Source organism: Mobula birostris, chromosome 2 (genome assembly GCF_030028105.1).
Source record: "Mobula birostris isolate sMobBir1 chromosome 2, sMobBir1.hap1, whole genome shotgun sequence".
In the NCBI taxonomy this organism is placed as follows: domain Eukaryota; kingdom Metazoa; phylum Chordata; class Chondrichthyes; order Myliobatiformes; family Myliobatidae; genus Mobula; species Mobula birostris.
In genome coordinates this window covers 13159716-13393317 of record NC_092371.1, presented here as the reverse complement: position 1 = coordinate 13393317, position 233602 = coordinate 13159716, and the positions used below count along the sequence as shown (strand labels likewise).

The following is a 233602-nucleotide window of genomic DNA, read 5'->3' as shown; positions in this document are numbered from 1 at the left end:
GGCTAACTCAGTAACCTCGCCTGCGCGGAAGAATTAACCATGAACTAACAGTCACACTTTTTTTAAAAAATAAAACACACGCACATACACTTCGCCAGAGAAGTCGTCTCCCAAAACAATAACTTTCCGACCGAAGTTGTAAAGAAACTTTTGTTTAAAAGATTTCTCTCTCGGCCGCTCCCAAAACCCTGCAGCAAAGATCGGAAGTTTAGAATCGGTTCGCAACTTACCATCTTGTAGCAATTCGGGAAACTGAGTCGACCTTCACCTTCGTGGGTTTCGCCCAATGGCCCTTTGGCAAGAGAAAGGTCCTAAAGCACCGCCGGTGTCTTCTCCCCGCCTCGGGCCATGGATCACCTGTTCGATCGCCGGTCAGAAGCGGAGAAACCCTTCGCAGTTGGAGCGGGGCGGGATCCTCGCCCTGCCGCGCTCTCGGCTGCGATGCCTCAGGAACTGGTTGCGGCGGACTCAGGTACGGGCAGGTAGGCGCACGGCGAACTCAGTCAAGAATTCTGGGTATGTCGAGGTGTGTCCGACGGGGCGGGAGCAGCCGCACCATCTGCGGGGACAGCGGCTCCACTCCGCTCCGGGCGCCCGAATCCTCCCCGCAGTTCGGACCCATTACTGCCGTATCAGCCAGAGTGGGTACGGAGGGGGGGAGTGGGGAACAGTGGAGGGAGGGGGGGAACAGTGGAGGGAGGGGGGGAACAGTGGAGGGAGGGGGGGAACAGTGGAGGGGGGGAACAGTGGAGGGAGGGGGGAGGAGGGAGGAGGGGGAGTGGGGAGGAGGGGGAGTAGGGGGGAGGGGGGGGAGGGGGGGAGGGGGGAGGAGGGAGGAGGGGGAGTGGGGGGGAGGGAGGAGGGGGAGTGGGGGGGAGGAGGGAGGAGGGGGAGGAGGGAGGAGGGGGAGGAGGGAGGAGGGGGAGGAGGGAGGAGGGGGAGGAGGGAGGAGGGGGAGGGGGGAGGAGGGAGAGGAGGGAGGAGGGGGAGGGGGGAGGAGGGAGGAGGGGGAGGGGGAGGAGGGAGGAGGGGGAGGAGGGAGGAGGGGGGAGGGGGAGGGGGGAGGGAGGAGGGGGGAGGAGGGGGAGGGGGGAGGAGGGGAGGGAGGGAGGAGGGAGGAGGGGGGAGGGGGAGGGGGGAGGGGGGAGGAGGGGGGAGGGGGGAGAGGGGGAGGGAGGGAGGAGGGAGGAGGGGGAGGGGGGAGGAGGGAGGAGGGGAGGGGGGAGGAGGGAGGAGGGGGAGGGGGAGGAGGGAGGAGGGAGGAGGGGAGGGGGGGGAGGAGGGAGGAGGGGAGGGGGGGAGGAGGGAGGAGGGGGAGGGGGGGAGGAGGGAGGAGGGGGAGGGGGGGAGGGGGGGGGAGGAGGGGGAGGGGGGGGAGGGAGAGGGGGGAGGAGGAGGGGGAGGGGGGAGGGGGAGGGGGAGGGGGGAGGAGGAAGGGGGAGGGGAGGGGGGAGGAGGAAGGGGAGGGGAGTGGGGAGTGGAAGAAGGAGAGGGGGGAGGGGAAGGGGAGGAAGGGGGGAGGGGGAGGAAGGGGGAGGGGGAGGAAGAGGGGGGAGGGGAAGGGGAGGAAGGGGGAGGGGAGGAGAAGTGGGGAGGGGGAGGGGGAACGGGAGGTGAGGGAGGGAAGGGGAGGGAGAGGTGGGGGAGGGGTGGGAGGTGGGAGAGGGGGAGTAGGGAAAGGGGGAGAGTAGGGAAGAGGGGAGGAGATGGGGAGGGGGAGAGATGGGGAGGGGTAGCAGAGGGGGAAAGGGAGTGAAGGGAGGGGGAGAGAGGGTGAGGGGGAGGGGGGTTGGGGAGGGGAGAGTGAGGGGTGGGAGGGGTGACAGTGGGGGGGGCGAGGGATGGAGAGGGTGATTGGAGGAAAAGAGGGGGAGGGGAAGAGGGCAAGGCAGTGAGTTGGAGCAGTGGAGGGTGGGGCGAGGGGGGAGAGGGAAGGGTGGGGGGGGGAAGGAGAAGGGAGAAGGGAGAAACCCGAGTGCAGAGAAGGTTTACAAGGAAGTTGCCGGGACCTGAGAAACTCAGTTACAGAGAAAGGTTGAATAGGTTAGGACTTTATGCTCCAAGACTTCCCCTTGGAGCATAGAATAATGAGGTGAGATTTGATAGAGGTATATAAAATTATGATGGGTATAGATAGAGTGAATGCAAGCGGGCTTTTTCCACTGAGGCAAGGGGAGAAAAAAACCAGAGGACATGGGTTTAGGGTGAGGGGGAGAAAGTTTAAAGGGAACATTGGTGGGGCTTCTTCACACAGAGAGTGGTGGGAGTATGGAATGAGCTGCCAGACGAGGTGGTAAATGTGGGTTCTTTTTTAACATTTAAGAATAAATTGGACAGATAGATGGATGGGAGGTGTATGGAGGGATATGGTCCGTGTGCAGGTCAGTGGGACTAGGCAGAAAATGGTTCGGTGCAGCCAAGAAGGGCCAAAAGGCCTGTTTCTGTGCTGTAGTTTCTATAGTTTCTATGGGTGAGTTGGAGCAGGAGAGGGGAGGGGCATAGGGTGAGGGGCTGGGGAGGGGAGGCATGGGAGAAGAGAAGGAAGGGGGAGGGGGGAGGAGAGGGGAGGGAGATGGATGTGGGGGGGGGAATTGGAAATCAGGAGAAGGAAGTTGGAAGGGATGAGTGATGAAGGCTGGAGGGAGTGAGGGGGAGTGAACAAGATATGGGATTGGGAGGGAGTGAGTGATGAGGGGAAGAGATGAAGGTTGGAGGGCATGAGGGTCAAGGTGGGAATGAGTGACAAGGGGGTGTGAGTGTTGAGGGATGAGTGGGGAGCGAGGGACGAGGGTCTAGGATATGAGGGTGTAGGACATGTGAGGGTCTGAGTGACCAGGGTTGGACGGACTGAGGGATGAGTGGTGGATGGAGTGAAGGACAGGGGAGGAAGTGAGGGATGAGGGGATAGGAAGAGGGGAATGAGAATGGAGGAATTGAGGAACACCAGCTCCTTCCCAGACTCTCCATTTACTGCCCCTCACTCTCCATGTCCCTGTCCCTAAATCCTAAACTAACCTGCAGAACCCCTGAAACCATCGCTACATCTCTGGTCTCAGTGAGGAAGTAACCGTGCTTGTTTTACAACCCCTTCTACTCTGAGGAGTTGGGGACCGTTGATACGACCAAGGGTGCTGGATATCTGGGACATGCTGCAGTGGCAGAGGTTGTTGCACTGCAGATGCTTTAGAGATTCTCGTGAATGTACAGAGAATGGAGGGATATGGCTGATTTATTATCCCTTTCAAGCCTTCTCCTTTGACGTCCTTACTAATCAAGACCCTACAAGCCTCCACTCTAAGTAACCTGGCCTTCACAGCCGTCCGTGGCAACAAATTCCACAGGTGCACTACCCTCTGGCTTAAGAAATCCCTCATCTCCAAAGGGATGTCCCTCTGTTCTCAGGCTGCGCCCTCTGGTCCAAGAATCCCCCACTACTGGAAACATCCTCTCCACATCCACTCTGTCCAGAGCTTTCAAGATGGAAAGGATTAGTTTAGTTAATAATAACAATAAACTTACTTTATCATCTGTATAAAAAGTGCTCTAAAATTAGGCGTGTTTAATTATTTGGTTGTCTATAAATACTTTACACCCACAGCACCATTTTCTCTTCTTGCCTGTTTCAATGTCTGGTTCACTTGTGTGCCCTCGCATTCTACTGTAGGACGACTCCAGATGTAGAACCAGGCATTGCACCTGTACGCCTTGGGATCAGTTTTATAGGTGATGGTTTGAAGATCTGACTTCTCATCTCCTTTGATTCACACCTTGGTGCCAACATTCTCCATAGCTTCCTGCTGCCTCATAGTCATAGTCATACTTTATTGATCCTGGGGGAAATTGGTTTTTGTTACAGTTGCACCATAAATAATTAAATCGTAATAAAACCATAAATAGTTAAATAGTAATATGTAAATTATGCCAGGAAATAAGTCCAGGACCAGCCTATTGGCTCAGGGTGTCTGACCCTCCAAGGGAGGAGTTGTAAAGCTTGATGGCCACAGGCAGGAATGACTTCCTATGACGCTCGGTGCTGCATCTCGGTGGAATGAGTCTCTGGCTGAATGTACTCCTGTGCCCAACCAGTACATTATGTAGTGGATGGGAGACATTGACCAAGATGGCATGCAACTTAGACAGCATCCTCTTTTCAGACACCACCGTCAGAGAGTCCAGTTCCATCCCCACAACATCACTGGCCCTATGAATGAGTTTGTTGATTCTGTTGGTGTCTGCTACCCTCAGCCTGCTGCCCCAGCACACAACAGCAAACATGATAGCACTGGCCACCACAGACTCGTAGAACATCCTCCTTATGTTGCCAGACCTTAAGCCCAACAGGAGCAAGATAGATTGGCTGGTTGCGTGGTGTTGCAACTCAACGTTAGGAAGAGCAAGGAATTGATTCTGGAATTCAGGAAGGGGAAGTTGAGGGAACACGCGCCTGTCTTCATCGAGGGGTCAGAGGTGAGTAGGGTGAGCAGTTTCAAGTCCCGGGTGTCAATATCTCTGAAGACTGTCCAGGGTCCAACACATTGATGCAGTTACGATAAAGGCGTGGCAGCAGCTATGCCTGATTAGGAACTTGAGGGGATCTGGTATGTCGCTGAATTTCTATAGATGTACCACGGAGGGCATTCTGAATGGTGTGGAGGGGGCCACTGCACAGGATCAGAAGCAGCAGCAGAGGATTGTAGGCTTGGCCATCTCCATCATGGGCACTAGCTCAGACATCTTCACAAGGTGATGCCTCAGGAAGGGAGCATCCATCATTAAGGACCAAGACCACCATCAGGGAGGAGATACAGGAGCCTGAAGACTCTCACTCAATGTCTCAGGAGCAGCTTCTTTCCCTCCCCCATCAGATTTCTGAACAGTCCATGAACACGACCTCACTGTTTTCCCCTCATTTTGTGATAGTTCTTTATTTTTTATATTTCATATTGTAACACCTGGTAATTTTTTTTGTATTACATTGTACTGCTGCTACAAAACAACTAGTTTCACAACATATGCCAGTGATAATAACCCTGATTCTGATATTCCAGATAACCACTACCCTCTGTAAAAAAAAAAAATCCAACCATCAGGTCTCCTTTAAATTTCTTCCCTTTTCCCCTTAAACACATCCCCTCTGATTTCAGACTCTCCACCCTTGGAAAAAGACTGACTCTCTACGCCCCCTCATTTGATAAACCTCTTTATGTTCCTTCCTCAGCTTCTCATGTTCCAGCGAAAATAAGCCCATTTATCCAACCTCTCCTATGACTACAATTGTGAATCTCTTCTACACTCTCTCACTTGCTACCACATCTTCCTGGCCGTAACTGCAGTCGGACCAATGTTTCAAACATCTGCAACTCATGTTCCAATTTAATAAATGAACAGTCAACATTTGGGGCTGAGACCCTTCTTCAGGGCTGGAAAGGAAAGGGGAAGATGCCAGAACGGGGAGGTGGGGAGAAGAGGAGCAGGACAAGTTGGAAGGTGATAGGTGAAGCCAGGTGGGTGGGGAAAGGGGGATGAAGTGAGAAGCTGGAGGTGATAGGTGGTAAAGGTAAAGCGCTAGAGAAGGAGGAATCGGACAGGAGTATGGACCCTGGGAGAAAGGGAAAGAGGAGAGGCATGACTATCTGTATCCTGTCCACTTGTGTTGCCACTGTCGGAGCCTGTGATTTGCAGTTTGGAGATTGTTTGGGTGTCCCAGTGCTCTGCAGTCTCCGGGAGGTACAGGCAGCGCAAATGAACCTTGTGGTGAGAAGACTGCGGTTGCGGTGGGGGGGGGGGCATGAGGCAATGTTCGACTTCATTTTGCCGATTAAAGTGACAAGGGAGATTGAAAGAACAAGGCAAATGAGGAAGGTGAACAGTGACTTTTGATCACTGGTGGGATCGCTCTGTTGCTGGAGAGGGGAGACTGCCTTTTGATTGCTGGTGGGATTTCTCTGTTACCGGAAAGGGGAGAGGCAGTTGCTGTGACCAGATATTGTTATCCATGTTTTCTGCGTTTTGGATATGGACTTTTTTCAGTTTTATAGAATTTTACATTCTGTGTTTTTCGCTGATCTTTCTCTTTTTTTGTTTGTGTGCGTGGGGGATTGGGGGGGGCAATGTGCCTGCTTCATTTTGTGTTTGTTTTTGTGCAGGGAGGGGGGATTTGGAGGTTGATGACCGTGCTCTTTCTCAGTTTCGTGGCTATCTCGAGAAGAAGAATTTCAGAGTTGAATACTTTGCTAATGAATGAACCTTCGAACCTTGTGCCGCAAAGTCTTTCTGTCCACCAATGCTCCCTTCTCCACTCCGCCTGACCATCTGGAATCTGACCTCTCAAAGTGCATTACTTCACACCTTGTCGAGATTGAATTCCATCAGTCTCCGCTTCACCCGATTTTTCCAGCTGAACTCTGACCCGCTGTATCTTTAAACAACCTTCCTCATTATCTACAACAATCAGTTTTTGTGTCACTTGCCAAATTTACATTCTCAGAGTCATAAGCACATACATGTTCATACAGGAACAGCCCTTTAACCCAGCTAGTCCACACTGAACTGTTTCTCTGGCTGTCCTGTCGCACTCGCACCTGGGCTATATACCTCCGTACTCCTCCTATCTACATACTTATCCAGAGTAACACACTCAAAATGCTGGAGGAACTCAGCAGGACAGACAGACAGCATCTATGGAAATGAATAAACAGTCGATACTTCAGGACTGGAAAGGAAGGGGGAGGATGCCAGAATAAAAGGTGGGGGGAGGGGAGGGTGATAAGTGATACTTAGAAGGTGATGTGAAGCCAGGCGGGAGGGAAAGGGACTGGAGAGGAAAGAATCTGATGGGATACGAGACAGGAGGAAGGGACCAATGGAGGTGATAGGCAGGTGAGAAGTGGTAAGAGGCCAGAGTGAGGAACAGAAGAAGCAAGGGGGCGGGTAAAACTTTTTAATCAGAAGGAGAGATCGATGTTCATGCCATCAGGTTGGAGGCTACCCAGACGGAATATAAGGTGTTGCTCCTCCACCAAGAAGGTTGCCTCATTGTGGAACAAGATGAGGCCATGGACTGGCATGTTGGAATGGGAATGAGAACTGGAATTAAAATCCCCTCAGTAATGTGCGTATCTAAAGTTATTTTAGAAGCTGCAGATTAAACCTGCATCCACCTCTTCTGCTGGCAGCTCTTTCCACACTTGCACGACTCTCTGAGTGAAGAAGATCCCCCTCAGGTTCCCCTTTCACCCTAAGCGTGGAGTTCGTCTCATCCAACTTCAGTGGAAAATGACTGCTCACATTTACCCTCTCTATACCCCTTCGCATAACTCTGTCAAACCTCCCCTCATTCCTCTGTGCTCCAGGGGATCGAATCCCAGCAACATCCTTGTAAATTTGCTCTGCACCCTTTCAATCTTATTGATATCTTTCCTGCATGTAGGTGACCAGAACTGCACACAATGCTGCAAATGCAGTTGGACCAACATCAGGGTTAGGGTTAGTAACTGTGGGTATGCCACGTAGGCGCTGGAAGCCAAGGGATTCCCAAAAGGCTCACTTGCAGGTTGAGTCGGTGGTAAGGAAGTTAAGTGCAATGTTAGCATTCATTTTGAGAGGAGTTGACTATAAGAGCAAAGATGTAACGCTGAGGCAGGCCGCACTTGGAGTTTTGTGGGCAGTTTTGGGGCCTTATCTAATAAGAGATGTGCTGGCATTGGAGAGGTTCCAGAGGAACTTCATGAGAATTATTCCAGGAATGAAAGGGTTAATGAATGGGGAGTGCTTGATGGCTCTGGGTCTGGAGTTTAGGTGAGTGGGGGCGGGGGGGGGATCTCATTGAAACCTATCAAATATTAAAAGGCTTAGAAAGAATGGATGCGGTGAAGGATGAATCTAGGACCAGAGACCACGACCTCAAAATAGAGGGATGTCCATTCAGAAAAGAGGTGAATTTCTTTAGCCAGAGGATAGTGAATCTGTGTAATTCACTGCCATGGATGACTGTGGAGACCAAGTCATTGGGTATATTTAAAGCGGAGGTTGATAGGACATCAAAGGTTACGGGGAGAAGGCAGGAGAATGGGGTTGGGAGGGATAATGAATCGGCCACAGTGGGATGGCAGAGTAGACTCAATGGGCCTTGGCTTAATTCTGCTCCTACGTCTTAAGGGATAAGGTGAAATATTTCAGGAGAATATGGAGTTGCTCACTTACTAACAGGTACACATTTACTCAGAGTGTGGAACAAGCTGCCAGCAAAAGTGGAGGATGTGGGTTTGACATTTAAGAGAAGGCTTGGATGAGTACATGGATGGGAGGGGTACGGAGGGAGGAGTGGTCCAGGTGTGGGTTGTTGGGACAGCTCGGCGGTAGTGCTCTCCCACTCTCACACCTCCTGCCTCCTCAACGTTCCCCAATGAGTTGACTGCTGTTCCAGTCGATCCATATGGTGCGAGAGGGGATGTGACCAGACACCCTTACTGCAAATAGTCGTTGGAGACATATTTGTCCATCAATATTCTACACACATACACTTCATCAGTACCTCATGGGGGCATCACTCCTCAGCCTCGGTTCTATCTACAGGAGGCACTACCTCGCAAAGCAACATCCATTGTCAGGGTTCCCTGCACACAGCTGCCTGAGGTCCCACTCCACCAGGTTCAGGAGCAGTACTTTCCCTTTAACCATCTGGGTTCTAGACCAACTGCAAAACTCTAATCACTACCTCAGTTCAGTGACACAGAGACCACTTTGCACTTAAATGCAATGCTTTTTTAAAAAAAATTCTATTTGTATTTTCTTGTAACAATTGTGTATATTTTAGTTTTTTTTCCCCCAGTGAATGTTCTATATCTGAAACTATGTGCCCATGATATTGCTGCAGACAAGTTTCTCATTACACCTGTGTGTATGTCGACTTGTGCATCTGACAATAAACTCACCATTGGAATTCATCAAACTGAGGGTTTGTTAAACAACTTGCATCATTTAATGCCTTTTGCTCCTTTATTACCTCCAGACCTGACAACTCCAATGCACTGCTGTCCCGAACCGCTCATTAGCATCTTTATCAACCTCACGCTGTTCCGGACTCTGGTGTCTAAGTTGTCAGTGGACACTCCATGTGCCCACAAGCCACCATAGTTCACAAACCTTATGGTGCCTCCTGGCTAACACGTGCCTGAAATGTGAAATTCTCCATCGTTCTTTTCAAAATTTCCAATCCCCACTTTGCCTCATCTCTATAACCTTCTCTGACCCCCTTCCTCTTTTCTGTGACCTCCTCTGCCCCCTTTTCCCATCTCCGTGACCTCCTCTGCCCCTTTTCCCATCTCCGTGACCTCCTCTGCCCCCTTTGCCCCATCTCCAGGACCTTTTCTGCCCTCTTCACCATCTCCAGGACTTCCTTCAATATCCCCAGGACCTCTATCTGCCCCTTACCCCCATAACATTTCTCTAGCCTCTATTACCTTTGCAACCACGCCCCAGTTCTGACGGCTCTCCTGCCTCTACTCCCTGCCATCTCTGAACCCCTTTCGGACTCAACACCCCTCCGGTCCAACGCTCCTTATCTGTAACCCCTTTCTGGCTCTTATACCCCTTCCCAACTCCGTAACCCTTTCGGTCCACTACTCTGTGACCCCTTCCGGTTGCTGCACCCCTCACCGTCACTGTGACCCCTCCGTCCCCTGCACATCTGCCTGTTTCTATGGCCCCCTTGGCCCCTGCACCACCCCTGTCTCTGTGGCCCCCTACAGCACCTGCACCCCAACTTGTCCCTTGGCCCTGCACCCCGTCTCTGTGACCCCCTCTGGCTCTACAGTCCTTAGCATCTCTGTAATCTGAGACCTACAACTGTCCTGTTTCTGTGGCCCTTTCCGGCCCCCTATATCCCTCCCCATCTCTATAAGCCATTCAGCACTTGCCACCCCCCACCCCTCCTTCTGTTCCCACCTCCAGCATCCTGATCTCCGACTCTTGGTGGTGCCTGTGACAATCTGTGACAGGATTTAGGTTGAATGAAAGACACTCAGCCCATTGTACCTGCGTGTGCTCTCGGGAGGAGCCACCCATCACCCTCCTGCTCTTATCCTGCTGCCAATTCTCTAGGAATTCACCCAACTCTCATGTAAGTTTATTAACCAGTCTGCATCTGACATCCAATCAGGCATCACGTTCTGAGTCAAAATAAAATAGTAGGTGAAAAAGCTGCCCATCTCCCCTACGATTTTGTACGGATGTACCGTGGAGAGCATTCTGACTGGTTACATCTCGTCTGCTATGGAGGAGCCAACGCACAGTATCGGGTGAAAAGCTGGAGAGGGTTGTAGACACAACCAGGCTCTATCATTAGCATCCTGACTGGCTGCATCACTGCCTGGTATGGGAACGGTACCTCCCTCAATCGCAGGACTCCGCAGAGAGTGGCGCGGCCAGCCCAGCGCATCTATAGTTGTGAACTTCACAGGATTCAGGACATTTACAAGGACAGGTGTGTAAAAAGGGCCCGTAGGATCATTGGGGACCCAAGCCATCCCAACGTCAATCTATTCCAGCTGCTACCATCCAGGAAGCGGTACCACAGCATAAAAGCCAGGACCAACAGACTCCGGGACAGCTTCTTCCACCAGGCCATCACACTGATTTGAGTGTACTCTATATTACATTGACTGTTCTATATTATAAATTACTATGATTGCACATTTAGATGGAGACGTAACATAAAGATTTTTACTCCTCATGTATATAAGGATGCAAGAAATAAGGACAATTCAAATTCAAACCCTCCCCACCATCGAGGACACCTTCAAGAGATGGTGGCTCAAGAAGGCAGCATCTGTCTCTAAGGACCCTCACCATCTGGGGCATGCCATCTTCTTGTTGGTACAGTTAGGGAGGAGGTACAGGAGCTTGAAGACCCACACTCAACAATTTAAGAACAGCTTCTTCTCCGCCATCAGATTGCTGAGCGGTACATGGATGGTCTTCGTTATTCTGCTTTATTTCTTCTTGCAGATTAAACTTCTGTCTTGCACTGTACTGCTGCTGCAAAACAAATTCTATAACATATACCAGTGAAGATAAACCTGGTTTTGATTATCTTGTCAGCACCCTCTCTATGTCATGCATGTCCTGTCCAAAATAGATTTCACACGACCTTTCACTGTGCGGACATGTGTTATTATGAAAGTATGAAAGTGTGAAGGGGCCGTTTGACAGTCAGCTTCTATTCAGTGGGTTGATAGGTCTGTTGCGGCTCTAGGACGATGCCCTAACCATTGAGACTGAACTTTGCTCTCATACAGAATTGATAGGCTGGTGGATTCTCCACAAGAGGGCAGCAGATACGCAGAGTTCAGAGATGCGAGATTTCTGCAAATGCTGGAAATCCGGTGTAACACACACACACACACACACACACACACACACAGAATGCTGGAGGGGAAGAGGTTAACGAGCCAGTGCGGGGTACCCCTGTGGTCATCCCCCTCAACATCACTTTGGATACTGTCGGGGGGACCTAACAGAGGTAAATCACAGTGGTCGGGTCTCTGACACTGTCTGCCTCTGTAACTCAGAGAAGGGGGAAGAAGAGGCACGCTGTGGTGATAAGGGATTCGTTAGTTAAGGAAACGAACAGGAGGTTCTGTGGGCGAGAACGAGATCCCTGGATGGTATGTTGCTTTCCGGGTGCTAGGATCCGGGATATCTCGGATGGAGTCCTCATCATTCTTAAGTGGGAGAGTGAACAGCCAGAAGCCGTACTCCAAGTAGGTACCAATGACATGGGTAGGACGAGTGACGAGGTTCTGCATAGGAAGTGCAGTGAGTTAGGTGCTAAGTTAAAGGGCAGGACCTCCAGCGTTGTGATTTTAGGATTGCTACCCGTGCCACCTGCTAGTGTGGCCAGGACTAGGAAGATTGCACGGTTTAATACATAGCTAAGGAGTTGCTGCAGGAGGAGGGCATTCAATTTTTGGATCGTTGCACTCTCTTCCAGGGAAGGTTGGACCTGTACAGAACGGACAGTTTGCATCTGAACTGGGGGGGGGGGAGGGAGGAGAATTAATATCATAGTGAGAAGGTTTGTTAATGTTGCACGATGGGGTTTAAACTAGAGTTACAGGGGGATGGGAACCAGAGTGCCAGAACAGTTAGTGTGGAGGCAGATGTTGATAAAACCTCAGACAAGGTTAGGAATCAAAAGTTTGAGCATGGTGAGACTAGTGTCCTGAGCTGCATAAGTTTAAATGCAAGCAGTATCGTGGGAAAGGCATATAATAGTGCTGAAGATGAGGTAGCTGGTTTTCAAACAGAGGCAATGTGTAGCGAAGAGAGGCTGTGATAGGGCAAAATTGCAGTCAACAGGATGAGTTGCAATGTAAAAGGCAAACAAAATTGAAAAGGGTGAATACTGGACTGTTGTATCCGACTACGCGCAGTATACAGAATAAGGTAGATGAACTTACAGCACAGCTACAGACCGGCAGGTATGATATTGTAGACAGCTCCGAGTCATGGCTAAATTATATCTGGGAGGTTAATGTTCAAGAACGCACATTGTATCGAAAGGATGGGCAGGAAGGCAGAGGGGGGCGGCTTTGCTCCGTTGGTAAAAAATGAAACCAAATCATTAGACTGAGGTGACATAGGGGTTGGAAGGTGTTGAATCACTGTGGATAGAGCTACGGAACTGCAAGCGTCAAAAGACCCTGATGGGAGTTGTTTACAGACCCACAAACAGTTGTAAGGATATGGCCTGAAAACTACAACGGGAGATAGAAAATGCATGCCAAAAAGGCAATGTTTCAATGGTCATGGGGGACTTCAATATGCAGGTAGATTGGGAAAAAACAAGTTGGTGCAGGATTCCAGGAGGGGGAATTTCTAGGGTGGCTACGAGATGGCTTTTTAGAGCAGCTTGTCATCGCGTCCACTAGGGGATCCGCTATCCTGGACTGGGTGTTGTGCAATGAACCAGGATTGATTAGAAAGCTTAGGGTAAAAGAACCCTTAAGGGATTTTCAAAACTTGCAGAGAGATTTAGGACAGTTAGAAGAGTGGGCTGAAAGATGGCAGATGGAGTTTAATGCTGAAAAATGAGAGGAGTAACAATTTTGTAGAACTAATCAAAATAGGACATACATGGTAAATGGTAGGGCATTAAAGAATGCTTTAGAACAGAGGGATCTAGGAATAATGGTGCATAGTTCCCTGAAGATGAGATCTCATGTGGATAGGATGGTGAAGAAAGCTTTTGGTTTGCTGGCCTTTATTAATCAGAGTATTGAGTATAGGAGTTGGAATGTAATGTTGAATTTGTATAAGGCATTGGTAAAGCCAAATTTGGAGTATTGTGTACAGTTCTGGTCACCGAATTATAGGCAAGATGTCAATAAAATTGAGGGAGTACAGAGGAGGTTTACTAAAATGTTGCCTGGGTTTCATCTCCTAAGTTACAGAGAAAGGTTGAACAAGTTAGGTCTTTATTCTTTGGAGCGTAGAAGGTTGAGACGGGACTTGTTAGAGGTGTTTAAAATTATGAGGGGGATTGATAGAGTAGACGTGGTTAGACTTTTTCCATTGAGAGTGGGGAAGATTCAGACAAGAGGAGATGGGTTGAGAATTAGAGGACAAAAGTTTAGGGGTAACATGAGGGGGAACTTCTTTACTCAGAGAGTGGTAGCTGTGTGGAATGAGCTTCCAGCAGAAGTGGTTGAGACAGGTTCTATGTTGTCATTTAAAGTTAAATTGGATAGATATATGGACAGGAAAGCAATGGAGGGTTATGGATCAAGTGCAGGTTGGTGGGAATAGGTGAGAGTAGGAGTTCGGCACGGACTAGAAGGGCCGAGATGGCCTGTTATGTGGTTATATAGAAAGTGATCATTATGTGTTGGGACCGATTCTTTTTACATTATATGTCAATCATTTGGATGATGGCATTCATAGCTTTGTTGCAAAGTTTCCAGACAATACGAAGATAGGTGGAGGGGCAGGTAGTTTTGAACAAGTACAGAGACTACAGGAGTACTTCGACAGATTTGGAGAATTAGCAAAGATTCATGAAGAAGAAATGAAAGGGTTGACTATTTTCTAAATGGAGAGAAAATACAAAAAAACTGAGGTGGAAAGGGACTTGGGAGTCCTTGTGCAGGATTCCCTAAAAATTAATTAGCAGGTTGAGTCTGTGGTGAAAAAGGCAAATGTAATGTTAGCATTCATTTCTAAATGACTAGAATACAAAAGCAAGGATGTAATGTTGAAAGCAACACACATCAAAGTTGCTGGTGAACGCAGCAGGCCAGGCAGCATCTCTAGGAAGAGGTACAGTCGACATTTCGGGCCAAGACCCTTCGTCAGGACTAACTGAAAGAAGAGCTAGTAGGAGATATGAAAGTGGGAGGTAGAGGGGGAAGAAACTTTATAAGCACTGGTGAGGTCCCGCTAGGAGTATTGTGAACAGTTTTGGGTCCCTTATCTTAGAAAGGATGTGCTGAAACTGGAGAGGATTCAAAGGAGATTCACGAAAATGATTCCAGGATTGAATGGCTTGTCATATTAAGAGTGTTTATATTCACTAGAATTCAGTGGTGAAGTTGTGCAATTCTTCGCCACAGGTGACTGTGAAGGCCAAGTCTTTATGAGGTCACCCCTCGTTTAAGGCAGAGGTTGATAGATTCTTGATGGTCAGGGCATGAAGGGATATGGGGAGAAAGTAGGAGATTGGGGCTGAGAGGAAAATTAAATCAGCCATGATGAAATGGTGGAGGAGACTCAATGAGCCAAATGGCCCAATTCTGCTCCTACATCTTAATAAAAACTCAGCAGGTCAGGCAGCATCTATAGAGAGGAATAAACAGTCGACATTTTAGGCTGAGACCCTTCATCAGGACTGGAACAGAGATTAAGGGAGCTAGGGCTTTACTCTTTGGAGAGGAGGAGGATGAGAGGAGACATGATAGAGGTGCACAAGATATTAAGAGGAATAGATAGAGTGGATAGTCAGCGCCTCTTCCCCAGGGCACCACTGCTCAATACGAGAGGACATAGCTTTAAGGTAAGGGGTGGGAAGTTCAAGGAAGAGGAAGGTTAGAGGAAGGTTTTTCACTCAGAGAGTGGTTGGTGCGTGGAATGCACTGCCTGAGTCAGTGGTGGAGGCAGATACACTAGTGAAATTTAAGAGGCTACTAGACAGGTATATGGAGGAATTTAAGGTGGGGGGTTATATGGGAGGCAGGGTTTGAGGGTCAGCACAACATTGTGGGCCGAAGGGCCTGTAATGTGCTGTACTATTCTATGTTCTAAAATGCTGGAGGAACTCAGCAGGTCAGGCAGCGTCTGTGAAGAGAAAACAGGCACTCAATGTTTCTGTGCAAGTCTCTTTATCAGGACTAAAAAGAGAGATTGCTGGTATAGAAAGGTGGGGGGTGGGGGGTAGAAAGGGCTGATGGGTCATGGGTGGATTCAGGTAATAGGGGTAAATGCAGGTGAGGGAGAGTGGGGATGATGTGAGAAGCTGGAAGATGACAGGTAGACATGGCTAAAGGCTGAAGAAGATGGAATCTGATGGGAGAGGACATTGACCATGGAATAAAGGGAAGGAGGTGGGGAGGGGAACCGGTGGGAGGAACGTACAGATGATGGGCAGGGGAGTGATAGCAGCCAGTAGAATAAGGAGAAAATGTGGACAGATGGAAGTGGTTATCTGATGTCATGCTGTCAGGTCGGAGCCCAGCTAGGCAGAACATGAAGTGCTGTTCCTCTAATCAGTGTCTAGCCTCAGCTTAGTAGTCAAGGTGGCAGTGAACAGACAGGGTGTGGGAATAGGGAGTGGAATTAAAATGGTTGGCCACCAGAATATCCCACCTATAATGGTGGACAGTTTTTTCACACTTCAGAGCCTCCCAGCACAAACCTCCAAGAGTTTCTCCAGCATTTTGTGTGTGTTGCTCTGGATTTCAAGCGTCTGCAGAATCTCTTGTGTTTACATTCCTCCAAAGCCATGGGCACTTAGTGCTGTAACACCTTCTTTCATGTCTTTTAGCACGTTCCAAAGCACTTCACTGAATTTAAGTGTGTCACTGTAGAGAGGCCAGTTGTATGTTTGTGTACTGCAAGCTCTCACACGCAGCAAAGACCAACAGCTCTTCCGGTGAGTGAAAATCAACAGCAGCTTGTCCTGGTCCAATGACGTGGATGTCATGGCCAAGAAACCTCTCCCAACTCTCTACTTCCTCAGGGGCAAGAAATTTAGCATGATCCTGCCAATTCTTATCGTTGCACCATAGAAAGCATTCTGTCTGGATTGCATCACAGCTTGGTACAGCAACTGCTTTGCCCGTGGCCACAAGGAACTGCAGAGAGCTGTGGATACAACTCAGCACATCACAGGAACCAGCCCCCTCCCTACAGACTCCGTCTCTTCTTCTCACTGCCTCGGTAAAGCAGCCAACAAAATCAAAGACCCTAACTGCCACAGATATTCTCTCTTCTCCCCTCTCCCATCGGGCAGGAGATACAAAGGCCTGAAAGCAAGTTCTACTAAGTTCAAACTTCTGTCTCACTGTGAGAAGACTATTAAATGGTTCCCTAATACTTAAAGATGGACTCTTGCCCTCACAATCTACCTCATTATGATCTTGCACTTTATCGTTTACCTGCACTGCACTTTTTTTGGAAGCTTTTATACTTTCTTCTGCATTGTTACTGTTCTACCTCAATGCACTGTGTAATTAGGTCTGTATGAACAGTACAGAAGACAAGTTTTTCACTGTACATGTGACAATAATAAACCAATTCTGGTGCTTTTGCTGCCGAACCGCAGACAAGAGGATATGCGAAGAGCAGAGAAGGGGAGCCATGAAACATGCACTGCACCCAGAGTGATCCAGTGTGGCAAGTATACACGGTACTGGTGAGGCCACACCTAGAGTACAGTCTGCATTCTCATCTCCTTACTCGAGGAGAGACATACTAACTTTGGAGGTGGTGCAGAGGAGGTTCACCAGTTTGATTCCAGATATAGCTTGGGGGGGGGTAGCCGATGAGAAGAGATTGAGTCACCTGGGACAACACTCAATGGAATTCAGAATGAGAAGTGATCTTATAGAAACATGTACAATTATGAAAGGTGTAATTGATAGATGAGATAGGGGTGTCCAGGTGTCAGATAGCACCTCTGGTGAGGGGGCTTAACACGTCCATTCTGGGGCATCTCACTCTTCTTTGGTCCCCACCGGACACCCAGTCCTCACCTGTGGCTCCAAGTAGCTGTTTGCATACGACGGTGGCCAAACCCAGGTACACCGCTTTGACAGGTGGTTAAACCAGGTGAGGGTAGCCGGCAGTCCTCACACACCTGTCTGATAGGGACGTGTCTGTCCTAGCATGTGAAGTCGGCTCCGGCGGACTGGGTGGATGAGACCCACAGTGAGATCCAATGATGGGGAAGGTGGTTCTGAACGCTCCACGGAGAGCGAAGAGTCATGGTCATCCACGGCAGCCAATGAAAACCCCAGCTGTGATGACTATTCATACCACTGGAACTGGACTTCTGAGGTCAAAGGATTGGAACTGCCCCAGTGCAACGGCCTTTCCACTCTCCCACACAGGTTTCACCGTCACTGTCAGATACAGCAGACAACCAATCAGATAAGATAGAGGCAGAGAACTTGAGCTGGGTGAGACTAGAACTAGGGGACAAAGCCTTGAGATTCGGAGTAATAGATTTAGGATGGAGATGAGGAGAGACTGCTTTTCCCAGAGAGCAGTGAATCTCTGGAATTCTCTGCCCAGGGAAGCAGTAGAGACTACTTCATTAAATATATTTAAGACACATTTAGATGGCAGGGGAATTAAGGATTATAAGGAAAGGGCAGGTAGATGGAACTCTGTCCACAGCCAGATCACGACATTATTGAATAGTGGAGCAGGCTCGACAGGCTAGGTGGCTGACTCCTGCTCCTGTTTCCCTGACTATGGGAGAGAAAGAGAACCTTACAATTTTCACAGGTAATACAGATTCTGCAGATGATGGAAATTTGCATTAACACACACAAAACATTGGAGGAACTCTAAGGGTCAGAATGTAAGACATAGGAGCAGAATTGGGCCATTCAGCCCATCAAATTCCTCTGCCATCCCATCACGGTTGATTTATTACCCTCTTAACCCCATTCTCCTGCCTTCTCCCCGTAACTTTTGACACCCTTACTAATTAAGAACTCCACTTTAAATATACCCAATGAATTTGTCTCCATAGCTGTCTGTGGCAATGAACTCCACAGATAAAACAGCATCTATGAAAGAAAGCCAACAGTCGACATTTTGGCCTGAGACCCTTCGTTAAGACTCACAACCGCTTCTGTGATACGGAATTAAAAGTCCAACTCGATTTGATTTCACTAGAGGTGTTTTAATGAGTCACAAGACAACATATAGAAAACATGATGGGGCCAAAATAAAGAGTTGGGAGGGGCAGTGTGTGTGTGTGTGGAATGGGTAAACAAAGAAAACGGCGGACAGAGAAAACCGTTATTACGGCAGCGGCGAAACCTGTACAGCAATAAAATCTGTGCAGCCGTGGAGAAGGAGCACTGGACACAGCAAAAATGCTGCTTTAAATCCCATCTTCACATTGTCTGCTCGTCTTGAGAGAATTTAGTATCAGATTTACAACAGAAAACTAAATTTCAAATCGTGCATTGCTTATATATATATATGTATATGTATATATAAAAGAGCAATTTAAATACAGTTTTATAATATGTACAACACTCCCTCTCATGTCTCCTTCACTTAAGTAAACAGACAAATCTACAAGCCAATCTTTAATGGCTGGCTCTTTACTCTTATCTGTGTAACTGGGTGGTGGTAGTGGTAGTGGTGGCAGAGAACACTTTTCCTGACCACAGACTCACCTCCCCTCCCTCCGCACTGTCCCATCACACACTCCTGGGGTCAGACACAGAGTGAAGCTCCCTCCACACCATCCCATCACTCTCATGGAACAGAGAACTCTCCCTATACTGTCCCAAAGACACCCAGAACAAATTACAACACTCCTGTTTGAAATACACCTAGAAAATGGTCCTTCCTTGCGTAAGTGGGAGGGAGAATGTGCAAACCAAAGGGACAGTATATCCATTCTCTGCTGATGTTGATTTATGGGAAGGAGTTGGTCCAGGACCAGGGGAGAACTTGCTACCGGCAGTTTGCACCTTACATGTAATTCCTCAACATCATTCACAAATATGGCAAACAAACAGCCTGACCAGCGAGATCCAATCCATTCTAAAGACAAAATTCCCACGCCATAACTCTGCAATCGGAGCAGATGGAAGGGTTAACTTGCATCTTGGTTGTGACTTTACCCACTTTGGCAGATTACACTCGAGCCCAATTCTCAACGCATAGAGGCAAGGGGGTTACATCACAACACTATCTGCTTCCCTTTACCAGGTTGAGTGGTGGTGGGGAATGAAGCCTCAAAAAACTACAATGTCCTGAAAAGATTGTGTGCATGCTTGTCAACAGTTGACATATGGACACGCCTTAGATAGTGTGTGTACGATCTGCCATGCATGTAAATGTGTACTGTGGATCGGTGTCAACTTGTGTCTCCAAGCCTTGTCTCGTCATAGTGTGAGTATGTGCCAGTCACCGTGTACATGGACTGCACGTCTCGATGCATGTGTCCACTGTCATGTACGTACAGAGCTTGGTGAACATGTACAAGAGCCATGTATGATTCATGACTGATGTTAAACAGATTGTGAGTGTTTATCAAATACTGGCTGTGCCTGTGTTTACCCCTCTTGATGCTGGGACATGACAGGCAGGACCTATGGCAAGCTACTGAAGAGTGATGTGCGGAGGCGAGTGATGAGGGTTTTACAGACGATTGGCAGAGGCGAGTGATGAGAGTTTGGGTATTTCTATCAGCGGTAAACAGGATCGGCCATTAACAGACGATCATCAGAATGTCAACAAAAGCAGAGAGTGGTTTGATTTCACGGAGCTCGTTTTAACTGGGCCATATTTGGGGCCAGGCTGAACAAAAATAGTCATGGAACCCCTCACTTTTCTGCAGGAAGCCACTGCTCCTCCAGTTACTGTTTGTCCAAGGAGGGAGATGACTGACTGGGAGAGGGGTAAGAATGGGAGAGAAAGGACCTATGATTTACCTCATTATTCCAATGAAGAGAACAAAAAATAACAAACATGGCACACTGCCCTGAGGGTGGTAGCATTCCCCTGCAGCAGAAGAAGAGAGATGGGTAAATCTTGTCTCCCTATTATCTGCCCTCCCAAAAGAAAGGGTGTATTGCATTGTGTGGACAGAGAGGGGGAACGTGAGAACAGAAATAAATTATATGATTCACTCTAACCCATCCCAATTTAGTGAGACACTAAGTCCATTGTGACTTAACCTTAATGAGAACCTCAAACCCTTCTTGGAAGATTTCCACCTCTTGACGGACTCAGAATTGATCCAATCCTATCCCGCCTCATAAGGATCTCTACCTCTCAATCCCTTAGTAAGACAGAGATCCTCATCCTCATCACAGCAAGCAAGGAAACTGCTCTGCCATGGGAGGGAAGATGGGATGTGGAAAGGTTCTAACTGGAGGACAGTGTCAGTAACTGAACTGTAGTTGGGGTGGTAGGAAGAAAAGTTGGGTGGAAACTCAGGAACAGCTGATCAAGACCATCAGCTGGTTAATTTCTCTGCCTTTACCCTTGAAATGTCAAGCTTAACCAAAACCTAATCTACAGACAGACAAGGCCATCAAAGGTGAACCAACTCCCAGGATGACAGTCAGCAGAGGACATACCTAACATCATGTTTTCTCACTGAACCAAGTCGAGGGCATGGGTTTTATAGCAGAAGGCCGTCAACACCGCTCCAGTTCCACCACGGACGCGGGTAAATAGAACAGAACCAGTTACTGTGTGTGAACACCAAAATCACAGCTGCAGAGGGAGCAAACCTCGTTGAATGAAGGCGTAAAAACTGAAAGGGAAATACACTCCCAAGCCAGTACCTCTGAATGGACTTGTATCTCTCCATCAAAGAAGAAAGACCTGCATTTCAATACTAATCTTTCATGATGCCCGAAAGTGCTTCACAGCCAACCGAATAGTCACAGTTGTTATAACAGTACAAAATGGACAAACATAACAAAGAAATTTCTACACATCTGACTTTGCAAATGTCCGGTTTACCAATGAGGAAGGAAAAACTAAGTTAAAAAAAATCACTGACTCACGCAAATACAGATATAAACAAAAAAAAACACTTGGGGAGAAGGGGATAAAGTCTAAGCTGTGTCACGATGTTTGCTTTGAGGTGTGGAAAGGAGACTGTGCTTGGGTAGAATCAGCACGAGGTGAGGAAAGGAGGTGGTGAGGGTTTTGTTGTCTGAAAAGTTGGTCTGTGGTGACACACGTCTCCATGCTGGAGGGTCAATGAGTTAATTTGTTTCTCATCAGGAGTGGTGCTTTCTTGGAGTAGTGGCGGGTGACCGTGCGTGGTAAAGGTCCCTTTTGGGGATCTGAATCAAGGTTTCCCACTGTCCCAAAACACTGCAGCCAAATCAAATATCCATTTTGAAATGCTAGAAAAGGTGCAGCCAATTTGTGCAGAGCAAGGTCCCAAACTTTGGTAATGACCTGGACAGATTAGACCATGTTTAGTTATACATTATATATATATTATCCAGAATATAGATATAATATATAAATAAACATGGTTGAGGAATGAACATTCTGCAGAAACACCAGGATAGGATGTTGGCCGCCAAGAACTCTCCTTGCCCTCTTCTGGAAGTTGCAGCAGGATTTTCTGCTCTCCCTTCCTTGTTCGGGTCATCCCTAGATTTGATACAAAAGGCTTTCTTCAAAACGTAGGAGGCTTCCCAACACAAAGGTGGGTGGTAGGGAAGGGGTACTGGGTGCTCGGAATGGATCCTTTCATCGAGGAGGTGAGGTTGAGCAAAATTAGGACACAACCCAATTCTCTCCGGCACTGGGAATTAGGAGGTGGGAATAAAGTCCAGGCTAAGGTATTTGACACTCCTGAATCCCACAGAGAAACAGCATCTAAATGTCCTTGGATACTGATGCTTCCCTTGACAACCTGTGCTGGGGTTTGGAGTCCTCAGGCGTGGAAGCAGCAAACTTGCTCTCGATCGAGAGATTGCAGTCTCTCTCTCCATCCCCATCCCTCCTCCTTGCCCTGGAGGTGAGTGGGTGGGGGCTAAAGGGATCACATGATTCCATTGGTGAGGTACTGGAAGCCATCGTAGAGTTTCGTGGTCAGCGATCGCATGCTGCCATCTACCATCTGCTCAATCAGTCCCTGAAGCTGCTCCTCAGTCAAGTTCATGTGGAAACGCTCCTTGAGATGCCGAATTGTTCCCGAACCGTGGAAACATGGGAGCTGGGAGCCTGCAGGAATGAAATAAAAGCATACCATTATAAGGACTGGGAAGGTAAAGACTCTCACAGAGACACCCTTTCTTTTATGCTGCTGATCGGATGTGGTTTCAAAGAGTTGTGACCTACAGAGTGAGTGCTGGGACTGGGTTTTGACAACCTGCACGAGCAAGACAGGCCAAATGGCCTCCTTTTGTTCCTGACACAGGTAGGCGGAGTGATAAAGGAGACATGTGGCACACTTGGGGCATCACGCTACAGATGCAGGTGAGACTGCAGATGGAGTACTGACTGCAGCCTGGTCCATACAACCATACAACAAAGGAGCAGATTAGGCCACTTCGTCCAATAAATCTGCTCTGCCATTCCATCATGGCTGATTTATTTTTCTCTCAACCTCATTCTCCAGTCTTCTCCCTGCAACTTTTTTTTTGGCGTGTGCCTGTGTGTGTGTGAGTCTGTGCGTGTGCGTCTGCGTGTGTGCGTGCACATCTGTGCGTGTGCGTCTGTGCATGCCCGTGTGTGCGTCCGTGACGATGTCTTTTTCATGGCTTTTACAAGGCGCAGAGCGAGAGAGAAACTGTGTGGCGCATGTCCTCACACAGTCATTTTCACAGTATTTTCCCTTTGTTTCACGAGGTTGAGTTGCCATTTCGACACTCAACCCAGCACGGATGGAAAGCGTACTCGGGGGCGGACCTGACCAGTTTCGAACCCGGAAACCTCCGCTCCCGGGTCTGGCGCCGATGTCGTTACGCCACCAGCCAGCCCCCTCTCTGCAACTTTTAACGTCCTAACTAATCAATTAAACTCTCTTTAACTATACTCAATGATTTAGCCTCCACAGCCAGATCTGGCAAAGAATTCCAGAGATTCACCATCTTCAGGCTAAAGAAATTCCTCTTCATCTCTGATGAAATGTTACCGCTTGTGGGTGTGTTCCTATGAGTGTGGGTCATTAGACATTCGCAGAATTAGACCATCTGGCCCAACAAGACTCTCCACCATTCAATGATGACTGATTTATTTTCCCTCTCAACCCCATTCTCCTGTTTTTTCCCTGTATCTGCTGACATCCTCAGTAATCAAGAACCTATATCTTTTTTTAAATCAGGGTCGCCATGTTAGCGTAGTAGATTGCATGACGCTGTTACAGCTCAGGCATCAGAGTTTAGATTTCAATTCTGGTGTCTGTAAGGAATTTGTATGTTCTCGCCATGACTGCATGGGTTTCCTCCAGGTGCTCCAGTTTCCGCCCACAGTCCAAAGATGTGCTGATTAGTAGGTTAATTAGTCATTGTAAACTGTCCTGTGATTAGGCTGGGGCTAATATAGATGGGTTGCTGGGCAGCATGGCTTAAAACCATATAACAACAATTACAGCATGGAAACAGGCCATCTCGGCCCTTCTAGTCCGTGCCGAACTCTTACTCTCACCTAGTCCCACCGACCTGCACTCAGCCCATAACCCTCCATTCCTTTCCTGTCCATATAGCTATCAAATAGCTATATGTGCAGGCTATATCAAATCCTTACAGCTTATTGAACTGGAAGGGCCTGTATCTCTAAATAAAATAAAAATAAATATACCCACTTTGGACGCCCAACTGTTTAGTCACACATCATCAAACTGGAGAGGGTGAAGGAAAGATTCAGAAGGATGTTTCCAGGACTGGAGGGCTTGAGTTACAAGGGGAAACTAGATAGCCCAGGACTGTTTTCCCTGGAGTGAAAGAGACCCGATAGAGGTTTATAAGATCATGGGGGGCTTTGCTAAAGTAAAAAGGAGAGTGGAGTGAAAAGCTAAGAGGGGATTTCATTTAAAGTAAGAGAGGAACAATTTAAATGATATCTGAGGGGTAACCTCTTCACACAGACAGTGAGTATGTGGAACAAGCTGCTAGAGAAAGTAGTGTAGGCAAATACAATGACAATGTTTGGACAGATATATGAAGAGTTGAGGGACATGGGCCAAATGCAGGAAAATATGTATAGGTATTGATTTATTATTGTTTCATGTAGCAGGACAGAGTGAAATGTTTACTTGCGTTCTGTTCAGATTCAGATTCAGTTATTTATTACATGTACATTGAAACCCACAGTGAAATGTGTCGTTTGTGTGAACAACCAACACAACCTCATACACTTCACCTTGAGATGAGGTAGAACAAGGTAAAACCATAACAATACAAAACAAAGTGGAACAGCTACAGAGAAAAGGATTTGATGCTATTGTCAGTGTTTTTTTCTGAGGAAGGGATTGGGGATTTAGTGTTATTGTTACTGTTTTTTCTCTGCGAGGGAGGGTTTTTTCCCCCAGGGTTTGCAAGATTTGTTTCTCTCATTTTTTCGTGCTGGGAGTGGGGGGAGTTGATGTCTTTCCTTCTAACATCCAAGGTTGGCTAGCTGGAGAAGACGAATATCAGAGTTGTATTGTACCTACATACTTCAACAATAAAATGAACCCTTGAAGGTACATTTCTAGTAAACAATAAAGTGCAAGAATAAACCAACGTCTTAGGACTACAGCATCAGTTCTCAACTGCTATGAAGGCCAGGGTTAAATCAGGGATTGCTGGGCCAGGAGGGTCTATTCCATGCTGTATCTCAATAAACCCAGCTTAACCACTTCCTCTGGCAGCTCATTCCAGGTCCTCACTAAAGAAGCTACCTCTCAGGCCTCTTTTAAATCTCTCCCCTTGTTCCTTGGGTGTGTGCCCTTCAGTTTTGGACGCCCTAACCCAGCTACCTATAGCTATTCATCTTACACCCCTTACGATATTATAAACTTCTATGAACTGAAGTCACCCCTCATTCTCACACTCGTAGGAGTAAAGATCCAGCAAAGGGCCTGTTTCTGTTCTGTATGACCCTTTGCCACAGACAGCTGCCCCCAGCACAACCTTAGGTCTGGAAAAACAAGAGATTCTGCAGATGCTGGAAATCCAGTGTAACACACACAGAATGTGGAGGAACTCAGCAGGTCAGGCAGCATCTGTTCGAGGGGATTAAACAGCTGCCGTTTTGGGCCAAGATCCTTCATCAGAACCAGAAAAGGAGGAGGGAGAAGTGAGAATACGAAGGTGGGGGAGGGGAAGGAGAACTAATTAGAAGGTGGTAGGTGAAGACAGGTGAGTCGGAAAGGTAAGGGGCTGGAGAAGAAGGAATCTGAGAGGAGAGGAGAGTGGACCATAGGAGAAAGGAAGAGGTGATAGGCACATGAGGAGAAGAGGTATGAGGCCAAACTGGGGAACAGAAGAAGAGGAAAATTCTTTTTAGCCGGAAGGAGAAGTCAATATCCATGCCATCACGTTGGAGGCTACCCAGACGGAATATGAGGTGTTTCTCCCCCACCCTGAGAATGGCATCAATGTGGAAAAAGAGGAGGCCATGGACTGACATCTTGGAATGGCAACAGGGATAGGAATTAAAATACTTGACCACTGGGAAATTCTGCTTTTGACAAATGGAGTGGAGGTGCTTGACAAAGCATCTTAGGTCTGTGTTGGCTGTTGAAGCAAATGGCACATTTCTCTGTGTATTTCAATGCACATGTGACAAATAAAGCTCATCTTTAATCTTTCAAAGATTGGATGATCTACATCAGGGGTCCCCAACCTTTTTGGCACCGTGCACCGGATTAATATTGACAATACTCTTGTGGACCGGCCGACTGGGGGTGGGGTGGGGGGTGTTCAAGTAGGGTTAAACTCACCTCAACATGTCTTTTACTGTTAGGGTTGCCAACTTTCTCACTCCCAAATAAGGGACAAAAGTAGCAGTCAAATCCTGACGAAGGGTCCCGGCCCGAAACATCGACTGTACCTATAGATGCTGCCTGGCCTGCTGCGTTCAGCAGCATTTTTTGTGTGTGTTGACAGGACACTTGTGTTTACCCTGAGAAAGACTACCATGACCATGAAGCCTTGCGCAGGGCACCTGTGTGCACGCATGCGTGACGTGCGCATGCGCGTATGTGCCAATTTTTTTTCCACTAATCGGTTTTGGCTTAATCTTCCCGACTACACTGTATATACATTATTTCTACTTTATATAGGCTGTGTATTTATCATATCATTAATGTTTTTACTATATGTTACAGTTATTTTAGGTTTTATGTGTTATTTGGTATGATTTGGTAGGTTATTTTTTGGGTCTGGGAATGCTCAAAAATCTTTCCCATATAAATTAATGGTAATTGCTTCTTCACTTTACGCCATTTTGGCATGAAAGGTTTCATAGGAATGCTCTACCTTAGCGGGGGAAATACGGGACAAAGGCAGTCCCGACAAATATGGGACAGTTGGCAACCCTATGTTCAAGTTCAACAGTGCGTGACAGGGAATGAGGAAAGGTGCAGCTGACTCATATCGTTTCCTCACGGCCCGGTAGCATATACTTTGGTTGGGGACTGCTGATCTACATGGAGAATAAAGTGGCTCTAACCAACAATATGCGTTGTCCCACTCACCTTGTTGCATAATCTCCACGATTTGAGCCACTTTGTCCATGTGCTTCCTTGCTGCGATCAATCCCTGCAACATCAGCATCTTGTAGTAGTTGAACATGTCCCCATCTGGGCCCCCCATGACCTGTGGACAGAAACCACTCCCTCAGTTAGTCAAACACTGTCTGTCTGTATCTTGTTTTACGGTGGTTGGCATCCAGCTTAATGGTGCATTACCGCCACCCTCTGCACCGGAATGTGCACTAGACATACATTCTAAATCCCTTCACCCAATCGTGCACGCGCGCGCACACACACACATATACAAACCTACACTTCACCCTCCCATCTTTGACCATCCTAGTATCCTATTCCTGTTTATTCGTCATATTCTATAAAAAACCCCTGTACCCCTTAAAAACGCTAAAAATACCCGGACTTGCGCTCTCTCACCCATGCCCAGCAACCCTTTTAATGTGAACTCCTGCACCCCCAACTCCCTTAATTTATTTCTCATCATCTCTCTCTGTATCCCATACTTCCTGCAACACAAAACTACATGTTCTACTGACTCCTCTTCCTGACATTCCTCACACAATCCTGTCTGGTGTTTCCCTATCATTTTCAATGTTTTGTTTAATGCACAATGCCCCAGCCTTAACCTAGTCCACACAATTTCCTCTCTTCTGTTTCCATTACCTACCCTAGTAACTGCAACACTCTTTTGTATTTGATATAAATGCCTCCCTTTCCCCTCCCTGTCCCATCTTTCTTGCCACATTCAGTTGACTTTTTCCCAGATTACACACTTAACCTCTGCTTTACTGATACCAATGTGCATTTCCACATTTTCTTTCTTTAACGCCCTCTTTGCCAACTCATCCACCCTCTCATTCCCCTTCACCCCTACCTGTGCTGGAACCCATAGAAATTTTACCTGACCTCCCTGATTTGCAATTCTTGTAACTAACTGAAGGACTTCATAAAGTACATCTTGCCGACTGTTTGTGTGAAAAGACCTTAAACTTGCTAGAACTGAGGATGAATCTGAACATATCAATGCTTTGGCTTGTCTGGCTTTCTGCACCCATTGCAACGCAACCAACACTGCCAGCATCTCCACTGTAAACACCCCTAACTTATTAGATGTTCTGCTGATTCCAATTTCTTTTGCTGGTATTACCACCCCAAACCCTGTCACTCCTGTTTCAGGTTCCTTCGCACCATCCGTATAAATGTGAGTATAATCACTATTCTTTTCCATCACATGACAGTTAAATGCATTTACCAAATCTGTTTTGTATCTTTCTTTCCTTTTTACCTCTAACAAATGCCAGTCTATGTCAGGCCATACAAGCTTCCATGGAGCTACAACCGGATAAACTACTGAAGGACTTATCCTCAGATCAAATACTCCACATTCTTTCGCGATATCATTCCCTACCCGACTAAAGGTATCCCTCTGAAACCTCCCATTTTCCCAGCACTCCTGCAACACACCTTTAGTAGGGTGAGAATCATTGTGCCCCTGAAAATTAGCCTAGTAGTTTGCCATCAGTTGCATCCTTCTTAGTTCCAAAGGCATTATTCCCATTTCTACCTGTAGGGCTGACACTGATGACGTATTAAAAGCCCCACTGCACACTCTCAAGGCCTGAGCCTGAATCACATCCAGTTTCCTTATAAGAGACCTAGCTGCTGATCCATATACTATATTTCCATAGTCCAATACAGATCTCACTAAATTCTCTTCATACATTCTCTTCAAAGCTGAACAACTTGCTCCCCATTCCCCACCAATCAAACATCTCATCACATTTATTACTTTTTTACATTTCTCCTCAACATTCCTGATATGGTCTGCCCATGTTAATTGTGAATCAAATATAACTCCCAGAAATTTAAATGATGCAACCCTTTCTAATTCAACCCCATACATCCTTAACTTCTTCCCTACCTCAACCCTTTTCCTGGTAAAAAATACAGTTTGAGTTTTATCTACTGAAAATCTACATCCCCAATCATAACCCCACTCCACCACGTCATCAATTGCTTCTCGTAGTTTCCTGATTATATGGTCCATGTTCCTGCCTCTTTTCCACAAGGCCCCATCATCCGCAAACAGTGACCTACCTATATCCACTGGTACCTTTGTGAAGACATCATTGATCATAACGATGAAAAGTAACGGGCTAATCACACTACCTTGAGGTGTGCCATTTTCCACTATGTACTGTTTTGATAATTCTGATCTAATCCGAACTTGAATTTTTCTACCAAACAAAAAATCTTTAATCCAATTAAAAACTCTCCCACCAACCCCTATCTTGTGCAGTTTAATTAATAATCCTTCCTTCCACATCATATCATAGGCTTTTTCAATGTCAAAGAACACTGCCACTACTGACTCTCTATTTGCCTGGGCCTTCCTTATTTCAGTCTCTAACCTTATCACTGAGTCCATGGAATTCCTTCCCTTTCTAAAACCACTCTGATAACTTGCCAGCGTTCCCCTTTTCTCAAGCTCATATGATAACCTTTCTGTTATCATCCTTTCCATTATCTTACATATACTTGATGTTAATGCAATTGGTCTGTAGCTAGTGGGTTTTGACAGATCCTTGCCAGGCTTCCTCATTGGAATTACTACTGCTTCTTTCCATGCACTTGGTAATCTTCCCTCCTCCCACACTCTGTAATAAAAATGCAGCAACTTCAAGAGCGCTCCTTCTCCTAGATTTTTTAGCATCACAGAGCATATCAGATCTTTCCCTGGGGAGGTTGGTCTCGATCTCTTTATTGCTCTCACCATTTCTGCTAATGTAAATGGATCAATTATATCATCTGTTCCTTCCCTCCTGCTTAACACACCTGGGTGTTGGCTCATTATTCTTTCCCTTCTTCAGACAAATTTTCTGAACTGTGTATCAGTACAAATGACTTGGCCATGACCTCAGCCTTATCCCTACTGGAGACTGCAGTTTCCTCCTCAGATATCATTACTGGATATTCCCATTCCCTTCTATCTCCTCCCATCCTCTTAATCATTCCCCATATCTCTCCCACAGGTGTTGTTCTTCCTACCTTGTCGCAAAAACTCCTCCAACTTGCCTTTTTAGCTTGACGTATAGTTCTTCTCACCACTGCCTGTGCTTTCTTATATTGAACCAAACACTGCATATTATGGGTTCTTTTAACTAGCCTGAATGCTCTATTTCTGTTTTTTACAGCCTGACAACATTCCTCTGTCCACCATGGTACCAGTTTTCTATTCATCCTATTTTTACTCCTAGGTATAGATCCTTCTGCTGCCATGATAATTGCTGAAGTCACCTGACTGTTTAATTCATCTACATTTCCAGAAGTATCAATCTTTGTCAACCCTTCTTCACTCAATTTCTGGAACTTACCCCAATCAGCTTTTTCAAACACCCACTTTGGGGTTCCGCCACCTGGTCTTACTTCAACTCTTTCACCCACTGAACACAAAACTGGGTAGTGATCACTGCCTACTGTTGAAGCAGTCCAAACTCCCCAGTTACTAATGCCAGCCAAGGTATTAGACACTAACGTAATATCTAACACTGACTCAGTTCCTGTTGTTATATCTATCCTTGTGCCGCTACCATCATTCATACACACCAAATCCCTTTCTTCCATCAAATCTTCAATTACTTTTCCATTTGGATCTGTAATCTGATCCCCCTATATTGTGCTATGAGCATTGAAATCTGCACACCACACTACTTTATGTCTGTTTTAGTCAAACACTAACCACTGCCATCAATATAGCACATCAATTGGAAAGACCATTAGACATAGGAGCAGAATCAGGCCATTTGGCCCATCGAGTCTGCTCTGCCATTCGACTGTGGTTGACTAATTTTCACTCACAACCCATTCTCCTGGTTTCTTCCTGTAACCTTTGACCTCATGACTAACCAAGAACCTATCCACCTCTGCTTTAAATATACCCAATGTCTTGGCCGCCACAGTCATCTGTGGCAATGAATTCCACAGATTCACCACCCTCTAGATAGAGAAATTCTTCATCTCTGTTTGTAAGAATTGATAAGCTGAATGGGCTACTTTGCTCCTATGTCTAAGTCTTATGGATATCCTTCTATTCTGAGGTTGTGCCCTCTGGTGTTCCACGACTGAGAACATCCTCTGCATGCCCACTCTATTAGGCAGGTTTCACTGAGACACCTCTAAACTTCAGCGAGTACAGGCCCAGAGCCATCAAACATTCCTCACAATCTAGCTCTTTCATACCTGGGATCTTTGTCGTGAACCTCATCCAGACCCTCACCAGTGCCAGCATATCCTTCCTCATATATAGGACCCAAAACTGCTCACTATACTCCATGTGCAGCCTGACCAATGCCTAATAAAGCCTCAGCATTATACCTTTGCTTTTGTATTCCAGCCCTGTTGAAATGAATGCTAACACTGCATTTGCCTTCCCTACCACTGAGTGAACATGCAAGAGGCAGCCTTTTGAAATTAGAAAAGGTAGGTGGGGGGCAGAATGATGCACCACCTCCAAATCTGCACTGCAAAGTTCTGGTGGGCACAGGCACGCACACGCACGCATGACTTGAAAAGATGTACAGGGTTGGCAGAAAGACCAAACTTGCAGGGAACAAAAACCTAGCAGACTAACGGGATCAAATTTTCATTCTGCCAGCACAGAAGGAGATAGGCTGAACGACATCTGACTGTGTTCTGTATTATTTCCAGTAGCTGGCGATCCGCAATTTAACAGAGTTTGCAATTCCCAGTACAGATGGGAGGAGCGGCGATGATTAATTGTTCAAATCCTCCACTCACTAACTATTCCTCCACACTCCCAACCACCACTACTTTATCATTTCCTGTCAGTCCCCTTATGTACAGACACCCCTGTACTTAGAGTCACTTATGTTCATACAATCAATCTATATATATAAATATTTTATGTATTTAGATTTATTGTGCTTTTTAAAATTTATTGTGCTCTTTATCTCATGTGTTTTTTTGTGTATTGTATTCGGAGTAACAATTTTTTCCCCCCTTTACACTTGCATACTGGAAATGACATTAAACAATCTTGAATCTTAAAATGTGTTCACACTGATTTAATGCACATTTATTCTCAACTAACCCGCACTCCCTGTATTTTTCCTGCAAATATTATCCTGCTCTAATCGACAGGTGTTGCTGTAGTTTCTGCATTATTTTAATTTGTTGCTTACAACTGGCTCTGCCTGATGTAACAGTGTCTGCTTAACAACAAAGTAAGACACACAAAATGCTGGAGGAACTCAGCAAGACAGGCAACACCTATGGAGGTGAATAACAAATGGGGGTTTCAGGTTGAGACCTTTCATAAGCACTGGAAAGGTAGGTAGGTGGGGTAATGAAATGAGAAGCTGGGAGATGACAAGTGGAAAAGATAAAGGACAGAGAGTGATCCATGGAAGATAGGGAAGGAGGATGGGTAGGCTGAAGGAGCAACACCTCATATTCCATCTGGGTAGCCTCCAACATTATGGCATGAACATCAATTTTGCTAATGTTCAGTCATTTCTCCCCCCTCTCTTTTTTCATTCCCCATTCTGGCTCTCTCTTACCGCCTCTCTTCTCTCACCTCCCCATCATTTCCATTTGGTGCTCCCCCCCCTTTCATCTATGGTCCACTGCCCTTTTCTATCAGATTTCTTCTTCTTCAGCCTTTTACCTCTTCTGCCCATCACCTCCCAGCTCCTTGCTACAACCCCTCTCCCCACTCTCACCTGGTCTCACCTATTACCTGTCAGCTTGCACTTCCTATTCTGGCTTCTGCCCGTTCCTTTCCAGTCCTGATAAAGGGTCTCAGCTCAAAACGTTGTCTGTTTATTCCTCTCCATGGATACTGCCTGACTTGCTGGGTTCCTCCAGCATTTTGTGTGTGTTGCTCTGGATTTCCAGCATCTGCAGAATCCCTTGTGTTCAGGATTTTCTGCTGAACAACACACTGCTTCAGTCCTGGATGACAATAGGACAGGAGTGACGCACAGGCAGGCAGACTTACATCAACAAACTCGTTGGTGAGTTTGAATGCAGACGTCTCGAAGCCCAGATTTCTGGGCGAGCTGGAGAGGATGAAGCCGAAGTCGATATGAATAATGTGCCCCTCTGAATCCAGCAGAATGTTGCCATTGTGTCTGTGAAAAATGACAAGTCAAAAGTACATTTATTATGATATAGATGAAGATCAGACCACATTTTATGAGTAATTAATGCAGAAAACCAGATACCTGCAAACTTTTTCTTGCAACTGTGTGTTATCACATATATTAAAGTAACATAATTATTCCCATATGCCATAAGATTAATTTTAGTTTATATTCAGAAATACTGCACAGTAACAGGCCCTTCTGGACCACAAGCCCTCACTGCCCAATTGCCCCCATCAAACCAGGAGGGGAGGGGAGGGAACATCGACTCCGACCATGAGAGGCCTGCGTTGGCTATTTTCATGCCTTACAAGGTGCAGATTGGAAGTCTGTGTGGGGCGGCACTCCTCACACAGACACTAGAGCAAGTGCCTTGCTCAAGGACACAAATGCGCTGCCACAGCTGAGGCTCGAACTAGCGACCTTCAGATCACTAGACGAATGCCTTAACCACTTGGCCACGTGCCCATCAAACCAATTAGTCTACTAACACGTTGGAATGTGGGAGGAAACTAGAACACTCGGAGGAATCCCATGAAGCAGAAGGGAGAAAGTACAAACTTCTTACAGACAGTGGTGGGAATTTAACCCGGGTCAGTGGCACTGTAAAGCGCTACACTAGCCACGATTGTCTAGCAAGCATTTACAATAATAAATACAATAGTCTTATGAAAACCAAACAAAGACTAACAAACAACTAATATGCAAAAGATGACAAACTATGCAAATAAAAATAATACTTTGAATGAGTTGTAAGGAGTCCTTGAGAGTGAGTCTGTAGGTTGTGGAATTAGTTCAGAGTTGTGGTGAATGAAGTTATCCACGCAGGTTTGGCAGCCCGATGGTAGCACTGTTCCTGAACTTGGTGATGTGGTATCTGTGGCTTATCTACCTCCTACCCAATGGAAACAGTGAGAGGAGGGCATGGTCTGGATGGTGGGGGTCTTTGATGATGGAAGCTGCTTTCTTGTGGCAGTGCTCTCTGTAAATATGGTCACAAGTGAGGGAGGGTTTTACCGATGATGGACTGGGCTGTATCCACAACTTTCTGTAGACTTTTCTGTTTCTGGCCATTGGTGTTTCTATACTACGCTGTGATGCAACCAGTCAATATACTCTCCACTGGGCATCCATACATGTTTGTCAAAGACTGATGTGTTTGATTACACAACAGCTAACAGAATTTTGTACACTGAACGGATTGAGAAGTATTTTGAAGCAAATGGAACAGCCAATGAAAAACAAGTACCAATTTTCCTGAATGCACTGGATTGACACTGTTTGGTGAAATGCCAAATCTATGCTAACTCCTAAGAAAACAGAGGTGCTGTTGTGCCTTATTTATGTTGCCAGCCCAAGGACAGATCCTCTGAAATGTTAACACCAAAGGGTCAGAGCAGAGACAGGCTGTTCACAATCAGAGGACATCCCAAAGCCCTCCAACTGTGGCAGCCAACACACACATAGCAAGCTGCCACAGACAATAATGACTGGAGAAATAGATGGAGACCATGTTGGGAGACGCTGGTGGTAATATAGTCATTGCAAATATCAGGATTTGATCCTGATTTTTAAAATTAATTTGTATTAAATCCTTGTGGACATGGGCAGACAGAATTTGATTGATTTGCAAAAATTAAGATAGTTTATATACATAGATTGATTGTGTGTCCATAAAATAATGCTAGGTTGTACATAAGGCAACTGACAGGAAATAATAAAGTAGTTGTGGAGTTGTTGATCAGCCTTCCTGCTTGGGCAAAGTCTTTGAGTCTGGTGGTCTCGGCGCAGATGCTATGTGGCCTCCTGCCTGATGGGGGTGGGACAAACACTCCATGAGCAAGGTGGATGGGATCCTTCATGATGTTACCGGCCCTTTTCTGACACTTTTATGTATATATGGCCCTGATGGTGGGGGAGGCTAGTGCCAGTGACGTGTTGGGCAGTTCTGACAATCGTTGTAGAGGCTTCCTGTCCGCTCTAGTGTAGACTTCGTACCCAGTAGAGCGCAGCCTGTCAAGATGCTCTCTACTGCGCATATGCAGAACGACTTGAGTATGGATGTGAAAAGTCCAGCTCTCTTCAGCCTCCTCAGAAAGTAGAGGCATTGAGGAGCTTTCATGACTGTGTAGGATGTGTTCTGGGACCTGAAAGGCTGTGAGAGATGTACACTCCCACTAGCTTGAAACTGCTTGCAGCTTCCACTGCTGTGCTGCCGATGTAAAGAAGGGCATGAATGGTGCGAGTTCTCCTGAAGTCAATAATCTCTTCTGTCTTGTTGACAGTAAGGAAGAGGTTACTTGCCTGGCACCATAAAAATAGGCCATTCGGCCCAACCAGCCTGTGCCAACCATGGTGCCCATCCAGCGAATCCCAATTTCCCATCTGCTTTTGGCCCGTGAATGGATGTTCAAAAAGATAAGCACCACAGAGGGTCCTCACCTGTCCTTGACCTGGAGAAGGTAGCAGACCAAACAGTAGCCGGCGCAGCTCTGGACGAAGTTGCGTTGGGCAGACAGGAATTCCTCAGTGGTGTAGTTCCCATGTTCCTGCAGGAAGTAGTCCAGGAGGGATAGCTGGGACTGCTTCTTGATCTGGTGGAGCGACACCGCGTTCACCACTGGCTCGATCATCCCACTGTCTGCAGAGATCACCAGAATCTTGTAGGGCTTGATCCAGAGTGGCACTCGTTCCAGCTCCCAGATAGCCTGCAGGAAGACAGATGGGGAACGGGGAAGGGAGTGGGGATAAACTTAAACTCAGATGGATAAGTGCAATGTGCACAGGGCTAGGACGGAAGAGAAGGCATTGTAATGTAGTGTTTAGTGTAACGCTATTACTGTGCCATTGACCCAATGCCATCCGTAAGGCAGAATTTCACAGTCGCCTCCCATTTCAATTTGACTTTTTATTCCCATCCCAACATGTTTATCTGTGGCCTCCTCTACTGCCATAATGAAGCCAAATTCAGGCTGTAGGAGCAACACCTCATATTCCGTCAGAGAAGCCTCCAACCTGATGGCATGAATATTGATTTCTCCAACTTCTGCTAATTTCTTTGCCCTCCCTCCTTCTCTCTTTTTCAATTCTTCATTCCCCTCTCAATCGTTCTCTTCTCCTTATCTGCCTATCACCTCCTTCAGGTTTCCTTCCTCCTTCCCTTTCTCCCATGGTCAACTCTCCTCTCCTATCCCACTTCCCCTCACAGCTTCTCATTTCATCTTCCCTCCCGCACACACCCACCTCCCCGCAGCCTGACTTGCTGAGTTTCTCCAGCATTTTTTGTGTGTTACACTGGATTTTCAGCACCTGCAGAATCTCGTGTTTGTGACATACCTGCAGTTGCTTTAGGACCTGGTAAGCTAGGAGCTCCTGGCGAAGGTCATCACCGCACTTGACTATGACTGAGAGCAGTCGCCAGTTCGGGAAGTGGCCGTAGGGAGAATTCTCTCGGATTCGCCTGCACGTGGGAAAAGGGGGAATTGAAAGCGATGTTAGAAACCAGGCTAGCACACGGGTTTATAGACAATGCCTGGCTACGTGACCCAAAACCGATGGCATCCAATCACATGCACTGAAGTTAGTGACAGAAGTGATACAAGTACTGGGACTCGAGTAAGATTCATGAAAATGATCCCCAGAATGAAAGAGTATGAAGAGCACTTGATGGCTGTGGGCCTGTAGTCACTAGAGTTTAGAAAAAAGGAGAGAGGATCTCATTGAAACCTATCAAATATTGAATGGCCTAGATAGAATAGAGTGGAGAAGAGAGGATGTTCCCACTAGGGGGAAAAGTCTAAGACCAGAGGGCCCAGCCTCAGTGTACAAGGACGTCCCTTCAGAACAGAGGTGAGGAATTTCTTTAGCCCAGGGGTTCCCAGCCAGGAATCCACAGACCCCTTGCTTAATGGTATTGGTCCATGGCATTAAAAAGGAGGGAACCCCTGCTTTAGCCAGAGGGTAGTGAATCATTGCCACAGATGACTGTGGAAGCTAAGTCACTAGGCATATTTAAAGCCGAGGTTGATAGGTTATTAATCAGTAAGGGCGTCAAAGGTTACGGGTAGAAGGCAGGAGAATGGGGTCGAGAGGGATAATAAATCAGCCATGATGGAATAGCGGAGCGGACTTGGGGCGTTAGAGTTCAGAGTTCAATTCCAACATCATCTGCAAGGAGACTGTATGTCCTCTTTGCGGAACTTGTGGGTTTCCTCCGGGTGCTCCGGTTTCCTCACACAGTCCAAAGGTGTTCTGGTTAGTAGGTTAACTGGTCATTGTAAATTGTTCTGTGATTAGACTAGGATTATATTGGGGGTTTCTGGGCGGTGCAGCACGGCTCAAAGGGCTGGAAGGGCCTGTTGTGCGCTGTATCTCAATCAATCAATAAATAAATAAATAGATAGAGTATGTCCTCCAGAGACGGCCTGAAGAGCTGGTTAATGGGGGTGGGAGAGGGCAGGGGAGCTGTGGAGGCAAGTGAGTAGACTTGGTTAAAGGGAAATGAGATTACACTGGGATTTGAAGGGCTGAATGACCTCCTTATATGTCCCAAAGATACATATGTAACATGAATTTCCCCATGACACTGGCAACAACTGAAATGATCTTTGGGCCTCTCTGCAAAAGCAAAGCTCTGTGGTCCCCAAGATAAACGTTAAAAAAAATGCATGTGACAGCTGTGGTGGGCTTCACACCCTCCGTTCTTACCCGACTTTCTCCTGCCACGGTTCCTTCAGGGCCACAGCAGAGGGGTCCTCGGGGTCCCGTTTAAACGTAGTGGGTGCATGGGCCAGCTGCTCTGAGAGACGTCGCCTGCAGGATGAAAAGCCGTCTTGTTACTTCTGTTTTTTTTACATACAGTGGATTCCGGTTAATTGAGCCAGTATTTAATCAGGGCAACAGCTTATTTGGGCAACTATTACAAAACAAAAACTAATTGAGAAAATAGCCAGAATTTCCTTCGTTTATTTGGGATACTATGCCCCTTAATTGGGACAAGAGACTGTTGTCAACTAGCTTCAGTCCCATGCACTTCATGCGGGAAGGCAATGAAGTCAGTCCATTATCTGCACCAGGTGTCCGCACTGATTTTGCTCATTTACAGTCAATCAAGAAAACACAGTAGCATAAATTGGATGAATTCCTCCATCGATAAGTATTAGGAACTAATACACAGTTTTATGGTACTGTAGTAGTAGTGATAGTGTTCTAACTTATTCTGTATTTCACTTAAATACATTGTTACTCAGTTAAATGGTCATTTATGTCTTTTTATTCTTTTTAACTATTTCCATGAAACTTCAGCTAATTGGGGCAACTGCTTAATTGGATCAAAAGGTACTGGTCCCAATGAATGGGAACCCACTGTATTTCTTACATCCTTCACATACACGAGGAGCAAAAATCTTTACGTTATGTCTCTGTCTAAATGTGCAATGTGCAATTTATAGTAATTTGTAATAAATAGCATGTACAAAACAGGACAGTCAATAACAGAATTACAACTGCATCAGCATGAATTAATCAGTCTGATGGCCTGGTGGGAGAAGCTGTCCTGCAGCCTGTTGGTCCTGGCTTTTAAGCTGCAGTACCATATTAGCAGCTGGAACAGTTTGTGGTTGGGGTGACTCGGGTCCCCAATGATCCTTTTCTCACACCTGTCTTTGTAATTGTCCTGAATCATGGGAAGTTCACAACTACAGATGCGCTGGGCTGTCCGCACCACTCTCTGCAGAGTCCTGCGATTGAGGGAAGTACAGTTCCCGTACCAGGCAGTGATACAGCCAGTCAGGATGCTCTCAATTGTGCCCCTGTGCAAAGTTCTTAGAATTTGGAGGCCTATACCAAACTTCCTCAACCGTCTGAGGTGAAAGAGGCATTATTGTTCCTTTTTCTCCTCAGTGATGTGTATGCTGAGGAACTTAAAGCTGTTCACCCCCTCAACCTCAGATCCATTGATGTCAATAGGGGTTAGCCTGTCTCCATTCCTCCTGTAGTCCACAACTAGCTCCTTTATTTTTGCGACATTGAGGGAAAGGTTGTTTTCTTGACACCACTGTGTCAGGGTGATGACTTCTTCTCTGTAGGCTGCTTTGTTATTATTTCAGATAAGGCCAATCAATGTAGTGTCATCTGCAAATGTAATTTGCAGATTGGAGCTGTGGGTGGCGACATAGTCATGGGTATACAGAGAGTAAAGGAGGCGGCTTAGGACACAGCCCTGAGGGGCCCCTGTGTCGAGGGTCAGAGGTCAAATTCTATTCAAAACTTCCACATTCACGACCTTTACATTCAGTAGTGTTAACTTATTTTTTTAAGTCATAAACCATTGCCACTCGTGGCCCCCAAGAGTAATCCACCATTTCAATGGTGAGGGCTTCGCTCCCTCTGTTCCTACCCGTGTTCTCCTGCACATATTGAGTTCCAGACTCTGTGGGCCCTTCTCATTGAGATTCTGTTTTGTCTGCACCGAGCCTTGGAACGTCCCTCAGCACGTCACCCTGCATTCTCAGCACATCTTACTGTGCTGGAAGAACAGCCGGACAAGCCAAAGGGCGTCCTTCACTAAGTAGATGATCTTCCAACAGCACTTGATGTCTGTCTCCATATGTGTCCCCAGGAACAGGCCGTAGATCAGAGAGTCCTCTGTTAGGCAGCTGCTGGGGATGAACTGGGACAGGGAGGGACCCTTGCTTCCAACTCCACAACTTTACAAATCCACACTCTGTAAAGAGGTGGGTGACATCCTCTCCATCACACACCCATCCTGAGGGCAGGCATGCAGTGGGGATGATGTGTCATCTGTACAAGAAGGATCTGACATGGGAGGACCCCTCTTGCGACCCGGCAAGTGAGGTCTTGGTGTCTGTAACCGAGTTCTGGCGATGAGGTAATCTGCCAGATTATATAGTCAGAGAGTCACAGAGCCCTATAGCAGAGAAACAGGCCCTTTGCCCCATTTGGTCTGTGCAGAATCATTATTCTGCCTAGTCCCATTGACCTGCAACTGGACCATAACTCTCCCATCCATGTACCTAACCAAATTTAAGTTAAATGTTGAAATCAAACCACTTGTGCTGGCAGCTTGTTCCACACTCTCACCACTGTCTGAGTGAAGAAGTTCCTCTTCATATTTCCCTTAAACATTTCACCTTTCACCCTTAATCCATGACGTCTGATTGTAGTTTCACCCAACCTCAGTGAAAAAAGCCTTTTTGCGTTTACCCTATCTATACCCCTCATAATTCTGTATACCTCTATCAAATCTCCCCTCAGTCTACTACGCTCTACAGAATAAAGTCCTAACCTATTCAACCTTTTCCCAATAACTTAGGCCCTCAAATCCTGGCAACATTCTTGTAAATTTTTTCTGCACTCTTTTCAACCGTATTTACATCTTTCCTGTAGGTAGGTGAACAAAACTGGACACAATACTCCAAATTAGGCCTCACCAACATCTTATATAATTTCAACATAGCATCGCAATTCAATACATTGATTTATGAAGGCCAATGTACCAAAAGCTTTCATTACAACCCTACCTACGTACCTGTGACACCACTTACAAGAAATCCTGGATCTGTATTCCCAGATCTGTCTGTTGTACCGCACTCCTCAGTGCCCTACCACTCATGGTGTAAGATCTACTCTGGTTTGTCCTCCCACAGTGCAACACCTCACAGTGCCACTATTATCTGGATAGGTTGCTCAAGGAAGCACCCCACCATTCCTGGCACATGCTGAACTGAAACACCAAGCACCTCAGTCAAATGGCGGCACACCTTAAGCGCCAGCAATTAGGGCTCACTTCCCACTGCCCTCTATAAGGAGTTTATGCGATCTCTTCATGACTGCATGGGTTTCCTCTCACCTTCCAAGGACATACGGAATGAGGAGAGGCCATGCTCTGGATGCTTCTGTTGCCAACATAACATGTCCTCTCCTCATTACTACCATTAGGGAGGAGGTACAGGAGCCTGAAATGTTTTAGAGGGAACTTCTTGCCCTCCACCATCAGATTTTTGAATGGCTCATAACCCATAAATACTACCTCACTATTTTGATCTTTTTTTATACTACTTATTTTTTATGTAGATCTCATTGTAACTTATAGTAATTTTTAATGTATTGCATTGTACTGCTACCACAAAACAACATATTTCATGATGTATGTCAATGATAAGCCTGATTCCACTTACCTGATATCACCGGCAGCTATAAACACTGGCTCCTTGCTCTCCTGACTTGTGATGCTATCCACAGAAAACTGGGAGATGTTATCGCTGCTGTTGGTGTGCACTTCAGGTAGCTGTGGGCAGGGAGCAGGATTAATAGCAATCAGAATTTAGCCTCATTTAATTTGACAGCTGCAGACACAATCAAAGACTCTCTACCGACATGTTTCATGGAACAGAGCTCATTGAAAGCTCAGCGTGGGCGTGAAGAGAATGTTACCAATAGTGGAAGAGCCTCCAGTTCCCGAGCACTGCCTCAGAACAAAGGGATGCTCCGTCAGAACTGAGGTGAGGAGACGCTTCTTCAGCCAAGGGAGGTAAGCCTGTGGAATTCATCGTGGGCAGGGTGGAGAGGGGTGTGGGTGCTGTAGATCTCATGTCATTGGCTGTACTTACAGCAGAGGTTGATCGGTTCTTGATTAACCATCACAGGAAGAAGGCAGGAAATGAATTTGAGAAAATAAAAACATAACCAGCCATAGAAAAGCAGACCCAATGAGCTGATGGAGATGATTATTGACTTCAGGAGGAGGAAGCTAGAGGTCCATGAGCCAGTCCTCATCGGGAGATCAGAGGTGGAGAGGGTCAGCAACTTTTAAGTTCCTCGGTATTATTATTTTGGAAGATCTATCTTGGGTCTAGGATAAATGCTCTTTCTGCTAGGTCAGCACGAACAGATGAAGCCTCTACTTTGTTAAAAGATTGCGAAGATTCAGTGTGTCATTTAAAACTCTGAATAAGTTCTATAGGTGGAGAGTATATTGACATACTGACTGGTGGCATCACAGCCTGGTATGGAAACACCAATACCTTTGAACGGAAAAGCCTATAAAAAGTAGTGGATACGGCCAACTCCACCATTGAACTCAACAATACAGAGCGCGGTCGCACGATAGCAGCATCCATCACCCAGGGTATCCTCTCAACTCACTGCTGCCATCAGGAAGGAGGTACAGGAGCCTCATGACTCACACCACCAGGTTCAGGAACAGTTATTACCCCTCAACCATTAGGTTCTTGAAACAAAGGGGATAACATCACTAAATTTCACTTGTCCCATCACTGATCCGTTCCCACTTTCAAGGATTCTTCATCTCATGTTCTTGATATTTCTTGTTTATTTATTATCATACTTTTCTTTTTCTATTTGCAGAGTTTGTTTTTATGCAGACTGCTTGTTGTCTGTCCTGTTGGATGTGGTCTTTCATTGGTTCTATTGTGTTCCTTGTAAAACTGTGATCGCCTGCAAGAAGATGAATCTCAAGGTTGTTTATGGTGACGTATACAGTATTGTGCAAAAGTCTTTGGCCCATATATTTCACTAGGGTGCCTAAGACCATTACATAATACTGTAGTAATTTTATCTACTGCTGCCGCAAAAAAAGTCATTGCATGTGAGTGATGGTAAACCTATCCTGATATGGGTCTCTACTGTGGACTGAGAGTGGGAAGAGGGCAGAGAGGGAAATCATGGTTGGGAAAAGGGTAAGGGAGAGAATATTGAGCGGGAAACACCAGAGAGACATTCTGTAATGATCAATAAACCAAATGTTCCGAATCAAATGACCAGACCTTTTGTCTCATGGCTGGGTGTGTCTGCACCCACGCCATCCTCCATCCCAGTCCTCCTTCCTTGCCACCCGTCCCACACCACTCCCACACTGCTCCACTCTGACCCGTCCCACACCACTCCCACACCTCTCCACCCTCACCCGTCCCACACCACTCCCACACCGCTCCACTCTCACCCGTCCCACACCACTCCCACACCGCTCCACTCTCACCCGTCCCACACCACTCCCACACCGCTCCACCCTCACCCGTCCCACACCACTCCCACACCGCTCCACCCTCACCCGTCCCACACCACTCCCACACCGCTCCACACTCACCCGTCCCACACCACTCCCACACCGCTCCACTCTGACCCGTCCCACACCACTCCCACACCGCTCCACCCTCACCCGTCCCACACCACTCCCACACCGCTCCATCCTCACCCGTCCCACACCACTCCCACACCGCTCCACTCTCACCCGTCCCACACCACTCCCACACCGCTCCACTCTCACCCGTCCCACACCACTCCTACACCGCTCCACTCTCACCCGTCCCACACCACTCCCACACCGCTCCACTCTCACCCGTCCCACACCACTCCTACACCGCTCCACTCTCACCCGTCCCACACCACTCCCACACCGCTCCACCCTCACCCGTCCCACACCACTCCCACACCGCTCCACTCTCACCCGTCCCACACCACTCCCACACCGCTCCACTCTGACCCGTCCCACACCACTCCTACACCGCTCCACTCTCACCCGTCCCACACCACTCCCACACCGCTCCACTCTCACCCGTCCCACACCACTCCCACACCGCTCCACTCTCACCCGTCCCACACCACTCCCACACCGCTCCATCCTCACCCGTCCCACACCACTCCCACACTGCTCCACTCTGACCCGTCCCACACCACTCCACCCTCACCCGTCCCACACCACTCCCACACCGCTCCACTCTCACCCGTCCCACACCACTCCCACACTGCTCCACTCTGACCCGTCCCACACCACTCCCACACCGCTCCACCCTCACCCGTCCCACACCACTCCCACACCGCTCCACTCTCACCCGTCCCACACCACTCCACTCTCACCCGTCCCACACCACTCCTACACCGCTCCACTCTCACCCGTCCCACACCACTCCTACACTGCTCCACTCTCACCCGTCCCACACCACTCCCACACCGCTCCACTCTCACCCGTCCCACACCACTCCCACACCGCTCCACTCTGACCCGTCCGACACCACTCCTACACCGCTCCACTCTGACCCGTCCCACACCACTCCCACACCGCTCCACTCTCACCCGTCCCACACCACTCCCACACCGCTCCACTCTCACCCGTCCCACACCACTCCCACACCGCTCCACTCTCACCCGTCCCACACCACTCCCACACCGCTCCACTCTCACCCGTCCCACACCACTCCCACACCGCTCCACTCTCACCCGTCCCACACCACTCCCACACCGCTCCACTCTCACCCGTCCCACACCACTCCCACACCGCTCCACTCTCACCCGTCCCACACCACTCCCACACCGCTCCACTCTCACCCGTCCCACACCACTCCCACACCGCTCCACTCTCACCCGTCCCACACCACTCCCACACCGCTCCACTCTCACCCGTCCCACACCACTCCCACACCGCTCCACTCTCACCCGTCCCACACCACTCCCACACCGCTCCACTCTCACCCGTCCCACACCACTCCTACACCGCTCCACTCTCACCAGTCCCACACCACTCCCACACCGCTCCACTCTCACCCGTCCCACACCACTCCCACACCGCTCCACTCTCACCCGTCCCACACCACTCCCACACCGCTCCACTCTCACCCGTCCCACACCACTCCCACACCGCTCCACTCTCACCCGTCCCACACCACTCCCACACCGCTCCACCCTCACCCGTCCCACACCACTCCCACACCGCTCCACCCTCACCCGTCCCACACCACTCCCACACCGCTCCACCCTCACCCGTCCCACACCACTCCCACACCGCTCCACTCTCACCCGTCCCACACCACTCCCACACCGCTCCACTCTCACCCGTCCCACACCACTCCCACACCGCTCCACTCTGACCCGTCCCACACCACTCCCACACCGCTCCACTCTCACCCGTCCCACACCACTCCCACACCGCTCCACTCTGACCCGTCCCACACCACTCCCACACCGCTCCACTCTCACCCGTCCCACACCACTCCCACACCGCTCCACTCTCACCCGTCCCACACCACTCCCACACCGCTCCACTCTCACCCGTCCCACACCACTCCTACACCGCTCCACTCTGACCCGTCCCACACCACTCCCACACCGCTCCACTCTGATCCGTCCCACACCACTCCCACACCGCTCCACTCTCACCCGTCCCACACTGCTCCACTCTGACCCGTCCGACACCACTCCTACACCGCTCCACTCTCACCCGTCCCACACCGCTCCACTCTGACCCGTCCGACACCACTCCTACACCGCTCCAGTCTGACCCGTCCCACACCACTCCTACACTGCTCCACTCTCACCCGTCCTACACCACTCCCACACTGCTCCACTTTCACCCGTCCCACACCACTCCCACACCGCTCCACCCTCACCCGTCCCACACCACTCCTACACCGCTCCACTCTCACCCGTCCCACACCACTCCCACACCGCTCCACTCTCACCCGTCCCACACCACTCCCACACCGCTCCACTCTCACCCGTCCCACACCACTCCTACACCGCTCCACCCTCACCCGTCCCACACCACTCCTACACCGCTCCACTCTCACCCGTCCCACACCACTCCCACACCGCTCCACTCTCACCCGTCCCACACCACTCCCACACCGCTCCACTCTCACCCGTCCCACACCACTCCCACACCGCTCCACTCTCACCCGTCCCACACCACTCCCACACCGCTCCACTCTGACCCGTCCCACACCACTCCCACACCGCTCCACTCTGACCCGTCCCACACCACTCCCACACCGCTCCACTCTGACCCGTCCCACACCACTCCCACACCGCTCCACTCTCACCCGTCCCACACCACTCCCACACCGCTCCACTCTCACCCGTCCCACACCACTCCTACACCGCTCCACTCTCACCCGTCCCACACCACTCCCACACCGCTCCACTCTGACCCGTCCCACACCACTCCTACACCGCTCCACTCTCACCCGTCCCACACCACTCCTACACTGCTCCACTCTCACCCGTCCCACACCGCTCCACCCTCACCCGTCCCACACCACTCCCACACTGCTCCACTCTGACCCGTCCCACACCACTCCTACACCGCTCCACTCTCACCCGTCCCACACCGCTCCACTCTCACCCGTCCCACACCACTCCCACACTGCTCCACTCTGACCCGTCCCACACCACTCCTACACCGCTCCACTCTCACCCGTCCCACACCACTCCCACACCGCTCCACTCTGACCCGTCCCACACCACTCCTACACCGCTCCACTCTCACCCGTCCCACACCACTCCTACACCGCTCCACCCTCACCCGTCCCACACCACTCCCACACCGCTCCACTCTCACCCGTCCCACACCACTCCTACACCGCTCCACTCTCACCCGTCCCACACCACTCCCACACCGCTCCACTCTCACCCGTCCCACACCACTCCCACACCGCTCCACTCTGACCCGTCCCACACCACTCCTACACCGCTCCACTCTCACCCGTCCCACACCACTCCTACACCGCTCCACTCTCACCCGTCCCACACCACTCCCACACCGCTCCACTCTCACCCGTCCCACACCACTCCCACACCGCTCCACTCTCACCCGTCCCACACCACTCCCACACCGCTCCACTCTCACCCGTCCCACACCACTCCCACACCGCTCCACCCTCACCCGTCCCACACCACTCCCACACCGCTCCACTCTCACCCGTCCCACACCACTCCCACACCGCTCCACTCTCACCCGTCCCACACCACTCCCACACCGCTCCACTCTCACCCGTCCCACACCACTCCCACACCGCTCCACTCTCACCCGTCCCACACCACTCCTACACCGCTCCACTCTGACCCGTCCCACACCGCTCCACCCTCACCCGTCCCACACCACTCCTACACCGCTCCACTCTCACCCGTCTCACACCACTCCTACACCGCTCCACTCTCACCCGTCCCACACCACTCCCACACCGCTCCACTCTCACCCGTCCCACACCACTCCTACACCGCTCCACTCTCACCCGTCCCACACCGCTCCACTCTCACCCGTCCCACACCACTCCTACACCGCTCCACTCTCACCCGTCCCACACCACTCCTACACCGCTCCACTCTCACCCGTCCCACACCACTCCTACACCGCTCCACTCTCACCCGTCCCACACCACTCCCACACCGCTCCACTCTCACCCGTCCCACACCACTCCCACACCGCTCCACTCTCACCCGTCCCACACCACTCCCACACCGCTCCACTCTCACCCGTCCCACACCACTCCCACACCGCTCCACTCTCACCCGTCCCACACCACTCCCACACCGCTCCACTCTCACCCGTCCCACACCACTCCCACACCGCTCCACTCTCACCCGTCCCACACCACTCCCACACCGCTCCACTCTCACCCGTCCCACACCACTCCCACACCGCTCCACTCTCACCCGTCCCACACCACTCCTACACCGCTCCACTCTCACCAGTCCCACACCACTCCCACACCGCTCCACTCTCACCCGTCCCACACCACTCCCACACCGCTCCACTCTCACCCGTCCCACACCACTCCCACACCGCTCCACCCTCACCCGTCCCACACCACTCCCACACCGCTCCACCCTCACCCGTCCCACACCACTCCTACACCGCTCCACCCTCACCCGTCCCACACCACTCCCACACCGCTCCACTCTCACCCGTCCCACACCACTCCCACACCGCTCCACCCTCACCCGTCCCACACCACTCCCACACCGCTCCACTCTCACCCGTCCCACACCACTCCCACACCGCTCCACCCTCACCCGTCCCACACCACTCCCACACCGCTCCACTCTCACCCGTCCCACACCACTCCCACACCGCTCCACTCTGACCCGTCCCACACCACTCCCACACCGCTCCACTCTCACCCGTCCCACACCACTCCCACACTGCTCCACTCTGACCCGTCCCACACCACTCCCACACCGCTCCACTCTCACCCGTCCCACACCACTCCCACACCGCTCCACTCTCACCCGTCCCACACCACTCCCACACCGCTCCACTCTCACCCGTCCCACACCACTCCTACACCGCTCCACTCTGACCCGTCCCACACCACTCCCACACCGCTCCACTCTGACCCGTCCCACACCACTCCCACACCGCTCCACTCTCACCCGTCCCACACTGCTCCACTCTGACCCGTCCGACACCACTCCTACACCGCTCCACTCTCACCCGTCCCACACCGCTCCACTCTGACCCGTCCGACACCACTCCTACACCGCTCCAGTCTGACCCGTCCCACACCACTCCTACACTGCTCCACTCTCACCCGTCCTACACCACTCCCACACTGCTCCACTTTCACCCGTCCCACACCACTCCCACACTGCTCCACTCTCACCCGTCCCACACCACTCCCACACCGCTCCACTCTCACCCGTCCCACACCACTCCCACACCGCTCCACTCTCACCCGTCCCACACCACTCCTACACTGCTCCACCCTCACCCGTCCCACACCACTCCTACACCGCTCCACTCTCACCCGTCCCACACCACTCCTACACCGCTCCACTCTCACCCGTCCCACACCACTCCCACACCGCTCCACTCTGACCCGTCCCACACCACTCCCACACTGCTCCATCCTCACCCGTCCCACACCACTCCCACACCGCTCCACTCTCACCCGTCCCACACCACTCCTACACTGCTCCACTCTCACCCGTCCCACACCACTCCCACACCGCTCCACTCTCACCCGTCCCACACCACTCCCACACCGCTCCACTCTGACCCGTCCCACACCACTCCTACACCGCTCCACTCTCACCCGTCCCACACCACTCCCACACTGCTCCACTCTGACCGGTCCCACACCACTCCTACACCGCTCCACCCTCACCCGTCCCACACCACTCCCACACCGCTCCACTCTCACCCGTCCCACACCACTCCTACACCGCTCCACTCTCACCCGTCCCACACCACTCCTACACCGCTCCACTCTGACCCGTCCCACACCACTCCCACACCGCTCCACTCTCACCCGTCCCACACCACTCCCACACCGCTCCACTCTCACCCGTCCCACACCACTCCCACACCGCTCCGCTCTCACCCGTCCCACACCACTCCCACACCGCTCCGCTCTCACCCGTCCCACACCACTCCCACACCGCTCCGCTCTCACCCGTCCCACACCACTCCTACACCGCTCCGCTCTCACCCGTCCCACACCACTCCCACACCGCTCCACTCTCACCCGTCCCACACCACTCCCACACCGCTCCACTCTGACCCGTCCCACACCACTCCTGCACCGCTCCACCCTCACCCGTCCCACACCACTCCTACACCGCTCCACTCTCACCCGTCCCACACCACTCCCACACCGCTCCACTCTGACCCGTCCCACACCACTCCCACACCGCTCCACTCTCACCCGTCCCACACCCGTCCCACACCGCTCCACTCTCACCCGTCCCACACCACTCCCACACCGCTCCACTCTCACCCGTCCCACACCACTCCCACACCGCTCCACTCTCACCCGTCCCACACCACTCCCACACCGCTCCACTCTCACCCGTCCCACACCACTCCCACACCGCTCCACTCTCACCCGTCCCACACCACTCCCACACCGCTCCACTCTCACCCGTCCCACACCACTCCCACACCGCTCCACTCTCACCCGTCCCACACCACTCCCACACCGCTCCACTCTCACCCGTCCCACACCACTCCCACACCGCTCCACTCTGACCCGTCCCACACCACTCCCACACCGCTCCACTCTCACCCGTCCCACACCACTCCCACACCGCTCCACTCTCACCCGTCCCACACCACTCCCACACCGCTCCACTCTCACCCGTCCCACACCACTCCCACACCGCTCCACTCTGACCCGTCCCACACCACTCCCACACCGCTCCACTCTGACCCGTCCCACACCACTCCCACACCGCTCCACTCTCACCCGTCCCACACCACTCCCACACCGCTCCACTCTCACCCGTCCCACACCACTCCCACACCGCTCCACTCTCACCCGTCCCACACCACTCCCACACCGCTCCACTCTCACCCGTCCCACACCACTCCACTCTCACCCGTCCCACACTGCTCCACTCTCACCCGTCCCACACCACTCCCACACTGCTCCACTCTGACCGGTCCCACACCACTCCTACACCGCTCCACCCTCACCCGTCCCACACCACTCCCACACCGCTCCACTCTCACCCGTCCCACACCACTCCTACACCGCTCCACTCTCACCCGTCCCACACCACTCCTGCACCGCTCCACTCTGACCCGTCCCACACCACTCCCACACCGCTCCACTCTCACCCGTCCCACACCACTCCCACACCGCTCCACTCTCACCCGTCCCACACCACTCCTACACCGCTCCGCTCTCACCCGTCCCACACCACTCCCACACCGCTCCACTCTCACCCGTCCCACACCGCTCCACTCTCACCCGTCCCACACCACTCCCACACCGCTCCACTCTCACCCGTCCCACACCACTCCCACACCGCTCCACTCTCACCCGTCCCACACCACTCCCACACCGCTCCACTCTCACCCGTCCCACACCACTCCCACACCGCTCCACTCTCACCCGTCCCACACCACTCCCACACCGCTCCACTCTCACCCGTCCCACACCACTCCCACACCGCTCCACTCTCACCCGTCCCACACCACTCCCACACCGCTCCACTCTCACCCGTCCCACACCACTCCCACACCGCTCCACTCTGACCCGTCCCACACCACTCCCACACCGCTCCACTCTCACCCGTCCCACACCACTCCCACACCGCTCCACTCTCACCCGTCCCACACCACTCCCACACCGCTCCACTCTCACCCGTCCCACACCACTCCCACACCGCTCCACTCTCACCCGTCCCACACCACTCCACTCTCACCCGTCCCACACCACTCCTACACCGCTCCACTCTCACCCGTCCCACACCACTCCTACACTGCTCCACTCTCACCCGTCCCACACCACTCCCACACCGCTCCACTCTCACCCGTCCCACACCACTCCCACACCGCTCCACTCTGACCCGTCCGACACCACTCCTACACCGCTCCACTCTGACCCGTCCCACACCACTCCCACACCGCTCCACTCTCACCCGTCCCACACCACTCCCACACCGCTCCACTCTCACCCGTCCCACACCACTCCCACACCGCTCCACTCTCACCCGTCCCACACCACTCCCACACCGCTCCACTCTCACCCGTCCCACACCACTCCTACACCGCTCCACTCTGACCCGTCCCACACCGCTCCACCCTCACCCGTCCCACACCACTCCTACACCGCTCCACTCTCACCCGTCTCACACCACTCCTACACCGCTCCACTCTCACCCGTCCCACACCACTCCCACACCGCTCCACTCTCACCCGTCCCACACCACTCCTACACCGCTCCACTCTCACCCGTCCCACACCGCTCCACTCTCACCCGTCCCACACCACTCCTACACCGCTCCACTCTCACCCGTCCCACACCACTCCTACACCGCTCCACTCTCACCCGTCCCACACCACTCCCACACCGCTCCACTCTCACCCGTCCCACACCACTCCCACACCGCTCCACTCTCACCCGTCCCACACCACTCCCACACCGCTCCACTCTCACCCGTCCCACACCACTCCCACACCGCTCCACTCTCACCCGTCCCACACCACTCCCACACCGCTCCACTCTCACCCGTCCCACACCACTCCCACACCGCTCCACTCTCACCCGTCCCACACCACTCCCACACCGCTCCACTCTCACCCGTCCCACACCACTCCCACACCGCTCCACTCTCACCCGTCCCACACCACTCCCACACCGCTCCACTCTCACCCGTCCCACACCACTCCCACACCGCTCCACTCTCACCCGTCCCACACCACTCCCACACCGCTCCACTCTCACCCGTCCCACACCACTCCCACACCGCTCCACTCTCACCCGTCCCACACCACTCCCACACCGCTCCACTCTCACCCGTCCCACACCACTCCTACACCGCTCCACTCTCACCAGTCCCACACCACTCCTACACCGCTCCACTCTCACCCGTCCCACACCACTCCCACACCGCTCCACTCTCACCCGTCCCACACCACTCCCACACCGCTCCACTCTCACCCGTCCCACACCACTCCCACACCGCTCCACTCTCACCCGTCCCACACCACTCCTACACCGCTCCACCCTCACCCGTCCCACACCACTCCCACACCGCTCCACTCTCACCCGTCCCACACCACTCCCACACCGCTCCACCCTCACCCGTCCCACACCACTCCCACACCGCTCCACTCTCACCCGTCCCACACCACTCCCACACCGCTCCACCCTCACCCGTCCCACACCACTCCCACACCGCTCCACTCTCACCCGTCCCACACCACTCCCACACCGCTCCACTCTGACCCGTCCCACACCACTCCCACACCGCTCCACTCTCACCCGTCCCACACCACTCCCACACCGCTCCACTCTCACCCGTCCCACACCACTCCCACACCGCTCCACTCTCACCCGTCCCACACCACTCCCACACCGCTCCACTCTCACCCGTCCCACACCACTCCCACACCGCTCCACTCTCACCCGTCCCACACCACTCCTACACCGCTCCACTCTGACCCGTCCCACACCACTCCCACACCGCTCCACTCTGACCCGTCCCACACCACTCCCACACCGCTCCACTCTCACCCGTCCCACACTGCTCCACTCTGACCCGTCCGACACCACTCCTACACCGCTCCACTCTCACCCGTCCCACACCGCTCCACTCTGACCCGTCCGACACCACTCCTACACCGCTCCAGTCTGACCCGTCCCACACCACTCCTACACTGCTCCACTCTCACCCGTCCTACACCACTCCCACACTGCTCCACTTTCACCCGTCCCACACCACTCCCACACCGCTCCACCCTCACCCGTCCCACACCACTCCCACACCGCTCCACTCTCACCCGTCCCACACCACTCCCACACCGCTCCACTCTCACCCGTCCCACACCACTCCCACACCGCTCCACTCTCACCCGTCCCACACCACTCCTACACCGCTCCACTCTCACCCGTCCCACACCACTCCCACACCGCTCCACTCTCACCCGTCCCACACCACTCCTACACTGCTCCACCCTCACCCGTCCCACACCACTCCTACACCGCTCCACTCTCACCCGTCCCACACCACTCCCACACCACTCCACTCTCACCCGTCCCACACCACTCCCACACCGCTCCACTCTCACCCGTCCCACACCACTCCCACACCGCTCCACTCTCACCCGTCCCACACCACTCCCACACCGCTCCACTCTCACCCGTCCCACACCACTCCCACACCGCTCCACTCTGACCCGTCCCACACCACTCCCACACCGCTCCACTCTGACCCGTCCCACACCACTCCCACACCGCTCCACTCTCACCCGTCCCACACCACTCCCACACCGCTCCACTCTCACCCGTCCCACACCACTCCTACACCGCTCCACTCTCACCCGTCCCACACCACTCCCACACCGCTCCACTCTGACCCGTCCCACACCACTCCTACACCGCTCCACTCTCACCCGTCCCACACCACTCCTACACTGCTCCACTCTCACCCGTCCCACACCGCTCCACCCTCACCCGTCCCACACCACTCCCACACTGCTCCACTCTGACCCGTCCCACACCACTCCTACACCGCTCCACTCTCACCCGTCCCACACCGCTCCCACACCGCTCCACTCTCACCCGTCCCACACCACTCCCACACTGCTCCACTCTGACCCGTCCCACACCACTCCTACACCGCTCCACTCTCACCCGTCCCACACCGCTCCACTCTGACCCGTCCCACACCACTCCTACACCGCTCCACTCTCACCCGTCCCACACCACTCCTACACCGCTCCACCCTCACCCGTCCCACACCACTCCCACACCGCTCCACTCTCACCCGTCCCACACCACTCCTACACCGCTCCACTCTCACCCGTCCCACACCACTCCCACACCGCTCCACTCTCACCCGTCCCACACCACTCCCACACTGCTCCACTCTGACCCGTCCCACACCACTCCTACACCGCTCCACTCTCACCCGTCCCACACCACTCCTACACCGCTCCACTCTCACCCGTCCCACACCACTCCCACACCGTTCCACTCTCACCCGTCCCACACCACTCCCACACCGCTCCACTCTCACCCGTCCCACACCACTCCTACACCGCTCCACTCTCACCCGTCCCACACCACTCCCACACCGCTCCACCCTCACCCGTCCCACACCACTCCTACACCGCTCCACTCTCACCCGTCCCACACCACTCCCACACCGCTCCACTCTCACCCGTCCCACACCACTCCCACACCGCTCCACTCTCACCCGTCCCACACCACTCCTACACCGCTCCACTCTCACCCGTCCCACACCACTCCTACACCGCTCCACCCTCACCCGTCCCACACCACTCCCACACCGCTCCACTCTCACCCGTCCCACACCACTCCTACACCGCTCCACTCTCACCCGTCCCACACCACTCCTACACCGCTCCACTCTCACCCGTCCCACACCACTCCTACACCGCTCCACTCTCACCCGTCCCACACCACTCCCACACCGCTCCACTCTCACCCGTCCCACACCACTCCCACACCGCTCCACCCTCACCCGTCCCACACCACTCCCACACCGCTCCACTCTCACCCGTCCCACACCACTCCTACACCGCTCCACTCTGACCCGTCCCACACCACTCCCACACCGCTCCACTCTCACCCGTCCCACACCACTCCCACACCGCTCCACTCTCACCCGTCCCACACCACTCCTACACCGCTCCACCCTCACCCGTCCCACACCACTCCTACACCGCTCCACCCTCACCCGTCCCACACCACTCCCACACCGCTCCACTCTGACCCGTCCCACACCACTCCCACACTGCTCCATCCTCACCCGTCCCACACCACTCCCACACCGCTCCACTCTCACCCGTCCCACACCACTCCTACACTGCTCCACTCTCACCCGTCCCACACCACTCCCACACCGCTCCACTCTCACCCGTCCCACACCACTCCCACACCGCTCCACTCTGACCCGTCCCACACCACTCCTACACCGCTCCACTCTCACCCGTCCCACACCACTCCCACACCGCTCCACTCTGACCGGTCCCACACCACTCCTACACCGCTCCACCCTCACCCGTCCCACACCACTCCCACACCGCTCCACTCTCACCCGTCCCACACCACTCCTACACCGCTCCACTCTCACCCGTCCCACACCACTCCTACACCGCTCCACTCTCACCCGTCCCACACCACTCCCACACCGCTCCACTCTCACCCGTCCCACACCACTCCCACACCGCTCCACTCTCACCCGTCCCACACCACTCCTACACCGCTCCGCTCTCACCCGTCCCACACCACTCCCACACCGCTCCGCTCTCACCCGTCCCACACCACTCCCACACCGCTCCACTCTCACCCGTCCCACACCACTCCCACACCGCTCCACTCTGACCCGTCCCACACCACTCCTGCACCGCTCCACCCTCACCCGTCCCACACCACTCCTACACCGCTCCACTCTCACCCGTCCCACACCACTCCCACACCGCTCCACTCTGACCCGTCCCACACCACTCCCACACCGCTCCACTCTCACCCGTCCCACACCCGTCCCACACCGCTCCACTCTCACCCGTCCCACACCACTCCCACACCGCTCCACTCTCACCCGTCCCACACCACTCCCACACCGCTCCACTCTCACCCGTCCCACACCACTCCCACACCGCTCCACTCTCACCCGTCCCACACCACTCCCACACCGCTCCACTCTCACCCGTCCCACACCACTCCCACACCGCTCCACTCTCACCCGTCCCACACCGCTCCACTCTCACCCGTCCCACACCACTCCCACACCGCTCCACTCTCACCCGTCCCACACCACTCCCACACCGCTCCACTCTCACCCGTCCCACACCACTCCCACACCGCTCCACTCTCACCCGTCCCACACCACTCCCACACCGCTCCACTCTCACCCGTCCCACACCACTCCCACACCGCTCCACTCTGACCCGTCCCACACCACTCCCACACCGCTCCACTCTCACCCGTCCCACACCACTCCCACACCGCTCCACTCTCACCCGTCCCACACCACTCCCACACCGCTCCACTCTCACCCGTCCCACACCACTCCCACACCGCTCCACTCTGACCCGTCCCACACCACTCCCACACCGCTCCACTCTGACCCGTCCCACACCACTCCCACACCGCTCCACTCTCACCCGTCCCACACCACTCCCACACCGCTCCACTCTCACCCGTCCCACACCACTCCCACACCGCTCCACTCTCACCCGTCCCACACCACTCCTACACCGCTCCACTCTGACCCGTCCCACACCACTCCTACACCGCTCCACTCTGACCCGTCCGACACCACTCCTACACCGCTCCACTCTCACCCGTCCCACACCACTCCTACACCGCTCCACTCTGACCCGTCCCACACCACTCCTACACTGCTCCACTCTCACCCGTCCCACACCACTCCCACACCGCTCCACTCTGACCCGTCCCACACCACTCCCACACTGCTCCACTCTCACCCGTCCCACACCGCTCCACTCTGACCCGTCCCACACCACTCCTACACCGCTCCACTCTGACCCGTCCCACACCACTCCCACACCGCTCCACTCTGACCCGTCCCACACCACTCCTACACCGCTCCACTCTGACCCGTCCCACACCACTCCCACACCGCTCCACTCTCACCCGTCCCACACCACTCCCACACCGCTCCACCCTCACCCGTCCCACACCACTCCTACACCGCTCCATCCTCACCCGTCCCACACCACTCCCACACCGCTCCACTCTGACCCGTCCCACACCACTCCCACACTGCTCCACTCTCACCCGTCCCACACCACTCCCACACCGCTCCACCCTCACCCGTCCCACACCACTCCTACACCGCTCCATCCTCACCCGTCCCACACCACTCCCACACCGCTCCACTCTCACCCGTCCCACACCACTCCCACACCGCTCCACTCTCACCCGTCCCACACCACTCCCACACCGCTCCACCCTCACCCGTCCCACACCACTCCTACACCGCTCCATCCTCACCCGTCCCACACCACTCCCACACCGCTCCACTCTCACCCGTCCCACACCACTCCCACACTGCTCCACTCTCACCCGTCCCACACCACTCCCACACCGCTCCACTCTCACCCGTCCCACACCACTCCTACACCGCTCCACTCTCACCCGTCCCACACCGCTCCACCCTCACCCGTCCCACACCACTCCTACACCGCTCCACTCTCACCCGTCTCACACCACTCCTACACCGCTCCACTCTCACCCGTCCCACACCACTCCCACACCGCTCCACTCTCACCCGTCCCACACCACTCCCACACCGCTCCACTCTCACCCGTCCCACACCACTCCTACACTGCTCCACTCTCACCCATCCCACACCACTCCCACACCGCTCCACTCTCACCCGTCCCACACCACTCCCACACCGCTCCACTCTCACCCGTCCCACACCACTCCTACACCGCTCCACTCTGACCCGTCCCACACCACTCCCACACCGCTCCACTCTGACCCGTCCCACACCACTCCCACACCGCTCCACTCTCACCCGTCCCACACCACTCCCACACCGCTCCACCCTCACCCGTCCCACACCACTCCCACACCGCTCCACTCTCACCCGTCCCACACCACTCCTACACCGCTCCACTCTGACCCGTCCCACACCACTCCTACACCGCTCCACTCTCACCCGTCCCACACCACTCCTGCACCGCTCCACTCTCACCCGTCTCACACCACTCCTACACCGCTCCACTCTCACCCGTCCCACACCACTCCCACACCGCTCCACTTTCACCCGTCCCACACCACTCCCACACTGCTCCACTCTGACCCGTCCCACACCACTCCCACACCGCTCCACTCTCACCCGTCCCACACCACTCCCACACCGCTCCACTCTCACCCGTCCCACACCACTCCTACACCGCTCCACTCTCACCCGTCCCACACCACTCCTACACTGCTCCACTCTGACCCGTCCCACACCACTCCCACACCGCTCCACTCTCACCCGTCCCACACCACTCCCACACCGCTCCACTCTCACCCGTCCCACACCACTCCTACACCGCTCCACTCTGACCCGTCCCACACCACTCCTACACCGCTCCACTCTCACCCGTCCCACACCACTCCCACACCGCTCCACTCTCACCCGTCCCACACCACTCCCACACCGCTCCACTCTCACCCGTCCCACACCACTCCCACACCGCTCCACTCTCACCCGTCCCACACCACTCCCACACCGCTCCACTCTCACCCGTCCCACACCACTCCCACACCGCTCCACCCTCACCCGTCCCACACCACTCCTACACCGCTCCACTCTCACCCGTCCCACACCACTCCCACACCGCTCCACTCTCACCCGTCCCACACCACTCCCACACCGCTCCACTCTCACCCGTCCCACACCACTCCCACACCGCTCCACTCTCACCCGTCCCACACCACTCCCACACCGCTCCACTCTCACCCGTCCCACACCACTCCTACACCGCTCCACTCTCACCCGTCCCACACCACTCCCACACCGCTCCACTCTGACCCGTCCCACACCACTCCCACACTGCTCCACTCTGACCCGTCCCACACCACTCCCACACCGCTCCATCCTCACCCGTCCCACACCACTCCCACACCGCTCCACCCTCACCCGTCCCACACCACTCCTACACCGCTCCACTCTCACCCGTCCCACACCACTCCCACACCGCTCCACTCTGACCCGTCCCACACCACTCCTACACTGCTCCATCCTCACCCGTCCCACACCACTCCCACACCGCTCCACTCTCACCCGTCCCACACCACTCCCACACCGCTCCACCCTCACCCGTCTCACACCACTCCCACACCGCTCCACCCTCATCCGTCTCACACCACTCCTACACCGCTCCACTCTGACCCGTCCCACACCACTCCCACACCGCTCCACTCTCACCCGTCCCACACCACTCCCACACCGCTCCACTCTCACCCGTCCCACACCACTCCCACACCGCTCCACTCTCACCCGTCCCACACCACTCCCACACCGCTCCACTCTCACCCGTCCCACACCACTCCCACACCGCTCCATCCTCACCCGTCCCACACCACTCCCACACCGCTCCACTCTGACCCGTCCCACACCACTCCCACACCGCTCCACTCTCACCCGTCCCACACCACTCCCATACCGCTCCACTCTGACCCGTCCCACACCGCTCCACTTTCACCCGTCCCTACATCCTTTTCTCTCTCCAGATTTACAAACTCACTCTCTGCTCCACATTGGCAAACTCAGTATTGAGCAAGAGTCTTAGTCACCATAGCTATAAATATACTGCCAGTTATGACAGTGGTCTTTAGAGCAGCAATGAAGGTCCTCCATCTCTGGTGGTGTTCAGGGTTTCCTCATCATGTCAGTAACTTCCTCTGGATTTCCACCACTGCCAGTCATGCAAGTCTCAGGTGGAGACCATTGCACCGAGGTGTACCAGGATTTTTCATTGCAGTTTCTGTAATTTTGCTTTACCAGTCAGGGTTGTTAGCCTTGAGCTGAACTCCCAAACCTGGAGGGTCTGACCCCTTTGCATGTGACCCTATCAAGAGCCAAAGCATAAAGCCCCGACTCCAGCCGACATAGCTCTCTGGGTCACTGAGGGATGTAAGCCTCCGAACCACGACAAGGTTGTGGCCTTCTTGGACCAGCTATATGTGTGCCTAAGACTTTTGCACAGTACTGTAAATACTTCGATAATAAGTTTACTTTGAACCTTGAACTGGCCAAATCCTACCCCTAAATCTTGTTGTATTCTTTGAGGTGATGCAAGTTCTATGCCAAGTCCTGTCTGAGAGATGCCGTGTTTTATCTCTTCAGGGAAAAGGTCAATTCTTCTTTGTGGTTTCTCCTGAGTCATCCCACTTTAAGAACGTCAGTGCACAATCTCTATCCTGCAATCCCAGCCTTGTACAGTCAATGGTTTTGTCTTTAGGATGAATTAAGAAATCTAGCTGTCTCTCAAGGGAAGGAAGCCCAAGCCATTATTGGCTGTGCTGAGGTCAACCAATATTACCAATGCCAATGTGTCTGTTGCACCTTATTGTCTCCTGCACGGCACTTCCTACGGAACCATAACACTCTGTTGTGGATTCTGTTCTTCCTTTCACTACCTCGGTGTAGCTATATATGGTATGATCAGTCTGGATGACACACAAACAAAAGCTTTAGACTGTATCTCGCTACATGAGCCAATAATTAACCAATTCCACTTCTGGTCACTTTCATAATGCTGGTTATGGAAGTTTCATGTAGAGACACAGCATTACAGCAAGCCCTTTCAGCTCAATGATCCTGCGCACCCATGTCATCAATCAACCTATTTCAAGTTTACATACTGCCAAGCGAGATAACATTCCCCCAGACCAAGGTGCACAAAACAGTACGTATAACTCATACACACAACTCATAAAGTAATATTAACACAAATAAATTAACAAATAATAAAATATATTCTAGAAGATTGACATTTAGCTTAAGGTGTATTTATGACGCAAATCAAAAGTAAACAGTATAATGTTAAAGGCACTTAATAAGTGATGAGACCTGGGCGGTGACAAGGGGTTCAGTAGTCTCTCAGCCTGGGGAAAGAAGCTGTTTCCCATCCTAACAGTCCTTGTCCTAATGCCACAGTACCTCCTGCCTGATGGTAGGGGGTCAGAGAAATTGTTGGACAGATGGGAGGGATCATTAACAATGCTAAGGGCCTTGAGTATGCAATGCTCCTGCTAAGTATCTCGAATGGATGGAAGAGACTCCGATAATCTTCTCAGCAGTCCTTGGAATCCTTTGTAGGGTCTTGCGGTCAGATGCCTTGCAACTTCACTACCAGACTGTGATGCAGCCAGTCAGGCCACCTTTGATGGTGCTCCTCTGAAAACTGGAGTTGAGAAGAGAGAAAGTGCAGGATGGGAGGGCTCTTCAATTATGTTGGCAGCTTAACTGAAGCAGTGAGTTGAGTAAACAGAGTCCACGGAGGGGGATTGGTTTATTACTGTCACACGTACCCAGGTACAGTGCATATAGCTTGTCTTCCATACTGCTCATGCAAATCAAATCATTACACTGAGGTAGGAAGAGGTTAAACGATAGCAGAATGCAGAATGAAGTGCAACAGGTACAGAGGAAGTGCAGTGCAGAGCAAGCTCACAATGAGGTGGATTGCGAGGTCAAGAATCATGTTGTCATACTACAGCAACCATTCAACAGTGGGAGAGAACCTGCCCTTGAGTCTGATGACACGTACTTTCAGGCTTTTGAATCTTCTGTCCAGTCTGGGGGTGGTGGGGGGGAAGAAGAGACAATGTCCAGGGTTTTTGATTAAAGACTAAAGATTAGCTGTGTCACATGTACATCGAAACATACATTGAAATGTGTTGCTCACAGACTGAATAAGTGCTGGGGGCAGCCTGTAAGTATTCCCATGCTCCTGGCACATAACATACTAACCTGTACATCTTTGCCACAAGGTGGGGCCTGATCACAAGGTATACCGTCAGAACACCTAACTCGCTCCCACCCCCACCCCACAGACCACTCACCTCCACCTGCAGCTCACCGATGTCGTCCACGGACCAGGCCTCATCGTCGTTGTCGTAGTTGGTCACGGTGGTGAAGGTGGGGGCTCGCTGCTCGTGGCCAGAGCCGGAGCCACAGCCAGGCAGGTTCTCCACCGAGCGCGTGCTGCGGATCCGGTTCTCCGGGATGCGGGTAGGGACGGGCGAAGCCTCCAGGTTGTCACACTCCAGCACCTCTACGTAGATCAGGTAGGGCGCCTGAGGGGGGCAATGTGGGGTGGGGGGAAAGCAAAGGGACAGACACATTAGTCAAGTCAGTTCATTATTGTCACAAGTTCACAGAAATACTTTTGTTTTGCTTGCCCAATATGTTGTGCCGATCTTTAAACCAACTCCAACATCTCTTGACTGTCCCCCTAACAGTCTCCCCCATCTCCGTCCTCACCATCTCACAGAACATAGAACAGTACAGCATAGTACAATGTTCTGCAGACCTTTTGACCTTCTCTAAGATTAATATAACCCCTCCCTCTTATATAGCCCTTTTTCTATCATCTATGTGCTTAACAGTCTTGTAGATGCTCCTGCCTCTACCACCACCCTGGAAGGGTGTTCCATGTACCCACCACTCTGTGTAAAAAACCTACTGCTGACATCCCTCCCATGCTTTCCTCCAATCACCTTAAAATTTTACCCCCAGGAGTAGTGAATTCCATCCCGGGAAAACGTCTCTAGCAGTCCACTCAATCTATGCCTCTTATAATTTTGTACACCTCTATCAGGCAATATCCTGGTAACGCTCCTCTGCACCCCCTCTCTAAAACTTCCACAACCTTCCTGGAATGAGACGACCAGAACTGAACACAATATTCCACTCTGTAAATCAATCTGCTGGGGAAACTCAGCGGGTTGAAGAATATCTGTGAAGTTGGGGAGAGGGATTGTCAATGTTTCGGGTTAAGACTGTGTAACCTCTGCCTCCTCCTGTGTTGGGGTGAATCAGGTGGTTACGAATTCACTGACGTTCATCACACGTGTCTCCTACCCCCAACCCTCCAAGTGCAGCAGCAAACGTGTCACCCCTGGACAATGGCAGCACAAAGGATGAATCCTCCAGGAAGGCAGTGCAAGAAGATGTTTGTGGAGCCCACCTAGGAGTGGAGAGTGTTCCGGGGAGACACGGTGACCTTGGGGGGGGGGGGGGGGGCAGTATTTCCAAGTCTGCCTCTCTGAACCGGAGCTGGCAGGATTGTTCACTTCCCGGGCGTGGAAGCACAGAAGGAGCCAGCACTTCGCAGTGCCTTGCACTTGGTGATGGGTCACAAAACAGGGACACGGCAGAAGATACTGCACAAATCAGGTGGACATTACAAAGCAGGGAGATGCACAGAAGGTGTGGGTTGGCATGGACTTTGCACTATGAATGTAGCTAATGGTGAAATTTAGAAGAAATGGTGATTTACTTATTTTATTTCTTTACTTAGAGATATAGCACGGTAACAGGCCCTTCTGGCGCAATGAGTCTGCACCGTCCAATTACACCCATATGACCAATTAACCCGTCTGTCCATCACACTGTGGGAGGAAACTGGAGCACCCTGAGGAAACCCATGCAGAATGTACAGACAGTGGTAGAAATTGAGCCCGGGTTGCTGTAATAGCATTGTGCTAACCACTACGCTATGTACTAAAATCCTTTTGTTTTCATGAAGTTGTTGCCAGGACTAGAGAGCCTGAGTTACAGGATGTAGGAGAATGAGGGGCGACCTTCCAGATGTGTTTAAAATGGTGAGAGATGCAAATATGGTGGATCATACAGTCTTTTCCCCAGGGTAGGGGATTCCAAAATGGGGTGGGGGTTGGTATAGATTTTGGGTGTGGGGGAAAAATCTAAAAGGGACTCGAAGGGTAACAGCCATGAAGAAGTGGTGAGTCTGAGCAAGCTGCCAGAGGAAGTGACTGAGACAGGTAATACAGTATAACCCAAGAAGCACTTGGATAGGTACATGGAGGGATGAACACAGGTAACGGGACTGGCATGAGACCATGTTGCTCTATGGCTCCGAGTTCAAAAATCCATCAGGAATCTAGTGCATTTGGAGATGCTGGGACAAGTATCATATTAGGGATAAACATAATATCCCCTAAAGGTTAACTTCCAGGTGGAGTCGGTAGTAAGGAAGGGAAATGCAATGTTAGCATTCAATTTGAGAAGACTAGCATATAAGAACAAGGCTATAATGCTGAGGCTTTATAAGCCATTGGAGTATTGTAAGCTGTTTTGGGCCCCTTATCTAAGAAGGGAAATGCTGGCATTGGAGAGGGTCCAGAGGAGTTTCACAAGGATCATCCCCAGAGCGAAAGGATTAACCTATGAGGAGTGTTCGATGGTTCTGGACCTCTTCTTGCTGGAGCTTAGGGATCCCCTGCAGTTATCATTCCACGTAAAAAAAAAACTTACCTCTGATGTCTCCCCTGTACTTTCCTCTAAACCACCTTAAAAGGATGTCCTCTCATATTAGCCATTGCTGCCCTGGGAAAAAGGTGCTGGATGTCCACTCCATCTGTGCCTCTTATCACCTCTATCAAGTCACCAATCATCCTCCTTTGCTCCAAAGAAAGTAAAGCCTTAGCTCGCTCAACCTTTCTTCATAAGATTCTCAAAAGCAGAGATCAACCACCACCTGAATTGTGCTAGTGGAGCTGATGCAAGATTAAGGAAAGATGTAGACTGTGACCTACAGGTTCAACAAAACGTTTGGTCTGTTGAGCAGCTGCTCTTCCAACATTATTGTATGAAGCTGAATCATGAACCACCTGCAGCAGGCACCTGAGAGACCTGGAACAACGCCACCAAAGATCCTTATGAAAGATTTGAGGATCATCTGGAAAGTCAGACACACTAACACTAGCGTACTGGAGGAGGTCAACATGAACAGCATCTCCAACATAAAACTCCGATTCTCCAACACAAACTCCAATGATAGGTCATGTCAGCCGGGTGCCTAACTCATGTCTCCCCAGACAGATCCTTTACTTCCAGTTGAAGGAAGATCTGCGAACCCCTAGTAGGCAAAGGAAATGTTTCAAGGATAACATCACAATCAACCTAAAGAAATTCAACATTACATATAAAAGCTGGGAGACACTGCACAGAAGAGAGGCGCACAGAGGAAATCCGTTCAAGAGGAAGCCGTACATGAGAGTGGACTCTGTTGTGCCACAAAGATAAGTGGTAGCTGCAAAAGAAGAATGACCAACAAAAAGACCCAACCGCTAACCACAGTCATCATTGCAGCAAAATATGTAGATCCCAGGTTGGCCTCGACAGCCACCTGAGGACCCACCAGTAGACAACCTCTTAGGAGAAGACATTACTTGACTCATGTCATATGTAAGTCCACCCTGTTGAGCAGGTCCTCAAAGATAACCTGGCCATTCTGGAGATCAGTCTCGTCCTTCATTGTTAGATCAAAATCCTGCATGTCCACAACATACTACCAAGACGTCCAGAAGGTGATTCCTCATTTTTCCATCCAGCAGCAATGTTGTGTGTTGTAAAAGGAGGTTGGACAAACCTGGTTTGTTTTCTCTGAAACAGTGAGGAGGAGGCTATGCAGCACCCACGTCAGGGCTACCAGACTCAAAAACAATTACTTTCCCCATGCAGTAACGCGAATCAATACCTCCACCCATTAACCCACCCCTCCACAACCTCACCACCACTACCTTATCACTTCCTATCAGTCATTTTATGTACAGACAGTCCTGTGCCTAGTGTCACTTTATGGACATACAGTCAATCTATGTATATAAACTATCTTATATGGTAATAGTTTTTTTTTATTATGTACTTTATCTTATTGTGTTTTTTTGTGCTGCATTAAATCTGGAGTGACAATTATTTCATCTTCCCCCTTCCTTCACAGTCCTGAAGAAGGGTCTCAGACCGAAATATTGACTATTTACTCTTTTCCATAGATGCTGCCAAACCTGCTGAGTTCCTCCAGTATTGTGTGTGTGTGTTGCTTTGAACTTCCAGCATCTGCAGACTCTCTCGTGTTTGTGAGTTATTTCATTCGCCTTTACACTTGTGTACTGGAAATGACATTAAATATTCTTGAACCTTGAACAGTGGAGACTGAGGGGAGATCTGATTGAGGTTTATATGATTACAAGAGGCAAGATAGATAGCATCGTTTTCCCAGGGTTAAAATGTCTAATACAAGCTACCCATTTTAATTCCACTTCCCATTGCCATTCCGATATGCCACTCCATGGCCTCTTCGACTGTCGTGATGAGGCCACACCCAGGTTGGAGGAACAACACCTTATATTCTGTCTAGGTAACCTCCAATCTGATGGCATGAACATTGATTTCTTGAACTCCCAGTAATGTTTCCCCTTCTTCTTCATGTTCCATCCCCTTTTCCCTTTCTCACCTTATCTCCTTGCCCGCCTGTCACCTCCCTCTCATGATTGTTCCTCTTTTTCTTTCTTCCATGGCCTTCCGTCCTCTTCTATCAGACTCCCCCTTCTCCAGCCCTTCATCTCTTTCACCAACTTCCCAGCTCTTTACTTCATCCCTCCCCCTCCTGATTTTACCCATCATCTTGTGTTTCTCTCTCCCCTCCCCTACCTTTCAAATCTATTCCTCATCTTTTTTTCTCCAGAACTGCCGAAGGGTCTCGGCCTGAAACATCGATTGTACTCTTCTCCATAGATGCTGCCTGGCCTGCTGAGTTCCTCCAGCATTTTCTGGATTTCCAGCGTCTGTAGATTTTCTCTTGTTTGTAATACACGAGGGAATGTATTTAAGGTGAGAGGTAGTAAGTTGAAGGAAGGTGTGAGGGGCAAGTTTGTCGTTTTTCCCCCCACACAGAGAGTGGCAGGTGCCTGGAATGCGCTGCTTGGGATGGTGATGGAGGCAAACACAATACTTCAAGAGGCACATACAGGAAGTGGAAGGATATGAACATTGCGTACCTTAGGGATTAGGTTAGTGAGGCATTAATTGTTAGTTTAATTAGTTCGGCACAGCATCGTGCTGGACATTGTGCCAAAAGACCGGTTCCTGTCCTGTCCTCTAAGTATAACACGATGCACTAAGGAGTAGAACAGTAGTGTAGCAGTCAGCATTACACTATTAATGCTACTGCCTTTAAGGAGTTTGTATGTTCTCCCCATGACTGTGTAGGTTTCGTCCGGGTGCTCCAGTTTCCTCCAACATCCCAAAAATGTAAAGGTTAGAGTCAGTGAGTTGTGGGCATGCTGTGTTGGTGCCAGAAACATCGATGACACTAGCGGGCTGCCTCAACCACAATCCTTGTGGATTTGATTTGATGCAAGCAACAAATTTCACTGCATGCTTCAACATATATATGGCAAATGAATTTAATCTCTCTCTCTCTTTGTCATTCTGTTTCTCTCTCTCTATGACCACATTGTGAACAGCAATGTGGTACACGAGAATGAAAAGAAGACTCTTGTGATTCTATATGGGAACAGAGTATTTAGACACAGTCCAAGCCATTCAGACCAAATAGTGGCCTGTTGCCACACTGCTGGTTTGACATAACTGCTGGGTCATGTTGCAGCACAGAGTTTTGCAATCTGTGCATTTTATACCCAAGTAGCTGCAGTAATATGGATTCCACTGCACCATTTCCACTCTGCACCCCTAGCAGTGGGCACCCCATGAGTAATTTAACACCTTGTGGTGCAGTGGGACATCCCAAGAAGCAAAGGCTGCCCCAGTCAAGCAGTTCAGCTGCTGTAAGGGGTAAGGAGGGGGGGTGGTGGGGGAATCAACATCATAAACAAGAATCACATCATTCAAGGCAGACTGTGAAAATGAATAGAGAGAAGTAGAAAGCCTTGCGAAATGGACTGCCAAAAGTGCAATAAAAGTAGAGCTGGTTCAGGGCCTGGAATTCTGCAAAGGGTGTCTACTACAGCTGGGGATCAGTGGCTCCCAAGTCTGTTTTGTGCTGTTCTGCTGAACAATGTAGGTATGCTATGTTAAAGCCAGAGTGTGTGGCAATGCCCACAGGCTGCCCCAGCACAATCCTCAAACTGTGTTGGTTGTTGACACAAATGGTGTATTTCACTGTATGTTTCAATATACATCTGACAATACACTAAGTGGCTATTTTATTCAGCACCTCCAGTACCTAATAAAGTGGCTACTGAGTGTATGTTTGTGGTCATCGGCTACTGTAGTCCATCTGCTTCAAGGTTTGACGTGTTGTGCATTCAGAGATGCCTTCTGATAGGAAGGCATTATAAATCAATAAATAAATAATAAATCAATCTGGCCATTCCTCTCTGACCTCTCTCATTAACAAGGCGTTTTCACCCAAAGACCTGCTTTTTTTTTGCATGATTCTCTGTAAACACGAGAAACTTGTGCGTGAAAATCCCCAGGAGATCAGCATTTTCTGAGATACTCAAACTACCCTGCCTGGCACCAATAATCATTCCACCGCCAAAGTCACGTAGATCACATTTCTTTCTCATTTTGCTGTTTGGTCTGAAAAACAACTGAATGTCTTGACATGTCTGCATGCTTTTATGCATCGAGCTGCTGCCACATGATTAGCTGACTAGATATTTGCATTAACGAGTAGGTATACAGGCGTACCTAATGAAGTGGCTACTGTGTGCAGCTAATCTTTTAAAAAGAATCTGTTCAAACATATCAAACAATTTTTTACATAGTGCACTGAGGTAAAACAACAACAATGCCAAGTAAGGTATAATAGCTGCAAAGAAAATGCAATGCAAGTAGACAATGAAGCTGTTCCAAACTTTTAAATCTCCTTTCTAATTGTGTTTATCTTGGGGGAGGTGGAGAGAAGAAAAATTGTTGCAAATCAAGTTTCACAACATGTGGCAGACTGCAACAAAACCAGCGGCTTCGCTTCCTGTCCGCCTGCACTGCACTGCAAAGGGTGAAGATGTCCTGGCCATGGCAACTAAACAAACAAAAAATATCTAATGCCAAAACTAACGGCTTGTGAAAATATCCAATGCCAAGACCATAGGCTTAGGAAAATAATCCCTTAATACAAAAGAACAATCCTGTTTTTCCTAGTCAGTGATTGATGGAGTATTTGACCCACTCCATCAGGAGATGAAAGGCAGGTCAGTTTTGGAATTGCACCTGACGTGGGATATTGGAATTGGTTTATAATTCCCAAGATCCTCTTTGTTCCTCCGCACTGCTAAGAATCCTGCCATTAACTCTGTATTCTGCTTTCAAATTCAACCTTTCACGGGCATTCTGCTATGCCGTGAGAATCATAAGAGTGAGACACAAGAGACTGCAGACGCTGAAATCTGGAGCAACACATGAAGTGCTGGAGGAACTCAGTGGGCCAGGCAGCATCTGTCAAATTGACGCTCTGGGTTGAGACCCTTTATGTGCAACAGTAGCATACCTCAACACTTCGGAAGGAAAAACAATTAGTATTTCTTAGCCAAGATGAAACACTAACTGTCTATTTCCCTCCACAGATCTTTGTACGTGCTGGAGATTTAAAGAATGAGGGGGGGTGTTATGGAAATCTACTGAATATTGAATTGAATTAAAATGACTTTATTTCTTACATCCTTCACATATGTGAGGAGTAAAAATCTTTACATTACATCTCTGTCTGAATGTGTAAATGATAGTAATTTGTAATAAATAGTACATACAGTAAGATCTACAACAGCACAGTCAGTATAGCTTAGAAATACAATTGTATCAGCGCGAATTAATCAGACTGATGGCCTGGTGGAAGAAGCTGTCCTGGAGCCCGTTGGTCCTGGCTTTTATGCTGCAGTAACATTTCCCAGATGGTAGCAGCTGGAACAGTTTGTGGTTGGGGTGACTCGGGTCCCCAGTGATCCTTCGGGCCTGTTTTACGCACCTGTCGCTGTAAATGTCCTGAATAGTGGGAAGTTCACATCTACAGATGCGTAGGGTTGTCCACACAACTCTCTGCAGAGCCCTGCGATTGAGGGAAGTACAGCTCCCATACCAGGCAATGATACAGCCAGCCAGGATGCTCTCAATTGTGCCCCTGTAGAAAGTCCTTAGGATTCGGGGACTCATACCGAACTTCTTCAACCATCTGAGGTGAAAGAGGTGCTGTTGTGCGTTTCTCACCACACAGCCGGTATGTACTAAAGGCCTAGATAGAGTAGACATAGAGAGGATAGGGGGACAGTCTCAGAATAGAAAGACATCCCTTTACAACAGATGAGGAGGAATTTCTTTAGCAAGATGGTGAATCTGTGGAATTCCACGCCATCACTGGCTGTAGAGGCCAAGTCATTGGGTATATTTAAAGTGGAGGTTGATAGGTTCTCGATTAGTCGGGGTGTCAAAGGTTATGGGAAGAAGGCAGGAGAATGGGGTTAACAGGGACAATAAATCAGCCATGATGGAATGGTGGAGCAGAGTCAATGGGCTGAATAGGCTAATTCTGCTCCTATGTTGTACGTTTGTATGTATGTAGTAAGCAAGAGTGAAACTGATGAGGGGTGGCTATTACTAACCTTGTCCTTGGAGTTGAGCACGACGGCCTGGTTGTGAGGAACTCGCACCACGTGGTGATCAAAGCCAGACGTCGGGAGCCAGACCCGGGCCGGAAGCTTGTGATTCAGCAGTGACAGCTCGGAGATGAGCCTCTGCGTCTTCTGTTCCTTGGTGTGCAGGGTGACCAGCCGTTTGCCAATCCCCATGAGTGACTTGATAAACTCCCTCTCGGGTGCCAGCCTGGCAGGTTGCTGCAGGAGACAACGGGCGGAAGGTCAAGGTCAAGGTTCAATGGATACAGCACACTGCTCTCACACACCTTCTCTATCTCAGAACCCCACAAAAGTATGGGGTTATCCCCAGCTTACAAGAGCTTGAATTACATGCACCCGTACAGCGCAGGAGCAGAATCACACCATTCAGCCCAACATGGCTCATTCATTATCTCTCTCAACCCTGTTCTACCTTATTTCCATAACTTTTGATGCCTTAATCAAGAACTTATTAACCTGTGCTTTAAAAATATACCCATTGACTTAGCCTCCACAGACGGTAATGAATTCCGCAGATTCACCATCCTCTGGCTGAAGTTGCTCTTCCTCATCTCTGTAACTGGATCTTGGACTTCTTGACGGAAAGGCCACAGCCAGCCCGTGTTGGCAGAAACACCTCCAGCTCCATCATGTTGAGCACTGACGCTCCCCAGGGCTATGTGCTCAGCCACTGCTGTTCGAGCTGAATCGTGAAGTTTGCTGATGTGGCTGGCCTCATCAACAACGACTACGACTAGGCGGTGTACGGAGAGCAGGTAAAGCAGCTGGTAGAATGGTGCAAGCACACCACCTTGAGTCCCGATATGGACCAGACCAAAGGGATAACTGAAGACTTCAGGATGGTGCAGGCTGGCCACTCCTCACTGCAATATAATGGATGATCTCACCGGGTCCCTCAACACCACCTGTTTGGTCAAGAAAGCACAGCTATGTCTCCACTTCCTATGGAGATTGAGTCGAACAAGCACCCCCGCCCCTACCCCACAAGTCTAACCAATTTTTACAGGAGCTTCTGTTCTGACCAACTGCATCATCAGCGTCTAGTATGGGAATTGCAAGGCACCTGACAGCAACTCGCAAAGGACTGCGAGGACTTCTGAGAGGATCATCAGGGTCTCTCTTTCACCTATCTGAGATATTTACCAGCAGCACTTGCATTCACAGGGCCCTTAGCATTGTCAATGATCCCTCCCATCGATCCAACTATCTCTAAGACCCCACTAGGAGGTACCGCAGCATTCAGACAAGAATTGTTAGAATGGGAAACAGCTTCTTCCCCCCCGGCTGCGAGACGACAGAACTCCCTGCCACCACTGAGATCTCATCACACACGAATTACAGTTAGCATTATACTGTTTACTTTTTAACTTCTGTCATAAATGCATCTTATTATTTGTTAATTTACTTGTTGTGTGAGTTATATGTACTGTGTTGTGTACCTTGGTCTGGAGGAATGTCCCCACATTTGGCAATATACATGTGTACAGTTGAATGACAAATTTGAACTGATCCCACTCCTAAATAAGATCATAAGATATAGGAGCAGAAGTAGGCCATTCGGCCCATTGAGTCTGCTCCACTATTCAATCATGGGCTGATCCAATTCTTCCAGTCATCTCCACTTCCCTGCCCTCTCCCCATACCCCTTGATGCCCTGGTTAATCAAGAACCTTTCTATCTCTGCCTTAAATGCACCCAATGACTTTCTTCTATTCTGAGACTGTGCCCTCTGGTCCTAGACTCCCCCACTCTCCTCAACAATACACCATGTCCATTCTATCTAGGTCTTTCAACATTTGATACGTTTCAATGAGATACCTCCTCATTCTTCTAAGCTCAAATAAGTACAGGCCCAGAGCCATTCAAATACTCCTCATATGTTAACCATTTCATTTCCGGGATTATTTTCGTAAACATTCCCTGGACCCTCTCTAATGCCTCTCTGAACTCGCCTGCACAGCCCCCCTTCCTAATATGCTCTTTCCAAACTACCGCAATCTTACTCCACAGAGATAAAATCTGAGCCTAGACAGTAGGAATACCAATTAAACAAGGTCTTGATACTGGGGCAATCTGTTATTCACAGTGAAAGTTTTAAATCAGTGACCTGCTCCTGTTCATCATTGCTATAATCCATTTATTAATCCCTCTGCCTGGTGACACTTTCCAGGGCTGGTGGTTACAACCAAGTTAATTCTAAACAAGTGCTGGTTACTCAAACTACTCTCCGAATTTCAGGGTTAAATGGTCATTCTTAAACTGAGAGAAGCCAGTTCTATGAACAACAATTTACATTTGTTTAGCACCTTCAGCATTCACTGTGCCTCAGTATATGTTACAATCATAAACTCATTAACCACAATGTATTGGTTTATTATTGTGATCACGAAGAACCCTCACCACACAAGACATGCCCTCTTCTCATTGCTACCATCAGGGAGCAGGTACAGGAGCCTGAAGACACACACTCAACATTTCAGGAACAGTTTCTTCCCCTCCATCATCATATTTCTGAACAGACAATGAACCCACAAACACTACCTCACTATTTTTGCTCTCTTTTTGCAGGATTATTTTACATAAGGACTGGAGGCCCAGAGTAGGCCTGTGTATTTTATTTTATTTAGTGGTACAGCACAGAACAGGCCCTTCTGTCCCTTCAAGCTACAATGCCTAGCAACCCCACAACCCCAATTAACTCTAACCTAAGGATTTAGACAGATTAATGGAATGGACAAGAAAGCGGCAAATGAAATACAATGTTGGTAGTAGAAATAAATGTGCAGACTATTTTCTAAATGGGGAGAAAATCCAAAAAATCTGAGCTGCAAAGGGACTTGGGATTCCTTGTGCAGAACACCCAAAAGGTTAACTTGCACGTTTGAGTTGGTGGTGAGGAAGGCTGTCGCATTCATTTCAAGAGGTCAAGTTATTCTAGGGATATGATGCTGAGGCTTTATAAGACACTGGTGAGGCCTCACTTGAATATTGTGAACAGTTTTGAGCTTCTCATTTAGAAAAAGATGTGCTGGTTTCTCATTTAAGAGGTTCACAAGGATGGTGATTCCAGGAATGAAGGGGTTATCATACGAGGACCGTTTGATGGCTCTTGGTCTGTATCCACTGGAATTTAGAAAGATTGGGGGGGGGGGGGCGGCGGAGGATCTCATTGAAACCTTTCAAATGTTGAATGGCCTAGACCAGGGGTCAGCAACATAGATCGCGTATTAATTGTTTATTACTTATTGTAGCGCCTGCACTCTTTTGTGCACTTTATGCAGTCCAGGATAGGTCTGTAGTCTAGTGTAGTTTTTCTGTTTTTCTTACGTAGTTCAGTGCAGTTTTTGTATTGTTTCATGTAGCACCATGGTCCTGGAAAACGTTGTCTCATTTTAACTATGTTCTGTACCAGCAGTTATGGTTGAAATGACAATAAAAAGTGACTTGCCTTAATGAGCGGACGGTGGGCCAAATAAATGCCATAAAAAACTTGAAGTATGGGAATTATCCATTTAAACACATCTAGTTATGTTTTGCCTCAAATTAATGAATAACGCATGCTAGAAAATCATTTGGGCTTAACCAAGGATGCCAATTAGTAATTAAAGAACTCAATTTATTTCAATCAAGGCATCTTTTGAATCTATTAAAAGGACACAAAGAATCTTTAAACATAAAACGTATGAACATGATGCATTGAATGGTGGTAAACTGAGTATAATAAAAAAGAAAATTTTAATGCAAGTAGTCGATAAATCAATGTGAAACTTGATGCTGTTAGTTGCTTGAAAGCTTCTCAATATTGGGCGTCAGTCTTGTTGATGCCAAGAGCAAGACATTACCCAGATGGGCATCAGTCAATCTTGTTCTCAAATGGTTCTTGGTGTGCTTCATTTTTAAAAATAATTGCTCACACAGGTAAGTGCTGCCAAACAACGATGCCATCACATGCAAATATCTGGATATTTAGCATGGATTTCTTGTTAAAACACAGTGACGCTCTTTCTGTTTACAAGTTTGAACGAACCCATCTGAAAACCTGCGCATGCACGGAGAGTATCTAATACGTATTAATAAGGTAGTCTGCCTTCCCATCATTCGTATACACCAGTGTTTGGTTTGGAACAAAACGGAACCTGAGGCCAGTGTAACAAGACGCCATGCATGTCCATCAGTGTGGTCGCGTGAAACACTCAGAATAAGGAAAAATCGCTCGCGGGCCGGATAAGCATAGTATCTCAGTATTTGCTCGCGGGCCAGTCAAAGTACCTTCGTGGGCCGGATCTGGCCCACAGGCCATAGGTTGCCTACCCTTGGCCTAGACAGAGTAGATGTGGAAAGGATCTCTCCCATGGTGGGAGAGTCTAGGACAAGAGGGCACAGCTTCAAGATAGAGAGGCAGCCATTTAAAACAGAGATGCCAAGAAAATTTTGTTCGTCGGGGTGGTGAATTTGTGGAATTTGTTACCACAGGCATCTGTGGAAGCCAGGTCGTTGAGTGTATTTAAGACCATAAGACATAGGAGCAGAATTAGGCCATTCAGCCCATCAAGCCCACTCTGCCATTGCATCATGGCTGATCCCGGATCCCAGTCAACCCCACACATCTGCCCTCTCACCATATCCCTTGATGCTCTGACCAATCAAGAATCTATTCACATCCGTTATAAATATACCCATGGACTTAGCCACCACCACAGTCTGTGGCAGAGCATTCCACAGATTCAACGCTCCTTGGCTAAAAAAAATCCTCCTTACTTCTGTTCTAAAAGGTCACCCCTTAATTTTGAGGCTGTGCCATCTAGTTGTGGATACCCCCACTAGAGGGAACATGCTCTGCACATCCACCTTACCTAGTCCTTTCAACATTCGAGCAACACACATCAAAGTTGCTGGTGAACGCAGCAGGCCAGGCAGCATCTCTAGGAAGAGGTACAGTCGATGTTTTGGGCCGAGACCCTTCGTCAGGACTAACTGAAGGAAGAGCTAGTATCTCTTACCAGCTCTTCCTTCAGTTAGTCCTGACGAAGGGTCTTAGCCCGAAACGTCGACTGTACCTCTTCCTAGAGATGCTACCTGGCCTGCTGCGTTCACCAGCAACTTTGATGTGTGTTGCTTGAATTTCCAGCATCTGCAGAATTCCTCGTGTTTGCCTTTCAACATTTGGTAGGTTTCAATGAGATCCCCCCCATTTTTCTAAATTCCAGTGAGTACAGGCCTAAAGCTGCCAACGCTCCTCATATGTTAACCTCTTCATTCCCCAGATCATCCTCGTGAACCTCCTCTGGACTCTCTCCAATGACAATACTGTACATCCTTTCAGAGATAAGGGACCCAAAACTGTTGACAATACTCCAACTGCAGCCTGACTAGTGTCTAATAAATCTTTAGCATTATCTTGTTGTTTTTATATTCTATTCCTCTTGAAATAAATGCCAACATTGCATTTGCCTTCTTTACCACAGACTCAACCTGTAAATTAACTTTCTGGGAGTCTTGCACAAGGACTCCCAAGTCCCTCTCCAATTCTGATGTTTGAACTTCTCCCGATTTAGATAATAGTCCGCACTATTGTTCCTTTTACCTAAATGCATTATCGTACATTTCTCAACACTGTATTCCATTTGCCACTTTTTTGCCCATTCTTCTAATTTGTCTAAGTCCTGACGCAATCACATTGCTTCCTCAGCTCTACCTACCCCCACAACTATCTTCGTATCATTCGCAAACTTTGCCACAAAGCCATCAATTCCACTATCTAAATCTTTGACAAACAATGTGAGAAATAGCTGACCCTGAGGAACAGCACTTTGTAATAGCAATGGCAGTCACTCCTGCTCCCTGACACTCATGGACCTCTGGCACACTGCTAGTGCCTTCCACAGTGAAGACTTCGAGTACTTATCCAGTTCTTCTGCCATTTCTTTGTTCTCCCATTACTACCTCACCAGCATCATTTTCTAGTGGTCGAATATCAACTCTCACCTCCCTTTTACTCTTTATATAACTGAAAAAACTTATAGTATTCTGCTTTATATTATCAGCTAGTTTGCTTTCATATTCCATGTTTTCCCTTCTTTTAGCTTTCTTAGTTAGCCCTGGTTGGATTTTAAAAGCTTGCCAACCAGCCAACTTCCCACTCACTTTTGCTAGCTCATATGCCCTTTCCTTGACTTTTATGCAGTCCTTAGCATCCCTCGTCAGCCACAGTTGCCTAGCCTTGCCATTTGAGAACAACTTCTGTGGGACATACCTATCATGCGCATTGTGAACTATTCCTAGAAACTTCAGCCACCTCTGTTCTGCCAACATCCCTGCAAGTATCCCTCTCCAATCCACCTGGGCAAGCTCCTCTCTCATGCCTCTGTAATTCCCTTTATTCCACTGCGATACTGATACATGTGACTTGTGCTTCTCACTCTCAAATTGCAGTATGAATTCAGTCATATTATGATCATTGCTTCCTAAGGATTCCTTTTATGTTCAGATGACTAATAAAATCGGGGTAATTATGCAACACCTAATCTAAGGTAGCCTTTCCCCTAGATGACTCGAGGACAAGCTACTCTAAAAAGTCATCTCATAGGCATTCAACAAGTTCCCTTCCTTGCGTTTTGACACCAACCTGATTTCCCAATCCCCTTGCATATTGAAGTCACCATTACAATTGTGACATAACCCTTACTACATCCCCTTTCCAGCTCCCATAATTGAAGGCAGAGATTGATGGGTTCCTGAGAGGGCACGGCATCAAAGGTTGCGGAGAGAAGACCAGGCAGTGGGGCTGAGAAGGGAAAAAAGGATCAGCTATGATTGAATGGTGGAAAAGAATTGATGGGTCAAATACCCTAAATCTGCTATGTCTTATAGTATAACCACGGGACATTTAACAATGACCAATTAACCTACCCAGAATGTCTTTGGACAGCGGAAGGAAACTGGAGCACCTGGGGAAAAGCAATGCATTCCACAGAGACTCCTTATAGAATGACGCCAGAATTGAACTCCAAACTCCGGAACGCCCTAAGCTGTTGTGGTAGTGTAACCGTTACACTACCGTGTGAGTGGATGGATGGATGGAAAGGATGGGAAACGGGCTTGCTTTGTTTTTGCTGTGTTGTTTTGATTTGTTGTCGTTGTTCTGTGCTGCTCTGCCAAGCGTTGGGATTAATAAATATATCTAACAGAAAGTGCAGAGCAGATAAATGATAAAGTGCACAATAACAACAAAGTAGATTGTTGAGGCCTGGAGTCAGCAGATCCTGAGTGCCCAGGATGGGATGTGACAGGAGTCCTGCTGTCTTGTCTGTCTCCTGGTGATCTGATTCGAGTTATCAGGCGTATTTAGGCGATATACACCTCTGGGGGTTGGGAGAGCGACAAACACAGAACAATACAGTGCTTCGGCCAGACTGCGTTACAGAGAGAGAGAGAGTGGTCGGTGCGTGGAACGCACTGCCAGGGCTAGTGGTAGAGGCAGATACATTAGGGACATTTAATAAACTCTTATGCACATGGCAGAATGAAAAATGGAGGGCTATGTGGGAGGGAAGAGTTAGATTGATCTTAAAGTAGGTTAAGAGGTCAGCACAAGATTATGAGCCAAACAACCTGTACTGTTCTATAGTGGTGCTAGAAAGTTTGTGAACCCTTTGGAATTTTCTCTATTTCTGTATTTAGTTTTGAGAAAAATGTTCCAATATTACATGTATTTGTTGGAAAAAGTATGTGGACCTCTAGTTCATTTCAAGGGGAAATTAGAGTCAGGCGTTTCAATCAATCGGATGACAATCAGGTGAGAGTGTGGGAGGCCCTGCCCTATTTAAAGAAGATAAACCTGAGTCTTCACTATCAAAGTCTAATCTTCACCATGGAGTTTTTTTTTGGAGTGTGCCATGTCTTAATCAAAGGAGATTTCAGAGGCCCTCAGAAAAAAAAGTTGTTGATGCTCATCAGGCTGGAAAAGGATACAAAAGCATTTCTAAAGAGTTTGGGTTCCACCAATCTACAGACAGCGAGATGGTGTACAAATAGAGGAAATTCAACACCACTGTTACTCTCCCCAGGTATGGTCGACCAACAAAATCACTCCAAGTAATATTCCAGGAGGTCACAAAGAAACCCCAGGGTAACATCTAAGGAGCTACAGGCTGCTTGCATTGGCTAATGTTAACAATGGTGTGCATGGCAAGATTGCAAGGAGAACATTGCTTCCTGTCTAAGGTTTGCTAAGCACCATTTGGATAAGCCAGAAGGCTATCGGAAGAATGTTCTGTGGATGGATGAGCCTAAAATAAAACTTTTTTGGTTTAAATGAGAAATGTTATGTTTGGTAAAAACAAACACTGTACTCCAGCATAAGAACCTCACTCCGGCTGTGAAACATGGTGGTGGCAGTGTCATGGCTTGGGCCTGCTTTGCTGTCTCGGTTCCAGGACAGCTTGCCATCATTAATGGATCTATGAATTCTGAATTGTACCAGCAAATTCTACAGGAAAATGACAGGGTATCTGTCCGTGAACTGAAGCTCAAGAGAAAGTGGGTCATGCAGCAAGACGACGACCCTAAACACACAGGTCAGTCTACTAAAGGAACGTTAAAGCAGAAGAAAATTCATGTTTTGGAATGGCCAAGTCAAAGTCCTGACTGCAATCCTATAGAAATGTTGTGGAAGGCCCTAAAGCAAGCAGTTCATGCAAGGAAGCCCACCAATGTCCCAGAGTTGAAGCAGTTTTGTAGGGAGGAATGGCTTAAAATTCCTCCAAGCCGATGTGCAGGACTGATCAACAGTTACCGGAAATGTTTGGTTAAAGTTATTGCTGTATAAAGGGGTCACATCAGTTACTGAAAGCAAAGGTTCACATACTGGGTCATTTTTCTCAATTATTAAATGAACAAGTAAAATGTTTTTTGTGTTATTTGTCTAATTGGGTTCTCTTCACTTAGCTTTAGGACCTATATACAGATCTGATCACATTTTAGGTCATATTTATGCAGAAATGGAGACAATTTACACAAACTTTCTCTAGCATCACTGTATGTTCTAGACTGTTCCTAAAGCAGGACGACCAAGACTGTGGCAATAGTCCCAAACAGCTGCCGCTTGTGGTTTCAAGGCTTCGGTCAAGGACTGAAGTGAAACTTGATGGCTCCACTCTCAGCCACAACAGTGTTAAAGCATCTGATCTCTGACAACAGCCCACTTGGCTTCAGGCTCTGAGCCAACTCACGGCAACCATGACCATGAGAGAGGCTCACTCCTGCTAAGCACTACCAAGGCTGGGCTGTTAATAGACATCCTAGCCCACAAGAACATCCTGGGAACACTAGGACCATGTGTGCTGGCCAGTCTGCTAACCAGCACACATTTGGAAGCAATTATAAAGACATTTAAATAATAAACTGAAATAGATAACCCCTCATGGTCTTGAACTGCTGTATCTGACCAACAGATTTTAAACAACAGGGGTCTTTTTTTTAAAATTCAGATCCATCCCTCATTTGTAATTGAGAGTAAACCACATGAAGTACAGATACCCATGGACTAAAGCAAGAACGTTACTGACTGTGGACCCCTCTTACCCCTTCTCTTCTCCCCACTCTGGTGCCATTCCTCCTTCCTATCCACCCATGGCCCATTTTCTTCTCCTATCAGATTCCTCCTCCTTCAGTCCTTTATCTCTTCAACCTATCCCATCTTACATCACCCCTCCAGAACCCACTTTCTCCCTCACCTGTCTTTACCTATCACCTTCCAACTTGCACTCCTTTCCCTTCCCGCCTTCTTATTCCCGTTTATCCCCCCTTCCCTTTCACTCTTGATGAAGATACTCGGCCCTAAACGTTGACTCTTTATTCCCGTCCACAGATGAGGCCTGACCTGCTGAGTTCCTCCAGTATTTTGTGTGTTTTTCAAAAAACTCACACTCGTTTCTTCATCACACTTCATTTACTTGTGCACAAGGATAACAACCCGGACCGTCACCAAACTTCTGAAGCTTGGACAAAGAAATGCCATTTTTGTACAGAAATTAACTCAATGGTTACCGTTATTGACAACCTGGTAACCATTGTAGATGTTCAAATTCCTCATTTGTATGTCATCAATCACAATAATACAGTCATTAATAGCCAATAAGATCTCCATGTTAAAGGCCAATAATATTTCAGAATTAGTAAACTTACTGACCCATAGAAAGTGTCACTTGAGAATCCTTGTTTACATCCTTATCTTGTCTCAGTATGCAAATAGATCTGGAATCCCACTGTACAAAGGGAAGCTATGCTCTTCAACAACCTTTCTTGTCTGGGTTGACTACGCACTGATTGACTACCCTTGCCTGCACACTGTTAACCCTTTTCTTGCTGCAACTTCCACAACTGAGTTGGGGTTGATGACCTATTGATGACCTATTGAGGCCCTCTGTTGGTTGGGGTCGACCATGAATGTTGCATCCCAGACATATAGGACATACACAATCAAGCCAGGCCAGTTCAATATGGAGAGCAAGCTGTTGCTCATGTAACAGGCTCTGCCTCTCCACGCTGCTGTTAAATCCAAAGGAATGGCAGAGACCAGTTTGGCACCAGAGGTGTTGCAGGAGTTGCCAGACAGCGTTGAACTCAATGAAGGACAGCCTTAAGGACTCCAGCTCCAGAGTTTTCCTCAGGGTTTACTCCTGAAGTCTTCCCCATGAGTGGGTATATTCAAAAGGCGGAGAATTGCGATCGGAGTTTTCCTTCCCCTAGATGAACTGCCAACTACAGCTGACAAGCCTCATCTACCCAAAGCGACTGGTTTTCAGGTGCCGGTAACCTGCTTTTGTCTCTTCTCCTGTCAGTAGAAAACTGTTCCACCGGACTTAGTAGCTAAGCTACGCATGAAGGTCAGGACTTGGACTTGGTTGTCAAACACTATTTGCCATTGGGAGCATTTAATAGGTGGTAGCCACTACCAACCTCCCTGGTTGTGCCAGCCTTAAGAACCAATTTATTAATTTCATGTTAGTCAGTGCAGCATAAAATGACTGTAAATGAATGATTACACCCAGGCAAAATGGACAAGATGGTTTCCAGTAATGCTAGAGTCCAGAAATGTCATTGGAACATTCATAAACACAAGAGATTCTGCAGATGCTGGAATTCCAGAGCAGCATGCATAACATGCTGTTGGAACTAAGCCACTCAGGCAGCATCTATGAAAATGAATAAACAGTCGACATTTTAGGCCTTATTAACTTGATGAAGGGTCTCGGCTCGAAACATCGACTGTTTACTCATTTCCATTGGAATGTTCATCTAGGAATATGCACTTGTACACTAGAACAACAGAATGTCCACTTCTAGAAGGTGTAAGTTAGAAGTAAGATCTGAAGAATCTACATTTGGGGGTAGCAGTAACCACTACAACCATGAGAGGTATGGCACAAGATCACACGATCACGATCTCGTAACTCAACTCCAGTCAGCTGCCTGAATTACTATGTACTCACCAGCTGAAAATATGAATCTAATAGAAAAAAAAGACCAAGCATTCAAAACATTCTAAAGGATAACAGCCATGAGGAAAGGATTCCTCCCAATCTGTCCTGAACATACAACTATCAATATCCAAACTTCTCTTAAGTGCTCTATTTGCTTTATTCTTAGGACAGGTCCAATGCCATATTTAACTTTGCTGATGACACCAACTGATAATGAATTAGCATACAGGAGGGATCGGACACAGCAGCTTTTCCAGGTCCAACCAGAGGTGTGATTGTTCATCCTTCACGTCTTTTCCACAATTGCAAGGCTCTGCTGGTTATCGAGAACATCGAGTACAGCAGGTCTACCTCAGTAGCAAGTGGCTGAACAGTGGTCGAGCTGGACTTGTCGCGCACCGTGTTGCAGCCTGCCACTCAGAGAAGAAGGCATTAGTGACAGTGTGTCGATAACATCCACTGACTCTCCTTTGTTTATCCTGCCTGTTACTTCCTGAATTAAGTCAAACAGATTTGTCAGGCAAGATTTCCCCTTAAGGAAACCATGCTGACTTTGGCCTACTTTATCATGTGCCTCTAAGTACCTTGAAACCTCGTCCTTAATAATGAACTCCAACATCTTCCCAACCACTGGTGAGGCTAGTAACTACCTTTCTTCTGCCTCCCTCCCATCTTTGAAGAGTGGAGTGACATTTGCAATTTTCCAATCCTCTGGAAGCATTCCAGAATCTAGTGATTTCTGAAAGATCATTACTAATGCCTCTACAATTTCTTCGGCTACCTCTTTCAGAATCCTGGGGCGTAATCCATCTGGTCCAGGTGACTTATCCACCTTCAGATCTTTCAGCTTCCCAAGCACCTTCTCCTTAGTAATTGCAATTACACTCACTTCTACCCCCTGACACTCTCAAATTTCTGGCATACTGCTAGTGTGTTCCACAGTAAAAACTGACGCAAAATACTTAATCAGTTCGCCCGCCATTTCCTTGTTCCCCAGTACTACCTTTCCAGCATTGTTTTCCATCATTCAGATATCCACTCTTGCCTCTTTTACTCTCTATATATCTGAAAAAACTTTTGGTATCCTTTTTGATATTATGGGCTAGCTTACCTTCATATTTCATCTTTTCTCTTTTTTTTGTTACCTTTGATTAGTGTTTAATCCTCTGACTTCTCTCTAATTTTTGCTCTATTATATGCTCTCCCTCTTGCCTTTATGCTATCTTTGACTTCCCTTTTCAGTCATAGTTACCTCATCCTTCCTTTAGAATACTACTTCATCTTTGTATGTACCTATCCTGCACCATCTGAATTGCCCCCAGAAACTCCAGCCATTGCTGTTCTGTCATCATCCCTGCCAGTGCCCCCTTCCAACCAACTTTTGCCAGCTCCCTTCCCATGCATCTATAGCTCCCTTTACTCCACTGATTCATCTGACTTTAATTTCTCCCCCTGAAACTGCATGGTGAATTCTATCATATCATGATCACTCCCTCCCAAGGGTTCCTTTACCTTAAGCTCCATAGTCAAATCTGGTTCATTACACAACCCCCAATCCAGAATTGCCTTTCCACTAGTGGGCTCCATCACTAGCTGTTCTAAAAAACCATCTTGAGGGCATTCTACAAATTCTCTCTCTTGGGATCCAGCACCAACCTGATTTTCTCAATCTACCTGCTTACTGAAATCCCCCACGACTATCAGAACATTGCCCTTATTACAGGCCTTTTCTATTTTCCAATGAAATTTACACCCCATATCCTGGTTACTGTTTGGTGGCCTGTATGCAACTCCCATTAGGGTTTTTGTACCCTTAACTCTACCCACAGGGATTCTACATCTTCTGATCCTATGTCACCTCTTTCTTAAGACTTGAACTCAGTTTTTACCAAGAGCCACCCCATCCCCTCTACCTACCTGCCTGTCCTTTGATACAAGGTGTACTTAACAACTATATTCTTCTTTCAACCACGACTCAGTGATGCCCATGTCATACTTGCCAAATCATAAATGCGCAACAAGACCATCCACCTTATTCCGTATTCAAATATATGTGCATTCAAATACAACACCTTTGGTCCTGATTTATCACCCTTTTAGATTTTTGCCCCCAATTTACATTTCAACTCATCCCATTTTGCCCAATCATCTGCCTGTCCTTCCTCAGTTTCACGACATGCTGCATTGTATACCAAATGCCCCACCCTCAACACTATCATTCCAGTTGCCATACCCGTCAAATTAGTTTAAACCCTCCCCAACAGCTCTAGCAGACCTGTTCACAAGGGTATATGTTTCTCCCCCCACCCCTGCCCTTGGGTTCAGGTGTAACCTCTCCTTTTATGCAGGTCATACCTTCCCCAGAAGAGATACCAATGATGGAGAAATCTGAAATTGCACCTTGCATCACTTCACCTTTACTATCATCCTATCCTGCCCTGAGTGGCACATGGTACTGGGAGTAATCCAGGTATTACTACCTTGGAGGCCCTGCTCTTTAGCCTCTTCCCTAAATCTCTACACTCAGTGCGCAAGATATATTCCCTCTTTCCACTTATATTATTGGCGCCAATGTACACCATGACCTCGCTGCTCACCCTCCCTCTTGAGAATCTTCTGCAGCCACTTTGAGACATGAGACATCCTGGACTCTAGCAACTGAGATGTAACACACCGTCCTGGCTTCCCTGGCACAGCTGTTGGATCTGCTGTCTGTCCCCTCACTATTGAGCCTCTTGTCACCATCACTCTGCGGGACCTTACCCTTCCCTACTGAACCTCAGAGCTGGCCTGGCTGCTGCTGCTGCTGTGTCCCGATAGGTCATCCTCCCAACAGTATCCAAAGTGGTATACTTGTTGCTGAGGGGTATGGCACTATACTGACTGCTTACTCCCCTTACTTCTCCTGGTGGTCACACATCTACTGGATGTGACCACCTCAGTAAAAGCCTCATATATGAAGACTTTCTGCCTCCCAGATAGTCCCAAGTACATCCAGCTCCATTTCCTTGACCTGGGTGCACTTCCTGCAGATGTAATAATTAGGGAAACTGTTAGGTACCCTGAAATCTCAAATCTCACAGCAGAAACATTCCACTGCCTGAACTATCATACTACCTACACTTATCTTACCTCTAACTTCTCAAACTCTGTTCTTGTAGAAATGTGACTCCAGGATCATATCCGTGCCCCATCAATCTGCAGGCCATGACACTCAGGAACTTAGTTATTAAAAAAAAAAGTAATATGGCCTATGTCTTCTGCTATATGTGCTGTGTTCTGTGTTTGACTGTTGATTCTGGGTTTCGCACTTTGACCCCAGAGAAACAGTTTCATTTGTGTACTCATGTGTATGATTGGATGACAATTAAACTTGAACATGAACGTCTGGCCGAATGGTGCCACAACAACAAGTTCTCACTCAACATCTTCCTTTGCTTCCTCTGAATTGCGTCTTGATTTGCCTCAACTACACTTCGGCCCGAAAAGTCAAGAGTTTATTCTCCTCCATAGAAGCTGCCTGACTTACTCAGTTCCTCAAGCATTTTGTATGTGTTGCTCTAGATTCCCAGCATCTGCAGAATCTCTTGTGGTTACACCGTGTGAGATTGTAACATACAAAACAGCTCATTCAAACTGCTTCAATATGATCACGATGGCACAAGGACGGTAGAATCTAAAGCAAGTGATGAGGAGGCATCACAGTCAGTGAGTCACTATCTCACAGAACAGTGACTTGACTCCAATCACAACCCCTGGCACTGCACAAGTACGTGTGTGTATTTTGCGTGTTCTCCGCATAATGGCATGAGATTCCACCCTCTACCCACCTTTCCAGATCAATTGGCTACTGCACCCTCTATTGTGAACCCTCGGGAGCAGGGGGCAGGAGTTGATAGCGATATGGGGAGAATAAAATGGGTCAAGGTAGTAGGATCGGGGTGAAAATTGGCACCAGGATGACTCCATCCTGATGGGCCTGCTTCTGTGTTGTATCTGTGACTCGAAGGTCATGGCTAATCTTGAACCTCAGCTTCAATTTCCTGCTTATATCCCTTGATTTCCTTAAAATCCAACAACTTATCAGGGAAAAGGTTCAGGAGCATGAAGACCCACACTCAACAATTTAGGAACAGCTTCTTCCCCTCTGCCATCAGATTTCTGTACGGTCCATGAATCTACGAACGATTTTGCTCTCTTTTAGTACTGCTTATATATTTTTAAAATATTTCCTATTGTAACTTCGAGTATTTTTTTAAGTACTGCGTGATACTGCTGCTGCAAAACAATGAATTTCATGACCTACAGGTGTGTCAGTAATATTAAACAGAACAGATTTTGCAGATGCTGAAAATCTTGAGCAACACAGAAAGAATGCTGGAGGAACTCAGCAGGTCAGGCAGCGTCCACGGAGGAGAATAAACAGTCGACGCTTCAGGCCGAGACCCTTCATCAGTACTCTCCAGCTGCCTGGGCCTGGAACTGCGGAATTCTCTCTCTCTCTCTCTCTCTCTATATATATATATATATATTTTCTTCTTTTTCTCTCTCTCCCTCACTCTCCCCTTTAGCCCATGTTTAGCTAAGTTTGTGATCATCTACACTGATGAGGCTCCTGAACTGATGAAGGGTCCCGGCATGAAATATCAACTGTTTATTCCCTGCCACAGATGCTGCCTGACTTGCTGAGTTCCTCCAGCATTTTGTACATAAGGCTCAGTGATAATAAGCCTAATTCTGGACCTCCTTGCAAAAGAGATCAACATACCACTTGCTTTCCCAATTGCCTCTTGTACCTACCAGCAGGTGGCTGCTCATTCCCAAGGTAAAGCAATCTTTTTCCCAAATTCCTCATTGAATTGGAGCACTGTTCTCATTTCCAATTTACCTTCTACAGTCAGGTGAAAACAGGAAGATAGTCTTGGTGCCCATGCTATCAGATATTTCATAGTCTCAACAGCCTCATCCCCATGCGTTGCTACATTGACCTAATGATGGAATCCGAAGGTGGTATCTTCTGCGTTCATGCTCTTCTAGCCCTGTAGTGCCAGGACAATAATACAACTGCATGGTGAACAGTACAATCAATTGCCCACAGAGAATCACGTCACACATGGACTCCACTGGTTGCCAGCGACCCGATTCTTCCGTAAATTTTCCAAGATAGTCCTGCTTCAATGCATTCACTAATGACAGGACACAGTACATATTCCATTTGTTTAGTTATATATACACACACATACATATACATACACACACACACACAAATAACAAGCCCACCCACCTTGACCCTTATGACTAATTTAACTACTCACCCATATGAATTTGGGATGTGGGAGTAAAATGGAGATCCCAGACGAAACCCACACGGTCAAGGGGAAAATGTACAGAAAGCAGCTGGAATTGACCCAGGGTGTCATTAGCCCTGTAATAGTTTATGCTAACTACCCACCCCTTTCCTTTACCATTAGCCCATATAAAGGGGTGACTTAAAGTCAATTAACCTACCAGCGCTTCTTCAGTGTACACAGTAAAACCCACACAGTCACAAAGAAAACATGCAAGCACCCGTGATGGCTTCCAAACCCGGCTCCCAAAGCACGCGCGATGGCTACTAAATCCAGCTCCCAAAGCACCCACGATGGCCACCGAATTCAGCTCTTGGTGCTGAGAGGCAACAATACTAACCGCTGTTCCTCAGTGCAGAGCCCAACAGCAAATCTTACTTTGGCCCCTTGTCCAGCAGTCCTGTTCCTCTCCTCACAGTTGTTCAAATTACCGCCCTCGAGTAGTTACCCCATTCTATGTAACATTGGGATTTCCAGCGTCCTACCCACACAACCAACTGGTCTTCCCAATACAGTTGGCATATACTAATCTGCATTTGCATCCAGCAGGGGAGCATAGTGGTTAACGTAACGCTATAATGGCACTAAAAAGCCAGGTTCAATTCCCACCACTGTCTGTAAGGAGTCTGTATGTTTTCCCCATGACTGTGGGGGTTTTCTCTGGGTGCTCCGGTTTCTTCCCACATTCCAAAGACGTATGGATTGGGGGCTATCGTGTCAGTGCCAGAATGTGTGGCTTGCGGGCTTCTCCCAGCAAATCCTTAGAATGCGCTGGTTGTAGGTGTCAGCAACACACTTCTCAATATGTCTTGATGTAAACGTGACAAATAAACTAACTTTTCTATAAGCATACATCCAGGACACTTCCTAATTTACTCCAGCCTTTGGGAGTTCCAACCGGCCACCACTCCACCTCCCACTCCAGAATAAAGGGTTCCAGTAATTCCTCACAAAGGCTTGGAAACCAGGACCTTTTTTTTCAGGATGTAGTTCACGATCAAACCATGCTGGCTATTGTCTAATCACTGAACAACAGCAGCCAAGGTTAGGGAGGAAGCAAGAGGATGGCAAGGAACGAAAAAAAAATCTATGTTCCAGACCACAGCACTCTGTCCTTTCCCCACAACTGGTATGGGGGAAGGAAGGGTGGGGAGATGGAGAGGACAGAACAGCTGAAAAGATAGAAAAATCAAATACAGCAATAGGGGTGAGATGGTAATAAACATAATCCCATTAATCAACAGAGAGGCAGAATGAAGGAACCAACAGTTCTCGCAGAAACAGTATTTTCTCAGGCCAGTGTTTCTTTCATTTTGATGGGCATCAGCTTTAATCTCAGTTAAGTCAGCAATCAATTGTTTTTTTTTGCTGATTATTTTTTGTTTCTAAGATAAACATTGCGCTAGAGGGGGCCATGGGCCAGTAAGCTGTTGGTCACGATCCTTAACCCAGTCAGGGGAAGAGGCAGGGGTGGATACAGAGGGGCAGATTTCACATACAAAGGGTGGCAGGTATACGAATGAGCTGCCAAAGGAAGAGGTAAAAGTGGGTACAGGGAGAAGGTTTCATACACAGACAGTGGCGGGTATATGAGCTGCCAGTACAAGGTGTCGAGGTGGGAAAAGGGGAGAAGGTTTCATACATGATAGTAGTGGGTATACGAACTGCCAGTACAAGGTATTAAAGGTGGGTACAGAGGAGGTTTCATACACAGACTGTGGCGGATATATGGAATGAGCTGCCAGTGCAAGGTGCAGAGGTGGGTACAGGGGAGAAAGTTTCATACACAGACAGTGGTGGGTATACAATGGTGTGTATACAAGATGCCAGTGCAAGGTGAGGTGGGTACAGGGAAGGTTTCATATGCAGACAGTGGCGGGTATACAAGCTGCCAGTCCAAGAGGTGGGAAAAGGGGAGGTTTCAGACACAGACAATGGCGGGTATATGAAACAAGCTGCCAGAAGAAAGGGTAGAGGTGGGTACTGAGGAGAAGGTTTCACACACAGAGGATGGCAGGTACATGGAATGAGTTGCCAAAGGAAGAAGTAGAGCCAGGTAGAGCCCATCTAGTCCATGCTGAACTATTACTCTGTCACGTCAAGGCGGCTTGACATTTTCCCATGCATCCATTTTGGTCTGACTCTGCCCTTGGGGGTTTTGATGGGAGACCGGGGATGGAGCATTAAGGCTGCAGCCAATCTGTCCAGCACACCTTTAGTGGGATGGCCTCAAAGGAGTGTTGCCCTGGTGGGAGCCAGTGCCCCCCTGCCACTGGATAATCAACATGAGGGTATTCCCTCATGCCTACAGGGTGGTATAGAAGGAAAATTTAGGGGGTGCTATGCTAGCCTACAGGCCAAATCATTGGGTATATTTAAAGTGGAGGTTGATAGGCATGTAATTAGCAAGGGGAGAAGGCAGGAGGATGGGGATTTTGAAACTCTGCTCAGCCAATCAACATGTTTAATTGGACGGCTTCAAGGGAGTTTTACCTTGGTGGGAACCTGCACTACAGTCTCTGCAGATAACTGGGTCTACAGGGGTCAAGGAGGAAATTTGGGGGGGGGGGGGGGGTTGGTATGCCAGCCTATGTATTTTGAACTGCTCAGCCAATCAAAATGTTTTTCAGGTCTATTGCCCTGAGTAGCACACGGAGGAAATACTGTTTAGAAGGAAGCAGCCAGCAACCCAGCCACCACAACAAGAACTGGACACTTACAGTGCGGTCATCTCTACCAATACTCTCATTACTGGACGAAAGCGCCTGGGAAACAGGGGGAAGGAAAGGTTGTGTTATTATTTCTTTCAATCCTTGCACAAGAAACTCTCTCGCGTAGCGGTTAACACGACACTATTACAGCTCGGGGGGGGGGGGCATCGGATTTCGGAGATCAATTCCAGCATCCTCCGTAACAAAGTTTGTACTTTCTTCCCGTGTGCGTGTGGGCTTCCTCCGGTTTCCTCCCACAATTCAAAGACGTACCAGTGAGTTGGTTAAACTAGTCATTGCAAATTGTCCTGTGATTGGGCTAGGAATATATAGGTGGGCTGTTGGACAAAGCAGGCCACTGGGCGGTAACGATTTGTATCTCTAAGTGAAGTAAATAAGTAAGCAAACATTGTATGCTCCACTAATCTTTACAATCACCAGCACCCGAGACTGGCAAATAATTCATGCTTGTTTTATCAATATCCTTAAAATTACTTTAAAAGGTCATATGAAATTGTTTGCTAATCACTGGCGTTATAAGAAACCTTACTGACTGACCTGCTGACTTTCTCCAGCATTTTGTGTGTAACAAACATTGTGGATTGATACATCATCTAGAGTTCTCCCTCCACAGATGCTGTCTGAACTGCTGAGTATTGCCAAACTGTTGTGTTTTTATCTCAGCGTTGTAGCGGCTGCAGTATTGAAATCCAAGCAAAACACCAAGTGCAGTAGCCACTCAGCAGGTCAGGTGGCATCTGGAAATGGACAGTCAGCGTTTCAAGGTGCAAAACATTTCCCTCCACGGATGCTGCCTGTCCTGCTGATTTCCTCCAGCTGTTTGTTTCCTTTGCTCCAGATTCCAGTATCAGCAGTCTCTTGCATCTACACTGAAATGAGTCATTTACTTAGAGACGGAGCATGTAACAGGCCCTTCCAGCCCAACAAGCCCACGCTGCCCAATTAACTAACCAATCCATACTTCCTCGGGAGGTGGGAAGGGAATCGGAACACTTGGAGAAAACCCAAGCTTCATTGTTCAGCCATTGAGTGTCTCACTAAACAGCTTCATAACAATTGGAGAACTTTGAGGAAAGAAATGACATTGCTTCTTCTATAGCGTGACAAGACATTTCAGCACAAGCTTTAGCCAATTAGTGGGATGGATCCCATTAATAGCTTTTGGGCAGGGATTTAGGCTCCCAACGCGAGCCCCAGGTGCAGATTCTCCCTAAGCTTATTTAAGTGGAGTTGTCCGCTTGCTTATCAAGGTGCTTGGACAACAGCAGGTGCATGGACAAGAAATATTTAGTCTTGCCCATGTTCAACATTCATAACCTGTCCTGGTAACCAAGCCCTGACAGCTGAGTCAAAGGCAGGATGGGCTCTGGACTGTGGTACTAACACAGATCCTGTTTGTCAATGGACCTGGTGGTTAAGACAGAGATTGTCTGTCTTAATTGCACAGTGCCCTCCTGATACCACTTCCAACATCACACTCTGCCAATGTCCATGCTTCTCCAGGCCACTTGTTTGGCTCCCATTACTGACAGAAACACCGCTGATTAAATTAGCTTTACTTGTCACATGTACGTCAAAACATGAAGTCAAATGCATCGATTGCGTCAATGACCAACACAGTCTAAGGCTGTGCTGGGGGCAGCCCACTACTGCCAACACGTTTCCAGCACCAACAAAGCATGCCCATAACTTCCTAACCTTAACCCATCCATCTTTGGAATACGGGAGGAAACCAGAGCATCCGGAGGAAACCATCACAGGAAACTCCTTATAGAGAGCAGCAGAAACTAATCACAAATCGCTAGCACTGCAAAGCACTAAGCTAACTGGCAGGTTTGAAATTCCCTTCCTTAATTATTTCAACAGGAAAGGACACTTGGCCACTGAGTCCATGTTGGCACCAAGCAGAGCAATCCCATCAGCCCTATATGGTGCAGCACAGTGCTTACTGTGATGCTTTACTGTACCAATGACTGGGGTTCAACTCCTACGGCTGACTGGAAGCAGCTTGTACGTTCTCTCTGTGACTGTGTGGGTTTCCTTCAGATGCTCCAGTTTCCTCCCGCATAGAAACACAGAAAACCTACAGGCCCTTCAGCCCACAATGCTGTGCCGAATGTGTACTTACTTTAGAAATTACCTAGGGTTACCCATAGCCCTCTATTTTTCTAAGCTCCATGTACCTATCCAGGAGTCTCTTAAAAGACCCTATCGTATCTGCCTCCACCACCATCGCTGGCAGCTCATTCCACGCACTCACCTCTCTGCGTAAAAAACTTAACCACAGAGTCAACCTGCGCAGCAGCTTTGAGTGTCCTGTGGATTTGGACCCAAGATCCCTCTGATCCTCCACACTACCAAGAGTCTTACCATTAACACTATATTCCACATTGGAGACAGTCCACAGGACGTTCACAAGAATGATCCCAGGAACGAAAGGGTTCTCGTACGAAGAGCATTTTATGGCTCAGGGCCTGACTCACTGGAGTTTAGAATAGTAACCGGGGAAGTGGACGTGGAGAGGGTGTTTCCTATAGTGGAGTGTCAAGGCCCAGAGAGCACTGCCTCAAAATAAAAGTCGTCCCTTTAGAACAGAGATGAGGGGGAGTTTATTTAGCTAGACGGCGGTGAATCTCTGGAATTCACTGCCATAGATGATTGTGGAGGCCAAGTCACTGGATATATTTAAAGCAGAGGTTCTTGATTAGTGAGGGTGTCAGAGGTTATAGAGAGAAGGCAGGAGAATGGGGTTGAAAGGGATAATGAATCAGACAGGATTGTATGGCAGAGCAGACTCAATGGGCCGAATGGTCAAATTCTGTTCCCATGTGTTATTGTACTTCACTGTTACCACAGCTTAAAAGAGGACCCTTAACAAGAATGTTATAAATCTAAATCTGATATCAGGTCACACACAAGAAGATAAGCAGACTTAACAGTTGCAAAGGGAGGCTGGAAGCTGAATGGGAAAGATGGATACAAAGAAAACATCTCCAAATCTTGGGTGTCCAGGCAGCTGCAGCAAGGGTGGACAACGGAAGTTAGGCATGATCACACTGCTCAAATACCTTGGGGGGGGCGGGTTGCATAAGTAGAAAGGGATGAAAAGGATGGAGGTATATGAAGGAAATAAAGCAGAAATTCACCGTTCCTTCTTCCAATGTAAACATGCCTGGGTTAATTTAGTCTCAAGTCAGTGACTGCTGGCTGCGTTTAAAGAAGTGTCCTTGCAAAGGAAGACTGCTGCAACCAAACTTCCTTCTCATTTCCTCTGCTGCTCTCTTACATAATACCACAAATTCAGCAGGAAAATCAGTAACATGAGTTACTCAATCAGGCTAGGTATCATTCAGTTCAGGGCAGGGTGGAAGGGGGTAGAGGAAGAGGGGTGAGAGAAGGTGGGGTGGAGGGGAAGAGAGGCAGAGGAAGAAGGAACCAGCAGTGTATGGGGTGGGCGAGGGGTGTACCAGAGATAAAAGGTCGTGAACATGGGCAAGAGAAGGAGGCAGCAGGTGAGAGAATGACGGGGGAGGTGTGATTGAGTGGAAGCAGGTGAGGGAATGGGAGGAGAGTGAGAGAGGGCAAGAGAATGGGGGAAGGAACAGCAGGTTAGAGAAGGGGATAATGGGTGGAGGGAGAGAACAGACGGTGGGGAGGGGGAAGAAGGGCCCAGAGGTGAGGATGGGATGAATCAAAGTGAAGGAGGAGTGAGTGTGGCCGAAAGAAGAGTGGAGTGGGTGAGAGAATGAAGGGAGAAGGAAGGAAAGGGGAGAGAGTATCTGAATGTGGGGGGAATGGGGAGGAGCAATGCGATGAATCTTAAGTGCGAGAGGTGGAGAAAAGGGTTGGGGGAGAGTGCATGACGTAAAAAGAGAGGGAAAGAACATGTACAATTTTATGGTGGTGATGGAGCTGGAGAAAGGGGCCAAACAGACATCTGTTTCTTCCATTCAAATGGACAGAATGCACTTAGCTGCAGTTCCCAGTAAAGGCATCAGTGTGCCAGCCACACTCGGCCACTTTTTAAAAAAGAACATTTGTGCTCTTTGCATTTTCATCTGCTTCAATGGGTATCTTTCTACCGATTGCCAACTGAAAGTATCAGTCAAGTTTACAAGTTGCCTGGCGAGATTTGAGATCACAGTCTCAGTCCTGGCAGGTAAAATCTACCAACAATCCTGTTCGTTATATGCTTAGGCATACAGGTAATTAATAAGTCTAAATCTAAGATCTGCTGATGCAGAACCAATGAGCTCAGGCTCTGTGCACACACCGGGTTGATGGGGAAAAGGGATTTGTTGCAATCAGGGCTATGAGAGGCCAAAGCTTATTCAGTGCCTCAGCAATAGAAAAGAGGATGAGGGAAAGATAAGTCAAAAGCTGATTGTGCTGCACCCTGTCCAATCCACATTCCTGATATACAATATTGCTTGCACTTAAGTGTTCTGCTTCCTCATTATTCTCTGAGTAAAGCTCCTACCAACTTTCATGTGGCATTTACTGGCCATGACATCATACTCATAAGATTGACATGACAACGATAAGGAAATCAGGAGACAATAGAATGTGGCTGTAATCATAACTGACGTGTTTGCCAATCAAATGAATCAAAGCCTCAGATATGCTAAAGCACATTCTCACTAACTGACTAAATTATGCTGAGGAACTGCTCTAAATTAATCCACCTACCAACTTCAACACTCCAACATTTGTGGCTAGAAGGGAAAAAACAACTTTTATATGATTCTTTACATTATGGGTAAAAGCCCTCCCCGCCATTGAGCAAAATATACATGGAACGCTGTTGCAGGAGAGCATCATCCATCATTAAGAAACCCCACAATCCAGGCCATGCTTTCCTCTTGTTGCTGCCATCAGGAAAGTGGTACAGGAGCCTCAAGACCCACACCACCAGGTTCAGAAACAGTTATTACCCCTCAACCATCAGGCTCTGTAACCAAAGGAGTTAACTTCACTCTCCCCAACACTAAGCTGCTTCCACAAACTATGGACTCGCTTTCAAGGACTCTTCATCTCATGTTCTCAATACATATTGCTTGCTTGCTTATTTATTTATTAATTATTATTGTTTTTTCTTTCTTATTGTATTTGCAGTTTGTTGGGGGTTTTTTGGCACACTGGTTATTTGTTGCTCCTGTTGGGTGCAGTCTTTCATTGATTGTATTGTGTTTCTTTGGATTTACTGTAAATGAATCTCAGGGTTGTATATGTCGACATACATTTAGTTTGATATAAATTTACTTTGAACTTTGATGTAGTAGTTTTTGAAGTTAATCAGTATAATGCTGACAACTTGTCAGACTATTAGCCACCAACAGCTTCAGGTTCCTAGGTGTCAACACCTCAGAGGATCTATTCTGAGCCCAACACATTTATACAACTATGAAGAAGGCAGACCAACAGCTCTACATCATTAGGCGTTTGAGGTGGTGTTGACCTGGATGCTGTTCTCTAGCCTCCAAAGTCACACACTGAAAGCATTGACCTTCAGTCTCCCAACCTGAAACAGCAGTATAAAGCAGTCAATTCCCCATTTTGGTTACCTTCTCAGCCTTCTCTTCTCCTCACTGGCCCACCCCTTACCTGTGGTGCCCCTTCTCTTTTCATTTCTCCAATGGGCCACCTTCCTCTGCTATCAAATTCCTTTCTCTTCAGCCTTTTTCCTCCTCCATCCCCTCCCAGCTTCTCACTTCATCCCTCCTCCCCCACCCACACGTGGTCTCACCTATCCCCTCCCAGCTTCTCACTTCATCCCTCCTCCCCCACCCACACCTGGTCTCACCTATCACCTCCCAGCTTGTACTCCTCCCCCTTCCCCAACCTTCTCATTCCTGGGGCACCACAGAGCTGTAGCAGTTCGGGGCTGCTATTACAGTTCCCGGTGTCGGAGTTTGAACTTCCATTCTAACATCATCTGCAAGGAGTCTCTGTGGAATGTGCTCCAGTTTTCTCCCACTCTCTAAAGACATACTGGTCAGAAGCTTAATTGGTCACTGTAGATTGTCCCATGATTAGGCTAGGGTGGGTTGTGGGCGGCAGGGCTCAAAGGGCTGTAGTGGCCTGCTCATGCAGCATCTCGAAATAAAATAAATGAATTCTAGCTTCTGCCCCCTTCCCTTTGAATCCCGATGAAGGGTCTTGGACTGAAATATTGACTGTTTTTCCTCTCTATAGATGTTGCCTGACCTGCTGAGTTCCTCCAGCATTTTGTGTGCGCTGCTCCGGATTCCCAGCATCTGCAGAATTTGGTGCTGATGAATTAAGCCGGGGGCACCCTTTCTTTCCAATTGCAGACTGCCTGCACAGGATTTGCAATAAGGATTTACTGTGACCATGCATCAAAAGAATGAGACAAAAGTTCTGCACTTCCCTAAGTGTCAGAGAGCAAATCAAACAACTGCTCAGTAGAGTTATAAGATACAATTACTGAGAACAAGTGCCTGTTCAATTCATTGCCTGTCAGTTTAGCCGAGTTTATGGTTATAGCATAATCCACTAAACCAGATTCTTAATAAGATTACTGCATGCACAAGCCTTCTGTGTGGGCGGTATAGTAGCATAGTGGTTAGTGTAATGCACTGTAGGATAGGGGTCAATTCCTGCCGCTGTCTATAAGGAATTTGTACGTGCTCCCCAAGAACACATTGGTTTTCTCTGGGTGCTCCAGTTTCCCACTACATTCCAAAAGACAAGCTGGTTAGGGTTAGCAAGTTGTGGGCATGTTACGTTGGCACCCAAAGTATGGCGACACTTGTGGGCTACCCTTAACACATTCTCGGACTGTGTTAGTCACTGACACAAATGGCGTATTTCACTGTATGTTTCGCTATACCTGTGACAAATAAAGCTAATTATTTTATCTTTAGAAAGACACAGCATTCACCCTACCTATGTCCCTCGTGTCCAGCATTAATAAGGCATTTCCCTCAACTCAATAGCCACTGACTTCCTCTAGAATGGCAGCACAATAGCACAGCAGTTGATATAATACTTTACAACACCGTGATCACTGATTGGAGCTTAATCCCTGCCATTTTCTATAAGGAGCTTATACGTTCTTCCTGTGACTGCGTGGGTTTCCTCCGAGTGCTCCGGTTTCCTCCCAACATTCCAAAGATGTACAGGTTAGGGTTAGTAAGTTGTGGGCATGCTATTTTGGCACCAGAAACATGGCAACACTTGTGGTCTGCCCTGTCACATACTCGGTTGGTCATTGACACAAAGACCACATTTCACTGTAGATTTGACAAATTAAAGCTAATCTTCCTTTCTTTTCTAAAGTTACATCTATAAAGAACTTTACTAGGTACAGGAGTGGAACCCAGTCTGGTCATCTGCTGCTGTAGCCCATCCACTTCAAGGTTCAATGCGTTGTGCATTCAGAGACGCTCTTCTGCACATCACTGTTGTAACATGCGGTTATTTTAGTTACTGGTGCCTTCCTGTGAGCTTGAACCAGTCTGACCATTCTCTTCTGAACCGATCTTGCAATCGCTAAATGATGGACTCTTGACCTTTCACTGTGGCCCTCACACCCTATTGTCCACATGCACTGCGCTTTCTCTTTAACTGTAGCAGTACTCTCAGTAGCCACTTTATTAAGTACAGGAGGCATCCAATAAAGCAGCCACTGAGTATATGTTCATGGTCACCTGCTGCTGTAGCCTATCCCCTTCAAGGTTCAACACGTTGTGCATCCAGAGATGTTCTTTTGTGATGTGTGGTTATCTGAGATTCTGTCGTCTGCCTGTCGCGTGAACCAATCTGGCCATTCTCTTCTGACCTCTCTCATTAACAAAACGTTTTCACCCAGAATACTGCCGCTCACTAGTTGTTTTTTGTTTTTCGCACAATTCTCTATAAACTCTAGAGACTATTGTACATAAAAATCCCAGGAGATCAGCAGTTTCTGAGATACTCAAACCACCCCATCTGGCACCAAACATTCCAAGGTCAAATGACTTAGAACACACATTTCTTTCCCATTCTGATCAACAACTCCTGATCATTACTGCATGCTTCTAGGCACTGAGTTGCTGCCACATGATTGGCTGATTAGATATCTGCATAAAAGAGGATATATACAGGTGTACCTAATAAAGTGGCAACTGAGTGTTGGTCTGATGTCTGACACAAAGCACTACACTCTCGGATAGAGTGTGACAAACTGCAGTCTGCACAGGGCATGTTCTCTGACAAGTGGAAACAGAAATGCTGGATGAGCTCAGCCAGTCCAACAGGAAATAAGCACACAAGAAGGCTGCATGCATTTTGGCTCAGGGACGCTGCCTTCGCAAGCTGGGAAGAGTGGAGGGGTCTCACAATCAAAAGAAGGTCTACACATATTGGAAATCCAGAGCAACACACACAAAACACTGGAGAAACTCAGCAAGTCCTAGGTCTTTGTCTGCTCCTATGTCCTATGGTCTTTAGTCAGGCAGCATCTACGGAGGGAATAAACAAGAAGTATAAAAACAGGGGTTTCAATTGGACATCACCTCCAAGCTGGGTATAGTGGGGTGAGGAAGGGAAGTAAGAGATCTCTGGGTAGAGAAAAGCAGGAAAGTGAGATTAAGGGTGAAGACTAAGTGAAAGAGAAACTTACCTGTATGAAGGCTCACAAAGGGGACTTTGCCTCTAATGACAGATTAATGACGTAGATTCATTTTGCAAGAGAGTGGGATGGGCAGCGGAAGGTTAGCAGAATGTAGGGGAAAAGGAAAGCAGAGGCAAATTCAGCTGAATTCTGAAACCCTAATACATTTACTGTCACCCTACTGCCAACAGATATAAACTAGACACTACTTCCTCCTTCCACCAGGGGCTGTGAGGGATAATAAATCAGCCATGATGAAATGATGTCATTGACTCGATGGGATGATTGGCCTAATTCTGTTCCTATGTCTTAGTGTCAAACCACCTTCTAACAGCATCATTGACAGAAATAGACCCTTTTGCCCACTGAACATACCAGCATCAATCACATATTTACACATGCACTAATCCCATCTCTTTAATTCTTAGCCTCACACACTAAAGGCAATTTCCATTGGTCAATTACATGTTGTTGAGACATGGGAGGACACCAGAACTCCTGCTAGAAACCCATGTGCTCACAGGGCAACCGCATGACATAGAAGCTGAATTAGGCCATTCAGCCCATTGAGTGGTCTGCTATTTGATCATGGCTGATTTATTATCCCTCTCAACCCCATTCTCCTGCCTTCTCCCTGTAACCTTTGACACCCTCCTGAATTAAGAACCTATCAATCTCCACTTCAAATATACCCAATGACTTGGCCTCTATGGCCAGGGACAACATGCAAACTCCACACAGACAGAACCTAAGATCACGGTTGAGCCCAGTTCTACAGCAATGCAAGAGAGCAGCTTCACCACCACACCTCAGAAAATCCATCAAAATCACATGCAGGTTTTCAACAATCCTTGCCAGCACTGCATTTCTCACCAGCAACAGCAATGCCAGCTGCACACCAATAAGACTCAATACCCTCATCATAAGTGTAACTGCCTTACACCACATACAGTTTAATTCCTGGGATGTCCTTTGGAATAGGTACAGCTGGATGGGATCTCATTTAAAACCATTGTGGTATTGTTTGCTGGAGAGATAAGTGACTGATTCTCAGGCTGCAGGAACCAGATTTGGGGACCCAGAATCCCAATCCAAGAGGTCAACCATTTAGGATTAATAAAATAAAGATCTCAATAATCTTTGGCATTGAAGAGGTGAGAGAAGGTAGCGGTCTCAGCCAGCTCTATCACGAGTTACGTTCTCCTCGGCATCAAGGACATCTACAAGAGATGACATCTCAGGAAGATAACATGCAGGGAAGCCACCATCTGGGTCGTGCTGCCTCCTCATTGCCGCTATCAGGCCGGAGGTACAAGAGCCTGAAAACCTACACTTCAATGTTCCACAACAACTTATTTCCAGGTTCTTGAACCAATTGACATAACCTTAACACTACCTTGGATGAGATTTTTCCCCCTCTATTGCACTGACATTGTTATGTCTATTTTGTCCTGTAAGCTATCGTATAACCTATGTTAATTGAATTTTAGGTTAAATTATGTTTGCAATGCAATGTGCTGCTGCAGCAGATAGCTAATTTAAGATCTGATTACTGACTACAGGAGGAAGAAGCTGGAGGCCCACGAGCAAGTCCTCATGGAGGGAGCAGAGGTAAAGAGGATAGGTAACTTTAAATTCCTTGGTGGTAACATATCAGAAGATCGGTCCTGGGACAGATGGCACACCATCACAAAGAAAGCATGACAGTGCCTCTACTTTCGTAGAAGTTTGTGTAGATTCGCATCTCACCAATAGCTTCCACAAATGCACAATGGAGAGTGTCCCAGCTGGTTGCATTATAGCCTGGTATGGAATTACCGATGCCCAGGAGCAGAAAGTCTACAGAAGATGGTGGCTACAGCCCAGTCCATCACAGGTGTTCCAGTTTCCTCCCACACTGCATTTGTACAGATTGGTAGTAGGTTAATTGGTCACATGGGTATACACTGGGCAGTGCAGGTTGGAAGGGTCCGTTACTGAGCTGTATCTCTAAATAAAAATAAACTACCTCAAATTACATCTCTTTTCTCTCTCTCTCTCTCTCTCAACTTGCATAGTGTTGCTATGTTTACTCTGTGCTCTAAGTTACAGTGGTGCTAGAAAGTTCGTGAACCCTGTAGAATTTTTCTTTATTTCTGCATAAATATGATGTAAAATATGATCAGATTTTCAATTAAGATAAAGAGAACCCAATTAAATAAATAACACAAAAACCACTAGACTTAAAACGATCCAGGGTATAGGATCTTTCCTATAGTGGGCGAGTCATGGGCAAGAGGACACAGCTTCATAATAGAAGAATGTCCATTTAGAACATAGATGAGAAGGAATTTCTTTAGCCAGAGGGTGGTGAATCTGTGGAATTCTTTGCCACAAATGGCTGTGGAGGCCAAATGATTGAGTATACTTAAAACGGTGACTGATTGATTCTTGAGCATAAAGGTGTCAAAGGTTACGGAGAGATGGAAGGAGAACGGGGCTGAGAGGGATAATAAATCAGGCATGATGGGATGGCAGAGGAGACCCAATGGGCCAATTGGCCTAATTCCCTCCTATGTCTTATGGTCATAAACCCATTTTACAAATCATCAACCAGTGGTCTGCTGGAAGGGTAGACCTCCAGTAACATGTCTAGGAGGTACCATTATTACAGTGCCAGCAACTTGGGTACAATTCCCGCCAATGTTTGCATGGGTTTCCTCCAGGTGCTCTGGTTTCCTCCCACATCCCAAAGATGTACGGGTTAGTAGGCTAAGTAGTCATTGTGAAATGCTCTGTGATTAAGCTACGGTTGGTGGGTTGCTGGGTGGCGCGGCTCGTTGGACTGGAAAAGCCTGTTCTGCACTGTATCTCTAAAGAAAATAAGTAATAAAACAGCCAAAACTGAAGGGAAAGCATTTAAAATTGCAGTCCATCACAATCTCAGGATGCATAACACCAGGTGGGCAGGTTAACTGGTCATTGTAAATTATCCCATGATTAGGATAGGATTGAATAAATGTCTTGCTGGCGGCGCAGCTTGAAATGTCGTAAGGGCCTCTTTCACACTATGTCTCTAAATAAATAATAATTTTCAAAAAGAGCTCCCTGTTGCATTCTGAGAAATACGGCAGCAGTGTTCAAGTTCAAGTTTAATTGTCATTCAACCCTGCGTGAACACCGTGAACAGAGCCAAATGAAACTGCATTCCTCTAGAGATAGAGAGAGAGAGATAGAGATAGAGTTAGAGATAGAGAGATAGAGAGATAGAGATAGAGAGAGAGATAGAGAGAGAGATGGAGAGAGATAGAGATAGAGAGAGAGATGGAGAGAGATAGAGATAGAGAGAGAGATGGAGAGAGAGATAGAGAGAGAGAGATGGAGAGAGAGATGGAGAGAGCACAAAAAGGGGGGAGATAGAGGGAAAACAAGGTAGGAAGGAGAGAAAAGGAGAAATACCAGAGTGAGATGGACGTAAAATATGCAGAGGATATTTGGAGAAACAATGAAGGTGGAGGGACAGGAAGTTAGACAGTGAGGCAAGGACACAGGTTAGAGCAACAGCCAGCAGGTCCAAGTGACAGAAGGACACAACTGGATGCATATGGATGTAGGCACAGAATGATGTGTAGCAAGACCAACACCCATCCCCTCACCCAAGTAATTCCAATGTCCCACTGAATTGTATTTTATTTAATACAGAACAGTAATAGGCCCTTTCAGCTCAATGAGAACACACCACCCAATTACACCCATGTGCCAATTACCTATGAACCCCAATGTATCTGGAATGTGGGAGAAAACCTAAGCAGCCTGAGGAAACCCACATGGTCACAGGAAGAATGTACAAACTACTTACGGACAGCTTTGGGAAGTGAATCCGGTCACTGCTGCTACGCTACACCACTGTGCCGCCCAAAATCACGCTACGAAACTATTGAGTTCAGTGGTATATCCCGTCTCAGTAAATATTAAAAGGCTTGCGTATGGCAACACTCAACAACAGGTTTCTGGGTAAAATTAAGCATCAGTATTTTTGTTTGACATTCAATATTTGATCTAGTAATGGAGAAGACCATCAATAATTGATCATTTACCACAGGAGAGCTGATGCAACAGAATGCGGCTGTCAGGATGATCAGTTTCAATAGAGCTGCAATGAATGCAACGGTCTGAGGGAGAAACATCCTTTCCACATCCACTCTATCTAGGCCTTTCAATATTTGATAAGTTTCAATGAGATCCTCCTTCCTTTTTCTAAACTCCAGTGAGTACAGGCCCAGTGCCATCAAGTGCTCCTCATATGTTAACTCTTTCATTCCAGGAATCATTCTCGAGAACCTTCCTTAAGCCCCAGTACTTGTAACGCTTCTGTCGCTAACTCAGTGCATGTGATTGGATGCCGTCAGTGTTGGGTCACGTAGCCAGGCATTGTTTATAAATCCGTATGCTGGACTGGGTTCTAACATCGCTTCCAGTTCCACCTTTTCCCATGTGCAGGCGAATCTACGGCCACTTCCCGAACTAGCCGCTGCTCTCAGTCATAGTCAAGTGCCGGGACAATCTTCACCAGGAGCTCCTGACTTATCAGGTTCTAAAGGAACTACAGGTACATCACAAACACAAGAGATTCTGCAGATGCTGGAAATCCAATGTAACACACACAAAATGCTGGAGGAACTCAGCAAGTCACGAGGCATCGATGGAGGGGAATAAACAGTCAATGTTTCATCAGGGCTGGAAAGGAAAGGCACAGAAGCCAAAACAAGAAGGTGTGGGGAGGGGTGATAGGTGAAACCAGGGGAGGGGGAAGGTGGTGGGGGAGTGTGGGCTGAAGTGAAAAGCTGGGAATAATAGGTGGAAATGGGAAAGGCTGAAGAAGGAATCTGACAGGAGAGGAGAGCGGACCATGGGAGAAAGGGGAGGAGGCGGAAATCTGCACTGCACTGTCTCTGTAGCTGTTATGCTTTATTCTACATTGCTATTTTGACCTTGTTCTATCTCAATACACTGTGTTATGATTTAATCTGCATCAAAGTTCAAATTGAATTTATTACCAAAGTATGTACTTGTTAACTTTTCTACTTTGACATTCGGTTTCTTACAGGCATTTACAAGAAAAAATTATACAATAGAATTCACAAAAAAAGTACATAAACACAGAAACAAAAACAAAGAGTATGCAAGACAAGCTTTTCACTATCACTTCGTATGCGACAATAATTAATCAATACCAAGCGACAATAAACTCCTTTTTGGCTATGACTGGTCTAATCACTTCATCTATCACAACGACAGCTCAAAGCATCACCTCTGACTCCAAATCAAGCTAGATGTTTAGGCAATAGCAGAAGTCACAAAGTTGAACAAAAACACTGCCAAGGTAATGACGCTACCTTGGAACTAACTACAGGATCTTAGCTTAAAAAGCAAGCTTTAAGTGGCTGGGAGACAGGCAGGCTGTACAGGGCCCTGGATCGACTGTGACTGGCTTCGTGACTGTGAACTCACTTCCCTGAATTTCAGCTCTGAATGTTATTTGCTTACTTTTACTGTTTGCACGATTTGTTTTTCTCTCTGCAGATTGGCTGTTTGATGGTCTTTTTTTCAAGTGGGTTCTGTTGAGTTTCTTTGTTTTGTGGCTGCCTGCGAGGAGAAGAATCTTAAGGTTGTACATAGTGTACATACTTTGATAATAAATGTACTTTGAACTCTGAGATTCAATCCTTTCTTCTCAGCAATGCTCCTGTAAAAAAAACTGTGCAGTTTCAAAAAGTCCCACAAGCTGTTAAATGGGAAAAAATTAATTTGATAATCATGTTCAAATTATATGGAGTTCCTGGCTTCAATAGAGAAACTATTTATTCCTCTCTAACTTAATTTATCAAGGTTAAGGGGAATTATATATGGAGAAAGATTGTCTTACTGATTTTGTTGTATGACCACAAAATATAAGAGCAGAATTAGGCCATTTGGCCCATTGAGTGCTCCACCATTTCATCACGGCTGATCCATTTTTTCTCTCAGCACCAATCTCCTACCTCGGTCCCACCCCCCTGGTATCCCTTCATTCTCTGACCAATCAAGGATCTATCAACCCCAGTCTTAAATATACATAAATATTTAGCCTCCACAGTTTCCTGTGGTAAAGAATTCCACAGATTCACCACTCTGGCTAAAGAAATTCCTTCTCATCATTCTAAAAGAATGCCCCTCTATTCGAAGGCTGTGTCCTCTGGTCCTCAATCCTCCCATCATAGGAAACATCCTCTCCATCAAGGCTGTTCACCATTTGATAGGTTTCAATTAGGTCACCCCTCACTCTTCTGAATTCTACTTAATATAGGCCCAGAGCCATCAAACACTCCTCATATGACAAGTCGTTTAATCCTGCAATGGAACGAGCTGCCAGAGGAGATGGTTAATGACATTTAAAAGGTATTTGGGCAAGTACATGGATAGGAAAGATTTAGAGGTATAAAGCTGGGCATATGAGATGAGAACCTTGACTGGCATGGACTGGTTGGGCCAAAGGGTTTGTTTTCAGGCTGTAAAACTGTGCTTGAAGGGTCTCAGTCCAAAACATCGACAGTGATTCCCCTTCATTGATGCTGGCTGACCTGCTGAGTTCCTCCAGCATTTTTGTGTGTGTTGCTCCGGATTTCCAGCATCCCCAGAACCTCTTGAATCTATGTGTCTGACAACCAACTCAAGTTAGCTTCCTCCTTTCGCCTCCTGTGTTACAACTCCTGACCTGAATTATTAACATCATAAGGTATAGGAACAGAATTAGTTCATTTAGACCATTGAGTCTGCTCTGCTATCCCATCATGGCTGATTATCACCCTCAATACCATTCTCCTGCCCTCTCCTTGTAAACTTTGATGCTCTTACTAATCAAAAATCTATCAGGATCAGATTGAATATACTGCGTATGTCAGGAAATTTGTTGCTTTGCAGCAGCAGTACATTGAAATTCATAATAATAATAAACTAAAATTACAACAAGTATATACAAAAAAGAAAATTAAACTAAATAAGTAGGGCAAAGAGAGAGGGGAAAAATGTTCATGGGTTTATCGTTCACTCAGAAATCTGATGGTGGAGGGGAAGAAGCTGTTCCTGAAATGTTGAGTGTGCGCCTTCAGGTTCCTGAAGCTCCTGCTTCATGGTAGCAATGAAAAGAAACAAGGAGAGGGCATGTCTTGGGTGATGGGTGTCCGTAATGATGGACACTGGCTTTTTGAGGTATTGCCTTTTGAAGGGGTCCTCGATGCTGCGAAGCAATCTCTGCTTTAAATAACTTGGCTTCCACAACCGGTTGTGGCAATAAATTCCACAGATTCACCATCCTCTGACTAAAGAAATTCCTTCTTATCTCTATCTAAAGGGATTTCCTTCTATTCTGAGGCTGTGCCTTCTGGTCCTAGACCCCCCACTACTGGAAACATTCTCTCCGCGTCCATCGACATATCTAGACCTTTCAAAATTGATCTCACTCCTTTCTCACTTCCCACCCAACAGGCACTGCCCACAGTGTCGGCCAGTTAGTGAACATAAGGGCAATGTTATCCAGGTTATCTCAGGTCTCACTTGACGTCCATGCCCTTCTGGTTCAAGACCAAGACAGCGAACAAGTAAAACCTGAGACGCAGCAAGCAAGATCAAGGTGTGGTTTCACAAACAGCACAAAGCATTCCACTGATATTTGAACAGCATTCATCAAACAATGCCAACACGACAGTCACTTTAGACCAGACTATTTAGTCATCATTTTTGACAGTTGGATCCAACTGTTAAATTCTCAGATTAGGCTGTTTCTTTGCAGTTTAACAATTAACCATCGATTAAACTTGTATTTTATGCAAGTTTAATATATCTCTAGTGGCTATACAAAGTATAATTCTGGAAAGCTCTGGAAGCTTCTTTCTTCTGCATTAAGTGAGTAAGTGTTTTATTATTAGTTAACTTGGTACTGCAGTATTCGAATGAGTATTTTCTAATTGGTTTGCATTACACACCGGGGTGCTCCCTTCAGTTAACTGATGAGGTAACCGTAGATTTTGGCTGGGAGCAGATGTCATCAGATGGTGCCCAATCTTCCAGAGTGTTTTGACCCTTAACCACTACGCTCTCCAGTTGGCAGGTCAGCAAGTATACTTATCTATAGATTTGAATTAAATTGTCCTTATCTCTGGGTTTAAAATAGCTAAACACAAAGCAGTGCTATCTTTAATCTTAGTTTTCTCTATCCCTGCCTGTTCAGTTTTCTGTTGTTGTATTAACTTGAAATAAAACGATTGTGAAGCTTCTTTCCTGACTTCTGAAAGAACCTTGGATTAAAACCATCAGGATCTAACATGACATTCTTCTTTCTTCTTCTTAAGCCCATCGCCCCTCCTGGGAGATAGGCCACTGACAGCAGCTCATCAGAGTCCTCTGTCCTGGACCAAAGGCGGCTGACTGGGCCTGTGACTTCCATCACATGACTTCATACTTCTTCTAGATGAAGGTCCTTCCTCTTCCAGGATGAGGTCTTTGGAGCTTCTATTGGCGTTTCTGTAGCTCTAGATTTTTTACAGGATGGGGTTGATAGCCCAATGCCCAACTCTCCCCCTTTCGCAGCCCAGCTTGTGACTGTCCATGCGAGGTTATTTTTAGTGTAAGTTGAAGGATAAAGCTTGGTCAGGTATCTTTTTACTCTGCTCTGAAAGTTGGATTTCCTCCTGACACACTCAGGGTTTAATACGCCATCTAAAAGGCAGCCCCTGTCTCTGTTCTGCCAGCCTGGATTATTAGCATTGGACGAGAACTTCAGAGCGACACGGTTGGCAGTAAAAATTGCCAAGAGGATCACTGGGGCCCCATCTCCCTATTTGTGACAGTTACCAGGAGCACTGGATACAAAGGACCTGAAGTACTGTTGAGGATCCCTACCACCCCATCCCACAACCTCTTTGACCCACTTTTAAGGAAGGACATACAGAAGTATGAGGACTAGGACTGCCAGACCAGATAACGGCTTCTTCCCCCTGGCTTTGAACCTAATGAATACCCTACCACCACCAAGGAATCGTTACCAGGACAGCGAGCTGCTCACTGAATAGTGTACTGCTTACACTAAATGCATTTTGAATTACATCTTATTAACTTATTTGTGGTAATATTTTGATTTACGTGCTGTGTGAGTGCATCATGGTCCAGAGGAACATAGTTTCACCTGGTTGTATAGATGTACTTGAACGTGAGTGCAACTGTATTAGAGCACCAGGTCCAGGTTCAATTCTCACTGTTGACTGGAAGGAGTCTGTATGCTCTCCAGATGTTCTGGTTTCCTCTCACATTCCAAAGATGTATGGATTAGCAGGTTAATTGGTCAGGAGGATATAATTGGATGGTGTAGAAGGATCTGCTACATGAATGAGTATCCCCAGAAATCGGAACAGGTGATTTGACAGCATGTGCATGCTGAGGATTTTCATCTAATTGTCTATTTAATTAATTTAGTGTACCAGAAATTAAAAGGCTAATGTCAATACTGCAAAGCTTGAAGGATGTCCAAAACGCACTAATGTCCTCAGGAAGGAAGTCTACTGCCCAAGTCTGTAACGACAGACCATAGCAGGAAGATCAGAAGAAACAGGAGATGCAAACTACATGCCCCCTGAAGCTGCTCTACCAGTCAACAGCATCATGATCCATCTCAGTTTAAACCTGCCTGCTTTTCTGCCCTTTTCCAATAATTCCTTTGGACCACATCCCAACAAAGTCCTAATGAAGAGACTCAGCCTGAAACTCCTCTCCATAGATGCTGCCTGATCTGCTGAGTTCCTTCAGCAATTTCTGTGTGTTACGCTAGATCAGGGGTAGGCAACCTTAAGCACAAATGATTTTCTTGTATGCGTCATTCATTAATTTGAGGCAAAACATAACTAGATGTATTTAAATGGATAATTCCCTGACGAAGGGTCTCGGCCTGAAACGTTGACTGTACCTCTTCCTAGAGATGCTACCTGGCCTGCTGCGTTCACCAGCAACTTTGATGTGCGTTGCTTGAATTTCCAGCATCTGCAGAATTCCTCTTGCTTGTGTTTTTAAATTCCCATATTTCAAGTTTTTTATGGCATTTATCTGGCCCACCGTCCACTCATTAATACGCGATCCGGCCCACAGAGGCAAGAAGGTTGCCGACCCCTGCTGATTTCCAGCATCTACAGAATCTCGCGTCCTGATCCTGATTAGACTCAGTGCCTCTACTTCTACAGCAGATAGCAGATAATTCCAAAGATTTACAAGCCTCAAAAGAAATTTCTTCTCTCCATCTCAAACAGGAGACAGTGCAGACTCTGCACATAGCTCCAGAATTTCTCTTGGCACCTACCCCGTCAAATATGTTTGGTTTAATGAGATCACCTCTCTTCTAAGTTCCAAACTACTTGGGCTGCGTCTTCAAATCCTTCACTCCAGGGATCAACCAAGTGAACCTTCTCTAATCTGACTCCGATAGAAGCATTCCCCTCTTTCAATGAGGGATAAAAATTAGATTGTCTCACCAATGCCATTTGTTCTCCTTTACACTTGTGTACTGGAAATTATATTAAACAATCTTGAATCCTGAAGAAAGACTTACCTAACTGGACTTTCAAAATCACCTGCAACAAAGCCCATTTCGTTTAGGGTCATAGAACGCACAATACAGAAGTAGGTCCTTCAACCCATCTAGTTCATGTCAAACCATTAATCTGCCTAATCTCATCAACCTGCACCTAGAACATAGCCCTTCATACCCCTCCCATCCATGTACCTATTCTAACTTCTCTTAAATGTTAAAATCGATCCTGCATCCACCACTTACACTGGTAGCTTGTTCCACACTTACACCACCCTCTGAGTAAAGAAGCTCCTCTTCATATTTCCCTTAAACATTTCACTTTTCACCCTTAACCCAAGATCTCTAATTGTAGTCTCACCCAACCTAGTGGAAAAGACCTGCTTGCATTTACCCTATCTATACCCCTCATAATTTTGTATACCTTTATTTGTATATCACCTCGATCTTCCAGGGAACAATTTACCTCCTGGATTACTGGCTACACATCCATGCTAACTTGTATGGGGAAGTCCAAGACCTTTCTTAGCACTCTGCTCCTCGTGCAAATGAAACAACATTATACCTTTCAATTCACCTTACCCAAGAGAAGAACCTCACGTTTCCCAACACTGTATTCAAATAAAGCAAATTATTGCCCAATAACTTAACTTCCCTTTTACATCTTTCACTCCAACCCTTCTTTGCATCAGAAGCAAAACTGCAAACAGTTGAGGCTTCAGCACTGAAGAGTGGGAAAATTTACACAGATATTGCCGGGACTTGAGGACCTGAATTACAGGGAAAGGACTTTATTCCCTGGAGCACAGGAGAATGAGGGGAGATTTGATGGAGGTACACAATATTAATAAGGGTACTGATAGGGTAAATGCTTGCAGGTTTTTTATCCTGAAGCTGGGTGAGATCAGAACTAGGTTTAGGGTGAAATATACAAGGGGAACATCTTCATGCAGAGGGTGGTGAGAATGCAGAAGGAGCTGCCAGCGTAAGTGGGGGATGTGGGTTCGATTTCAACATTTAAGAGAAGTTTGGATAGGTGGGGTATGGAGAGTTATGGTCCAAGTGTGGTGTCCAGTCACTTCACTCGGCAGCAACAGGCTGAAGAAACTCAGCAGGTTGGGCAGCATCTGTGGAAACGAACAGTCAATGTTTCGGGCCAAGACCCTTCATCAGGACTCAGGACTTCCCCCAGCATGTTGTGCAGGTTGCTTTCACCCCAGCATCTCCAGGAAATTTTATGGTTACGATTTCACTCGGCAGCCCACAAGTAACAACTGAAATGACCCATCATTCTTTCCTACTTTCATTTTATTTACTTAGAGATACAGTGCACAGCAGGGTCTTCGGGCCCACTGAGCCGCACTGCCCAGCAACACACCGGTTTAACCCAAGCCCAATCACAGGACAATTTACAATGGCCATTTAACCTACTGACCCGTACATCTTTCGACTGTGGGAGGAAACCGGAGTGCCAAGTGGAAGCCCACACAGTTCACAGGGAGGACGTGCAAACTTCTTACAGACAGTGCCAGGATTGAACTCCAGAGCCATAATAGTGTTGTGCTAACCACTACACTATGTGGCACCCAATGGGTAAGGTTTTCCATAGGATAACCCTAAACTTCTCTCCAAAAGAGCACTGGAATATGGATAATAAGCAAGAATAGTCTGCTCCCACTCCTAGAGCCAACAGGTGAACACTGAAGTCCAAGAATTAGTTTCTATATTCCTTAAACAGAAGAGATCCTACAGATGCTGGCAACCGAGAGCAACACACACACAAAATCATGGAGGAATTCAACAGGTCAGACAGCATCTATGAAAATGAATATACGGTCGACATTTTGGGTTGAGACCCTTCTTCAGGACTGAAAAGTAAGGGGAAGATGCCAGGATAAAAAAGTGGGAGGAGGGAAAGGAGGACAAAGTGAAAACCAGGTGGATGGAAAAGGTAAAGGACTGGAGAAGGAGAGGATATGGACCATGGGAAAAAGGGAAGAAAGGGGGCCACCAGGGAGTTATTTCTTTACGGCATAGAAGGAAATTCAGCCCACTCAATCAATGTTATCTTATTCCCTCGCTGACCTTCACCTAATCCTTCCAACAACCCCAGATTCTATCCATCACCAACACACCAGTGACAGGCGCCGATTCTCTCTATCCATCCCATAGGATGATGATGCTTCCTTTCAGTCAGTTAGTGTAGTGGTACCCCACTCTTCAGAAAGGAACAGTGTGTGCATGAGTGGATTTTAGGTGAGTAGGGGGTTGCACAGGTCCAGACCCATCCCCTCGACATCCCCTCCTGGATCCAGCAGCATGGTGGGGTCCAAGACGGCTGGGGTAAGTTCTGTTGCAGTGAATGGCCAGACCAAGCTTTGATGCAAGGGATGTCCTTTCCGCGCTTCACGGCACGTGTTTGCTAGATGGCCGTTGACTCTACCAAAGGGTTCATCTGCCCTTTGACAGGTCTTGTTTTTCGTCCTGCAGGGTGTCTAGCCACCCTCCTCACCAGGCAAGCCTGGTGGGGGAGCTGGTTTAGTCGCCAACCACCCGACCATGCAACAGGTACCAGTAGCACTCCGATGAGTGACCTGACAGGCGTCAATTAATCTACCGACTAGCATGTCCTTGGGAGTTGAGAGGAAACTGAAACACGGGTGTGTGGGGAGGGAGAGTAGAGAAGTGCCCCTGTGATCGCAGAAAAGATGTGTCAACTCCAGGTCAGGATGCAATCGAGGTCACAGGAGCTGAGAGACATCAGCTCTACCTGCTGTGGCACCCTGAATAATTGAAGGGAACCTGATCAGTCTGAGCAGTTCGATTGCTGCCTCAGTTCTGTATCACCTTCCACGTTGGCAAGTCCATGCTATTCCATAAATGGAGTAGTTTTGACCTTCACACATGGAGAACAATCTGCTTGCCTTGGAATCAGTTCAGTGCAGAATCACAATAGGAATCCAGATGGGTGACAGGTTGCACCACGGTAGCCTAGCCGTTACCGCAACACTACTACACCTCGGGGGCTCGGAGTTCAACTCTGGCGTCCTCTGTAAGAAACTTTGTACATTCTTCCCGTATGTGTATGTTTCCTCCCACAGTCTAAGGAGATACCAGTTAGTAGGCTAATTGGTCACTGTAAATAGTTCTGTGATTATGCCAGGGTTAAATCTGTGGGTTGCCAGCCGATGCAGCTCGTTGGGCCAGAAGGTCCTATTCCGCACTGTATCTCTAAATAAATAAACAAACACAAGAGATTCTGCACATGCTGGAAATCCAGAGCAATACGTACAAAACTGTGGGGAAACTCAGCAGCCAGGCAGCATTAATGGGGGGAATAAGCGTTTCAGGCTGAGACCCTTCGTCAAGACTGGAAGGGAAGGAGTAAGGCGGCACTTCATCCGCCTACCCCACCCATCCACCTTCCCCCTCACCGGTCTCACCTATCACCTTCCCTTCCCTTCCTCCCATCTTCTTACTATGGCCTCTTCCCCCTCATCCCGAAACGACGACTGTTTATTCCTCTCCATATATTTGCGCTGTTAGCATGTCAAGGGAATGAAGACCAGGCAGGAAGATGAGAGTTGAGGATCACCTGTGACATTAGGTACAAGAAGCTGTCTGATTTGGTTCCGTTTCTAGCTCTGATAACATCAGAATCAGGTTTAATATCACTGGCATATGTTATGAAATTTGGTGTTTTGCAGCAACAATACTTAGCAATACATAATCATAAAAAACTATACATAATAAGAAACATTTTTTAATTATTAAGTAGTGTAAAAAGTGAGGGAAAATTAGTGAGGTAGTGTACTTGGGTTCACTGTCCATTCAGAAATCTGATGCCAGAGGGGAAGGAGCTGTTGCTGAAATGTTGAGCGTGTGCCTTCAGGCTGCCTGATGGTAGCAATGAGAAGGCGGCCTGTTTTGGGTGACGCCTTTTAAGATGTCCTGGAAACTCTCATCATTCTGTGAGGCAGCACACCATTAAATTGCTTACTTGCATAGACACATCTGTGTGTAACCTCAAAAACATGCATTCAAGGGACAGAGCACAATAAACACAGTCCCACAAACTCTAAGCGTGAGCCAGAAGTTGCTTGGCAACTAAATACCAGAATGAAGACTCACCCTGAAAGAATGCATAACTCAGCAGGGAGAAGTAACAGAGTGTGTAAAGGTAGGACTTCCAGCTCAGGTACAGTGGCAAACATTACCCCAAGACCCAGGAGCAACAATGAGCAGCCAACGCCCCACTGACGTTTAATCAACAGCAATACAGGGTTCAAGTGTTTGAGTGAAATCCAAACAGTCCACTAACATGTTCACAGGTCTAGTGGCTCACATTCAGCATTTTGCCTGGAACCATTGACAATTCCTTTCCTAAAGATTAAAGATTAGTTTTATTTGTCAAATGTACATCAAATCATAGAGTAAATGTGCTATTTGCAACATGAATGTGCTAGGCGCAGCCCTCAAGTGTCACCATGCTTCTAGTGCCAACAGAGCATGCCCACAACTTACTAAAGATTAAAGATCAGGTTTATTTGTCACATATACATCAAAACATACCATGAAATGTGCTCTTATCCAACACAATCCAAGAATGTGCTGGGGACAGCCTGCAAGAGTCGCCATGTTTCTAGCAGAAACATAGCATGCCCACAACTCTCTAACCCTAACCCTTTGGAATGGTCTTTGGAATGTGGGAGGAAACCCACATGGCATGGGGAGACCATATGGTGGCAGAATTGAACCAGTTCACGGGCACCGCAACAGCTTTACGCTAACTGCTACCATGCCACCCACCACTATGCCACTTGTCTCTCTGGTGATACACACGAGAGCACTGGAGGATGATATGTGGAACTCAAGGAAGGCAAGGAGAGAGAAGAGCAAAGAGTGGAGAGGAGAGGAGAGCAAAGCAAGAGAATGCACAATGAGTGTGGAGCAACAGGGGGGCCTTGGAGTGTGTGTCTAGTAATCCTTTATGGTTGCAAGGCAGTATGTACTGTAGGTAAGAGCTGAGACCAAAGAAATGCTCGCCATCGGATTAAAGACCAGCTTTATTTCTCACACTTAAACATGTAGTGAAATGTGTCGGTTGTGTCAATGAACAGCACAGTCTGAGAATGTGCTGAGGGTAGCCCACAAAATGCCGCCACGCTTCTGGCACCAATGTAGCATGTCTTCAATTCTCTAACCCTAAACTGTGTAGCTTTGGAAAGTGGGAGGAAAGCAGAGCACCTGGAGGAAACCCATGTGGTCCAGGGGAGAACGTACAAACTCCTTACTGACAGCAGCAAGAATTGAACCCAGGTCACTGACTGCTGTAAAGTGTCGTACTAACTGCTATGCTACCGTGCCACCTTTTACACCAGCATTCCTCCCTCGGATGTTGCTTTACCCACTGAGTTCTTTGAGCAGATTTGCTCTTGTCTTCACCCGTCCTCATAACTGTGATGTTCTCATTCGTTTCTCAGAACACGAGGACCAAAACAACACAAACAAAATGCAAGAGGAACTCAGCAGGTCAGGCAACATCTATGGAAGTAAATAGTCAAAGTTTCAGACAAACACTTCTTCAGGACTGAGAAGGAAGGGGAAAGATGCCAGAATAAAAAGGTGGAGGAGCAGAAGGAGACTAGCTGGAAGATGACAGGTGAAGTCAGGTACATAGAAAAGGTCATGGGCTGGAGAGTGGGCTATAGGAGAAAGAGAAGGAGAAGGGGACCCAGGGGAAGTAATAGGCAGGTGAGATGAGGTAAAAGGTCAGAGTGGGGAATAGAGGAACGGAGAGTTTAAATTTGTTTACTGGAAGGAGAAATCGATATTCATGTCATCACGTTGGAGGTTACCCAGATGGAATATAAAGTAACAGACATCACAGTTGCTGGTGAACGCAGCAGGCCAGGCAGCATCTCTAGGAAGAGGTGCTGCCTGGCCTGCTGCGTTCACCAGCAACTTTGATGTGTGTTGCTTGAATTTCCAGCATCTGCAGAATTCCTGTTGTTTGGAATATAAAGTGTTGTTCCTCTGCACTGAGGGTAGCCCCATCCTGACACAGGAGGAGGCCATGGATTGACATATCAGAATGGGAATGGCAATCAGAATTAAAATGTTTGGCCACTGGGAATTCCTCCTCGTGGCAAATGGTGTGGAGGACCAATATGCTTCTTTCCTACCGTCTGGAGGCAGGGCACAATAGCCGCTGCCACCTTGCCACCTCCCAAGGCTGTTGGGGAGGTAAGATGCAAAACCTACAGCCAGCAACAGCAAAGGAACAGCTGGTACAGTTCATAGTCAGGATGGGAAATTGGTTTATTATTGCACATGAACCAATGCGCAGTGAAATACATATCTTTGAATGTTATCGATGCAGATCTATCTCATCAGTGCACTGAGTTTGTACAAGGCAGAAACAATAAGAGAATTTAGAATGAAGTGTTACAGAGAGAGTGCAGTGCAGGTAGACAATAAGGTGCAAGGTCATAGTGGAGTAAACTACGTGGTCACGAGTCCATTCAATAGTTTGATAACATTGGGGACAGAAGCCTCGTGGTACATGCTTTCAGGGTTTTGTATCTTCTGCCTGTGGGGAGGGGAAAGGCAGAGAATCGGTGGGTGGGGTTTTTGATTACATTGTTTGTTTTCCTGAGGCAGTGAGAAATCTGTTAACTAGTGGGAGACATAGGATCAGAAATAGGCCATTTGGCCCATTGAGTCTGCCCCACCATTCCATCATGGCTGTTTAAACTCTCATCTTTGTTGGCAGTACAGGTTGGGGAGATGCCTTCAGAGTATCCTGGATGATTTTCCACAGCAGATTCCAGCGTCTGTAGTGGTACCCATGCCTTCAGTTGCCTAGCCTCAGGCTTTCAGGCTCTCTACTTCCATGGCATCGCTTATGGGCACCTGCTCCATCACTTCCTCTCACACCTCAAAGCAAAGTGCTTGATGTTCATGTTCAAGTTATTGGGACAGTTGGTCAAACACGATTCAAGAAGGTAGGTTTTGAGGAGTACGAGGCAGAGAAATTGAGGGAGGGAAATGTTAGTTCCCATGGCCTAGGTTGAAGACATCAGCAAATTATGGTCAAATAAAGAGGAATGTACTGCTCCTCAGTGTGAAGTGAACAGATTGGTGAAGGAAGGAACAGGACTGAGGACAAGATGATTCCATGAAGGGGTTGAAAACTGAAAACAACTTTTTTAATTTACATTGTTTGTATAAGGAGTTAATTTATATGATCAAGGAAGAGATGCAAAGATCAAAGAATACTTGGTACAAGTGAAACCCTCCCCAACAGTGAGTGTATTTATATAGAGCACTGCCACAAGAAAGCAGCATCCATTATCAAGGACTCCCATCTCCCCTTGCTGCTACCATCAGTCAGGAGGGACAGGAACCTTGGGTCCCATACCACCAGGTTCAGGAACAGTTATTACCATACAACCATCAAACTCCTGAAGCAACACACACAAAATGCTGGAGGAATTCAGCAGGTCAGGCAGCAACCATGGAAATAAATAAAATAAATGAACAGTCGATGTTTCAGGCCGGGACTCTTCTTCAGTATTGTAAAAGAAGGGTGAAGAGACCGGAACCCAGAATAAAAAGATGGTGGGTAGGGAAAGAGGATAGCTAGAAGATGATAGGTGAAACCAGGTTGATAGGAAAGGTGAAGGGCTGGAGAGGAAGGAATCTGATAGGAGAGGACAGTGGACTATGTGAGAAAGGGAAGGAGTGGCACCAGAGAGAGGTAACAGGTAAGCGAGAAGAGGTAAGAAACCAGAGTGAGGAATAGAAGGAAGGTGAAGGGAAATAAAATATTACCGGAAATAGAATTCAATGTCCATGCCATCAGACTGAAGGCTTCCCGGACAGAATATGAGGTGTTGCTCCTGCACTGCGGTGAGTGACACAATGAGGCCACATGAAGGCAGCCATAGACTGACTGCCATTTCAGGATGGCAATAGGGATAGGAATTAAAATGATTGACCACTGGAAAATCTGCTTTTGACGGATGGTGTGGAGGTATTCAGCAAAGTGATCGTGGATAACCTAACTTCAATCACTACTTCTCTGAACTGATGTTACGTCCTCCAAATTTTTTTTTGAGCACTGGCATGACTTCACAAATGGAAAGTTCTACAAGGTGTTGGGAGGATTCCCAGGCAATGGTCAGGTCTCTGCGCACCACAGACAGTCATGAAAGTGTCCTCACATATGTAATGAACAGAAGTTAACGCAAAATAGAAGAACACTGCACAAAGTGAAAAATGAAGATGGTATATTGAAAGAATGGATTTGTCATCACCAGAATGAACATATGCTGCTAACAGTATGCTAATCATGAAAGAAGCAAAGATCTATCAGAATGGACTGAAAATTGAAGGTAGTTGTGAATACTCAGCAGGCTGGTTGCAGAAATTTAAGAAATTTTTAAAGCATTGTGATGATAAAGTGTCTGCTGATCACGAAGCAGCAGAGAAATTAATTGATGAGTTTGCACAGATCATCACTGATAGAAATAAAACATTCTGAACAACTACATCATTACATACAGTATGTGTGATGAACAAGTGTAAGACAAAGTCATATATATTCAGAGTCAGAAATTATGGTGATTCCAAGCTATATCATTATATATTCCAAAATCAAAATAAAACAAAATCTGAAACACTTCTGGCCCCAAGCAGTTTGGATAAGGGGTAATCAACCTGTATCCAGCCTCCCTCTCTGATTTGAGCCTGATTATGACTCAAGTCCTGAACATCAACTGTTGACCCTTCATCATTTCTATTATGGTCCAGTGGACTAATTGTTTGGGGCAAACCTCCAGCACGCATTCAAGAAGAGAGTTCTCTTGTCACCTCACAGGAATGACTCAGGGTGGGTATCAAGTGAGACTTTTATGAATGGTGTCTGCATATCAAGAAAGATATTCTCAATACAGTCAGATTGTAGCTACAATTCACTATTATGAGGCATGCATTTACTTTTGTCCTTATTGTCCACTGCATAACCCTTGTCTCCTTTGTACTTCACTGGGCGTGTTATGCTTTATTTTCACTCACAACACGCTGCAGGAACTCAGCAGGTCGGGCAGCATCCATGGAAACGATGAGTCGATGTTTCCGGCCGGAACCCTTCCTCAGGACTGTAGGGGGAAGGGGCAGAGGCCCTATAAAGAAGGTGGTGGGAGGGTGGGAAGGAGAAGGCTGGTAGGTTCCTGGTGAAAAACCAGTAAGGGGAAAGATAAAGGGGTGAGGGAGGGAAGGCAGGGAGGTGATAGGCAGGAAAGGTGAAGAAGGAATAGGGGAAAACATAATGGGTAGTAGAAGAAGGCGGGACCATGAGGGAGGTGGTAGGCAGCTGGGGGAGGGGGCAGAGTGACATAGGGATAGGGGAAGGGAGGAGGAGGGAATTACTGGAAGTTGGAGAATTCTATGTTCATACCAAGGGGCTGGAGACTACCTAGACGGTATATGAGGTGTTGCTCCTCCAACCTGAGTTTAGCCTCATCATGGCAGTAGAGGAGGCCATGTATGGACATATCTGAATGGGAGTGGGAAACAGAGTTGAAGTGGGTGGCTACTGGGAGATCCTGTCATTTGGCGGACAGAGCAGAGGTGCTCGACGAAGCGGTCCCCCAATCTGCATTGGGTTTCACCGATGTAGAGGAGGCCGCACCGGGAGCACCGGATGCAATAGATGACCCCAACAGACTCACAAGTGAAGTGTTGCCTCACTTGGAAGTACTATTTGGGGCCCTGAATGGTAGCAAGAGAGGAGGTGTACGGACAGGTGTAGCACTTGCGCTTACAGGGATAAGTGCCAGGTGGGAGATCCGTGGGGAGAGACGTGTGGACCAGGGAGTCGCAGAGGGACCGATCCCTGTGGAAGGCGGAGAGGGGTGGAGAGGAAAAGATGTGCTTAGTGGTGGGGTCCTGTTGAAGGTGGCGGAAGTTGCGGAGGATAATGTGTTGGATCCGGAGACTAGTGGGGTGGTAGGTGAGGACAAGGGGAACTCTGTCCCTGTTGTGGTGGCGGGAGGATGGGGTGAGAGCCGAAGTGCGGGAAATGGAGGAGATGCAGGTGAGGGAATCATTGATGACAACAGAAGGGAAACCACGATCCTTAAAGAAAGAGGACACCTGAGATGTCCTGGAATGGAAAACCTCATCCTCGGAGCAGATGTGGCGGAGACGGAGGAACTGGGAATAGGGAGTGGCATTTTTGCATGTGGCGGGATGGGAAGAGGTATAGTTGAGGTAATTACGAGAGTCAGTGGGCTTGTAGAAGATGTCAGTGGACAGCCTGTCTCCAGAGATGGAGACCGAGAGATCAAGAAAGGGGAGAGAAGTGTCCGAGATAGATCAAGTGAATTTGAGGGCTGGGTGGAAGTTAGAAGTAAAGTCGATGAAATTGACCAGCTCAGCATGGGTGCAGGAAGCAGCAGCAATGTAGTCGTCAACGTACCGAAGGAAAAGTTGGGGAGCAGTACCAGAATAGGTTTGGAGCACAGATTGTTCCACATAACCAACAAAGAGGCAGGCATAGCTAGGGCCCATGCGAGTTCCCATTGCTACATCCTTGGTCTGAAGAAAGTTGGAAGAGCCAAAAGAGAAGTTATTGAGTGTGAGAACCAGTTCTGCCAACCAGAGGAGGGTAGTGGTGGTGGGGAACTGGTGAGGTCTATTATCCAGAAAGTAGCGGAGGGCTTTGAGGCCTTCTTCATGGGGAATGGAGGTGTATAGGGATTGGACATCCATAGTGAAAATGAAGCCGTTGGGACCGGGGAACTGGAAGTTATTGAAGAGGTGGAAGGCATGGGATGTATCCCGGATGTAGGCGGAGAGAGACTGAACTATGGGTGACAAAATGGAGTCCAGGTAGGCAGATACAAGTTCGGTGGGACAGGAGCAGGCAGAAATTATGGGTCTGCCGGGACAGTCAGGCTTGTGGATCTTGGGGAGGAGGTAAAACTGAGCGGTATGGGGTGTGGGAATTATGAGTTTAGTGGCTGAGGATGGAAGGTCTCCGGAGTTGATAAGGGCAGTGATTATATGGGAGATAATGGTTTGATGTTTTTTGGTGGGGTCCTGTTCCAGGGGTAAGAGGAGGTGTCAGAGAGCTGCCATTTGGCCTCAGTGAGGTAGAGGTCCGTCCGCATATACCGTCTGGGTAGTCTCCAGCCCCTTGGTATGAACATAGAATTCTCCAACTTCCAGTAATTCCCTCCTCCTCCCTTCCCCTATCCCTATGTCACTCTGCCCCCTCCCCCAGCTGCCTACCACCTCCCTCATGGTTCCGCCTCCTTCTACTACCCATTGTATTTTCCCCTATTCTTTCTTCACCTTTCCTGCCTATCACCTCCCTGCCTCCCTTCCCCCACCCCTTTACAGAAACATAGAAACATAGAAAATAGGTGCAGGAGTAGGCCATTCGGCCCTTCGAGCCTGCACCGCCATTTATTATGATCATGGCTGATCATCCAACTCAGAACCCTGCACCAGCCTTCCCTCCATACCCCCTGACCCCCGTAGCCACAAGGGCCATATCTAACTCCCTTATCTTTCCCCTTACTGGTTTTCACCTGGAACCTACCAGCCTTCTCCTTCCCACCCTCCCCCCACCTTCTTTATAGGGCCTCTGCCCCTTCCGCCTACAGTCCTGATGAAGGGGTCCGGCCCGAAATGTCGACTCATCGTTTCCACGGATGCTGCCCGACCTGCTGAGTTCCTCCAGCGTGTTGTGAGTGTTGCTTTGACCCCAGCATCTGCAGATTATTTTGTGTTTATGTTTTATTTTGGTGCAAAACTTCCAAACGTTATATGCAGAATCTATGGAGAAATGTACCAAGGCCTCTCAGCCCCCTGGGTCTGTGCTAACCAGCAAACATCCACTTACAGGTCACCCGGTTATGAAAGCCTAATTTACAAAATCTTAAGACATAGGAGCAGAAACAGGCCTTTCAGCCCCCATCAAGTCTGCTCCACTATTCAATCATGGCTGATTTATTCTCCCTCTCAATCTTATTTCACTAAAAGCAGTGGGTACAGCCCAGTCAATCACGGGTAAAGCCCTTCCTATCATTGAGCACGTGTACAAGTAGCGCAATCGCAAGAAAGCAGCATCCAACATCGAGGACCCCACCACCCAGGCCATGCTCTCTTCTCACTGCTTCCATCAGGAAGATGGTACAGCAGCCCCGTAATCCACACCACCAGGCTCTTCAGTCAGTTTCACTTACCCCATCTCTGAACTGTTCCCACAACCTACGGACTCGCTTTCAAGGACTCTTCATCTCATGCTCTCGATATTTATTGCTTGCTTGCTTATTTATTTATTTATTTTCTCTTTCTTTTTGTATTTGTATAATTCTTTTTTTTTTCGTACATTGGTTGTTGTCCATTCTGTTGGGTGCGGTCTTTCATTGGTTCTATTGTACTTTATGGATTTACTCTGATTGCCCACAATAAAATGAATATCACAGTTGTATATGGTGACATACATGTACTTTGATAATAAACTTCTCCCCATAACCTTTGATGCCATCAAGAACCTAGTTTTTTGAATCTTTGAATCTTGAATCTTAAATATACCCAATGACTTACCCTTCACAGTCGTCCGTGGCAATGAATACCACAGATTCACCACCCTCTGGTGAAAGAAATTCCTCCTCACCTCTGTTCTAAATGGACGTCCTTCTATTCTGAGGCTGTGCCCTCTGATCCTAGACTCCCCCACTATAGGAAACATCTTCTCCACATCTGCTCTGTCCAGGTAACTCTGTAGGTTTCAAGCTCCAGCGATTACAGAGCCATCAAACACTCCTCATACATTAACCCTTTCACTTTTGGGATAATCTCCTCTGGACTCTCTCCAATGCCAGAACATGCTTTCTTAGATACGGGGCCCCTGTACATAAAAGAGGCATTTAGGGATACTGGAATGGATGGGGTTGAATTTTTTGGATGGTGTTGGGTTACAACCATCTTCAGCTGGGTGGGAATGGGACAGATTGTTTGTCATCTATTTCCCACTGCTTCCACCTCCCATGGATCCATAAATAGTTGAGGGATGAGTCGAGTCAAGCAGAGCTGGGAGCGTTGAGTAGAATTGCTCACTCACTGAGCCAGTGAGGCTGGCTGCCATCTGCCCTTCCCACACCTGCTTGCTCTCCCGTCACAGATGCTCCTGTGCCCCTTCACACACTATTCCTACTCACTCCCAACTCGGTAACAATCTGAGTTACAAACAGTACTTTGCACAGCACCCTGTCAGAACCTAGGAACTGCCTATGTATTTATCCCATGTAATTCTCCTCTAATTTCCCACACCCTCCCTCCAGATTATGATCAAAGTTCAAACTACATTTATTGTCAAAGTACACATATGTCACAGGAAGATAAAGAAATACAATATAATTTACAAACTATACATAAATAAAGACTGACAAACGACCAATGTGCAAAAGACAAATTTTGCAAATGAAAAATATAAATAATACTGAGAATATGAGTTGTAGAATCCTTGAAAGTGAGTCAAGGTTGTGGGATCAGTTCAGAGTTGAGGTGAGTGAAGTTGTCACCTCATGAGCCTGATGGTTGAGGAGTTATAACTGTTCCTGAACTTGGTGGTGTGGTACCCTTCTGCCCGATGATATTAGCAAGAAAGCATGGCCTAGATGCTGGGTGTCCTTGACGACAGATGCTGCTTTCTTGTGTGAGCGCTCCATGTAAATGTGTTCAATGGCGGGGAGGGCTTTGCCTGTGATGGCTGTATCCATCACCTTCTGTAGCCATTGCATGATGCACCCAGCTGGATGAACCAGCTAGGTGTTTTTAAAAATGTCAACCAACCAGCTTCAGGGTGAAAAATCACACCAGACATCTCAAACATTTCACTCCCTGTCCCAGCAACTGTAATTAGAGTGGTTTTAGCTCCTGTACACATTGCAACACAATGAAATTCATTACTTGCATCAACAACAAACGCAGTCTGAGGACTGTATTGGGGGCAGCCCACAAGCGTCTCCATTACATAGCATGCCCACAACTTACTCACCCTAACCCATATGTGGAAGGAAACCACAGCACCCAGAGAAAGCTCATGTAGTCAGGGGAGAATGTACAAACTCCTTACTGACAGTGGCGGGCATTGTACCCTGAATGCCGGCACTGTAAAGTGTTATGCTACCGTATAGGATATTAACATCAATAATTCCGCATCACTAACTTTGCCTACAGCAACTAGCCAACATTTTCACCGGACAAGCTGCCTCCTGCACCACCTCTCGTTTCCCCGAAGCAGCTGGCTTGGGACAAATTGCTCTCTGAGGGAAACTAAATCATTGCAAACCACAAAGGCTTCTCATGGCGGGCTCCAACAGCAGCTGCAATCGAAAAGGCTGCTCCCATTGCTAAAGCATTCCGCATGTGCTTTGGGGAAATTGCCACAGATGAACAACCTCAGCAGGTTTGATCCAGCCTGCTCCATCTTACACGTCAGCTGCAGATCACTTGCTTGCCCTGTGGCTGTGACTCAGCGAGGAATATAGTGGTTTGAAATCTTTTGCACAAATCACTTCAACACAAGAGATTCTGCAGAGGCTAGAAACCTTGAGCAGCACCCACCAACCCTGCCCCTCTCTAGGTCTTTCTGCTTGTATTCTTCCCTTTACCCCTCAACTTCTTATTTTGCCCCCTCCCTTTCCAGTCCTGAGAATGTCAACTGTTTATTCCACAGACACTGCCCGACTTACTGAGTTCCTCTAGCATTTTGTGTGTGTTGCATAGATATCTTGCTGTATCTCAAAGTGCAGTAAGAACTTAGACCCTCATCTACCCAAAAAACTGAAAATTTTAAAATCCCATTACACCACTCTGAGGCTCTGAAGCTTCTACTTAACACCTATGCCTCAGTCAGCATCTTAAGGCATATATTATTTGGAGACAAAATAAAAATGCAGATATTGAAATCTGCAGCAATAAAGTCGAGGAACTCAGCAGCTCAGGCAGCAGCTATGGAGGGAAATGGACAGTCAACATTTCAGATTGAAACATTTCAAATGGGCTGAAAAATAGAGGAAAGGTAAAGTGGTGAAGGGAAGTGGTGGAATGAAGGTGACATGGTAGTGTAGTGATCAGCGAAACTCTATTACATCATCAGCGACCTGGGTTGAATCCTGCTGCTTTCTGTAAGGAGTTTGTACATTTTTTTTCCCTTGACGTGGCAAAGAGCATATAAGCAGCATCTGGACTGGATGTTTTTAGTCTCGATGGTTGAGGAGTTAATACTGAGCCTATGTGTGGAAGCTGTGGCAAGGCAAGGGTTAAGATGATGCGCAGGCAAAGGCTGTTTACAGACAGAGCAGCATGGTAGCATAATGGTTAGTGTAACTCAGTGACCCAGGTTCAATCCCCATCGCTGTCTTTGAGTTTGTACGTTCTCCCCGTGATCACAGCGGTTTTCTCCAGGTGCTCCAGTTTCCTCCCTCAGTACAGAGGCATATGGATTAACTGGGCACATGGTGAAATTGGGTGACGCGGTCTCATTGAGCTAGAAGGGCCTGTTACTATGCTGTGTATCTAAATAAAGGGCTGGCAAGTGATAATCTGGGTGAGGAAGTCTGACAGGCAGACGGAAGAATGCAAATAGCAGCGGCTGGGAGGTGAAAGGTGGAGGCAGATGATGGAATCTGATAGAAGAGGAAGGAGGAGCATGGAAACAAATAAGAGAGGTGAGAGGGAAGACAGGAACAAGAGGGGGAGGGGGTGAAGGGGACCCAGTGGAAGGGGTGTGTGGATGATGGGCAGATGGAGTGGGTGCAGGAAGGGACAGAAACAGGGTGATGAGTAGTTGGGGGTGGTGGGCTAAATGCAGGAAGACCTGGGCATATGAGGAGGATAGAGGAGGAGGTGTTTACCTGATTATTTGTTGATGATGCTCGCCCACAGGCTGATATGTTCCCTAAACTTTTAAATTTCCATCAACACAGGGAGAGATCATTAGGCCCATCTTTCCATGACAGCTCATGATCCCATTACCTCATTACATTTCCCTGGAACCTATCCTTCCCGTATTCATATCAATACTGCCTACCCCCCAGATCGGGGCAAATTACAGTGGCCTACTAACCTCCCAAACCACTCATCTCTGTGATGTGGGATGTGGGGTGAAAGCAGAGCATAGAGAAACCAGGGGAATCTCATGTGGTCACAGCGCAGATAGTGACTATTGTAGATTTTACACTTAGTGGTTACATTTTCAAAGTACTTCTCTCTGTTTTAGAGCATTAGAACATAGAACAGTACATCACAGTACAGACCCTTCAGCCCACAATGTTGTGCCAGCCCTTTAACCTACTCTAACATCAATCTACCCCTTTCCTCCTATGTAGCCCACCATTTTTCTTTCATCCATGTGTCTATAAAGTTTTCTGATATGCCCACATAATTTGCCTGTTCACCACCCCTGGCAGGATGTTCTACGCATCCACCACTCTCTGTAAGAAAAAACCTCTGACATCCCCCTATACTTTACTCCAATCATCTTAAAATTATGCCCCCTTGTATTAGCCATTTCCATCCTGGGAAAGCCTCTGACCGCCTACTCAATCTATACCTGTTATCTTGTACACCTCTCTCAAGTCATCTCTCATCCTTCTTCAGACCCAAGAGAACAGCCCTAACTTTCTCAACCTATCCTCATAAGCTACGTTCTCTAATCCAGGCAGCATCCCCCTGCACTCCCTAAAGCTTCCACATCCTTCCTGTAGTGAGGGGTCCAGAGCAGAACACAAAATGCCAAGTGTGGATTAATCAGGGTTTTATAGAGCTGAAACATTCAGAACTGCATTTCTGAAAAGCAGTATTTAAGATGAAAGGTTTTTCTCCCCCGCCAATGTAGATAAACCCCACCCAGACCAGCATCTATCCTGAGGTATGAGCCATCACCCATCCTTGTTAAGCCATTCAATGTCGAACACCCAGTTTACCGAGCCCCTCCTGTAGAATACGGTACCCAAAATTGAAGAATGCTTGAGACCACAAACTGGCATTTGAAACCCTTCAAATCTCTTCCACACTAGCTTTTACATATTCCGCCACAATAAACCACTCATTGCTTCAACCCTGTCAGCTCCGAGACCACAATCTTCCCCCACCCCAGCTCTATCCTTTAGAGCTCAAGGTTCTTGCATCAAGCTTTCAGCTACCACCCCTCAGACAGCTTTGTGCAAAACATAGGAGAATTAGGCCATTCAGCCCATCAAGTCTGCAGAAGTAAACATGCAAGCTGTCATTAAGAGAATGACACCAACAGTCCTCCAGAATGTTTCAACTGGATAAATCACCGAACAAGTGCCGCTGTGAAGATATCGTACTCTACACTAGATCTCAAAAAGAGAGCAGAGTGGAGTTCAGCAAGCTTCCACTCACCTACCCTCAACAGAGAGCTCTGCCCACACGCACTCTTATGCCACCCAACAATACTCAGTTAACTCAGCATGGACTTGTGATTCAACTTGGGCTATTCTTTATTTGCACAGCTCAGCACCACACCAGGCAGTATTGACCAGTTGGACAATTATGGTTCTTCGAATTCCTTGAAGGTGGAGTCATTGAGGATGGTGAGACCAAAACTAGATGTCATGGGTTAAGGGTGAAAGGTAAAATATTCTAGGGAAACTTCTTCACTCAGAATACGGTGAGAGTGTGGAACGAGTGTTGGATGTGGATTCAACTGCAACATTTAAGAGAAATTTGGATAAGTATGTGGATGGGAAGAGCTCGGAAGGCTGTGGTCCAGGTGCTGGTCAAAGGGACTAGACAGAATAGTAATTCAAAGTTCAAAGTAAATTTATTATCTAAATATATATATGCCACCATATACAACCACGAGATTCACTTCCTTGCTCATTCGGCATGAACAAGATGGTCAGAAGGGCCTGTTTCTGTGCTGTAGGGCTATAGACTCTATGACTGAAAACACAAGGGAATACACCTTCCATGTACAATTCTGAATCCAACAGGCAGTGACACATTGCAACTACAGCGTACCAGTGCGGAGAGAGAATGCGAGTTTGAGATTGCCAATAAAACACTGGATCGATGGACGTGTGGGCAAGATTTCTTTAGCAGGTTTCTTTATGGAGTACTCTCCCTTTACACTAGGGAACTGGGGTGGAGACAGCTGCATAGAACAGTTACCGTGAAACAGATTCTCAAGTTGGTCCACATGCTCCCAACCACCTGTCATTTCTGTGGCCAGAAGAGGATCGTCTACAATGTGTACATAGATTGCAAGAGATTGTAGCCTCTATCTGAACATCTGATGGGGCTGCTCTTCAAGTTCTAATCTACAGTCTCCCAGTGCAGCGGTGGGAAAGGGAGGCTGCATTCGGAAGATCTCCTGGCTTGCTACTGAACTTGGCCAAAGTGGCCATTCACAGGTCCAGGAGGAGGGGCAGTCGAAGGCTCTGCCCGAGCTAACTGCCTGCTTCTTTTCCAGGGTTATGAAGGAGCACATGATGTCTCTTTGGAGTGAAGGAGAATGGGAAGTTTGATAGAGGTGCACAAGAATACAAGGGGCATTGATCAAGTGGCAGAAATGGTTAATATAAGAGGGCATAATTTTAAGATGATTGGAAAAAGCACAGGGGGAAAGTCAGAGGTAGTTCCTCCCCCTCCAAAAGGGAGTGGTGGGCGCGTGGAACGCCTTACCAGTGGTGATGGTAGCGACAGATACATTTGGGATATTTAAAAGAGGTAGGCACATGGATGAAAGAAAAATGGAGGGAAGGGTTAGATTGATCTTGGTGTAGGTTTAAAAAGTCACTACAACATCAAAAGGACAAAGGGGTTTTGTACTGTGCTGTGCTGTTCTATGTTATATGGATGGGGAAGAGACACAGGCTGAGGAGAGTTGAGGGGAAGGTAGGTGGCAGAGCTGGAAGTGGGGAGGCAGGGGGAGGGATTTGAACCTAGGCACCAGCATTTTATAGTTGGAGTAGGTTAAAACGTTGGCACAATAACATGGGCTGAGGGTCCATGGGTTCAGTGGGGAATTTCTGGGACCAGTGGGCACTTCAGAGAGGTTGAGTGTGCTTTGGACGGTGATAACCATATTCTAATTTGACATTGTACATACTGTGCTTTATGAAATCCTGTATGTTGCATATTGTATGGTTAAAATACTGTAATCAATTGAATATTTATATGTATAAAAAAGGCTTCTTTCGCAGTTTTGCAAAATCCGAGGACTGCACATCATGAATTATATCTTCCCAACTACACTTAAACTGGCTTTGGGTCAAAGTCCTGGCCCAAAGCAGAGCGAGCGGGCAGCCAAGGGAGCGCGCGTGAGCCGACACCACCTCACCTCCTCCTGCTGCCTCTCCACCTTTGGGTTGCTTGCCGTTCTCTTCAGGTTGCTGCCCAGGCTAATACTGGCCGTAGCGTCTGACTTGGATCTCTGGTGGGTCCGCTTGGAGGGCGACTGCGCCATGTCGCCAGCGGGGCTGACCGGCGGCACCTCCTTGCGCCGGTGAGCTGGCTTCAGTTCGTCGGAGAGGATGAGCTTGCGCAGCTTGGTGCCACGGGAGTGGCGCTGGGCGGAGATGTGCATGTCCGAGGAGTAGGCGCCCAGAAGCCAGGCGCACTGGAGGGAGAAGTTGATGCTCTGGCGGCAGCGGTGCACCACATAGGGCTTGATAGCATCGCCAACGTCCTCGTCCATATGTATGTACATGTTGAGCAGCTGGGGCAAGTAGAAGTCCACCTCCTCATGGCGGAAGCTGAAGAGTCTGTTGCCGATGTATGCCTGCACACCTGGCTCCTTAGAGTTGTAGAGGTATGAGATGGCCATGGAGATGTCGAAGAGCTTGGACTCGAAGAGCCGGAGCAGCCACGACTGCTTGGCTGAGTTGTACCGCTGCCGCCTCCGGGCATTCTTAACTGTGTTGCCCACCGCCGCTGTCCCATCCTCCTCCACCACCCGGACTTTGGCCTGCTCGCCATCGCTGGCGACGCCGTTGGGCACACCGCTGCGGCCCTCTGCCTCCTCCACCGTCTCAGTCGAGGCGCCCCGCAGGAGCTTGACTTTCTCCAGCACCTCCTGGCAGGCCCGCTTGGCCACCTCAGAGTCAATAAGGGCCTCCCCCACGCCTTCCTTGATGACGCCCAGGGCTCCGCCGCCCGTCGGAGGTTCGCTCTCGCCCGGGCACTGGTCTGCCTGGTCGGCCTCCCCTTCTGTTTCCTCCATGCCAAACACTTCTCAGGCCTGCAACAGTAAGATCAGGAGACCACCCATCAGCTTTTGCATGGAAGACTTTCTTTTACAGCACAGGATACCCCAAAGCCCTCCCCGAAAAACAAAACACCTTTTGTAGTTGCAATTACAAACTACTGCAGTTATTTTGACAACAAAACACCCAGCTATAGGAAGAATGTCATTAAGCTGGAGAGTGTACAAAATAAATTAATGCATGAGAATATTCATTTATGTCCGTCCTTTAATCAAAATTCAAAGTAAGTTTATTATAAAAGTCATCCTGAGAGTCATTATCTTGTGGGCAATCACAGTAAATATGAAGACATAGAATTAAAAAAAATGTGTTTTTTGTGTGAGTGCTTTACTGCTCTCTGACATGTGCTTGCTCTCTTATACGTGCTGTGTGCTTTGTGGTGTGTATGACTGTTGGTACTGTGGTTTGCACCTTGGTCCTAGGTTTTATGTACTTCTGTTGAATGACAATTAAACTTGAATTTGAATGAAAAACTGCACACAAAGTCGGACAAACAACCAACGTGCAAAAGACAACAAATTGTGCACATAGAAAAAATGAAAAAATAGTAATAAGTAACTTCATTAGCCTTTTATTGATATATATAATTCTTTATAATTTTGCATGTCGCAAACTGACCAACACACCACAGCAAACTCGTAATACATGTAAATGTATATGGCGAACAAAGTTGATCCTTGAAAGTTTTCACGAGGATGTTAGTGGGACTGGAGGACTGGATAGGCTGGGGCTTTCCACCCCCTGGAGTGAGGAGCGACCTCGTGGAGGTGCTAAAATCATGAAGGGTCTCGACCCTAAACGGCAACTGCACATTCCCCTCTGTAGATGCTTCCTGACCTGCTGAGTTCCTCTTTGTGCACAGTGCTCAAGATTTAGAAGATGAACGTTCACAGACTCGTTCCCACAGTCTATAGGGGTGTCTAAAACTAGGGGGCATGGAATTAAAGCGAGAAAGAAAAGATCTACAGGGAAGTTGAGGGGCAACTCTTTATCCCCAAAACAGAGGGTGGTGGGTATGTGTTAAGAGCTGCCAGAGGAAGTGGTAGAGGCGGGTACAGTTACAATGCTTAAAAGGCATTGGAAGGGCTACATGGATAGCAAGGATTTAGAGTGAAACAAGGAAACAGGATGAGCTCATGTAGGCAACTTGGTTGGCATGGACGTAGGGCTGAAGAGCCCGTTTCCATCCTGCAGAGCTCAGTGAATCTTTGTACCCTTTCTGTCCACTCAGGACATCAGGACACTGACAGGGCATGGCTTTAACATCTTTTACCTATGACAGCATTTCTAACTGTGCCAGATTGCACCTTCTGACCACTGGGAGTGCGTGGGTTAACAGTAACCCAGGAATACCAGGGTGAAAGTGGCACAAGATCTCATTAATGACTCTACTTTTTAAGCCCAAGGGGTCCAGCAACAATTGATAACACACACAAAATGTTGATGTAACTCAGCAGGTCAGGCAGCATCTGAGGAGGAGAATAAACATAGAAACATAGAGCACAATACAGGCCCTTCGGCCCACAAAGCTGTGCTGAACACGTCCATACCTTAGAACTACCTAGGCTTTACCCATAGCCCTCTATTTTTCTAAGCTCTATGTAGCCATCCAGGAGTCTCTTAAAAGACCCTACCATTTCCACTTCCACCGCCGGCAGCCACTCACTCACCACTCTCTGCGTTAAAAAAGTACCCCTGCAAGAATTATATTGCAAAACTGGAAAAAAATCAGATGTCCCACTGCGAAGGAATGGATTGAGGAAATGATTAAGATTTCATCATATGAACACATGTTGGGAAGAATTAACAGTGAGGGAAAAGTGCAAGACGCGTGGGATCAATTTTGGTTGTATGTTAATTTAAACTTAAATTAGAACTTCTTTCTGATTCTAAGTTTTACTTGTTTTCCTGTCATGGGGATGGCTGTGTAAATATGCTGTACTCTATCTGCCTCTATGACATGCTGTGCTGCTTTGTAAAATAAGAATAAATAATAATAAAAATTTGAATTACAAAAAAGAACAACTTACCCCTGACATCTCCTCTGTACCTACTTCCAAGCACCTTAAAACTATGCCCTCTCGCGCTAGCCAATTCAGCCCCGGGGAAAAGCCTCTGACTATCCACACGGTCAATGCCTCTCATCATTTTATACACCTCTATCAGGTCACCTTATCCTCCATCACTCCAAGGAGAAAAGGCCGAGTTCACTCAACCTATTCTCATACGGCATGCTCCCCAATCCAGGCAACATACTTGTAAATCTCCTCTGCACCCTTTCTATGGTTTCCATGTCCTTCCTACAGTGAGGCGACCAGAATGGAGCAAAGTCGACATTTTAGGCTGAGATGCTTCATCAGGACTCGGCCCAAAGCAATGTCTGACTGTTTATTTCTCTCCATAGATGCTGCCTGACCATTTTGTGTGGGTTGCTCTGGATTTTCAGCATCTGCAGAAACTCATGTTTATGATTAGCAGCAACTGGTGACACGTTACTTCAAACAGAGAAAAACCTCAGGGTAACACAGGAAACACAGCTTATAGGAGGCCACACTCATCAAGGCAAAATTAATATCTGACTTTATATCAGATAGAAATGTTGATGCATACTTTAATCACTCCTTCCCTTGCTGGAGATAAAAACACGAGCAAAGAAACACCAAATGGGTTACACTGCTTGCTTGCCTGGAGCTCTGTAACTGTGGAAGCCAGTGTCATGTCTGTGTATTTGGAAAGACAAACATTTCTACAGTCAACATGGTTGCACTTTGAATCTGGAGGATTATGCATCTACTGAGAGTGCCATATTCTTCAGATTCAAGATTGTTTAATGTCACGTCCAGGACTCAAGTGTAAAGGAGAATGAAATAATTAACACTGGATCTGATGCAGCACGAAAAAAAAACTACAATAAGACAAAGAACACAGTAAATATAAATATGTAGACAACTTATCTACGTAGATTGACTGTACGTCCATAAGGTAACACTAGACACAGGAGTGTCTGTACACAAGGTGACTCTGACAGGAAATGATAAAGTAGTGGTGGTTGGGGGTGGGTTAGTGGTTGGAGGTGTTGATCAGCCTTACTGCTTGGAGAAAGTATATGAGTCTGGTGGTTCTGGTGTGGATGCTGTGCAGCCTCCTCCCCGATGGGAGTGGGTCAAACAGTCGACGAACAGGGTGGGTGGGATCCTTCATGATGTTACTGGCTCTTTTCTGGCACCTTTCTGTATACGTGTCCTTCTTGGCAGGTAGGCTGGTGCCAATGATGCGTTGGGCAGTTTTGACAGAGGTAGACGGAGTTTTGGTGGACCAGATTTATGGAAGTAGTTGATTGCATTATTTGTCAAATGCACATCAAAACATGCAGTGAAATGTGCCATTTGCGTTAGCAGTCTGAGGATGTGCTGGAGACAGCCCGCAAGCGTTGCCACACATTCTGGCATCAACACAGAATGGCCATAATGTTCAGCAGAACAACCCAAGCAACAATAATCACATCAAAACAAGCCCCTTTCCCACCCCCACTCCACATTTAAAACCCACCCCCTGAGACACAGATAATCCTCCAACCCCAGGACAGGGAGGGGAGGGAGACAGTAGTGAAGTTTATAGGAGGGAAATTCAAAATCTAGCTGAGTGGTGACACAACAACCATTCAATGTCAGCAAAACCAAGGAGATGTTCATCGACTAGAGGAGGTGGAAACCAGAGTCCTCATCAGGAGATCTGAGCAACTTTCAATTCCTCGGTGTTATCATTTCAGAGGATCTATTCTAGGTTCAGCACGTAGGTGTAATTACGAAGAAAGCACAGTTGCGCCTCTACACCAACGGTGTTCGATGTACATGTGACAAATCTGAATCTGAGTTTGCACGTGAGTCGACGAGTGAAACTCTTTTATTAAGGGACAGTTATGAACTGGATTCTGTCTGCCTGTGCTAGCCTGGAGACTGGGGAATGCAGTGAAATCATTCAGTAGTTCAGTCTTTTACAGAGAACTGGCAGATACAGCCAGTCCATTGCAAGCAAAGCCCTCTCTACCACTGAGCACATTTACAAGGAGCGCTGTCACAAGAAAGCAGCATCCACTATCAAAGGCCCTCAGCATCCAGGCCATAGTCTCTTCTCACTGCTGCCATTGGGAAGGAGCTACAGGAGCCTCAGGACTCACATTATTTGTTCAGGAACAGTTATGACCATTCGAACATCAAGCTTCTGAACCAGAGGGCATCGCTTAACTCACTGCAACACTGAACTGTTCCCACAACCTATAGGCTCACTTTCGAGGACTCTACAACTCATGTTCTCAATATTCATTACTGTTTCATTGTATTTGCACAATTTGTTGTCTTTTGTACATTGGTTGTTTGCCATCTTGTTGTGTGCGATGTTTCACCGTTCTAAACACAAGAGATTCTGCAGATGCTGGAAATCCATTGCAACACACACAAAGTGCTGGCGGAACTCAGCAGGTCAGGCAGCATCTACGGAAATGAATAAGCAGTCAACGTTTTGAGCTGAGACCCTTCGTTAGGACTGAAGAGGAAGCGGGAAGACACCAGAATAAAAAGGTGGGCAGAGGGGAGGCAGAACAAGCTGGAAGATGACAGGTAAAGCCAGACGGATGGGAGAGGTAAAGGGCTGGAGAAGAAGAAATCTGACAGGAGAGAAGAGTGGACCATAGAAGAAAGGGAAGAAGCAGCACCAGGGACAGGTGATAGGCACACAAGGTGTTTCTTTGCACTCACTGTGAACGCCTACACGAAAATGAAGTACACGGTGACACACATGTACTTTGATAGTACATTTACTTTGAACTGACAGAGGGAGACGGAGATACAGATCTTTTGGCCCATGATGTTGTACTGACCTGATGAGTAATGTTAAAGGGGAATTTAGGGCACACAAACATGAGGGGAAGCGCAGGGATGTGGATCCCACATGCAGGCTGATGGGATCAGTCACACTTGGTTCAAAGGTTTACCATAAATTTATTATCAAAGTACATATGTCACCATTTGCAATCCTGAGATTCTTTTTTGCGCAGGTAAATACAAAGAAACACAATAGAATCAATGAAAGACCAAACCCTACAGGATGGACAAACAACCAATTGCAAAAGACAACAAACTGTGCAAATACAAAAGGAAATTAAATAATAATAATAAAGATGAAGAGTCCTTGAAAGTGAGTCCATAGGTTGTGTGAAGTTATCCCCACTGGTTGAGCATGACATTCCTGAACCTGGTGGTGTGGGTCCTGGGGCTCCTGTACCTCTTTCTTAATGGCAGCAGCGAGAACAGAGCAGGTCCTGGGTAGTGGGGGCCTCTGATGGTGGATGCTCCTTTCCTGCGCCACGTAACTGTGCTCAGTGGTGGGTTGGGCTTTAGCCGCGATGGACTGGGCCATATTCACGAAGGTAGGGTGCTTTCCTACCAGGCCGTGATGCCACCAGACAATATACTCACCACTGGACATCATTAGAAGTTTGTCTAAGTTGTAGATGTCATGCCAAATCTACTCCTGGTATCATGGTTGGCAGAGTGCCTATTCCTCTTGCGACTCTGATCCCAACAGATTTAATTTGCAAATCATTAAATCCATGACCTGCTCCTGTTCATTATTGCTATAATCCCTCTACTTGGTGACACTGTCCAGGGCTGGTGGTTACAACCAAGTTAATTCTGAACAGATGCCAGTTACTCAAACTGCTCTCTGAATTTCAGGGTTAAATGCTCATTCTTAAACTGAGAGTACCCAGTTGTAGGAACAACAATTTCACCATTGTAATTTAAATCTTTTGCTGTGAATAGCAGACTGACCCAGTATAGTATCAATACTTTGTTTAATTAATATCGCTACCATATCGATTCAGATTTTAACTTGGTGAAGTAACCTTTCAGTGGTCTGGAAAGAACGCTGTGGGAAAATAGGTTCTGCAGGTGTGTTTGGAAGGATGTGCTGGCATTGCAGAGGGTCCAGTGGTTTGCAAGTATAATCCCAAGAATGGTGAGGAGTGTTTGATGTCTCTGGGCCCGTACTCACTGAAGTTCAGAAGAATGAGTAGGGACCTCATTGAAATCTACTGAACATTGAACGGCCCAGAAAGAGTGGACATGGAGAGGAAGTTTCCTTATAGTGAGGAGGTCTACGACCAGACAGCACAGCCTCAGAATAGAACATTCCTTTAGAACAGAGATGAGAAGGAATTTATTTTACCAGAGGATGGTGAATCTATGGAATTCATTGCTACAGATGGCAACATAGGCCAAATCATTGGGTATAGTTAAAGTGAATATTGATAGGTTCTTGGTTAGTCAGGCACCACAGGGTAGGGAGCGAAGACAGGAGAATGGGGTTGAGGGGGATAATAAATCAGCCATGATCAAATGGCCTAATTCTGTTTCTATGTCTTATGGTCCTCATTAGTAAAAGACATCAAAGGTTCAGAAAGGTGGAGAAATGGCTGAGTGGAATAAATGAACAAATGGACGGAATGGCCTAATTCTGCTCCTACACCTTATGGCCTTAAAATGGACTTCTGGCAAATGCATTGCAAGCTTACACGACAGTGTTCTGGTTAAAAGAAAACTGATTCACCCTTGCAAACACACCCCATTGCATGAATAACCAGTGCCAGATGTAGACTCATCAGTACCACGTTAGTTGAGTACAGTGAGGTAGCAGAATGCAAACTATAGCGTGGCAGTTACAAAGGAAGTACATGCAGGTCAAGGGCCACTATGAAGCAGGTAGGAGGTTCAGTTCTTTGCTTGAGAGAGGTACCCACCAACACTCCAGCAGCATGAAACAGAGACAAACCTGTACACATTGTAATAACACTGCATTAGCGCCAGAGCTAATGACAGACACACTTTGAGCAATACCACACTGCTATCTGTACCCACCACTACACTGCCAGTTATACATATCTGTATTGTGCCTAATGAGTACACAACAGCATCTATACCAGCCACTAGTATACAGTGACAACACACACAAAATGCCAGAGAAACCCAGCTGGTCAGGTAGAATTTTATTTTATTTTTTTATTTTTATTCAGAGGCACGGCGCGGAAAAGGCCCTTCCAGCCCAATGAGTGTATTGCCCAGCAACTCACCTATTTAACCCCAGCCTAATCACAGGACAATTTACAATGACCAATTAACCTACTAACCGGTACATCTTTGCACTGTGGGAAGAAACCACAGCACCCGGAGGAAATCCATGCGCACACAGGAAGAAACGCACAAACTTGCTTACAGAGGATGCTGGAATATTTTCTCTACAAATTGTTTTTGGCAATTCTGTTTGGGGGCGGGGGGGTTGTTAATCACGACTGGAATATAGGTGATAAGTGGCTAATACACTCAATTTCATTTCTGAAAGGGTTTATCTAATGAATTTAATATTAAACACACAGCGCATATTTTCCTCGCATGAATATAGTGATAAGTCAATTATCAGGGGAGGACAGGGGAGCTTGAAGTAAGTGTTGAATGAACTTCCAGTAGAAGTGGTAGAGGCAGGTTCGATATTATCATTTAAAGTTAAATTGCATAGATATATGGACAGGAAAGGAATGGAGGGTTGTGGGTTGAGTGCAGGTCGGTGGGACTAGGTGAGAGTAGCGTTCGGCACGGACTAGAAGGGCCAAGATGGCCTGTTTCTGTGCTGTAATTGTTATATGGTTATACATATATGGAATTGAACTCCGACTCCCCAAGCTATCACAGTGCTGCACTAACTGCTATGCTACCGTGGCACCCACAGCATAACTGCAGAGGAATAAACCGTCAACGTTTCTAAAAGAGTTTCTCAGCCCAAATCATCAATTGTTTATCCCCATCCATACATGGCACAGTTGCTTCAATCGCTACACCATCACTTTACAGTGCCAGCAATCCCCGATTGGGGTAATATTCCTGCCGTTGTCTGTAAAGGGTCTGTACGTTTTCCCCGTGACTGCACAAGTTTCCTTCACGTGCTTTAGTTTCATCCCACATTTCAGAGATATCAGGGAGTTGTGGGCATGTCATGTCGACGCTGGAAGCATGGCAACACTTGCAGGCTGCACCCAGCACCTCCTTGGACAGTGTTGGACGCATTTCACTGGGACAAATAGAGGTAACCTTATCCATTTTTAGATGTTGTCTGACCTGTTAAGTTCCTCCAGCATCTTGAGTGTATTGCTGAAGATTTCCAGCATCTGCAAAATCTTTCGTGTTTAATATACAATGACACGGGGTGGCGGGTGGAGATATGTCTCTACCAAGGTGTAAGGCGATCCTTCCCTCCGCTAGCCTGTGGGTCATCCTTGGGCAAGATGTAGCACCTGCTTACTCCCCTGATCAGGGTCACGTGAAGCCATGAGAGCAAGGGGTGGATGGTTGTTCGAGCAGATGGTGCATATCACAAGTCTTGGTTATGTGACCACTGACGCCAGACAGACAGTCTCTGGAGAGTATTGATAATGTCAGGGTCACTCATCTTGTAAAGACACTGCCCAGCCCAGAAGAAAGTAATAGCAAACCACTTCCGTATAAAAATTTGCCAAAAACAATTATGGTCATGGAAAGACCATGATTGCCCACATCATATGACATGGCACATAACAAACAAACGATACGATGACACACCACAACCAATGGCTCCCTGGCCATACAGTGGCAGCAGTATTATACCTCAATGTCAAACATTTTAATCAGCTCCCACCAATACACCATCTGCCTGTTATGGAGTTTAAAATGACCCTTCCAATCCCAGTCCGGGAGGCTATAACCTCCACTCATCCTGTTGATTAGTCTGCAGAGCTGAAGTGAAAAGGATATAAATTACACTCTAAATCCCAACAACATCAGCCCAGAGTGCCTTTCTGAGAGACTCTTTCATAACACCAGAATTTAATGGTCCATTAATACCAGATAACTGCAGCACTGTGCAATCCAGCAAAGTCGGTTATACCCACTATAATCCAATTACAGCAACGTCAAATAAATTGTGAAATATACTATATGCAAGAGTCACTTATCAAAAAAGATCATTGTGTTGGCAATGTACAATCCATACCCCCATTTTAAAGACTTTTACATAGGCACAGGATGTAAGAAAATGGAGGGCCACATGGGAGAGAACTTCGCCACAGACGGTCCCAAGCCCAGTTGTGCAAGGAGGAGGGTTGGACATAGGGCTAGCAGCCCCATCCAAAGGCCTCATCCCTGGGAGAGGAAGGACCTTCACCTAGAAGACATATGGTGAAAGCAGAAGCCACAGGACTAATCAACCTTTTATTATCCAGAATCACCACCAGACTGACCATCTGGTCCGTCAAACCTGCTCCAACATTTAATAAGATCATGGCTAATCTGACCATGAACTCATCTCCACCTACCTGCCCTTTCCCCATAACCCTTAATTCCCCTACCATGCAAAAATCTATCCAACCTTGTCTTAAATATATTTACTGAGGTAGCCTCCACTGCTTCACTGGGCAGAGAATTCCACAGATTCATCACTCTCTAGGAAAAGCAGTTCCTCCTTACCAACATCCTAAATCTGATAAAGTTTAAGGGAAAGGGGGATTCTCAAGATTCCTGTAAACAATGGATTCAGTACTGACTATGTCTGTGACTGCAGTGTGTTTGAATCAACACTCACAACATGCTGGATGAACTCAGCAGGTCGGGCAGCATCCGTGGAAAAGATCGGTCAACGTTTCGGGCCAGAACCCCTTGTCAGGACGAAGTGTTGTGAGTGTTGCTTTGACCCCAGCATCTGCAGATTATTATAGTGTGCTTGAATAATGTCTCACAGCTGCCTTCTTTGGAGCAAGATAATTAGGGTTTGCCCAGATCCACGTCAGATGTCTCTGGGCTTTTCACACCTTTTGATTTTGACAAAAGGCAGTGCCTAATGGAAATTGGACAGAACATTCCTTTCCTAATTAAAGCATAAATTTGACCGATGTTCTTATCTTTGTAATTAAGTTGTGGCTCCAGCAAACCAGGTAGGACATTCTTTTCTTTAATTAAGGTGGCTGGAGTGTCTAACAAATTGATTGTACTTTTGTATCAATAGTCCATTGACTTGGCCGGAATAGTTATCAAACTGATTGTTCTCTGTAACAATAGTCCATTGACTTGACCGGAATGGTTATCAAACTGATTGTTCTTTTGTATCAGTGGCCTTATAACTTCTGACAATTCTGACATCGGGCATTGAACTTGCAGAACCGCTGGGGAGATGAGAAAGGATCTGCCCCTGATGTCGGGTCTAAGTTCACTCGCCGGCTGAGCTCAAAGAAATAAACGGGTGAAAAGATAAGTAACAATCTTTTTGTGCTGTCGTTATTTGATCTAGCAAAGTTACGTTTACAAACCTACTCCCCCAAATCTTGAGGCTATGTCCCCTAGTTCTAGTTTCACCTACCAGTGGAAACTGCCTCTATCTACCCCTTTCATAATTACGTGTTTCTGCAAGATCCCGTCTCATCCTTCTGAATTCCAGTCCCAGGTGACAATCTCTCCTCATCTCTGGAATCAACCTAGTGCACATTCTCCACACAGCCTCCACAGCCAGTATATCCTTCCTCCAGTAAGCAGACTAGAACTGCTTGTAGTACTCCAGGTACAGTTCCCGGCTCTTAAATTAAATCCCTTTAGCAATGAAGGCCAACATTCCATTTGCCTTGATAGCCAGCTGCACCCCCAAACCAACCTTCTGCGATTCATGCACAAGCACTCCCAAGACCTTCTGCACAGCAGCATGCTGCAATCTTTCACCATTTAAATAATCTGATCTTCAATCTTTCCTTCCAAAATGGGTGACCTCACATTTACCAACATTGTACTCCATCTTGCCTACTCATTTAAACCTATCTATATCTCTCTGCAGACTCTCTGTATCCTCTGCACAATTTCCTTTTCCACTCAATGTAGTGTCATCAGCAAACTTAAGATACACTACACTCGGTCCCCCCTTCCAGATTGTTAATGTATATCGTGAACAGTTGCAGACCCAGCACCGACCCCTGCAGCACACCGTTCACCACTGATTACCAAACAGAGAAACACCCATGTATCCCAACTCTCTGCTTTCTATTAGTTAACCAATTCTCTGTCCATGCTAATACATCACCCCAAACTCTATGCATCCTTATCTTATGGATAAGTCTTTTATGTGGCAGCTTATTGAACGTCTTCTAGAAATCCAAGTAAATAACGTCGATCTCTTCCCCTCTAACCACTGCACTTGTTATCTCTTCAAACAACTCCAGTAAGTTTGTCAAACAGGACCTGCCTTTGCTGAATCCATGCCACCTCTGCCTGATGGATCCATTTCTTTCCAGATGCCCCCCTAGTTCTTCTTTAATGATAGCTTCAAGCATTTTCCCAACTACAGATGTTGTATTAACTGGCCTACAGTTACCTGCCTTTTGCCTACATCCTCTTCTGAACAGTGGCACGACATTTACCTTATTCCAATCTGCCAGGACCTGCCCAGAGTCCAGAGAATTTTGGTAAATTATCACCAAAGCCTCAAAGATAACCTCTGCCATTTTTTTCAGTCCCCTGGGATGCATTCCATCAGTACCAAGGGACGTGTCTATCTTTAGGTCCACAAGTTTGCTCAGAACTACCCCTTTAGTGATACTATTGTATGGAGGTCCTCACCTCCCATTGCATCCATATCATCTCTCTTCGGCATGTTAGACGTGTCCTCCACCATGAAAACCGACACAAAACAGTCATTCAAAGCCTTGGTCATTACCTCATTACCCAATATCAATTCCCCCTTCTCGTCCTCCAAGGGACCTATGTTTACTTTGGCCACCCTTTTCCGCTTTATATAATCATAAAAACTTTTACTATCCGTATTATATTTTGTGCTGGTTTATTTTGATAATCTATCTTCCCCTTCTTTATTGCTCACTTAGTGACTCTTTGGTGTTCTTTAACCTTTTCCCAATCTTCCAGTTTCCCATGACTCTTGGCAACTTTGTACACATGAGCTTTTACTTTGATGTCTTCCTTTATTTCCCTACACTTACTATCCTTGCTTTTAACCATCCCACCATATAGCCTGTGTTCCCAGTCTACACTATCCAACTCCTCCCTCATCCTATTGTAGTCTCACTAGTTTAGGCATAATACACTGGTCTTACATAAAACTATTGCACCCTCCATTTGTATCAGAAACTCAGTTATACTGTGATCACTTTTTCCAATAGGATTCCAACTAGAAGATCACTAATTTTACCCGTCTCATTGCAAAGGACCAGATACAAGATAGCATGTTCCCTTGCAGGTTCAGCAACATGCTGTTCAAGAAAGCTATAACATATGCATTCTATGAAGTCCTTTTCAAGACAGCCTCAACCAACTAGATTTACCCAATCTATGTGTAAGTTAAAGTCCCCCATGATAACTGCTGCTCCATTCTTACATGCCTCAGATATTTCTGTGTTTATTGCCTGTGCCACTGTAATGTTAATAATCGGTGGGCTGTAGACAACTCCCACCAGTGATTTTTTTTCCTTTTATTATTCCTAATCTCTACCCAGATGGATTCAACATTCTGCTTCTTAGATCTTATATCGTCTCTCACTACCGTCCTGATCTCATCTTTACTAAGAGTGCTACCCCACCTCCCTTACCTTCCTGCCTATCCTTCTGTATTACCTGATATCCCTGGATGTTTAATTCTGAGTCCTCTCCAGGACAGGACAGAGGACCCTGCAAGCTGCTGTCAGCAGTCTATGCTCCTGTACGGGTGACAAGTGGGAGGAAAGGATAAGGTAGACCTCGGAGTAGGTTAAAAGGTCAGCAGAACACCATGGGTTAATGGACTATACTGTTCTGGTTCCATCATCTAGGGGTGGTGGTAGAGGCAGATACATTAGGGACATGGATGACAGAAAAGTGGTCAGCTATATGGGAAGGAAGGGTTAGTTTGAACTTGGAGTAGGCACAACATTGTGGGCCGCAGGGCCTGTACTGTTCTATGTCTATGTTTGTGTTCAGCTGCAGAAAACCTCTCTCGCTGACCGAGTTGCACATGAGCTCGCCATACACTTTTGCTTTTAACACCCAACTCAAGATTGCACTCGGTGCTGAGCGACAGGCTTTGGGACACGGCCGCAATTGTAGCACACTGATGAATGGGAGCTTGGTGACCAGCACTCAAACAAGCGGCTGCAAATCACAGGCCCACGAAACGCAGGCTGCTGCGGAAGGCAGTACCAGAACAGTGTTACAAAACCAAGCAAGCTGCTTTTCAAACTGACAGCTGAGTGACAACTGACCACCTTCAGATTTTCTGAAACACAAAAGATTCTGCAGATGCTGGAGCACACACAAAATACATGAGGAACTCAGCAAGTCAGGAATCATTTACAGAACGGAATAAAGTGTCGATGTTCGGTCAGAGACCCTTCAGCAGGACTGGAAAGAAAAGGGCTGGAAGCCAAAATAAGAAGGCAGCAGGAGGGGAAGGAGGAAAAGACGGTAGGTGACAGGTGAGGGGGAGGGGGGACTGAAGGAAGAAGCTGGGAGGGGTTAGGTGGAAGAGATAAAGGACTGGAGAAGAAATCTGATAGGAGATGACAGTGGAACCAGAATGGGGAATGGAAAAAAAGAGAAAGAAGTGGATGGGGCAGCGAAATTACTGGAAGTTAGAGAGATCGATGTGAATGCTATCAGGTTGGAGGCTACTCGAACAGATATAAGGTATTACATTTTCCTACAACATTTGAGAAAGGCCATTTATCCCTTTGTTGATGCTGGCTCTCAGCATTTCCCAGCTACTTCCCTGGAATCTATTCTGCCCACTGACTCATCCCAATTCTCCTGCCATCTACCTGTATGCCAAAAGCCTGTATGTTAAAAGTAAATTTATTATTGAAGCATGCACAGCATATGTCACCATAAAGATTCATTTTCTTGTGGGCATTCACAGTAGGGCAAAGAAATACGAGACAACCAGTGATAAACTAGACAAAGACTGACAAACAACCAATGAACAAAAAGATTAAGATTAAAGTCTGTCACAAGCCTTGTGGCCCATCAGGCTGGTGCTTATGCTGGTTTCCGTGGCGTGAAGCAACTGAGAGAAGAAGACTCCCCCCACCGGATAGGACGCCAGTCTATCACGCGGTTAACCCCCAGCATTTTTGCCAGTACCCATTCTCAGCTGGGTAGACTGCAGCATTGTGTGGTTAAGAGCCTTGCTCAAGGACACAAATGCTGCCTCAGCCGAGGCTTGAACCCACGACCTTCAGATCGCTAGTCCAACGCCCTAACCACTTGGCCACGCACCACACACAATGAGCAAAATGATACAGACAGATAGATAATAAAAACTGAGAACACGAATTCTAGAGTCCTTGAAAGTGAGACTGTAGGTTGTGAAATCAGTTCAGTGTTGAGTTCAGAAAACGATCTGTTAGAGGAAGAGGAACACAGCAAATCAATCTATGGGGGTAAAGGAATTGCTGACATTTCAGCTCAAAACCCTACGTTACATCGATCTTGAAATAGGTAAAAGTGAAAGCACAACATCATGGGTCGAAGGACCTGTATTTTGCTATATTGTTCTATCAGAAGCGAGAGGGGAGAGATGAGATGGCCAGTACAAAGAGGAAAAGGAGACTGATGAGATGGGATCCCCTACTGAAGAGGGGAAGGAGTGAAAGATGATAGACATGTCAAGCCAGGTAGCCTAAGGGGACAAAGTGAAATGGGAGACAGACAATATTCTATATGGTTGTTGTTTTACCTTGTACTGCCTCAATGTGCTGTGTAATGATTTGATCTGTATGAACTGTATGCAAGAAAACCTTTTCACTGTACATGTGATAATAATAAACCAATAACAATGTCAAAAAACATTATAGAACAAAGTATAAAAGCTACCGAAAAAGCACAGTGCAGGTAAACAATAAAGTGCAAGATGTTAACGTGGTAGAATGCGAGGCCAAGATCGTATCTAATCTAATCTAATCATCTAATCTTATCATACAACAGGTCTATTCAAGAGTCTGGTAACAGTGGGGTAGAAGATGTCCTTGAGCCTGGTGGTCCATACTTTCAGGCTTTTGTAGCTTCTTTCCGATGGGAGTGGGGAAGAGAGAGAATGTCAGGGATGGGTGGTGTCTCTGGGCTTTACAGAGGCAGCAGGAAGTGCAGTCGAAGTTCATGGAGGGGAGTCTGGTTGCTGTGATGTGCCGAGCCGTGTCCACGACTCTGTAGGTTCTTACAATCACATGTAGAACATACCAAGCAGTGATGCATCCAAAGTGCATTGATAAAACTGGTAAGAGCCAATGGGGAACTCAACGGGTCAAGTCTCACCTGAGAGAATTTCTTTAGCCTCCTGAGTAGAGGCATTGAGTGAGTTGACTTGACTGTGGTGTGCACCTGGTTGGAGCAGGAAAGGCTATTGATGATGGTCTAAGCTCAAAGTACATTTATTATCAAAGTATGCATACATTATACAACATTGAGATTTCATCTCCTAACCCTGGGAACTTGAAGCTCTCAACCCTCTCGCCCATTGATGTAGACAGGAATATTTACACCAGCCCCCCTTTCTGACCAGCTTACCCGACCCGCATGCCCTACCCTCGTGATGTGGGAGGAAAGCAGAGCACTGAAGGAAAATCAAAGTGGTCACAGGGAGAACATAAAGATGCCACAGGGATAACAGCTTCTTCTCCCAGGCCTTGAGACTACCAAGCTCTCTGCCACCATCCAGGTGGCCACTGGGAGATCACTAGTTTTCTGGCAGACGGAGCGTTGGTGCTCGGTAAAGCGGTCTCCCAATCTACATCGGGTCTCACCGATACACAGGAGGCCACAATCATCATGAACTGATTCTAGCCACTGTAAATTGGCCTCAGTGTGTAGTGAGGGCAGAATGCAGGGTGGGAGTTGAGGAATACATGGAGAGAATAAAAAGTGAGACTGACATTGGATTAGTGTACACAGGTGGCATGGCAGGGCAGTGGTTAGCACAACACTTTACCGCGTCCGCTGCAAGATCCGGTTCAAGTCCTGTATGTTCTCCCCGTGACTGAGTGCTCTGGTTTCCTCCCACGTTCCAAAGAATTACGGGTTAGAGTAATGAGTTGTAGACTTGCTATCCTGGTGCCAGAAGCATGGCAACACTTGAGGGCTTTCCCAGCACATTTCACTGATGTTTCAATGTACAAGTGAAAAATAAAGCTGATCTTTTAAATCTGCAGATGCTGGAAATTCAAGCAACACACACACAAAAAATGCTGGTGGAACAGTGTCCTGATGAAGGATCCCGGCCCAAAACGTCGACTGTACCTCTTCCTATAGATGCTGCCTGGCCTGCTGCGTTCCACCAGCATTTTCTGTGTATGCTGCTTTTAAATCTGTTATCTTTTAAATGAGGGGTTGATAGTTGGCCCAAAACATCGACTATTTATTCCCCTCCACAGATGCTGCCTGACCTGCTGAGTTCCTCCAGCATTTTGTGTGTGCTGTTCAGGATTTCCAGCATCTGCAGAATCTCTTAAGGTTTTTAGATGATGTGGATTTGAAGGGCCTGTATCTCCATAACTTCGCTAGTTACAAAACACTTGAGGTAGTATCTGAAGAGGCAGTCAGATTAACTGGTTGAGGGCACTTGCTAGAACTAAATGCAGACATCCCACCTCTCCCGGAAGTTCCGGGAGTCTCCAGCAAGTTCTGGGAGTCTCCCGCATATTAATAGTGGCTCCCTGATGCCCGCAAATTATATACAATATCACGGAAATCAATTTTTTTGAGAGCGAGCGAGAGAAAGCAAGAGAGAGCATGAAAGAGAGCGAGAGAGAAAGCGAGTGAGAGCGCACCATGGCAGAGTGTTCCAAAAAAATATAAAACGTACGTCACCCCAGACTACATTAAAGTGTCCCCCTGCCTAACAGGGGTCAAAATAATGACAGTGTTGCTCGCTGCACTGTTTGCAACAATGACTTTTCTATTGCCCATGGGGGGTTAAAACTGTAAAAGACGTGTTGAGGTGAGTTTAACAGGTGTCATTCATTCATTAGCATAGCTAACGTTATTTAAACTAGCTGGCTAGCTGCTAAGGAGCTACTCTATTGCAGACATCCCACTTCTCCCGGAAGTCTCCCACAAATTGATGGTGCTACCTCCCTGAAATGAGTTTTTGCAGGGTGGGATGTCTGTAAATGCCTCCTTCTATTTCAAAATGCTCGCAGAGTCTTTACGGGCAGAGGAGGAGATTACCAAAGGAACAAAGGAGTGCGGGGGTGGGGGGGGGGGAGGTGAACTGTTTCACTCTCTTTCCAGGATGAGCAGCCACTCCAGTACTGTCGCTATCTCAGCTTCCATTGTCCATAAAGTTGCTTGAAATTCCAGCATCTGCAGATTTCCTCGTGATTCCATTGTCCATGCTGGAACTGATGTAAGCAATGTGTTGAGCTGCTGTGTACGGAGCTTATGCAGAGGACAAAAACAGCAACAACGAGGATGTAAATAATTGAGGACTGCAACATTGCAAGCTGAGAATGCTAGACCTGGCTAAATACAGACCACCACAGGCTGTCTGGTGCTTAGAGAGACGGCCTCTACTACTACTACTGGGCAGGAGGTTCAGGAGTGTTAGGTCCCACAGAAACTGTTCAGAAACTCTGAACTCTCACGGGTTCTTTACAACTCCTGTTCTCAGTATTGATTTAATTTGTACAGTTTGCTTTCTTTTGCACACTGGTTGGTTCGTGTCTTAGTTGATGTATAGTTTTTGTAAAATCTATTGTATTTCTCTTTTTATTCTGCAAGAAAATTATTCTCATGGTAATATATACACTCCGATGATAAATTTACTTTAAAATTCAAGAGGAATGGTAAAATGGAGGATAAAAACTTAAAAATTTATTATTTAAGTATGCTTTGGGTTTCATAATTTTGCAGACATGCACAGAATAAAATCTGCAAGAAAATGAATCTCAAGGTAGTATATAGTAATACTTTAATAATAAATTTACTTTGAACGGAAGAATATTCTACAGGAAGGTAACGATAATAGAGTGAAGTGCTGTCCAGTTCAGGAAACTCACTGCTCTTTCTTTCTCTACAAAGGAGATCAATCAACCCCACAGAGGGAAATGAAAGGTAGATGTTCCTTCCCCACAAAAGGAAATATCAACATAACTATATCATTGTAATCTCCTGATGAACCAGTTACCAGCACAATCAGATGCTATGAATGTAGAAGCACTTGTGCCACAACAGGCTTCAAGACTCGACATCCACTGCCACAAATTTCTACAAATGCATCGCGAAGACCATTCTGACTACTCGCATCACCAACAGGCATGGAGGAGCCAATGCACAGGATCAGAAAAAGCTGCAGAAAGTTGCAAATTCAGCCAGCTCCATCATGGGCACGAGCCTCCCCAGCACAGAGGACATCTTCAAAAGGTGATGCCTCAAAAAGGATATCCATCATGAAGGACCCTCACTATCTGCGACATGCCCTCTTCTCATTGCTACTGTCAAGGAGGAGGTACAGGAGCCTGAAGACACACTCTCAACAATTCAAAAATATCTTCTTCCCCTCTTCCATCAGATTTCTGAATGCACAAGCCCATGAACACTACCTCACGATTTTCCCTCTCTTTTTGCAGTGTTTATTAAATTTATTTTTATATATCCTTATTGTAATTTAGTTTTTATTATGTACGGCTGCTGCAAAACAACAAATTTCACCGACACATGCCAGTGACAATAAACTTGATTCTGATTCTGACTCAAGGAGCACAACACTACTCAGGATAACTGGATTCCCTCAGTGACTCCACATTCACTACCCTGATCAACAGCTTGCTTCACTGCTGCCTCGGTGTGGCTGGACCCTGCAGGCAGCACAAGATGCGAGTCTGTATCCTGCAAATGCTGCGAGATGCGAGTATGCATCCTGCAAACAGCAAGAAGTAACCTCACATCAAGTCTTCTGCAGCACATTACAAACTTACAACCTTTACTGCAAAGGGGAACACCACCAAAGTCAAAGTAAATTTATTATCAAAGTACATAGATGTCCCCAGAACATTCCTTCAGAATTGTTTTCTTGCAGGCATTTACAGGAAAAATAAAGAAATACAGTGGAATTTAAGAAAAACTATACATAAAGATGACCAAACAACTAATATGTAAAATAAGACAAATTATGCAAATAAAAAAACTACTACTGAGAACATGAGTTATAGAGCTCTTGAAAGTGTAGGTTGTGAAATCAGTTTAGAGCTGTGGTGAGTGAAGTTATCCACACTGGTTCAGAAAGCTGACAGTTGAGGGGTAATAACTGTTCCTGAACCTGGTGGTTGGGACTTGAGGCTCCTGTACATAGCGCTTGATGGTAGCAGTGGAAAAAAAGAGCATGGCCTGGATGGCGAGGGTTCTTGGTGATGAATGCTGATTACAGTGGTGTAGAGGGCTTTGCCTGTAATGGACTGGACTGTATCCACCACGTTTTATTGGCTTTTTCGTTCCTGGACATTGGCGTTTCCATACCAGGCTACAATGCAACCAGTTAAGATATCTTCTTCTATATGTTTGTCAATGTTTTGGGCAACATGCCAAATCTTACCACCAGCAAATCCTCCAAACTGTAAACTGCCCTGCCTTGGAAAGTTACCAGAAGTTCAAAGTAAATTGATTATCAAAATACATATGTGGCACCACGTACAACCCTGATAATCATTTTCTAGTGAGCATATTTTTCTAGTATTCCAAGAAACATATTAGAATGAAAGACCTCACCCAACAAGACAGACAAACATCCAATATACAATTGTGCAAATACAAAAGAAATAATAAATAAATGAGCAATAAATATCGAAACATAAGATGAAGAGTTCTTGAAAATGAGTTTATAGGTTGGGAAAAGCTCAGTGATGGAGCAAATGAAGTTATCCCCTTTGGTTCAGGAGTCTGATGGTTGAGGGGTAATAATTGTTCCTGAACCTGGTGATGTGAATCCTGAGGCTCCCATACCTTCTTTCTCATGGAAGCAGCAAAAAGAGAATATGGCCTGAATGTTGGGGGACCTTGATGATGGATGCTCTTTCCTGCAAGAGTGCTCTGTGTAAATCAGTAGTCCCCAACCTGGGATCCACAGATCCCTTGTTTAATAGTATTGGTCCATGGCATAAAAACAGTTGGGAACCCCTGGTGTAGATGTACTTAATGGTGGTGAGAGTAAAGCCTGTCTTGGTTATCTATTATTGTCCCTCCATTGCTGGTGGGTCAAGACCTGGAATTCCCAGACTACAGCAATTTTGCCACACAGGCTTTAGCAGTATAAGACAGCAGCACACTCAAGGGACAATCAGAAGTGTGCATTATCCATTGGTCTTGCAAGTAAGATCGACATTCAGCAACTGAGTAAAAGGCCACTGTTATTGGCCAAGAACTGTTGGGGAGTGCACATAAAATCAATTAGGTGGTGGGAAACAATTTCTGCCAAAGGACCTGGACCCACTACAATTTGCCTATCACCCCAATAGGTCTACAGTGGATGCAGTCTCACTGGCTCTCCACTCAGCCTTGTCAATCACAATATATACATCAGACTGCTGTTTATTGTCTACAACTCAGTGCCCAACACTATCACACCCTCAGTTCTAATCAACCAGTTCCAAAACCTGGACCTCCATCCCTCCATCTGTAACTGGATCCTTGATTTCCTCACTGGGAGACCACAGTCTGTGTGAATGGGAAATAACATCTCCCCCTCTCTGACAATCAACACTGACACATCTCAAGGATGCATGCTTAGCCCACTACTCTCTCTACACACACGACTGGTGGCTAGGCACACTCAAATTTGCCAATGACACACTTACTGTTGGCAGAATTTCAGATGGTGATGAGGAGACATACAGCAACAAGCTTGCACTCAACATCAGTCAGACCAAGGAACTGATTGTGGATTTCAGGAAGGGGAAGTTGAGGGAACACACACCAGTGCTCATCGAGGGATCAAAAGTGGAAAGTATGAGCAGTTTCAAATCCCTGGGTGTCAACATCTCTGAAGATCTATCCTGGGCCCAACATACTGATGCAATTACACAAAGACACGACAGCAGCATGCCTTTATTAGAAGTTTGAGGAGAATTCGTATGTCACCAAGGATACTCACAAATTTCTACAACTGTACTGTGGAAAGTATTCTAACTGGCTGAATCACTGTCTGACATGGAAGGGTCACTGCACAGGATTTTTAGACAAAACTGCAGGAAGTTGTAAACTTTGCCAGCTCCATCATGGGCACTAGCCTCCCCAGCATCAAGGACACCTCCAAATGGCGATGCCTCAAAAGGCAACATCCGTCATTAAGGATCCCTATCAGCCAGGACATGCTCTCTTCTCATTGCTACACTCAAGGTGAGGTACAGGAGCCTGCATACACACACTCGATATCTCAGGAACAGCGTCTTCCCCTCCATCAACAGATTTCTGAACCCATGAACACTACCTCAGTATTTCCTTTCTCTCTTTTTGCTCTACTTATATACTTCTTATTGTGATTTATAGTTTTTATTATTATGTATTGCAATAAATAATAACACCTCCAACAGAGACACTTCTTTTTCCCGAGAGGGGAGAGAGGGGGGGAAAGGGGAGGGGGAGGGATAGAGGTATGTTAAATTACCGGGTGAATGAGTAGTCTTTGGGGTACAGCAAGTCTGTGTCTTTATTGATGCTTTGCTGCATACTTGAGTGCTCAGTGGGGGGGGGGGGAGCACCAATGCTTTTTTTTGCTGGTGTGGGAGGGGGGGATCGTTGCTTTGCTGCAGCTTATGTGTGGGTGGGCAGAGCTGGGGGGACTTTGTATACATTTCTCTGACATTAAATGTACCTTTGAACCATGAATATACTGCTAACACAAAACAACAAATTTCACAACATATGCCAGTGATATTAAACCTGATTCTGAAATATTCAACTGCAGGATATGTCAGACCAGAGGTTCTTCCTTCCCTCATGAAACTCTATATACTGGAACAAATTCGTATTCAATCACCAGTAATGTGTGGGATTAGTTCACTGTCTGAATGACATTGAATTAGAATCAGAATCAGGTTTGTTGTTTTACAGCAGCAATACAGTGCAATATCTAATAAAAGCTATAAATTGCAATAAGAAATATATATTAAAAATTAAGTTAGTGCAAAAGGAGAGCAAAAGAAGAAAAAAAAAGTGAGGTAGTGTACATGGGTTCATTGCCCATTCAGAAATCTGATGGTGGAGGGGAAGAAGCTGTTCCTGAAATGTTGAGTGTGTGTATACAGGCTTCAGTACCACCACCTTGATGGCAGCATTAAGAGGGCACGTCCTGCATGATGGGGGTCCTTAATGATGGATGCTGCCTTTGAGGTTTTGCCATCTGAAGGTGCCCTTGAAGCTGGGGGGGGGGGGGGGGCGGGGCAAGTGTCCACAATGGAGCTAGAAAAGTTTACAACTTTCTGTAGCAATGAGACGGCATGTCCTGGATGATGGGGGTCTTAATGACAGATGCTGCCTTTTTGAGGCATCACCTTTTGAAGATGCCCTCGATGCTTGGCTGATTCAAATCTACACAGCGAGCACAGGGTTTTTCCACAGTTTGGCTTGGCAAGAGTTCATTTCAAATTAATCCCAATAAGAAAGAGGTAGGATAGGGTGATCAGATGAGTTGGGGAGAGATGGAAGGAATTGTCATAGATAACAAGTACCAGTACCATTGGTTGCAGGAACAGAATCAGGTTTAGTATCACTTTTAAAGACATTTTGTTTTTAAATTACTTTGGAAAAATCAAGAGTTGGAGGAAGATTATCCTTAACCTGACACTCCCAGCACTATGCTGCACTGGCAGGGGCCACGGAACTGCATCCCGACAGCACCCGTGCTGCCAGATGTAAACCATCCGACAGTTCTTTCCTGCAGATGAGGTAGGTTCATCTTGTGCCAGGCCAATAATTTAGTCCCCAGGCAACACAGTGAGCGTGTAGGTTGTGGAATCAGTTCAGAATTGAGGGTTGGAGAGTGAAGTTAATTCACTCTGGCTCAGCAGCCTGGTGGTTGAGGGGTAATGACTGTTCCGGACCCTGGGCCCCTGGACCTGCTTCCCGATTGCATTAGTGAGAAGAGTGCATGGCCAGGGTGGTGGGGGCCCTTGATGATGGATGCCACTTTCTTGTGGCAGTGCTCCTTGTAGATATTTTCACTGGTGGAGAGGGCTTTGCACGTAATGGACTGGGGTGTATCCACCACTTTCTGAGGGTTTTGTTCCTGGGCATCGCTGTTTCCATATCAGGCCAACTGCCAGGCAAGCAATCACTCTTCACTGTGCATCAACAGAAGTTTGTAAAATTTTCAGGTGACGTGCGAATCTGTGCAACTTCGAGAAAGGAGAGGCACTACAGTTCCTTCTTTGTAATGGCACTCAGGTGCTAGTCCCAGGACAGATCTTCTGATATGCTAACTAACGCCAGTGAATTTAAAGCTATCGACCCACTTGACATGAAGCCTCTTGGCAAGTGGCATGAAGTGAGGGGTAAAATGGGTAGGGGACAGAGTCTGAATAAAGTAATGAGGGGGAGTGGAAAACTACAAGAACAACCTTACCAAAATAAACCAGAGTCATGGAAAATTTTAATTATGAAATTTAAGACACAGGAGTAGGGTGTAGGCATAGCCTGGAGGCAGAACCAGGCGTCCTCCATGTTAACAAAGCCCATCTACTCCCTGTGTGTACAACTATATGGCAAGCAGAGCAGATCAACAAAGGACCCTTCACTGTATTCAGAATTTATCAAGGCTTTGCTAGGCACAATGCACTTGTTATTGGCAGAAACACCCACAGGTTGTATGATGGCCACTGTGCTTCAGACTATCGATTGTCTTAGGACACACTGATCATTCAGTAAAGAAGAAAACAACAACGTCAAGTTGGTGACCGGCTGCCAGTGCTGTCCCCAGGGGGAATAAAAACACCCAGTCAGGAGAGTTAGATTTCTGTAAACCTGGTTTGATTTATGATCGCCATCACTCAAGGACATGCTGGACACAAGAGATTCTGCAGATGCTGGAAATCCAGAGTGACACATATAAACACACTCAGGCACCAAGGTAGCGTAGACGTTAGTGTGACACTGTTACAGCTCAGGGTATCGGATTTCAGAGTTCAATCCCAGCGTCCTCTGTAAGGAGTTTGTACGTTCTCCCTGTGACCGCGTGGGTTTCCTCCGGGTGCTCCGGTTTCCTCCCACAGTCCAAAGGCGTACTGGTTAGTAGGTTAATTGGTCATTGTAAATTGTCCCCTGATTAGGCCAGGGTTACATAGGGGGTTGCTGGGCGGTGTGGCTCGAAGGGCCGGAAGGGCCTGCTCCACACTGCGTCACTAAAACAAAATGCTGGAGGAACTCAGCAGGTCAGGCAGCATCTATGGAGAGGAATAAACAGTTGATGTTCTGGACCGAGACCCTTTATCAGTGCCGATTGCCACATCTACCTAGTCCTGGACCTAGCACCTATCTCCAATGACCCAGAGTCACAGAAACAGTGATCATCTTTGTTTTGAATGGTATCTGGAGAGACACAAGTACATCAAGGTCGTACAAAGGGAAATACAATGAGAATGCAGAACATGGCAACACACACAAAATGCTGGAGGAGCTCAGCAGCATCTATAGAGGAGAGTAAATATCGAATTTTCACGTTCAGATTTATTTAACACAGATTTATTTAACACATGGACATCAAATGGCCGGGGGCTGTGGTCAAGTGGTCGGAGACTTGGGCCGGCTCCCCCACTGGACTTAGTCTGGTGAGGAGGGTGTGAGGACACCCAGCAGGACTGAAAAAAACAAAACCTGACAAAGGACAGATGAACTCCTTGTGAGCCAACGGCCATCTTCCGTGGAAGAGATTAAAGCACTGCGTATCTACGAATTGTTTGCTATGCACTCAGTTAGAAGAGACATGATGAACTTGGGCGCTGCACCGTGTGCCTGAACCTGCCCAAGGCCTCTGCCTAAGGAAGGGCCGAGCTCAAAGAAGCAGCCGCGGCTGGAGGCCGACACGGCCTCGGGCTCAAGTTCGGCGGGGGCGGCGGCAGGCGGTGCCAAGGCGGCCAGCAAGAACAAGCTGTCGCAAAGTGGAAGAAGATGGAGGTGCATAGCCGCCAACCCCGGATTTGGGACGGCACCCACTGACTGACTGACATCAAATGCTTTATTTGCATTAACAACCAGCACAGCCTAAAGACGTGCTGGGGACAGCCCACAAATATCTCCACACATTGCTGCACCAACATAGCATGCCCACAATGTTCAGAACAGCAGCAAACAAGCTACTTTCCTCCCTCTCACACGTACACACTGACAGTCATCCAACTCCAGCACAAGCTACCAAGCCTCCAGTGCCCCAACTCCCAGCTCTGACCACTGAGTTTCAACTTGTAGTGCCACAATTACAGAGAAAGTACAGAACAGCTAGGGCTAGGGTCACAAACATATAGACTGAGGGATCAAGAGACTCACAACGGCCAGATGCGAATCTAATTACAAAATACTCTGCAGATGCTGGAGTTAAAGCAACACTCACAAGGCGCTGGAGGAACTCAGCAGGTCGGGCAGCATCTGTTGAAACCATCAGTCAACGTTTCCACGGATGCTGCCCGACCTGCTGAATTCCTCCAGCGTGCTGTGAGTGTTGCAAAGCTAACTAACTCCCTTTGCCCGTTTTCAGCCTGAGTGCCCCTGTGCCTTCCTATGCAATCATCAGTCCCAGAGCCTTTTATACATTGCACTTCAGAATCAGGTTTATTATCACAACTGCTCTTAGGACAACAGAATGAAAATAGTCAGACTCAAAATACTTCTCCATCTCCACAAAATTAGGAGCATTTCAGCCTCAGGGCCACACTAATCTTATTCAGCATTCAATAGGATAATGAGATAATCCCACTTTGAGGAACACACACAAAATGCTGAGGGAACTCAGCATGTCAGGCAGCATCTAATGAGAGGAATAAACAGTTGGCATCTCATGCTGAGAACCTTCATCAGGAGAGGGAGTGTTCTCCAAGTACTGATAAATCCCGCCTCTAAGAATCCTCTCCAATAATCTGCCCACCACTGAATGAAGACTCACTGATCTATAATTCCCAGGGTTATCCATACTCCTTTTCTTGAGCAAAGGAATAACATTTATGGCCAGTGAGGACATAAAGATCATTACCAAAGGCATAGTAATTCTTTCCCTTGCTTCCCGTAATAATTCAGGACAAAAACAGAAATGATAGTCGTATACAGTATGAAAAACAGGCTTTTCAGCTCATCTTGTCCATGCCAACCAAAATGCCTAACACAAGTCCTATTTGCCTGTGTTTAGCACATACCTCCTCAAGCCCTTCCTAGCCAGGTACCCGTCCAAAGATACCTTAAATGTCATAAATGTACCTTCCTCTGGCACCTTGTTCCATTTACACACCACCCTCTGGGTGAAAAATCTGCTCCCATCTGTCTCCTTTAAACCTTTCCCCTCTCACTTTCAAAATATGCCCTCTGATATTGGACTCCACTGCCCTGGGGAAAAACACTGCAGCTCCACATTATTTCATATACCAGCTCACCCTTCAGTCTCATTCAGTCCAGGGAAAAGTGTCTCGAGATAACCAGCCCCTCCTTGTTACACAAACCCTCAAATCTCTGTAATATCCTCACAACTTGTATTGCAGCCTTTCCAGTTTATTGCTGTGTCGTGCAATCCCTCCTGCTGCTCTTTGCTAGCCTGGGGGCCTTACATGTCATGACTACATGGTCTACAAAACCCCACCTACAAGTTTGCAGTTGATATCACCATGCTGGACTGTACATCAAATACTGATAATTTGGAATAAGGGAAAGAGACGTGGTGTCATGGCAACAACCTCTCCCTCAATATCAACAGAACAAAAGAGTAAGGTCACTGACTTCAGAAAGAGAGACAGTGCACCTGCTCCTAACAGAGCTGAGGTTAACAGGGTTGAGGACTTCACCAACAGCCTATCTTGGTCCAACCACAAAGACATCACAGCCAAGAAACCTCACCAACACTTCTACTTCCTCAGGAGGCTCAAGAAATTTGGCACGTCCCTGTCGACTCTTAATCTTCATCGATGGACCAGAGGAAGCATTCTGTCTGGATGCTTAATGGCTTGGCACAGCCCGTGACCGCAAGAAACTGCAGAGAGGTGTGGACACTGCTCAGCACATCACGGAAACCAGCCTCCCCTCCATGAACGCTCTCTGTCCTTCTCACTGCCTCGGTAAAGCAGGCAGCATAATCAAAGACTCCACTCATCCCGGACATTCTCCCTCCTTCTTCCCATCGACCTGAAGATACAAAAGCCTGAAAGCATGTACCACCGGGCTCAAGGACAGCTCCTATCCCGCTGCTTGAAGACTACTGAATAGTTGGTCGCCTAGGATGATAATTTGATTTTTGACCTTACAATCAACCTCACTATGGCCTTGCAACCTTATTGTCTACCTGCACTGCACTCTCCCGCTAGCTGTTACACTTTATTCAGCATTCTGTTCTTGTCTTACCTTGGAGGTTGTCAATGCTCTGAGTAATGTTGTAATGAAATTATCTAATTAACAGTGTGCAAGACAAGTTGTTCACAGTACCTCAACGTATATGACAATAAGAAACCTAATCACATTAAGGGAGAGGGTACTACACTGTGGCAGTTACCACTGTTCAATTGCGTCAAGTTCAAGTTTATGGTCATTCAACCATACAGCTAAACAAAACGTTCCAGCTATCCTCCTGCCCTTCACCTTCCTCACCCACCTGTCTTCCTTCACCTACCATCTTCTAGCTACCCCCACCTTTTCATTCTGGCAACTTCCCCCCTCCTTTCCAGTCCTGATGAAGGGTCTCGGCCCAAATCATCAACTGTTCATTCATTTCCACAACCTGCTGAGATTCCTCCAGCATTTTTCTGTGTTGCTAAACAAAGTATTGTTTCTCTGGGGCCAAGGTGCAAAACACAGTGCACTCACAACACGCTGACTGATCGTTTCCACGGATGCTGCCCGACCTGCTGAGTTCCTCCAGCGTGTTGTGAGTGTTGCTTTGACCCCAGCATCTGCAGAGTATTTGGTGTTTACAAAACACAGTACATACAGCCACACGCAGTCACAAAATAATATCTGCACAAGTCCCGGAATGGTACGGCCTGAAGATTGACAGGGTGACATAAAATGCGAGGTGTATGATTATGTGAGAAGATATGTTATTGGCTCGGTTACAATGGCACGAACCAACAACCTGCAATCCTCCTGATCCTAGGGCAATAATTCTAGGGCAGCCTACAGAACTAATCCTTTCTCCAAGCAAACAAAAGTTAATTAACCACACTCTTCCAACTCAGTGTCACTTACAGGATCTTGTAGCATATCGTTTGTTCATTATGTGCCGTGTCCCTGTAGCATATCATCACCACAATACTGTGCAAGACAACATTCACCACTTTTTTTCTTAAGAAAGTTTTCATTCAAGGGATGTGGGCTTTGCAGGACGAGCCAGCATTTAATTGTCCATATCTAACTGCCCTTTGAGGAGGAGGTTTAGGAGTTTGAGGACTTTTCCAACCCCGGCCACAAAAGGAGGAGGGTTGAGCTTGGCACTAGCAACACCATCGCGTAGAAACCCAGAGCAGCAGAAATGTCAGCAGACGCTCCAAACACCTCATCCTGGGAGAGGGAGGATACACCAAGAAGATGGGCAACACCCGGGGACAACGTGAGGGACTGGCCCAGGACACAGGACGCAGGTGAGCTGCTGTCACCAGCCTACGTCACAGTAGTGGTGGCGGGGTGAAGACAATGACCACCAAGGACTCTAGTAAATTTCCACAGGTGTATGGAGGAGAGCATTGTGTGTCACCATCTGGTACAGAGGCTCCAATGTGCAGGATTGAAAGAGGCTGCAGAGAGTTGTAGACTCAAGCAGCTCATCACAGGCACAACCGTCCTCACCACTGAGAAAGCTTCACAAGGGGATGCCTCAAGAAGGTGGCATCCATCAAAGACCCTCTGTTCATTACTGCCAGCAGACACAGAAGCCTATTGATTTTAAAAACAGTTTCTTCCCCTCTGCCATCTGAACAGTCCATGGACACTACCGCTCTATTCCTCTTTTCCAATATTTATCTTTATCCTAACTTTTAACTTTTTTATGGCTTGCTGCCAAAAAAAAAATTCACAATACGTCTGTGTTAATAAACCTGATTCTGATGGGAGACTAAAACATTGAGACAACTGCTAGAAGAAGGCCCCTGTACTGGACCGATCCTCCCTCTCTCTTTGATGGTAAGTAACAGCCTGTTGGTCATCGAGACCGGAGACATGAGGGAGGGAGGGGTGGCTTGGGGAAGCAACGATGAAGACTGCTCATTGGAGCAGTGAGTTACTGGTCTCCACTCTCGTTCTTGCAGGAGCCATTTCGCTCTCCCTCGCTGGCGAGAGGCAGCCTGTCTGAAGTACTAAAGTACTGGGTTTTGGACTGTAAATTTTGATGGACTCTAGATCAAGGTTGCTTCGGGGGTTTTTTTTTATTGCTTGCGTGGGGGGGGTGTTCGATGCTTCTGCTGGTGCAAGTGGGGGGAGGGGGAGGGTCGATGGTTCGGCTGCTGCTTGTGCGATGGAAGGGAGGAGGGGGGCTTCAGGGTTTGTGGATGTCTGCGAAGAGTATAAATTTCAGGTTGTATGCCTTGTTGAATTGCTGCACTACTTTTTTCATTAAAAAAATATACCAGGAGGTTTCTCAAAAGCCTGAAGATGAATTTATGAATGATATTTGATCCTTACTTTCATAAGACCCTATATAAAAGTTTGAGATATCAATTACACTTCGTCAATCATGACTCAGTGAAGAGTATAAAGAGCATTATTTCCTGATAGTGCTGACTGGTTTTGAGAATGCACCCATCCCGTTAGAAATATCTGCGTTATCAACTATAAAGACAAGTTAATTTTAATTGCCCATGTACAGTGATTGGAACCTGGCATTGGAACAGGGCCAGGAATCGCAAATACGTCTTTTCAGCGCTCATAACCTCTTAACCTTCCCATCCAGATTAAAAACATCCTCCACCTCAATCTGACCTATAGGCCCGCAAGTTCAGCTGTCAAAACAGTATGCATTTATTTTAATAAGTGCCTTTTAAAGTCACTTTCGAAAGGGTTCCCACATCAATACTCTTAGCTGGATTATGAAACTGAAAGATTAAGTATTTAAGCTCCGATTACTCGATTTCCAAATCAAATGTGCACTAAATGTTTATTCTCAGAGCAAGTGCCAATGTTCCCCATTGTAAATAAGGTGGTGTTTGAGAAGGTATAAAGCCTGTTTTGTAAATGCCGAGTAAGACCCTAGGTTGGAAGCTGCTTTACCTGAACTGCTCCCATTTCCTTCCCTCCATCCATCCATCCATCCATCCCCTTTAAAAAACGATGTCAGCAACTTCAGAGCGCTGCCCCACCGCAACCTAACTTGTAGCGTTCCCGTCCATCAAAGTGACGGACAACGCAGCCCCCAATCAATTGTGGTACCCCTGACATCACAAGGGACCACCGACCAATAGTGAGGACGCGGTAAGCAGGGACTTCCGTCAAGGCCGTCAGGTTTGGTTGTCGCTTCCCTCACACATATACATAAAGATGTTGTTTCCCCACCACCACGGCGTTTCATCGTACTGTAAAAACAAGCAAGCAAAAACAACCAACAGCGCGAAGAAAGCGGTTCGACTGACCTTGGAGTGGGTGTTTTTAATTACCCGCTGCTCTCAGCTCGCCATCGTCCTTACTGCTCGCAGCCGACTGCGGGCACTGCCGCCTCTGCGCCTGCGCCGAAATCGTCTGCACTGCGCAAGAGCAAAAGCCCCAGCGCTCGCGCATGCGCTCGGAGCAGCCACCTCCACCGACTCCCCGCCCCCAACCCCTTCTGCGGGAAGACGCGCAAACTTTTCCGAAGTTTGCTTGTTGGTGTTGTGCGTGCTGCACCGACCGCGGCTGGATCTCCACTTCATCGAACCCCCATGAGCTGCTTGCTCCTTCTCTGCCACTCTTCCAGGTGCTTTATAAGGAGTTTTAATGTTCTCACCAAATAGTTGAGGGAATCTTTGCCTCTTGCTAAACTCTCATGCCCCCTTGTAACCTTGGACATAATGGATGTCCTCATTCTCAAAGCCACACTTCACTTATAAAGGGTCTTTGTTGAGGCCACATATGTAGTATACTGTACTGTAATAATTTATTATGAGGTTGTGTCCTCGGCCCCTTACTCTACTTCCTCCTCTACTGCGCAGTCTTGTCATCTTCAGAAGTTTTCTGATGACTCTGCCATAGTTGGATGCATCAGCAAGGGAGATGAGGCTGAGTACAGGGCTATGGTAGGAAACTTTGTCACATGGTGTGAGCAGAATTATCTGCAGCTTAATGTGAAAAAGGTGGTAGACCTGAGGAGAGCTAAGGCACCAGTGACCCCTGTTTCCATCCAGGGGGTCAGTGTGGACATGGTGGAGGATTACAAATACCTGGGGATACGAATTGACAATAAACTGGACTGGTCAAAGAACACTGAGGCTGTCTACAAGAAGGGTCAGAGCCGTCTCTATTTCCTGAGGAGACTGAGGTCCTTTAACATCTGCCGGACGATGCTGAGGATGTTCTACGAGTCTGTGGTGGCCAGTGCTATCATGTTTGCTGTTGTGTGCTGGGGCAGCAGGCTGAGGGTGGCAGACACCAACAGAATCAACAAACTCATTCATAAGGCCAGGGATGTTGTGGGAATGGAACTGGACCCTCTGACGGTGGTGTCTGAAAAGAGGATGCTGTCTAAGTTGCATGCCATCCTGGACAATGTCTCCCATCCACTACATAATGTACAGGGTGGGCACAGGAGTACATTCAGCCAGAGACTCATTCCACCGAGATGCAGCACAGAGCGTCATAGGAAGTCATTCCTGCCTGTGGCCATCAAACTTTACAACTCCTCCCTTGGAGGGTCAGACACCCTGAGCCAATAGGCTGGTCCTGGATTTATTTCATAATTCACTGGCATAATTTACATATTACTTTTTAACTATTTATGATTCTATTACTATTTATTATTTATGGTGCACCTGTAACAAAAACCAGTTTCCCCTGGGATCAATAAAGTATGACTACTACTACTATGTACACTCAATGACAGTGTGGCCACTAACTCCCTCACAAGTTTACAGATGATAGCACTATGGTGGGCCACATCTCAATTAACAACTTGTCAGAGTACAGAAAAGAGATGGCCTAGTGATGTGGTGTCATGACAACAAAAGACCTGGCCATTGACTTCAGAATGGGGTAGGGGCAATGCCAATGCTCCTGTCTACGTTAACGATGTTGAGATTGAGAGCTTAAAGTTCTGATAGCCTGTTCCGGTCCAACCATGGAGACGTCATGACCAAGAAAGCTCACCAACGCCTCTAGCCTCTCAGGAGGCAAAAGAAATTTGTTTTTTCCCTGCCGACTGCACCATAGAAAGTATTCTGTCTGGATGCTTAATGGTTTGGCATGGCAGCTGCTCTGCCCGTAACCTCAACAAAACATAGAGAGTTGCAGACAGCTTAGCTTCCCCTCCATGGGCTCTGTCTACACTTCTAGCTTCGTCGGTAAAGCAGCAAAGACCCCACACATTCCACTCTTCTCCCCTCTTCCATCAGGCAGAAGATACAAGAGCACATACCACCACTCAAGCACAGCTCCTATCACACTGTTATCAGACTCCTGATAACTCCTGTACGAGAAGATGATCCCTGTTTCCATCCAGGGGGTCAGTGTGGACATGGTGAAGGATTACAAATACCTGGGGATACGAATTGACAACTGGATGGGTCAAAGAACACTGAGGCTGTCTACAAGAAGGGTCAGAGCCGTCTCTATTTCCTGAGGAGACTGAGGTCCTTTAACATCTGTCGGACGATGCTGAGGATGTTCTATGAGTCTGTGGTGGCCAGTGCTATCATGTTTGCTGTTGTGTGCTGGGGCAGCAGGCTGAGGGTAGCAGACACCAATAAAATCAACAAACTCATTCATAAGGCCAGTGATGTTGTGGGGATGAAAATGGACTTTCTGATGGTGGTGTCTGAAAAGAGGATGCTGTCTAAGTTGCATGCCATCTTGGACAATGTCTCCCATCCACTACATAATGTACTGGGTGGGCACAGGAGTACATTCAGCCAGAGACTCATTCCACCGAGATGCAACACAGAGCGTCATAGGAAGTCATTCCTGCCTGTGGCCATCAAACTTTACAACTCCTCCCTTGGAGGATCAGACACCCTGAGCCAATAGGCTGGTCCTGGACTTATTTCCTGGCATAATTTACATATTACTATTTAATTATTTATGGTTTTATTACTATTTAATTATGGTGCAACTGTAACAATAAAGTATGACTATGACTATGACTATAAGATGGACTGTAGGCCTCACAATCTACCTCATTATTATCTTGTACTTTATTGTTCACCTGCGCTGTACTTTTTTGGCAGTTTTTACACTTTATTCTGCATTGTTATCATTTTTTCTTAATCTGGCTTAATGATCTGATTTGTATGAACCGCATGCAAGACAAGTTTTTCACTCTATCTTGGTACATGTGACAATAATAATCAATTTAATGATCTCTGGATTTAATGATTCAGAGATGCCTTCTTCTCTTCCACCATCAGATTACTGAATGGTCCATCAACCCTTGAACACTGCTTCACTATTCCTTTCTTTTGCACTATTATTTATTTTTGTAATTTATAGTATTCTATGTCTTTGCACAGTTCTGTTGCCACGAAACAGACCTTACATCACATAAAAATATGATGGCCGGCCGGTGGTGTAGTGGCATCAGCACCGGACTTCGAGGCCAGTGGTCCCAGGTTCGAATCCGACCGGCTCCTCTCAGGCTCTCTATCCATTCTGGGTTGAGCGTCGAGCTAGTAACTCGGCCTCGTAAAAAACAGTGAAGTGCTAAAAGAAAGGGCAAGAGTGCCGCCCGATGCGCTACAAGGCGCGGAAAGGAACAACAAGAAGAACCTGAATCTGATGTTAAGGATTAGAAGGGGTTGCCACGGTAACAAAGCGGTTAGTGTGAATCTATTACAGCTCGGGGGAGGGGGGGTCAGAGTTCAATTCTGTCTTCTGTAAACAAGAGGATGTTTTTCCTGTAACTGCATGGGTTTCCTCCCACAGTCCAAAGACGTACTGATTAGCCGGTTAATCGGTCATTGTAAATTATCCTGTGATTATGTGAAGGTTAAATCAGGGTGGGGGGGTGCTGCGGCTCGAAGGGCCAAAGGGCCTGTTCTGTGCTGTATCTCTAAAAATATATAAAAGGAACTTTCAAAGTCAAAGTTGAACGTTTGCAGAAGGGAAACATGGAATGGGTGGGTTGCCTTCTGAGGTTTAGACTCAGGCTGTATCTCCTGGAGGATGCACATACAATGAGAAGAATCTTCTGACTACCCTTCCTATATCGCCCATGACCTTTTGTATATCTGTGAGCCGCCTCTTGGCCCCCTTTCCCAGGGAAGACAAGCCCAGTGTATCCAATTCCTGTCCGATCCAGCCCAACATCCTGATGAAGCTCCTCTCTTTCCGGAGAACTTGGACTCTGCAGAGTTAGAGTTGGTGATATCGTTCAATGGCTTTGAGGTGCTCGCTGTAGCTCTCAAAGGACTTTGGAAGACATTCTGAAAAAAAGGTTGTAATATTAGCCGACGTCGTATTATTGCTGAAACAGAATCAGGTTTAGCATCACTGGCATACATCGTGAAATTTAACTTTGCGACAGCAGTACCATGCAATACATGAGAAATATAGAAAAATCCCGAATTACAGTAATTGTATATAGGTTGAATACCCATTCAGGAATCGGATGGCAGAGGGGAAGAAGCTGTTCCTGAATCACTGAGTGTGTGCCTTCAGGCTTCTGTTCCTCTTTTCGGATGGTAACAATGAGAAGAGGGCACGTCCTGGGTGGTGGGGGCCCTTAATGATGGACACCACCTTCCTTAGGCACTGCTCCTTGAAGAGGTCTTGGACACTACAAAGGCTAGTACCCAAGATAGAGCTGCCTAACTTTACAACTTTCTGCAGCTTACTTTCATCCTGTGCAGTACCCCGCCCCCCATTGCCAGACAGTGATGCAGCCAGTCAGTAGAGCTACTAGGACTTGATGTTTCAATCCCTATGGTAAGTCGGCACTCTCGATGTTGGCAGTGGGTTTGGAGTGGTGACGAGGAGGGTGGGTAGGTATGTCATCGGGGTCATCAGCTGGACACCCTCCTTCTTTAACGTTTCATTGATAAGCCCACGACGTCTCCAGAGGGCTCAACGGTGCTACCTGGCGTCCCAGATACACCCCCCTCAGTTCCATACCCTCCTGTCTTCATCTTGCAGCCCAGTTGTTGACTTTCCTTTTAATCCACATCCAATTGCTGCTTTCTTCTGCTGTGCTTGACAAGGACTCGATTGCTTGTTGGAGGGAGTGACCCCTCACCCCCATCTTCTTCAATAGACTGGTCGTAGATGTAGCAACGAATCCCCTGCATCCCACTTCTACAGGGAAAATCTTGGTCTTCGAGCCATTCTGGGCAGCTTCAGTTGCCAGTTCAGAGCACTTAGTCTTTTTACTCTCATAAGCTTCTTCGACACCATCTTCCCATGGTACAGGAGGTTTTCCATTGCATATCTGTAGAAATGTTTGAGTGTACATGCATGTTGCAAATCAAAGTAAAAATTAATAATACACTGAGATTCAGTTTCTTGCAGGCATTTACAGAAAAATATACAATAGAATTTATGAAAAATTCTACATAAACAAAGACTGACGAACGATGTACAAAAGACAATTCAGGATCAAAGGTTTAGTACCACTGACAAATACTGTGAAATACATTGGTTTGTGGATGTGGTGCAGGAGAAACAAACCCATAAATTACAATAAATATCAGAATCAGAATCAGGTTTATTATCACCGGCATGTGACGTGAAATTTGTTAACTTAGCAGCAGCAGTTCAATGCAACACCTAATCTAGCAAAGAGAGAAAATAATAATAATAAATAAAATAAAAACATAATAATAATTAATCAAGTAAATCAATTATGTATATTGAACAGATTATTAAAAAATGTGCCGAAGCAGAAATACTGTATATTTAAAAAAGTGAGGTCGTGTTCAAACCTTCAAAGTCCATTCAGGAATTAGATAGCAGAGGGGAAGAAGAGAGGAATATGATTTAATTAACTAGTCCACGTGGCCAAGTGGTTAAGGCAGTGGACTAGCTACCTGAAGGTCGTGAGTTCGAGCCCCAGCTGAGGGAACATGTTGTGTCCTTGAGCAAGGCGCTTAATCACACATTGCTCTGCAATGACACTGGTGCCAAGCTGTATGAGTCCTAATGCCCTTCCCTTGGACAACATCGGTGTAGTGGAGAGGGGAGACTTGCAGCATGGGCAACTGCTGGTCTGCCAAACAACCTTGCCCAGGCCTGCACCCTGGAGAGTGAAGACTTTTCAGGCGCAGATCCGTGGTCTCACAAGACTAATGGATGCCTTTACTTTTAGTCCAAAAAGAGAGCAAAAAAGATATTAGAAAACATGAAAATAAAAAAAAGTACCGAGAACACGCGTTGTAAAGAGTCCTCGAAAGCCAGTCTGCAGCTTGTAGAATCCGTTCAGTGTTGAGGTGAGTGAGGTTATCCCCGCTGGTTCAGGGGTCTGGTGGTTGTAGGGTAATAACTGTTCCTGAACCTGGTGGTGTGAGACCGAAGTCTGCCGATGGTAACAACGAGAAGACAGCATGACCTAGACAGTGGACGTCTTTGACCGTGGATGCTGCTTTCCTGCGACAGCGCTCCGTGGAAGTGTGCTCGATGGTGGGGGGGGGGAGGTGTCTTTGCCTGTGATGGACTGGGCTGTGTCCACCTCTTCTCTGGAGACCTGGCTGAGTGGTGCCACAACAACAAACTCTCACCCAATGTCAGCACGACTAAGGGGCTGATTATTGACTTCAGGAGGAGGAGGAGACTGGAGGTCCATGAGCCAGTCCTCATCGGGAGATCAGAGGAGGAGAGCATCCGCAACTTTAAATTTCACGTTTTATCATTTCAGAGGATCTGGCCGCAGCACCAAGAAAACAAGGCAGCTCCTCTACTTCCTTTGAAATTTGAAAAGACTCAGCGTGACACCTAAAACTTTGTGGTGGGGAGGATATTGGCGGGCTGCATCACAGCCTGGTATGGAAACGCCAGTCCTACATGGAGTGGTGGATACGGCACAGTCCATCACGGGTAAAGCATTCCCCCACCACAGAGCACCGTCACAGGAGACCAGCATCCATCGTCAGGGGCTCTACCACCCGGAACATGCTCTCCTCTCGCTGCTGCCATCAGAAAGAAGGTACAGGAGCCTCAGGACTCACACCACACCAGGTTCATGAACAGTTTCTAACCCTCAACCATCAGGCTTTTGGACCAGTGGGGATAACTTCTCTCAATTTCACTGACCTGTAACATCTGCCGGACGATGCTGAGGATGTTCTACGAGTCTGTGGTGGCCAGTGTGATCATGTTTGCTGTCGTGTGCTGGGGCAGCAGGCTGAGGGTAGCAGGCACCAACAGAATCAACAAACTCATTCGTAAGGCCAGTGATGTTGTGGGGATGGAACTGGTCTCTCTCACGGTGGTGTCTGAAAAGAGGATGCTGTCCAAGTTGCATGCCATCTTGGACAATGTCTCCCATCCACTACATAATGTACTGGGTGGGCACAGGAGTACATTCAGCCAGAGACTCATTCCACTGAGATGCAACACAGAGCATCATAGGAAGTCATTCCTGCCTGTGGCCATCAAACTTTACAACTCCTCCCTTGGAGGGTCAGACACCCTGAGCCAATAGGCTGGTCCTGGACTTATTTCATAATTTACTAGCATAATTTACACATAACTATTTAATTATTTATTGTGCAACTGTAACGAAAACCAATTTCCCCCGGGATCAATAAAGTATGACTATGACTATGACTATAACTGTTCCCACAACATATGGACTCACTTTCAAGGACTCTTGATCCCATATTCTCAATATTTATTGTCTATTTATTTATTATTTCTCTTTTTCTTTTGTATTTTCACAGTTTGTTGTCATTTGGTTGTTTGTCTGTCCTGTTGTGTGCGGTCTTTCACTGATTCTATTATGGCTCTTGGATTTACTGAGATTGCCTGTCAGAAAAAGAATCTCAGGGCGGTATATTTTTTTCCAGTTATATAAAGAGTAAAAGGGAGGTGGGAGTTGATATTCGACCACTGAAAAATGATGCTGGTGAGGTAGTAATGGGGGATAAAGGAATAGTAGATGAACTTAATGGGTACTTTGCATTCGTCTTCACTGTGGAAGACACTAGCAGGGTGCCAGAGGTCCATGAGTGTCAGGGTTCAGGAGTGAGTGCCATTGCTATCACAAAGGAAAAAGTGCTAGGCAAACGCAAAGGTCTTAAGGTGGATAAGTCACCTGGACCAGATGGACAACATCCCATAGTCCTGAGAGAGGTTGCTGAAGAGATAACAGATGCATTGGTTATGATCGTTCAAGAGTCACTTGATTCTTGTATGGTCCCAGAGGACTGGGAGATTGCAAATGTCACTCCACTCTTTAAGAAGGGAGGAAGGCAAAAGAAAGGAAATTATAGGCCATTTAGCCTAACCTCAGTGGTTGGGGAAGTGTTGGAGTCTATTACTTAAGGATGAGGGTACTTTGGGGTACTTGAGACGAATAATAAAGTATGTCAAAGTCAGCATGGTTTCTGTAAAGGGAAATCTTGCCTGACACATCTGTTAGAGTTCTTTGAGGAAGCAACAAGCAGGGTGAACAAAGGAGAGGCTGTGGATGCCATTTACTTGGATATTCAGAAGGCATTTGATAAGGTGCCACACATGAGGCTGCTTAACAAGATAAAATCCTATTTTACAGAAAAGATACTGGCATGGATAGACAAATGGTTGACAGGTAGGAGGCAGTGAGTGGGAATAAAAGGGGCCTTTTCTGGTTGGCTACCAGTGGCTGGTGATGTTCCTCAGGGGTCAGTATTGGGACCACTACTTTTCACATTGTTTGTCAATGATTTGGATAACGGAATTGATGGCTTTGTAGCAAAGTTTGCGGATGATATGAAGATAGGTGGAGGTTCAGGTAGTGCTGAGGAAGCAATGCGATTTCAGCAGGACTTAGACATATTGGAAGAATGGGCAAAAAAGTGGCAGATGGGATACAGTGTTGGGAAACGTATGATAATGCATTTTGGTAAAAGTAACAATAGTGCGGACTATTATCTAAATGGGGAGAAGATTCAAACATCAGACATGCGGAGGGACTTAGAAGTCCTCATGCAAGACTCCCAGAAGCTTCATTTACAGGTTGAGTCTGTGGTAAAGAAGGCAAATGCAATGTTGGCATTTATTTCAAGAGGAATAGAATATAAAACAAAGAGATAATGCTCAGCCTTAATAAGTCACTAGTCAGGCCGCACTTGGAAAATTGTCGACAGTTTTGGGTCCCTTATCTCTGAAAGGATGTACAGTATTGTCATTGGGGAGAGTCCAGAGGAGGTTCATAAGGATGATTCTGGGAATGAAGAGGTTAACATACGAGGTGCATTTGGCAGCTTTGGGCCTGTACTCACTGGAATTTAGAAGAATGCGTGGGGATCGAATGTTGAAAGGATTAGATAGGGTGGATGTGGAGAGGATGTTCCCTCTGGTGGGGGTATCCAGAACTCAGGGGCACAGCCTCAAGATTGAGGAGCGATCCTGTAGACCAGAGATAAGGAGGAATTCTTTAAGCCAGAGAGTAGTGAATCTGTGGAATGCTCTGCCACAGACTGTGGTGGAGGCCAAGTCCATGGGTATATTTATGGCGGAAGTTAATAGTTTCCTGATTGGTCAGGGCATCAAGAGATGTATGGGGTTGAGTGGGATCCAGGATCAGCCATGATGGAATGGTGGAACAGACTCGATGGGCTGAATGGCCTAATTTTGCTCTTTTATGATGACATATGTGTACTTTGATAATAAATTTACTTTGAATGTTTTCATTCCTGGGCACTGGTGTTTCTGTGCCAGGCTGTGAGGATGCTCTCTCCTGTGCATCTATAGAAGTCTCTCCAGGCTTTCCTGACATGCCAAATCGATGCAAGTTTCAAAGAAAGTCGAGGCACTGCTGTACCTTCTTTGTGACACTGGTCCCAGGACAGAATCTCTGATATCACTGGACAACAAAGATTTTGGTTCCTGAATACTTTTGGGTGTATCTTGTGGATTTGGGCTGCTGATCATGAAAGTCACCACGAGAGTTCCCTATCTCACACCATGTTTTGTAATTCGCCTATATTTGTTATTTCAATTCACAATTCAAGTCAGAATAACTGATGCCAAGATTAAGGAGGGGATTTTTGTTGGTCCACAAATCAAACAGGTCATCAATGACAGGCAATTCGAAGAAATTCTAGTGGGATCGGAGAAAATCACATGGAAGGCATTCAAGGATGTTGTTGAAAATTTTCTTGGCAGCTACGGAGCACCAAACTACATGCAGCTGCTTGACAGGATGCTTCAAGCATGCAAAACCTTGAAGTGCAACATGTTACTAAAGATTCATTTTCTGCATTCCCACTTAGACCTCTTCCCTGCAAATCTTGGCGCTGTCAGTGACAAGCAGGGTGAAAGGTTTCACCAGGACACTGCAGTCATGGAGAAACGGTATCAGAGCAACTGGAATCCACTAACGCTGCCTGATGGTAGTTGTACACTTAAGCAAGAAGCCTCTGACACTGAGTACATATGAAAATCATCAACAAAGCATTTAGCTTAGTTGAACTATTGCAAAGTGTCAGCATCGTTATTCAATTAAACGCATTATAGTCAAAAAAAGTTAATTTCTTGTTTCTACAAATTCCTCCATGACGCAAGTAGTCTAAAATTATATTTGTGTCTATCACAAACAAAAATAAAATCTGAGGAATCAGAATCAGGTTTATTATCACTGGCATGTGATGTGAAATTTGTTAACTTAGCAACAGCAGTTGAATGCAATATATAATATAGAAGAGAAAAAATAGATAAAATAATAATAATAAGTCAATCGATTACATTATACTGACTTGAATAGATCAAAAACATGCAAAAAAACTGAAACACTGTATATTTGAAAAAGTGAGGTAGTGTCCAAGAGTTCAATGTCTGAGCAACACTTTCTAAAAAATTTGTTGTCCAGTATATGTTAACACCAAGGAATTTAAAGCTATTGATCCTCTTTAGAATCTCAAAGTACCTGGAGACTCATTCCTTGCAGACATTTACAGAAAAATAAAGAAATCCTATAGAATTAAATTTAAAAATGCACAAATTAAGACTGACACATAAGCGAAGAGCAAAAGAAGATAAGTAGAGTAAATTTAAAAAGTACTGAGAATGGGAGTTGTAAAGGCATGTGTTATCCATTGATGCAAACAACACATTTCACTGTATGGTTCAATGTACATGTGATCAGTATCTGAATCTGATCTTTGGGACATTCTGTGCTTGCTGTTGAAAGGCAAAACTTGTCACGGATGGTAAATGGAATGCAGGGAAACCAAGAGAGCTCCCTCAAGTGGCTGAGAGGGGAAACTGCCTTGGAAACGGCCACAGGCAATGAGTTCAGCGTCCACCTCCTTGTAGTTCAATATCACACTGGCACTCATGACCTGAGATCACTCAACAATGATCTCCGTTTATTAAGTAACACAAATATCTGATCAGCCAATCATGTGGCAGTAACTCAAAGAATAAAAGCATGCAGACATGGTCAAAAGTTCCAGTTGCTGTCCAGACCAAAAATCAGAATGGGGAAGAAATGTGACCTAAGTTACTTTGACCACGGAATGGTTGTTGGTGCCAGACAGGGCGGTTTGAGTATCTCAGAAACTGCTGATCTCCTGGGATTTTCATGCACAACAGTCTCTACATTTTTACAGAGAATGGTGCAAAAAACAAAAATAAAATCCAGTGAGCGGCAGTTTCTGTGGGTGAAGACGCCTTGTTAACGAAAGAGGGCAGAGGAGAGTGGCCAGACAAGTTCAAGCTGACAGGAAGGGGATAGTAACTCAGATAACTACGCATTACAACAGTGGTGTGCAGAAGAGCATCTCTGAACACACAACAGGTCGAACACCGAAGTGGATGGGCCTACAGTAGCAGAAGGCAACAAACACACTGGTACAGGAGGTAACTAATAAAGCGGCCACTGAAGGTAAAGACTGAATGGTGTTTGGTGAAAATTTTACGAGACAATAGACTTGTGTTCCTATAACATCTTACACATCCATTTCGACCTCATAGAGTGATACCGCACACATACAGGCCCTTCAGTTCAGCACCTCCATGCTGACCAAGGTGACTATATAAGCTCGTCCCATTTGCCTGCGACTGGCCCATATCCCACTGCTCTAAATCTTCCTACATAGTCTCTCTGTCCTGAAGAGGCTTACAGCAAAATGAAGTCCTTTCCAAGGACGGTCATTGTCACCATCAAGGCAATTTCAGTGGAATGGGAGCGTAGTGGTTAGTGCACTTTACAGTGCCAGTGATCCCTGACGTTCGACACCTGCTGCTCTCTGTAAGGCAATTATACCTTCTTGCCAATGACTGTGTGGACCACATCCTTGGATTGTATTGGTCGTTGACACAAACGACACATTTCGCTGAATGTTTTGATGTACATGTGATAAATAAAGCTGATCTTGATCTTCACCTTTAAACACAACAGCTAATTTGTACAGAGAAATCCCCTCTGGACACAATGGCCAAATTACAGACCCCCTATGAGATTGCTTCCAGGATAAATATATAACAGGACAACTCTTTGGTCTGTACCTAAGTTCAACGACCAGCTTTATAAAGACAGATAGTCACCCAGCTCAAGGCCACTTGGCCCATCATGTCCATGTTTTTTTTGCCCATCTACATTAATCCCATTTTATGTCCTACCCTTCTATGCTTTGTGTGGCGCGTGGCCAAGTGGTTAGGGCATCGGGCTCACGATCTGAAGGTCGTGGGTTCAAGTCTTGGCCAAGGCAGCGTGTTGTGTCCTTGAGCAAGGCACTTAACCACACACTGCTCCAGTCCACCCAGCTGAAAATGGGTACCGGCAAATGCTGGGGGTTAACCTCGCGATAGACTGGCGTCCTATCCGGGGGGGGGAGTCTGATACTCTCAGTCGCTTCACGCCACAGAAACTGGCATAAGCACCGACCTGATGGGCCACAAGGCTCGGGACAGACTTTAACTTTAACTTCTATGGTTTGCCTGTTCAGGTATTGGTCTAAATGCTTCCTAAACATCTGACTTCCAAATATTGGAAGTCCCAAATGGAGTGGATGTGGACAGGATGTTTCCTGGAATGGGGGAGTCTAGGACCAGGGGGCACATCCTCAGAACTGAGGGACATCCATCTAGAACAGAGATGAGGAGGAATTAGTTTAGCCAGTGGGTGGTGAATCTGTGGAAGTTATTGCCACGGACGGCTGTGGAGGCCAAGTTTCAGGAGGAGTTTGATAGGTTCTTGGTTAGTCAGGGTGGCAATGGTTACAGGGGAAGGCAGGAGAATGGGGTTGAGAGGGATAATAGATCAGCAATGACGGAATGACAGAACAGACTTGATGGGCCAAATGACCTGATTCTGCACCTATATCTTATTTTCCTATGAATTCCACCACTTTGAGTAAAGAAAAATTGGCCCTCTTGTGGTTGATAGCACTACCATAGGAAAAAGACTCTAACAATCTACCTGATCTCCGAGTCGAATGATTTTAAAAACCTCCATCAGGTCACGGTCTCAGCCCTCTTCACTCCAGGGAAAACAAGCCCAGCTGATCCAATCGCTCCTGGTAACTCATAACTAGAGAAGAATCAGGATCAAATCGGGTTTAATATCACCGTGCACAATTCTGATTTGATGAAGACAGACGTGAGAGAACGGAAGAACATCTGGAGAAACTTCTGAGATGCCTTTTTCGCTGCCGCTGTTACTGTGTGGTCCTGAATCTCTGGAGGGGAGGGCCCCGAATCCTTGGCTTTGCTTGTTGCTCAGTGGCTGAGACGGGGTCGAGGCACTCGGCAGAGATGGTGCTCGGTGTCGAAGAGCAGGTCGGAGGCTGGAAGTCTTCAGACGGACTCAGAGTCGGCTGGGGTCGGGTGCTTCCAATGCATCGACAGTTGTCGGTGCCTGGAGGTTTATGGCAGGGAGAGAGTTTCTCCCTTCTGCCACCTGCTATCAGGGACTATCGGGAGTTGATCAGAACTTTGAGACTTTTTATTTACAGTTCCCATGGTCTGCTCTTTATCAAATTATAGTATTGTTTGCACTGCTGTAACTATATGTTATAATTATGTGGTCTTGTCAGAGTTAGTCTTTGGTTTGTCCTGTTTTTTCTGTGATATCACTCTGGAGGAACATTGTGTCATTTCTTAATGCATGCATGCATGCATTTCTAGATGACAATAGACGAGGACTGAGTGTCCTCATAACCTAATCTAATCTAATCTAAACTGTGAAATTTGTTGTTTTTGTGGCAACAGTTCAATGCAATACATAATAAAAGGTCTGAATTACAGTAAGTAATGTGTGTGTGTGTGTGTGTGTGTGTGTGTGTGTGTGTGTGTGTGTGTGTGCGCGCTTGTTTAGGGACCCTAGTTAAGATTTCTACTGCTATGCTGTGAGATATTTTATTTTAGCAGTTTCTGTAAAAGCAGGGTGTCCTGTTAGTAAGACTGTTTCGGTTTTGGCGAAAGATAAGAAGCCATGTTATCCAATTTAGGAATGTTGTGTTATCCAATCAGTATTGTGGGATGTGAGAAAAGGTTCTAAAGAGCTGGGCAGGATGAGATTTCTGAAGGTCATTAGTCTGGTTTGGGATCCTTTTGGTGGGAGCTGCGGAGCGGGACACAAGGGAAGATGCCGCAGAATGTCACTGGAAGGAGAATCCCCGTTGTAAGAAGTGCTTTGTGCTGAGGAGTGGCTCCAAGGAGGAAGGGCCAATACCCCTGAGAGAGAGCCAGTTTGTTCAAGATGGTCTTCGAGGGAAGTTCAAACCATGGCTTGTGTCTATCACGTAGGCCATGGGTTCCGCGCATGAGTGAAGTGATACACCCCTGACTGCTCCAGAAACGAGCTCCAACGTTTATGTGCACATTGGACTGGTTTAACTGTCATAAGCCCTTTAATTTTTGTATTTTTTTCTGTAACTGTAAATTTGGCAAATATATTTCTTTATAATTTTATGCTGGTGTACGATCTGTTAATTTTCTGTCGAACAATAACAATCGCTACACAGCAATCGTTACAATCAATGTTCCTTATGCGAAACATCCCAGCTTTCCCGTTTGACTGAACTCCAAATTGTACTGACCATAAACCGTATATTGTTTATGAAAGATGACCTTCTCACTGCTGAGTCGCGTGGCTGACGGCAGAGTTAGCTAACGGCCAGGTCTGTATACGATTCCCGGCGAGAGGGTTACATATATTACATAGCTAGATTAAATAAGCAGTACAAAAAAAAGTACTGAGGTCATGTTCGTGGGTTCAATGTCCATTCCAAGTTCGGGTGGCAGAGGGGAAGAAGCTGTTTCTGGATCGTTGAGTGTGTGCCTTCAGACTTCTTCCTGACGGTAGCGATGAGAACAGGGCATGACGCCTTCCTGAGACGTCGCTCCTACACACCGGGGAGGCTCGTGCCAAGTTGGAGCTGACTGAGTTCACAACTTTCTGCAGCTTCTTTCGATCCTGTGCAGTAGCAACCCCACCCCCCCACCCGCCGCATCACCAGACAGTGATGCAGCCAGTCAGAATGCTCTCCACAGGACATCTGTAGGAATTTGCAAGCATCTTTGGTGGCATACCAAATTTCCTCAGAGTCCTAATGAAATACAGTCGCTATTGTGGCATCTTTGTAATTGCATCAACATGTTAGGCCCAGGATAGATCCTCAGAGATGTTGACACCTAGGGATTTGAAACTGCTCATCTTTTCCACTTCTGATCCCTCGATGACGATGGTGTGTGTTCCCTCAACTTCCCCTTCCTGAATTCCACAATCAATTCTTTGGCCTGACTGACCAAGGCTGTTGCTGCAACACCACTCAACTGGCTGATCGATCTCACTCCTGTACACCTTCTTGTCGCCATCTGAAATTCTGCCAACAACAGCTGTAACGTCAGCGAATCTATAGATGATATTTGAGCTGTGCCTAGCTGCACAATCAGGGGTGCAGAGAGAGTAGAGCAGTGGGCTGAGCACACACCCCTGAGGTGCACCAGGGTTGACTGTCTGCGAGGAGGAGATACTGTCACCAATCTGCACTGATGGTGGCCTTTCAGTTAGCAAGTCGAGGGTCCAGTTGCAGAAGGAGGTGCAAAGGCCCAGGTTATGGAGCTTTTTGATCAGAACATCAGTAATGATTGTGTTAAACACTGAGCTGTAGTCAATAATCAGCATCCTGATACGTATTAGTATTGTCTGGGAAGATCCAAGGCCTCATGAAGAGCAATGAGATCACATCCACTGTAGACCTACTGAGGCGATGGGCAAATTGCAATGGGTCCAGGTCCTTGTTGAGACACGAGTTGATTCTAGCCATGACCAACCTGTCAAAGCACTTCATCCCTGTAGATGTGAGTCCTGGATGATAGTTGTTAAGACAGCTCACCCTGCTCTTCTTGGGCACTGGTAGAATTGAAGCAGGTGGGAACTTCTGACTGTAGCAAAGGGAGATTGAAAATGTCTTTGAACACTCCCACCGGCTGGCTGGCACAGGTTTTCAGAGCCTTACCAGAGCCTGTTGCCTTGTGAGGGTTCACCCTCTTGTACGACAGTTTGATGTCAGCCTCCATGATGGAGATCATGGGGGTCACTGGGTGCTGCAGGGATCCTCGTAGCTGTGGTTATATTCTCCTTTCAAAGGGAGCATAAAAGACGTTGAGATCTTCTGGGAGTGAAGCATCACTGCCATTCATGATGTTGGCTTTCACTTTGTGGAGAGTAATGGCCAGCACACCCCGACAGAGTTGACGTGCATCCAATTCCACCTCCAAGGGGCACAAAAAAAGGGCACGCAGCAGTTAGCATAATATTTTACATCACCTGTGACCTGGGTTCAACTCCTGCTGTCCATAAGGAGTTTGTCCCTTCTCCCTGTGACCGTATGGGCTTCCTCCAGGTGCTCTGGTTTCCCCCAACAGTAGGGCTAGTAGGTTAATTGGTCACGTGGGTGTAATTGGGTGACATGGGTTCGTTGGGCTGGAAGAGCCTGTCACTGTGCTGAATCTCTAAATAAAATAACAACTGAACTGATAAATACTTTGAGAGGCGAACTCAAATCCCACGACAGGCTGGGAATTTAAATGGCAATTTGTCTAGCTTCTCATGATAGCACATGCCCTCTAAACCAGGCAGCATCCTGGTAAACCCCCTCTGCAACCTCTCCAAAGTCTCAACATTCTTCCTATAGTGGGGCTGCCACTCCAGATGCGGCCGAACCAGAGTCCTATAAAGTTGCAACATAATTTCCTGACTTGTTTTTCAATAAACCAGCATGCACAGTGAGTGATTGCTGAAAAAAAATTCTATCTGTCACTTTGGAAGAGAATTGGCTGATTTCACCTGGTCTCAGCCCAAAAGTGACATCAGACACAATCAGCAGATGGTGCAGAGCATCTCTGGCATTTTCTGGGTTTTTTTTTGTTTGTTTGAGATTTCCAGAATCTGCAAATCTTTCAATTCTCAACAATACGCCCGACTTTGGAATGCCAACAACACCAACACCCTGTGCCAACAACACCCACACTCAGCATTCCAAATATTTCAATGAAATGAGCTATGGTCGAGCGGGGCCAAAAAGGCCTATAGGCCCTCCCCTGGGTTTAATAGCCCACCTGTGCATATGAATGAACTTCCAAAATATATTATCAGATACAAAAATCAATCTGTCTTGAATAAAAACAAGTTTACACATAACCTCCCTGCAGTAATCAGATACCATTGTTTCTTAAGGGCACCACAGTAGCACAGTGGTTAGCTCTCTATGCTGTGTGGGTATGCGGCTGCACAGTAACTGAAACGCTCCCGTGCACATAGCCTTTGTTGCTGTATAGCTAGAATTTTCTTTTACTGTATGTAACATTATTATAATTTTGAAATCTATGTTAACATAACTGTGAGATACCCTGTAATTGTATTAATGAATATAATCCATAAACATTCTAAATAATAAGCATACCACAACCTTTACTCTAACACATTTCAGAGCTTCAACATACTTACATGGTCAGTGTTTCAAGTTACAACATTATTACAAATTGTAACAATAAACACAGAATGGAAGTTGGTAGCCCGTTGGTAATAAACCTCTGACACCATCTAGGTTTACAAAACATGAAAGATTTTCTTTGGTGTACTGTAGTTTATTATATCCTAAAAATAATAAATATAAACAAAAATGTGATTTTCAATTTTCATTCTAAATATTCATAGTACGCATATTATGAAAAAAACACTTAAAGTAGTGCAAACACCAGAAAATCTGCAGGCACTGAAAAACCAAGCAACACACCCAAAATGCTGGACGAACTCAGCATGTCAAGCAGCACCTATGGAGAGGAATGAATAGCGGACATTTCGGGCCAAGGTTGGTTATGTTAGCTAGTTTACTGAGGAAGCAAGAAAAGGAGGCTGTTTCCATATGCACTGGGCTTGTCCACGACTGTCTGCAGTTTCCTGCGGTCTCGGACAGAGCAGTTGTCACGCTAAGTTATGATGCATTCAGGCAGAATGTTTTCATTGGTGTATCAGTTAAAAATGGTGAAGGTCAAAGGGGACATGCCAAATTTCTTTAGCCTTCTGAGGAAATAGAAGCACTGGTGAGCTTCCTTCTCTGCTGTGTCTGCAATAGATTAATGGGTGACAATACTGTACATGGAATCAGATGAGGATTGTTGGGGTGGTTGGAGGGTGGATGATAAGCAGATCATTCAGACCCTGGCAAATTTCTACAGATGTACAGTGGAGAACATTCTAACTGGTGGCATCACTGTCCGGTATGGAGGGGCCACTGCACAGGGTCGGAAAAAGCTGCATAAAATTGCAAACTCAGCCAGTTCCATCATGGGCACTGGCCTCTCCAGCATCAAAGACATCTTCAAAAGACAATGCCTCAAAAAGGCAACATCCATCATTAAGGATCACCCAGGACAAATGTAATGGGATCCTGAATTATCCCTTATGAACTGTGCTTTTAAAAAGAGAGAGAGAGAGAGAGCTGTACAACATAAACACCGTGTTATTAAGAGAGAGAGAGAGAGGCGAAGACTGCTCACAGTGTGTTTGGAATTTCTGCAAGGACACTGCCAGCTTCTGAGTTCCTACAGAGAGAGAAGGGAGGAGCTACTTGATGGATGGTTGGCGTTCACCATGCAGAGATAAATACAAGGTCAGCTGGTAGACAGACAGACATGATTTTGGACACTGAATGAGCTTTGTTGTGCTCACAGAAAAGTGGGTTTTTGGAGGATCGATCAGTGGCTCTCGCAGTGTGGAAAAGGTGTGACCAGTGGGGAGTTATTAGTGTGTCCAGCCTTCGCCTGGGTTGATAACTCCACCACAGAAAATGGTCCCCTTGTGGTCACATTCGGTGACTTCTAAAGGATTTCAGAGGACAATGGGAAGAATTGATGGCATCGGCTTACTCGAACAACCACAACACCTCTCTTTCTCCATCACTACTCATATCAATACCATGAACTGAACTGAACATTACCCATCACCATAAGACTGTATCCATTTACCCCTAGGCTTGAAGAAGCTTGGTTTTTATATTTCCACACTTCTGTATATAATCATTGCTAACCTGTTTGATTTATCTGATTTTACATTACTGTATTGTGTAGTTACTAATAAACACCATTAGTTAACAGCAATACCAGACTCCAAAGTGTTTTCCATTTCTGCTGGTTCTCTAACCCGTCACAAGGTACGTGACACATGTCCTCTTCTCATTACTACCATCAAGGAGGAAGCACAGGAGCCTGAAGACACTGAATATTTTAGGAACAGCTTCTTCACCTCCACCGTCATATTTCTGAATGGTCCATGAACACTACTTCACTCTCTTTGCATAATGTATCGAATTTTCATGACATGTCAATGATGTTGAACACGATTCTGATTCTGTGATGGAACCAGCTGGGGAAGCAGGAGAGGAAGAGGAAATTGAGGTGGACAGGTGAGTGTGTATTGTGTGGAGAACACCACAGGTGTGGGTTGTCTGAAAGTGGAAAATTCAAGCCAACTACAATAGAACCCCACCATCAACCCACCTCTTTCCCCCCCCCACCCATTTCAGCTTTCCTCGGAGGCCATTCTCTTTGTGATTTCCCAGTCTGCCCATCCCTCCCCACCCAATCTTTCCCACTCCTTGTGCACCTGGCCCTGCAGTTGTCAAGACCATAAGACATAGGAGACCTGACAAGACCATAAGACATAGGAGCAGAATTAGGCCATTCAGCCCATCTTTTCCTAACCAACACCTATCCCTACACTTCCTACCTTGCCATCTATACACACCTCCCAGGTGAGGCGAAGATTCATGGCGGTTCATGTTTGTTGCCTTTGGTGCTCAGGATGTGGCCTCAACATCGGTGAGACCAGGCACGGACATTGCTAACCTGTTTGCAATGAAAGAGGGCAAACTCTTTCCCTAATGCCTGCACTCCGTCAACCATGTGGATGTTCTAGCTGTCAGCCATTGTAATTCCCCTCCCTATTTACACACCAACCTGTTTGTTACTTGGCCCAGGTAAGGCTGAACGCAACCTGGAGGAACAATCACCTCATTATGGGTCATCTACAATTTCAGGTCACCTGCTCAGAAACACAAGGAATTCTGCAGATGCTGGAATCCTTGAGCTACACACACAGAATGCTGGAGGAACTCAGGAGGTCAGACAGCATCTATGGAGAGGGGAAAAAAAATGCCAAGACCCTTCATCAAGACTGGAAAGGAAGCGGGGAAGAAGCCAGAATAAGAAGGTGGGGAGAGGGGAAAGAGTTACAAGCTGGCCGATGATCAGTTATATCAGGTGAGGGTGAAGGAGCGGGGATAAAGTAAGAAGCTGGAAGGGGACAGGTGGAAGAGGTAAAGGGTTGCAGGACAAATCTAATAGAAGAAGACAGAGGACCATGGAAGAAAGGGAAGGTGGAGGGAGGTAATAGGCAGGTGAGGAGAACAAGTGAGAGGGAGACCTGAATGGGGAATGAAAAAAGAGAGAAGGAGGGAGGGTTAAGAAATCATTGGAGTTTGGAGAAATCAATATTCATACCATCAGGTTGGAGGCTACTCTGACAGAATATGAGGTGTTGCTCCTACAACCTAAGTTTGGCCTCATCATGGCAGTAGAGGCCATGGACCGACATGTCAGAATGGGAATGGGACATCGCCTTGAATTGGGTAGCCACCAGGAGATCCTGCCTTTGTAGTGGACAGACCAAAGATACTTAAACAGTGCCCCAATCTGTGTTGGGTCTCACCCGTGTAGAGAAGGCCACACCAGGAGCATCAATGATTGGAGTTCAGTGAGATACTCTCTCACTGTTACCGATCTTTGCTGCTCGACACTTGACTCTTCGACTATGTGAACTGGTGCTCAAAATAATCACAAGTTGAATGGCCTCTCTTCATTAAGATGTCGGTGCATTTGGTTGCAGCGCCAACCAAAGGTGTTTTTGTTTTTTTTTGAATGTCTGTTTTATGATTGCAGGACAATGCTGGACACTAAGAACTCCAGATACTGAAGGTCTACCCCATCAGTGAGCTGCCCTTTGGTGGAGGAGCTGCGAGAAGACCTGGACTTGGTACAGACTGTGTAATTGCCTGCTACAGGAAGGCATCGAAGTCGATGTGAAAGTGGTGTATAGTCTAACGGCGAGTAATTGTCTTGGACGTTTTTCTTGGGATCGCGAGACCCAGTCAGACATTGGTAATGTAAAATACTGCAAGTCTGAATCTCTTGTTTATTGGTGAGACAGATGGCAGGGGAGCTGCATAGACTTGGTTGTAGCAAGGACTAGGCCTCAGGCTGTGGGTTTGCCTATTTTAGCAGACGAGAAGAGGAGACGTCAAAGTTGTTGTGGTGTAGCATCTATGCTGGGTTGGGGGCTGGTCCCAGCCATAGTGCTGCCCTCCTGTGTTCACCCAGTGAGAGACAAGCTGGACTTTGTGTGTGCGTGCATCTGTCGACTGCTGAGAATTGCCTGTTTGTGCCAGTAACACCATCAATTTACAGAACACACCACTATATATATATATATAGATTTGTGTGACTGTATGTCTACTGCTATCTTATATGTGCCTTGTGCTGTGTATGACTGTTGGTAGTGTGTTTTGCACCTTGGTCCTGGAGTAATGCTGCTTCATTAGGCTGTATTCATGGGTAGACATGCACGGTTAAATGATAATTAAAGTTGAACTTGAAATCCATTTTCTAGTGCAGCTATTTTGTGTTTCTGCTGGTTAATGTTCCACTGACTCTCTCTCTCCTTCTTCCAAAGGTGCTGGTTGGCCTGACCATTTTACAAAGAGTGATATGATCTTAACTACTCATGGACTGTTTGTCCCACTCCCATCAGGGAGGAGGCTACGTAGCAACCACACCAGGATCAAAAATCAGTTACTTTCTCCAAGCAGTACGGCTGATAAACACTTCCACCATTACTTTATTATTTCCTGTCAATCACCTTATGTACATACAGGCTCTCCTGTGCCCAGAGTCACAATAGAGCCTAGACACACAGTTAATCTATGTACATAAGCTATCTTATTTACAATTTTTTTTATTATTATTGTGGTCCCCACCACCCAGGAAATGGCCTCTTCTTTTTGTTAGCGTTGGGAAGGAAGTACAGAAGCCTGAAGGTGCACACTCAGCAATTCAGGAACAGCTTCTTCCCTCTGCTATCCAATTTCTGACTGAACATTGAACCCACGAACACTATTTCATTGCCTTATTTGTTTTCTTTTGCACTACTTATTTTAACTATACTGCTGTTGTACATCAATTTCATGACAAATGCTGGTAATATTAAACTTGATTCTGATTCTTATCTTACTGTATTTTTTTTTGCCAATTATTTTGTTCTCCTTTACATTTGTGTACTGGAAATAACGTTAAACAATCTTGAATTTTGAACTAAGTCACCCAGTCTTGCCCTGTCAGTGACATTCCCTCTCTCATATCCTCTGCTACTGAAAACTAATGGTCACAGACCTGACATGTTCATGTTTTCTCTCCATAGATGCCGTCTGACCTGCCGAGCACACCCAACAACCTGTATTTATAACAACTCCATACACCTCTGGGAGGGAACATCTTCCTGCTCTGCAATCCCAAAAGAGCTCAATATACACATCAAACAGGCTGTTTGCTATTAACTTATTTACATTTTAACACCATTATGTTATATAGTTCAGTAAAAAAAATTCTCTCAGAACATAGACAAAATGGTTAAGAGACCAGACAGTTGGTCTCACTCGAGCAGGTTTTTGGTTGATGAGAATAATTATTGTCCTTAACACAGGCAAACCTGGAGGACAACAAAGTATCTATCTAAGAAATCAGTGGGAGCTCCCTTCCCCGAGGGTCATGGAAAAATCTCCCAGAATTTTTCATTCCCAAGTTTCCCAACCCCACAAATGTTCTCTGATCACTCCAGCTATGAGGATTTAAGAAGGTAGGTATGAACTCCCAATATTTGGTAGTTCAGCTGTTCTGTACTTTTCACCTCTCCTATGGCTGAACTGACTGAAGGCTCAACTTCAGTGTCATAAATCATGCTGAGATTATCCTCTGTGCTTAGCGGACTACCAGTCTTACTTTCCTCACCCTTGTTTTCACACCCTGGCATAGCATCGCACCAACTCACAACTTCTCTTTCTCCAGTTCTCAAACTCAAGGTCTCCATACTCTTACAATTCCAGCCTTTGGAGGAATCCCCATTGTTTCACTGGTGATGGCTGTGTCCAAATCCCAAGTTATTAAAATTCCTTCCCTTAAAAACCCTCCCTTCCTCCCTCTTTCTCTTCCCACTGAAAGAAACTTCTTTCAACATCAGACCCATTTCCCTTTTGTGACTCAGTGCAACATCTTCTGGAATTTTTACTGTATTAAAGGCATTAAGTCAATGCAAACACTTGAAGCAAATTTATATCCTTTGCATATTTAGGTGAATCACACTTTCTAGCAGTTGAGTGCTGGTCATTTCCGTCTATTGTGCATCTGACATTATAGCTGTTATCTTATTAATATCACCTGACTGTTGGGCATCTCCCAGGAATTACTGTTAGCAAGATATAGGAAAGCAAAGAAGCAGCCACATCAAGTGATCACAGATATTCACTTTGTTCCACCCATCATTCCTCCAACTTTCTCAGCTACTGAAAAAAGCTGAGTTTTCTTATTCTGGGGATGCTGCAAGTGCTCCCTTCAGAATCCCACTCCCATGTAGATTGTCTCTGAATCCCTCTTGTTAATCACCAGGCTCCTGACCGTCACATGACCGCATGCCATCTCTATGACCTGATGGTGCACATACATTGCGCTGGTTGTGCTGAGACGAATTGAGAAGAACGCACTCAACAACCACATACAAAGATATTGGATTGGTGACAAATGATAAAGGATTTGCATTTCCATTATACCTTTTTCACTACCAGGATACTCCAAGTAGCAAGGAAGACAATTTTAAAGCACTTAATGCAACTTGCTGCATCGGCCAGAAAGTCTGATCTGACCACTGGGATTTTCACTCCAGTGAGGAAATTCAGTCAGGGTCTTACACGCCTGACTGCTAGGATGGGATCCCCTATGCTTTACAATAATCATTAGTTGGGAAGATTTCCCAAATTAACTTCACCATGGACAGTCCCAAGCCCAGCTACAAATGGAGGGTTGGACATGGAGCTAGCATCCCCATCCCATAAAAACCCAGAGCTACAGAAACACCAGAAGAAGCTCCAAAGACCTCATCGCGGGGAGAGGAAGGATCAATGAAGATGGGCTACACCTTGAGTGACAAGAGGACTGAAGACTCTGGCAAGCTGCTGTCGGTGACCTATGCTCCATTAGTGGTGATGGGCTTAAGAAGATTACCTCAATTGGACAGATGCAAGAGGGTGGTGTCCTGTGGTAATGGAATCATAGCAAGGGAGAACTAGAATTTAACACCGCTGCCACAAAAGGTCTTGATCACAGAGGCCAGTAGAAATTGTTTCCAGTGTATCATGGGACAAAGATCAAAGACATCTTTCAAGTCAACGAGAAGGAAGATGAGAAGAATTTTAAGACAAGTTACAATCTAGAATGTGCTGCCTAAAATGCCACAGAACCAGACTGAACAGCTTTCTGAAGGAAACAGAATAACCAATCACTGGCAAAACTCAGGCAGAATGAGGACGACGGGATTGAAAATTAAACTCTTTCAGAAACTAGCATAGGCATAATGGGACGGAGAGCTTCCTTTTGGAAAGCAATTTTATAATCAGTATCGGCTCCCACCTTCCAAACTACAGCTTCTATTTCAATTATGCTTTTACAAGCGAAGAATTAGCATTTCTGAAATTATTGCATCAAAGGTCCTAGAACTGGGGAGGTTTAGGGCAATATTGAAATAAATCCAGCTAGTGTTTTAAACAATTCAAAATGCATTTTCTATGTTGAGTAAAAGTCATTGGGTATATTTAAGGCGGAGGTCGTTAGGTGCTTGATTAATTGAAGTGTCAAAGGTTATGGTGAAAAGGCAGAATAGGATAGAGAGGAATAATAGATCAGTCATGACGGAATGACAGCAACTTGATGGGCTGAATGGTCTAATTCTGCTCCCATGTCCTATGGTCTAAATGTTAAATTCCAAACCCTCCGTTTAAAATACATTAACCTGCTACCCACTGACTTGAGGGGAAGAGAGGGAAAAAAAGAAAAAGACAAATAGCATGCCCCATTAATTTTTTTGTACCTTTGTAAACCATTTTAAAAATACACACATAGAAAGCAATATTACACCTACAATGATATTTGGTTATAGTGCTCTGTAGTTGTATCGTGTCTGAATTTGGCAATCTCTCTCCAATTTTCTTTAGTTCTTTGGGTTCAGGCACTGATATATAAATAAAATAGTTCAATTTCTATAGATCATTTCACACCTTTCACACCTGAAGAGCAAATTTACAAGCCCGGTCATGTTTAAGGCAGCCCATTTACACAGCTCTGAGACTGCAATGTGATGACCAGCTCATCTCTTTTTATGGAGAAGGTGTTCGAACTGGTGAAGGGTCTCCGGTTCCACAGGCATGAGGCTGGGCTGGGATGAGCAGAATTACTTTACCCCCAAGCTGCAGTCTGACTCCTGCTCCCTGAAAGGGCGATGGAATCAGATCAGCAGGGCCTCTCTGGGGGTGAATACTTGAGAAAACAAAAGCAATTGCTGGTCTCTGAAGAGAAAGAGAACAGGGAAGGGAGTGGGAGCCAACACACAGGCCCTTTGAAGAGAAAATACAGGCTCACTGTATTGTTCCATCCCTTGAGCTTTCTCCAGCCTGCCCAGGCAATTGGGAATCACACTGGAGACCAATTTATTGTGTATATGTGTGAGAGTGAGAGAGAGAGGTGGGAAGAAAGGAGACCATTTATTGGACTGCCTTAGGGAGTGTGTCCACTAGGATCCATGGTCTACTATCTGGATTGATGCTTGTTCATTGACAACGTTACAACAGAAGACTGAATACAAAGAATGTCAATCCAATATAGAGAACTAACAGCGACAAGGTGGGAAACAGTTTCAACAAAATGTACTTGAACAGTTCAGGAAAAGTGACTTGGAATAAGTCACCCCTAATGTGACTTGGAATAAGTCCACAAAACCTGCAGGGAAACAGAATATCTTGAACACAAGAGAAGAGGTTCTGCTCATGCTGGAAATCCTGCATAATGCTGGAGGAATTCAGCAAGTCAGGCAGCAACAAATTGAGAAAATAGCCAGGATTCCTTTCGTTTATTTGGGACATGATGCCGCTTCTTTGGGACAGGAGACTGTTGCTGAACAGTTTCTAACTTGCGTGGTCATTAGACACACCATGCTTGAGCAAAAATAAGTTTTAAAATTGCATCAGTTTTTTTGGCAACCTTTGAACACAGAGCTCGAAAAAGTGACGAAATGGAATTTTAACATCGTAAACCAGCGGGTTGTTGTTATGTCTCCCGCTCGCTGTGAAAATGGGGGACACTTCCCTCTCCCTTATCAGGAAGAGACAGAACCTGTGGTTTGTCCAATGTGATGAAATGCGAAGCCTTTGGGGTACCTTTGGTCTGTGTCTTTGCTATTGCTTAGCACACACACGGGCTCGGTGACGGTACCGATGCGCCTTTTTTTTGCTGGTGGGGGAGGAGGGATCATTGCTTGCTGCCGCTTACGCGTGGGAGTGGGGAGCTGGGGGGGGGACACTGGGGTTCTCACGTTTAAGTGTCGATCATTCTTTGGGGCACTCCTCTGTTTTCATGGATGTTTGCGAAGAAAAAGCATTTCAAGATGTATGTTATACACATTTCTCTGACATTAAATTGGACCTTAGAACCAGTGAAGTGTTTGTGTTCTAAAAGCAGTGATTTTCCTCTCTGATAGTTACTTTATTGTCGCCAAACAATTGATACTAGAGCGTACAATCATCACAGTGATATTTGATTCTGTGTTTTGTGCTCCCTGGAGTACAAATCGATAGTAAATATAAAAAATTTAAATTATAAATCATAAATAGAAAATAGAAAAGGGAAAGTAAGGTAGTGCAAAAAACCGAGAGGCAGGTCCGTATAGTTGGAGGGTACGGCCCAGATCCGGGTCAGGATCCATTCAGCAGTCTTATCACAGTCGGAAAGAAGCTGTTCCTAAATCTGGCCATACGAGTCTTCAAGCTTCTGAGCCTTCTCCCGGAGGCAAGAGGGACGAAAAGTGTGTTGGCTGGGTGGGTCGTGTCCTTGATTATCCTGGCAGCACTGCTCCGACAGTGTGCGGTGTAAAGTGAGTCCAAGGACAGAAGATTGGTTTCTGTGATGTGCTGCACCGTGTTCACGATCTTCTGCAGCTTCTTCCAGTCTTGGACAGGACAATTTCCATACCAGGTTGTGATGCACCCTAGAAGAATGCTTTCTACGGTGCATCTATAAAAATTAGTGAGGGTTTTAGGGGACAGGCCAAATTTCTTTAGCTTTCTCAGGAAATAAAGGCACTGGTGGGCCTTCTTGGCAGTGAACTCTGCTTGGTTGGACCCAGTCAGGTCACTTGTGATACTGACCCCGAGGAACTTAAAGCTTTTGACCTGTTCCACTTGCGCACCACCACTGTAAATGGGGTCGTGCAGTCCGCTACTCCTTCTGAAGTGAACAACCAATTCCTCCGTCTTGCTGACATTGAGGGATAGGTTATTGTCTTCGCACCATGCCACCAGGTTCTTAATTTCCTCTCTGAGCTCAAGCTCATCATTATCTGAGATACGACCTACATCAGCAAACTTATATATTGAGTTTGATGGAAACTTGGCTACACAATCATGGGTGTACAGTGAGTACAGCAGGGGGCTGAGTACACAGCCTTGTGGGGCACCGGTGCTCAGAGTGATTGTAGAGGAGAGCTTGTCCCCTACTTTTACAGCCTGGGTCCTGTCTGTGAGAAAGTTGAAGATCCAGCTGCAGATCTGAGTGCTCAGGCCCAGGTTCCGGAGCTTAGGAATCAGTTTATTTGGAACAATGGTATTAAAGGCAGAGCTGTAGTCAATGAAAAGGAGCCTTACATATGCGTCTTTATTCTCCAGATGTTCTAAGGAGGAATGTAGGGCCAGAGAGATGGCATCTGCCATTGACCTGTTGCTCCAGTAGGCAAATTGCAAAGCGTCGAGGTTGACTGGTAGGCTGTGGTTGATGTGTGCCAAAACCAATCTCTCGAAGCACTTCATAGCAATTGATGTCAGAGCCACAGGTCAATAGTCATTCAGGCATGCCACCTTGCTCTTCTTTGGCACTGGGATTATCATTGCCTTCTTAAAATATGAGGGGATCTTAGACTGAAGCAAAGAGCAGTTGAAGATGTCAGCAAACACTCCAGCTAGCTCGCTCGCACAGGCCCGGAGAACCCGTCCCGGGACGCCATCTGGGCCCGTCACCTTCCTTGGATTTATCTTCAGGAAGGCCCTTCTAATGTCCTCCTCAGTGACAATGAATTTCAATGCCACCAGGTCCGGTTCATCAGGAAGAGAAGCACTACCGATATAGATATTCCCAGCCTTTTCTTTGTGCCCAGTGATCTCATTTAGACCCTGCCATAGTCTACCGGCATCCCTCTGGTTAGCCTGGGCTTCCAACTTGGCTTGATATTGCCTCTTGGCGCCCCTAATGGCTTTCCGGAGTTCACGCCTGGATTCTGTGTAGCGATTGGTATCCCCGGACCTAAAAGCTGCAGCTCTAGCCTTTAAAATAGAATAGACCTCATAATTCACCCAAGGTTTCCGGTTAGGGAATACCCGGATCGTCTTGTGAGACACACAGTCCTCTGAGCATTTCCAGATAAAGTCTGTGACAGCTGAGGCACAATTTACCAAGGTTAACTGCCGAGTCCTTGAATACTAACCAGTCCACCGATTCAAAGCAGTCTTGGAGGACCTCATTCATTTCCTTTGTCCATCACGACACTACTTTTGACACCGTGATCTCCCGCTTCAGTTTCTGTTTGTAAGCGGGAGGAGGAGTACGGCCTGATGGTCCGACTTTCCGAAGTGAGGTCGTGGGACGGAACGGCAGGCATCCTTGACCGCTGTGTAGCAGTGGTCAAGTATATTCGGGCCTCTAGTGGGGCAGGAGACATGTTGGTATAACTTTGGCAGCGCCTTTCTGAGGTTGGCCTGGTTAAAGTCCCCGGCTGTAATGAGCAAAGCCTCCGGATACCTGGTCTCAAGTTCACTGATGTTGGCATACAGTATGTTCAGAGCACACTCCACGTCTGCCTGGGGGGGGGGGGGGAACGTAGACCGCTGTCAGTATGACCGAGGTGAATTCCCGTGGCAGATAGTAGGGACGACACCTCACCGACAGGTGTTCCAGGTCTGGGCTGTAGGAGCTTGTCAGTGCCACTGTGTCCGAGCACCACGCAGTGTTGATCAGTAGGCAGACACCACCTCCCCTCGTCTTGCCCGAAGACACCGTGCGGTCCATCCGATGGATCGAAAATCTCTCCGGCCAGATGGCACAGTCAGGGGTGGTAGGAGAGAGCCAGGTCTCGGTGAAACAGAATACACAGCAGTTCTGCATCTCCCTGCAGTAGGTGAGTCTCCCTTTAAGATCATCCACCTTGTTCTCTATGGCTTGCACATTAGCCAGTAGAATGGTGGCATAGGGACCCTAAAGCCCCGCAACTTCAATCTGACCAGCAGCCCAGCGCTTTTCCCACACTTCCTCGGTAAATAGTGCATCTTTCCAGGTTTCTATCGATGCAGTGTGTTGTTTGCAGCTCTTTGAGGTTGGTGGACACGTCCCGTGGGGATCAATCGGCGGGTTGCGTTGTCGGGTGCTCCGGGTCGGGCCGGGTGATGGGGGAGGCTCCGCTGCCACTTCCAGCTGCAAATAAGTTGGCGACAAATAAGAGTATGAACAGATTTACTCACTGCAGTTTCATGCATTCAGACTTGGAGATGCTACAAACAGCTGGGAGTGAAAAATCACTACTTCAACAAGTTAGAAACGACGAAGAATTTGAAGGTATCGACAATCATCTTGGATATTACAATAAAAATTAAAATGAAGATTAGCAGGATGCAATCATTCACAGCATTGTATGAAGGCAGTCTACCATCTACACCAGGAGTCTGCGCTGGTTTTGTTCATAGGCAGTCAAAAGACTGCGATGCAGACGAATTTTTCCCATCAGTGAGTATTAGGAACTATTACACAGTTTTCATAGCACCTGATGAGGGGACTCAGCCTGAAACATCAACTGTTTATTTCTCTCCATAGATGCTGTCTGGGCTGCTGAATTCTTCCAGCATTTTGTGTGTGTTACAACAGAAAATCCTGTCTCCCCCTGTGATCAGATATGGACAGGAGGCAAGTCCCCACGTCCCTCTGCACTATCCCTAGAAAACTTCTTTCCAGTCCTGAAGAAGGGTCTCAGCCCAAAACATCGACTGTGTGAACATTTTCATGAATTTCACCAGACCTGCTGAGTTCCTCCAGTGTTTTAAGTGTATTGCTCTGGATTTCTAGCATCTGCAGAATTTCTTATGTTTAAACAAAAAGCAAGGGCAGAGACAGAACAGAGGTCAGCAGCTACTAAGAGAGGTTGAAGCAGTAGCAAGTACCATTTTTGGCATAGGTTGTTAGACTGACAGTATAACACATCTCAAACAAAGGAGAAATACCTTGCCAAAGTTGTATGAGCAACAACACAGTAACTGTGGTGAGCAGAGATGGCAAGATCAATTAAAATCGATTTGGCTGAAGTAGATGATGGCACAGATCAAAGCTAAGAGCTTTGGTTAGTTCCACTGCCAATCAGCCTGGAGACCACATCAGGGTTGACATTGGACACTTAAATGAGATCATGTAACTCTCCTGCAGTCACTGTACTTAGTCAGAATAATTCGCTTGCTTCTACCCATGAAAGACACTGCAATTTTGTAACATGTATTTTCCACAGTGCACCGAGGCTTTTTTCAATTCGACGCCTTTATTTCAACTCTACGAGTAAATACCTTGCTTGTGGAATGATAAGATTTATTTAGATATACAGCACTGAATTGGCCCTCCGGCCCTTCAAGGCACACCGCCCAGCAACCCTAGCCTAATCAAAGGACAGTTTGCAATGACCAATTAACTAACTAGTCCGTCTCGGGACTGTAGGGGGAAACCAGAGCACCCAAAGGAAACCCACGCATCCCGCGGAAGGACATACAGACTCCTTACAGAATTGAACTCCGAATTCTGACGCCCCAAGCGGTTTATAGCATCGTGCGACCGTGGTGCCCAGCTTGCTGTCAATTCTGCCACCTGCCCCCTTCACCTTCAACTCAGCTGAAACACTGACAGTCGCCCTGGGAATGATTAGTCAATATCGTCTCTCCCCAGACAAAATCAGCATTAAGAGGAAATAACTTTAACATAGATTTCTCATTTTTGGAACCATTAACATGTGTATCTGTCAAATATCAAACAGTTGATCAGTTTTTAAACAGAACAGCATGTAGAGAAGTAGACAGTTCTCAAATCATCAGGTCCCTCCAAGTGTGGGGTAGGAGAGGAAAGGGCTTGAAATTCCTTGGTAGGGTGATGTTGAGCAGGCGAAATAGTCCCGTAGAGTAACTGTGGGACTAAATAGCGTGCGTGTAACTTGAAGATACGATACCACCAACATGATACCCCCACTCCCCGGTGCTTACTTCTGCTCACCCAGTCAAGCCTTACTGAGGGTGAGTGGCCGCCGCCAGCGAGTCCTGGGGGTCCTGTGCGCCAGTGTTTCTGCTCACGGAGTCCCGGCAAGCCAGACTGGGCAGTGGTCTGATCACAGAGGTCTGGCGCACTCCCAGCTCCGCAAGCCCACAGTTAGTCCTCAGCTGACTGGGGACTAGGGGTGAGGGTGAGAGTGAGGCTCTCTCTGGCAGTTTCATAGTGTTATCCACGGGCGAGGTGACTGGCAGAGGGGCTGTGGTACTGGCGTCTGTGCCCAGTTTGGTGTGACGTGTGCTCTCTAGCAGGCAGGCTGCGTCGGGAGCTGCAGGCATCTCTGTGGTGACGGCCAACCCGCCAGGATCCCCCTTCCCTTCAGACACCTTCCGAGGGCGGCCCCTCCTCTTCTTGGAGGCCTGCCTGTCTTCGGAGGCGGGCATCGAACTGGCAGGGCGCTTCCGTGGTGATGAGCAGGCTGGCGGGCTTTTTGGCTGGTCAGGCCAGTGCTTTCCATCCTTGAGCTTGCTGCTGACAGAACCTTTGCCAATGGACAGGTCGAGTAAGGTGGCACAGGGGTTTACCTCTGGCGCAGGACCCGGGAGGATGACAGCCACTTTCTTCAGCATTGGCACGCTTCCCGCAGCCATGATCCCTGTGCTGCTGGCCCCTGGCGGCAGAGTGAGCGGTACTGGAGGTGGGATGGCACCCATCCGGACGGGCAAGGCAGAGGGGGCGACGCAGGGACCAATACTGGCAGTCGGAATTGTAACCAGTTTCTTGGCCTGTGCCTTGGGCCGAATGGGGGCGAAGCGATTTATCACGCTGTCAACATCAGCCGCGCTGGTCTGCTTTCCCCGGCCGGCCGGCAGCCCATCTTCCTTTCCACTCTGGACACCTGGCACTGTCCCCTTGGAAACCTCCGTCTGTGAGATTGAAACAAATGGGAAATTCAGTTCAGAAACGCAATGGACTGAAAGCTCAAGGAATACATCAAACACACAGGTCAAGCAGCATCTATAGAGGGAAATAAGACCATAAGTTACAGGAGCAGAATTAGGCCATTTGGCCCATCAAGTCTACTCCACCATTTCATCATGGCTGATCATTTTCCCTCTCAGCCCCACCTCCCTCCCGTATCCCTTCATGTCCTGACTAATCAAGAATAAATCAACTTCTGCCTAAAATACACCCAATGACTTGGCTTCCAGAGCCACCTGTGGCAATGAATTCCACAAATTCACCACTCTCTGGCTAAAGAAATTCCTTTTCATCTCTGTTCTAAAAGGACACCACTCTATTCTGAGGCTATCTCCTCTGGCCCTACACTCTCCCACCATAGGAAACACCTCCTCACATCCATTCCACCAAGGTCATTCAACATTTATTAGGTTTCAATGAGGTCACCCCTTATTTTTATAAATTCCAGTGAGTATAGGCCCAGAGCCATCAAACGCTCTTCAATCCTGGAATCATTTTCATGAACGTCCTTTGACCCCTCGACAATGTCAACACTTCCTATCTTAGATAAAGGGCCCAAAATCGCTCACAATACTCCAAGTGAGGCCTCACCAGTGCTTTATATGAAGTCTCAACATTACATCCTTGCTTTTATATTCTAGTCCACTTGAAATGAATAACATTGCATTTGCCTTCCTCACCACTGACTCAACCTGCAAATTAACTTGAAGGGAATCCTGCACAAGGATTTCCAAGTCCCTTTGCACCTCAGTTTTTTTGTATTTTCTCTCCATTTAGAAAATAATTAATCCTTTCATTTCTTCTACTTAAGTGCATGACCATACACTTCCTAGTACTATATCTCATCTGCCACTTCTTTGCCCATTCTTCAAATTCTAAGTCCTTCTGTAGCCTCTCAAAACTACCTGGCCCCCCCCACCCATCTTCATATCACCCGCAAACTTCGCAACAAAGCCATCAATTCCATCATCCAAACCCTTGACATATAACAGAATAAGAATTGGTCCCAACACAGACCCCTGTGGAACACTACTAGGTACTGGCAACCAGTCAGAAAAGGTTCCCTTTATTCCCAGTCTCTGCCTCCTGCCACTGCTTTATCAATACTAGGATCTTTCCTGTAACACCATGGGCTCGTAGCTTGTTAAGCAGCCTCATGTGTGGCACCTTGTCAAAGACCTTATGCAAATCCAAGTACACAACATCAACCAATTCTCCTGAGGTCAGACTGACTGACTTGTAGTTTTCTTCCTTCTGCCTGTTACATATCCAATGAGCATGATGTAATTATCTTGTGAGCATTATGTCATTACCTCGTGATGGGCATGATGTAATTGTCTCATGATAGCGGAGTGATGTGATATCACGGTATAAAAGAACACAACTGTGATACAGTTCTCATTTTTATTTTTAAAAGTGTGGAGTGACATTTGTAATTTTCCTGTCTTCTGGAACGACTCTAGAATCTAGTGATTCTTGAAAGATCATTACTAATGCCTCCACAATCTTTTCAGCCACCTCTCTCAGAACTCTGGGGTGTACACCATCTGGTTCAGGTGACTTATCTACCTTCAGACCTTTGAGTTTCCCAAGAACCTTCTCAAATTGCAGAGCGTATTCTATCATATAATGATCACTTTCCCTTAAGGGTTCTTTTACCTGGAGCTCTCGAATCAATTCTGGTTCCACAACACCCAGTCCAGAATAGTGGATCCTCTAGTGGGCTCGACCATGAGCAGTTCTAAAAAGCCATCTCGTAGACACTCTAGAAATTCGCCCTCTTGGAATCCAGCACCAACCTGATTTCCCCCAATCTACCTGCATATTGAAGTTTCTCCACCACCCTTTTGGCATGCATTTTCTATCTCCCATTGGTAATTTGTAGGCCATATCCTTTCTACTGTTTGGGGGTTCTGTAAACAACTCCCATCAGGATCTTTTTACCCTTGCAGTTCCTTAGCTCTATCCACAATGATTCAACAACCTCCAACCCTGTCACCTCTTTGATTTCATTTTTTACCAACAGAGAAACGCCACCCCTCTGCCTTCCTGCTTGTCCTTTCGAAACAGTGTACATATTTGGACATTAAGCTCCCAGCTGTAATTTTCTTTCAGCCATGACTCAGTGATGCCTACAACATCATACCTGCCAATCTGTAACTGTGCTACAAGTTCAACTACCTTATTCAGTACACTGCACACATTCATTTACATTTTCAGTCCTGTATTCACCCTTTTCAATTTTGTCCTCCTTTTACATTGCAACTCATCCTTCTGACTGCAATTTTGCCCATTCAACAGCCTCTTTCTTCACTACACATTGCCTCTGTAAACCAGCTACCTCATCCTCAGTACTATTATCTGCCTTTCCTATGATAATTCTTGCATTGAAATGTATGCAGCTCAGGACACTATTCACACCATGCTCAACCTTTTGAATCCTAACTTCTGTCTGATGTCTTACCAACATCTGCCTCCACAACCTCTCCACTAACTGTTCTGGCACTCTGGTTCCCATTCCCCAGCAACTCTAGGTTAAACCCCACCACGCAGCATTAACAAAATTTTCTGCTGGATATTATTCCGCTCCAGTTCAGGAGCAAATCTTCCCTTCTGTACTGGTCCCACTTTCCATTGAAGAGAACCCAATGTTCCAAAAATCTTGTGCCTTTCCTCTTACACCAATTCCTTAGCCACGTATTAAACTGTACAATCTTCCAAGTTCTGGCCTCACTAGCATGTGGCATGGGTAACAATCCTGAAATCACAGCCCTGGAGGTCCTGCCCTTTAACTTAGCACCTAACTCACTGAGCTCCCCAACTCGTCACTTGTCCTACTCAACTTCTAGCTGTTCACCCTCCCGCTTAAGAATGCTGAGGACTCCACCCAAGATATCCTGGACCCTGGCACCTCAGAGGCGACATACCATCCAGGAATCTTGTTCTCACCCACAGAACCTCCTGTCCGTTCCCCTAACAAACAAATCCCCTATCACCACAGCACACCTCTTCTCCTCCCTTCCCTTCCGAGTCACAGAGGCAGACTCAATGCCAGAGACTCGCCCACTGGGAATTTCCTCTGTTAGGTCAACACATCACGACAAAAGTATCTGAAGTGATATACCTATTGTTGAGGGGGATGGCCACAGGGTTACTCTAAGGTGTCTCCCTAACCCCTTTCCCCTTCCCAACTGTCACCCAGTTTCCTGTGTCCGGCAGCTTGGGTGTAACTACCTCTCTATATGTCCTATCCCCTTCAGCCTCCCGAATGATCCAGAATTCATCCAGTTCCAGCTTCAACTCCTTAAAGCAGATTCGTAGAAGCTGCAGCCAGATGCACTTCTCGCAGTTGCAGTCGTCAGGGACACTGGAGGTCTCCCTGCCTTCCCACATCCTGCAAGAGGAGGATTTCCCCTATCTTGTCTGTCATCCCTACTGTCCTAGCTGAGCAAATAAAAAGAAGAGAATGAGAAGAAAATGAGCTTTTCTTTCCTTTGCTTTCTCTGATTAAGCTTCTCTTCATTGAAGCCTCGAAGAGCTAAAGCCTTAAGGTTACGACGACCGCTGCGTTCCCCTCTGCCTTCCTTTAATTTGCTCTTACTAATCAATCCCAAACGCCGATTGGTCACAAATCAACTGCTGCAGCTCATATTTAAAACATCCGTGGTCACAGGTGAGGTACCAGAAGATTGCAGGATAGCTAATGTTGCTCCATTGTTTAAGAAAGGCTCTAAGGATAAGCCACGAAATTATTAGCTGATGAGCCTTACATCAGTAGTGGGAAAGTTATTGGAAGGTATTCTAAGGAACTGGATATAAAAGTATTTGGTCTAGACAGGGAATGATAAGGGTCAGTCAACATGGCTCTGTCCATGGCAAGTTGTGTCCAACCTACCTTATTGAGTTTATCAAGGAAGTTACTGGGATAGTTGATGAAGGCAAGACAGTGGATGTTGTCTACATGGACGTTAGTAAGGCATTTGACAAGGTCCCGCATAGGAGGTTGGTTCAAGGAGGCTGGTTCAAGAAGGTTGTTATTTGGCATTCAAGATGAGGTAGTAAATTGGATTAGACATTGGCTTTGAGAAAGAATGATTGAGAGAGTGGTTGTAGATGGTTGCCACTCTGACTGGAGATCTGTGCCTAATGGTGAGCCACAGGGATTGATGCTGGGTCTGTTGTTGTTTGTTATCTATTGTTATCTATTAATATCTGGATGATAATGTAGTAAAACGGATCAGCAAATTTGTGGATGATGCTAAGATTGTGTGTGTAGTGCACAGAGAGGAGGACTATCAAAGCTTGCAGTGGGATCTAGACCACATGGAAAAATGGACTGGAAAATGGCAGATGGTATTTAATGTAGACAAGTGTGAAGTGTTGTACTTTGGGAGGACCAACCATGTTAGGTCTTACACTGAGCAGTGCAGTAGAAGAAAGGGATCTGGGAATACAGATCCATAATTCCTTGAAAGTGGTGTCACAGGTAGAAGGGTCGTGAGGAAAGCTTTTGACACGTTGGCCTTCATAAATCAATGTACTGAGTACAAGAGTTGAGATGTTACATTGAAATTGTGTAAGATGTTGGTGAGACCTAACTTGAAGTCTTGCATCCAGTTTTAGTCACCTACCTACAGGAAGATGTAAATAAGATTGAAACATTGTAGAGAAAACGTACAAGGATGTTGCCAGGACTGGAGGACCTGAGTTATAGGAAAAGATTGAAAAGGTTAGGACTTCATTCCCTAGAACGTAGAAGATTGAGGGAAGATTTGGTAGAGGTATACAAAGTTATAAGGGACATAGATAGGGTAAATGCAAGCAAGTTTTTTCCACTGAGGTTGGGTGAAACTACAATTAGAGGTCATGGGTTAAGGGTGAAAGGAGAATTGTTTAAGTGGAATATATTTAAGGGGAACTTCTTCACTCAGAGAGGGATGAGAGTGTGCAACGAACTGCCCGCACATGTGGTGGATGCAGGGTCACTTTCAACATTTAAGAGAAATTTGGATAGATACATGGATGGGAGGGGTTTGGAGGTCTATGATCTAGGTGCAGGTCGATGAGATTAGGCAAATTAATAGTTTGGCTTGGACTAAATAGCTGAAGGACCTGATTCTCTGCTGCAGTGTTCTATGACTCTATGACTATAATAGATAGGATCTCATTGAACGTTGCATGTGAAGTATGGTGACATTGCCCGCTGTGCTGTGTGGGTTTGCCTGGTTCCTGAGTTCACATTCAAATATTGAATCCATGACTTCAAGAAAGGAGACACCAAGATTTTGTTCAAGGCCAGTCTGATCTGTCAGGACTTTCTGGTTTTGTTTAAGAGCAACTCTGATTCCTGGAACAACTGGCTCTGTCAGGGTAATGAGGAATGGTAAGAATGTCAGTAACACACACAATGAGCAACGCTCAGCACTCACCTGCAAGCCTTGTTGGAACATTAAGCAGTACAGCACAGTACAGGCCCTTTGACCCACAATGTTATGCTAAACTTTTATATTTTTTAAAGTTGGTTTTGTTTGTCACATGCAGGTTGAAACATACAGTGAAAGGCTTCATTTGTATCAATGACCAACAGAGTCAGAGAATGTTCTGGAGGCAGCTCGCAAGTGTCACCATGCTCCTGGTGCCAACATAGCATACCCACAACTTACTAACCCTAACTCGTACATCTGGGGGGAAACCAACGTGGCCAGGATGATAACATTCAAACTTCTTACATCCAGCAGCAGGAATTGGTGATCACTAACGCTGTAAAACAAGCTGTTAACCACTAACCTACACTAAGATCAGTCTAATGCTCCCCACCCTTCACTTTTTCATCCATGTGTCCATCTAAGAGTTTCTTAAATGTCCCCAATGCATCTGCCTTTACCACCACCACAGTTCCTTAAGGCCGTCATATCCGGGGGGGAGGGAGAAGATAGTGGAGATAAGCTCACACTACCTATTAAATGGTCCCAGTAGCGTGCGTCTGATATAGCCTCTGACTATCAAGTCCAGCTCCTGGCCTTCACACATGGTTTAGCTATGAAGCCCGACATAGCTGGGTCTTTCTGGGTTTTCAACATATTTTCTGCAGGTTAAGTAAAGAGTGGAAATCAACAGGATGGAAGTGTAAATGTCAAGTTTTTAAAAATGAAAGGGGGGCGGGAGTGGTGAAAATTTCTTCCATGTCAGAATTGTGTCTACTGACAGGAGAAGGGGCAAAGGCAGATTATTGGCGCCTTAAATCCAGTCGTTTCCGGCAGATGGGGCTTGTTAAGTCATGGTTGGCGGCTCATCTATGAGAAAGAAAGCTCTGATCTCAAATCTCTGCTGCCTTATGGCTATATCCACTCATAGGGAAGGCTTTGGGAGTAAACTGTGAGGAAAAATCTAGAGCCAGAGTTTCTAAGGCAACACTGAGTTCAATATTGACTGGCAACTCCTGCAACATACTTTTCAGTCAAACTGCATTGGTCTCTGCTCTTTTTTCTGAATCCATCAGCTACATGGAGAGGGGGACCCTGTTGCATGGGCAACAGCTTTCATACTGCCCTGCTTGTGTTATCATATTGACAGCTGGGACACAGCATCGATGGTCAACCAGGACCAACGGAGAACTTCATCACCCTGGCAGACCAGTCCACACACCCGCCACTCTGTAATAAAGAAACCTACCTCTGACATTCCTGTCCTCTCCTCAGCTTCCTTCCCAGTGATCTTGGACTGCTGTCGCTGCATTGGATCTTTCTGGGTTTTCAACATATTTTCTGCAGGTTAAGTAAAGAGTGTTAATCAACAGGATGGAAGTGCAAATGTTAAGTTTTTAAAAATGAAAGCGGGGGCGGGAGTGGTGAAAATTTCTTTCATGTCAGCATGACCTTCCATTACGGTGTTTGTTGCTAGTGTGGTCCAGTAAAGCATCTTTCCTCCTGAACATGAAGCGATGCAAGATCTTCTGTTACAGAAACACACCTTTCAGCCCAATGGGACTTGACGGGTTTATTCTCCAGAAAAGCCTCACTACACTGCATGTAGGGTATTAACAGAGTAAGTCTAGGCAACTGTTTTCACTTCCACAGCATTCTGGAACCAATGAAGTTGTTGCACTTCACTGGGCCGGAAGGGCATGTTCAGCGCTGTATCTTTAAATACACAAACCACTGTTGTTGTTATTTTAGGTACTTTATGTGGAATAAGTATTGGCGCACTCTCCTGGTTTTCTTCACAGGAATCTACACCCACCGGAGAGGAAGTCACTATTCATGTGAAACATGTTTGAGAGGAAATCATTTGCAAACCTTTGGTGAAGCCCCATGGTTGGGAGACGAGAAGCAGCACATTGAACACAAGCAACTGTAAATGCTGAAATCAGAGCAGCAAACTAGGAGCTGGCTCAGGCTGCATCTGCGGAGGGAAATGTTTCGGGTCAAGACCCATCATCTGGACAGCTTTTTGAAAAGGAGCTACTTTGCATGTTGGGCTGAAGGGCCTTTTGATTTGCCACAGAGTTCTACCAGTTTGAGAAGGAAAAGATTCGAGAAGATTAGAGAAGATCCTGGTTCAAGGAGAGGTGCAAATGCTTCACTCACCAGTCATAAGCTCCTCCTTCACCAGCATTGCGTTCTTGGTCCTGGGGCTGATGAGGTGCTCCATCACCAGGAAACGGGCCAGGTCCACAACCGAGTCGAATTGCCTCATCAGCACCCGCTGAGCCCACTCACAGATCAGGCTGATGGCCGCTGACACCAGCACCTCGTTCTGCTGGGACTTGTCCGCTTCCTTCGCCTCCAGCTAACATGGAGAGAAGCAGGAGGGGAGGGGAGAGTGGGGAGAGGGGTGAGAAAAACCCACAAAGCACTGGCATAAATAACGTTACATAGAAACATAGAAAACAGGTGCAGGAGTAGGCCATTCAGCCCTTCCAGCCTGCACTGCCATTCAGTATGATCATGGCTGATCATCCAACTCAGAACCTTGTATCTGCCTTCTCTCCATACCCCCTGATCCCTTTAGCCACAAGGGCCATATCTAACTCCCTCTTAAATATAGTCAATGAACTGGCCTCAACTGTTTCCTGTGGCAGAGAATTCCACAGATTCACCACTCTCTGTGTGAAGAAGCTTTTCCTCATCTCGGTCCTAAAAGGCTTCCCCTTTATCCTCAAACTGTGTCCCCTTGTTCTGGACTTCCCCAACATCGGGAACAATCTTCCTGCATCTAGCCTGTCCAATCCCTTTAGGATTTTATATGTTTCAATAAGATCCCCCCTCAATCTTCTAAATTCCAACGAGTATAAGCCTAGTCGATCCAATTTTTCATCATATGAAAGTTCTGCCATCCCAGGAATCAATCTGGTGAACCTTCTTTGTACTCCCTCTATGGCAAGGATGTCTTTCCTCAGATTAGGGGACCAAAACTGCACACAATACTCCAGGTGTGGTCTCACCAAGGCGTTGTACAACTGCAGTAGTACCTCCCTGCTCCTGTACTCAAATCCTCTCGCTATAAATGCCAGCATACCATTCGCCTTTTTCACTGCCTGCTGTACCTGCATGCCCACTTTCAATGACATAAAATGGCATGTCTGGTCCTTAACAAAGGATTGGACAAGTACGGCACAGCCTTGGTCCAGCTCTATATAATGTGCCTTTCTCCATCCCCCACCGCCAATCAATCCCACAGTGTACTATATCTCTCCCCATCATCCCTGACCATATCTCTCCCCCACTCCCTTTTCTCCATTATCCCTGTGTACCATATCTGTTCCTTATTCTCTGCTCCCCATCATCCCTACTGTGTACCATCTGTCTCCCCTGTTCCTTCTCCCCATCATCCCTGTCTACCATATCTCTTCCTCATTCCCTTCTCCCCAATGTCCTTACTACATACCATATCTCTCCCCCATTCCTTCTCCCCATCGTGTGTGTGTACATTTCCCCCGCCTTCTCCCCATCAATCTGCTCTCTTTCTCTCCCCTCCCCGTTCTCTTGTACACTGTGCCACCATCTCCCTCATTCCATCACACATTGCAGACCTCCCTGCTTGCTGTGCATCACCAACTCTGCTGCTGGGTTAGTGTCTCTACAGACCCACTCTCTCTACTTGTCACTCCTCTAGATTTGGATTAACATCACACAAAAAAAAACAGCACTTCTGACAGTGGTGGACTCCCAGTAACACAGCAGACTCCCTCAGTATAACATTTAGTATTGATCTGGGTAGTGTGCTTAAGTCTTTGGAGTTATGAACTTGTACCCATGACACCACAACCCTGCAAAGAGAAACAATAAAACTCTGACTACACTTGGGGAGTATTGTGTTCAGTTCTGGTCGGTTTATTATAGTAAGGATGTGGAGGCTTTAGGGAGGGTGCAGAGGAGACCTACCAGGATGTTGCCTGGATTACAGAGCATGTCTTACGAGGATAAGTTGAGTCTTTGGAGCGAAGCAGGGTGAGAGGTGACTTAACGTAAGCGTACAAGATGATAAGAGTCATAGATAGAGTAGACAGCCAGAGATTTTTTTTCTTCAGGGCATTTTTTTTTATGATGGCTAATATGAGGGGGCATCATTTTAAGATCATCGGAGAAAAGTACAGGGGGGTGTCAGAGGTAGTTTGTTTGTTTTTAATGCCCTTCCAGGGGTGATTGTAGAGGCAGATACATTAGGAGTATTTAAGAAACTCTTACATTGCCATATGGATGATAGCATAACGGAGGGCTATGTAGGACAGAATGATTAGATTGACCTTAGAGTAGGTTAAAAGGTTGACACAATATTGAGGGGCGAAGGGCCTGGACTGTGATGTTCTATATTGGGTCCATTACTGATAAGAGAATGAAAAGTTACATAATCTTTCTGTGACTGCAAAAGTGAGAAGACAGGAGTCAGTGAGCAGTACAGTGAAGGGCAAGTGATTGCTTTTTTAGGAATGTACAATCCTCCTGGTCCAACGAGCCTACAAACAGACTAATGCAATAATATTTTGCAATCCCACTTACCGGGTCTGGGAGCTTCAAGTCCAGGCTTGGAAGGGAAGGCATACTGACCACAGTCTTTCTTCTAATCCCACCATAGCAATATGTTGGAAAGAGTTAAGTATATAAATAAAAACCACGAGATTCTGCACATGCTGGAAATCCACAGCAACACACACAAAATGCTGGAGGAACTCAGGCCAGGCAGCATCTATGGAAATGAACAAACAGTCAACGCTTTGGGCCTTCTTCAGGACTGGAAAGGAAGGGGGAGGAAAATAGAAAAAACCTACCTGGTTCACTAAGGAAATGTTTCATAGTCTGGTCTATTTCTCCAGCATTTTGGGTGTTGCTCAAGTGTATAACTGCCTCTCAAAGTCCAACCCTACATCCCCATCGTGAGAGGTAGAAATGGGTAAGGGATGGCCAACGTAGCTCTGTTAAAACTGTATCGGCCAATCCCCTGTACAGTGGATACAGTGGATTGTAGGAACAATGATGAACTTCAACCATACCATCAACTTTGGACAATGGAGAAGAAGAGGTCACCAATGGGAGCACAGGGCCCAAAAACAAGAAGTACATGAACAACATCATCGCAATTATGGATTATGATAACATTGAATTAATTTCCTGGATTAGCATACAGTAATATTGATAATGATCTTTATTTATTTAAATGTTTTACTTAGAGATACACTGCAGAATAGGCCCTTCTGGTCCAACGAGCCATGCTGCTTAGCAACCCACCTATTTAACACAAGCCTAATTACAGGAGCAATTTACAATGACCAATTAACCTACTAACCTGTATATTTTTGCACTGTAGGAGGAAAACAGAGCACCCAGAGTAAAATCACTCGGTCACAGGGAGAGTGTACAAACTCCTTATCGACAGCACCAGAATGGAAGTCTGAACTCCACTGCCCTGAGCTGTAATAGCATCACACTAACCACTACGCTACCGTGGTGCCCCAAGGTAGTAACCTGTGGAGGCATGTTCAAATACCACCCAGAAAGCTGAGGAATTTAGCTTCATTTAATTACTTGAAAAAACTCACCTAAGGAAGAAAATGTTTCACTATCTGGCTTGAAAATTAGTGCAGACCCACCCAGATATCGGCACAGATAGAGTTGCTGCCTCACAACTCCAGTGGTCCAAGTTCGATCCTGATCTCTGGTGGCGTCTGTATGGAGTTCTTTTCTCCATTTTCCCTGAAACTCTGTAAGTTTGCTCCAGGCTCTCATGAATCGTCCTACCTCAAGTTGGGCAGTCAGTGGGTTAATGGCCCCTTGGAATGAATGTGAGGGGGAGCTGAAAGGAATAAGGCCTTAGCATAATTGGCTTGATGGTTGCAAGCACCATGGAGGGATTTAGATTAACCTGCACTAGTTAAAGTTCCTTGGTGTGCACATAACAGATGATCTAACCTGGACCCACAACAGCTCCTCACTAGTCAAGAAGGCCCAGCAGTGTCTACACTTTCTGAGGAGACTACGGTGTGCAAGGCCCCCCATCTCTATTCTAACAACTTTCTACAAGAACAGCATCAAGAGTGTCTTCTCTGGCTGCATCATTGTGTGGTACGGAAGCTGCAGGGCATCGGACCACAAGACCCTACAATGGATAGTAAAAACTGTCAAGAGCATCACCAGGGTCTCTCTTCCCTCCCGTATGTGACAGTTAACAGGAGCATTGCAGATGATCGTTCAGAATCCCTACCACCCATCCCACAATCTCTTTGACCCACTACCATCAGGAAGGAGGTACAGGAGCATCGGGACTAGGACTGCCAGGCTGGGTAACAGCTTCTCCCCTCAGGCTGTGAGACTAATGAATACCCTGCCACCACCGAGGTCTCATCACTAGGACAGTGTGCTTTACTATATGCATTTTGAATTATATTTTAATAACTCATTTGTAGCATAACATTGTGGCTTACGTGCTATGTGAAATATATATTGAGTGGGTGCACCTTGGTCCAGAGGAACATAGTTTGTGTTGGTTGTATGCATATACAGTTAAATGACTATAAACTTCAACTAATATAGGGGGCGGCACAATAACATTACGGTTAGCAGAACACTACTGCACCAGTGATATGGGTTCAATTCTCATCGCTGTCTGTAAGGAGTTTGTATGTTTTCTGCGTGGGTTTCCAAAGACATATGGGTTAGGGTTATTGAGTTGTGGGAATGCCACGTTGTCACCGGAAGCTCCAAGCACAGCCTTGGATCGTATGGGTGGTTGACGCAAATGACGCATTTTGTTGTACATGTGACAAATAAAGCTAATCTCTGTAAAAACATCTTGACATTAATATCCCAAAGAACAAATAAGTTAAAACATTGATGAGAGGTGTACAGTTAACAAAAAAGAATGCAAAAATGACCAAAATATAAAGAAATGGCTTTCTTCGTCATAGTGCCTCACATCACAAATTGTTCCATAGTCAACAAAGTTGTTTTGGATGTAGCAATTAATTTTAGAAGAACTGATTATGGAATAAATATTAACCCTAGAACTACCCCCTGTTTGTCTTCATTTTTATACAGTAGGTTCTGCCCTGGCTTCCTGTATCTTTTAGAATTGATTCCGAAGTTCTCTTACTGTTTTTGAAGCTCTTAATGGTCTGGGAGCAGAGCACATCACAGAATTGTTTTAGTTTTATAATCCTGCTCAAGTTCTCGGGTCTTCTTTTGCCCTCCCCTTAAATTTAAACAATCTCCATCAAAAGATAATTGGCTGGTCAGATTTTTTGAACTAAGCACCTAAACAGTAGAATTCAATACCTAAAACTGTGAGGGATGAAGACTCAGTTGACACTTTTAAACACCAGCTCAAAACCTATTTATCTACTGTAACCTTGCTTTTAACTAACAACTTTTTGTCTTTTATTTTATTTTCATGCTTGCACTTTATAGCATTGTAATGCACTTTGAACTACATTGTATGAAATGTGCTCTATAAAGGAAGTCATTATTATCATATTGTACATCACTTGAATGAGCTCCATTCTAATATCACGCCCAAAACGTGACACCTGCAATAATATCGATCTTTCCGCACTTCACTGAGGGTCCTTGAACACCACCTTGGAGGTTGCTACTCACAGAGACCTCAGAGCACCACCACGATGGAGTGACAAAACACAAGCTGCTCTTAAGAACAAGAGGAAAAGGATATTTTGACTGGCCTCGCCCTCCCAGCCGTCGGGCCTTGAAGTTCGGAAAGACATCACGCATGATTTTGCCGAAGTTTGCTGCACTCAGGAGCCGGTAGGATAAATTATTACAGTAACGTCTGTGTTCAAAAACAAAAGATTATATTCTTCTTATGTTAAAGGTTGTGAACCCTTTTGCTTATTAGAATCAAAATCAGGTTTAATATCACTGACATACTGTATGTTCAGAAAGTTGTTTTGCAGCAGCACAGTGCAATACAGAAAAAAATTATAAATTACATTAAGAAACATATATTAAAACTTTAAATAAGTAGTGCAGACAGAGAGCAGAAACAGAGGTGGTCTTCATGGTGTTATCAATTTGTATGTTGTTTGATAAATCTTTCTGTCAGTCACCGTGATGTGTCAGTAACCATGTGATTGGGGAACCAGCCAACAACCCAAACAATCTCACAGTCCCTGAAGAACTCTAGAACCAGAGGGGGCAGACAAATCATTCCTGTACACATTAGGTATCACTTACGTACTTGTAAGCATCGTAGACATCTTGCTTTGGTAGACAGGTGTCTGGATGTTCCTCCAGGTGGTTCCTTATCCAGTTGCAAGCGTGCATTTGATCAGCAGTGCTTGTGGGATATGGGTCACTGCTGCTGATGCTGGAGCTGTGATCAAATAGGGGTTGCGATAAAGATAGTTAGTCTTATGCTTTTAGGTCTGTACACTACCTCACAAATCTTTTGAGACAATAACAAAGTAGGGGATAAATAAAATCAAGCACAGGCTAGAAACTAGAATATAAAAGCAAGTATGTAAAGGTGAGGGTCAGACTGCAAGGATTATTGTAAGCAGTTTTGAACTCCTTATGTAAGAAAGCATGTGCTGGCATTGGGGAGGGTCCAGAGGATCGATAATGATTCCAGGAATGAAAGGGTTAATGTATGAGGCCTGTTTGATGGCTCTGCGCCTATACTAGCTGGGCTTTAGAAGAATGCGGGGGGCGGGGGGGGGGGGTTATCTCGTTGAAACCTATCAAATATTGAAAGGCAAAGACAGAGTGGACATGGAGAGAATGTTTCCTATAGTGGGGGAATCCAGGGCCGGGGGCACAGCCTCAGAATAGAGGGATGTCCAGACAGAACAGAGATGAGGAGGAATTTCTTTAGTCAGAAGGTGGTGAATCTGTGAAGTTCATTACCACAGATGGCTGTGGAGGCCAAATCATTGGGGGTATTTCAAATAGGGGTTGATAAGTTATGGGAAGAAGGCAAGAGAACTGGGTTTGAGGGGGATAATAAATCAGCCACGATGGAATGGCAGAGCAGACTCGATGGACTGAATGGTCCGATTCTGCTCCAGTATCTTATGGTCTTGACCATTTCGATGGAAATGAAGTATCATATAAACCACCATAGGAATTGACTTTCTGGCCTCATTTTGCTCTTATGTCTTATGCAATATAAACCAAGGGTGTGCCTCAAGATTAAGATGCCGGCCATTAAACATCACTCAAGCTGATAAAGGAGAGGCAACACTTAATAAACCATGGAGGCATCATATCCCCAATGTGTTATGATTTGAGGCTGACTTCTCAACTGAGGCACCAAGGACCCTCACCATCCAGGTGATGCTCTCTTCCTGCTTTTGCCTCCTGGAAGGTACAGGAGCCTCAGGACCCACATCACCAGGTTCCATAACTATTATTAGTCCTCAACCATCAACCTCCTAACCCAGAGTGGATAATTTCACTCACAACACTGAACTGATTACAGAAACTACAGACTCACTTTTAAGAACTCTACAATATGTTCTCAATAATAAGTTTCTTATTTTTATTTTGCTTTTCTTTTTGTATTTGCATGTTGTCTTTTGCATATTAGATGTTTGTTTATCTTTGTGTGCAGTTTTTCCATAGATTTTATTGTGTTCTTTGTATCTACTGTGAATACCTGCACAAAAATGAATTTCAGGGTAGTATATGGTGACATTTATGTACTTTGATAACAAAATTCACTTCGAACTTTGGTTTTTTGCTCTCTCCCTAAATCAGTTGTGCCATCAGCTGCCAAGACTCAACATCCCCTACCTAAATAATCCTGTATCACTTTCCTGGTCAAAGATGCTTTTTAAAGCCAACCCACTCTACTCTAATTGAAGTCCTGATAAGGAACTTGGCTCGAAACATTGAATGTTTATTCCTCTCCATAGATGCTGCCTGACCTGCTGAGTTCCCCCAGCATTTTGTGTGTGCTGCTCTGGATTTCCAGCATTCGCAGAATCTCTTGTGTTCATAACTCTAATTATGTTCATTGCTGTTGAATTTCATTTGATAAACCAGTTAATGCATTTGGGATCACTTGCATTTAAAAATCTAATGCATTGCTTGAGAAAGCTGTAGGAAGACTTATTAAAATACTTTTATAACGAGTTGAAGAGGAAGGAACTGCAGGGGAATGAAGAGAGGGCTTGGTGCACTCTTTCTAAGAGCTGTATCACCCAGCAGAATAATCTGTGTCCTCACTGCACTGTTCATCAGTCTCAGCTGAGTGAGCGGCATTGTTACTCCAGGTCATATGTTTGAACAGCATCAGACAATTCATATGAAAGGTCTCAGCCCAAAATAGCCACTATTGATTCACGTCCATAGATGCTGCCCAACCTGCTGAGTTCCTCCAGCATTTTGTGTGTGTAGCTCTGGATTTCCAGCATCCGCAGGATCTCTTGTGTTTACTGTTACTTCAGACCCAGTAACAGCAGCATAGAACAGGCCCCTTCAGCCCAGGTAAATCTTCGCCACAATCAATCCAACCCTTCCCTCCTACACAGCCCATTACCTGCCATTTCCTTACACAGTTTGGGGGGGGGGGTGGGAACAACAATCCTTGGTGGAGTTAGAATAGTGTCGGGTAATTGCAAGTCCCTCATTTCTAGTGGAGGTAGGTGGAATTTGAACCCTTACTCCCTGAACTACAAGTTTGTATCTTAACCCTCCATGCTACCATGTCACTCAGTTTGTAGGATGACACACACACACAAAATAGGGCATGGATGTGTAGCCTCCTGGGAAGCCTCAGGCTCGCTCAACTCGCTTTTGTCTAGGGGGAGCAGCCTTCGGCCCCACCAAACTGGGTAATCAGGTTTGTGTGGATGCTGTGTGATGTACCTCACCCCGCCAAACAACAGACAATACACCATATGCCATTAAATGATTACACTTTATAGATCTTACTGGAACTATGTAATTAATAGAGATAAATTATAAAAGGAAAATAAAAGGTGCCAAACTTATCAAATTTCAACCACTTCGTGCACAACAGTTGGAGCTCAATTAACGGAGATGAAAGAAAAATTTATTTATTGAGATACACCGTGAAACAGGCCCTTCTGGCCTTTTGAGCTGCACTGCCCAACAATCCATCTATTTAACACTAGCCTAAAGACAGGACAATATTCAATGACCAATTAATCTACTAACCAGTATGTCTTTGGACTATTGACGGAAACAGAAATAACTGGAGGAAACCCATGCTCACACGGGAAGGGTGTACACACTTCTTAAAGAAGCAATTGAATTCTGACCCCCACCCCCCAAAGCTGTGATCATGTCGCTTTAACCACTGTGTTACCGTGGGCAGAGAGACACAACCAGCGGAACATGGAGGAAAGAAAAGAGAGTTACATGGGAGGATAGGGTTAGACTGATATTGGAGTAGTTTAAAAGGTCATTACAACATTGTGGGCTGAAGGGCCTGTACTGTGCTGTAAAGTTTCATGTCCTCCGTTCTAAATTTAAATGATCAGCATGTACAAGACCTGTGTATGAAGGACCAAACAACTTCAGTTGAGTCCAGCGCATTCTCTAGCAATAGCCTTTATAACTGGGCACTGGATACTTGAGCTGGCACCATTTTAAGAACCTGCCCACCCTGTACCTTTTGTCTCCATGGCTGGGGCCTGAAGGGAGCTGCAGATAGAGGTAAAGCTTCTCTGAATCCGAAAACCCTTTGACTTCTTGCTGCAAACAAAGTGAGAAAGTAAATCAAAACCCTAATCGAATGTTTGAAGAGTGATGAGATTGTTATGGTGGGAGAAGCAACTGAAACGATGCTCAAAGCATTGACAGGGTTCAAATATGGCTACGTATCTTGCACACTTACCACTCATGTTCTCCACATTTATTGCTTATTTATCCATCATTAATGTATCCCTCTGCAATATTGTTGCAGAATATCAGCATGTTGCGTACCACGCAGACTCAAGAACAGCTATTACTCCTCAACCATCAGGCTCTTGAACCAGAGGGGATAATTTCACTCACCCCATCACTAAACTGTTCCTACAACCTACACACTCACTTTCAAGGACTCTTCACCTCATGGTCTTGATATTTATTGCTTGTTTGCTTATTTAGTTGTTTATTATGCGTTTCTTTTCCCTGCTTTTTCCACTTGCACAGTTTGTTGTCATTTGTTTGTTTGTCCATCCTGTTGGGTGCGGCCTTTCACTGATTCTATTGTGATTCTTGTATTAACTGGGAATGCCTGCAAGAAAATTAATCTCAGGGTTCTATATAGTGACAAATATGTATTTTGATAACAAATCTACTTTGAATGTTGAATTCAAACAATCAATCTAAATAGAAATTCCTAACGGCATTACCGGTGGAATATTTCAGTGTGTTTCAGACAAGATATAAAACAAGGTCAGTATCTATCTTCTCAGGTGATCATAAGAGTTCCGTTGCACTAAAGGAAATGCAGGCCATCTTGACCCCATTGTCCAGTGGGCAAAACTTGCCCCTCACCCAACTTTAAAAGGCAAACGATCCAGTTGTTACCATGTTCTTTGTGGAAGCCTACTATATGCAAATTCAATGTTACAGCAGCAGTTACTTTCAACAGTACTTCACTGGAGCCATCACAGGAATATGAAAGACACTACAAGGAAATTTAGGAGAATGATCCTGGGAATGAAAGGGTTAAAGTAGAAGCATTTGATGGCTCTGGGCCTGTACTTGCTGGAGCTTAGAAGATTTTAGGGGGGTGGGTGGGCAGGAGGATTTTATTTTATATAATGAAATGCCCAGATAAGAGTGGATGTGGAGGGGATGTTCCTATAATGGGGGAGTCTAGGACCAGAGGGCACAGCTTCAGAATAGAGGGACATCTATTTAAAAACCAGATAAGGAGGAATTTCTTTAGCCAGACATGGTCATTGAGTATATTAGATAGATTCTGGATTGTTAAAGGTGTCAAAGGTTATGGGTAGAAGGCAGGTTGAGAGGGATATTTAAAAAATCAGAATGGTGGAGCAGGCTCGATGGGCTGAATGGCCTAATTTTACTCCTATGTCTTATGATCATAAAAATGCAGGTTCCCCAATAAAGGTTTCATAAATGTTTCAGGCAGAAAAAGGGAATCCATTCAGTTTTAAGAAATAAAGCCTCCTTTGTCATTGCCCCACAACCATTGCTATTGAGGTATTGATGGATTATTTATTGATTGAGAGCCCCTTGGCCAAATTCTGGAGATGAGATTTGAGTTGAATGAAGAAACCTTATTTTCATATATTTCATACCCTTTTCAAACTGTTCGCCTGTATGCTGGGGTGGAAAGAGAAGACATCAGAGGGTAGGAGACTGAACAAGTGCTTACCAGAACATTGTCGACCTTCAACTGAACATTTTTGCTGCAAGGAACAAAAAGAATGCTGTTAAATTGTATCTTGGATCTTGCAATGCAGATGAAGCACTGAAGTTCAGTAGATCATAGCTGATCACAACACCATGAGCTCCTGATATTAGGAGCCATAAATGCAGACTCCATACAACTTCCCCGTTCTGCTCCAACATCTCCTGTACACAAGACCAATTCCTCAGGCACTCTTCCAGATGTGTAAGCATGTAATGAGGCTGACACAAAACATCGGAGGAACTCAGCTGACTGGGCAGCCATTCATGGTGGGAAATGTTTCAGGTCAAGACTCATTGGCCCAGATGAAGGGTCTTGACCCAAAACTCAGTAGGTCAGGCCCTTCATCAATGCTGCCAAGTTCCTCCAGTGTTCCATCGCCATCTTACTCTGTTTTCAGGCTTCTCAGTTTGGACCCACTGAGGCTAACCTCACCCCCTCCCCCATCCACCTGCCTTCTCCCTCACCTTACTTCACCCATCACCACCAAGCTTTCACTTTTTCCCCTTCCTCCACTTTCTTATTCTGGCTTCTTCCCCCTTTCTTTCCAGTCCTGATAAAGTCTCAGCTTGAAAAGTCATCTGTTTATTCCTTTCCAAAGATCCAAGATTGTTTAATGTCATTTCCAGTACACAAGTGTAAAGGAGAACACAATAATTGTTACTGCAGATGCAACGCAGCACAGAAAAAAACCACAATAACATAAACATAGAAACATAGAATAGGTGCAGGAGTAGGCCATTCGGCCCTTCGAGCCTGCATCACCATTTATTATGATCATGGCTGATCATCCAACTCAGAACCCCGCCCCAGCCTTCCCTCCATACCCCCTGATCCCCGTAGCCACAAGGGCCATATCTAACTCCCTCTTAAATATAGCCAATGTACTGGCCTCAACTGCTTCCTGTGGCAGAGAATTCCACAGATTCACCACTCTCTGAGTGAAGAAGTTTTTCCTAATCTCGGTCCTAAAAGGCTTCCCCTTTATCCTCAAACTGTGATCCCTTGTTCTGGACTTCCCCAACATCGGGAACAATCTTCCTGCATCTAGCCTGTCCAATCCCTTTAGGATTTTATACATTTCAATCAGATCCCCCCTCAATCTTCTAAATTCCAACGAGTACAAGCCCAGTTCATCCAGTCTTTCTTCATATGAAAGTCCTGCCATCCCAGGAATCAATCTGGTGAACCTTCTTTGTACTCCCTCTATGGCAAGGATGTCTTTCCTCAGATTAGGGGACCAAAACTGCACACAATACTCCAGGTGTGGTCTCACCAAGGCCTTGTACAACTGCAGTAGTACCTCCCTGCTCCTGTACTCAAATCCTCTCGCTATAAATGCCAGCATACCATTCGCCTTTTTCACCGCCTGCTGTACCTGCATGCCCACTTTCAATGACTGGTGTATAATGACACCCAGGTCTCATTGCACCTCCCCTTTTCCTAATCGGCCACCATTCAGATAATAATCTGTTTTCCTATTTTTGCTACCAAAGTGGATAACTTCACATTTATCCACATTAAATTGCATCTGCCATGAATTTGCTCACTCACCCAACCTATCCAAGTCACCCTGCATCCTCTTAGCATCCTCCTCACAGCTAACACTGCCACCCAGCTTCGTGTCATCCGCAAACTTGGAGATGCTGCATTTAATTCCCTCATCCAAGTCATTAATATATATTGTAAACAACTGGGGTCCCAGCACTGAGCCTTGCGGTACCCCACTAGTCACCGCCTGCCATTCTGAAAAGGTCCCGTTTATCCCCACTCTTTGCTTCCTGTCTGCTAACCAATTCTCCATCCACATCAATACCTTACCCCCAATACCGTGTGCTTTAAGTTTGCACACTAATCTCCTGTGTGGGACCTTGTCAAAAGCCTTTTGAAAATCCAAATATACCACATCCACTGGTTCTCCCCTATCCACTCTACTAGTTACATCCTCAAAAAATTCAATGAGATTCGTCAGACATGATTTTCCCTTCACAAATCCATGCTGACTTTGTCTGATCATTTCACCGCTTTCCAAATGTGCTGTTATCACATCTTTGATAACTGACTCCAGCAGTTTCCCCATCACCGACGTTAGGCTAACAGGTCTATAATTCCCCGGTTTCTCTCTCCCTCCTTTTTTAAAAAGTGGGGTTACATTAGCCACCCTCCAATCCTCAGGAACTAGTCCAGAATCCAACGAGTTTTGAAAAATTATCAATAATGCATCCACTATTTCTTGGGCTACTTCCTTAAGCACTCTAGGATGCAGACCATCTGGCCCTGGGGATTTATCTGCCTTCAATCCCTTCAATTTACCTAACACCACTTCCCTACTAACAAGTATTTCGCTCAGTTCCTCCATCTCACTGGACCCTCTGTCCCCTACTGTTTCTGGAAGATTATTTATGTCCTCCTTAGTGAAGACACAATAAAGAACACAATAACAGAAAAATGCAATGAATATAAATACATGAGATACCTTATATACATAGAACAATTCTATATCCATAGTAACCCTAGATACAGGAGTGTCTGTATCTGAGGCAACTGACAGGAAATGATAAAGTAGAGGTTGTGCAGATGTGGAGGGGTGGGTCAGTGGGTGGAGGTGTTGATCAGTCTTACTGCTGGGGGCGGGGGGGGTGGGGAGGGAGCAACTGTTTTCTTGGAGTCTGCTGGTCCTGGTGTGGATGCTATGTAATCTCCTCCCTGATGGGCGTAGGACAAACAGTCTGTGAGCAGGGTGGATGTAACTGACCATTTACCAGCACCTTCCTGAAAATATGTCCTTGATAGCAGGTAGCCTGGTGCTGGTGATACGTTGGGTAGTCTTGACTACCTGTTGTAGTGCGGTTTCCATCCCATACAGTGATGCAGCATGTTAAGATGCTCTCCACTGTGCATCGTAGAATGATGCAAGTAAAGACGTGCATTGAAAGTAGAGGTTTCCTGATTGTATCACATATGCTCTGGCACCATGACAAGTTGTGCGAGATGCACACTCCCAGGAGCTCTCTGACTTGCTGAGTTCCTCCAGCATTTTGTGTGTGGTCTCCCAGTGTTTTGTGGGTTGCTCAAGATTCCAACATCTGTTGTCCCTTAGGTCTCTATGTAAGACTGCCTTGCCTTTGGGAATTGGAAATCAAAGGAAACCACCCCCACGTGGGTAAGAGTTGACATATGGGCCAGACCAGATATTTACCAGCTGGAATTCGGGGCAATAGTCAATCCAACCTGCAGACATCAGCAGCAGGAGTCACCTTTGAAAGAATGTGTGCCTCCTTGATTTGAGTACTTATTCTGCAATGGACTGTATTTGCTGAGGTATAGCCAATTGGTTAGGGTATGCTGAACCCAGCATAAACAACACAGGCCAGGAGTGGTGCACCAATGGCACACACGTTCAAGATGGAAAGCATAAAAATTTTGTTAGTACTTGGCGCCTCTACGATTCCTAAACCCCACCTATAATGAAAAGATACATCATAATTATCTTTACTTCCAAAAGAAGAAGCAAAGATATTCTTTTACAACCCGAGAGCAGTGAGATGATTTCACACGCTAGCTTGGTGCCAGATAGACGGTTGGAAGAGCCTGTCATATTGGATGACACATTTTGAAATCCAAACAGACCTGGTGTAAACATCAGTATTTGGATAGTAAACAGCTGGGCCAGTTGGTATTGGCTTTGTTCTGCTTACGTTTTTTTTCTTCTGTCATTTGTGAGTGGACCGTTATTCAGTGATAATGGTAAGTACTGTATGGAGTAGAGCGCCCCCATTTAGTCATGAACTTGGCCAAGTCTAATTCTATGAGTAGAACTTACTGAAGAAATTTGTGCTATGAGCAAGGCTCTCAAATCAACCCAGTAGAAACCAGATACAAAATATTTGCCATTGTTCACACAGCAACAAAAGTCTCACTGAGAGTAAAGTATGTTTGTTTTTCTTTCCTTCAGCTTTTATAAATTTCCAGTTTCAAGTTTCATTATCATTCAACCATATATGAATAAAGCCAAACGAAACAGTGTTCCTCCAAGGCCAAGGTGCAAAACACATTACCAACAGCACACAGCACATAGCAACAAACAGCATACATAATTATAATTTCAGAAAAACATACATTCACAGAGAAAAAAAACTGCCCAAGTCCCTGAGTGGCATGACTATAGATTGATGGTAAATTGACCTGGTCCAGTTTGCACCAAATCTTATTATTTCACGTACATATTTCTTATTTTATATATGAGATACAGTAACAATCCCATTTACAAATGATTCTACAGGTGTGCACACTGTTCTGATATCCAGCACCTGCAGAATCGCTGATGTTTATTTTTAAGAGATTATGTTATTTTTCAACTGTGTTATGAAAAAGTAATAATGATTTTTGAATGTTTTTCCTAAAATGCCTCATTTGTTTCAATCTGTCTCTGGTATACTTTTATTAATAGTAAAACAATGAACACATATAAAAGACAACAGGACTCATCCTTTTTCCTTAAAAAAAACATCTGTAATTATTATCAAATTCATTAATCATTGGTAATCTCTGCTCAAAATTACCCTGGCACAAGGTAATTTTTAAAGTTTTTAAAATATTATCCCAAAAAGGGTCGCCATCCCTGACATAAGTAGACACACCTTACTACTATTATAATGACAGTTAGAATAGCATTGTTACTGTACCCACGAGAGCTAATTATCAGGAGCACTGTGTACATAGGATATTAGCATTGCCGATGATCCTTCCCATCCATTCTTTGACTGCACCCCCCACCATCAGGCAGGAGGTCCCGTAGCATTAGGACAAAGACTGTTAGGATGGGAAACAGTTTCTTCCCACTCGCCGTGAAACAATTGAACTTCCTGCCACCACCCAGGTCTCATCTCGTATGAAGTGCCAGTAGCGTTATATTGTTCACTTTGTAACTTGTGTTGAATATGCACCTTATTATTTGTTAATTTCTTTGTGATATTACTTTACGTGCTATGTGTTGTACACCTTGGTTCAGAGAAACGTTGTCTCGTTTGGCAATATAGATCAAATGACAATAAACTGAACTTGATAAAACCTGCGAACATGAAATTATAAGTAGAAGCCCTACTTTATCAAACAAATACTTGCTATTATTGCTTTTTAAACAGCACAGCCACGATCCAATTCTTATGGAATACTACGAGGGGTGATTGATAAGTTCATGGCCTACGGTAGAAGGAGTCAATTTTAGAAAACCTGCACATTTATTTTTTCTACATTTACACACTTAGTCCAGCGGTCGTGGAGCATACGGATCCCTTTGTTGTAGAAGTCAGCGTCTTGGACCTGCAGAAAGTGGTCCACAGCCGGGGTGATTGATAAGTTCATGGCCTAAAGTAGGAGGAGAGGAGGAGAGCCTTCAAACTTTCTGCATTTTCACTCAAAGAGTTGAACTTCACCTGCATGTAACGAGAGCTGTATAACTCATCTCCTTCTACCTTAGGCCACGAACTTATCAATCACCCCCCGCTGTAGACCACTTCTACAAAGGGATCCGTATGTTCCATGACCGCTGGACTAAGTGTGTAAATGTAGGAGGGGACTATATTGAAAAATAAATGTGCTAGGTTTTCTAAAATTGACTTCTTCTACCTTAGGCCACGAACTTATCAATCACCCCTCATACATTTCTAATAGTCTCTCCCACTCTTCTATGGCATTGGAGAACCAAAGCACCCCATAGAGAAGCAAAAAGTTGATTACTCTTCTGCAATTATGGATAAGAATGGGAGCCCCATGCGGAATAGTATTCAGACTGCTTCTCACCTGATACCACCCTTTAACTTGTGGAGCAGAGTACTTGGCTCGGTATCCACTGCCTCTGAATCGTGGGGTGTTAGACTCCCTCGGTTCGGTGATTTCAGGTGGGCCTCTTCTTCCTCCATGGAATCCAATCTCTAGGAGAAATGACATAACTTTTTCCCAGTGAGACAAATAATCCTACCCACCTCAGGTGTTAGTGAGGCTCAGTGAAGACCCATAAAGTTTTGCTCATTAGCACACCAAGTTCACGTTTATTGTCATCTGACTATATACAGTATATACAACTAAACGAATTAACATTCCTCTGGATAATGGTATACCCACAAAACATGTATCGTACACAGCACACAAAACAAGATAATGCCATAAATAAGTTAATAAACTATCATTCGAAGTGCATGTAGTGCGCAGCATAGGGATCCTCAACAATGCTTTGAGCCATTTGTCTACAACACTCCTGATGAATGTCATAAATAGGGCCGAGGGAAACCCTGGTGATCATCTCAGAGGTTTTTACTTTCAGTGGAGGAACATCGTTTTTATTATTTATTTAGCGATACAGTGCAGAGTAGGGCCCTTCCAGCCTTTCGAGCAACTCTGCCCCAGCAACACCGACAACTCTGATTAAGGAAGTATGGGATACAGAGAGAGATGATGAGAATTAAATTAAGGGAGTTGGGGGTGCAGGAATTCACATTAAAAGGGTTGCTGGGCATGGGTGAGAGAGCACAAGTCCGGGTATTTTTAGCGTTTTTAAGGGGTACAGGGGAAGGGGTACAGGGGTTTTTTTTTATAGGATATGACGGATAAACAGGAATAGGGTACTAGGATGGTCAAAGGTGGGAGGGTAAAGTGTAGGTTTGTGTGTGTGTGTGTGCGCGCGCACGCGCGCGCGTGCACGATTGGATGAAGGGATTTAGAATATATGTCTAGTGCACATTCCGGAGCGGAGGGTGGCGGTAATGCACCATTAAGCTGGATGCCAACTGCCGTAAAACAAGATATAGACAGACAACCCTGATTAAGCCTAATCTAATCACGGGACAATTTACAATGACCAATTAACCTACTTGATACATCTTTGGCCTGTGGGAGAAAAGCAGAGCACCAGGAAAAACCCATGCATTCCACAGGAGGTGTGTGCGCAGAGACTCTTTACTGAACGGTGTCAGAACTGAACCCCGAACTCCAATTCCCCGAGCCAAAGAGTTGGATATGTATCAATCATTTGAACAACGTTGCTTGAGAGATTGATACTGGAGCTGCTCAACTTATCCTCATGGGATCATTTAGGTCCACCTGAGATGGGTCTCTCCCTGATAACTCACCCAAGAGATGGTACCTGTGGTCATTCAGCACCCCTCCGAATTCTCAGCCTGGATTTTTCTGACCAAATTTCTGCAGTGAATACAGCACTGTCAGTCTTCATTCTCAGAGGCCAGAGTGCTCTCAGCTGGACGCTGGTAGGTTTGGGCAGGGAAGGTATATAATATGAAAGTACTGAGGTCAATTAGACCTACTCCATGCTCAGCTCATATCAATTCCCAATTAAACACACGTGATTGGTTACCACATGCACAAGAGGTTCTGCAGATGCTGCAAAACCTGATCAACACACAAAATACTGGAGGAAGTCAGGAGGTCAGACAGCATCTATGGAAAGTAATAAAGAGTCAATTTTTTGGGCCAAAACCTTTTATCAGGACGCTTGTCATCTACATAGAAAGGGAGAGGGAAGAAGCCAGAGTAAATTTACTTATTTAGCAATGCAGTGCTGACTCGGGCTTTCCGGCCCTTTGAGCTGCCACCCCAGTAACCCCAATTTAACCCTAAACTATTTGGGGACAATTTACAGTGACTAATTCACCTACTCAGTACATCTTTGGACTGTGAGAGAAAACCTACAGTGAGGATGTACAGAGGATGCCGGGATTGAACTCCAAACTCTGACACCCCGACTGTAATAGCGTTGTGCTAACAACTACACCAACGTGGCACCCAATAATAAGGTGGGGGGGGGGAAGCAGAGGGAAAGTACAGCTAAAAGGCAATAAATGCAGGTGAAATGAGAAGAACTGGGTTTCTCAGCGGGTCCAAACTAGGGAGCCTCAAAAATGAGCTGGAAGCCATGTGCAACAAGATGGCAGTGGAGAGAGAGGTTCCCAGGAAGGAGACATAGCTAGGGTAGTGAGTCTGTGTGACCAATATGTTGGCCAATTAGGGACAGTAACGTATCTGTTTTTGTTTAACACCATGACAGACAAAAGAACCAAAGGCCTTGCATTTGCATTGTGCATTTCCTTCCTTTTTCAGACCCACTGGAAGGAGAACTTAAAGGGCTCTTCAATTGTGACTTGATTCTTCCCACAGCAAACTTAATGATCCAATCTGGCACTGAGTTGAAAGGGCAGCATGCCAACAAAAACGCTGGGAGTACCTCTCTTATCTGACAAGATAGGAACTTGCCATATTTGTCACCACCTTCAAGGAAGGAGAGAAATCCAATTGCTGTAACTGTTGATGGCTCACTCTGCCATCAGCCATCGGGACACCAGTCAGTGGCTCAAGGGCAGCTGCCCAAATCACATCATGCAGAGTGAATATAATATTCACCACATGACAACTCTAGTGATATTAGAGACCTGATGAATCAGATTCAGTTTTAATATCACAGCAATACTGTATAAAATGAAGTTTGTTGTTTTGTGGCAGTACAGTGAATAAGCTATAAATTACATTAAGAATACAAATAAGTTAAAAAGTAGTGCAAAATAGAGCAAAACAAGAAGAAAAAAAGTGGGGGAGTGTACATAGGTTCATTGTTCATTCAGATATCTGATGGAAGGAGAAAAAGCTGCTCCTAAGTTGATGAGAGTGTGTCTTCAGGCTCCTGTACCTCCTACGTGATGGTAGCAATGAGAAATGGGCATGCCCTAGGTGGTGGGGGCCCTTGATGACGAATCACCTTTTGAAGACGTCCTCAATGCTCGATACTGTATGGTCCTGACCTAAAATGTCGACTCTTTATTCCTTTCCATAGATGCTGCCTGACCTGCTGAGTTTCCCTGGCATTTTGTGTGTTTTACTTTAGTGATATTATGGTCTTCTTGATCTAACTGTCTATCAATCACGAGGAACCATGAAGAATCCTTTGGAATTTCAGGAATCCTCAAAAACTTACCTCCATCCTAAATATGCTATAAAACTCAGTGAGGGATGGTCCCAAGCCTGGCAGTGAAAAGAGGAGGGTTAGGCATGCAGCTTGTAACTCCATCCTGTTAAAAACCCAGAGCTACAGAAACACCAATTAAGACCTCATCCCTGGATCTTTGATGGGCTACATATGGGGGGCAACTTGAGAGACTGGTTCAGGGTAGAGGAATCTGGTGAGTTGCTGTCAGCAGCCTATGCCCCAGTAGGGGTGATGGACTGAAGTAAGTAAATAAGTAAGACAGACAATCCGTGATTTTAACCACAAGATTCAATTTCAATGCAAACTGGTGTTAAGTAAGCCCACATCATCCCAAAAACGTAATTTTGAACTTTTCTTATCATAATACTTCCACTGGAGTGCAGCTAACTGGAAAGACAAATAGGAAATCCTTCACTCTACATAATCTCCACAAGACTAATGTCCATGAAGCCTCAGAACTGCAGTAATCTGATGAAGCTTGGATGTGCACCCTCTTGGAAGCCAAGCTCCAAGTGACCATCAATTCACTTGAAAAAACAGACAAGGAAACAGGCTTTTATACTTAGCATCCGCAATTCAAAGGCCCTCTATCAAACTGCTCCAGGTGGACAACACAGCCCACCGACAGAGGTCCAAGGCTATAGACCCTGCCAAACCAACTTTTCTTCCTAAATCATGAACACCCTCAAACAAGGGAGTACCATTGATGAAAGTTACCAATGCCCTCAGTAAGCCATGGTAGTCAATTGAGAAAAAGGGTGTTTTAGAATGCAGAACTCACAATTGGCACAGAGTTCATGGTTTACCGGTAGTTGTACTACTCTTTGCTTATAGAACAGGCAACTGAAAGAAACGGCAAGATACAGCCACCACTGTCTGTGCAAAATTTTCCAAATTGACTGAAGGGGTAAGTAAACACACATCGCTTTCTCTCTTAAGCCAACATCTGATTAAAGATCTAATTACACCACCTGCAGTGAAGACACAATGTTTGCATGCCCTAAAGACTTAATAAAAAATTAACTCTAACCGTCTTATGTACATCGAAACATAGTGAAATGCATTGTTTGTGTCAACAACCAAAGACAGTACAAGGATGTGCTGGGGGCAGCCTGCAAGTGTTGCCATGCTTCCAGTGCCAACATAGCAAGCCCTCAACTTAGTAACCGTAGCCCGTCCATCTTTGGAATATGGGAGGAAACAGGAGCACCCAGTGGAATCCCAAGCAGTTATGGGGGAGAACATACAAGCTCCTTACAGGCAATGGCTGGATTTGAACCCCAATCGGTGTTCGTTGCCACTGTAAAAGTGATACACCCTACTCTGGTGCCCTAAGATAGGAGGGAGTCACCACTACTGGCAATGTGCAAATTTCTTATAGACAGCGGCACAAACTGAATCTCCATTACACTAAAGCCTGACTTATACTTCTGCGTTAATCGACGCCATAACCTACGCAAGTAACTTACACGCGTTGTGAGCATTTATACTTGTGTGTTGGTGTGTCTGTGTCGCTCTGCAATTCACGCACGTCACGCATGCGCACACACCTGCCCACGCAAGGCTTCATGGTCATGGTAGTCTTTCTCGGGGTAAAAAAGAAGCGAGCGTCTTTTTTCATAAAATCGAAATGTGTCCTCCGTAATTTCGGAGGTCTGTAAAGCTTTATGGAAAGCATTGCAGCCAGAGTTCCTTCCCTGACCTTCAGTCGCCCAATGGGAAGCTATTGCAGCGCAGGAGGAAATGCGATGCTACCAAGCGGACCAATCACAGCTGTTGCAGTCTGCGTTGCCGCGACGCGCGGTTACATTTTAGGAGAGGTGCGTGTCGCAGCAACGCAGGCTCTGGCGTAAGGATCAGCGTCGGCTTTGTGTAGGGTTTGCAGCGACGCAGTACTTACGGTGTCACGTTAACGCAGAAGTATAAATCAGGCTTGGCTGCTACACTACCAAGCCATCCTAGGATCCTAAAACAAGAGTTCTGCTCCAAACTCCATTACAGGTGGAAAGAAGAATCAACTCAAGAATGATTCTCAAATTCATCCCTGTCAGTTTGTGGGGATGAATGGCCCATCATCATTCAAAACGGAAGACCACTCAAGGCAACACCAAGAACAAAAATATCTTCAACTAGAGCTCACGGAACCCCAGAAATAAGAAGTATTCCATAATGTCAACCAACAAGAGAGGTACAACATTGTTGGGGTTTGGAGGCTCAGTGACCCAGAGAGCTATGTTGGCTGGAGTCAGGGCTTCCCGCTTTAGCTCTTGGTAGAGTCACCCATGGCAGACAGGTCAAAGGGTAGAGGGCAGACTAAAAGTGGTCCACCGTCCCTCCAAGTTTGGGGGTTCAGCTAGGGCTAACAACCCTAACTAGTCAAAGAAAACTGTTACGGAAACTGCAATGAAGAATCCTTTTACATCTGTGTGTGATGGTATTCCTGAGTCTCCATCTGGGACTTGCATGGCTGCCAAGGACAGACAGAGATGGAGGACTTTCACTGCTGCCCTAAATGCCTGTGGCATAACGGGCAGTAAGTATAATACCAAATGGAGGATAAATATTAACAGGATACAGGGCAAGAAATACAAGAAGGATGCGGGAGGAACTCAGCCAGTCAGGAAGCATCTGTGGAGGGAAATGGACAATCAACATTTTTGGTCCAGACCCTTCATCTGAGTTGGAATCTCAACATGTGACCTGACTGCTCACTGTGTGTGAACGGCACACTCGTGTAACACTTCACAGCATCTGCAATCGGGTTCAATTCCCGCTGGTATCTACAAGGGGCTTGCACGTTCTTTCCGTGAGCACGTGGGTTTTCTCCAGGTGCTCTGGTTTCCTCCCACGTTCCGGAGACAGAAAGGTTAGGGTTAGGGAATTATGGGCACGCTATGGCGGTGCTACAAGCAAGACGACACTTGTGGGCCACCCCCAGCACACTCTTGGACTGGGTTGTCCGTTGACTTTGTTGCTCCAGGTTCCAGCATATGCAGTCTGTGTGTCTATGAAGAATTATATACAGAATTAAAAGGGCTAAATTCTGACTGACAGTTACAGCTTGACTATGCAAATAATGTTGCAAATTAACTGAGGGTTAGATGTAAGGAACACAGGAGTGCTTGTTGCATGAGAAAGCTGCTTTGTGTAACCACTAATCAAGGATGCCTGACAACGATCAGAGTGCAATGTGATAACGAATGTTTAACAAGCAGCTCCGGACAGTGAACATAGAACATAGAATAGTACAGCACAGTACAGGCCCTTCGGCCCACAATGTCGTGCCGACCCTCAAACCCTGCCTCCCACATAAGCCCCCACCTTAAATTCCTCCATATACCTGTCTAGTAGTCTCTTAAACTTCACTAGTGTATCTGCCTCCACCACTGACTCAGGCAGTGCATTCCACGCACCAACCACTCTCTATGAGTAAAAAAACCTTCCTCTAATATCCCCCTTGAACTTCCCACCCCTTACCTTAAAGCCATGTCCTCTTGTATTGAGCAGTGGCGCCCTGGGGAAGAGGCGCTGGCTGTCCACTCTATCTTTTCCTCTTATTATCTTGTACACCTCCATCATGTCTCCTCTCATCCTCCTTCTCTCCAAAGAGTAAAGCCCTAGCTCCCTTAATCTCTGATCATAATGCATACTCTCTAAACCAGGCAGCATCCTGGGGGATGCTGTGCTCGGGGCTTACTTGATTACAGATTTCCAGGGTCTATGAGCAGGGCTCTATAATATCAACTGAGACGCAAGCTTGCTAATAAACAGAATGTAATCTTAAGTCAACTGTGTTTGACAACTATTCCCTTGGTCTGAACCTAAAGTCCTCTGGTAGAGAGGCAGAGCGACATCGTGAAATCGTGCCTCACATCTTTCACATCCACCCAGAGCCATTCAAAAAATCATTTCCAATGACAGTACACAGCTCCCTCAGTACTGTGAGGAGTGTCAGGTTGGACCAAGCTGAGCACAAGCTTTGTACAAGGTTTGAGGTCTTCAACATGCAATATGGTACAGTGGTGTAGTGGTTAGAATGACTAATACAGCCCAGGGCGTCAGAGTTGGGGATTCAATTCCAGCATCTTCTGTCCTTTGCTTGTGACGCGGTTTTCCTCCGAATGCTCCGCTTCCTCCCACAGTCCAAAGATATGCCAGCTGGTAGGTCAATTGGTCATTGTAAATTGTCCCATGATTAGGCTAGGGTTAAATCGGGGTTGCTGGGTGGTGTGGCTCGAAGGCCCGGAGGGCCCTGTTCCGTGCTGTATCTCTAAATAAATAAGACCTTCACCTCAGACTGACAAAGGGTGCATTGACACACCAAAGGCCACTAGTATCTGCCCTCACCGAGAGGTGGCTACTGAAATGCAGAAAAGAAATTCACAATGTCCTGCTCTCCCAGTGCTAACAATCTACCTGCAGAACTCAGCAGGTCGAGCAGCATCTGTAGGAGGAAAGGAACTTTCAACGTTTCATGGTAAAAATCCCAAATCAGGAAGTCAATGCCTCCGAAGCACATCAAAGACGACTGCTCTGTGCAAGGTCTGAGCTCTTTTTAAACACTCTTTACCTCAGACTGATGCAAGGTTTCAATCCAAAAATTTTTAGATTTACGAGGATGGTTGGATTGAGTTGTTCTGAACTTGACAATCCATTTGCAAATGTTTCAACGCCATATGAGGAGACATCATCAGTGCCCTGCTCATTTGGGGTGTCCCTCCCGGATGCTTATCAATCAGCTGACTGGCTGTCATTACGGAAACAATTGTGACGTAGGGAAGGGGTCTCGTTGCTGACCGGATGCGGAAAACCATGCTTCTAGAAATTCTCTTGCAAGATAAAGAGGGGCACAAATTTGACTGGGCACCAGTGAAAGTCATGATGCAAGCAAACGTGCGGCATGCAAGGGGATTCCTGAAAGCTTGGCTTTCCTTAAAGAATTCTGTAAACTGACATGTAGACTTCGATCCCATTTGTAAGCCCATGTGGGCAAAATTCCAGACCACAATGCACAGAGTTCGCCATGCAGCCAATCAGCAATGAGACCCACCCCTCAATGTAATAACAACCAATCAGCTGATTGGCAAGTATACAAAGGCCATGCACTCGGAGCATACACCACAAATAAACAGTGGCCCGATGACATCTCCGAGTATGGTGATGAAATGTTTGCCAAGATCAGAGAACAACTCAACCCAACCATCACCCACCTGAGCTACACATTTTCCCAGTTATTTCCGAGATATTTCTGGGACTGTGTTACGAAGAGTTTGAGCAGACTGGGACTTTATTCATTTCAGTTTATGAAAATGAGACATTTATAGAGGTGATGAGGATCCTTTCCCAAATTTGTGGAAATCAAGACTAGAGGGCAGAGGTTTACAGTGAGGGGGAAATTTAATAAGAACCTGAGGGGCAACTTCTTCACAGAGAGGGTGGTCAGTGTGTGCAATGAGCTGCCAGATGGTATTTTGAGGCAGGTGGGGGGGGGCCTTTGTCGGTCAGAGTTGACCATGGACGTTGCGTTCTAGTTGTCTAGATACGCAAGCCAGGGCAGAACGATATGGAGAGCAAGCTGTTGAAATTGCAACTGGCTTCCCCTCCCTCTCCATGCAGCTGATGAATCCAAAGGAAAGGCAGAGACCGGTACAATTTGGCACCAGCTACGTCGCAGGAGTTGCTAGTCAGCGTTGAACTCCACGTAGAACTGCCTTAGGGCCTCCACCCCTGGATTTTTCCCTTAGGGTTTATTCCTGAAGCCTTCTCCACGAGTGGATGTAGCTGTAAGGCAGCAGAGGTTTGAGATCAGAGTTTTCCTTCTGCTAGATGAGCTGCTGACCACAGCTAGCATGTCCTAACAGCCTGAAGCAACTGGTTTTAAGGTGCCAGCAACCCACCTTTGCCCCTTCTCCTGTAAGTAGAAATGGTTCCACTGGGCTTAGTAGCTAAACTGCAGGTAATGGCCAGCAGCTGGACTTTGCTGTCAAAGCTGAGGCAGGTACATTAACATTTAAAGGGCACACGTGGATAAGAAAGGTTCAGAGAGATATTGGCCAGTGTATCTCCCTTGGATATAAATCTTGGTCAGCATGGACCAGTTGGGTCTGAGGGCCCATTTCCATCCTGTATGGCTACAATCCACTGAGTTCCTCCACTTGTTGCTCCAGATTATAACATTTGCAGTCTCTTGTGTCTTCCATTACCACCTGACTTGCACTATAGACGGCCACGCCTCAATAATTCTGCAATGCCCCATCTCGAGAAAAAAGGGCATGAAAATCTGGTGCAGCATGCCTGCAGACACCCTCCCCAAGATTGAATTTGGTTCATTGGCTGTGCTTATTAGTTAAAATCAGGGCTGGAGCCCTGGTAATTGGGATAGATTGGAGGGAGATGGCAAGAATGTTGACATTATTGAAGCCAATGTCACCAATCTTTCTTTCTTTCCCTCCCTCTCTCCCGGCCGGCCTACCACACCTCCCACCGTCTCGTTTACACCACCACACCATTCCTCCCCTCACGCCCATTCCTTCTCTTCTCTGCGATAGGCGTGTCCCAAATTCATACACAAACCACCACAAACGTGACATGAAGAAGAAACGCATAAAATTCCCCTCATCGCCCAACAGCCTCGCGGAAATTAAATATAAATTATACCTTAAACAACTCGACCTCGGCTCAGAAGTCATGCCCCGCCCCCGACACCCAAGATAATTGGACAATCTGCCACCGGATGCGCCACATCCACCCTTCCATTGGACCGCCACCTTGTCAATTAACGCGCGGTATAAACACCAAGCCCGGATCAGCGGTTTCACATTTGAAAAAAACAGTCGATTTTATTTGTAGAAGATTCGGTTCCTTTGTATTCTCCATCGGTGTTTTTTTTAAACACTTGTTCGGAAATTACGGTTAACGACAAGTCACGTGCTTTAAAAGACGAGACAACAGATGCAGATCAACCGAACTTAGTCAACAAGAAGATCCAACCTTCACATCGCTCGCACATTTTTATTGGATGGTTGGCTTCCACCCCTACCGAATCAGATCTCTCATTGGACAGGACTGATGTCAATCAACCAAGCCCTCAAATACACAAGGTTGAGAGCGCACTAAATTAACACAGCGCAACCCAAGGCGCGCAAAATGTCAATAATGTTTGTGCTGTGAATCAGATTTTGTTAAACGCTGTTTTCTTATATTATTCGTATTTATTTGAGATTACTTAGGCGCTTCTAATGGAAATGTTTAAAAACATGTTTTTGTTTAAGTATTGGGCAGTGGAAGTTACTAACTTCACATTTAACTTCATAATTCCGTGCCCGTAGTTGATTGGCTTACGGGGATGGACTAGACCACAAAGTCTTATTCCTATAGGACAGGTCTAACGTCAATCATTCGAGTAATAGAGCGTGTGACAGGCAGTGGCTTAATGCTAGCCTAGATATGTAAAATATTTGATATGGGTTGGCAAAAAACCTGGAGTACAAAATTCCACACTGTTATTTTTCAATTTTAACCTTTTTAAAAAAAGGCAAGTGTGGGCACGTGGCCAAGTGGTTAAGGCATTGGACTAGCAACCTGAAGGTTGTGAGTTCGAGCCCCAGCTGAGGGGACGTGTTGTGTCCTTGAGCAAGGCGCTTAATCACACATTGCTCTGCGGCGACACTGGCGCCAAGCTGTATGGGTCCTAATGCCCTTCCCTTGGACAGCATCAGTGTCGTGGAGAGGGGAGACTTGCAGCATGGGCAACTGCTGGTCTTCCATACAACCTTGCCCAGGCCTGCGCCCTGGACAGTGAAGACACAGATCCATGGTCTCGCAAGACTAACGGATGCCTTAATATTAAAAAAAGGCAAGGATATAATTGATTCTCAGGACCATTCTCAAATTTTGAGTGACCTTAGATGTGAGATTCAGATTTTTTTATCACATATACATTGAGCTATATAGTGAAATGTGTGGTTTGCATTAACTACCAACACAATCTAAGCATGTAGCCCATAAGTGTTGCTGTGCATTCCAGCGGTAACATAGCATGACCACAATGTTCTGCAGAACAACACAAGCAACAACAGCACAAACACCCTCCCCCTGCCCTCTCACGTACACAGACAGGCAACCAACCACAGGACAGGCCGCATTCTGGCCAACAGTCCGTGGCCCAGGACTCACAGAAATCGGGTCTCCAACCTCCAGTCCCAGGTCAGGTCTCACAGACTTGAGAGACTCCAGCTCCAGGCTCACCAACTTTTTGAAATATTAAATATAACACTGAAAATTATAGAATACACCATAGATGAAATCCAACCAGGCCATCATATTTCTGTGGTTAATTACATGTAATTAGTCCCTCACACTTGTGAATTTGCCAGCTGCAAATTATGAAGCAAACTGGACTGTCTACAAGGAGTTTGTACATTTCCCCATGTGTATGTGGGTTTCCCCTCAGTGTCCGTTTCCTCCCACAGTCCAAAGGCGTTTCAATTCCGAGGTTAATTGGTCTTTGTAAATTGTCCTGTGTGTCTCTTTACTGCCCGTTATGCCGCTGGTGTTTAGGACAGCGAAGGTCCTCCATCTCTGGCACTGTTCAGGGCTTCCCTCATCACGTCAGTAGCTCGGTTTTCACTACTGTCAGCCATGCAGGGTGGAGGCTCCGGAGTACTCAGATGTAGAATGATTCTTCATTGCTGTTTCCGCAATAGTTTAGTTTTATAATCACAGTTGTTAACCCTGAACTGCACCCCCAAACCTGGTCTCTACCCTTTGCCATGGTTGATCCTAGCAAGAGCCAAAGCATAAAGCCCTGACTCCACACAGTCTAGCTTGGGTCATTGAGACGTGCAAACCTCAACCCCTACGATAAGAGGCTGTGGTCCTCTTAGTGGAGTCCTATGATCAGGCTAGGGTTAAATAGGCAGCACAGTCTGTTGGGCCTGTTCCGTGCTGTATCGCTAAATAAACAAACAAATAGATAGATAAATAAAATCAGAAATGGTTTGGAAGGCTGTGAATTGTCTTTATATGATTATTCATTCATCTGCCCGATGAAGGTTACAACTGAAAATCTTTTGGTTTCCTATGTCAATGCTAGTAATTCACTGCAAGGAAAACTGTACTTATCTATTGTGTGTTTACTTGCCAAAGGTTCCTTCTCAACAAGCCATTCATGTACCATTTTGAATTGACGCTGACAACCTGAGTTCCTTTTATTTTAATTGAACTGAACCAGACTTTTATTTTCTGAAAAAGGCGGGAGGAGAAGATGGCAGTGTGACGCAGCGCGCGCAGCTCTCCGGTGAAATGATATCGTATTTATAAGTAGGAGGCCGTGCACAATTCTGACTTGATGGAGACAGATGTGAGAAGCAGAGGAACATCTGGAGAAATTTCTGAAATGCCCGGTTCGCTGCCGCTGCTACTGTGCGATCAAGAATCTCTGGAGGGAAGGCCCCAAAATCCCTGGCTTTGCCTGCTACTGGCGACTGAGGCTGAGGTCGAAGCGTTCAGCAGAGATGGTGCTCGGTACTCGGTGTCAGAGGGCTGATCAGAGCTTGGAGTTTTCGGATGGCTCAGAGTCGGACTGTGGTCAAGCATGGCAGGGAGAGTTTTCTTCTTTCTCTCACCTGCGTGAGATGTGGGACTTTCAAGAGACTTTGAACTTTTTTTACTGCACCATGGCCTGTTCTTCGTCAAGTTATGGTATTGTTGCACTGTTGTAACCATATGTTATAATTAAGTGGTTTTTGTTAGTTTTTCAGTCTTGGTCTGTCCTGTGTTTCTCTGATATCACACCGAAGGAATATTGTATCATTTCTTAATGCATGCATTACTAAATGACAATAAAAGAGGACTGCATGTCCTCATAATCTAATCTTTTTATAAAGTGGATTTTCTTTTATTTAAAGTTAAATTGCGAAGATGAGATTTAGTCTTGAGTTCTTCAGACAGGGTGTCCTTCACAAAGTAAGGGGGAGAAAGAATATATTTGAGTGTATTGTTGGAACCTGAAATATTTTGGAGGATATACCTTGGTACTGTAAAGTACAAAATCAGTTTTCATGGAAAAGAGTGCAGTTGATGTTTCAGGCCGAGACTCTTCATCAGGACTGGAAAAAAAGATAAGGAGTCAACTCAGACTCCTCATCTTTTTTCACGATCCTGATGATGGGGCTGAGCTGAAAGCGTGGACTGTACTCTTTTCCACAGATGCTGCCTGGCCTGCCGAGTTCGTCCAGCATTTCATGTGTGTTGCTTGGATTTCTAGCACCAGAACATTTTCTCTTGTTTGAAATCAGTTTTCAGTCTTACAGGCAATGGGAATGCGGAGGTCCGAAAGAAGTTTTTCATGAGAAGATTTTGAACTATAACAGATTGCAATATCAATGTGACCAGCCAAGACCAAATTGAAGGGGTTTAAATAAAATGCCAGAGGAGGTGAGGGTAACTATTTCTTTTGGGGGTTGAGTCCCAATCAGGAAGGAAAATTAGTGGTGGTGTTGAGAAGTTCTCTGCACATAAGGGAGTATGATAAGGGGCTAAGAAGGAATAAGGCATATTGGTCTTCATTAGCTGGGGATTGAGTTCACAAGCCATGAAGTAATATCGCACCTCTATGAAACCCTGGTTTGACCACACTTTGGTCAGTGTTGTGCTCAGTTCTGGTCACCTCACTACAGGAAGGACGTGGAAGCTTTAGAGGGCACGGGGGAGATTCACCAAGATGCTGCCTGGATCAGAGAGCATGTCTTTATGAAGGTAGGCTGAGTGAGCTAGGGCTTTTCTCTTGGGAGTGAAGAAGGATGATAGGTGGCTTGATGAAGATGTACAGGATGGTAAGAGACACAGATTGAGTGGACAGCCGGAGACTTTTTCCCAGGGTGGGAGTGGTTAATACCAAGGAGCACAATTTTAAGATGATTGGAGGAAAGTATAGAGAGAGGGGTTTCAGAGGTACATTTTTTTTCCACAGAGAGTGGTGGGTGTGTGGAACAGGGCTGGTAGTAGAGGCAGAAACTGTCAGATAGGCACATGGATAGAAAAATAGAGGGCTATGGGGGAGGGAAGTTAGACTGATCTTAAAGTAGGTTAGTCATAGTCAAAGTCATACTTTATTGATCCCGGGGGAAATTGGTTTTCGTTACAGTTGCTCCATAAATAATAAATAGTGATAGAACCATAAATAGTAATATGTAAATTATGCCAGTAAATTATGAAATAAGTCCAGGAGCAGCCTATCGGCACAGGGTGTCTGACCCTCCAAGGGAGGAGTTGTGAAGTTTGATGGCCACAGGCAGGAATGACTTCCTATGACGCTCTGTGCTGCATCTCGGTGGAATGAGTCTCTGGCTGAATGTACTCCTGTGCCCAGCCAGTACTTTATGTAGTGGATGGGAGACATTGTCCAAGATGGCATGCAACTTGGACAGCATCCTCTTATCAGGTCAGAACAACATTGTGGGCTGAAGGGCCTGTACTGTGCTGTAATGCTCTATAGATCTGGAATTCCCTCCCCTTCACTTGAACCAATTGAAGATATCAAACTCCGGCAGAATTTTGTTTGTAACAGTATTAAGAAATGTATAAACAAAGCGTGCGAGATAGAGTTGAAATTAAGATCAGCCAAAAGCAGGCAGAGGACCTCATATGATCAAATATCCTGGCCTCCTGCCACATTGTAGCCTCTCTCAGGGTGGGGGAGCAACACTTCATATTCCGACAAGGCAGCCTCCAACCTGATGTTGTGAATGTCGAAGCACAACAGCGTGGTTGAGCACGGCTGGGGCCCTGGCCTCAAACATCACCAGCGCCCTGTTCACTTGTGGTGTGTCCTCCGAACGTTTGGCCTTTGTATATTTATCTATCAACCTTGCAAGATTGAGAGGGGCAGAGGTCCAGCAGTAGAATGACAGGCTGGACACTGCTAGGAAAATATACCATCAATTGCCAAACATTGCTGCTCAGGGTCCTGCACTATTTATGTGTTGTTTTTTAGAGTGAATATGCTTTTTTGGATTTGATATTTGTTATTTTTGAAAATTTTGATCCTTGGCCCCGGAGGAACGCTGTCTTGTTCAGCTGTATCTATGCGTGGCTTGAATGGTAGTTAAACTTGATTTGATTGTTCTCCTTCTGGTAATCTTCTTCTTTTCTTTTCCCTCCCCTTTCCCCCTTTTATTCCCCATTCTGGCCTCTTACCGCTCCTCCTCACCTGTCTATCACCTCCCTTTGGTGCCCCTCCTCCTTCCCCTTCTCCCATGGTCGACCCTCCTGTCGGATTCCTCCCTCTCCAGCCCTTTACTTGTCCCACACCACCCCCCACCCCCCCAGCTTCACCCATCACCTTCTACCTTGTCCTGCTTCCCCTCCCCGCCACACCTTTTTATTCTGGTGTCTTCTCCCTCCCTTTGCAGTCCTGAAGGTGGGTCTCAGCCCAAAAGGCCGACTGTTTATTCATTTCTACAGACGCTGCCGCCCTGCTGAGTTCCTCAGGCATTTTGTGTCCGTTGCTCAAGTAGAAGCTGGCAGTAGCATTTTTACCTACTACAACTCAGAAAAAAGAGAG

General features: G+C 46.6%; 2 protein-coding genes across 4 annotated transcripts; both read right to left on the bottom strand.

The window, feature by feature from the left end:
• Nucleotides 1–18397: 18397 nt before the first annotated feature.
• pi4kb (phosphatidylinositol 4-kinase, catalytic, beta) lies at nt 18398–160463 on the bottom strand. 2 transcript variants are annotated; one of them, XM_072283496.1, is made up of 11 exons: nt 160379–160463; nt 128622–129521; nt 70428–70658; nt 61905–62138; nt 41280–41389; nt 37789–37893; nt 36418–36541; nt 35524–35789; nt 32937–33069; nt 26906–27026; nt 18398–22446 (listed from the first exon to the last, which is right to left on the bottom strand). In XM_072283496.1, the coding sequence occupies exons 2-11, from the start codon at nt 129501–129503 to the stop codon at nt 22265–22267; spliced, it is 2388 nt and encodes a 795-aa protein (XP_072139597.1). In that variant the 5' UTR covers nt 129504–129521; nt 160379–160463; the 3' UTR covers nt 18398–22264. The 2 variants fall into 2 exon arrangements, with proteins under 2 accessions (XP_072139597.1, XP_072139606.1); XM_072283505.1 differs by lacking the exon at nt 128622–129521 and having other exon boundaries at nt 160379–160453.
• A 30915-nt stretch (nt 160464–191378) lies between these two features.
• rfx5 (regulatory factor X, 5) lies at nt 191379–227763 on the bottom strand. 2 transcript variants are annotated; one of them, XM_072283474.1, is made up of 10 exons: nt 227695–227763; nt 217848–217978; nt 212010–212043; nt 210288–210370; nt 206886–207020; nt 206361–206477; nt 203198–203279; nt 200786–200987; nt 199872–199963; nt 191380–193144 (listed from the first exon to the last, which is right to left on the bottom strand). In XM_072283474.1, the coding sequence occupies exons 2-10, from the start codon at nt 217964–217966 to the stop codon at nt 192236–192238; spliced, it is 1773 nt and encodes a 590-aa protein (XP_072139575.1). In that variant the 5' UTR covers nt 217967–217978; nt 227695–227763; the 3' UTR covers nt 191380–192235. The 2 variants fall into 2 exon arrangements, with proteins under 2 accessions (XP_072139583.1, XP_072139575.1); XM_072283482.1 differs by lacking the exon at nt 227695–227763 and having other exon boundaries at nt 191379–193144.
• Nucleotides 227764–233602: the final 5839 nt, after the last annotated feature.

What these genes read in the sequence shown, in the direction of transcription:
- pi4kb (XM_072283496.1), bottom strand. Translation starts at nt 129,503, where the DNA reads ATGGAGGAAACAGAAGGGGAGGCCGACCAGGCAGACCAGTGCCCGGGC. An exon ending in CCGTGGCAGGAGAAAGTCGG is followed by an intron (nt 36,542 to 37,788) that starts GTAAGAACGGAG and finishes TCCCACGTGCAG; the next exon opens with GCGAATCCGAGAGAATTCTC. An exon ending in CGTGGAGATTATGCAACAAG is followed by an intron (nt 22,447 to 26,905) that starts GTGAGTGGGACA and finishes TCATTCCTGCAG; the next exon opens with GCTCCCAGCTCCCATGTTTC.
- rfx5 (XM_072283474.1), bottom strand. Translation starts at nt 217,966, where the DNA reads ATGGAGGAAGAAGAGGCCCACCTGAAATCACCGAACCGAGGGAGTCTA. An exon ending in AAGTTAAAGGGTGGTATCAG is followed by an intron (nt 212,044 to 217,847) that starts GTGAGAAGCAGT and finishes TGTTCCTTGCAG; the next exon opens with CAAAAATGTTCAGTTGAAGG. An exon ending in GATGTCTACGATGCTTACAA is followed by an intron (nt 206,478 to 206,885) that starts GTACGTAAGTGA and finishes TTTTGAACACAG; the next exon opens with ACGTTACTGTAATAATTTAT.